Genomic DNA, 252,305 nt, shown 5'->3' on the forward strand with positions numbered 1-252,305 from the left:
CAAATCATTATTGAAATTTGTGCATGGAATGTTTGATTAAATAAAAAAACTTTAACTATATCTCTTGATGTGATCTGTTTCGAAATGAAACTTTTTGAAGGTATTAAACTCTCGCTAATGGAAATCATCGTAACGAATGCTAAATAATATAATAAAAGTAGTCCTTATCTTTTTCTTTCTCAGCTACTGCGGTTTTTCTAATTTTATTTCTCACCTTTTTTCCCCATATTTCGTTGGCAACTTTTCTTTTTATATTTCAAATCTCTTTTGTTTCTTTAAATTCAAGTCTGACAAATCTTAAAAGTTGGTAATTGTTTTTGAGCGCTTGAAACATGCAATTTCCTACAGGGTGTTTATAAAGTCCCGGACCCATTTTGATGTTTAATAACTCATAAAATAATAAAGATAGATTAAAATTAAGAACATGAATGGTTAGATAGATTCAAATAGTTTCATGACCCTCGTCGATGAACTTCTACGTATGCCCCCTTCGTCGCACGGAGAATATCAAGTCGATAGTCAATTTCACGCCAGGTAGCGGCAAGCATGTCGGCATCTACAGAGGCTATTGCGGTTGTAATTCAGTAATTCTTAATATCCTCTCGAATAAAACATCACATGGAAAAGTACTACACAGAACAAACACATCAAAAGTTAACATAACATTGCAATAGTTGCCGAAAACAAAAGAGATAAAAAGGCAATTAATAAGCAGACGATATTTAGAAAAGTACAGACTGGAAAATGAAATTATCTGAAATTAACCACACGTTCAGACGATATTAACAAAAGTTAATATCGTCTGATTCAAACCTGAGAAGGAAAATATATGAGTTATTCCATCAATAAATGCCATAAGTTTGCTTATATCTTCATTATTTTATGAGTATTAAACATCAAAATGAGTCCGGGAATTTATAAACACCCTGTATTTATATATTTTTAAAGTGAATGAAGTTTTCAATCACTTAAGATTCATTGTTCGTCAAATACTCGTATAAGGGAAATACACCATTTCTATTAAATCCGAAATCAGTTAGGTCTTTCTTATAAATCTAATATATACATAATGCAATACATAAAACAATAACATAATTTCTCTGGAAGAAATAATATTTATTCGCATCACACGTCTCTTTAATATTTCTACAGATGCTCGCAATACTTATTCCGGCTATTATAGTGTAACATTGTCAAAAGTGTTGGCAGTAATACCATAATGCTATATCTTTATGCAACGATAAACATTAACTACGAATTAAATCCGTTTACTTACACGTTTCATGTGGTTAAATAGGATCCAGAGATTTTGTCTAGACACAAAAACGAGAGCTTTGACGCAGACGCTACTCATTTGAAATGCAATACTCGCTTTAGTGATTTTCGTCGCCATTCATGATTTCCCTAGCATGATGTTCTTCTATAAAGTAGGACAAAATCTCCATAAAAATCAATATCGCCTTATTTAACTAAGAATTCTCTGCTCCTTTTACAATTCCTCTGAAGAAATAATCCTCATATTAGGGATTCTCCCTTTGGGGAAAAATTGAAACGTTACTAAAATAATCAATTTGTGATAAAACCATGTTCTGTCATCTTAAACTGTTTACTTATTCGACAATTATTTCAGTTTCAATAGCTCATAATTAGGAAATTCATGATGGGCATTTTAGTAAAGTTGTATTTCGAATAAAGGTTTGCAACATTAAGAATAATGAATGAGTTGAAATTTGTGAAAAAGAAATTATTCAAGTCAATCTACTGTTTAAAAAAGTTGAAATCTTAAATATTTTTCTGCAAAAAAATTACAAAAATATTAACATTAATAACAATGGGGAATAAATTCTCTATTGCATTCATACAAATACTTGATCTTGATTAATTCAGGTGCGGGTATTTCAAATCTGAAATTAGTTTTGCTTTTAAAGCTACAGATTTTTTAAAGGACATAGTTTGTTGAAGTTTGGAAGTGTTGGCGAAAATGTTGTGACAAACTTCTAAGTGAATTAAGGCACACCAACAGGATGGCACAAAAACCTATCCCCGGAAATATCGTCATACGCTGCTAGGGGCGCTTCCCCTATTATGATTTGTTCAGATCTACACGAAGAGACAGTTCATTATAGGGATCTCCTCAAGCGGTGTATGACGACATTAACTGGCATGGATTCCCATGCAGTTTTAATCCTGATTATGAGCCCTACCTCACCTAGAATTAGTCACCACATTTATGTGACTCCTTGTTTTACGTAACGTTTTTGAACGTTACTTGCACGTTTTGACAAAAAATAGACTAACAATCTCACTTAAACAAAAATTGTGGATTGGACAAAGAAACCGACTGCAACGTAAAAATGTCTAAAATCCATTAAAAAAATCCAATGCAATGAAAAACAGAAAAAAAATTTGTTCCCCTGTGTAATTCATAAACATTATAATTGCTTTTACAAAGGTACATTACATTAAAAAAAAACTGTTGCTTTCGGAGTAAAACTAATTTCAAATTTGAAATCTCCACACTCAAATTAGACATAATCAAGTACTTGTATAAATGCAACAAAAAGCTTGTTCCCCCGTTGTGATAACCGAATATAAGAAATCAAAGAAAAATAATTGATGAAAACGTGAGATAAAATAAATTTCGGATTTATTTGAAAGGCAAGCTAGCAATGCGCTCATATTAAAAAATCTTTATCAAATCCTATAGATAAATCTTTTGTTGGAATTCACTTTGTTCTTAACATAACAAATACAAATATAAATCGAATCCTAAATAGAAAAAAAATCAATGTCCGTTCTTGTTCTATATATTGTACATAAAATAAATTCTTAATTATTTAAATTTTTATAACCATCAATACACATTTAAACTAAAGAAAAAAAATCAACTAAAATTTTTAATTGCGAGATTTAATAAATTTTTTCTTCCGCCTTTTGTTTATAAAGTTAAGTATTATTTATTATTTCAGTTGATTTTCTGCGATTTACCGGTTTTACTCCTTGTTGAATGTTCTTAAGCTAAACTTCTGCTATACGAAATATATAGTACACAATATGCCTCTTATTAATTCTGAATTCTAACTACTAGAAAAAGTTAAAATTGAAAATTTGCTGTTAAATTTTGAATTATTTTCAACCAAAAAAATCAACTATTTTGCTTAAAAATAGCATTAATGACATTTGAGTTATTTAGTGGCACTACCAGCATTTAAGTATTTCCAAAACATGTTAAACATAACATATTCTAAACGTTTTCTAAACATATAAAAAAATTGGAGATTTTTCTTTAAAATCACCAAAGTTATCTGAAAAAATTCAACTAATGACAAAAGAAAATATTTTAATGGTCATAAACAATAAAATCTGAAATAAATATGATAAAATTTTCGAAAATAACGTACTTCCTTGTTATAAAAATTAAATATTTAAAAAAAAATCTAAATTTGCAATACATGCATTAAGTGAAAGAATAAAAAAGATTAATTATGACAGTTGGCAAAAATATAATCGTATTAAACTTATCCCACCTAAATTCTTCAACCAAAGAGGAAAAATTCTAATAAGCAGATTTTAATTGAAGATTTAAGTGCACTAAAAGATTGAGTTTTTCACAGCGAAAATAATTTCTTCATGATAACCAGGCTTATCAAGTTAAACTAGTAGTATATATGAGAATGAAACGATATCATTTCGTGCAATCTTTTTCCAGAAATATATATACACCGGTAATTAAAAGACATAAATAAAAAAAGATCACTGCCAGATCATGAGTGTGGCTTGGCAATTACTGGCGACACTAATTTATTTGTACCCTCTCGCACATAATGCTCTCATTAACAGCTAGGAAGAAACCACGCCAAGCAAGAAGTATTTCTACGGTGGTGATTTAATTCTTTGCAGAAAATTCGTAATTCTTTTTAATTAGTGAGGAAAAGTGAAAGTTTTATGGGCAAAGTTTACACTTGGCGATCTTTCACTTGGCACGCCATGTTATGTGTTGCAGGCGAGAGAGAAAAGAAACCAACAAATGAAAAGAGAGCTTCTTTAGCAGAAAAGAAAGCCAAGAAATATGTTATTCTATGTACTCGAAATTAACTGTTAGAGTGGGAAAATAAAGTTTTTTCTTTATTTATGTTCTTTTCTGAAAAATACAAAAAAACAGAGGGTAATTTTTGAGAGTGAGAAATGTTATTGCAGAAAATGCTGGTTTTTCTAAACAGTATTGGGTTAGATGGCTGTTAGAGTAAGTTATCTGTCTTATGTAAGTGAGCAAAAGTTTGATAGTTCAAGAAATATTTTTCAGTTCAAAGCGTGTTTATTTAATTTTTTTTGCAGTTCTAATATTAGCAATTTTTCTTGTATTGTTTTCGTAAAAATGTTAATGTAAAATTTTGTATGAGAATAAAAGTTTAATTTTGGTGTGGTGTTTTTTTTTAAGAAAACAAAACACCTTGAATGTTTTTGTACTTTTTAAAATGAAATTTTAATGATATGAAGGCCTAAACTAAAATATGTTAATTAATTTGTGCTAACGATATTTCTTAAGTTTCAAAATAAAACTCTAAATTTATTGAAAAAACATAAAATGCTACACAAAAACATGTAACATAATTTTAAATAAGAAAATAACTGCAAAAACATAATTGAAAAATATAAAATTTTCGTAATTGTGTAAATTTCGTGGTAATAATAGAACATTTCCATTTTACATTTTCATGAAAAAACATAATTTTTTTCAGTGGATGCGAATTTTTGACCTTCAAAATATGGGGGATATCCGTAATCTGAAAAATGTAATAATTATTAATATTAAATAATAATCTCAAAGAATTAAAGTGGAGACATATACTTAATTAAAAAACTCCTTTGCTTAAAAAATATAAAGATGATAAAAGTAGCTATGTTTTAAGCACTCAAAAATAAGTGGTCATTTTCAAGACTTGTTAGACTTGAATATGAAGAAACAAAAGTGATTTGAAGTATAAAACTATCTGAATTAAAAATTCATTTGGTTTGAATCTTATTTCTTTACTAAATTAACGCTAAAAATAGCTGACAGGAACCACTAAAATCTACTTTTCTAAATTTTACTGTTCACTACTCTATTTTTACAAAAAAAGAAAAAAAAATATATAGCTCTTCACCTTACAAACTATGAAAAAAAAGTAGCGACTGCAGTAATTTCGCTACTAGTAATGCTGTACTTTTGACCACTGAACATTGTTAAATTACATTGTAAACGATTCTCTTCAAAAATCTATAACATAGAGCTGTGGGGGGAAGAGTTAGTGACAATGCCAACCTTCATCTATCAAAAGGTACCTCGTGATTGAATTAAGTTAGTATGTCTTATACACCACTGAATTGATGTTTAATAATCGCAGTTGTAGTTACACCACAATTCTCCCCCACCAGAATTTTATCAGGGTTAGAATTAGATGAACGGAAACCACTAGTTGCTGTACTTGTGAAAGACCGGGAGAGCTGGATTAAGGTCACGGGGTTTTTGGATGCTGAATGTGAGAGGTGTATTAACGTCCCGGTCGTAGTCGCTCCTGTGTTGCATTTAGCAGTCGAGTGTATGCAGGCTGACGTTGTGTATGATCGAGACGAGACTGAGCAGCAACAGCTCGAGGAGGTGGATAATGTTGCAGTCACAAGTAGCAAGTCAATTGTTCAATGTGGACCATCTATCGAAGTTGGGGTTACCAGATCGAAGTGGGCATTACTATTAAGATAGGCGTGATCATATCACGTCCGTAAGTCACCAATGTGAGGAGTGAGTTGTTATCGACAATGCCAACCTTCATCTATCAAAAGGTACCTCGTGATTGAATTAAGTCAGCATATCTTATATACCAGTAAATTGATGTTTAATAATCGTAATAGTAGTTACGCCACAAGAGTTATTTAATCGAGTTAGTATTTCTAAAGTTATCTAAAACCACGCGTTTATTTTGTTTAGTGTTACACTTTTAAGACATGTTTTTATAAATTATATTTAAAATCAACGGTAATTGAAATAAAAAAAAGTTTTGTTCTATAAAGCAAAATTAACGGAGAAAAGATACTAATTCGTTTTGAAGAATCGTAAAATATTACCATGCTAATTGATTGACGATGATGAATACTGCCGCAACTTTTGATTACCGTTATGTGACTGGTTCATGGTTTATTTTCATATTTGTTGGTCTATTTTCAATTTGCCAAATTTAAGAGGTGGCTCCCGATTGTAAAATACTATCATATTATACGTAAATACCTTGCAATTCGGGATACAAAAATATTTTACAAAAAAACAATACCTTTATTACTTTATTAATTTTATGCTGATGACAACCATAAAAATATGGAAATTAATGTAGGAAAACTGAATCCTACCATGCGACTTTCCGGCCTATGAAATTGCACCAACAACAATGGAAAACTGCGACACCATCATCAGATTTGTAACTTGAAATCTATATCAGGGATGGAAAAATGCAGTCTTAAGAATCAAACGATTTTATAATTGATAAGGTATGTTATTTTGGGTTTTAAGTGTAACATAAAATGATGTCAAAAATATAAAACTGCATTGAAATAAATACATAAAATTTATAACATTTCAAGATCTCCTTTTACAAATGTTAATAAAGATAAGAAGCTCAACGAAAATTCTCTTCAAAGCAAAATGCAATGCTTCCCCAAAATTCTTTTCATTACTTTTTAAGTATTATCTGTTCCATTACTTTATTTGAAAAGGAGTTCTCTGTTGCCATTTTCAGCCAATCTCTCGCCAAGAAAAGAGCGGAAATAAAAACACAAACAAGCGAAAATATTTTTAAAAAAAATAAGAAATGTAATATTATCGCTTCGATTTCAACAAAGAGAAGGAGGTAAAGCAGAAAACAGACACAAAAGTACCTCCATTAGTTGCACCATTAAGAAATTTGTTAATGGCATATTTACGTCAAAGGACATTTTTGATCTGATATGGCATCTTAAGAAACTATGCCATCTTAAGAAACCTCACAGTTAATTATCTTGGAGACGTATTTTGAAAAGAGCAATCAGTTCAGAGATGGATTTTTTCTTTACCTGCTATTTATACTGTTTTAAATATTTAATAAGTACAATGCATTTCCTGTAATGTTACGAATAATACCAACATTTTAATTTTTTTGTTTTTAACATTAACTATTCTTAAATTTTATCTCTACAGGAAGCGTTTTGGGATTTTTGTTTTCTTGGAAGAATTTTAAATGTCTTTGAAATCATAATAGGATAATATGAATATTTATATTGGTCACATTTAAATAAATCGTCGCGCTGTTTTTGAAATTATTTCTTTGATGATGAAACTCAAGAAAGATTTGAAACCGCTTTTAATTAAAGTTAAATTGAAATAACTAATGTTGGTGGGTTCAAGAAAGTATTGCGACGTTATCATTAGAAAAACATCATTCATAGTCATGAAAACTGTGTCAATTTTTTGTTGTAAATTTAAATATTGATCACATTTCTAAAATTTAGTACATATTACAGACTAATATTGAATTAAAAATAAATATCATATTGAAATTTATTGATGTTTTTTAATCGTAGTGGTAGTTACGCCACAATACCTCCCCACCAGAACGGATCTCACTAGTTGCTGTACTTGTGAAATACCGGGAGAGAGAGTCACCGGGTTTTTGAGTGCTGAATGTGAGAGGTGTATTAACTTCACAGTCGTAGTCGCTCCTGTGTTGCCATTAGCAGTCGAGTGTATGCAGGCAGACGTTGTGTTTAATCGAGACGAGACTGAGTAGCAACAGCGTGAGGAGGATTGGATAATGTTGCAGTCACAAGTAGCAAGTCAACTGTTCAATGTGGACCATCCAACGAAGTAGGAGTTACTGTCAAGATTTTTGCGAAGTGGGCGTTACTGCGTGCAAAAATCACGTCCGGGTCACCAATGTGGGGGGTGGAGTTATTGACAATGCTGACCGTCATCTATCAAAAGGTACCTCGTGATTGAATCAAGTTAGCACGGCATATATACCAGTGAATTGATATTTAATAATCGTAGTGGTAGTTGCGCCCCAAATGTATGTTTCTTATAAACACTTGCAACTAGGAATGGTCTGTATAAGCCGGGGAGGTTTCTCAACAAAATTGATTTGCATATTAAATTTTGTTGTTGTTGTTGTTGCTTAAAATGAAATGAATTTAGTCTATAAACACTTGCAAAATTGTTCTATAATCAAAGCATTAGAAAGCTGCAAGTAATTCTTAGGATCATTCATGTACATAAAAACTCATTTATGCATGCAAAGACTGTTGACAAGACTGGAAAATTATATTGCCCCACATGCAGAGTGCAAGTAAAAATCCCTATAGGACACGTAGATATTTAATCCTATCAAGCATGTAGATTATTCGTTACACCAAAGCTGAGGGGGAGGGATAAGATGCAATATATTAGGGGGACTGGAAAGTAATATCGTTTCAGCTCATTAAATATTCGTTAGTCTTTTAAGACAAACAATTAATTTTTTTCGATCCATTTTCCATCCGGCATTGAAAGGTTGTTGTTAACGAGGGTGAATACATCTTGATAACAAATATCAAATGCACCGAAACGATATTACTTTTCGGTCCCCTTAATAAAAGGCTTAAAAACTATTGAATTTTATTATGTAACAAAAAACTTATTGAATAAAGCTAGCATATTTTCTACATAATTAGTTTGCCGTGGTGGCTCAGGGGATAGAGCGTTCCTCTCAAAATAAATTGGCCAGGTCTGAATGCCCGGGGATGGCTGGTTGATACGAATTCTACTCCCGGCTTGCATTGACCACAGAGATTGTTGGTTGACAGATCATGGGTTAGAATCCTCCCTCTGTCGGGCTAATCATGGGAGGTTTTTGTGATTTTTCAAACCATGTAACGCAACTACGTGTTAGTTCCATTCAAAAAATCCTCCATGAAGGCTGGCCAATGCTTGATAAAGAAGTTCCCTTGTCATCTGGTTTGAGTTCAAAATTACAAGTCTACGGAGTTGAATATTATTGAACATACAGAATAGTCGTTAACTCAAAATTGGGTCGGCTGTTCAACGTCGGTTATAAAATAAAATAATACATTTGTTATGATAAATTTATAAAATAATCTATTTTCGGTTATAAAATAAGATATATATTGTGCATATATTTGTTTATGCATGCAAGACCATCGGTCATTAAGAGCGATCGTCAACATTTCAAGCTTTTTATAAATAGATAGCCTACTGTTAGAGTCATTACTTGTTTAGAATCTAAAATGGTGGAAAAATGATGATTTCAAAATATGAACTTTTTGAAAACGATTCGATTATGTGTAAACTGTATGAAAATGATTCCAAACAGTGTAAATCATATACAAATGAATCTATAATAAGTGATCTACATGTAAGTGATTTCAAAATACGCAAACCACATAGAAACGTTGCTGGTTATGAAAATATTTATTAGATCAAAAGACATCCCAATCAAGCACGTCACTAACATATGCTACACTATTTTTGAAAAGTTATTTAAATATAAATATTTCGAATAGAATATTGAGATAAAAAAATGCCATAATAGACGCGTGAAAGCTGTTTCCTAAAGCAAAACTTGAAAGTCAAGTTTTGATTCTTCCTAAAAAACTTCCATTGTCGGTTTCCCAACAATTTTAATTAAACATCAGAGCGATCAACCTTAATCCTTCTGACTCATGAGAGGCAAAATAAATAAAAAAATATTTCAGATTATCGAAACTAATATTTTCTTAACAGGTATAAAGTTAGGAGATTTCCGTGACATGCAATAAAGAAAATATGAATCAAAATTTCTCTTTTGGCGTCGCCATTTTTTTTAGTGTTATGAATTGTAATTGTTATTTTTATCGGTACAGAAACTCATCAGAATTATCCTTTCGCCAAACTCTAAGCAATTAAATTCCCATGTATCGATCGAGAAGAAACTTCGGAGACAGGAAGATTACTTAGACTTAATTACCCGATGATGTTATTTTTTTTTTTAATTCTTTCCTTCTCGCAAAAGCGCCATTTTTTCTGATTTTTGAAGGAGGCTAATCAACATTAATTATGAAAAAGAACTCTTATCTATAGCCAGGAAACAGTCTTAGAACAAATCGAAAAGTTTTAAATAATGTTTCCGGCAGTTTATTTATTAATAAACAACAAAAGTTGAAAAAAAAGTTTATTTTTTTAAGTAATTCCGAGCTTCATTTTGAAAAATGATGGATAATAATAAATAATTTTGAAGACATGATAAAAAAAATAAAATATAAAAAAGGAGTTTTAGAAGATATCGTCAATACAACTTAGATGAAATTATTTTTCTTGAAGAATATACCAAAGATTTTCTTTTAAAGCAGAAAAGTGGAATAATTAATTTTCTTTAAATTCGATTTATTTGATAACTTCCTCTGGAATATTTTTTCGCTTCATCGCCTTCAAAATAAAATTACCTAAGCCTTTTTTTTATTTCGTTTAAGTAAAATTAGTAATTAAAACCCGTTATGTTAGGATATAAATTAAATTAATTAAGCTTAATAAAAGATTTTATCTCTTCATCCGTTTGCAAATAAACTTTTTAATTAATTTTCAAAGTTGGGGAAGCCTGTTTTGTTTCTGATTATGAGTTAAATTCAATTTCTTTAAGAAATGCTGTGAAAAGTTTAACTAAACATTTTCATTTGCTTGATAACTTAAGAAAAGGAATTTTTTTTTGCAGTTCTCAAAATATCTGCGATCTTTTCACAAAGCAAAGAAAAATATTTTAAGCAACATATTCTATTAATGAATTTAGTTTTAATTTCTAATTAAGTAATTTATATTTTATGCAAATTTAGTTTCTAAAGATAAAGCAAAAAAATATTATTTTTTTCCCCTTGAGTAATAATTTCTTGTAAAGAAGAAGCAGAAAATTTTTGTTTGATTTCAAATCTTTTGGCTGCGTTTGTATAAGCAGAGTAATTTAATTTGTACTTTGAAGTTGTCTAAGCACGAATTTCTTTTTTGTTTAATTATCAGATGCCTAGTTTTTTTGCGATTGTTTTGCTGCTCTAGCATGGTGTTTGCGTTCCAGCTTTAGATAATTAAGCACAAAAAAGGCTTAAATTTTTTTAATGAATTTATGAATAATAAAATGATTGCCATCTGTTAAAAAAAGCGGCCAAGTGTAGGGAGAAATCTATAGAGAAACGGCATCAACAAAAAGATTGCAAGAAATTGATACTGATTAGGGGAAAACTGGTGTAAATGTGAAACGGAGTGATGCATAAACATAATGTTTTGTTCCAAATTGAAAAGACAACATTAAAAACGCTTTGATCTGAGTGTATTTAACAGATGTCAGGCTGTTTTAGTAAGTGAATAAAAAATCCAGGTTATTATAAAAATTTGAGAAATTTATTGATGGCAACTCTCATATCAGATATATTGAACAGAATCTCATATCATTCAAAAAGCCTAAGATCTATTGTTGATTACGGTTCAAAAGACTACGACGCTTCATAATTGCTTTCTTTTTGAAAGTCTTGAACCATTATAAGTCTTGGTTCATTCACGGAGTTTTCCAATAAAGTTCTTACAGGAAACAGAAAATGTGTAAATGTTTTTAAAACAACGTTTTGTGCTAGCTCAGAAGACTACAAGATTTGCAGATAGTGACGTCAAATCCCAGTCTAATGGATTTAATGTTATTGGGAAGGAAAGGAAACAATAAATGACTACATTCAGCTCAATATTCAGCTAATGTCGTTGAACTAACTGTGACAGATTATTCAAGAAATTTAAGCAGGTACGACATCTTTTCTCATTTTGTGCTACACTCAATGAAGATGCGTGTATTTCAATCAATTCCAAAAAACTTTCTCAGTTTCCCCCCAACCGGTCTATTAACTCTGTCAAATGTGTATTGTAACTAAGTGATGCTATTTTGATATTATATTTCGATTATCTGTTTTATTCTTCCATTTACCTAACTTCTGAGAAGCACCAAGCATATTCTTTTCTCAGATGGTTGGTAAAGGGAATATAAATTTTGTTATACATAAATTTTAACAAAAGTATAATTATTAACATTAAAAAAATCAACCAACTTGTTCACGCAGGATCTTTTATTAGAAGATTACGCGAGATTTTATTTTATATCGGTACTCAAACAGTTTATTTCGAATAATAGACGCGGCTTTTTTATCTTTAGCTCCGTAACATTAAAACTTTTCAACATAAGAGTCTCTTATTGGTAATGTCCAAAAATTTAAAAGTGTTCAAACCATTTTTGAGCCGTAATTTACCATTTTCCACGATTAAATTAAGTATGAGAATACATTATGATTTTTCAAAACTTCTTGATCCAATAAATAACAGATTTATGGGAAAGTCATTTTAAGGAATGGGATACCTGCAACTGTGGGTAACTCGATCCTGATTGGTTGTTGAAACGTGGCATTTGTTTGAGTTAGCAAGTGTTCTTTCCATTCTATTTCGAGTAAACCAATTTCGTCAAGTGCCAATTCTCTTTGGTGACAGATTCTATATTATTACGTGATGATTCCTTCACAAGGATTTCAATTCTTTTACTGTATATTTCTCACTTAACTCAAAGACAGTCATGACGCCAAGTAGATCATAAACAAACTAATTACGCATCGAAGTTTCCTGGTACACAAAACAAAAATATATCATAATTACAATAAAACGCATAAACAAGCCATAAGTCTAAGTTAAGTAAGAATTGCAGACGGGAAGGAATTATATTTCAAGGAATTCGATGTGAGACATAGCACTGTATTTAATTAACTTCATGTTAATTAACATTGGAACTTATGTGGAGAAACTTAGCTAAACTTTAACTCGCTATTTTGCTCATAAGCAATCAGTTGGAGCTGACGTCATGTGTCACATGAGTGGGTATCAGTAGCTTTCTTCTTCTTGAAGTACAAGTACCCAATTGTCTTCTGATAAGATAGTTATATGGAAGAACATACAAAATTTCAGCATATATCTTAGCAATTGACCAAAACAACAGGCCTATTACTCGGTTTGGTACAGATCGTTAGAGAAATAGACTTAAATCAATCCGGAATTTGCTTTTCTAAGTAACCACAGTCATATTCACATTTATTCATTTCTACTTTATCAACTTATTCAAGTAAAGTTTTCAATTGTTTTCCAAAGCAATATTGATTGACTTAAAATGTCGTGTACTAAATTTTGTTAATTATCCTTGAGGAACGCTGGTTTCGAATACTATTTATGTAAGAAAACTTAAAAAAAAAAAACGAATCCCCCCCCCTCTCTTATACTTTATAGGTATAAAACAATAATAGAGCTTACATTATAGTAGAATCTGAAAAATACTGGAGATTAAGTTTAAGATCCAATAATTACTAGCAATTTATATATTATAGAATGAGTGAAAAATTTATGTACAAAATATTGAAAAACTAAAATACTTTTCTGTCCTTGCTGTTTTTTTTTTATTTTTTCTTTTAGCTGACGGATCTTGCGGTCTTTTTATTAATGCTCGCCGCATTGATGCCTACTTCTGCGAAGCCGCAGCGCAATTCGATGCTTTTAAATTTAGTTACTGCAACGATAGGAACTAAAAAGTAACATAGCACAAAATAAGCAAATATTATAGTTACTCTGTGTTTTCTGATAAAATTTACGATATATATATATATATATATATATATATATATATATATATATATATATATATATATATATATAATAGTAAAATAAATAAAATAAATATAATGAGAAAACTATATATATATATATCCTATTATTACTTTTTATATATTGTTTTTTATTTGCTATATATGCTAATATTTTTTCAAATTTTTATTATTTTTCCTTATAATTTCTGGACATTGATTTCGGGGAAAAAAAGGTCCCCTTTGATCTTATTTTTAGCATAGAACAACAATTTAAAACATATAAAGTCATTAAATAAATTCCGTCTTAAGGTCGAAGAATAGTGTTATATATATATATATATAATAGTAAAATAAAATAAAATAAATATAATGAGAAAACTATATATATATATATCCTATTATTACTTTTTATATATTGTTTTTTATTTGCTATATATGCTAATATTTTTTCAAATTTTTATTATTTTTCCTTATAATTTCTGGACATTGATTTCGGGGAAAAAAAGGTCCCCTTTGATCTTATTTTTAGCATAGAACAACAATTTAAAACATATAAAGTCATTAAATAAATTCCGTCTTAAGGTCGAAGAATAGTGTTAACGCCTGTTTTTGACAAATCGTTTTTAACAGGGACAAAAAAAATCTTTCTGAGAATGTATTCTAGAATAATGAATCTGCCTCTAGCACCTGAACCTTTTTTTGCCTTATAAGGAAGCATAAATAAATATAAATCTTTTTACTTTTTTTTTACGCTTTTAGCAATGATGATTCTCAATAAGTTCTTTAAAAGAAGAATTTTTTTCTCTCTTAAGTAAATTAATGATTGGGGTCGTTATTCTTATTTTTTTTACACATTTACTTTAATTCGGATGGATAATTTGTTGGTATTTATTTGAGTGAATGAAACAGATAGATTCAAATTCTTCATTAGCAGTTTCTTTATATTCAGGAGATGATTTATTTCATCAAAACTATTCTACTCGAAAAAGAAAATTTTTTAAAATGTATTTAATGGCGTCATCAAATATTTGCATTCATTAGAAAGATGCTATCGAAAATAAAGCAATAACTTAAGTTTAACCGGAAGAATACGTTTGAGATTATTTTTTTTCTTTGGGAGGATGAAAGATTACGTGTAGTAGCAAAATGTATACCAACACAAAATTAATTAATGTCATTTTGTCTTTTACTGAAAAAAAGATGGAACTGAGTAATTTCCATTTAATGTTTTGAGATTAATTTTCCATTATTTTATAAAAGTGTATCTGAGTCATTTGAACACAGCAGCAAACAGACCAACTCTTTAAAAATTTTATTCGAGAGATTAAAACCACTATCAAACAGGGTTTCAAACTTATGTAAAATCTACACATTTATATCTTTAGCTATTGTTAAAACAATATATTTTAATTTTTAACTGATACTTAAATTATATTTCTTAGCGAATGTTAGCAATAATATAATATTTTTCGACATATATATAAAACCTTATAGGCCACTGAAGCCCCAGTCGCTGTTTTGGGTGCTTACTTAAACATTGCATTTTCTTTTACTGTGAAAAAACAGTAAGACTTATTTAACTTTAATTTTACAAGGAAAATAAAATAAATACGATACGATTTTTTGTAAATTATAAAAACTAAACTTATTGAACTTGCAAACTTGTAGTAAAATAAACATGTTGGTCCATCTACTGTCCGCTGAAATGCAACTACAGAGTTGAAATTTGATGGACTGATAAGACCATTTTTAATTATAACTTTGACAAGAGTTTTTCTTCGAAATATTTTTTTCCTGGAAAGTTATTGCAATCTTAAATATTGTTTTGTAATTGTTTCTTTATACAATAATTATTTATTTATTGTTGTACAAAAACTTACCTCTCTCGCAAATTTGAATTTATAAGTTGGTGATTAGATTGAATTCAAAAGTAAAAAAATAAATAAATAGGAATTTCGGAATGAAGGAAAAAACTGAGAGATAGGCCACATATTCCCAGATAAAAATCTTAACATTTATATTGAAATTTTACTGTTTGAGTTGCAAATTGTTATATGATATAAAGTTATCGTTACATATTATAAACAAATAAAATTACTTCTCATTTATTACTGCTTATTGTATCACATATTCAGTATTCCTAAGTTTAATTTTTTCAAGTACATTTGATTAATTTTCAAATCCAGCCACCTTTTCATGTCGTTACGATTAACATATTAATAAAATTTTCTTACACAAACTCATGTATTTTTGAAACGTTTTTTATTAACGTTAAACGTCACGTTTTTTATTGACTTTTAAGGAAAAAAAAACTTTTAAGAAGATCAATGGGAAGATGGTTTAGTCTATGAAAGCTTATTCTAAAAAAAATGAATTTGCGCTCGGATAAAAACTGCTTTTCAACAGCGTGGCTCATCTTCATTGATCAATGACTTTCTGGGGATGTAAGGTACTGATGTTGAACGTTATTGCATCCTCAAAATGCAACAATTGGCAATCCAATTGTAATTTGCATCCTCAAAATGTTATTGCTTTCTCAAGATGCAACAATTGGCAATCCAATTGTAATTTGCATCCTCAAAATGTTATTGCATCCTCAAAATGCAACAATTGGCAATCCAATTGTAATTTGCATCCTCAAAATGCTATTGCATCCTCAAGATGCAACAATTGGCAATCCAATTGTAATTTGCATCCTCAAAATGCTATTGCATCCTCAAGATGCAACAATTGGCAATCCAATTGTAATTTGCATCCTCAAAATGTTATTGCATCCTCAAAATGCAACAATTGGCAATCTAATTGTAATTTGCATCCTCAAAATGCTATTGCATCCTCAAGATGCAACAATTGGCAATCCAATTGTAATTTGCATCCTCAAAATGCTATTGAATCCTCAAGATGCAACAATTGGCAATCCAATTGTAATTTGCATCCTCAAAATGCTATTGCATCCTCAAGATAAAACAATTGGCAATCTAATTGCAATTTGCATCCTCAAAATGTTATTGCATCCTCAAGATGCAACAATTGGCAATCCAATTGTAATTTGCATCCTCAAAATGTTATTGCATCCTCAAAAATGCAACAATTGGCAATCCAATTGTAATTTGCATCCTCAAAATATTATTGCATCCTCAAAATGCAACAATTGACAATCCAATTGTAATTTGCATCCTCAAAATGTTATTGCTTCCTCAAAATGCAACAATTGGCAATCCAATTGTAATTTGCATCCTCAAAATGTTATTGCATCCTCAAAATGCAACAATTGGCAATCCAATTGTAATTTGCATCCTCAAAATGTTATTGCATCCTCAAAATGCAACAATTGGCAATCCAATTGTAATTTTTGCCAAAAATTGATCACAAACCGTCCCTTCTCCTTAATATTCAGTGATGAAGGGCAAGCAACCACGGTGGTTGGTGATCGAAGGGAACAAAAGTAATTATAAAAAAATATTGCAGCAAATTTCATAATTTAATTTATAATTGGTGTATTTTCGTGTTTTAATGTATGTGCATTCATATAACCTTCAATTCAGTTCATAGAAAGTTAATAAATTTCTGCTCTAAAAACTCAGAAATATTTGTATAAAAGGTAGCTTAGTTGTGAAGTTTGCTCTCTTTTCAGTAATATCTCAAATATTCATACACATATACCGCTGAGCCATTACATTATGACCACACTGCTAATTGCATGTAGGACCACCTTTAGCCCTCAAAACTGCTAGCACCCGACGTGGCATTGATTCCACAAGGTGCTGATAGGTAGTCTGAGGTATCTGGTACCAAGCGCTCACCAACTGGTCCTGGAATTCCCTCACATTGCGAGAGGGTAGCGTGGCAGCACGAATTTGGTTTCCTAAGTAGATCCACAAATGCTCTATTGGATTAAGGTCAGCTGAATTTAGGGGCCAAGACATGACTTGAAAGTCACTGGAATGTTCCTTGATGATTCAACCCTTGTGACATGGCGCATTATCCTGTTGGTAAACACCATCCCCCGCAGGAAAAACTGTTGCCATGAATGGGTGAACCTGGTCTGCAACTATGTTCAAGTAGCTTACAGACTTTAGGGATTGTTCTATGAGGATTATGGGTCCTAATGTGCCCCATAAAAACATTGTTCCTAGGCGAGAAACCATGAAAACCTGGGAGAGCCCATTGTTATAGATGGAGGGTGGTCATAATGTAATGGCTCTTCGGTGTATAATATAATGCACCTGGGATACATAGTTAAAACAAAATGAGTCAAACGTTTATAGATTTGATAATATTCTCAATAAAAATTTTCGAAATTCTAAAATAGAATCTACAGTTTGAAACAAGTTATTTCTATAAGTTATTAACGAAATAAAGACTGAAATGTTCGAATAATATTAAGCTAGAGATCGGAGTTGTTAATTTCGTCTCCTGTGAAAGTGACATAAAGCAATACAGGACGAAAAATCTCACATTTAACGAGAGCTATTGCTGTGAAGTTATTACCAAACTAGAGAGACGAAAAGACTCTAATTCATACTCCATTGTAAGGGACACAATGAAATAAAAAATTAAAAAATCTTCAGTTTAAAGAAAGTCTCTAATTCGTACTACAATATGAGTGACACAATGAACTAAAAATTTAAAAAGTCTTCAGTTTAAAGTTATTTCTATACGTTATTACCGAATTATGGAGTGTTCTAATAATAGTTTGGTAAAGATCGGAGTTGTTAAGTCAGTCTCCTGTGTGAGTGACATAAAGCAATACCGGATGAAAAAATCTCACATTTAAGGAAATGTATTCACAAAAAATTATTACCAAATTACCGAGGTCAAATGTTTGTTATGCGGTATGTGTGTCTCACAATGCAGTATGAGATAACGAAATATCATGCTTATGGCGAGTTACTCTTAGAAAGTCAATGTCACATTAGAGATATTAAAATTATCTAATTCAGTCTTTAATGTAAGTGACATTATGCAATACAGGGTGAAGAAATCTTGCATTTTAAAAATGTTTTTTATAAAGCGTTATTTCCAAATTAGGGACACAGAAAGTATCTCATTTTGCAAGTCGGTCTCCAATCGAAGTGACATAATGCAATACAGGAAGAACTTTCAGGTTATGTATAGCTGAATTTCAGAGACAACGATTCTCAAATTTGAAAATATGGATAAGTGACACAGTGTAATACAGATAAAGATCGTTTTTAATGGATAGTTATAACCGAATTTAGAAGATAATTTTGTAATTCGATCTAAGTAAGATGAAGAAGAACTATCAGATCATTTGATCATTTTTCAAAACCAACTTCTAAAAAGAAACAAATTAAGGGCGTTTCTTAGATTATTATATAGCACATATACAACAGGAGAAATTCAATTCGGGCATAATTTTGTAATATGTTCATTTTCATATCTTCATATGATATTGTTTTTCTCTATTCTTTAGTTTCATTAAATTCTTTTTATTACAAGAGTTTTTTCATTTAATTTCTATTAGCACTACAAAGAAATAATATTCTCTTCGCTTATTTTTCTCTTCCTTAAAAAGTAAACCTATAACATACAATCAATAAATCCTTTTTCAAAGAAGATTACTACATGGAGGAAAAAATTCTGGTTAAATTAACTGGCAATCTGGATACCTATTTCTATTAACCAACATACAATCAATAATTCCTTTTCTTTAAAGAAGATTACTACACGGAGGAATAAATTCGGGTAAAATTAACTGGCAATTTGGAAACCTATTTCTATTAAAAATGAGTGAAATATATACATAATCACTACACAGAGAAAACAATTCCTGTAAAATTACTTAAGTAGGGGAAAAATGAGCGCTACACCCCACTTCCTCAGTATGCATAAGAGTTCAACCCCACTGATAGGCTCTTAGTAGGGTGAATCTATCGTGGCTCTCTACATTGCACGGTTTGGACTAAACAAATACTTCTTAAAACATTTTGGATATTTATTTCTTCTCAACAATGTGTATATATTTGAAAAATTTGACGATAACTTTTTAATCTCAAGTAAGTTTCAAAAAAATTCCTCATTTCAAATAATTATTAAAAATTCTCGAATAGTCCTCCATTATGTTATATATGCTTTTAACGTAGCATGGTTTAAACTAAAAAAGTGCTTCTTAAAAACAATTTAGTATTTATTTCCTTACATCTATGGGTATTTTTGAAAAAATTGACGCTAACTTTGTAATCGGAAACAAGCTTAAAATAAATTTTTCATTGGAAAAGGTACAAAAGATTGGCAAAGTGTCGTCTTTTATTTTTATAACTATGCTCTTATTGTAGCAATGTTTGGACTAAAAATGCTTCCTAAAAATTTTTAATTCATATTTTTTGACAAATACTGGTATTTTTGGAAAAAATGACGCTCGCTTTGTAGTTTAGAACAAGTTTCAAATGATTTCCTCTTAGCAAGAAATCATTAAAAAAGTCGCAAAATGTCCTCCTTTATTTTGACACGTATGCTCATAACGTATCGTTGTTTTGATTAAAAATTACTTCTTTCAATTTAAAGTACTTATTTCGTGATGCATTTGGGTATTTTTGAAAAAAATTCATGTTTAATTTATAACGTAAAACAAATTTAAAATTAGATCCTCATTGCAAAACATTGAAACAAATTCGCAAATTGTCCTTCATTACGTTAATTATAGATATATACTCCTAACGTGAGTAAGCAAAATCCTTCTTAAAAATTTTGAGTACTTATTTCTCGAAACATACTGATATTTTTAAAAAAATGACACTCACTTTGACATTTGAAATAAGTTTCAAATGAATTTCACATTGCAAAAAATTATAAAAAATTCACAAAGTGTCCTTCCTTATGTATTGATAAATTTGCTCATACCATATGTAAACAATTCTTTCTTAAAAATTTTGGGTACTTATTTCTTGAAACATATTGGTATTTTTGAAAAAAATGACGCTCACTTTGTAATTTGAAATAAAGTTTCAAAATTCCGCAGTTCAAAAAATTATAAAAAAAAATCACAAAGTGTCCTCCATTTAATTAAATCTGCTCATGCCATGTGTAAACAATTCCTTCTTAAAACCTTTGAGTACTTATTTCTTGAAGCATATTGGAATTTTTGAAAAAAATGGTGCTCACTTTGTAACTTGAAATAAGTTTCAAATGAATTTCGCATTGCAAAAATAATAAAAAATTCACAAATTGTCCTCCATTATGTTATCGATAAATTTGCTCATACCAATATGTAAAAAATTCTTTCTTAAAAATTTTGAGTACTTATTTCTTGGAACATATTGGTATTTTTTAAGAAAAAAAAAGATGTTCACTTTGTAATTTGAAATAAGTTTCAAATGAATTGCAAAAATTACAAAAAAGTGTACTCCTTTACGTTATCGATAAATTTGCTCATACTATGTGTAATTAATTCCTTCTTAAAAATTTTCAGTACTTATTTCTCGAATTAGGGGTATTATAGTTCTTATTCTGGTGAATTATAGTTCTTATTACCAAATATTTAGAAAAAAAAGTGAAAAAAAAACTGAACTGAAAACTTGAAAGCATAAATAAATGGTTTTTATGCCATGCTCTAATAAATCATGATAAATTCCCAAATTTTTTCCAAGCTTGCTACATTTTATCACTTATTATAACTCTATATTTAATGGTTAATTTAACCCAAATCATTTCTAAAGCCTTTCAGTAAAATTACCAAGATTTTTGATGTTTCCATGAAGCCAGAAGCACGGTTAATCTAACCATATTCTGGTAGCTTTGACCATTAGTTTTTAGTGTATAACGTGTAATTAGCATTTAAAAGGAACGTAACTTTTGATAAACTTATAAAAGCATGCATTCGAAATTTTATTACTCTTACTGTTTCATAATTTATCACACTACTGTTTAGTTTTCTAACATTCTTTCAGGTGGAGAATAAAAAATATTTTTCTCTATAAAAGGAAAATAATTTATTAGTTATAGTAATTTTTAATTTAGTTTTTTCAACAACTAAACGATGCTGTAAATGTATCTGACCAAAATATTATACATCGGTTTTCAGTACTGTCGTTCAAAATCTGTATACATTCAGCAAAACAATACTTCACTAGTTCATAATAATGATATTTTCAAACGTTTCAATGAATATTCAAAGCAGTATTTTTCTGATTAACCAAAGAGTTGCAAAAATAAATTTATGAACCACATTCTTTTTAAAATATCACAAAAGTTTAGTAGAAATAAGCAAAGAAAAAAAATCCTGCTTTGCATTATAAAACACGAAAAATTAAATTGTTTTTATTTGCTCAAACAAAAACATACTAAATAGTAAATATACAAAAAGTGAAAGTTTTTCAGGAAATTGTAATAACGTTAAGTGTTTTCTGCATTTTAAAAAAGAATGCAATTATCGAAACTCTTAAAAAATAGGTATGCATAATTTTAGTAATCTTATTATGCGTAGAATATTAAAAAAATAATAGATTTTTTTTTCTCAAAAAGAACAAAACTATGCATATCTTAAGTTCCAGCAATTTGCTAGTAGTGAAATGACAATCATCGCTTTAATGTAGCTTAGCCATACATCGTTCCATTGTTCTTTCGAATAATACTTTTCCCCTAACTTTTCTTTTCATTATTCAAACAATGCTTTCTAAAACTATTTCCGCATTTTCCATTAAGTTTTACTTATTAAAAACGCTGAGTAAAACAAAAAATATTCGCATAATTTGTTAAATGTGGAAAATTAATTCATTCTCTTGTCTTAAATTTCTTTAAATGGAAAAACAAATAGGGTTATTCTTCTTTGTCTCTCAACCTAGCTTAATTAATTTCTAGAGCCCGATGTATTCACGGGATAAAGAATGTTTTATACATTTACAATCTAATTTTTGGAAAACGACTTAAATGTTAAAAATTTTGCCACCCATTTTTTATTCCTTTCAAGTTTTTCATTAAAACATTTGAGTAAAGCAATCATATAGTTTGTAGTTTCATGCATATTTCAAACATTTCTCTTTCTTTTTTCCGCTTTTAATGTATTTGTTCAATGTTTTCGAGTAATTTGTTTAAGCTCCTCTCTCGAAAAACAGGAGATTTAGATTTATAATACTTTAAGCTTCCGTGCAATGAATAATTATTTTTCATCAAGACATGCAGTTGAAGAAATAATAATTAAAGCTCGTTAAAAAAAACTCCGTTTCGCACGAAAATGAATAAAGTTGTTTGTTTGTTGAATAAAAACACTTTTTAATTCTCTAGGAAGCCGAATATTAAGATTAAAACACATTGAAGTTATAAAAACGAGTGGTTTGAGAGAGGTATTAGGTTAGGTAGTTTTTAGAAAATCATCATTTCTTCAAAAGCCATTTATAATTTACAGCATTATTTTTACTGCTTGAAATGTAAAAAAAAAATAATCACATATAAAAGTAGTTGCTCGTTGAAAAATAGGTGGTTATGAAATTTTCAAAATTATCATAATAATTCCTTTATTCTTTAATGCCATTTATAATTTGTAACGTTATTTTTACATGGTTAAATTTATAAACAATAATTGACAAATATTGGTAGGGATTTATGCTGTATTAAAAATTCACATTTTTAATGATATTCTTTGTTATTAATTATACTTTAAGGAAAACTTCGATTTTGTTGCATAATTTTTTTATTAATGCTGATACTGTGGAAAAAAGGAAATTTTTTGGCAGACATATGCACCGAAGAGCCATTACATTATGATAACCCTCCATCTATAACAATGGGCTCGCCCAGGTTTTCGTGGTTTCTCGCCCAGGAACAATGCTTTCATGGGGCACATTAGGACCCATAATCCTCATCGAACGATCCCTGACGTCTGTAAGCTACTTGAACATAGTTGCAGACCAGGTTCACCCATTCATGGCAACAGTTTTTCCTGCGGGGGATGGTGTTTACCAACAGGATAATGCACCATGTCATAAGGGTCGAATCGTCATGAAGTGGTTCGATGAACATTCCAGTGACTTTCAAGTCATGTCTTGGTCCCCAAATTTATCTGACCTTAATCCAATAGAGCTTTTATGGTCCTACTTGGAAAACCCAATTCGTGCTGCCGCGCTAGCCCCTCGCAATGTGAGGGAATTGCAGGACCAGTTGGTGCGCGCTTGGTACCAGATACCTCAGACTACCTATCAGCACCTCGTGGAATCAATGCCACTGCGGGTGCTAGCAGTTTTGAGGGCTAAATGTGGTCCTACATGTGATTAGCAGGGTGGTCATAATGTAATGGCTCTTCGGTGTATAAGACTGCTGCTAAAATAACGAAAATGACTTATTAAAACGAGTGGATCGTAAATGACAATTTCACAACTACTATATAACGCATGATGATGCAGGAAAATTGATACAGTTATTAAAATTGATCAAGTTCTTAATTTTCGGTGATTCTTGTCATCACTTCATTTTTGATATAAACGATGTTAAAATGAAACTTAATTACTAAAAATGATAATTCTGAAAAAATCAAAATTTTTTTGTTTGAAAATATATTTTATATTAAAAATTTGATTTGAGTAACGATTTGTGTCCAGGGAAGAAAGGGAGGGAAATAAAATTGAAACTTTACTAAGCGTTAGTAATCATAACATTCGAAAACTAATGGGAATTACTGAAAAAAGCAAAGATTGCAGAGAAAAGAGCATTTTCTCGTATGAGAAGACGTCTGAAAAATGACGACGGGGTTCATGAAAAACCAGGATCTGGAAGGCCTTTCAATTTTTTCAGCAAACGATAAGCGTAGAACATCATGTTTAGCACGAAATAATAACCATTGGAGTTCTGAACAATTAGCATATGTTGCACTAAAAAAAGGCTTACCGCTTGTGTCTAAATGAACTGTCTCGCGATAACTGAAAAAAGTGGATTAGTTGGGACGAGAGGCTTGTTTATTGTCTTTTTTTAACATCCAAGCAAAAGACTGATTGGATAAAATGGGAACGTGAAAACTTAAATAGGAACTGATAAATTTGTTGGATTTCTTACGAAATCACTTTTTAATTTTATAGCAATAAATTAGCAGTTTCGTACGAAGATGCATGTAATAAACTTTTTGCCTAAATATTCTCCATAGGAATAATTTCCAGAGGAAAGACGCGCTTATCTGTTATTGAAAGAATAATTAGCTCGTCCACATATATTGATATCATTAACGAAAACCATATCCACTTTCGAAAAACTTTACCCTGACAGTCTTTTGTTAGTTACAACAAGATAATGCTTGAGCGCTTCCTTCAAGTCAAACCACAAAATGACTGGATGAAATGTAATAAATATTTCGACGATGGGGGTCTGCTTCATCCTATGATCTCAATGCCATCGAGAATGAGTGAGAATAATGAAAAATGAACTTGAATAATGAAAAATGAAAGAAAATAGATAAAAAAAGGAAGGAAGAATTGGAAAAAACTATGGGACTAAATAGCGTTGGAAACTCTTAAATCTCGAATATGGTCCCAAATGTTATTGCTGTTAAAGTAAAAAGAATCAACTATTGATTTATATGTTTCATTTCTATTTTCCTTTGATTTAAAATTGATGTTTTTAATATAAACACAAAGCATTGCAGCCACCCATTTAGCAGTTCTTTTCTTCAATGCAAATGTTATTAGCATTTGTTGAAAAATAATTTGCTACCTGATGCTGTTAAAGTCATAAAATCACATTAGGCAATGGACTACAATGGCTCGGGCATCTATTCTGATCTAATAATACAAACCCAGTAAAAAAGATACTATTCTCATGGAAAGCAGAAAAAAAAAGAAAGACCAACTTTAAATGGCTTGACTCAATGGAGAAGGACTTTCATGTAGCAAATAAGGGAAACTGGAAGAGCATTGTTGCGGATAAGACCAGATGGCAAAGACTGCTTGTAACAAGCTGTAGTGCCTTGCAAAAAGAAGAAGCAAAATCTACTTTTAGATTTACTTTATTCTAGTACGATAACTCAAGAAAAGATATTAATGATCAAGTTCATAGAGAAAAGGATTTGAGGATTGTACTTATTTAATTATTAATTATAATTAAATTATAAGATTATGATTTAATTATTAAATTATAAGAAACATTTTATCCGCCAAGGCAAGTAATTATTCTATTATTAGTAATAATAGCAATAATTATTATTTTTTTGTTTTGTTTAAGTTATTTAAAATAGCTATAAATTTATAAATTTCTACAAGACCAAAAAATATTGGTTTATAAGTCAAAGTCTTAATAACGTACATTTATTACTTGCAAATGAATTTTCAGAATACAAATTGCACAATCACATGCATAAAATTTATGAAAAAGTATTCAAAAGAGTCTATGCTAAAATAAATTCTATTTTCCACTTTTTCTGCTCAAAATCAATAGGTTTATTGTATTGCAAAATTCAAAATTCTTTAATTTATACAAAAAAGGAGAAAAAAATGCAGATTGAATTGTGAACACCTTTTGAAATTTTGAATATTTAATTGCGCGCAAGTGTTGTTCTCAGAATATTAAATAAAAAAAATCAGAAAACTTATTTCCTTGCTCTCTCAGTTTAAAAAAAAAGCATTCGAGAGATATAAATAGTTTTTATTCCATTCTGAAAAAAAATTTGGTAGCTCTCATCGAACAAAGAAAAAATGACAACAAAAGTGCCTAACTATTGATCAAAAATAGCAAATAAGCAAAAGCAACAAATAAAAAAAAATTCTAAATTGAATTCTTTTCTTTTTATCTCCTTCAGATGAGGAACAAATAAAAAAGGAAAATTAAAAAATAAATAAAAAAAATTTCGATCGAGAGCTTTTCTTACGTGTTGCCTAACGAGAATTCGAATACAAATCTAACGAAATGCGCAACTTATCCAAGCGTAACTTTGCATTTCAAATGAAAATGTTCCTTTCTTCTCAACGGAGCGGAATAAAAAAACAATAATAAAAAAAAATTCTTGTTCATAGAGCAGTCAGGTTTGCTTTTGTTTGAGCATATCAGTTTTCACAATTGTGTGAGTTTTACTTTTGTTATCTAACCTTTCATCTATCACAATATACTACACGGAGAAACAAATTTTGGTGAAATTAACGTAGTGCATGGTAATGAGAATTTTAGTAAAAAGAAAAACACAATTCCGGTAAATTAATCCAAAATATGCTATATTTCAACAATTCATTTAGTAATTTTTCCGCGCATATGGTAATGGTTTATCGCAAATTTTAAAAATTATTGTTCTGATTACCGCACATTTTGTCAAAAATATAAAACAGAAAAGTAAATTTAACCAACTAAATGGTTCTCAAATATCCTTATTAAAATACCAAATTTTACCACATTTTATAAAAGTAAATTTTATTGTTAATTTTATTAAAATCATTACCAAAGCGGTTCGATAAAAATTACCGAGATTATTGGTTTTGTAATAGAGTCAGAAGCATAGCAAATTTTACCATATATTGGCTGTATTGACCCTACTTTTTTCCCAGTGTGAAAAAATTTATTTATTTTTCCTCTTAAAAACATATCTATACTGCAATTTTTTAAAATTGTTTTTAAATCCTTCATAGCAGTCAATATATGAATTGATTTTCCTTCGTAGGTAAATGCGTTGTATTTATTGTTCGTTTTTAAAATGCAAATGAAATCATGCATGCTGTAAATTGCGTATCCAAATATACCACATGCATGTTTATATTTATTATTATTTTTCTTAAAAGCTTAAAATATTTCATTTGCAAAAAATTACTTCTGTCTTAGTCTAAATTTGAAACAGCTAAATACTTTTTTCTACTAATTCTGTGATTGTAAAGCAATTATTAATCGAAGCAAACAATTACAATTTTGATTAAAAAACATGCTAAATTTAAAAATTTTGAGGAATTATTATTTTATTACAAAAAAATCTTTACGCTTTCAAAACTCACAAAGATTTTTTTTTTATCTTAATTTAAATTTGCTCTATCAATTGCTAATAATAATTATTAATATAATATAAATTATTTTAAATGAATATTATAGAATTGTAAATGAATAAAAAATGTAAAGCTTATAATTTTAAGAATTTTTTTTTGATTTGAAATATATGCGTTTTTAAAATTGTTTAATACAATAATTTCATGCAATGTTCTAATTATACTTCGATAACGTACATCTTTTTTCTCATTTTTCTTTATTTTAAGAACATTAAACGTTGTTTTTATTAAAAAAACAGCTATTTGATCTTTTGTTAAAAAAATGCTTACAATTATAATATAGATTAACTTGTGCTGACCCATATTAATTAATTGAATAGATTTTAGTTATTTTATATTAATTGTTTATCAAAAATATAATTTTTTTTTTAATAATTTAAGTTAGTACTTCCTCGCTTTTTAAAAAAACTCATTTTCTTTAAAGTAAAAGGACAATGTTGTATGTGAAACAATCTATTCAGTTACACTGCTAAAAAATTCCGGATTAAATTGCAATATAAAATAACCAGCATCTATCTAAATCTATTTTACAGTAAAATATTATTATTATACCATAATTTCTACAGTAATATTTATTTAATTACAGTGATTCAGTGATTATAAGATAGTTTTTTCTGGAAAAATTATGTGCCATCAGATTTTTGTTCCGTGACATGTTCCGATAAAAATGGCTTTTAGCGGAAAAAATTCGTCTGAGTGCCGGTACTGTTTACTGTATCTTGATCCGGAATTTTTTACAGTGTAGAATGTATTTTAACATTGATGTTATTAAGGAAGAAAAATGAGCGCTGTCTTTTGTTGTTACAATTTTGATCAAAATTTCGTCCAAGCATTTAGCTAAACTGGCATTCTTCAGATTCATACTTTGGTTATGAATGATATAAACTAATAACTTTTAGTCTTTTTTTTAAAGAAAAAGGTTTAAAATTCAAAAAAAAAAAAAATTCTGTGACAGTCTCATATTTGTTTCAATTTACTATATTTTAAAAGATGTTCTAATAACGGAATAAAAATTTTTTTTTTCGTTTCACAATTCGATCAAAGTTTAAGCATTTAACTTAATTGCCGCTTCTTAGAAGCATCGACTCACTTCAATTATTCTTAGTAAAAAAAAACTTTTAAGGAAGACACGCTAAGATTTAAATTAAATAAAAGCTATAATTCTGTATCTGTTATAATTTATTTTGAAACATTGGATTTTCTTTTAAAATGTAATAATATACAATTTATTTTGTGACTGGTGGGGAACAGCTGACTTATTTATGAGTTTGCGGCTATTAAAGTTCAACTTCGTAACCTTGTAATTTTAAACTCTATCCAGAAGACAAGGGAACTCCTAGAACAAGAATTATGATAAACTGGGCTTGGTGGAGGACATTTTGATGGAACTAACCCGCATTTGCTTTACACGGAGAGTAAAATCGCAAAACTTCTCACAGTTAGCCCGACAGAAAAGAGACTTTTACCTATGATAAGATGTTATAATATTTTATAACCGTAGGTGCACAGTCAACCCCAATTTTTGAGTTTACGATTACCTAGGTTGAATTCCATATCCTTGTAATTTTGAACCCAATCCAGAAGACAAAAGAACTCCTGGATCAAGTAGTGGGAGAATTTGTCTGCGTAGAGGACTTATTGAGGGAACTAATCCAAATTTGCGTTGCATGTAGAAGAAAACCATGAAATCCTTCAACGGTTAGCCTGGTTCCAAGTGGATTTTAACCTATGATCCGTCTACCACTGATGATATTTTGCATCAGAATTGTGGTCAGTGCAAGTCGGAATTCGTATAGACCAGCCATAGCTGGGATTCGAACCCGGGTCACCTCATAGGGAGGAGAGTTCTCTATTTCCTGAACCACCACGGCTTAAGACATTATAATGGAAAAAATTAGTAAACGTGTTCTTTAGCGTTGCAGTTCGATCAAAAACTTAATAGTATTCTACCCGTAATAATTTATTTTGCATCAGTATATTTCTAACGACATTGTTACTAATGGTGGAAAAAAGTTACTACTGTCGGTATAAGTATTGTTTTTAATGAGGAAGAAGAAATAGTAAGCTGGTTTTTTTAGGTGTTACCATTTAATCAAAGCTTATTTCAGTCTTTATCCAATTACTTTTTAAAATAAATTCTGTATTTGAACCTTGTATTTCTTGACAATACATTGTTAACAATGTTTTTTTTTTTTTTTTTTTTTTTTTTTAAAGGAGAAAAAGTGAAACAAGTTTGCTCTATTTAACAATTTAGTTAAAGTTTAATTAGACTTTTATTAAAACTTAAAAACATGGTGGAGAAGAATATGAACGACACTTTATCACACAACTCTCAAAAATGCCAAAAAACCTCACAATAAAATATGAAAACTATAATTATATTTAATCCCTGTAATCGAGAGGGAAATATTTTCGCCAAGTGCCTTTTATAACGGCGGTCGCCAATATATAGATAAAAAAAGCTCTAAAGCAGCCACATTCAACAGCAGCATTCCAAAATGTCAGGATAAAAAAAAAAATGATTAAATTCTTCTGCAAAACTTTAAAGCGTTTCAGAGCTGGGTGGGTGGCCGTTAAATAAGATTAGATCCAAAACGCAATACCGGTTCTAATTTAATTATCAAGGAACTTTCCTAAGAACTTTCTTATTAATGTAAGCGCGCTCGAATTAAGGCAATTCATGTATTTTGGCGAGCAAGAGGGAACGACACCGATAACGACTGGTTTTAATTTCATTTAATTTTCTTCACTGGCAATAGCGGTAGTTTAAATAAATGTTTATGAGTATAGCCCTTAGAGTAATTTAATTACAAGGGGCCTTCTGAAGACCAAGACGGCGAGTTTCAAAAGAGAACTGAAACAATAACAACTCAGAAACCCCAACTTAAGAAGATGAATGAAACAAGTCTGTAATTTAGGAAAGTTTTATGCGCCATTTTTTTTTCTACTTCCCCCCTTTTATCTTTAACTTCTACAGTTTACGTATTGTGTTCATAAGTTTTGCAGACGACAACAAGAGAATATTATAATCTATGCGCGTAATTTTGGGATCGTGGAATTTCTATTAGAGAAGCAAATTATGCCATTAGTTATTTTAGAAAACACTTTCGCGAAAAGTGAAAACGGCGGTAGGGAGCAATCGAAGATTTTGATTAAATTTTCTAAAGTTAATTACCTTCGTTCGTTCATTTGTCTATTCGGAGTTTGTGATTTAAATTTTCGCTAGGAAGTAAGCTGGCAGCGATAAAATGAATATAAATTAAATATAACGTTTAATTAAAATTGTGGCTCTGATAATTATTCTTCAATTATAATTAAACTTTAAATGTTTTATTGATTAACGATTATATCTGAAACTATTTGGTTTAATAGCAGGTTTGTCACAAAAAAAAATTGCTGAAACTAATTTTTTAAGGATGAGAAAGCGTAATTTTATTGTTAGTTAGAACGAGCGTTTAGAACTATTTGGGGTGAGGGAACTATTGCTGACATATGATAAACTTTGCATTGATTTGAAACTAGATTTTAACTTTTGTAAAACTCGAAAAAAAATCGTGTCCCAAATATTGCTCCGATATTTCTATTTTTATGAATAATATTGTTTTAATGCACGAAATTGTATACAATTTTTCTCGTCCCGCAGTGGACTGATCGTTAAGACACGGTTCAAAGCAGATCACCGAAGTCAAGCATCACTGGCTACGGTCAGTGTGCGGGTGGGTGACCACTTGGATCAGCCTGCGGTGGGACCGAGGGTGTGCGGTATGGGTCCTCGTTAAACTGTTCTACCATAAAGTGCTCGACTTCACATGCCGGTCGTCGGGCTACCGAAGCGGGGGTGCCATCCCCTCTGCAGAGGATCAAAATTGCGATGGCATGTCTTCGGACCATCCTCAGGGATGTTTCCCAGACAGTCGCCAATAGCCCATTGTGCAGCTCCAGTGCGACGTAAATGAACAACAACAATTTTTTCTTTGTAAATTTTAGCTATTGGATGGATTTCTTCATCTTCTGGTTTGTTGACAAATTAAAAAGATTTGTAATGCAATTCCTGCCACGAGCAATATTTCTTTTTTAAATTGTGTTAAACTTGATTCACTTTATATATCTGAAAGAAATTTAATACGTGTTTATTGAAGTGGAAAAAAATTCAGTGATATACTTGGAATGTCACGAATTTCAAAATTTAAATTTTTTTTTTTTAGTCAGAACGAGATACTGAAATTTCTTTCATGAATGTCCATTTTATGCTACTTGAATTTATTTGCTGGCAATTTTTTCCATCGAAATTTAAAAATTTTAGTTTTTATATAGATTATGTCAACTTATAAAATTCTTGAATTCTATTTAATGTCTAGCTTTTGCATCGAAAGTCAGGTGCTTTTATGCAATGTATAAATTGTTATAACTATTATATGTCTTGCTTAGTCATTGTATATAATGCCTTTGAGTTATTTTTATTAAGCATTTTTTTATTAAGCTCTATGGAGCTTAATAAAAAGAGCGCTAATTTTTTCTGAAATGCTCTGGTAGTGACTTTTGGCAAAATTAACATTAAAACGTGGCTATATTATCATGCTATTTGGTATTAAAAGTGGCAAAATTTGGTAATTTTATCGAAAAGTAGGTAATTTTAACGATTCTAGTATGTTTGAGATCACGCAAAAATACTCAATTTGATTACCTATATTTCATTTAGTAAAAACTTCCTAACTTCTTAGGTTAGTTGATTAGTTGATTTTATTTCTATGTAAACCATAAGTTAGCATCTACTAACCATGTAAAAGTACTAAAATGGAAGGATAGAGATAGCGTGTTCGAATCCCATAGCAACCCTGGAAGTATAATTTTTATTTATTCATATTTATTCATATTATTTATTTATATATATTTATGGATATTTATTAGCATTTACTTATTCAAAGTTATACATACATATGCAGACTTGTATGCTCATTATTTAATTCGGCTAATAAGCTTTTATCTAGTCAAAATACAGATAGCACAGTATTAGCTAAGAAAAAAACCAAAGAAAACAAATTCAACCAAATTTTAAAAATATACCAAATCAATTCTAGTTAATGGTATTTGGGTCAGCATTTATTTTAAAACTTTTCGTTTTTATAAATTTTATTGTCATAGATAATGTTAAAGAGTAAAAGAAGATTTTCATTTAAGTTATTCTAAAAGAATAGGTTCAGCTTCTGACATCTTTTTGAACTAAGATGTTGTCTGCTCAGTATATAAAACAACCGTTTCTTAATTAGAAGGATCTAAAACATCTTTCTTCCTTATTAAGGGGATTTTTGAAATCAAGTTTTGAAATTTGTGAAAACAATCCCAGTTGACAGTTTTCGTTTAAAATTCTTTTTTGTATATTGGTAACATTCATATTTTGCTTTTACATATTAATAACGCAGTAATTAATATTAATAATTAATATTAATAATTAATTTTTAAGCAATGCCAGAAGAGTTTCATTTAAATTACTATTCTAAAACTATCTCTTTTCATTTAAGTTACTATTCAGAATTGTAGGTTGAGCTTTTGACATCTTTCTGATCCAGGATGTGGTCTTTTTAATGGACAAGATATCTGTCTTCTCCAAACTTAAATTTCTTGAATTATAATGCATTTAAATCTTAAAATAAGATTACTTAGAGTGAAAATGAGTTATTGGTTTTAGATCATTGTTTTTAGATGTACTTTATATTGTTCCACTGAAAAAAATGCCATTGCAACTGAATTAGAGATCTAGATAACGATTTGGTTCTACTCTGGCATTATAACGGTTGCCATTTCAAAAGACATACATTCATTAAGTTTGAGTAAGCGTTACACAAGAATAGTTGTTGTTCCAGAGATCTGTTGAACCTGTCTTTAAGTGAGGAAGAGTTACTAGCGTTGTGTAATATCTTCTCCCATCTTTTTCTAAAGTATTCAAAATTATTCGAAAGTAATTAAGTCTGGGCTTCTAGATGGCCATTTTCTGATATAAAGGCCAAAAAAAAATTAGAATCTAACTAGACAGTAGGCATATGACAAGTGCAGTTCATTTTCCTGGAATATTTCCATGCTGATGAATGCAATGAAATGGTGTAGAAAAAAAATTCCACTTTAAAAACTTATAAAAGCATTTTCGGTTTACAATATTAATTTAGTATTCATTTTTGAATGTCTGCAAATTCATATTTTGCCATTATATCATATGTAATAAAGTAAGCGAGAATTCATTTAAGTTGCTATTCTAAAACAATAAGTTCACAACGAGTTTGTTGCTGTTATAAAAGTCGTTTTTCCTCGAAGCATCTACCCAGTTTTGTTCTCAAAGAACATAGTTTTCTCTCCTTTCCTGCGTCTCCCAGAAGCGGGTAGATCAATCAAAGTGTCAAAAGCTCCTCCAAAATTTCAGTTCTCTTTCCTTTTCGCTGAAGACTACGTCTTGAATTGAAAACATTCTCCGATTCTTCGCAGTTCGCTGCACCATTTGCAGTCGCCCGTACATTTTCAACATGGATTTTATTTCACACGGGAAAAGGTTTGGTTTAAGATAAACAACCTTGCAAATATCTTTTACAGTAGATTTGATTGGTACTGGGGCGTAATGAAATTAACTATTTCTTTTTTAGTATGATTTGCATGGCAGTGTCAATTTAGTGCAATTTAGTCTCCGTGCTTTGACATCTGTGAAATTGTAAAATCGCTAGGATAATAATGCATTTATATATCTTTTGTTAAAGTTGAATTTTATCATGTTTCAGGCTTTAAAATGAAAGAAACTAAAATAAAATATTTTTGATTTATCACCAGAATTTAGAAGCAGGATCTTTGCTGTGTGAAATAAATAATGTTTTCTGACTTTTTATTATGCATACTCTTACATGAATTCCCTTACAAAAATTTAAGGTGTTTTTATGGTTGTTTTGAGGCTTCAATGTTGATTTAATGTTTATTTGAAGTTGACTTCAAAAGCAATCTTAAAAGCTCAACCTCTCAAGGAAAAATCAAGGTGTATAAAGTTTCTTTATTCACACTTGAGGTTGTTTGAAATCTACTTTAGAGAAAGAGATGTTGTTTTTGAGGTGTACAGGTAATTTTTTTCTAGACTTTAAGTTAATAAGTATATTTGAGGTGTGAATATTGTCACCCAATCTCAGCTATATGTATTGCTGAGTTATATATGAAGATGATTTTATGAGGTGCAAATGAGGTTGAAATTGAAGTTTATTAATGAAATTATTTTTGGAGTTTTGAAGTTATTTTGTAGTAGTTTACTCACAAAATTGTGATCTAGTTTCCTGTTCATGTTGCACATTGCAACGTCGAAAATTTACAGGGAACAGGAAATAACTGAAAATACGAAGTTTAAAACTTCAGAGCTTATTTTATGATCTCAATGAATTTTTCAAGGAGCATATGATTGTTTAGATATTATTTGAAGAATTGTCTAGTGTTATTTTCTATTCCCAACATCATTTTAGTGTTTAAGTTTACTTACTAAATTATGATCTAGTTTCCCGTTCATGTTGCACATTGCAGCGTCAAAAATTTACAGGGAACAGGAAATAACTGAAAATTTTAGTGCTTATTTAATTATCTCAATAAATTTTTCTAAAAACTTAATTTGCTTACTACCTGTATCATATTTACAAATTTTCTTTTGGTCTTACTGCAAAGCTGTAAACAGGACACAGTTTTTTTTTGCTACGATACGCTACTCACCTACCAATATTTGGCCCCCAATCCTTGCAAAGGGATTTTTTAAAGATATCAAAATTTTATGGAGTAAAGCGAAAACTCTTGTCTTCAACTTGGACCTTATGAAATAGTCAATTCGATTCAAGTATGGAGAATAAGATGGCTATTATTATATTGCTAGAAAGTCAGTTGTAAAGCTGAGATTATAATGTTAGTCTCATGAGGCTATGGATTCTGCATGCCAAGTTAGAATGCTAGTCTTGCTGAGTAAATCAGTATATAGGGTGTTTTTTCTATAACTTCGGAACTTGTAGTAACCTCCTTAAATGTGATTCGGCAAGTAGAAATTTCTATGCACAGTTGCACGGCATTTTCGTTCAGTGGAACAATATAAGGTAATTCTAAAAGCATTGATCTTAAGTCAATAATTCATTTTTGCACAGTTACATGGCATTTTCGTTCAGTGGAACAATATTAGGTAATTCTGAAAGCAATAATTTAAAGTCAGTGACTCATTTTTGCTCCAAGTAATCTTATTTTAAGATTAAAATGCATAAAAATTCAAGAAGTTTTTAATTTCATGCAACAAATAATTGCTTTTATGACATTGACTTTTTTTTTCTTTCAAGGAAATTCTGAAAATAAAACTATCGATGCTGAAGATTGTCTTTGCCTTTCGTTTTGAAACTTCAATGAATACATAATACGCATCATAGAAAATTTTGAAATAAATGGTGACGGAGAAAAGCGTTGAGTTCAAATAAGTTTCGTGTAAATCACTCATGCAGGATTAAAATAAAGGACTTCAAAAAGATCGCCGCATTTAGAGAAAATGGAAAAGAAAGTACTAGTCTGTACCGTTAGAAGGAGTTACTGACGCAATTTGTTCTTAAACAAAAACTTTATGCAAATAGCTGAAGCTATTTTCGAAAATGTAAAATGCGAGAAGGATATTAAAAATTCTTTTTTTTTCTTCTTTTTCCTATCTTTTTCCTTTTCTTTTGGGTATTTTCTTCAATCTTAAAGTGCTCCTCGCAGCTTCTCCTTCCCCTTGTCGTCTCAATAGGCTTGTAAACAAAGTGACATTTGTTGCTGTAAAAACTTTTTTTTGGCGACTTTGGAGCGAACCATCTTATTTTTAAATAATTTTCTTTGTTGAGTTTTGAAGCTTCAACTCATACTGAATTAAAGTCATTCTATAAATGTATTTTAATTTCATGCATTTCCCTTACAAAATGCGCTTAATACCAAATCTTAACTAGAAAATTATTTATTTTTTAATTAAATTTTCTAGGAAAAGAAATCGGTTTTCAATATCTGTGAAAGATCGATTAGAGAATAAAAGAAAAAAAATTGCTTACTTAGTTCAAATTATTTGCTTATTTAATTACAATATTGATATTTTGAGTTGCAATATCGGTAGGTTAATCGAAAATATTCTAGGAAATATAAATTTTCCAGGAAAAAATTGGTTTTCAATATCTGTGAAAGATCGAATAAAGAATAAAAGAAAAAAATGCCTACTTAGTTCAAATTATTTGTTTATTTAATTGCAATATTGATATTTTGAGTTGCAATATCGGTAGGCTAATAGAAAATATTCTAGGAAATATAAATTTCTAGGAAAAAATCTGTTCTCAATATCTGTGAAACATCGAATGGAGAATAAAAGAAAAAATATTGCCTACTTAGTTCAAATTATTTGTTTATCTAATTACAATATTGATACTTTGAGTTGCAATATCGGTAGGTTAATCGAAAATATTGGTTGGTTAAGCCAAAATATTAGTACAAAGGCAAATTGAATTATAATTATTAAGCTTCTTTTTCATATATTTATTTATTATTATTTTTTTAATTTTATTTATTTCGTAACAGGTTTCTTAATTATATGGAACCACATTTTGCACTGCAATCACAAGTAGATACTTCATACTTTTTTTTTCAGAACTATATTAGAAATTTACCTTATCATATTGAAATACAACACTTGTCAGATTAACCATGAACGGTTTTTGTCAAATATGATTTATTTAAAAACTTTATTAATGCATATTCACTGTGAGAATTTCAAATGAGCTTATAAACATGCAGAAAAATGGATTTCGAGAAATTTAGAAGAAATAACAATGGATAAATAATATATATTGCAGTAATAACCATTTACATATTATAACTATTTTTTGAAATCATAATCGTACTTCAAAAATGCTTGAATAAAAATTTAAAACAATGGAAATCAAAATTTTAAAATAACAATGAGACATAAAGTGTAAATAATAAACCACAACCGACAGGTATGCCAGGAAAGTGGCAATGTGGTCATCATTAAAAAAGAACTCCAGGTTGGTAGCAACAACTCCTAGAAGAGATTTGGCCCCCTCACTGGTTACCATAAACCGGAAATCCAAACCTTTTGAAGTCGGAAAGTAGTGAAATCTTTCGGATTCCTCCTATTGTGCAGTTTAGTAGCCCGAATGTAGTCACACTTATCTTAATAACCACCACTGGGCAGTTTATGTTCATCACGTCGGACTACAAAATTGATCCATGCTGAGGCCTTTCTTCTAGGAAGTGTTGGCTGGCACCCATAGATTTAAAGCTGAGTAGGCTTCACGCTTGAAGCCCCTATCGGGGATAGAACCTTCACAATTACAGTCTTAGACCCATTAACAGCTTTCGCATTCTGCCATTAATGCTCAGAAATCAAATATATTATAGCGTATATACACTGTAAAAAATGGATGCTCAAATTTCATGAAACTTTCTTCGTTTTTAACAAAACCGTTTCCTGGTACATTATGCGAGCAAAAATTTCGTCAAAGTGACGAAATAACTATCATCACTTTGTCAAAAAAGCCTCGTAGCACTTAATGTATCTAACTTTTCTTATAATCACTTTACCATGGCACCATATAGGTGGAACAATGTAACCCAAACAACACAAGAATGACAGAGAGATAAATTACACATATGCCCTAAGCGGGATTCGAATCCGGGATCGATCTGGTACAAGGTCGACTCTTTGATCACCATACAGGCGTTTGACTTCTCCAGTTGAAATATTTTCGATCGTTTAGTTATTCTAGTTAATAATTTCCCACAATACACTGCGATGAGGTTACGTGTTAAGAAAGCTTTTTCGTTATATATTTGAGAGTTCGCGTTTCATCACAAATAACGTGATTTCGTGAAGTAACACAATAACGTCACAAATAACGTGAATAATTCTCAAAACTAACAAAATACATCTTAAGGATTGCTGAATCGTCATGATTGAGAGTTTTATTTCTGAAAATGTAATTGTGTAAATATCAGTAACTCTTACGCCTATAAAATTATTAATCATCCACGTTTTCGATATAAAATATGATAAATTACAGAAGTGGAAAACACTCCTGATATATTCTATTTTATTATGTAGTTTTTTTTTTAAAATAAGTACATTTATAAATTTGCTGCAAATATGAAGAAACTGTTTATAAATATAAAAGCCTAAATATGGAATTAAACTTGCTCACTTAATTAACTATTTTTATTAAAATGTGATTTCTTTTTAGAATTTCGAGTGAACGTATATGATGAATAACATATTCTATAAATTTACTCCATACTAAATTTAGACGCTTTATACTTTTATACTTTTAGAGATAATCAAAATATGACCTTATAGATTGATTTACTTGAATCAAGCTATGACATTATAGATTGACTTGTCATAGGAATTATTGCTGTTAACTGACTACTATTTCCCCCTATAAATTCTTTTAACAAATGATTTTATTATTAAATCCTACTTTTAAGGACATGTGTTTATTCAAAACAATTAAATTTTAAATTGTTTGTTGAATACAAAATTAAAACGCAAATGATACTCACGTAAGTACTATTCAAAATAATTCATTATTTTTCTGCACTACATTCACGAATCACATCCTTTAAATCAGTATTCCTTTTAAGAGTAGTTTTAATATCAAATCCCTTCTTACATCCATTTATTAAGTAAAAAAAATGGAGATTAACAATTCGGATAATTTTGTTGAATACCAAATTAAAATTTAAAATTATATTCACAATAAATTTCTCATATTTTGCAATATATTGGCAAATTATTTCTGATAAACCAGTTTCTTTTAAATTTTGTCTAAATACTAAAATTCATTTATTTCTACAGATTATTGTTTTTGCTCCGATTTTTTTAAAAAGAAAAAAATCCTCGTAAGACATTTTACTCAGCAGAAAATTATGTTGTTAGAATGTTCACTGATCAAATAACCACAAGTTCAAGTTAAAAGTAATAATTAAACTTGTCTTTCTCATAGATAATTAATTTTTCAATAAATAAATTCTTTAATAGCAAAATTTAGACAAAATGTTTTTCTAAACCATGCATTAATTTTAAAAAATGTGGATTAAGATTCAATTATTTTTCGAATTTGAAATTGAAATTTGAAGTGATATTCACAAAAAATTTAAGTATTATTCAAAATAACGCTTAATTCTTTTTGCAATATACTCATAAAATTATTTACATTAAATTATTTTCTTTTAAACTCTGTCCCAATAAAGGCTCATTTTTTTCTACAGTCAATTTTTTCTACTGATGAATAAAGTCTCTTAACACTAGATTTACGTAACCCGTCAATTTGACGGGTTTTCGATTTCATGCCTTGAAATTTCGAACATGTAAATATTATTCTTAAGATATTATATATTGGTTTTCAATACTATAATGCATCGAATATATATTTCCATTCGTTTCCACCGAAAGACTTACATTTTAGTATTTCTATATGTTATATACCTATTTTTACACCTATTTTTACGATAATCCGTCAATTTGACAAATTACTTAATTTACGATCAATTGTTGCAAACCTTGCGAAATAACTAAATGTGAAACAAATAAAAAAAACATGTAAATAAAAATAAATTAAAGAATACAAGTACAGCAAATTTTCTCATATCAAAAATAATCATTTCAACGGTGCATTTTACAGAGACAACTTGTGATTTTTGTAAATTTAGTTAGGCTGATCTAGATATTTCAAAATAAAATTAGATCAATGTGCAACAGTGCATTTTGCAAAAAGAAGTGAAATTGTGAAGTTCAGTGAAAATTCATTTTATAAGTAAAGATTTAATTTTTTCAAGGTTTGTTACAAACTTATCTAAAAAGAATACTTTTTTACATTTATATTTTGTCTACTTAGCAAGGGCTAATATGGAAAAGTTTCCAAAATGTATGGAATTTATAAAAAAACTAACCAGCATATATGAAGACCAATCTGGATCTGATTCTGACATAAACGAATTATGCAATAGCGAGGAAGAATTCGAAGAAGTAATTACCGAAATTGAAGATTCTGAGGACAGTGGAAATGAAAATCTTCGCAATACCTGCTATAAAAGAAGAAGAATGCGTATCATTTCAGACTCCAAAAGCGAAAATGAGATGGAAGTTGTTGATACCTGTAATTTAGAAAATTCGATCGAACGTTCTGCGGATGGAACTTTATGGGAAACACTAAAAGAAGGTGGAGGTTGTGGTGGAAAACCAGCTTATAGTATGTTCAAGGATGTGTCAGGACCAACAGCGTACGCAAAAAAAAATATTATGCTTGGGAATGTAAGGAGCTCATTTGAACTGATAATTGACAACGGCATGATTGAGTACTTCAAAATATGTACTGAAACAGAGGCTCGTAAGGTTTTGAAAAAAGATGATTGGTCGATTACAGAGGTACAACTACGAGCTTTTATATCGATTTTGTATGCCCGAGGGGCGTATGAAGCAAAATCCCTGAAAGCTTCATATTTATGGTCTAAAAAATGGGGGACAAGCTTCTTTTCAAAAACAATGTCCAGAGATAAGTTCATGGAAATTCTTCGCTTCATACGTTTTGACAAGAGAAACCAAAGAAGTCAAAGATTGAAAACGGATAAATTTGCGCTGATTTCTTTAATATGGGACAAATTTATCCAAAATAGCCAGGCTTGCTATAAGCCTGGGGAGAACCTTACAGTTGACGAGCAATTGTTTCCAAGCAAAACTAGATGCCGTTTTACGCAGTTCATGGCAAATAAACCTGATGAATTTGGCATAAAGTTTTGGTTGGCATCGGATGTAAAAAGCAAGTATCTAATAAATGACTTCCCATATTTAGGGAAAGACGAAAAACGACCATCAGACTTACCTTTAGGCGAATTCGTTGTGCTCAAGCTCACTGAACCATATTTAGGCCATGGCCGAAATATAACTACTGATAACTTTTTTAAGAGTATTTCACTTGCAAAAAAGTTACTTAAAAAAAAAAAAACAACTCTCGTAGGGACTTTACGAGCAAACAGAAAAGAATTGCCAAAATTTGCAAAGGCTAAGAAGGATAACATGATCCGATATTCTACAAAACTTTATAAATCAGATGAGTACGTTCTTACAGTTTGCAAGTCCAAGCCAAACAAAAAGGTATTATTGCTTAGTTCAAAACACAAAAATGTCAAAGTAGAAAATGATGCTAAACGTGTCCCAGAAACAGTTGCATATTACAACAAAACAAAGTTTGGGGTGGATATTGTAGACCAAATGGCTAGAAAATATAGCGTGAAAACAGGATCCCGTATATGGCCGCTTCACGTGTTTTATAACATTTTAGATTTGGCAGCCATCAATGCCTGGATATTGTACAAGGAGACCACTGGAGTAAAAATAACTCACAAGAATTTTATTTTCCAATTGGCTGAAGAACTAGGCAGTGACCATCGCGATGAACAAAATACAAGTTTTAATTCATTATCTGTTACACAAAATCCAAATGTGCGAAAATCTTGTCAAATTGGGTTACGTAAAAAAAATAGGTCTAATAACATTTGCATTAAATGCAACAAGTATGTATGTGGAAAGTCTGCATCCAAAATAGAATTTACATGCAAAAAATGTATTGAAAACAACTGTGAATAAAAAACCATTAATTTAAAAATAAAAGTTTTACAAAAATAAGTATTTTAATTTACCCGTCAAAAAGACGGATTTCAGTAAAAATAGGTATGCGGCCGATACCCGTAAATCTAGTGTTAAGAAATATCATTCAGAACACATCAGATGTCCGTTGATTGAAAAATCACAAATCCAACTTAAACAAAATACTTAGACTTGTGGTTCTCTAATCAATTGATTGAAAAACCACAAGTCCAACTTAAAATACTTAGACTTGTGGTTTTTCAATCGACAATTCAACCTATTGATCGAAGAACCGAAAGTTCATATCAAACAAAATACTTAGACTTGTGGTTCCTCAATCAACGAGCAAAATATAGATCAAATTAATATTGTTAGATTCATAAAATATTTCAACAGTAATTTGAATCTCATTTTTAAACCAGTTATTTCCGTAAAACAATGTGGAATACGATTCTAAGTGGTTTGTTGAATACGAAACGTAAAAGAGGATATTCGTATAAAGTACTATTATTTTTTTAGAAAAAGGCCTTTTACTCTTCGTAATATACTGACAAATTATTTACATTAAATCAGTTTCATTTAAACCTTGCCTTACTTCTAAGGCTCATTATTTTCTTTGAGCAATTTTCTCTACTTTTAAATAAGACTTACAAAAACTCATTCAGCAGTAAATTACTTTATCCAAGTGTCCGTGATTAAAGAATCACAAGGCAAACGAAGTACTTTCGAAGTACTTTCTTAAACGTATACCTTCAATTTTATTGCCAATCTCTAAGAAACCTGAACAGACAAAAAAATAAATAAATAAATAAATACAATTTCAATCATTCCAAAATGTAGGGAGAGCAATTTTTTTAAATAATAAAAATAAAGCAAGGACAACATCTTCACGTTTCAAATTGCAGAGTACTGACATGTGGATACGAATCTTTTGTTGTTCTAAAGACCATGGACAAAGGACATTGGTTTAAGATAAGGATGAAAATGATGAGGAAAATCCTAAATGCTAGCGGCATCATCATTCGAAAGTCCCATTCCATTCCATTCATTTCTTAGTTCAACCCTTTTTTTTCATTTCTTTCTTTTTGTTCTTCATTTCGTCCGGCTCTGTGGTCATCTGTCGATTTCGGCTATGGAGGGTAGACGAAAGGGAAGTTAGGAATGACCACGATCATTGCGGTCATTTCCATCAGGATGGAAATGACTTCCTCCTCAGAAGTTTTTATGGGAAAATGGTGTAAGAGCTTCTTTAAACGAGAAGGAAGAATTTTATACAATATTTCGTGGAAGAATGTAACCTGCGATAATACATCATACAGCATTTTTAAAGTATAAAACAAAAGTAAAAAATATAGCTTTTTTAATACTATAAATGATTTTTTTGAAGTTATAATTATTTTTAAGCGGACTTAATCTTTTGAGAGAACACGAGTATTTTTAAGTTATCACTATGATTTGCGAGATTCTTTAAGTTATATTTAAGAATTTCTTTGTACAAAATTTTTGAGTAAAACTTAGAGAAATTTTATTTTCACTTTGAGAAAAACCAATGCAACTTTGTATCGTAATACTGGTATTTTAAACTGTAGTTGCTAGAAAATTTGCTGTAATATCAAAATACCGTGTGAAATTGAGCTGTGTATCAGTTCACATTTAACGGTAGCATTGTGTATTCAAATTTAAAAGTGATTAATTTACTTGATAATGCTGTTCACTTTGGCACCACATTAATGTTACAGTGAATTTTTAAGATATTATCCTTCAATTCATTCTGAATATTTCAGTAGTGTATAATTTAAGCATAATCTTACCACAATTATGCCATGCAATTTTGACCCTGATCAGACGACGTGGTCAGGGAGGAGGTGGTACCTTTCTCTCAAAACTTCCAAGAGGTCTTTCAGCCACTACAGACTTAGCGCGCATCTTGCTGCGTATACAAGACAGATGTTTTGTTTGCGGCTATCCCAACACACGACGACACTATATTAGCTTAAACAGGATAACAATATAATTACCCTGCATGACAAAAACAAAAACGAGAAGTTATTACCAGAAAATTAAATCAAGCCACCAATAAATGTCTTTTAAATCCCGTACAAATATTAAATTACAGTATAAAATTAGAAAAAGTGAGCTGAAATAGTATAAAAAATTTTAATATATGAATATTTAAGTGAATTACGAATAGAAAATCATTATTAAATGTAGTTTAGATTAATGTAATTTATATTTACTTTTGTAAAACTACTTTGACTAATATAAACTAAAGTGCAACGTTCTATTTATTGGAATATTTTAAGATCTATAATATGCATATGGAGCACTGTTTTTATCGAAAAAAATTTGAATTGAAAATTATGACTAAATAATGGATTTTTCCTAAAAGTCAAACAGGTTTTAACATAAAATAAGTACTTAGAAATAATTATAAGTATTAATTAGCATTTTCAAAAAATTTTTGTGATAATCTAAATATGAGATGAAAAGCAACGAAATATGAAATGAATAAATTCTTTTGTTTTCTTTATAACATTTAATCTCTCAGAAGAGCAAGCAAACAAGCAATCTATTTTTCTTTTTCTTTAAAAGGTATTAATTTTAATGAATTAATTTTGCTGAGAAATAATTGTAATTTCACTTTCAATAGTATTTTAAGCTTTAGAAAACAAAAGTTTTATTGTTGTTTTTAAAAAGAAAAACTGGATATTGAGTTCCAAAATTTTAAATATGAATAGGAAAAGGATGTTATAAAGACTTTTTAGAAACGAATATAAATGGATTTTATTTAGATGAAAGTAAAACTCCATTAAATTTCTCTCTACAAACTTAATTTTAATCATAATCTACAATCGACAAATAAACATTATTTTCTAAGAAAAGCAATGCAATTAAATATTTCTTTGAATAAACAATTCTTGATAATACTTTTCTTTAATTCATTAATTTAAAAATAACTGAAGATATACAGATTAATCATAGTATAAAATAATTACTAATTGCTGAAAAGAAAATATCTTTGACGACATTTAAATCACTTTGAGTTTTTTTAGTTTGATTTTGCTGACTAAATCCTAAAAATGTATTATATTTTAAGATATGTTTTTTAATAAGTAATTACAGAACAAAAAAAAATTTCAATCCAGTTTAATTGATTATTGAAATAATTAAACCAAAAATTTCAAAATTTTAGTCTGAAATTCAAGATAAACAGACATTCCCTAAAAATTAAACCTTAAAATCTTTGTGACTGAAATTCACATTATCCCTGTTGTATTATCGTTAATTAATAAAAAATGGCAATATTTTTTTGGATGCCCAATATAAATTTTTTTTGGACGTAATGAATTTTAAGTAAAACATCAAAACTGATTGAAATTATGCATTGAAAATAGTAAGATATTAGAAATAGTAACCTCGTTTGCTTCATATTTTAACTAGAAGAAATGTCGGGATGTTTTGAGCACGCAAAACACAACATTCTTTGTTAAGACGAAAGCAATTTAATAATGAAGCTTAAAAACAAGAAAGGGTATTATGGTCAGTGAAAATATTTGCGTGAAAAATTACTGAACAAGACAAGAGAAGCAGTTTTAAACCCGAAGACAGTAGTAGCCGATGGTGGCAAGCTAAGGCCGAATTTATTTCCAAGCGCAATGCAGAACTGTGCCATGGTTTCTTTATCACCACCAATTAAAATTTTGATTCCAAACTTTTTTCATCTGTAATAGTAAATTTTTTTTGTTGAAATCTGTTCTTACGTTTTCATCATTCATGTTGTTGTTTTGGATTGTTGAAAAATAGTGCCCAAATGAAACGTTCAGCCAGGATTCCAAACCCTCTAACTGAAGATAACTTTTGTGAGCATAATGTAAATTAGAGGTCAGTTGTCACATATTCTACGAAAAATAATAAATGCCAAGCTTTTTAGTGCATTCATACAAATTTATTATTTTAATTTTTTAAAAATTTTCCGAAAAATGGAAAATTACTTTCAATACAAAATTGTTGAATACAAAAATTATTTTCATTTTACCTTAATTTTACGCATTATGTAATATTAATATATAATATATATAATAATAATGTAATATTATATAATATTATAAATATCTTTATATGACTTAGACGACTTTCCCTAATAGGGTAAAATATGTTTACTACGATAGCAAAAAGACAGCAGTTTATAGGAGTGGTGACTTATCTCGCATGATGGCACACATACTTAGTTGTGTCTTTTTCTTTATCTTTGGAGTCATGGTTGGGCGATGTATATATATATATCTATCGTATATGTATGATCTGTAAAAACAAGACGCACACTATTATTCATAGTCGAGGTCTTGTTTATAACATAAGAACAAATAATGACTCTTTTATGGCTCTAGAAATACTCTGTATTTGTTTCAATCACATATCTCGTTCATATTCATAATCGAATTGTGATTATTCTTTGATGATATGTTTTGGCGAAAGAGTTTGCTCACCAGAAAAAAAAACAATACAAAAATAGAAAAGTGATCAAATATTTTGGAAGAAATTGCAATGGTTCTGTCTTTTATGCATACGATATAACAATGTAACGAGGGAAGAAAAGTAAATAATTTCAAGCATTTTGTCGAGATAAATAATGTTTATTGTTGTTATTTTGAAAAAAAGAAAAGAAACGTACGTATATAATTCATCATTATAGGTCGAAAATATATTCAGAACATAATATTTTTTGAAATTTTCTGAATTCGCTTTGATGAAAAATATTTATAACTGTAACATAGAAAGTATAACCTGCTCTCTTTTTATTTCGGTTTAAATTTAAAAAAGTGTTTAGTATTGACGCATTAGTGTAGAGTTGCTAAAAAATGTGCCCTCTACACGGAGAAGAAAGGCATGATCAAAACTTGACCATGTTTCTAACTCCATAGGACCACCAATAATTTTTACCAATGCGCTTTGGTAATAGTTTTGATAAAATTGACTATAAATATAGTTTTTATAAAATGTGATTTTTTTCTTAAATTTATAGTAAAATTTGGCAATCTTTTCATGATACCTTAGAGCACATCATAAAAGCTATTTATTTGGTTAAATTTACTTTTCATTTCTGTATTTTTGATTAAAAGTGGGGTAATACGAGCAATAATTTTTAAAAATAAATTTACTGATTAACTGTTACCTTATGTAAGGGGAAAATTACTAAATGCTATAATATGTGATTTATGATATAATATAATATGGTAAAATTAACTACAAATATGGCTTTTATAAGATGTGAAAAAAATTGTTAATTTATGGTAAAATTTGGCAATTTTTTCATGATAGCTTAGAGCATATCATAAAAGCTATTTATTTGGTTAAATTTACTTTTCATTTTTGTATTTTTGATTAAATGTGGGGTACTAAGAGCAATAATTTTTAAAAATAAATTTACTTATTAACCGTTACCTTATGAAAGGGGAAAATTACTAAATGATATAATATGCGATACATGATATAATATAATATGTCATAATATGTGATTTAATATATGCTTTATGATGTGTGATAAAATTTGGAAATTGTAACATGATACCTTAGCATGGCATAAAGCCTGCCAAATGGCCTAAAAATTTATTCCCTTCTTCCTATTGGTTAAACCACCTTACACGTGTTTGTCTCTTTAATTCTTTATTATCTTTTGGTGTTTAGACACAGAGGAAAGTTTTTGTTTATAGAACCGAAACTATAGTATGACCATTTCTGTATTTTCATTTGTGCTTTATTCATATTTCTTTGTTTTAATTAATAACTTTGTATGAAAATATATTTAATTCCCATATAATAGAGCTCTCTCATTGTACCCTCTTTCATTATATGAAAGAGGGTACAATGTAATGATTCGTAACAATTTTGGCTTTTTAGTTATAAATTTGCTATTTGTAATCCGATTATAAAAATGACGTAACATCAATAGGATATCAACCACCCAGTTTACTATAAATAAAAACAATTTGTGATTTGATTTTTCAATACTTAAGAAGAGGCCGAGATAGCCTGGTTGGTAGGGCACTAGGTCCATGTCCAAGAGGTCGTGGGTTCCACCCCCGATGGCGGAAGACTCCCGTGTAGTAAATTGGAGGTGATGCAAGTTAACTCTGTCGAGTCACAAAGTCCCCCATGTTCCCATAACAAATAATACCTCCCAGGGCACTGATTCAGGAGTTTCCTTTTCTTCCGGATTGGTTCAAAATTACAAGGCTACGGAGTTGAACATTAGTTGTCATGAACCCAAAATTATGTGGGCCATTCAACGACGGTTATAAAATAAAATAAAGTACTTAAGAAGGGGTGGCTTAGGGGATAGAGCATTCGCCTCCTAATGAGGTGAACCAGGTTCGAATCCCAGCAATGCTTGGTTGATACGATCTCCTTACGTGGGAGGTTTTCATAATTTTCCTCTCCATGTAACGCAAATGTGATTTAGTTCCATCATGAAGTCCTCCGCGAAAGCAAAATTTCTTCCAATATTTGATCCTGGAGTTCCCTTGTCTTCTGGATTGGGGTCAAAATTACAAGGTTAGGAAGCATAACATTGTTATGGTATAACATATTGCATAGTATAACATATATTAGTGGTAAACTCAAAATTGGGTCGGCTGTTCAACGATGGTTACAAAATAAAATAATTAAAAATTTACTTAATTCTGCCATGTTTGGACTACTAAAAATATGCGAAATTTTTTTTATTAGTTTAAATAGTTGTTTTCTTAAGAATTTTAACTAGGATTGACAAAAAAGACACTTGAATGTTTTTTCTTGTTTGCTTCGCGTACCCGATACTTCACGATGACTTTTTTTCGTAAAACCTATTTTATATCAAAATTAAAAATTATTTAAAAAAATCCTAATTTTTTTTAATTCTATTACTTTAGATGTGCTTTCAGAGATTCAGTTTACAACTTAATTGGGATAAAAGTGTAATCTAATAAGAGGCAGCTGTAATGCACGTGATATTAAATGAAAGATTGACTTCGAGTTTAAAGCTCTCAAACTAGTTTTCCTTCTTGGTGCACGGTAAAGATTATTACACTAGGACTTTTCCAAATATCTACCACATGATCCTGATACCTATATTTGATTTAAAATAAAAAAAAAAGAAGAAAGAATTTTTTTGTGTGTGTAACTATGTCTTTATTACAACGTATCATCTAATCTTAACCATTTTAAGTTTGGGAAAGAGAACATTCCAATCAGCTAAAACAAACATTTTTAGAGGAAAAGAAAAGCGTGTTAAATGTTTGCGAATCTTTTTCTAATCCCTTCGGTGCAGTTTTCTGAAAAGACTTCTCTAAGTTCTTCGGAATTTTCTTTATGTTGCAATCACCTTAGAAACAGAACTTTCTCAAGAGGGTTTCTTGATATTTCCTTTTCTCAGAACAAAGTTGTCCATACCAAACAGAATTTTTTGTTTAATAAGAAGATGCTGACAAAATTGATACCACGTACAATAGGTATATTGTTGTTTTATGTCTGGAGATTTTGGATAATTCAAGGTAGCATTTTAATTAAATTATTTAGGAAGAAAAAATTTAAATAATGAAAAAGGAAATAAGTGTACGATTACAAGTTTATATTTTTCAATTGTAAAATTAAAATATTCCGAGTTTCCGAACATAACGTCTGAGGAAATAGTATTTCTGGTATTTTAATCCTATGAAAAATGTCATTGCGCTAAACAAAAATGTAAGTTAAAATAAGTGATTATAAGTAATAATCGAATTATTTTTTATTATGCATTATTTTCTTTGAGATTCACATTTAAAAAAGTATGATAATTAATTTTTGACCTTATTTAGTATTGTTGCTTTATTTTAATAAAGCTGAAATTGTACTTGTACTGTTGCAACTTTGTACACTTTTGCCGAAACTGCTATTTTGCTGAAATTACTATATCTTTTGGATATTTTGGAATACGTTGAACAATAATATTGTTCATATTTGCTGCCATCTTAATTCAGTGCTATCTGAAACGTATTATTGTAGTTTTTGAAATTGTGTAATCGTGTTTTAATGTGATTACACGAATTGTCAATAAAATAAAAAAATTGCCAAACGTAGTTGCCAACAAAAAGTTTAGTTATTTTACGTAAGCGTTTTGGTAAAGATTTTGGTAAAATTAACTACAAATTATAGCTTTATAATATGCTATAAAATTTGGCAAATGCAGTAAAATTTGGCAATTTTATCATGATATATTAGAGCATGGCAAAAAAATCATTTATTCGGTAAAATTTACTTTGCAGCTTAGTAACTTTTACTAAATGTGTGGTAATAAGAACTATAATTTTGAGAAACAGGAGTTCAAGTAAACCGTCATCATTTGAACTGAAAATTACCAAATGAATACCGTATATTTCGACTCTATTAACCTGAATTATTTTTTACCTGAGATTTTATTACCATACAGTACTATATTTCTATCAGATTTTCTTTTTTTCGCGTAAACAAAATGTTTGTAATACATCACAATATCAAAGCACGAAAGATTCTTTTCACTTTTCGAAAATACCTATAAATTTTAGTATATATTCAAAATTTTTCGTTATGTACTTGTTAGGGCAATCGAAAATAAAGAAAATAAAAAACTAATAATATTTATCAGGTTTTTGTATTTTATGAAATTTCGAAATTTAAAAGAGAAATATTTCAGGATCTTTCGCCTCTCATGTTTATTAATCAACGTTGGTATTTTGCCCGGAACTTACCTATTTTTTCCATGATTCAGGAAGAAACTGGAAAAAACTGGAGAAAATAGAAGGTGTTGATAAAAGACGCATAGAATGTAAAAAGACAGTTTTTCACATTTTCCTTTTTTTCAGAAAAACAAAATAAATTTTTGCAGAGTTTTAAGTATCTTAATTTGAGTTCTTATACTTAACATACTTTGACTAAAAATTTATTAAATTATTTGCAATTGCGATTTAAATTTTTTTTTTAGCAGTCTATATGTCTAGCATGCGATTTTTTAATTGTTCAAGTAATATTAATAAAATTTTACTATGCTATTTTAACAGTTCTTTAGATAATTATAGAATTTATTTTACTCATTTACATAAAATATTGTATAGTTATAGTTATTTTGATTTATGAAATTTACTGAATTTATTTTCAATCCAACTGTTGCTCTTCAGTTTTTGCTTATTTAAATATCATTTACAAAGCAGCTTGAAAATTTATACGGTTAAAAAAACTGGAAAAATTACAGTACTATATGGTAATGAAATTTCTGGTAAACAAGAAACTATAATTTTGGTAAATAAAACTAAAGTACACGGTATTTAAACCATTCATTTGTTGATGTTCCCTTTATTAAAGTAACTGTTCACCAGAAATTTGGTTTTTCAAAATTATAGTACTTATTACCACATAATTAGTAAAAAAGTACAAAACTTTAAAGTAGTTTTAACCGACTTTTATTAACTTTCGCAAAATTCTAAAACATTTACAAAATTTTATCACATATTATAAAATTGTATTTTATTGTTAATTTGATCAAAATCATTACCAAAGAGCTTCAATAAAAATTATCGATCTCTTTGTTGTTCCAATAGAGCCAGAAACACTGTAAATTTTACCATATTCTAGTAGTTTTGACAATACTTTTCTCTTGATGTGGATTTTCCATCTCGGAACAAATTTACCATATCTGATATTAATTAATAAAAAAGTCATGATTTTAATATACTTTGAAGCAATATTAGAAGATAAAAAAATTTCAATATCATGCAAAGCATTGGTAAATAGAAAATGAAATGGTTTGTGTTATAAAGAACAAAGATTATTGGTTTTTAATTATAGTACAAATGAAGACTTTTCTTGAATTCGTATTTTTTAAATAAGTGAAACTTTTTGCATGAAAGTAAAAACTGTATTCGCATGAAAAACCATTATAGTTAAAGCATGATTTAACCCTAGATAACAAAGCATTCGCATTATAAAGTACTAACTTTGGTCAGCTTATTAAAGTAACACAGCTTATTTAGGTAACAATACAATTGTATAAAAGTACAGAATCTAGTATTAAAACATCTAGTATAATATCCTCAAATTAAATATCACTTGGCGAAGTTTTATTATCAAATTTTATAAAACAAGATTTGAATTTTAGCAATTAAAATTATTCATTATATTTATATAATTAAAGACGCTTATAAAACTATTAATTAATAATTATATAATTGTCTTGAAATAAAAATGTCATTTTTCAAGCTATTGTAACATCCTAAAATTATAACCGATTCTTAAATGAAAACGAAAAATATTATGCAAAAATTAATTAAATATAGTATTAGATTATTTTATTTAAGTAATAACAGTTTTGAATTAAAATGATAAATAGAGCATTTTGATCTAATTAGTATTATTAAGCTTTATAGTACATTTATATCGTTTTTGATTATTTAGGAAAATTATGCCACAAGCGCAAGTTTTGTACTTAAATTAAGGTACATTTATTGTAACATAGAAATAAAAGTAATTTTAAGTCGGTAAAATCTTTTAATTGTAATTAAGCTTGCATTGCATTTTTTATTTTATGATTCATGTTTTTTCCTTCGTTATATTAATTAATTGAAAATTGGAATTATTTAAATATGCAGAAAACAGCTTTTGGGCAAAACCTTCTTCAATGTAAAAGGTTATTCCTCATTTAATATTGCCATTCTTCTGTTACTCAATTTAATAATTGTGAACAATATTTACTTATTTATAAAGCCAAGGTAATTTATTAATTCTGGTAATTGATAATTATTTAAAATGAAAAAAGACAAGTAAAAATATAAAAATGTAAAATATTTAATAATTAGAAATAAAAATTAGCAACATTAAGTGTTTACAAATGCGTTGAGCCGGCCAGGTGGCTGAGTGGTTAGCGTGGTGACTGCGAAGCCAATGACTGCGGGTTCGAATCCCGCTCTGGGCATGGATGTTTCTCTCTCTCTGTGTTGTCTTCTGATGTGTGAATGTATGATTGTGGTCCACCCTATGAACTATGAACGGGTATATGTGGCAGTGTGGCGTGGGTAATGTTGCTCGCCTCCGTGATTTAGGTTCACAGGTGCCCACTGGGTAACGATAAATGAGCAACACTTCCGGCATCTTCTAAGGCGAAGAGCAAAAGTTCAGTACCTGCCTTTATCTTAAAAAAAAAAAAAAAAAAAAAAATTGTTGAAGTTTTTAAGTCTTGAATATTTAAAAAAGGAATTTCTTTTTTCAATGGGAAGTACAATCATAACATTGAGAGTATTTCATGCCATATTTTTATTTTATTTGTTATTTTCAGATTTATAACTACTTCTTAATAAATCAAGCTTATGTTTTATTTAATATTTACCCAAACGTTATCGGAGGAACATTTATAAACTTGTTTTCCTTTTTTTTAAAATTTAAAACTAGTTTAATAATATTTTCAACAAGAAAAAAATGTCTCTACGTTTTGGGTAAGGAGCTTGAATAAGTTTAGTGCGAAAGAGTTTATAAAAATTGAAATTCAAAAATTCATTCATTTTTTTTACTTATTTATTCAATTTTAAATTAAATATAACTACACATTTCCCTCTAAATATTCCTTAAAAAGATCTAATTATAATAATTAATACAAAATACTTAGTTGCAGATGATTTTAGAACAACATTTTGGTTTATTTACGAAGTTCTTTTTTTAAAAAAACTAGGGTAAACTAACTAGTAAAGGAACACTTAAGCTTCGCTTGCCTTTTAAAAAATCATATTAATTTCAAAATTCGTAATTTTAGTTAAATGACTGTGTCAACATATTTGTTACTAATTGCAAATTATGTAAAAAAAATTGTAGAGAGCTTACATAATATTGTTTTAAAGTTTTAAAGGTTCAAATAACAAGTAGTAAAAAGACCAAGTGAAGGAACAGCTCTTACCAGTGAATGAACACCCAGTAAAGGAACACTTAATTTTGGTTATTTTTTAATGCTCTTTATGAATTTATAAGACATACAAACATTTAAAAACAAGCCTATTCTTGAAATTATAACATATAAATACTTGGAAAATGTAAACTTTTTTTTGTAATCATGAATTGAAAATTAAAGTGTCAACATATTAAAACATACTGTTCATTCACTGGGAAATCTATGCCCAGTAAAGGAACATGCATGTTCCCTCACTGTTTAGAAGTTGTTTTTCGTATTTTAAACATACTTTTGATTCGGAACATCACTAAAGGTACAAGAAAATTAAAGTTTATCTTTTATTTTCATTAACTTAGAAAAAAAAAACAGTAAAGGAACACTTGTTCCTTCACTGGTTTTTCATTGTTTGGTGATCCAGTGAATAAACACCCCCTTATCTCAGTACTTTATTATGCTATGATGCTTAAAAAAATAAAACGTAACTTCAATAACTATATTTTGAATTCTCTTTTTCACAGTGAGAAAAATAAAACTATTACATGTAATTAATTCCATTTCAAACATATAAATACAAACACTCACCTTATAACTTTTTCAAAGAAACAAGGTGTTGCAGAGATATTAACAAATTCAAAAATTTTTCTAGAGAAGTACATTTGACCAGGTAATCCAAAACATTGCCTGTTGTTTGGCAGTTAGCTATTGTTACCAATCAATCTAAAGAAAAACTTTCAAATTCTTATTTCTAATCAATATATATGAAATGTTCCTTCACTGGTTGGTTTACTCTATGTTTCGAAATTGTGAAGTACATATATTTCCGCCATAGCAGTAATTCGGCAATCTATACCAGACGACGTTTTTTTTTTTTTTTTTTTTTAAATTTAGCAGATTTTTTTACAGTATGGTGGTTTTGCCGTTTTTAAATTTAAAACAAAAAGTTCTTAATATCAACACTAATCTCAGATAGACATAGTACCGATGATATAAATAGCACTTAATTCCCCGAAATTTCTTCTAAAACTTGATTTACCAATCATAAGAGATTTCTGCAAACGTGAATTAAAATTTTAATAAAATATGTGAAATGTTAAATAAAGTATGTAAATAAAATGAGCAAAATGTTAAATAAAAGTTGTAAAAAATACCTTTAACAATACACTTATTAAAAAATATTATTTCTAACAACAATTAAAAAGATAATTTCTAGTAGAACCTCACATTATTTATGGAATAATTTATTTGACTCTCAGGCTAAAGATACACGGAAATTTATTTTGTCAATTGCCTTAAATGAATTGCTGATCCTTGATATGCCTTTATATTATTTAAGTGCTAAGCTTGATAGATTTAAAGTTCTCAATTCAACTTAACAAGTGGTTTTAGACAAGTGTTTGAGAATCGTTATTTTCGCAGAGTACCTTTTGAATGAGTCTCCCATTCATAATTTGTATTGATTTATATATACATGATAATATACTCTTTTATCCATAGATTCTGAAATAAAGGATATATTGAAAGGAAAGTACTTCTATGAATTATTATTTTTTAAAATGAATTTTGTTAAATTAATTTCTGCTTGCGTTAGTATAAATGCATAAGTTACGTAAGTAATGCATAAGCTGTAATGTGTACATGAACATTGCTTATTCTATTTGATAAGAAATAATATTTTGTAGAACAATAAAATAATTAGAGTATAGTGTAAAAATTATGGTTATATTAAATTATAAATTATAAAAAGCACTATAACTATATAGTGACTATAAAACTATAGTGAAGTGTAACTATTTTAAATTTATTTAAATAAAAACATAACTTTGTAGCGCCTGATGGGTCTAATATTTCTAATAATCACTTTATCTTGGGCACGATATAGGTGGAACAATGTTGCCCCAATAACTCAAGAAGGACAGATGGAACAGAGAGATAAATTACATACAAGTCCAAAGTGGGATTCTAACCCGGGATCTTCACGGTACGAGGCCAACTCCTTAACCACCATCGAGGATGTGCGGTTTGTTTCATCGCTCTTTTTTCGTTTGTCTAGTCTTCATTCTAGATTCGTCAGTCTAGTTAGGAATCGCCCACAACGCATTGCGATAAGTTTCTGAGTTGAGGAAACATTTTCGTCATGCATTTAAGAGTTCGCGTTTTATCACAAATAACGTGATTTCGTGACGAAATTCTCGAAATTAAAGATTTACAGCTGAATCGTCAAAGAAGAGAGTTTTATTTCTATGAGTGTACTATGTTGAACTATAATTTACACGCATTTGGGAAAGCATAGTGATAAGCCGTACTTTTCTAAAGGTGACATATATTCAACAAACTGCTCCTTTGTATTGTTTTTGATATGATTTTCACAAGATTCCAGAATCTACAAAACACAGGAAAAGTACGTTGTTCGCATGCACTGTTATAATTTTCATTCTGAAATTAAATTACGGTAAAATAACCGACAGCAGTCGAAAAACCGAGAACCATCGAATTAACCATAAATTTTATAGTTAGAATAATTTTTTACCATTACGGTTTTGAAACCGTTAACAACTGGTCCTATTTAAAAAACGTTTACCCGTGGTTAACGAGTGAATGACACAGGAAACTTTTTAAGTATTGAAAGACTGAAATAAATATTGTGGCATTAGCACTGGAAATCGAACCCCTGTTCAACCAGTCACGGAATTGACCAATTAGCCCTCTCAGCTACAGTATGTATCCAACTGTTTGGATCGAAATAGTTTCATAATGTGGTCCTAGTTGGAGAGCATGGAATTCTGATTATTAAACCGTATTAGGTAAAACTAATCAATAAACGGTTTTTCATACACTTAGCAGTTTGTATATCATATTTTTTTATGGCTATTTGACTGTTTTGGTTGAATGTAGTAAAACAACAGTTAAATAAATTTCTTAGCCATTTTTACCGAGAAATTTTTAACTGTCGTGTTGCGAAAATCGTGTTTTTGTTGCGAAAATCGTGTCTAAACAATTCATATTTTCCTAACTAGTATATCATTACATTTTATCGGTATATAACAAATATAGTTTTCATTCTATTTTCCTAAACTAAATATTTAAATAACATGTTTTTATAACTAAAAATATATTATATTTCTAAACTATTAATTTATTTCTAAAGAAACAAGAATTTTTACACACTGTACAAAGTACAGTATAATCCTTCTCTATTGATGAGAACTGGCACGCGGGTTGAAATGTTAAGATTATTACTTGTATTTAATTTCGAAACGTATGATTTAAATAATCTAAACAATTTATTTCAATCTACCAAATGAATGCTCTTTGAATTTTGTTGTTATTATGAAACTGAATCAAAATAACTTTATGATCAATGATATCTTCTTTAAAATAAAGCTAGGATTGGATTACTCGAAATCATTTCGTATGACTGCAACCTGATACTACTTTGTGAAAAGTTTGAAAATACATTGCAGAGTTATTCAGTTCTAGTATACAGATACGAATAGAAGGGTTGAATTTTATTGAAATGAAAAATTTCAAGAGATTACAACAGAATTTTATATTATGATCTAACAAAAAACTTTTGGAATTTCTATCATAGTTTTAACTAACACTTATGGGTAAGCAAGATTAATTTATTCAATTTTAATTTAAGAATAGACGAGTAGTAATTATTGTTATCTAAAAGGCAAAGTTTTTGACAGTTGAAATTTATCTCAAATATATTTTCAATATTTTTAGACTGATAATAAATAGATTTTGTCCTTTATTGTTGATATCTGAGTATAAAATTCCTGTATCATATTTCGAAGGTTTCTGCATTCATAAAATATTGCAAATTAGTAAGTTCTTACATACATATTATATATAAATTGAAAGGAAAAATAATCAAGTCTATTTTTCTTTCTATTTACAGATTTCAAGTAAGAGAATCCTATTTTTTTTTTAACTCGGAGAAAGTATTGCCTCTTGGATAATATTTAAATTCCTTTTTTGAAACAGAATAAGTTAATTTAATCAATTATTAGATTATTAGAAAACTTAGATACATCAGATACTACAAGTTTTTTCTTTGGGAGAGGGGGGGAGGGGGACACAGAATGACGAAATATTTCTTTACTATTGACGTAATTCATTTCTTCGGGGAAGGGACGATAGTTATTTCGTCACTTTCACTCGGTGCATATACCAGGATAGGAGTGCGTCACAGACGAAGAAAGTTTCGTGAAATATAAGTATTCATTTTTACAGTGCGCAATACTCATTCGAGTAATGTTTTTGTTGACATAATTATTAAGATTTGTCCAAATTTTCATAAAATAAAAATCTTTTTTTCTTCATCTACATCATATCTTCTCATCTAAATGTTTTGGGTAAAAAATCGACTGACGAAATATTTCTCTAATTTTGACGAAATTTGTTTCTTCAAAGAAATGACGATAACTATTTCGTTACATAGACGAAAAATTCGTTCAAATTAACACTAGAAATGATTTCGTCAAAAACTAAGAGCATTTCTTCAGATTTGAATGAAATTCAGCCACAATAACGCAAAACGATCAATGCAAATCACCACAAAGGGATTCATGTCATGCCATTCAAACCGTAGAAGCCATTTATTAAATATGCTATTCTACATATTATCCTATACCGTGTAATTTATGAATAGAAAAATCACATATTTCTATTAAAGTTCATATTTTCTATTAAAATGACTTCGTACGTTAATTTTGGAACATTTTTTATAATGACCTACTGAAATGGTCTATCTTCAATTAAAAGAATTTATTAATAACCTGCTGCTTTTTCTAAATGGTTTATAACGGATTTTTCAACTACACTCAAACACAGAAATAAAATATTTTTATTTATATAATGTTTTTACTGAAAACAAATTATTTAAAGCTTTCTTTTCTGTAAATTGAAAACCTTTTATCGTGTGTATATAACTGAGGTAAAGTTTATTTTCATTTTTTCAGCTACTCAGGTACATTTGAATGGTAACAAGTTTGAAATTTTTTTTAAAAATAAAAGTTTTACATTAAATATTCATATTTATTGGAGTAATGAAGACTGTATTATAAAACTAATTGCTTTAATGTTTCTTAAATGTATAATCTTTATTTCTCTAAAATGCTTAATTTCTGCTTATAAAATTTTAATTGCTTTTCTAACTAGATTTTTTATTAGTTTCTTTGCAGCATAAAACTAATTTTGTTGGGGAAATGTTTTCTTAGTTTTTATCTAACAAAAACATTAGTTTTAAATTAATGTAATCGTATGATCTTAAATAATTAAAAATTAAAACTAAATAACGCTATAAGATGTATAAAAATTTGCAATATTTCAGGCTCTTATACATAAAAAATATGCCACTATTTTTTAGCATCATAATAAGAAAAACATGATACAATATAAAACAAAAAAAAATCTTAGCGTTGTCACATTTCTTTTAAATTAAAGAAGGAATTATAATAATAAAAAATAAATTGCGAATACTTTTATTCCTTCTGCACAATATCGACTCATTTGAAAACATTTTTTTCGTTCATTCTATAATGAGATTTCAATTTGATGGTTACTTAATATGGAGTAAATGAGAATGGCATAAAACTGAATCTGAGAAAACGAAAAAAACTGAATATACTTCAAAAGATGACGGGTTGCCAAGCAACATAAGAAACTAATTAGATTTGCAAATGGTGGCGGTTCTTGCTGCAGACATTTCCTCGTATTCAAAAGCTTTTGGGAATATATACATAAAGTATCATATCTAGTTGGCATTTTTTTATAAAAAAAAACTTAAACTTATGATTGAGATGGATTCTGAAAGATATATTAAAATTTTGGATGTGATGATAAAAAATTGAGATATTTTCTCTGAATAACTGAAGTTAATTATATTTTAAATCAAAGAAGCTTTGGCATCTACATTTGAGATTGGAAGGCAGAAATTCTAAATATGAGGTATTATTCTAGAAGCTTCTAATAATTACAGTGAAGGTGTTAAAATATTAGAGACGACACCTCTTATATTATATTAGCTAATGGCTTGGATGAGTGACTTTACTTACCATTACTTTGTCATTAATTCTTTAGATGGTGGACTTTAATTGATTGTGGAACCTATTACAGTTAATCTCTCACAGGAGATTTAAAAGTTTATAATTCCTTATTAAGTTTTAAGGATTAGTAAGCTGATGTTAAGCAAGATATTTTTAGAATAAAATAATAAAAGTTGTTGAGATAAGTTTTATGTTATTAAAATTTAAATGTATTGTGAAGAAATAAGCTAAAAATGTTGTGCAAAAGATGTTAGTATGAAAATTAGGTTTTATTTCTCTTTTTGTAGAAATCTGAGAATATAACTATTTTCTTGTAAACAGAAACGCTAGTTAGCTCAAAAATTTTATTAACCCTTACAAAATGGCAAAATACAGGAAAAAGTGCGAAAGTAAATTAAAAATAACTAAATAAATAAGTAAATATAAATAATTAGATAAATAAATAGATAAGTAAGCAAGTAAGTAAATAAATAAATAAGTAAATAAATAAATAAATAATTAAATATAAATAAGTAGATAAATAAATAGATAAGTAAGTAAGTAAATAAATAAATAAGCAAATAAATAATTAAATAAATAAATAAAAAATAAGTAAATAAAAATAAAGAAATACTCCAAAACAGTACACCTACATTTAAATAGTCCCCTTATCCATGGAATTGTATGGCAATAAAAAAATTGCGAATTATCCGAAAGAACTAAAAAGTAAGATGGAAACAAGAAAAATAGCTTTAAAATGTATTCATATTTGTTTATATACTTAAAACAGACAGAAGTTGATTGTTTTGTTATACTTAATTGATTGTTGATTGTTATACTTAAAACAGACAGAAGTCTTTGATTGTTTTGTTTAAATCACTGAAACAACGAATGGTAAGAAAAAATAGTGCATGTATACTTCATAAAAGTGATCTGACATAAAAGTAGTATAATTTTTGACCGTATGCGAAGTATAATTTTCGTTCCACATAGTGTTTGATGTCTTCGTGGAACTCGCGTATAATCCGCCCAGCGTATAATCAACTTGCGTAAAATCCGGGCTGTACTGTACACCAAAACAAAGTGCTTCACATGTAAATACACACAAAATATTAAAACTCTCGAGACTCGAAGGTTAAGTATTATAGCAACAACATAATATATCTTCATCATAATTGATAAGGACTTCTTGAAAGTCTTTTTCGTCGCCACTAGATGGCGTTTCGTTAAATATATCTTTTATAAAAATAAATATTATATGAACATTTTTCAATATAAATTACATAGTGCAAATAATATAAATCATTTTTGAATCTGTATTGTATGAAAAAGCTGTTAATTCAATCGTGGTAAGTGTTTTGAAACCACACAATTTTCTTAACTCTAAGAGAATAAAACTTGACACCAATTTTTGTTCTAATGTATACTTTTAATGTCAATATAACTGGGTACTTTCAACTCGGAAAGAAAGATATCACATAGTTCTGTCTAATCACGTGGCTGTCCATAACGTGTTAACGTAGCAGTCAATAGGCTTGATTTTTTATCACACTGAATCAATTTTCGAAGAAAATTTGGCGATGTCATGCGTGTTTGTCAAACCTGATTGGCTGATGAATCATGGCATAAATAATTGTCATGATTTAAAAACGCGTGACGTCACTTGCAGGTAAACAATTGCACTTTTCATGAGCAGACGCTTTAGATGTTAAACATTTAATGACATTTTATGCAGTGTATTTATATTTGTTATCTTTTAAAAATCCAATTTCAAAAATTCTGATTTTTTTTACATTATTTTTATTAGGTGGTATACATTTCTTACGTATACTACATTCCGATAAAAAGTGGTTCAACATTGAACTGTAATACCATTCAAACTCCCTGCAACCTTAAAAATATTTCAAGTAAGTTGCAGTACCGTACATGTGCATAGTTACCATATATGTGCATAGATGCAGCGCCATATATGTTGTAACAAATATAAGCGATAGTATGGTTTAACATGATCCAAAATTTCTAATAATGTAGTAAAAATGAGTATTTAAATAAATATTTTGGCTATATTACATTTTAGTTTGATATTAAAGAATTAGTATGGTGTGCTCTGTGACCTAATTGAAAGCCAATTTGTGGTAAGCATTTCTTATATATTGTTTTCCTGCGCAAAATCTATAAGATTTAAAAGCTTGAAATTATGTATATGTGTAAAAATGTACAGCAATGTTATCTTTTATTGTATCGTAACATAAATTATATTTTAATTTAATTTATTTAACTTAATTTATTTAATTTAATTTATTTAATTTAATTTATTTAATTTAATTTATTTAATTTAATTTATTTAATTTAATTTAATTTAATTTATTTAATTTAATTTATTTAATTTAATGTTTATTTAATTCTACTATTTATTTAATTGTGTATTATTTACTTGCAGTAGAGATTTTAGATAAAATGTATTTCCGGTCTTACCTAGGTCTGTTGTACCGATATTTATGTAGTCGGTCAAACTGCGAGAAAAATTCAAATTAAGGGGTGGAGGATGACTTTTGACCAGCGGGGTTTAACATGCGTGGATCAGTGAGTCCCTCCTTTTTGTTCAAGATTGGTTAAAGTTATTTTAGTTTTGATTGAATCCTTATTCTTAATCTAAGACGATTGAGTCTTAACTTTTAATTTTGGTGGGTTTTTAAAGGACTGCAAAAAAGAGGATAACTGAATTGTAAGAGTGAATTGAATTTAAATGAAAGGAGTTAAAATAAAAATATAACATAATTAATTGGAAATGAAAGGAGCAGCGTATATTTAACAAAAGGAAATAAAGTGAACATAAAGATTTCGTCCTGATCTCCTGAGTTGTGTTATTTAAGAATTTTCCATTTCAATTTCGGTCTATGATATCTATTTAAGAATTGTGATTCATTTGTAGTAAAAGAATTATGAATTTCATATTTATCCACTTTTCTGCAGATAATTTTAAAAATTTAAAATAACAGGCACGTTAGATTGTAATTTTATGTAATTTAATCTTTTGAGTAGTCTTTTTTATTCATTCACTAGTCACGCCAGATATGAAACAGTAAGATGAAATAAAAAAAATAACGTTCAATAAATAGTTTAAGCATTATTAACTTTTAAACTTAAAGTAAAAATACAATGTAGACTACTTTGCAAGCCCGAGAAATGTAACTGAAGAGTTGAAACTACACTGAAAGAAACAGTAGTTTTTGCTTATAAACTTAAGTTTTTTTTAATTGAAATTCCAACTTGTTCCGAAGTTATTACACCGGTAAGTATTTTGTTTTTCAGACTTTTTTTTCATCTTTTTTCGCCTTACGTTGAATTTTGGTTTGATGTGCAAAAGCTATAAGACTTATAAACTTGAAATTATTAAGATATGTAGACAAATGTATAAGGAGTGCGATGGAATTAAAAAAAAATCAATTATTAATTCAAGAATTATCGACTTTTAAACTTGAAATAAAGAAAAAACCATGTCGACGGATCTACAGTCTGCTGAAATGCAACAACAGAATTGAAATTTCATTTGCTGAAAAAAGTTTCAACATTCTAAAGTAATTTCTATAGTTTCAACATTCTAAAGTAATTTTAGGTACTTTTCTACGACATTTTTTTCCCTATTGATATTTTTTTGCTATTAATGATGATTAGTGAGCCGTTATTGTAAAAAAAAATATCTTTCTAGAGATCATTATTTTATAAGTTTGCACTTAACATGATGACAAAAGTAGCTAAAAGTAAAAAGAAATATAATAAAAAAAACTAAGAAAGTGAGAGTTATAATCATAACATTATATCAGTCATACCAGAGTAAATCATAACATTGATATTGAACATTTAAAAAATATGAAGCTCAAAGAGATGAAAACTTCTTCTAATTTGAACTATTAGAATATAAGTCTTGTTAACGTGTAAAGTTACTTCTCATTCATTTATTGTTCAATCTGTAGTTCTTTGGTTAATTTCTTCTCCAGCGCACTTGATTATCATTAATTTAATTGCGATTAATGCATTAACCCCTTAACGATTGGTTAATTTTCAAGAAAACGGTCTTAAAAGTGCCTATTTTGCACAATACACGTATTTGATTAGTGCTGACATCTAGTTTAAAATAAACTAACCATCTACGATTACATTAAAAATATCCTGGTACTGCCATCTGGTGCGTAAAATGAGAAAGAAATATTTTCCGGACAAAAGAAATGAATTAGTTTTATTCTTATTGCGCGTTACTACTGAACACTCCAGCCCGGAAATTTCACGGGAGCGAGAAATAGAGGGCAAAACCTCACCCCGTCATTTTCACGGGAGCGAGAAGGAAGGTGTTAATGAAAAGCTATACCATAAACCTTTCGTAAGTTTACATTTTACAAACAAAATGCTCCTCGTATTTGTGGAAAATATCAATTAAAAAAAAAAACAATAATGAAAGAGAAGCATTTACGGGGGTTGACAAACAAAGCTCGTAGAGGATCCCCTGCGTTTTAAGAAAGTAGTACCGTTAACTCTCTTTCAACAGTAAAAAAACTAAAAAAAAAACTTTTTTCTTGATTAGAATGAGAAATCAGACTTAAGGTCTGGTTTCTTAGGACAAACGCCTTATCTGGGCGTCAGCGGAAAGTTGACGTAGAGCTGACGCCAAAAAAATACTTTTTGTTAGCTCAAGGCCTGGTTTCTTAGAACTAGCGCCTTATATGGGCGTCAGCGGAAAGTTGACGTAGAGCTGACACCAAAAAAATACTTTTTGTTAGCTCAGCGTGAGCAGTCGGTTCAACGCAGATATTATCTCTCATTGCGCATGCGTTAATAACGTAAACAAATATTTAATTTGAATTTGTATTGATTTTTTTATGGTCGACCAGTGTTTTAGAGAACAAATAATGACTTTGTCCAAGAAAAAACACATTATAGATGAGCTAAATGAATAGTGCTATGTTTAATGAAGAAGCTATGTTTAATGTCAAAATCAAAATCTTGGCTGATTTCAATGTGCTGTTGGATGTTGTCCGCCATTGCTTCTGTGGTTAACGTCACGTTGTAATCCAACTGCAGTTGAGTTGGACGGCAATTGTAGTTCAAGTTGAGTGTTCGATGACGTATACTATCAAACTCACAAATGGACCAATCAGAGGTTAGCGCTGATTTCCAGATGACGGCGTCCTGTGCTAAGAAACCAGGCCTTAAGACTTCTTTTTTCTGTATTGAACTTCAATTGATATAAATGTTTTGATAAACATTGTTATTAATCAGATATTTTATTTTTGAATTATATGTCTAAAAAGCACGAAAAATAACTATCTGAATTCCATCATGAAATTTAATAAATATTGTTTTAGATTTCTCCAACTAAATAAATCAAAAACATATAAATAAAACTTCTGAAATTTTCTTATTCCGAAGAGATATCAATGATAGCAAGAATAATATTTTAATGGAAATTAAGAAAAATCCATATTATAGCAAATTACATTCATGGACGAAAAAATTAGCTCACCAAGAAGGAGTCATCAAAATGAAACGAAATTTTACATACGTAATGACTACTTTGATATTAGTAAATGATTAGAAAATCAAAGAAAAAGGATAATTTATTTCAGAGAAAAAGGCAAAAGAACGGAGGAGTTAATACCCCGTTGGACCCCCACTAGCGCGAATGCATGATGCTATACGATCGGGCATTGAGGCATGCAAGTTCTATATGATGTCTTGAGACGTTTCGTTCCATATTTGCTGTAACCTTGCTTCTAGTTCGTTCAAACTCGTGGGATGCCCAACTCGCCCTCTCAAATTATCCCTGATATGCTCGATTGGAGACAAATCTGGGGATCGGGCAGGCCAACGAAGGGTAGTAACAGTGCGGAGACAGTCTTGTGACACCCTTGCTGTATGAGGACGAGCATTGTCCTGCTGAAAAATGGTTCCTGGGATCCGTTGCATGAGTAGCAACACATGTGGCTGCAGGATTTCATGGACATACCGCTGGGCTATCATGGTGCCACGAAGCAATACTAGGGGTGACTGTGTATTGTAGGCAATGACACCCCATACCATCACACCATCTGTGGAAGCGGTGTGTCGTTGTACAGCAAAGGCAGGATTTAGGCGTTCAACACAGGGTCTCCACACGCGAACACGATTGTCATCACTGCTGATATTGAATCTGGATTCGTCACTAAAGACGACCTGGTTTCATACCGCTGTAGTCCAGTTTCCTCGTGTGCTGAAAAACTCCAAACGGAGGCGACGATGGGTGGGCGCAATTGTTTCTTGGTGCGCTAATTTTTTTGTCCATGAGTGTATTTTCAGTTGTCTAAAAATTAGAGGAATAAAGTTTTCATTCTTCATTCAACTTTTAAATTATTTAAATTTTTTTGTTAATATTTTTCTCATAGTTACTAAATGGTGAAACAGTAAAAACATTTCCAAAGAACATTTTTCATTTTTTTGAAACAAATCAAAATAATAATAAGTAAAATATAAGCACTCTTAAATATTAGTTTTAAAAGATTAAAGCATTGGATAAATAAATTTTCCGCTACATGACAAATTAAGTTTTAAACTTCTTAAATGTGTAATTTAAAATATTTTTCTTGTAATTTTACGGTAGTTTTCCTTGCTGAAAGCTTTGTTTGAATATGAATCAATCTATCTTTTATTTCTTTGAAATAAGCAGCTTACATCGACAAAATGAAAAAAAAAAAATTAATAACAGGCGTTCTTCAATGCAAAAAATAAAAAAAAAATTTAGTCTTACTAATTTATTGCGTCGTAATTCAAGAAAATCTTTCTTTTCTGAAGATTACAATAAATCTTTCTAACGGGAAAAACGCGAAAAACTCCGCATTATTTAAGACTAGAAAAGAGACGAAATGAAATAATCTACAGATAAAAATTAAAGAAACAAGCATTTTAATCAGCTTTAAAGAAATGCACTCCAAGTTTGAAATAAATGACGGAAAAAAAGAAAAAAAAAACTTTTTTTTTTTACAAAAACTCTAAAAGTGATTACTTTTCTGGACTGAGCGATGCTCTTTCGGATTGCGTTAAAGCGATGCTTCTGCCAGCCACATATTGAAAAAAAAATTAAGGCTCGGAAATTGTTTTATTTCCAGAAAACCAATAAGCAACCTGCCCGGATGATTTTCGGTACGGTAAATGAAATAAAAAAAAATTGGAAAGAGAAAAGAAGAAATATTCATTTTGAAATATTTATGAATATTGATTTGACTCAAAAGGAAATATTTTTATGTGTTTGTTTCATATTTTTTTCGCGTATTTGCATTTGTATGTGAAGGTGTAAGAATAAGAGTTTCTCGCTTCAGTAAAAATTCATGAAAAAAGAATAAAATTGTTTTCGATAGTGATAAACTAATCTATTTTGAAAATGCAAATTTTAATGATTATAATACGATACTCATTTTTTTTTTGTTGTTCCTGTATTGTTCATTGATTTTTAAATGATATCGTGCTAAAATTAAATTTTGAATCTACGTTTAGACTGTTTATTCTGTATATTCCATTCAGTTTTTAAAAAGTGATTGAATTCGTTATAACTATAATATCTGTACCTATTTTAGATTGATAATTTGATATTTCGCTTTTTTAATTTTTTTTTACGTATTAATAACAATTTAAAAATAAAAAACATAAACACTTATTTACAATATGCTATTGAAGACCAAAAGGGACTGTTCATAGAAATTGAGTTGTCAAAAACAATTTTCCCCTCGAAAAGGAAGGTTTCTTTACCTTCACAGAAAGAGGCATCTTCACTGAGTTATAACTTTCGGAGAGAACAGATTTTTTACATTATTGATTTGTTGAAACTTAATAATCATCAAAATGCAACAGATGGGGACTGAATTATCATTTTTGTAAAAATGGAAAGAAAAGGAAGGTTTCTTTACTTTCACAGAAAGAGGCATCCTCACTGAGTTATAACTCTCGGAGAGAACAGATTTTTTACATTATTGATTTGTTGAAACTTAATAATCATCAAAATGCAGCAGATGGGGACTGAATTATCATTTTTGTAAAAATGGAAAGAAAAGGAAGGTTTCTTTACTTTCACAGAAAGAGGCATCCTCACGTTATAACTCTCGGAGAGAACAGATTTTTTACATTATTGATTTGTTGAAACTTAATAATCATCAAAATGCAACAGATGGGGACTGAATTATCATTTTTGTAAAAATGGAAAGAAAAGGAAGGTTTCTTTACTTTCACAGAAAGAGGCATCCTCACTGAGTTATAACTCTCGGAGAGAACAGATTTTTTACATTATTGATTTGTTGGAACTTAATAATCATCAAAATGCAACAGATGGGGACTGAATTATCATTTTTGTAAAAATGGAAAGAAACTGTTCTTCCACCTTAGTCTAAGATTACACTGATCGATAAAATTTATCTTTTTGTTTGTTAATTGAATTTGAATAGCTGTTTGTTTATTTGCTCAAATTTCAAATATATTAAGAAATGCTTTGCAACGGACGAGGTTTTGTTTTGTATTACAAAATTAAGAACTCATACTATTGTAAAAATATTAATTTTGAATAGTTCCCAACATGTATTAATTCAAATTAAAATTTCTTTTTTAACGATTTTGTACGGTATTTAGCTGGAAGAGCATCTATTGGAGTAAATTGAGTGAAAGAAACTGAAAGAACTTACAAAATTCTCTTTTCCGAAGTCAATTGTATGCAATAGATAACTTTTAGTAATATTTATTATTTTATAATATTCGAAAAACTTTTGAATAGTAAGTTATAAATTTTTTTGCATCACTTACGAAGTGTAATTTTGAATAGAAAGTACAAAAAATTGAATCGAAATCGGTTGAATAGTTTCAATTTTTAAAAAATTATTAATTTTCTTTTACAATTCAATAATGGATCAGGACAGTTTATAAATAGTTTTAAAATATTTTATTACAATAAGATGTTTTTGAACGACGAAAAAAAGTATTGTTAAAAGAATCAGAATATTGTAAAATTTATTGACTTCTCTATCGAAAGACTAAAGTGTTAAGTAATTTTTACTGAAGCGTTTTGGCTATGATTTTGATAAAAATAATAATTTAATATGGCTTTCTGATCTGTTATAAAATTTGGTTTTTGTGGTAAAAGTTGATAATTATATAATATCTTAGTGCATGGCATAAAAACAATTTATTCGGTTATATTACCTTTTTAGTTTTGAATTTTTTTGCCAAATGTGTGGAAGTAAGAACTATAATTTTGAAAACCAGAATTTCTGGTAAACCGTTAACCATAGGAAGGAAATCACATGAATTTTCAAACGAGTGGTTTAAAAGCTGTATATTACAGTTTTATTAAATAGTATAATGTTTTTTATATTTTTTTTTATTATTTTTATTTTCCTTTTTTCATTACCAGAAATGCTATTAACATACAATTCAGTAATTATACTATACAACTCAGTAATTATATTATACAATTATTTCCACTGTGTGAATATGTTTAAATCTTACAAATGCGGTAAGAATTATTTTCTAGTAACATATTTTAGTTTGACCTATTATTGGAATATTTTCATTATTTTTCCTTAATTTACAAGTTTTAAATTTCTTTGATATGAAACTTTGACACATGTGGTTTAGTTTATTAAGTAATTTAAGTAATTTCTAATCAGTTTCTAATTTTTTTAGTGCTTCAGTTTAAATAATTTTTAAAAAGCATAAAAGGCTTCAATTTTTTTTCTTTCATCTCTAAAAAATTTTTATTACCTGTTAAATTATTATTTTTATTACCTTTTTATTAAAATTTTTATTTGCGTGTATGTTTTGTTTGATGGTCGCTGAGCGAGCTTCTAAACATGCAAAATTCTTTGACCTACGTCAAACTTATGCACAACGTTTATGAATTATTTTTGCTTCTAAAAATACCTATTTGCGTGTATGTTTTGTTTGGTGGTCGTTGAGCGAGCTTCTAAACATGCAAAATTCTTTGACCTATGTCAAACTTATGCACAACATTTATGAATTATTTTTGCTCCTAAAAATACCAATTTGCGTGTATGTTTTGTTTGGTGGTCGTTGAGCGAGCTTCTAAACATGCAAAATTCTTTGACCTATGTCAAACTTATGCACAACATTTATGAATTATTTTTGCTTCTAAAAATACCAATTTGCGTGTATGTTTTGTTTGGTGGTCGTTGAGCGAGCTTCTAAACATGCAAAATTCTTTGACCCATGTCAAACTTATGCACAACATTTATGAATTATTTTTGCTTCAAAAAATACCAATTTGCGTGCATGTTTTGTTTGGTGGTCGTTGAGCGAGCTTCTAAACATGCAAAATTCTTTGACCTATGTCAAACTTATGCACAACATTTATGAATTATTTTTGCTTCTAAAAATACCAATTTGCGTGTATGTTTTGTTTGGTGGTCGTTGAGCGAGCTTCTAAACATGCAAAATTCTTTGACCTGCGTCAAACTTATGCACAACATTTATTAATTATTTTTGCTTTTAAAAATACAAATTTATGTGTATGTTTTGTTCTGTGGTCGCAGTGCAAGCTGCCAAACATCCACACAAAAAGAAGTTCACTTTTAACAAAGACATTCAAATTTTTTTGCATGATAAGAAAATTATGATCTCATAAGATAACTTACATTAGCGTGCCAATTATATAATTTTTTTTAAATTTCATTTCTATCAGTATTCTGACAACCTTCCAGTATGATCTAACAGTTTCTCATTCAAATTTAGTTTATCGTTTTTTCTGTCTGTATGCATTGCGATTAACAAATTAATTTTATTTCAAAAATTATTAAAAGTGTGCATTCTAAATCAATTTTCATTACCGTAAATTGTATCGCTAAAATAATTTTACCTACTTCTTTTTGTGTTAATCCTATTCTTATCCGCTTTTTGTTTTACTGGAACACAAAAAGTAGTGAGAGTTACTTTACACCACAATAAATGTAAGAGAATATTCCTAGTGTCTAGAACATTAAGGATAGTACATTAAGACCTATCTTTAATATTCGATTACACCAAGAATGTCCTAACTGTGTCTCTAAACTGTTTTAAGTGTAAATTAGATACTGTGTTAAGAGAAATATTCAAAATTTTTATAGTGTATCGTGATTCTACCTTGACAGCTTTGGTTTATTAGATTTAAGCGAAGAACTTCTATTCTTTGTGTAACGCATCTATAATATCTGATTTCTTATTTAAGAGCAGTGGAAAATAAAATATTTCTTTTTTCGGATTAAAATCTAGTTAGATTTATGACTGTTGTCTAAAGCATGAGGCATATCCCAAGGTACAAAAAGGTGTTTCACCTTGGGACAGTTTGCCAAATCCAATTTAAGCGACTGACAAATTTTTATTTTCGAATTGTTTGTGCTGGAAAAAAACATATTACAGAGGAAATATGTGTATTTAAATGTATAAAACTGACTACAAATGTCAAAGTTGAAAATTGAGATGTAAAAAGCGTCCCAAAGTAAAACACTGTTTCCAACAAGCGAATTTATTTTTGTTTTCGATAATGTTTACTATAAAAACAAACTGTTTTTTGAATGAACACTTTTGAATGTTTAGATTATTGTTAGAATGTTATGTTAGATTACGCGCAAATAACAATTCTTTTCTGAATTCGTTATTTGTAAATAGATTAAAGCTAAATAGCTTATAGCTCCTTCTTTATGCTGATTGGTTTTACTAATTGGATTATTTTACATCAAAGTTTTATGTGAAAAAAATATCATTGTAAATAGATTGGGTAAGTATATTTCCATTTCAAGTTAAAATAGGTTATTACTTTACGTAAGACGTTTTCATAAATAAAAAAAAACTTTGTAAAACTATTTTCAAAAGTATTCTTTCATTTTACGTTAGGACATGTAATTATTTTGCATCAAATAAATAAAATACAGGTTTTAAATATACTAGATAAGCTTTCTTAATTATTTTATGCAAAGATATACTACTAATTTATATGAAAAGTGTAAAAGAAAAAAAAACAATTGTAAATAAATCTGGTTGTTACAGAAAAAATTAGATTTATTAAAAAAGAAATTCCTCGATTTTACATAAAATAAGAATGATAATAAACTTGGTTGTAAATGAATTCAATGAGAAAATAGGATAATATACCAAGAGAAATACATTTATTTAGTGAACCAATTAAAATAAGATGATACTTCGTTATCACAGTTGCAATAAAGTCTCGGAAGGTAAAGAAAGCATGTTTTTAAATTTAATTGGCATCTGTAATTTGTTTATGTAGCATAATTTCATGCTTTTTATTCATCGAACCTATCAATTAATAGGAAAGTTATGTTATTTATTCTAGATATATCTTCGAAATATTATCTTATCCTCTTAGTGTCGAAAACTTGAATAAAGGTTTGGATTAACGGAACCAAAAGTAGAATTAAAAACTGTTTTTGGACTTTATTTAGATATATAATTTATTTCAAAAATATTTCAATATTTAGATATATAATTTATTTTAAAACTAAAAGACAGCTGATTGAACATTGGTAAAACAGAAAAATAGAACGAAAAATAAAAATTAAGCATAATTATCTCACTTGCAGCGAGTCTTAAGGTGGCTTCAGTAGCTTGAATATAATTTGCTTTTTAATAATATGGGATGCAGTGTTACGCAAAAGTTTCCGGCAATATTTTATTATTTTAATTTGAACAATTTTGTTATTTTAAATAACTGAAAAAAAACGAATTTTTTTCATCTTTTAAAACAATCTTATGCATTTAATACGGCACACATTTTTATACGGTTTCTTTATCATGCATTTTTAAAATTTTATTTGTAGAAGTTGTAAAAAGTATACTGACCGGATTCTTTAGCATCTAGTGTTTTAACCTCATATACACTTGAGCTCAAAATTTAGAGGATATTAAGATCGATCATCTTCAAAAACATTAGGCAGATGTAAAAAGCTAGCAAAATCTTCAATTAAATAAAAAAAAAACAGAAAGATTGGATTCCCAAAATATTTTTTAGGAAAAGGGAATAACTTTGGTTTGTTAAAATTATTTGGTTCTTCGATAGAAAAGTTCCAAGGTACTAGCGGTAAAGTGAAAAGTACTGTGAATAAAGCACAGATCAAGTACAGAAATGGATATACCATAGTTTAGGTTCTCTTGAAAGAACCTTCCTGGGTGTCTAAACATCAAATGTCATTTATAAACTGAAGAAATAAACATGTGCAAAGTGGTTTAACCAACTACGACAGAGGAATAAGTTTGAACAAGAAAATAGGAAGAAGGGTAATAAGAAATAGGTATGAAGGGATTTGGCGGTAACCCCAGGGGACAAAAGATAAAACTAGAAAAGATTTTCATCTTGATTAGCGCTTTCTTCGAGTTGGTTTTCCCTTTGTTCTACATAGTACAAAGTATACTTTATACATTCTGATACAACATCTTTGATTTAAAGGTTCAGCAATTTGGATATTTTGATCCGCTTCTTGTCGATTTTCTGCCTCAGAGTCAGTAGAAATGTCAATAACCTATTAACTGCTTGATTCAGTATTGCATGCTTGTCTTGAAACTTTGTAAGAGGTGGACAAAGTGATCCAAATTTTCCGATGGATTACGGGAGAACATCGCCCAAAAGACGATAATGTTAAAATTAAGGTATAAGTACTCCATATCCCTATAATGGTTATTGTATGCAACTCAAATAGAAATAGAATGAAAATCTGTTGTTGTTATTTCCAGCTATTGTTATTGTTTCTAGGGCTATTGCTAAGGTTCTCGAATATTTCAGATATTTTAGAAATTGATTAGTTTTACACTCATACGTTATCACTAAATGGAAAGACTCTTGCCACACTATTGTCAACAATTCACCCGACAACTTTTGAAACATCTTCACAATGCAAAAAGTAACATCTCAAATAAGAATAAAAAGTACAGGCTCTTACTGGGATCAAGTACTTTTTACTGTAAAATCCATTTTTACCGTAGAATTTCATGGAACCAAAAATCATACACACAGTATATTTCACAGTAATAACTACCGTAAAATAACCTAATCACTCTCATTAAATAATTATTACTGTAAAAATTATGGTATAATATGCTACCGTAAAAATGGATTTCACGGTAAAATGGATTTTACAATAAAATGGATTTTACGGATGATACACCCAAAGTACAAGTAGTTAATACAGGAATTTTTTGACAGTGTAATATTTGAACTTTTTTGCATAGTTATAAATGCATTGGAAAAAGAGATCGAAAATGCCTTTTGAATGTACAGTAGATTTAATTATTGGATTTTAATTGAAATATAAGATTGTAAATACAAAATATGAAAACTTCTTTTTTGATATTCTTATCATTCTTGACTTGCTTATCCTTTCAAAAAATTATAAAGCAGTTATTATCTTAAAGTATAACTTCAAAAATTAGCATACGAATCTGTAACGTGTTACGGAAAAAAATAAATCTGATACACCGTAATTTTTGCAGCAATACTCCAAAATAACTAAATTACTGTAATTATATAAATGTTTCTGCAAAAATTATGGTGCAAAATTTTACGATAAAAATGGATATTACGGTAAAATGCATTTTGTTGAGGCTGCACCCAGTACTTATTACCGAAATTTGATTCGGAAGTTTTTACTGCAAAGAATGGATAAAGCAATCTTGGCAGGCGAAGCAACCTTAGTTGACTTTATATGTTACAGAAACCACTTGAATTACATTCCCGTAGTCAGTTCAAAAGAAGATTAAAGTTATCGTACCCGCCATTAGTAAAATTTTTTGATAAAAGTTTCAAACCATTGAAATTACACGAGTCTAGTTTTAAAAAAAATTATCACATTTGTTAGTTTAAATGTAACTCAAAAATGTGTCATTTAGCAAACATAAATATATTTGTTTATTATGCATGGTAGTGAAAAACTTTGTCAGGAAAGGAAAATAAATTTGTCAATAATCATAGTGACGTGCTCTTTTAAAATGCACGAGATTGAGAAATCTTTTAAACTTAGTACTTTAATTTAGTATTAAATAATAATGTAATTTCTTTTCTAAAAATGGAAAAAAACATGCTTGCATCTGAAATATAATGCGAGGCAAAAAAGTTATTTTTTCCATCGGAACTTTGAGAGGAAAGCTAATTTTTCTTAGAGCAATTTGTCTTAGGTTTTATTAATTTCAATATGAAATATCTTTAAAAAATTAAAAGGATATCTTAATGCAACTTTTGATATTTTAGCCTATTATATCTCAGGAAAGGTGGAAATTTTGATTACAATTTTAACACATTACTTTTAAAAAATATAGTAAAAGGAAAAAAATACTATTTACTAAATTTAGAAATATTTCAATCCTGGCATTGAAATGAGTTAAAATTATTTATACGTTTGTAGTTTTTATAAAAATAACCGAAAATTTTCTAGCATAATATTTTAGTTTTATCAAAACATAAAAACATCACTTTTTGAAAAGATTTTAAATTAAATCAAAATTTCTTTTTATTGTTCCACGGAAGATTCGTGAGTAAATTTTGCATACATATTATATGCTGAAAAATAATAATAATAAAAAGAAAATTTTTAAGTGTAAACTCTTCCAGGGACGAAACTGCAAGGAGTAAATAAATTAACTAAAGTAAGTGTTTAGTCATGTATTTAATGATATAAATAGTTTATTTAACATGCCATTGTATAAGCTCTCAAACTATGACATTTAGTTGTCTTTATTCAGTTCTAAATAATATTTAAATTTAGAGCTTTTTACTTCTATTTATTTGATACTACAGAAAATAAACTTAATTAACTGCGCGTGGGATAAACTTAATTAACTGCGCATTAAAGGATGAACCCAGTTAAGAGAGTTCATTTTATTATAAATTTAGAAGTGAGCTGAAGAGAATACCAAAATAATTTTTTTTATAAATTTATTTTGAATACTAAGAAGAAGAACCACAAAGAAGGATGAACAATTTTTTTTAAGATATAAAAGGATTATTTAGAAGCTAAATTTCAATTGTAGTTCTCTCTCTCTAATTTTTTAACGTGAATCTTATGAGAAAAAGCATAAATATTTCCTCTTTTAATTACAAACGTTTAACTTATTAGATCAGATTTTATTTAATCTTAAGATATTCAAATATTTTCAACAAACTTTGAATAATTCAGAATTCTAATACTCTGATCATTATAATTTGGTAAACAAGAGATTTTGCTAGATAGTTTTTCTTCTCAATCAAAGTAATTTGGCTTCTCATTTATTTATCATAAACATATTTTACTGTCTTTCGGTAATTATTTCCTTACATTATTTTTATTTCATTAATTTTCTGATATCTTGACAAAAAAGATTTAATACGAAATGAGCTAATCACGATATCGAATGAATATGGGCACCTATTTATAAACTTTCTTTTTCTTATCTTACTTGCTTTCTTTTCTGTCAATTTACCTGATTAATACATAGAGGAAAAAAAAGTATGATTAAAATTAGCAGAACGTGATAAAAGTTATCGTATCTCGTAGTTATCGTAGTAAAGTTATCGTAAAGTTATCGTAGTTATCGTATCGTAAGGCTTTACGGGAACACCAAAAAGCTGGGTAATTTCTACCAAACACTTCGGTAATGATTTCGGTAAAATTAATAATAAAATATGGTTTCTTATATGTGATAAAACTTGGTAAATGTGGTAAAATTTGGTAATTTTATCATGACACTTTAGAGTACGGCATAATGAATCCTTTATTCGATTAATTTTACTTCTTAGTATTGCATTTTTTACTAAATGTGTCGAAACGATAACTACAGTAATAAGAATTATAGTAGTTTTGAAAACCAGAATTTCAGGTAAACTGTTACTACATAAACGGAAAATATAGCAAATCTATGATTTAAATATCGTATATTTTGACTTTAATAACCAGAATCTTTTGATCAGAAATGTCATTATCACACAATACAGTAATTTTATTAAATTTTTTCTCACCGTATGTATGTTTCATGAAAGCATTTATTAACTATTTTGGTATTATTGATAAATAATTTATTTGTACTCTAGTTTGCTTTCATATCATTCTTAATTTTAGAATTTACGCTTACATACATAGAGCGTTTTTCATAGCAAAGAGTTTATTTAGCCGACCGGCCTGTGTAGGGGGCAGGGAACTGTCCTTACACCAGAAAGGTTCTGGGTTCGAATCCAGGGCAAGACATGGATGTTCTTTCCTTCTCTGTAATATCTTTCCTCACAGTGGGAGCGACGTTGGCCTACCTAATATGGTGCCCCTGAAAGAGAGTCCAACAAAATCGCCCTGAAAATGCCTGAATTGACAATGTAAATGACGGATGTTAACACAGGTGGGCATTTATTTATACTATAAAAAAGATCTTAGAAAAATCAACTCAATCTTTAAGTCGATACCGTGAACGTCGATACCTATTTAAAAACATTATTTATCATCATAATTTAAAATATATTAATTGTTAGACTTATTTAAAATTAGAATTAATTGTTAAACTTTTTCAAAATAATATAAATCATTTTAGCATTTAAAATACTACTATAAATTGAGAAATTAGCTGACGAAATTTCTCGAAAATTGGTTTAAATTATTATGAATCATCAAGATAAATTAAAACACTATACCTCATTAGACTAATCTCTCAGAAAAATCGGTTCAAAGTTGAAGCATTGTATTGGTACTTTAAACATATCAAAGTCAAACTTTTTACAAAAAATATTAATCATCAAACTAATTAAAAACATTATGAATTTTTAAACTAATTTAAAGTATCATAAATCGTCCAATTTATTCATAATATTATGAAGCGTCAAAAACAAAATTTATCTTCAAATCAGTTTTAAATACAGTTCAAAGTTGAAGCATTGTATTGGTACTTTAAACGTATCAAAGTCAAACTTTTTACAAAAAATATTGATCATCAAACTAATTAAACACATTATGAATTTTTAAACTAATTTAAAGTATCATAAATCGTCCAATTTATTCATAATATTATGAAGCGTCAAAAACAAAATTTATCTTCAAATCAGTTTTAAATACAGTTCAAAGTTGAAGAATTGTATTGGTACTTTGGTACTTTAAACGTATCAAAGTCAAACTTTTTACAAAAAATATTGATCATCAAACTAATTAAAAACATTATGAATTTTTAAACTAATTTAAAGTATCCTAAATCGTCCAATTTATTCATAATATTATGAAGCAAACAAACAAAATATTATGAAGCAAACTTTAAAAACAAAATTTCTCTTCAAATCAGTTTTAAATATATGAACAATCTAGATAAACTAAAATACTATGCCTAGTTAAACTAGACTATCAGTAAAATCGGTTTAACTTTAAACCAAAAAATCTTTGCCTTGATCATATTATCTCAAAAATAAGATTAATAGTCAAGCTACTTTAAAGTATTATGAATCGTTAAAGCAATTTTATATATTTTTAATCATCAAATTAGTTTACAAAAATTTCAATTTTCATATTAGTTAAGAAAAAAATCTTTACAGAAATTTACACAAGAAAACTAGTTATTAAGAATAGTTTATTAATGTATTGATCTTTTATTCAGTGTAAGTTTAAGAATAATGTATTACATTATTCTTAATTTTAAATATTTTTATATAATTAAAATTAATATAATTTCACATTACATTAATTTTAAATACTTTTTATTTCATAAAATATTAATTTTCCTCCTTAAAAAATAAAATTCCCTGGTTGAAGTCTGATGAAAATATTTCAAGAAATCATTAAAATATATTATTCAGCATAGATTGGCAGTCAAATTTAAATTGGCGACAAATTTATCCATTATAATCATTCAAAATGAGCATAGCTTGTGAAAAGGGTGCATTGAAATGACTGATTGGCTGAAATAGTAATTTGGATGTTTCCGTATCTCATCAATCATCCAAAAGCTCAGATCGAGGCAATGATTCGTTCTCCTTCTTAAGTAACCATGACTCAATAAGCTAATTTCCGTTTCAAGATTATTTTACGATACAAAATAACACGCAAGCGAGCAACTGGGTTTGAAAAAATTTTTCAACGCAGTCGAAGTTAATCAGGGAAATTTAAATTTAAAAAAGAAATGTTTAAATTATTCTTTTTAGGAAACGTATATGTTTTTGCGTCAGTTAAACAAGCTCTAATAAATTGATTACAAAACAATTTGATTTCTATTTGAAAAATATGCACAGTTATCTTGTACATAATTATAATTAGGAATATAAATCATTCTCTAAAGAATTTCGTACGTAATTATATTTAAAAATAATTCTAAGGAATTGAAGAAACTTTTGCTCTCAGAAAAGTATGGTCAAAACTATCGGAATATGTTAAAATTTATCGTCTTTTTGGCTCTATGGGAGCACCAAAAAGCATTGTAATTTTTAGCAAATGGCTTTTTGGTGAAATTAAAAATAAATAATGGTTTCTATTATCATGCTATTTGATAGTAAATGAGATTAAATTTAGCAATTTTAACCAAATGTTGGTAATTTTAACAGTACTAGTAAAGTATGAGTGGTCGAAAAATTTCTTCTGTTTGATAACCTCTATTTTATTTGGTAAACAATTGTTAACTGAGTTTCTTGTTGGCTTTTTTCTTATGTAAGCTACCAGCATTACATCTACCAACATTAAAAACTTTAAAAATGTGATTTTGTAAATGTAAACAAGCTTTGACAAGGTTAAACTGAATCAGTAGCTTAACTATTATGTCTGTATTACCTGGCTGTCCCAATATCCGAAAAGAAAAGCGTGGGCGTGGTGAGTTCGAGTCCCACTGTATCCATAAATGCATCTATTTAATTAAATGTATATTTATTTATTGTTGCGCACATATACTCAAACTTGTTTGCTCATTACACAGCTCGTAGGGCTGTGTAATGAGGCTCATATACCCCTGTCAAGGGAAAATACAGATAGCACAAGATGGAGGAAGATAGCCCAAACATACATGCTGGGACACGGTGGGATTTGAACAGGCTACCTTCACCTTACAATGTATTCCTTTCTGTAATGCTTTTCTCTAATTTGAGCAATCTGTTCTTCAACTTGACAAGGCATTTTTATGTGTAACAATATAATAATAAATGGTTCCTTGAAACAGTAATGCTTATTTTATAATTTTTTATAGCAGTCTCGTCTTTCAGCTAAACATTATTTAAAGTAGGTGTAGCGAGTTTGAATTCAAGCATAACCAGGTGTTCAACAGTAAATAGATAAATTTGGTTTAGATACATATAAAGGGTCGTGCACTTAATGTAGTGAATTTTACTTCTGTTGTCAAATTATAGAACAGATATCACAAGAAATAGAACACAAAGATATTGGGCTCGTTACCGTTATGCTTCAGAGTATTTGGCGAAAGGGCAACACCCCCTGCAATAGAGGCCCCAGTAATATATGGTTGTTTTGCTTGCACCTCGTCATGCAGTAGAATGGTTCGTTACTCGCTCTAAAGCTCAGATGTAGTGTTTTCGAATCCCGCTATAACACTGGATGTCTATTCTGCATATTCTTGCTGTCTTTCTTAAAATTGTGCTGTCTTAAAAACTGAAAAAGAGCTTTTCAGCCGTTCTTTGTATTTACAAAGAAACCCACATATGTATGTATAGAATATCGCCTAACTACGTGCACTATTTTCACGAGTTTCACTAGTGATGAAATTTTTACCCTAAACTTTATTATCATGAATCAGGCTCGTTGCTTAATTTAATGTCAAACGTAAATATCACGAGTCTGAGCAATACCTCCTAGAAAGGAATCAAGCCTCACGACGGGTTACTATAGGCGATGATGACGTAGTAGAGTTAGGCCCAGAGGGAAACCAGTCAGGGTAGCTATTTTTACGAAAAACTCCGAATCTGATCAAACGAGCCATTGGCGATATTCTCAAGTATTATAACCTGTGTCGGCATTCAGCCAATTGGCGAATATTTTTGATTTGAATTTGTAAACAACCGTGTGTGTTCTAGTGTCAACGTTCTTTGTAAAATTTATATTTATTCAACAAATGTTGTAAATGTCAGCATTAATTTAATTCTTAGTGTTATGGATAATTGCCAATGAGTGCTGTGTACCAAACTGCAGAGGATTTTACAAAGTTGATGGTACAAAAGTATTAAATTTTGGATTTCCCAATACGTAAGAAATGGCTTGCCGCCATGCCAAGAGATTTTGAAGTTGCAAAGAATTCTAAAGTGAGTAATATTTGTTCTTATTTTTAAAAATTTAATTATGCTTCTTTATTATATTTTTACTAAGAGTAAATTATTTTAAATTGTGGATAAATTATTTATAATAATTAAGTTGTTCTTATCAATCATATCGCAAACTATTGTAATATATAGTTATTTTTATAGAGTTTTATTTTATAAAAATATTAATAATTTTAGTATTTTATTAAATTTTTGCTCAAACTTTAAACATTTTTGTTTGACCATAATATATTGTAATTTATTTGATTATGAAATTTAAATCTATTAATTTTTCTACAAAAATCTATTAATTTTTCATGCATGAATATAGTATGTACTATTTATTTTAAATGCACATTTAAATATTGTATTCATTTTGTTATAGGAATGTGAGATGCATTTCAAGGAAAATGACATTAGAAAAGAGATATTAAATGACATTAGAATTATTTTTAAATGCTACTGAAAGTTAAACATATATCAGTAAAATTTATGTTTACATTTTATTTATCATTTTTTGAATTTGCTATTTAATAAAATATTTATTATCTAAGGTTGCTTACTTTATTTTAGTTTATCAGTGTGACGGGTAAAAATTATACTTTTTTAAATGTTACTGAAAGTTTAACATATTTCAGTAAAATTTGTGTTTACATTTTATTTATCGTTTTTTGAATTTGCTATTTAATAAAATATTTGTTATCTAAGGTTGCTTACTTTATTTTAGTTTATCAGTGTGATGGTAAAAATTATACTTTTTTAAATGTTACTGAAAGTTTTAACATATTTCAGTAAAATTTGTGTTTACATTTTATTTATCGTTTTTTGAATTTGCTATGTAATAAAATATTTGTTATCTAAGGTTGCTTACTTTATTTTAGTTTATCAGTGTGATGGTAAAAATTATACTTTTTTAAATGTTACTGAAAGTTTTAACATATTTCAGTAAAATTTGTGTTTACATTTTATTTATCGTTTTTTGAATTTGCTATTTAATAAAATATTTGTTATCTAAGGTTGCTTACTTTAATTTTAGTTTATCACTTCTAACAATCACACTTCCACAGGAAAAAAATACAAATTATAATCATGCTTTTGATATGTTTTTTTTTACTATCTAAACCTTGTTTGAAGACTGCATTTGATTTTCTAAATTTTTTTAAGCTCATTTTATGTCATTGTTTATAAACAATTTCTATTTTATTTCGTATGCTCTAGTTCTAATAACATGCAAAACATAATCATTAAAATCCAAAATAATCATCTACTAAAAATGTAAGTATCATATTATAAAAATTAGACCCCTTTCTTAGTTTTATGTCAAAACTATAATAATAATAAATGTGTAAAATCTCTTTAAAAATATATTTCTTTGTTTTTAATCCATACATTTTATAACAAAAAGTTAGATAAAATTTTCCAATTTATAAAATAAAACTGATATTTAATGCTTAAAAATATATTTTTTTTCATTCACACAACAGTTATTTTTGTTAGAATTGATTTATTGTTAATCATTTCTGAAAACAAATAAATATATTAAGCATTTTTACACAATTTAAGAACATTTAATCTAGACAAAAAAAATAATAATAATAATTTGTAGAAAGTAAAAAATTAGTAGAAGAGTAACGAAAAAGTGTCGAGAAACAGAAGGGAAAAAGAGAAGCTTCGTCAGAAGTGATCAGCAAATCTGGGCCTAACTGTATGAGTCATCGTTTTCCGTCCTTCGGCTTTCTTCAATCTAGGAGGTATTGGTCTGAGTCTCTTATCTCTTCTTTATATGAATAGGTATTTTATATATTGTTTCCTAATCTCTTATCCTCTAATCCTCTGTCTATCTCTCTTGTGTTAGGCTCTTTTCTTGAATATTCGGGTGCATAAGTCAGTCACGGCTTGCTCCGATTTTCAGAGTAGTGCAAGGGGTTAAATAAACCATGGATAAAACAATCACCATAGTTTGACATTTTAGTGAGTTAGTTAATAAGTTTAGTCGCTTTAATTAGTCACTTTAATTTTCAAATTTAATTTTATGTATTGTTTAATGTGTAATTACGTTTTACAAACATTTCTAAAAAGAAAATATACCTACAATTGTTTTCTTATGCCAGAAATTTTAAAACTAATATTGATTGGTGTTAGTGTTCATAAAATTGATTATATGGTGTTAGTAGTGTTAGTATCTGTGTGTGACTATAAAGCTTACTTTTATGGAGCTATCTTTTATAGAGCTTTCTTTCATAGGGCTTTATGTTACCAACTACACTTTTGAAAATTTTCTGAAGATAATTTTCAAAACTTATGAAATTGTCTCTTTTCCTTAAGTAAGAAGAATGCTTGGTAAATCAAACACAATTCGAGTATATTTGGTATACACATTGCAGATAATTTTTATTCTTGTTTTAGAGTTTTGCTTGACTACACAAAATATGCTCAAAAAGTTGCTGAATGTTGAAGAGTTAGGAGGTATCTATATACTTCAAAGAAGAAAAATTTCCTTTGCTTGAAATTAGCTTACGAAAATTTAATGAAATCATCCTAATATTTCTTGGTGAAAAGCAAAAAATATTGTGCAAAATTATAAAAAAGTCATATTTCGCAACTTAAATACACTAAATCTTTTCTAATTAGGTTGAAGTAGAAAAAACTATTTTAACGTATTCAAAATAATCACCTTATAGTCAATGTCAATGAAAAAATAACGGGTATCAACCAAAAATAACATGAATCAATAAATGGATAGCATGGATCGAAAGGCTTGCGCTGTGCTTTATTACGTTGAACCTATCACCTAACATACGTTTATGTTTAAAGTTACCCTACAGACTTTAAATTTTAATGTTAATGTTCAGCATCAACATTGAATGCGTTAATTAACATTTTTCTGAAAAGAAAATTCGTAAAAAAAATCTTCGTTTTGCTACATATTTGGAAGGGAAGTTAAAAAAGAGCTTCTTGGTTAAGGTGCTCTTTTTCAATAATAAAGTGAAAAAAGTTTTGATTTTAAAAATATTTTTTGCATTAATCTTTGTGAAATTACTAATTTTATAACTGTTGAACAAATTACTGTCACTAAACATCCGTTTATTATTAAAGTGACGTCACAGACTTCTCATTAATGTGTTAATATTGAACATCAGCATTGAATGCGCTAATTCACATGTTTAAGAAAAAAAATCTTTGTTTTGCTTCATATTTAAAAGAGAAGCACAAAAAGAGTTTTATTACTTGAGTGCTTTTTTTAAGCGATAAAACAAAGTTTTGATTTAAAAATTTTTTTTTGTGTTAGCCTTTGTGGAATTACTAATTTCATAAATTTAAAATTATTTATTATATTATTCATATTATTTTTGACAAAATTTAAATTTATACTGAAAGAAAAGAGTTTCTTTCAAAATTCAGCAGATAAAGATATTTAACTTTAGATATTTAACTTAATCTGAAATATCTGAAGATATTTAACTTAAACATGACATAAAAATTCTTCTATGATAAATGCATTTTTAATAAATTTTATTTCCTTTCCACAAAAGCAATAGATAATGAAAATAAATATGACATTTAGTCTGTTTCAATTACATTAGTTATCCCAAATTACTTTGCATAAGAATATTTTTCAGTAAAAGCACCAAGTATAAAATAACTTTCATGAATGAAATCAGGGCTTAAAATGTTGGACGATAACACTGTCTTCGTGAAGGTATAAGCTGGCATTGCCTAGAAAAAAGAAAACCAGATTAAAATTATAATTTACTTGAAGCTAATAAAAGTACAGTGAACTCTGTTAAAGATGAGCTCAGTATCAAAGTGGAATTCCGTCAAAATCGAAAATTTTGAAAATTCTGAAAAACCCTATTGTAAATAGCTTTGTTTGTATAAGCCGTAATCTGCCTCATGCAGAACGGAAAGTGAGAAAGAGAGCAAAATATATGAAAATTCGTCAAAAGGGGTAATGTTCTACTGATTCGTAATGTGATGTTTATTTTTCATGATTGTTTGTTTAATTATTTAGAAAGTTGACGACAAAATTTGCACCGTTCAATAGAACGTTTTGATGAGTTCTTTAATTCAGCAATCTTAGTGCTATGAAGAGATTAAAGAAACTAGCTGAACGAAAGTCAGCAAGATGCTTTATAAGATACAAAGTTGCTTAATTTTTTATTATAAAAGAAAACGTCGAAATATTTTTCATCATGTTGAACTTTATTATTATTATTATTAAAAATGATGAAAATGAGAAAACATTGAGAGACTTTTTCTTCAAATCATATTAAACGATAGCACATATAGAATATGTGTTTTGCATTTTATATTAATGGAAATTTAAATTAGATTTCCATTTCAAGTTTTAAAAGATTTAGTTAAAATATAAGGATTGAGGTGGAATTTTAATCGTTATTTTTTATGCAAATGTGAGGTTGCATACATGGAAAATCAGGGTGAAATAAATATTTTTTTTATTTCGCTCCAATCAATTCCGTTTTTGACAGAGTTTACTGTATTTACAAAATATGATATTAATAGTTTTTATTAAAAATATTTAAAACTCAAAGGTTATATTATTTTAAATGACACTTGATGTTATTGATCTTTTAAGGTACTAGGTGATTCCGCTCACTAATCATCAGTCACCATTTTTCTTTCTCTTTAAGCCGATATTTTCAACAAAAAAAAGAGGTAATTTAGTTCATAAATTATACGATTGTTATAATTTCATGCAATATCCTTTTGTTAATATGTAATGTGTAAAACCTTTTGTTTGCTAATATGTATTCTTTTGTTAATATGTATATATATATAGTTCAAAATGAAGATAAAACAAAGAAATATTATAGACATATGAAGAAAAGAGGGGGGGGGGAATAATAAGTAACAAAATAACAAACAACAATTTAAAAAAAAAAGAAAAAGAAAAAGAAAAAAGGATGAAATTTTATTTAAAAGAAACCCGAAAAAAAGATATAATCCTTTCATCAGCTCACACGATTATATCCGCAAAAAAGAGCGGATATAATCGTTTTATCCGCTCTTATCCGGATATAATCACTCTTTTTTGCGGACATAATCCTGTGAGCTGATGAAAAGATTATATCTTTTTTTTCCGGTTTTTTTAAATAAAATTTCATCCTTTTTTTTAAAATTGTTGCTGTTATTTTTTTAATTATTATTCCCCCCCCCTTTTCATATGTCGATAATTTTTCTTTGTTTTATCTTCATTTTGAACTTATCTAATGAGTTCTGTTTACTTGCAGTTTAAGCGCAATAAATGAAACTTATTGTTTTTCTTAACTTTCTTCGTTCAGAAACAAAATTATAGATTTTTTAATCCGGGACATTAAAATATTGAAATGCCTGATAATAATGTTTAAAATAATGAATGTAAATACAATGTTTTGTCAAAAAAATGTAGAACAAATACATTAGTCAACGTTATTCTTTGAAATACATGACTGTTACAAATTTATAATCCGTGACAAACTATAAATTATTTTCCTATTAATGCTTTCTTATAAGCTGTTTTACGAAATTTTAAATATATTCAAAAACACTATCCAACCATGACAGAGACGGGCCATTTTCTTTTTTTTAAGTCATGAAACCAATTACAAAGAGGGCTTTTAAGCTACTGAATATACGTGTTTTATCTTTTTGGAAGTATTTTAAATTGAGCCCGAAACATTTAGAATATTGGAAAAATTAAAATAAATGCAATACTTTTTAATGGTTAATAAACCTACGTAAAAAAGTATTTTTCTCCCAATTATCGAATAAAAGAATCATACCATGAATGCCTTGAAATATACTGTCTTTTGAAATTTAAAAAAAATTTTGTTACTTATTGAACCCATAATATGGTTCAAAGTTGTAACATCCTGTCACGTTGAACTATACCGAGCAAATGAAGCAACCTTAATCTTGATTGCATGATACTAGGATTCAATTGAACTCTTTATAAAGGTTAAGGCGATTTTGCATAAGGTTGTTGCTCAAGGTAACATTGTAATGATTCAACGTAATTCCGATTTTTATAAAATTAAAAAGAAAAAAAAAACTAAGAAGGAAACTAAGAAGTGTGGCGGTTTCTCTCCTTTACAATTTCAGAAAAGTTCGAGTTTAACATCCAAAATTTAGACAATGGGAACAAAAGATAATTTCAATCCCCCGGTTCTAAAAGTTGTTCAAAATTTTCAATTAATCTGTTCGGGAAAGGCGCTGAAAATTGAGTTTGCGCATTAATTTAAAATTAATTATTGTTTAATTAAATAAACAATTGTTCTTAAATATTTAAAAAATAATATCAGTAGTGTTTGACAGATTATAGTTTTATTTAATAAAAAAGAAGGAGTTTTTCGCATTTAATTACTGTTAGTTTACGTCAATTATCAGCGTGGATAGTGTATGAGGACTCTGTCTCCAAATTGGTCTTTCAAACGTTTTCTAAAACCACGTATTTATTTTATTTCTGGTTATACTTTGAACGTGTGTTTCCTTAAAAATAAATAATTTAAAATTGATGGTAAATGAAATTAGAAATAAAGTTAAGTACTAAAAGGTAAATTTTAAATTAAAGCTGAAAGCCACCATGCCATTATTGACGTCAAGGTTGTTCAAATAATTTTGGTGAAAGATAGCTATTATGGTAATAACTGAAATTTTAATAGAAAATTTAGAGTTGGCCTCGAGCAATAGCCTCATGCTGAATATAGTTAATCATTATTTTGATGGGATGAACTACTAAAAACCTGTTTTGAGGAATGATAACGTGAATCTACCGGGAAGAGCAACAAATAATAAATTTAAAAAAAAAACTATTTCGGATTCATCTATTTTGTCGGTATATGCCTTTTAATTTTGTGTATGATTTTGTACTGTTTATCAGTGCAAATTAATGGATTTGTTTTCATTCCCGAGCATCCAGCTAGTTTGTTATGAAATTATGTAATATATGGATAAGAACATTATGATGCCATTATAGGCATTACATATTTTCTAACTTTTAAAATTTCTTTAATTTCTTAAATTTAATTCTTTTAATTCTAATATAATTAAATTAAACCAATTATTTATTTTTTTATCAAGTTTCGCAACAAGAGAATATTTTTTTTCTTTCTTAAACAATCAATGTAACGACCAACTTTTTAATTTAATACAAGTGTCATTATATTCAGCGTCGCGAACATCATCTATTTTAAATTTTCTTTTTCTTTAAACTACATTATTTCTCTACCCACATAATGCTTCGGTTACAGAGTTACATTAAATTCTAATGATCGTTTTGCTGAGTAAGTAATAGTCCAATTATTTTAAATATAATATTAATAACACAGGGTTGACTTTAGTTTTGGCTATATTATGTATTGATAATTCGCCAAATTTTGGATCTCATGCCATGCTCTTAAGTGTCCGCTTTCAACTATGCATTTACCTAAAATAAGAATTTCTTGGCGTTAGGTCGGGAGGATTTTTGGATGTCAGATGGTTGGTCCGTCCGTTAATTGGTGCAACCAAAATTATATGCTATATGTTTAAAAAGCCTAATTTTATATGCTTGAAGATAAACTGTCTTCGTTTCTCTAAAAGAAATTCTTAATATTTTACTTCTTTAATAATAATATGTTTTTTAAGTCATAAGTATGGCTATATTTGTTAATCTTTAAAAATGCTCTATAAAAAAGCAAAATGTTTTTCTTCATTTGATCATATCTTTGCATTATCCCTGTGTTGTGGAACAAATGACAATGCAAAAGAAATTTTCATTCTTACCAATCGGCCACGATAAATATACTAACCAAACGTCTTGTGACTTCCTTTACTATTTAATGCCGCGTTACTTACTAACTCCCGAAATTTCGGTTAACTTCGAGTTATGAGAAAGGTATTTGTTTCTGAATTTAAATTTAACTCTTTCATAATTTGTAGGATTGCCAATCGTCCTTATTTTGAACCCCACAATCAGCTTCAATTATCTGTCACACATTTGACAATGTTTTCTCTTTGTAAAATAATATACAAGTAAATCAAGCTTTTCATTCTTTCTCCTTTAGCTGCAATAACCATTTGAAGCCCCGCCACTGATTTTATGTAAGACTTGAGAGTGTATTTATTTTTAAAAAAATTTTCTTCCGATCTTTAACTGTCTTCTTTTCTTCTTTTTCAAGTTTATTTTTTATTCCCTTTAATTCTCTATTGGGTGGAGATCAGTGGGTGAAGATGGCTACTTTAAAATATATATTCATTATCAAGAAATTTTATAATTTATTTTATTAAGTGTCAAGATTAGCATTGTCTTGATGTAATAAAAAGCCTTTAGGGTAAAAAATTTTAATGGTGATAAGGTTTTCATTAACGATTTCGGTATATTAGGGGGACCGGAAAGTAATGTCGTTTCGGCACATTAAATATTTGTTAGTCTTAAAAACCAATTCCTTTTTTACATCCATTTCAATTCATTTTAGATCCGGCATTGAAAAGTTGTTGCTAACGAGGGTGAATACATTTTAGGTTAAAAATAAAATCTTGATAACAAATATCAAACGTACCGAAACGACATTACTTCCCATTTCCCCCAATATTTTGACGAATTAACAGTTCGTTAGCACGTTTAAATACGTTTAATAGGCCAAGAAAAAGAGTTTTCCCGATCTTGGTCTTCTTTGACACTCTTCGTAATATTTTTTTTAAATATGAAAAATTGGAGGACGAGAATACCCATATTTATTAAAGTTTCAAGTTAATTTCTATCTCCTTCTTGTTTATGTATAGTTATTCACTCTAATCAAAATTTTTAATGAAAAAACATTTCGAATAAATTTTTAAAAATCTGATTTGCATTGAATAATTAAGTTTGGTGGTTTATGTCTTAAATGTAAAAGATGTTTAAAATGGAAACTATAACAGTGACAAAAATCACTGAAAACGCTGAACTTTAAAATTTTAATATTTTTGTACCGCATATTTTATTTTATTTTATGACCGTCATTGAACAGCCGAGCCAATTTTAAATTTACGACTACCACTGTTCAACTCTGTAGCTTTGTAAATTTGAACACAATCCAGAAGACCAAGGAACTTCTGGTAATTTGCCTTCGTGGAGGACTTTTTGATGGAAGTAATCCGCATTTGCGTTACACGGGGTAAAAAATTACGAAAAACTCCCTCGTTTAGTCTGACGACTAGGGGACTCTAACCCATGATCCATCAACCACAGAGGTCCGATCTGGAATTGCTGAGATTTGAATCAGGGCCACTTTAAATGAATGCAAGTGCTCTATCTCTTAAGCCATCGTGGCTCAGTTCCGTATACTCATATTATACCACGATTTGGTATTACAAGTTACATTCACGCCATTACGAATTGTATTACAAGGTATTACAAATTGTAATGGCGTGTAATGGCATTGGTATTACAAGTTACATTCATTTTATCTCATAGGCATGGTCTACTAACTTTTATGCTCACTGATAGCATTCACTGAAAAATAGCGTGAAACACAAACAACCACTTTTACAGTGCTCAAAATATCTCAAATGTATTAATAGAGTCTTGTACTTAAAGATTAACTTTCTCAAAGGTATTAGTAAAGGCCTTATATGATTTCCATTTAAGGAAAATAAAAAATTGTAGTTAACAAAACATTTGGGCACTATATTTGCTTACAAATAATATTAAGAACATTGAATGAGTAATTTTAAATATCGTTCTGACAAATTTAAAAATAGGTACTTTGAGCTTTTCAAACCGAACGTTTCTAGTTCAAAATGTTGATTTAAAATACATAAAAAAATGAAGCTTTTTAAATCTTTGAACGAGGAAAGCTTTGTTAAGTGTTAAGAGCCATAAAAACACTAGATAAATGAATAATTCTAACTTTTTAAGAAGAAGCAATTAGTATTTTTAGACTTAATTGAAGCTGAAAGTTTCAGAACGTAGATAAAAAAGATAAATAAAAGTGCTTGAAAAGTGTATCCTTTATTTATTAACAAATATGTCAACGTTAATAGGAACACAAATACTCAAGTTTCAAAAAAGAGTATTAAATATTATTTTTATCAAGGAATTAATTTAGTTTCTTCCGTATATAGAACATATTTCTCAATTTTATAAAAGGAGTATTGGAATGTTTAAAGAACGGAGATAATATATTTTCATTCTACAAAAGACTTAGAATTTCTGTCGAAATTTCTGTTTCCACCCATTCCATAATGGGTGGAATAATTACAAATATTTTTCCAATAAAAAGTTTAAAATTTAAGTTAAGTTCGAACATACGAAACACATCAATCATATTACAATTAAAAACTTTACTATTTAGTAAGTATTATTTATTTTTAATTTAAATTTAGGATTATATGACATTCTAGAACAGGAGTTTTGAGTCGATATGATTACAGCATGGGTCTCCAAAGTGCATTCGGGTAACTTTACCTGAATTACTTTGGAGTCTTATTGTATAATTTGGACTCTTATTACATTATATGCATATTATATTACATAAAATAAACTGTCGAAAATCCCGGATCAAATCACAGTATAAAGTACCAGTACTTTGGGTGCATCATTCTTAAAATCTACTTTTATCATAAAATATTATACTGTAATTTTTACAGTAATATTTATTTATTTAGCGTTATTCAGTGATTTAACAGTAATTATTACTGTAGAAATTGCACTCAATTAGATTTTTGTTCCGTAAGATATTCCAGTAAGAATGAATTTTTCTGTAAAAAGTACCGTCACCCTAAGTGCAGATACTTTTTACCGTAATTTGATCCGGAATTTTTTACACTCTAGAATCCCATACTTCAGGTTATGTCTCATACTATATAAATATTTCGTAACTTTCAGCATGCATAAAATATTAGTCAAACAAAAATTTAAAAATTTATAACTAATCAAGTAATATTCTTTATGAAGTTTAGAGCTAAGATATTCTTGAACATGGTTCTTTGGTTCGCGGATGCTTAAACCATGGATTTCCAAAACCTATTACGGTAACGTTACCCGAAGTACTTTAGAGACCAGTATATAAATAGAAGTAATATATATTTTGAAAATTCCTAGAATATGTGAATACTTATTTACTGCAAGACCTAGTATACCGTTCTACCTAGCATACTGTAATAAGTATAACTAGTGGGCTGCGACCCCTGCTCGCTAACGCTCGCCAACCTCCGAAAATTGCTACGCAATCTTATATGGTTTGCTTCACAAACCAAGTTCGCTTCGCACGCTACTAACTTAGCTACATTGCAAATGCACAAAATTCTAAGAATTCAAAACAATCATTCATATCTATATAAAAACTTTTTTTTAAAAAAAAATTACATCTTTTTAGTAAATACTAAGTCATTAAAATAAATTTGAATTCAAATAAATGACATGTAATTCGTTAAACCTATTAGAAATGTGCTATAGTATAAAATCTTAAGATAAAAATTCAAAAACTGATATTTCTTTAAAAAGGTTAAAATTTTGGCTATAATTTTTGGCTATTAAAAATTGAAAAAAGTGAATTACAATGGAAAAACCTGCTTAAACAAATAAATTCTAGTAAAACAAATCAAAAATCGTCAAATAAATTCGTAATATATAAATTCGTCAAAAAAAGCGCTTTCGACAAAATACTAAAATAGAGATCTATCGACAAAGACTACTCACTTCTGCCAAGCTTATGCTCTCTCTGGTTATTTCAGTTTCCGTTTTTAAAAGTGCTATATGTTGAGCCATCTCAGCTGGATTTGGCATGTGACATTTTTAGCGGCAATCATTGGTCGATTTTCTAGCTTTGCCATTCGGGGAGTTGTAATGAGGCTTTTTTTTTTGTCGCCGTGTAAGAGAAATATATATATATAGATTCTATACTATCCTGTAGTAGATAGTATCTAATTCTGTTTTATATATTCTATACGACAGAAATATTTATTAAAATCGAACTGTTACTTTCAAAATTTATTAAATTAAAATTGAACTTCGTCTTTAACTAATAAGTTTCTGCCATGTTTTATTTTTTGAATGCCCAAATTATTTTTTTTTGTTTGATACGTGGCTGATAAAGAAAATAAAAAAAAAGGTTTAAGTAGTCGAGTAAGTTTAAGAAATATAATTTACTGTGCAAGATTTTTGATAAAAGATTTAAAATTCTTTTGTGCTTGTAAACCGTTTACTATGATGTAAACATAAATGATGTCCATTTTTCTGACAAATTCCATCTATAATATGTGTATATTTAAATTACTGATAACAAAGCTCTATAATTTTGTTTCATTGATGCAAAGTTGAACAATTATTAAGCATTTTTAAATTTTAAATAATTGTATTATTTGGGTGCGTTTGAAAATTGTCTAGTTAGGTGCGTTTGAAAATTGTTTGCTCTAAAATTTGAAAATAGTTCTGTTCTTAAACTATTCATAAATGGTCATGCGTTTGAGTAAAAATTGTTTTCATTTATCCTACTAATGGTATTTTTCACAATATGGTTCTGTAACGAGCATTTTATTAAGGAAACTTAAACTGTAAAGTACCTTCTTCCTCCGTATCAGTACAAATACACTGCAAAAAATAGATACTCAAATATCACGAAACTTTCTTTCTTGTCTTTGTCTCTTTGACGAAACCGTTTCCTGCTATATCCACCGATTTAAAAACTTTGCCAAAGTGACGAAAAAACTATCGAAATGAATTTCGTCAAATTAAAAAAATATTTTACCTTTCAAGAAAAAAAAAAGAAATCCGGTAGCGCCCAATATATCTCACTTTTCTAATAATCCCTTAGTCGTGTTCTTCTTAACTATCTCCCACAATGCATTACGAGGAGGTGTCAAGTTAAAGAAACATTTTCTTGATATATTTGAGAGTTTCTTCACAAATAATGTGATTTCGTACCGAATTAATTCTCAAAATGAATGAATTACAGATCAAGGATTTTATTTCCGAGAGTGTACTTTAAGGACCAATTAAACAAACATTAAAAATAGGAAATTTACTTTTGTTCCTTTTCTGTTGATCCTCATAGAGCTCCATATAAGCCTCCATTGCGTGGTTCAAAGCTTTACGAGTAATTCCTGGATAACCTGGTTTGTCTGCAATCACTTTATTTTCTATTACCACATCATAATTTTTATGCGTTTTGAACAATGTAAATTTCTTCAACTTTGGTTTCTAAAAACATAGAAAAACAAATTTTCATATTTAAACCAAGAAATATGATAAATACCACAATCTAAATTTAACTTAAGGTTTTTTTATGGGATTAGAAGATCCCGAAGAGAACCGAAATTCCAATCGGAATCAATAATTCCCCATAAAACATCTCTCTTAATTGGGAAATTCAACAGTTTGGTTTAATATTAAGTGAGCTTAAATAAAAAATGTTACAGGATAGCTTGTAAAATAAAAAAAAATATGAATAAATTAATCTACGTCAGTCGCACAGTAAAAATGTAATTTCGTAATAAAAATATAAACTGAAAAAAATTCAGGATCAAATTACGTTAAAAATACCGGCTCTTAATGTGATTAATCCGTAAAATTCATTTTTACTGTAAAATATTATTCAGTAATTTTTATATTTATTTAATTATTGTGATTCAGTTTTTTTACTGTAATTATTACTGTAAAAATTACAGCTTGTCATATTTTTTGTTCCGTAACATGTTCTGGTAATAATGTTATGGTAAAAAGTACCCGCGTACCTGCCTAATTTTACGGTGAAAAGTACTTGTATCTTGAGTTTCGGCTTACCATAATTGCAACTGGAATTTCTTACAGTGCAGGAGAGTCTTCTGAATAGGCACCTATTTTTCAGCGCTTGAAATTTACGAATATTCTGTACATGTATATATACTTTTAGTGTAAAACCTATTTTTATCGTGCCATTAGAATGCATTTATAATAAGTACCGTAAAATAACTGAATTACATTAATCAAGTAAATACTACTGAAAAAATTACATTATAATATTTCTCCGTAAAAAGGGATTTAATGGTAGAATTTTTTTTTTTTTTGGATGAGGCAACGTAATTTAAGCCGGATAATCTCTTACAGAGAACTGGATGGCTCTTACCTTAAAAATAAGATTAGAAAAATATAAAATTATAGTAATTCTCCTTATTAAAGCTTATTATTCGGAATACTTAAATATAGAATCTAAAACCATCTTGCAGTAAAGATATAATTTGGTGATAAAAGGAAAATAATCAGCGAAAATTGAGAGCCGATATTAAAATACGATTCAACGAAGAGAAGAGAAATTTATAAATAGAACATTAATGATAGGAATACACTTGATACCAGCATTCTATAATAAGAATAATTGAAGCAAAGCTCCTTTCACAGTGAAAATGCGGTTTTGCAATAAAATTATAAGCTCCCAACGAAAGTTTGATTTCGCAATAGAAATACGATTCAAGAGAATAACGATTGCCCAATAATAACTCTAACATTACTCTTCATACTATTATTTTATTTCACATAGTCCTCCCTTTTTTCACATTATAGGAGCGTAACTATCATTTCATAAATTGATTCAAAACTGTTATAAAATTCAAGTAAAACTATTTTTAATTTTGCGATGAATTTTTATTATTTCATACAAAGCATCATGAAGCAAAATAATACCGTTAGAATTTTCATTCCAAAATTGCAGTAAAATAACCAGTAGCAGTCTGTCCATCAAATTAACCGTAAAGTTTAACCGTTTATGGTAAAGAACATTTTATACCTTTATGGTTCTGAAACCCTTAACAACTAGTATGGTTAAAAAACCATGAATACAAAACTATACGGTTTTTAACCATTTACAACTAGCAGTAAAAATACTAGACTACTTTGTGTTAAGCAACTTTATGGTCCTGCGGGAATTAGAGTATTGTATGCTAATAGTCCAGGGTCACAAATTGGGGAGTGCAGGACACTGAAAACTCTTCATGTATTGAAATAAATATTAAGGTGTCAACACTGGGACTTGAACCCCGTATTGCCAGTCTTCAGATTCACATATTTTTCCTCTCAGCTATAATATGTTCTAAGCTGCAAGAAACAAAATGACTTCACTAGGTGGGCCTAATTGCTGCGATAACATTCTGGTGTTTTAATCGCATAAGCTGTAAGAAGTTAATAAATGGTATTTATCACAGTTAACAGTTTGAATACCATCTTATGTATGGATATATGAACTATTTTGTTTCAGTATGGCAAAAGAACAATTACATAAATTGTTATTTAAATTTATTTTCCGAGAAATTCTAACAATGAATATTATTAAACCGATCTTATTAAAATAAGCATAATTTTACTTCAAGACAGTTTCATGCAGTTTTCGAGAATATTTTAAAATTATTAAATAAATAATAATTAAATAAATAGTTATTTAAATTTACTTTCCGAGAAATTCTAACAATGAATATTATTAAACCGATCTTATTAAAATAAACATAATTTTACTTTAAGACAGTTTCATACAGTTTTCGAGAATATTTAAAAATAATTAAATAAATAATAATTAAATAAATAGTTATTTAAATTTACTTTCCGAGAAATTCCAACAATGAATATTATTAAACCGATCTTATTAAAATAAACATAATTTTACTTTAAGACAGTTTCATACAGTTTTCGAGAATATTTAAAAATAATTAAATAAATAATAATTAAATAAATAGTTATTTAAATTTGCTATCCGAGAAATTCTAACAATGAATATTATTAAACCGATCTTATTAAAATAAACATAATTTTACTTTAAGATAGTTTCATACAGTTTTCGAGAATATTTAAAAATAATTGAATAAATAATAATTAAATAAATAGTTATTTAAATTTACTTTCCTAGAAATTCTAACAATGAATATTATTAAACCGATTTTATTAAAATAAACATAATTTTACTTTAAGACAGTTTCATACAGTTTTCGAGAATATTTTAATATTACTTATATTAAATTTAAAGTAGTCATACAATAGTCGGATAAAATAGCTTTAAAAGACTTCTCTAATTTAAGAGACAGCCGAACATAAAATAACTGTTTATAGTCTCAGCTTATTTTAATTCAACCGGGAATAAGATTTAATCAACTTAAGTAGTTTAATCCATTCTAACCTCAGAGTACGGGATCACTTTAATGCTGAATGCCGTCTGAACTTTTCCGTCTGCGCCAAGTTTGTAAATTCTACCTCCTTTTATTTTATTCTCCATCTGAAAATAACAAAACATTATCAGAGGTAGAAAGGCTTTATTAAAAGATCAAAGTTGTGTTGTGTGTATTTTTTAGGAAAATTCAGTATTTATTTGTTTCTGTAATCCTGTTAATGTTATAAGCACTGAGTATTTTTTTGGGGGGGGATTTAGTAAAATTGGTTAATTAAACAGATTTTTTTTTGCTCAATACTGCATGATATGAAGATGCATTTCGGTCTAAGCAATATTTTGTTTCATTATTTATTTTTTTCGATTCAAAACGTTTTCAGAGCGATATTTTCTTCAAAACTTTGAAATATAATTTCAAAATTAATCAATTTAATCATTTTATGTTTTTTGAAAGGTAAAAAAAGCAATAACGTACTTTTTATTTGCATTTTAATTTTTTAAAATCCTTATGAAATATTTTAATCTTTTTTTCTCTTTACTTTTAAACGGAAAAATACAATTAGAAATTTTTGCACTACCCACAATTTTAATGTTTTCGAAAAAAAAGAAAAAAAAAGAAAAAAAAAAGAAAAAAAAGCTACAAAGTTGCTGATTTTTAAAATAATAATTACAAATACAAATCAAAAAATACAATATTTACATTAAACAATTATCAGCGTTAGAAAAACAATTCAAGAGTTATACTTAAATTGCATCTATTTTTTAGGAAAATTCAGTATTGTTTTGTTTTTGTAATCCTGTTAATGTTATGAGCCACTTATTGTTGAGCTGTGATGGCTCAGGCGATAGAGCGTTCGTCTTCCAATGAGGTGAACAGGGCTCGAATCTCAGCGATGGCTGGTCGATACGAATTCCACATCCAGCTTGTACCGACCACAGCGCAGATGTGAAATATTCTCAATGGTAGACGGATCATGGGTTAGAGTCTCTTTGCTGTTAGGCTTACCGTGAGAGGCTCTCGCGGTCTTCCTCTCCATGTAACGCAAATGCGGGTTTCCATCAAAAAGTCCTCCACGAAGGCAAATTTCTTCCAATACTTGATCCAGGAGTTCCCTTGTCTTCTGGATTGGGTTCAAAATTACAAGGTTACGGAGTTGAAAATTAATAGCCGTACACCCATAAAATTGATTTGGCTGTTCAATGGCTGTTAAAACCTTAATTCTAGCTTCATTAAAACACCCTCCACGAAGTCAAATTTTTTCCCAGTTCTTGATCCAGGAGTTCCCTTGTCTTCTGGATTGGGTTCAAAATTACAAGACTACGGTTAGTAAGCCCCAAAAAATGGGTCTACTGTTCAACGGCGGTTATAAAACAAAATGTTATAAGCACTGGGAATTCTTAAAATAAAGAGAAAAAAAAACTAGAAAAACCACCTTAGCCGAGAGATTAAAAAAAACTAAGAGTATTGTCTTTTAAAGATCCTATTAGCTTTAATAATCGTTGGAGAAATTTAACACATACCTTGTTAAAGCAACATTGATTACATCGGACAAATTATACGCACTTTAAAATTTAGACTTAAGGAACACGATAAATATTAAATTCGCTATTCTTGTCCACTGTCAGGAATACGAGAATTTATCAATTGGTGCACATTGTTGGGATCTTGGGCCGAAATTATATCTTCCTCAGCCGCATCAGCTCATCTTAATACTGTTGAATTTTGTTTTATTCATATGAATGTCAATTTCCTTGTTAAAGACATCTGTTCCTTACCATCTCTCCATAGCGCGGGGAAATGTATTTTACCTTGATTAGCCCCTCTTGGCCATTGTGGTTTTCTTGTTCAGTTTTTCAACTTTGTTTTTCTCAGTGGTTTTTCCAATTATGTTTATTTTTATTTTTCTAATTTTTGTTGATAACTTGTTTTTCTCAGTGGTTTTTCCAATTTTGTTTATTTTTATTTTTCTAATTTTTGTTGATAGCTTTAAGTTTTATATTTCGAATCATTTTTGTTTGTTCTCATTACGGTCAGAAAAGTCTTGAAAAATGGGCTTTCTACTCTTAATCAATTAATACCAAATTAATGGTACTAATTGATAACTAGTTAATAAAACTAAATTATTAACTAAATTATGCTTTTTTTATTCTATTAATTTATTTAGGGGAGAGTCGGGTAGCCTCCCCCCCCAGCGGGTACCCCCGCCCACTGTCAATTTCATATGTATAGAATATTTTTTCAAGTCAATGGGCCATCGGACATTAATTGTTATATTAAAAAAAGATTATTTTCAAAGTTTCAAGTATTTATGCAGCTGTTAACATGGTAAACAATAGTTTTGAAAATATATTGGATACAGTAGTCATGAAATTAAGAAAAATTGGTTGAATGTTTCGATTAAACTTCATTTCAATACTAAAAAATAATTTTTTTATACATACAGCATTAAAGGATGTAGTCTTAAGTTTAATTTGCACAAAGAAAGAAGTTTATATGTGAAAAATTGTTCGAGTAATTACAAATTTACAAAAAAATTGGATTTCGGGTAGCCCCGCTCACATGAATGTCGGGTATCACCGTCCAATTTTATTTCGTCGATAAATGTACGGTTGCAAAGATTATTATTTTATTGCTTCAAATTTGAAAGTTATATGCATTTTTAACAACAAATATTCTTGTTATTAAATGATAGAATTCACTAAAAGTATATAAATATGTAATAAATAAAATAATTTTGTGATAAAAATGATAAACGAGGTTTATCTATCGTCAATACATTGGTCATTTTCATTTACACCTAAAAAACAGTCGAAAAACATAATTTTTGTAACTGGGCGGGGCTACCCGACACATTTTGAAAAGAGCTGAAAAACATGTTTTTTTAAATTTCTATTTTTTTAAGTTAAACTATTTTTTTTTTTGGTTTATTCTTTTTGCATTATTTAATTAGATGATAAAACAATAGAAACATACAAAAATATTGATTATTACTCAATATTATACAGAAACATAAGCAACACTCCTTAAGTGGGCGGTTTTACCCGACTCTCCCCTAATTTTATTCTATTTATTATTTTATTTATTTTTAACCAGAAATGTCATTACCATAAAGTACGGTAATTTCACCGAAATTTTTTTCTCCTTGCAGGTAACCGAAAAGAGTTTGATCAAATTCTTCAATTTTTCAGTCAATATTACACGTTTCCTCAAAAATGTTAAAAAACTAGTGCTGATCTATGATGAAAACTTTCCCTTAAGTCCATTGACAGTCAAGAACTTAGTAGCTTGTTGAATCAAAATGTGGTTATAATTTTCATGTTGGGCTGTATTATCCTAAGCTTGACGACGCCATTCTATGTCAAAAATATTGTCTCGTTACTTCTCTTTTGTCATTTGGTGTTCAGACACTAAGAAAGGTCTTGTTTATCGAACCAAACCTATGCTATGTTTATTTCAGTAACTTTATTAGTGCTTTAGTCACGTAGTTTTGTTTCATGCTATACTATATTATGGTTCAACTTTTGCGAAAGTGAGATTTTGCGCAACGTTTGTCACAGATAATATCTTTTTTTACTCTTTAATAACATTGCGATAAGTTGGGAAATTTTCACGTTTGCTATGTGAGTCTCAAGTAGCATTAGTGGATGGAAACATAGCGCTTTGCAAAATCTCTTTAAATACCTTAATAAAAGCCGCGATGGCTCAGGGGATAGAGCGTTCGCCTTCCAATGAGGCGAACCGGGTTTGAATCCCACTCGATACTAATTTCGCATCTGGCTTGCACCGACCACAGTGCTGACGAGAAATATCTTCAGTGGTAGACGGATCATGGGTTAAAGTCCCCTTGCCGTTAGGCTAACCGTGGGAGGTTCTCGTGGTCTTCCTCTCCATGTAACGCAAATGCGGGTTAGCTCCATCAAAACACCCTCCACGAAGTCAAATTTTTTCCCAGTACTCGATCCAGGAGTTCCCTTGTCTTCTGGATTGGGTTCAAAATTACAAGGTTACGGAGTTGAAAATTAATAGCCGTAAACCCATAAAATTGGGAAGGCTGTTCAACGGCGGTTATATAAAAAAATACCTTAATAAGGTTGGAGAAAAGTCGCATCATGCCTAACATCAAATAAAAAAACAATACTGTTATGATTAACTTTTCTGCACGGAGAAAAAAAATCGGGTAAAATTACCGCACAAAATGGTAATGATAACTCTGGCAAAAAAACCTTAATTCTAGTTAATGAAAATCAAAATACAGGGTATTTAAACCATTCATTTGGTAATTTTTCAGTTTGTATGTTAACGGCTTATCAGAATTTCTGATTTTCAAAATTATTGTTCGTATTACCACACATTTAGAAAGAAATTTTAAACTGAAAAGTAAAGGTAACCGACTAAATGGTTTTTAGAATTAAGTTGTTGTGATAAAATTACCAAATTTTAAATTTATCAAATTTTAACACTCATTATAAAACAATACTTTAGTCTTAATTTTATCAAACTAGGAGGTTTCGCCCCCTGCTCGCTAACGCTCACCAACCCCCGGAACGGCTTTCGCAGTTCATTTCGGATTGCTTCGCAATCCAATGCACGCTTTGCTCGCTCATTGGATACGTTCTTAACGTCTAGCTTTTGTATACTTTTTTGAATACTGAAGTTCCGAAAACTTTTCACTGTAGAAAATTCTATACCTGTACATTTCAATATTAATTTGAAATTGCAAGCAGTTCACATATTTTTCTTAATCACACTATTCGAAATTTCAGTTGTTGAGAACAGTAACTGTTGTAAGTTTTGTTTCAAAGTCTTTCCCACCAGAGGGCTAAAGCCATGTGTTGTAAAACAATATGAAATAGTAGTCTGCCACTGAACGCCGGATGTAAAGCATCGGCTTCGATGAAGATAATTTTGCATTTTTAATTCTCTGAAGTGCGCCACCCTAATAATATAGAATTTGTAAAATAAATGTAAATATTTTTGATTGTTGATGAAGCCCATCATTTTGAGTTTTCACCAGTGTTCAGAAGCAGAACAACTATAAGTTTTTTATTTTATCACAAAAATATAAAATGTATAAAAAAACAAAGAAAAGAGTAAGAAAATGAGTAGAGTCATAGAAAAAGTTAAAATTATAATATAGTATTTGTCAGTTAAAATAAAACTTTTTGTTTAAGTCATTGCTAACAATTCAAATTTCTCCGAGGCAATTCTAAAGTATAAATTTAGGTAGTATTGTTAAGTTGAAACACAATATTTTTAGTTTTGATGTCAGCAATACAATTCAATTTTTCACAAAAACGATTGTTTCCATTGTTAAGTTCAATGTCAACAATTCAATTTTTTCCGAGGCAACTCTTAACCTCTAAATATTATTTTTTTTATGTACACATTTCTAAATGTCAGTATTCAACCACAAAGCAACTTAAAGCCCTCAAATTTAGCATGAAGTTGTAAAATATAATGAAAGAGGGTCATAGCAATAATGAAAGTAGAAGCAAAGTTAGTACTGTAAAATTAAAACAATATTTTTAATCAATGAGCCAAGTTCTTCAAGAAGCAGTTGTAGAAGTAGGTTGTTTATTCAAAACTTTTTATAGAATTTCTTTAAAAACACAATTGTTAATTTGGGCATTTGGCGATACAACACTTATAGAATTGAAGGATTTGTTACGTCAAGCGCTCAGGTATCATAATTTTGATCTAGTTGCGCTTCTTTGTCATTTTGATTTATTAAGTTAACTTTCAAAAAATTCTATGGCTGGCAACAGCATTTTTATTTAAGTTGTTTATTTTTATTTCTTTTAGAATTCGTTATTTTTTTAGCTAAATGTTTTTTAACCTAATAGAAATCTTTGCCGACTGATATATGAAGAAAATAAAGTAAATATTTAAGTGTTGTGAAAAGAATCTTATTTAGTTGTAAAAAATACTTCAGCCAAAATTTGAGAGCCACGTAAGAGAATTATATATAATAGATCAGAAACACATCATTAAAAGGCAGAATGCTTTGATGTTTTCAAAACGTAAACAAAACAAAGCAAACGTTGCCATCGGCGGAGAAGAAATACAGCCAAAATTTGGGAGCCACGTAAGAGAATTATACATAATAGATGATTACCAGAGCGCTTCTGTAGAAACAACCCAAATATCATGGTAATTTTACCATATTCTAGTAGTTTTAGCCATATTATTTTTCTTAGTGTGAGGCTTAAGTATTTTTTTTTGGAGGAGAGGAAATAATATTTTTTCAAATAGAAAAGAGATAAATGTTTTTATTAAAATTGCAAGCATTTAAAAAATAATTGGTTAAGCAATTTTTAAACAACAATATTGATTTCATATAATTATTTTTTTTACAAAAAAAAAAAAAACAAAACAATTTACATAAAATGACTATTCCGCATTGTGGCACAAATTTATACCGTACATTTTACCTTTCAGTATTCTCAGAACAAGCTTGGGACTGTTAATGTAAATGAGTTTGCGTAATTTTTACTATGCGGATTGAATTTTAAAACGCAATTAGTTTCAAAACGGAATTTTTAATGACATAACTGAGTGGCTCAATCCTTCAAAGTTTTGTCACCGATTTTAGAAAAAATGCAATGAATGGTAAGAAACTATTGTAAGAATTTAGTTCCTACCCATGAAAGATAGAACAGAAAAAAAATTCTACTTACCTGTTTGAATGGTGATTTCTCAAAAGCTACAAAAGCTGTACTCCTATTTCTAAAGGCAACGTAATTCATTATAAAATATACAATTACAAAAAAAACAAAAATAGTATACAAAAATATTTTAAATAGTATAAATATAAATGTTATATTTTTAGTTTTGAAATATAATTTTTAAATATCCAAATTTTCGAAAAATGTAAGAATTTCAAAGCGTTGTTTCCTATATAATTTTTTCCAAAATAAAATAAAAGTTAGATCGTGCTGAAAACATATATTTTTGTGCAAAGATATACCTTTGTCACTTTGTGATTTATTCAAAGTGTTTGCTCCCGATGAAAGATCTAATTTTTCGTAATCTTCTCTTTGATATTTTAAATGTATACCAGCTTTAAAACAATTTGACTAATTATTGTACCCCACCGAATAATTTAGTTTTAATACATTAAAAGCAGGCCATTAAAGCTTAATTTTTATTTCAAGTTTTTAAATTTAAGGGATGCTTAGGAATAGTTTTTCATTGATTTCTTAACTGGTTAGTGGGGTAGCTTAATTTTTAAGAACTTAAACATTTTGAATGATTTTAGAATTGTTGAATTCGCAAAACCCCAAGAAAGTAATACCCCGTGAAACCCTTGAAAATTAATAATTCATATCTATATTAATATCTTGTCTGTATTTTGTAGTTATATATTAATAACTTGTTATAATTGTTTTGTTTTTCATCTTTTTTGTTGACAACTTTCTGTTTTCTGTTTCAAATCTGTTTTATTTTCCCCATTCACGTTTAACGAGTCTTGAAAATAGGCGTCTATTTTCTGCGCTCGTTTTCTACCTTTGAAATTTTGGAAGCAAATTAAGTTTTTATTAAAGTTAGTATAATCGTTATATTTATTTCTTAAATTTTATTACATTTTTTGCCTTACAAATACGTTTGAGAAATGTCATATGGCGAAACAGTTATTTATAAATTAAATCCTTAAAAATTAATATTTTTAATAATTTTGCTGTAATTTTCATGGCAATAGTTTTAAGTTTTTAAAATAAAAAATGAGTAAAGAATGTACTCACAGTTATTGATTTACTTAACAGAAAAATAGAAGTTAAGCGCAATCTTTTAATAAAAAATATGGATAATTCATTATTTTTGAATATTACTTGTTACAAGACAGGGAACAACTACATAGAAAAGTTCAGACAAATTACCAGATGGGCTTTACTAAAAAAGTCTTAATAATTTATTTACTACTAATGATTTAAAAATAAGCATCAAATTAAATAAAATAAATAGAACTTTAACAAAAAAAAAGTACGAATGTTAGAAACGAAAACGTGCATAGAAATGCTAAATTTCTTTAAAATTTAATCATGAAGCCCATATCTTACCTAAGCAAACGAATCCAGCCGCTCTGTAATAATAGTAAATTAATGGTGTCTGCATTTTGGTTTCAAAAATAGAGCGCCACCTGGTGGTTAAGTTTTTTTATATATAGACTTATGTGGGAGGAGAAAAAAGTGTTGACGATTTTCTCATGAATTGCTGTGAATTGGTGTTTATAGGGTATCAAGAAAAAAGAAGGATTTCTAAGCCTTTCTTGGAAAATGGTGAAGCCACACAGAAAAATAAACACAGACAGACTGAGAATTAAAAGTCTGCAATTGATAGGAATTGGATTCTTTTTTATTAAACTTCTTTTGAGTGCATGTGAACTGATCATATGAATCTTTTATATTTTTGAGCGAAATCTTTTCAGTTGTTATTCTCATAACGAAAATAATCTTTATATATTTATTTTTTGCAAAATTAAAATGGTGAGTCTTATTTTCATGATTATGATGCGATTATTAAAGAGGAGGATGCTAACTAGAGAATTTTTTTCTTTTTTTTGTGTTATTAATTTCGATTAAACTGAAAATTTAAATAGTTTGAAAATTTAATTTTGAAAAATTAAAATGGTGAGTCTTATTTTCATGATTATGATGCGATTATTAAAGACGAGGATGCTAATTAGATTTTTTTTTTCCTTTTCGTGTAATTAACTTCGAAGAAACTGAAAATTTAAATAATTTGAAAATTTAATTTAAAAAAAAATTAAAATATTAAGTCGTATTTTCATGATTATGATGCGATTATTAAAGAGGAGGATGCTAATTAGAGAAATTTTTCTTTTTTGTGTCATGAACTTCGAATTTTTTCTTGGTTAGAAATTTTTGTTAGGAAAAAATCAAGCTGAAGAAACTGAAAATTTAATAATTTAAATAATTTGAAAATTTATTTTTTAGGAAATTAAAATGGTGAGTTTTATTTTCTAGATTATGATGCGATTATTAAGGAGGAGGATGATAATTAGAGAATTTTTTCCTTTTTGCGTTATTAACTTCGAATTTATTCTTGGTTAGAAATTTCTATTAGGAAAAAATCAAGTTGAAGAGACTGAAAATTTAAATAATTTAAAAATTTATTTTTCAAAAAATTAAAATGGTGAGACTTATTTTCTTGATTATGATGCGATTATTAATAGAGGAGGACGCTAATTTGAGAATTTTTTTCTTTTTTGTGTTATTAACTTCGAATTTATTCTTGGTTAGAAATTTTCGTTAGGAAAAAATCAAGTTGAAGAAACTGAAAATTTAATAATTTAAATAATTTGAAAATTCATTTTTTAGGAAATTAAAATGGTAAGTCTTATTTTCTAGATTATGATGCGATTATCAAAGAGGAGGATGCTAATTAAAGAAATTTTTCATTTTTGTGTTATTAACTTCGAATTTATTCTTGCTTAGAAATTTTTGTTAGGAAAAAATAAGTTAAAGAAACTGAAAATTTAAATAGTGTGAAAATTTACTTTCAAGAAATTAAAATGGTGAGTCTTATTTTCATGATTATGATGCGATTATCAAAGAGAATGATGCTAATTAGAGAAATTTTTCTTTTTTGTGTTATTAACTTCGAAATTATCCTTGGTTAGAAATTTTTGTTAGGAAAAAATCAAGTTGAGGAAACTGAAAATTTGAAAAATTATTTTTCAAAAAATTTAAATGTTGAGTCTTATTTTCATGATTATGAAGCGATTATTAAAGAGGAGGATGCTAATTGCAGAAATTTTTCTTTTATGTTTCATTAACTTCGAATTTATTCTTGGTTAGAAAATTTTGTTAGGAAGAATGATGCGAAATCAAGTTGAAGGAACTGAAAATTTAAATAAGTTAAAAATTTATTTTTCAGAAAATTAAAATGGTGAGTCTTTTTTTCGAGATTATGATGTGATTATTAAAGAGGATGATGCTAATTAGAGAAATTTTTCGTTTTTGTGTTATTAACTTCGAATTTATTCCTGGTTAGAAATTTTTGTTAGGAAAAAGTCTATTTGAAGAAACTGAAAATTAAAAAGTAAATGAAATTTTAAAATGAATGAGGTTCATATTATGTATTATAGATATTACCATTTAATTGAAAATATTGGTACTGTTTACAATGCTTAATGTTTTTAGGCAAAGTATGGAATATGAGAAGTATAGTTTACATGGTCAATGCAGACTAAGTTTATAAAATGGTAAATGCTCTTTAAGCAAAATAAGGTAAAGCGGATCTAAATATACATAGTTTCTTATTTGTTAGTAACTATTTCTACAGATTTCAAAATAATTACATCACACATAAAGTAACAAATTTTAATCACATTTAAATACAGATACAAAATAAAAATTACAAATTCTAGTTACATTACATTTAAAATTACAAATTTTAATTACATTGCATTTAAAATTACGAATATTTAAGAAAAATGGCATATTTATTGCATTATTATTACACCATGTTTGTTATAACATTATTATCGAAACTAAAACAAGACAATGTGTGTTGTTTTGTATTTATATCTTAAAGTATGGGCTCTATATACTTGAATCCTATGCGCAGTTCATGAAACTTAATAAATATTGAATTCGAAATTTTTGTAAATTTCTTTTTTCTGCTGTCACTTTATTTTGTTTTTTTAATCTATGCTGGCCTTCTCTGGCAACTGACTGGTCCACCTTTTTAAGCAGAATTTCAAGTATTTGCAGATTTGAAATAATACAGTAAAAAATCAAGAGGATATGTAAGTATAATAAACTCATATTTTTCAAGTGGGTTTAACTTTTGTCATTCACACATATGTTGACATTGGTGTTTTTATATGTTTACCCTCCACGATTTAGTGCCATTTCTTCATTACTTTTGCTAATAAGATCAAAACTTTTTTTTATTTCAATTATCGTTGATTCTAAATTATTTTGTTTTATAGTAACGCGTTTTAAAAGCAAAACTATAAACTAAATAAACGTGTGGTTTCGGATAACCTTAGAAATGATAATTTAGTGTTTTATTCCGTCTATGCTACAACGACCATGTTCATCATTCAGATAGACTTGCATAAAAGATAAAAATTAATTAAGTATTACAGAGCGAGCAAAAAACAACTTTTTTGATTAGAGCTATAAGTTAGTAAATATAACAGACGTTATCTTTAAAATATCTGACAAAACTGAATCGTCTATAATTTAATTTAAAACTATATCTTCCACTAAGCCAAAGAGAAAATTTCATTTATTCTGTATTAAAAACATAATTAAAAAAAAACCAAAAATCGAGCTTCGTAATTTGTTCACAGTTTTACTCATTTAGTTTAATGTTGAATGAAAGCCAGAAAACAAAACAACGAAACGATACAATCTTGTCGTCAGCTATATATATATATATATATATATATATATATATATATATATATATATATATATATATATATATATATATATATATATATATATATATATATATATATATATATATATATATATATATATATATATATATATATATATATATATATATATATATATATATATATATATATATATATATATATATATATATATATATATATATATATATATATATATATATATATATATATATATATATATATATATATATATATATATATATATATATATATATATATAAATAGATAGATAGATAGGAGAGTAAAAAAGAAGAAAATTTTGTTAAATAATTGATATAATTTACTGTGCATGACCTGCAAGCATATAGAATTCATAAAATAAATTAAAAATACTGTGAAAGCATGGAAAATAATATAATAAAGATAAATGAGAAGAGATGATGAAAAATTATTAAAATACAATATTTTCAAGAGCTAAAAAATTTTATTATAAAAATATTAAGAAGCTGGGAAACAAAATAAGGAAAAGGTATAACCTCGTAATCAGCTCTCACGATTATATCCGTAAAAAAGAGTGCTTTCTAATATTGTATTAATATAGCCAAAGCGAAATATAACAATGCAATAGTGTGAGGAACACCCAAAAAATTGAAAGGAAAATGGAACATGTTATGCAAAAAATATACGAAATAAAACATGTTAAGCAAAAAATAGAATGCAAGAAAAATACTGAATAAAATACAAAATGTAATCTATAAGGCAAGTAGCGAATTCAAATGAACTTACACGTTCCGGAATCTTTCAAAAATGATTAAATATATTTCCGTAATAAGTTTGCCAGATTACAAATATAAAGATTTAAAATATATATATATATACTTTTACAGTAAAGTGTATCTTCATACGGTTTCACTATCCTCTAAAGAAAAGAATTATTCCTTTATGCATTATCTAACTCAAACGTTTTTCAATTTTGTTTAGGTTTTAATCTAGTTTGTTTTTTCCCATTTTATTCATACAATTTCACAAATTCTCAACGACTTCAATCACTGATATCTGAAAGCTTGCTCCTCCTTCCTCCCCTGCCATTCAACCTAGAAAATAACGTAATAGATCGAACACAATCTTCTATTTAGAAAATTCCTGATAGCTTTGCTCTACTACACTTCATTCGATTGTACAAGCATTTGAATCACCTCTATTGGCTTTATTGTATACTCGGAGCACGTATTCTTTGACCACCTTCTCTAGTTAGATGCTTGGACGAAAAAGAACACCTACTACCACCCTCATTTCCCCTGTTCAGAACAACTTTATCTGATTGGAATTTTCTGTCAGCCCTTGCTGTTGTTGCTGTGAACCCCTCCAACAACTTTAGGGACTAACTCTTTTGGGGGTAGAAGGCGGGCGCTAAGGCAATTAAATAGATAGGATTTTGTGTACCGGAGTCTTCTGTAATGTAGGTAATTGAGAACATACGCTCTTTGATTGAAGGATTGATTGATTTAGGGCTGTATCGAAGACGAAGAAGAAATCAAACGGTAGAAAAAAGAACAAAAAGAAACTTCCTTAACTAGATGGCTTGAACAGTCGTGACTACTGATTTGAAAGGGATAAAGCATAGCAGATGAGGAAAGCGTGCCATTCATGGAATGTGAATGGAGGTAATGTTTCCTCCACCAAACTTACAAATTACCGAGAGACCAACCAATACAATTTCCGGGAAACTGTTCTTTATTCCAAAGAATCTGCGTAAATATTTAGAGAAAAGTAATCATAATGTTTGGTATGCTGAGAAGACTAAAGCATCCGCGAACTAGTTCGATCTGGACTCTGGACTTAAAAATCAACTACCCTTGCAATTTGTAATCTGACAGTATTGAGGAATATTTTTTTAAACAAGTATAATTTTAACCTTTGTGAGAAATTCTATTAATGTGTACTTTATTTTTTAAAATTATAAATACGAATTAACTATTAAAATGTTAAGTTTTATCAGTTTTAATATCAAATGAGTTTTCTATTATGGTAATTTTGAGGAGTTTTAAAATACAGCTCTTTTTGAATTAAATATTTTTGAAACTGTTTATCTAATTAACTCAACCACTGTACATTAGTGAATAAGGGCGACAAATTTATAATTAGGTGAAGGTGTCTCTCATTGCACGTTTTAATTATCTTGTCAGATTAGATAGTTTTGTAGTTATGAACGTTTTCATTTTATATTTTATAACTGGCGTTTAACTGACGCTCCAATTCTGAGTTTAGTACTTTTATTGTAGAACTCCATAGTCTTGCAATTTTGAACCCAACTCAGAAAACAGGGGAGCACCTGAATAAATTAAAGGGAAAAGCTAGCCTTCGTGGTGGAATGAAACTAACTTTGTTAATGGAACTTTGGAATGGAACTAGCCAGCATTTATGTTACACCGAGAGAAAAACTACGAAAACCTCTCACGGTTAGCCCGATGGAAAGGGGATTCTAGCCTGTGATACGTCAACCACTGATGATATTTAATATCAGCAATGTGGTCGGTGCACGCCAGGAGCAGAATTCGTAACCACCAGCCGCCGCTGAGGTTCGAACCTCGACCACCTCCTTTAAGGGCGAGTGCTCTATCCCCTTTGCTACCATTTCTTAAGTACTGAAAATCGACTCTGTTATTGTTATTACTTTCTATACCATGCATTTATAGACATAAAGGCACACTAACTATAAAATTTTATGTAAGTATTAGAAAAAAAAAGAGTTGCTTGCCCAATGAATAAATTTGATCGTAGTCATTGAACTAGGGATTCATTATGAAGGGTAAATTTATTGTTTATTTTGATGTAATATTATCGTGATAAAAGTCAGTAATATATTTGAAACTTTTTTGCTGGATGCCCATACTGCAAAGTAATTGAGAGGAATTAAGACGATATATTTATACTCGCAAAGAAAAGAACGTTTTAGTTGAGTCAGGAGACAACACAGAAGGGGTTACAGTTACTGAACATACTTCATAACAGACCAGGAAGCGTATGTTTACATATACTTGTTAATGATGTGCCGTAAAGTGAACTTACTCATACTCGCTTTTGAAGTGGGCAGCGTAAATACCAACACACCCTCTTTCGCTGTTTAGTTCCAGTAATAAAAGAAAAAGAGCAAAAATATTAATTATTTATGACAATCATGCATAATATATATATATATATATATATATATATATATATATATATATATATATATATATATATATATATATATATATACAGGGTCATTCATAACTCCCTCCGGGGTTTCGAAGCGTTATAGTAAAAAAAAAGAAGACGAAAGAAACGTATGAAATTATTCCGAAACTTTTCAAGTTTTACTTATATACAATTACAGATATATATATATATATATATATATTTGATATATATCGAACAGCCATGTTCATAAATTTCCCTCACATAATAATGAAGTAAGTCTATGTGTTATGTTCAGGACTGGTTTTTTATTCGTTTCGCGTCACTTTGATTTTTATAGTAAATTAAAGCTGGCTTAAACATGTCGTAATTACGTTCAGAAAAAACTCTACGTCGATGAACAGTTTCTTTTGAACCTTCAGATAGATTTATACTTCAGCCTCAGTAATCGAAACAGCTATTGATTATCTTGACTGTATTTCAGATGTCCAATCAGCATCAGTATAGCAATTGTACACTTCGAGTGTATGTATGCTGATTTGCATAAGTTGCATGCAACTTAAAAAAAACTAATTTAAATAGTTTCTTCTAATTTTCCAGGTATTAGTTTCATTTTACATAAAGTTTACCTTAAAATCTGCTGCAAAAAGTTTTCTAACATTTTTAAAAATAGCAAATGGGAAGTCGGTTGCTTTCGTATAACAATAATAAATCCAAATAAGTCACCGGCATCTGCTTTCTTTAAAACTTTACTAAAAATTCTTGCAACATATTTTTTTAAGATAAGCGAATACCTGGAAAAACAATGTAGGCTATATAAATTTAATTTTTGCAAGTCACACCCAATATTTTTTTGCTACCTTTTCATGTAGACCTACAAAAAATTTTAATTCTGTAAATTTTTAAAATTATTTTTAAATATTTTAAGATCAAAACAATAAAACTGTTTGCAAACTAAAACTGTATTTATTGATTAATAAAAAAAAGTAAAGAATTTAAATAGTGATTTAAAAATATCTTACTGCCCTCATTCTGTAAATAATAAAATGAAAAATATTTTTAATTTTATTTTATTGTGTTTGTTAATATTTTTAATGTGTGCATAATTCCAATAATTTTGTGTTTTAGTTACGAACATATTAAATTACTAACGGAATCGGTGCAATTTATATCGATTAGGTAATATTTTTGCAAGTTTATCTACAAGTATATTGTTTTTAAAGCTTTAAAAAAGACACATATACTCGATTAAACAGAAATGTAGTCTGATATCTGATTAAAATGTTCTTTTATTTGGTATTGTTTTAATTCATTATCATAAACTAATTAGACATAGATCGATTTTCTTTACTTAATTACGCGATTCAAGACATGAATGCAAAATATTTTAATTACTCTAAATACCAATCGTTTTTTTTTCTTTTTAGTTTCAAAGTGCCAATATATAAAGAAAATATAATGGAAAAATGTCAGTATTACGATAAAAAATACTCAAAGAGATTGAAAGTGAATAAGTTTCCACTTATTTTTTAGCTTAATGTTTAGAAAAAAGTGTGAATTAAAGAATATAAAGTGCTAAAATTAAAAGGTTTTAAAATTCCTCTTGGAATTTTTATAAAATGCTGTAAATACACAATATCATTATTTCTTAAAGAAAAATTTCACTTAAATTTAAAATTTTTTTCTGGAAATACCATCTTTCTTTACTATTTATCGCTCAATGAACACACAAAAATTAGTATATTAAAAGAAGAAACTATGCTATTCACCTAGCCTTGTCAATTCATGTTTTTACTTTGCATAATCCATTCAAACAAAAATATTTGATTGAAAAAAATTACGTTGCAAAACATAATATTTTTAAACTTTTTTTCAGAAAAATAACGCTGTTTTAAGCGTATAACAAATTCAAAAGGGACATTATTTAAAAGGACATAAAAGGACAGGGAAAAAATTATAGAAAACTGGGAAAATTATATTTTTGGTGTCAATTATATTTTTAAAAAAATATTCAAAAAAAATTTTATTTGACATGCCTTGTATATTTATTTGTTTAAAATCCGAACAAATTTTACCATCACCTAATATTTCAATTTAAACAATTTCTATAGCAAGTCTATTTACGTATAAAAAGTAAGATTTTTATCAATTAATAATATTAATGCATATTAAACTGATTATAAAAACGCGAAGTTTCTTATTACTTGAGTAATTGGTTGAATAAATAATCCCAAGAAACTTTACCCGCTTCAAAAAGATACAAATTGGAAATAACATTTGACATCTTTTAAGCTCTCAAAGCAGGCGCCCACTTTCAAGACTTGCCAAACGCTTATTTTTATGTTTATTTTTACTTTATTTCTCGTATAGAAATTTTTGAAAATAAGTACCTGCTTTTGAGTTCTTGAAACATGTTGGCTGTTGCTTCCAATTTGTATAGTTATGAAGCGAGTTTTTTTTTTTTTTAACATTTCGATACTTATAATTTTTATTTTCTAAAATGTTCACAGTTTAACATTAAAGTTTAATTTGCTTTTAATCTTCAAATTAAAAATGATAAATAATATCCAAAATGAAAAACAAAAAATTTATTTTTGTAAAAGGAATTATTGACCTACATCAGAAATCTCGCGGAATGCTTAGATTTTTTGCAGAGTTTTAATAGTTTCAGTTTCGTTTTTAACTGGAATAATTTACGAAATCATTACATGTATTACATCACTTTATCATTTGAATAAATATGATTCTAGTTCACTGTAATTGTTTTGCTTGATCAAGTATGTTGCTTTAAAAATGCAATGCGAATATTATTTACATAAAAGCAATTTGTTTTGTAGATAAATATTTTTTTCTGTAGGTTAGATGGAGGTTTTTTTAATTTTAATGTTTCTCCACTACTATGCGCTTGGATCGCCTACATGTAGTAAAACAGAATCGTAAGTAATTTGTGTTTTTAACTGTAATGCAAATAAATTTACTGCAATGCACATAAAATAGCTATGAAATACGTCAAGTTAAACAAAATAACATTTGACTATCATATTTTAGATATTTAGCAATGATATTTTAGATTACAATAAAACATAATTGCCAGTATTCATAAACGACAATGACAAAAAAAATTATTCATATCCATATGATTAATGATTGCAAGTAATAAACGAGCTGTAGCGTTTAAGATAAACATACTAGCTTTTGATAAAGATACAAATATAATATTGTTTTGTTATCATGCTGTTCAGTAGAAAATTTGATAATATTTGTTTATTTCAAAACGATAATTAGTGATTTTATAGTAATTTTAGATAACATAAAACTTCTATTTTATTTAGTAAAAGCTTGTTGACTTTTTCTAGTAGGTAAATTTTTTCGCCATTTACATCTTTAAAATTATACAAAATGACGCATTTGTACACATTTGTTTTATTTTATTGTCACTCGTAGATCTACAAGACTTATGTTCATATTACAAAGACCGTTAAAACCATTATTAAACATGAAAACTTCTTAATACGACTAAACTAAGTCAGTAGTTTAACTGTTATGTATCAAGCTGTCCCACCACTCTAAAACAGAAATGTAGTGGTAAATGTCAGAATTATGCCACAACCCTGTATTTATATATTTATTACGTATATACACCCTTGTGCAAATTAATTGAAACAAACTCAATAAATTCAGAAAACTAAGAGAAAAAGCTATTTTATTTAAATTTATACAAACTCAAAAATATTTAGTACATAATATGATCTCCACGACACTTTATTAACATTTGGTCACGATTCGGCATGGATTCCACTAATTTTTTCAGTCATTTATAATATTTGTGTCCTTGTACCACACATGAATTAACGCCGTGATTAGCTTCTCCATAGTTGTACAGTCCATATTTAATAGGCGATTCTTTCATATGGTCCAGAGATTCTCAATTGGGTTGATATCCGGAGAGTTCCCTGGCCATTCCAATGTCTCAATTTGATTCTTAGACATGAATTTCTTGACAATTTTGGACATATGGCAAGGAGCTAAATCCTGTTGAAAAATCCCTGTTCCATTTGGGTATCGTTTCTTCAACTCTGGAACAACTTTTTTACCCAGAATGGTAATGTACTGCTCCGAGCGCATCATACCGTCAATAGGCTGCAAAGGTTCAACCCCATTGTAACCGAAACAACCCCAAAACATCTTTATTAAAAAACGTGAAAAAAAAGCTTGTTTCAATTAATTTGCACAAGGGTGTACATATGCAGGCTTGTGCGCTCGTTTGGCTTATAAGTTTGGCTTATAAGGCCCTTCTTAGTTAAAGAGTAGATCGGACTTGATGGAAAAAGGCAACAAAAAGACAAAAATATAAAACCTGATTTATGACGGAAATCGAATTCGTTATCTTCATGTAATGGACACAAACCTGCATTTTATTTTACATTCCAAACGGTGTCGAATAGTCGATCCAAGTTTGAGCTTACGATCATAAATGTTTAACTCTGTAGCTTTGTATTGAATCCACTCCAGAAGACAAGGGGACTTCTGGATCAAGCTTTTCGAGAAACTAGGCTTCGTGTAGGACTTCATGATGGAACTAACCCGTGTTTGAGTTAAACGGAAATAAAAACCTCTGAAATCTCCCACGGTTAACTCGACGGCAAGGGGATTTTAACCCATAATCCGTTCAATACTGAGGATATTTTACATCAGCGCTGTGGTCGGTGTGAGCCGGGAATAGAATTTGAATCAACCAACCACAGCAGGGATTCGTACTTCGGTCACCTTATTGGAAGACAAACACTTTTTAAGTATAATTATAAATAAGTAAATAAATAAATAGTTGAAAAAGTGAAGCTATTTTTACAGGAATCTCACTGGCTGAGAGTTCAAATTACTTCTTGCAAAATGTTCTTTAACTTGACTAGGTCTTTGAAATCTCTCTTTTTCAGCCCCTCCCTTTTTACAAACTCATGTTATATTGAAGTAAAGAAGCCAAGCGTTTGAGAAAGAGAACTTGAAGATTGTACATAAATCTATACAATGATATAAGAAAACTAATAACGTCATTTTGTTTTATTATTTAGGTACTTAGAAACATACACAAAGAGTTACACATATCCAGTGCAAATTACGTACAAGACAAGTTGCATGATATTTTTCTCTTGTGATGCAAAAAGGTACATTTATAAGTAATAAAATTAATACATTTTGGAATTGTATCTTTATAAAGTATAAATGCACATAAATTCTGTATATTAATGTACATAATGTTCTGTATATGAATGTATCTAAAACAAAGTGGTGAAATGAATTATTGCCCACAATAGTTTTCATTTTACTCATATTAAACTTAAAGTTTCCGTATTGTTCTTTTAAAAGCGATGGCAATTCGAAAATTAACTTCCAATTTGTTTTAAGTAAAATAAAAAAAAAGCCAAAATATTGTGAAATTTTTTATTTGCATCTGAAATTCTTTAATAGTCTTCTATTATTTACTTTCAAAGTAAATTTTATGTAAAACTTTGTCCAGTCAAATTGTACAATTAGAGTTATTTCATGACTTGGAAATTTAGTCAAATTTGGTTTGTTGAGCTTTAATTCAAGTTAGTTGTAGCAACGTAACATCTTTGAAATAATTTAGGTTTTTCGAAATAGTCTCATAATATTAAGCATTACAATATATATTAAAATAAATATGTTTTTATACTATTTATCAAAATAATTATTTTAATGTTTTTTCACGCACTCATTCACAATATTCAATAGAAAAATTTGTTAGATAAGCTAACAAATTTATAAAAAAAATATTTAAAAACCTTAAACCTCACTTAGATAAAAAGTAAATTACTGCTGACCTATGGGTACAGAAAATTGGGATAGAAGAATGGGTCTACTCACGGATGTGAACCCGTAAAAACTGCCCTTGAAAACTTTTGCACATAAAATGTTTGTACCATAATCATAATTATCTACAAATTTTTAAACCAAACTATTTTTTGTCTTTTGAAATTTCTGAAGATGATTTGAGCTTGTTTTCAAGAACCTTGAGCACTAATCATCGAGATGAACTTATATATATCTATAAATAATAATATATATAATTGATGTAAATATAAAAATAATACTGAAATAAAGTGCAACTATATTAATAGTATATACTTCTTGCGCAATATTTGCCATATTAATAATAAAAAAATACGAAATTGACCCCACTTATTGAAGCAATGCAGTTATTATTTCCGACGTTAAAATAATGTTATACTGAAACTATATCATTTTAGCATCATGATCATGAATTTAATTATAGAACTGAGTACAGAATCAGATATAAAGTTGAAAGTCAAGTCCGCCACAGGTTGGTGAATGTTTGTTGTTCAGGATATGTTTCAAATGGAATTAACTGTGAACGTAAGTCAGAATTAATTTGGTGCAAAGTTTCAATCATTTATACATATTGTCATTTTTAACCTACTCTCATTTCATCGTTGTAGCTGTTTGTGTGAATGGATGCGGACACGGTAAATGCGTATCACCTAATGTATGCTCATGTGAAGCTGGATGGAAAGGAGTTACATGTTCGCAAAGTAAGTATCAGAATGGAAATTTCGTGAGTGCTATCTATGGAAGCAACATATATTTTTATTGTCAACATAGCTATTAAAATGTACGAAAGGTTACAAAAATTGTTACGTCGCTGTTGGCTTAATGAGTTTTCTTTTGTGTTAAATTTAAGTTGGTTTAGAAAAATATTTTTACTGCTAAAACTAAGTTAGTTTAGAAGAGTTTTTCTATATTTATTTAGAATAGCTATCATAGAGTTTTGATATCATGGAGTCATAATTTTGTGCGAGGGCTATATTAAAAATTACCAGCGCTGTCAAGATGAAGTACACTGTTAGAATTTTCATTCTAAAATTTCCTGTAAAATAACCGGCAGCATTCTATTCATCCATTTAATTGTAAAATTTCTGTAAAGAACATTTTTTACCTTTACGGTTTTGAAATCGTTTGTAACTAGTCTGTTTAAAAAACAATGAATACAAAACCATACTGTTTTATCATTTTTAAACCATACCATTTAATCATTTACAACTAGCATAGTTTTAAGACCGACAAAAAGAAATTTAAGGATATTAGAACAAGGATTTTAGTTTGGCAATCAGCATTGGAGTTAGGATGTGGTTGAGTTGTGTTTTATCAAATGAAGCAAGAAATGTTGTTTAATTATAGCTAACTAGTTGTTTTATAGATCGTAAAAAAGGGAAATTCTAGACATTCCTGTGTTAAGTAGCTTTATGGTGCTGTCATCTATTAGTGAATCAGAGTAACTTATTCTAACAGTCCAGGGTCACAAACTAGGGGTTGCAGGGCACTGGAAATTTTTGATGTGCTGAACTGAATGGAGGAAATATTGTGGTTTCAACGCAGGGACTTGAACTTCTGTGAGATTGACAGATTTGTCCTCTTGGCTATAATATGTACCCAACTGCAAGAAACTAAGTGGTTTTGTTATGTGAACCTAGTGAATGCGACAAAATTCTGGTAGTTTTAACCTTATTAGGTGAAGTCAGTTAATAAACGGGTTTTCTCACAGTTAACAGTTTGAATACCATCTTATTCAAGGTTATTTGACTGTTTTGATTGAGTATGGTAAAATAACACTTAAACAAGTTGTTATTTAACCATTTTTTCCCGGAAATTTCTAACAGTATATTTTGTAACACTATATCATAGAGTGTTACCTCTGGCAAGCCTAGTGGTCTAAAGTCTTATTTCTGGTAAGACTATAGACTAATGTCTCATCTCAAGTACTGAGTTTCATCATGTCAAAACTAAAAACAAAAGTCTTATCTCGAAGTTAAACAGTTGTCATCTAGTAGAAGTCTTAAGTATTATAATTTATATTATTAGCTATTTGAAATTTAATACGACATATAATCAAATGTTTAATATACTATTGATAGGTTTACTTAAAAAAATAATTGAATAAAATGAGGCATAGCCAATTAAAAAGTCATAATTTATATTTTATAGAATTTCATTTGTAAATTTTTGTTTATTATATTCTGATAAATAGATTATTGTATAAGTTATTTTATTGTATTATCTAACACGAAAATTATTTTTTACGGAAAAAAATCACGCTATATTATTTTTAATACGCATAAAACAACGATATATTTTTTTTCCTCATCAGCATAAAATTAATAAAAGTTAAAATGGTATTCACCGGTATATTACTTTTTACCATTTATTTAACGGTTTTGACTGGTACTATTTCTTTAGTATCACTTTTTAATATTATTATCTATTATTCTTATTCGATTCGAATTCAATTGCTATTCAAAATTATAGAATAAAAAGTAAAGGTGCTATTCATGAAAACCATATTACATTATAACATCATAAGAAAGATTTTAAGCCACATTTTTAAAATAAATAGACTGTAAATTAGTTGCGTCTCCTTTTTAATAAGTTATATGTTTTTTTATAACAAGTTTACATCTGTGTTTATTCAATGTGTGTAATTTAAATAATAAATTAAAATTAACTAAATAAAGTTCACCTTTTGCTCGATTGCTAAATGAAATAATCATTAGTGACAAATATTTAAAAGGATTTTATAATTACCGAATATTGAGTCATTAAGCGAAGTGAATGGAGAATTGAATTCCTTTGTACAATGCATATTTCATGACTTTTTTTCGCGAGAAACTTTAAACCCCTGAATGTTCTACGTTTTTTTAAAAAAAAAATTTACTATCACAATTTTAGTATCCATACAAACTCCGTTCAGTAAGGGGATATTTCGGAATCGAATTCAAGGAAACCATTCTAACATACAAAACACCTACGATTAGAGCAACAACAATAGAACTCATACTAATGATCCGCTATATGCTAGGTCAAACCGTGAGTAATTATTTGATTCGGTCAGTTACTACTTGACCACGATTAGCTTGAACTAAATTAGGTTCTGTTTCTACCAAACCATCCTTATCAATAATATTTTATATCAACAGAAAAAAGGACTGAAATAAAATTAAAAAAACTTAAAGAAATGATAAAAGTCATTTAGTTTTCTCAAACGTACACTGACCTTAAAATTCTCAAGGATACTGAAATTGGTTTTTAAGTCTTTTCTCTCTCTTTTTCTTTTTTTCACTCATAATTTGCACTGACATGAATTTTATTAGTTTAAGCTCTTCGGTGCCTTTTTAAGTTAGTTCGGGAGTTGAGATTTATCGGTGAGAGTCAACAGGAAATAATTATCCAACGGAAATTATATACAACCGAGTTTCATCTTTTTTTTAAAATTTTTTTTCTTTCCAAGAGTGAAAGAAGAGAAATACTGGGAAATATAGAAATAGTCTGACCTTAGTGAGATGTCGTGTTTGGAAACTAAATAATAAAAGAAAGATTTTACTGTTTTACAGAATTTATAATAAATAATATCTAAGCACTTTAACTATATAACTACTTTACGAAAGGAAAAAAATAAGTTTAGAGATTAAAAAAAGGGAAATAATAAGTTTAAAGTTCAAAAGAAATTTCCTTGGAATATTTATATGATTTAAAATAATCAGAAAGTTTCATTTTTATTTCATTTTGTTTATTTATTTGGTTTAAAAAATGCTTGCATTTCTAATTTACCTTTGACTCTCTAGTAAAATTACCAAGGGGGATTTGTATTAAAATAAATAAACATTTAAAAAAAAGGAAATTGTTAATTGCTTCTGAAAAAAATTGCAATTTATTTAATTTTTAGTAAATTTCAAGGAGATATGTAGAAGCAGAAATTTTTTTTTTTAAACGTTCATTAAAAGTTTCCTTAAAAACTGTTTGTTAAACTGTTAATGTTTAAGCATGTTAATTCAGTAACTGCTTTACAAAAAAAAAGTGAAAAAAAAAGTTGAGAGATTAAAAGAAAATGAAATAATAAGTTTAAAGTTCAAAAGAAGCTTCCTGGAATATTTATATGATTTGGAGATAAGAAGTTTCATTTCTATTTCTTTTTATTTATTTATTTAACTTATAAAGGTTTGCGTTTCAAATTTACCTTTGACACTCTAGTAAAATTTCCAAGTGAGTTTCGTATTAAAATAAAAGAACGTACAAAATCTTTTATGTAAATTGTTAATTCCCTTCGAAAATAAAAATTTTGCAATTTAATTAATTTTTAAAAAATTTTAATGCTGCGATATAAAGAAAGACGAATAAATTTTTTAGCGTTCATTAAAAGTTTCATTAAAAACTTTTAAGTATATTACTTGTTTTAGAGCAAATTTTTTATTTAACTTGTTTATAAACATAAACAGTCCATTAATAATTTTATTGAGGGCACATTTAATTCTAAATTTTATGGCAAGTAATGCATTTAAAATAGAAATAAAAACAAATAAAATATGGAACACCGTTTGTGCTTTCTTAAAAAGAAAAAAAAAAAAACGAATTGCTAAAAAAATTTGTATGAAGCTTTGAGACTGCATATATACGACATAAAAGTAACTGTGTTTTTAGCCCTTTGCAATGAATTTAAGTTCACATATTTATATTTTTTTTAAAATTATGTTTATAGTATAATTATATTATATTGTATTATATTACATTATATTGTATTATATTATGTTATATTATATTATATTATATTATATTATATTATATTATATTATATTATATTATATTATATTATATTATATTATATTATATTATATTATATTATATTATATTATATTATATTATATTATATTATATTATATTATATTATGTTATATAATATTATATTATATTATATTATATTATATTAAATTACATTTGTCAAAGTATATTTCTATTATATTAACTCAGTTGCCTGTTACAGAAATTTGCTTTCATGCCTTCCACAATATTTATTTTTTTAAAAGTGTTGATTCCAATTAAACTAGAGTAAAATCTCTTCATTTAAATTTTTAGGTTGTGAAGGGGGATTTTATGGTTCTGGTTGCACTAATAGTTGTGCATGTCACAATGATGCTAGGTGTTCTCCTACAACAGGATACTGCTTTTGCAAAGATGTTAAGTATTTAATAATTTTTTTTTCATTTCCAACTTCGTATTATCTTTGACAAATGTGAATTGATAGTTCTGTTTTATACCACTGAATTGTCGTAAAAATACTAATGTCCTTATTGAAAAATATTCAGAACCAATTTTTTTCAATTGTCGGCATGCAAACTTTTTGGAAATTTGTATAAATTGAATTATAAATACACCAAATGTTAGGAAAATTGAATTTTTTTCTATTATATAATAAAGAGTAAATTATACACAGTACAAGGAAAGAAAAAAATTTGGAAAAGTTTCCGTACTGTATAGTAATAAAATTTCCAGTAAAAAAAAATTCTTCTGGTGAAACCGAAGCATACTGTATTTAAAACGTTCATTGCATTCTTTTTCTCATTTAATAATTTTTTCCCTCGTATCGAAATGGTTTACAAAAATTCCTGATTTTCAAAATTATAGCCTTATTACCACACATTTAGTAAAAAATTAAAAAAAACAAACTGAAAAGTACATTTAACAGTATAAATGATTTTCCTACCGCTCTCTAAGATATAATTATAAAATTTCACCGCGTCTACCAAATTTTATCACATATCTTAACATCATATTTCATTGTAAATTTTACCAAAATCATATCATAGCACTTTGTTATAAATTACCGAGCTTTTTGGATCTCTTATAGTCTTAGACACATGGTAAATTTTACCACATTCTGGTTGTTTTGAACATACCTTTTTTTTCTTAGAGTTCATATATTTATTTAAATTATTATCTATTATCAAAATTAATTAAACATCATTGGTGGTGACATTACTGGATAAATTAATGTGTTTCTTCTAAATGAGTTAGTACCACTTGTTCATTAATTGTGCGTTTCCATACATAGCTTGTCAAAATGTCAGTCAAATAAGTGTGGTCATTAAAAGTTGTGTTATTTTTTTATGTTTAAGAGTTGAAGTAGGTGGGTATTTTATTTACGTCACACTAGAGCTGCACAATGGGCCATTAACGATGGTCTGGGAAACATCCCTGAGGATGATCCGAAGACATGCCCACACAATTTTGATCCCCTGCAGAGGGGATAGCTCCTCCGCTTTTGTAGCTCGACGACCAGCTACCAAAGTCGAAGACTTTACTGTAGAACAGTTTTACGAGGATATATACCGCACACCCTCGGTTCCGATGCAGAGTGATCAAAGTGGTCACCCTCCCGCTTACTGACCGCAGGCAGTGATGCTTGAGTTGGGTATTCTACTGGGAACCGTGTCTTTATAATCAGTTCACTGCGGGAAATTTAAGAATTGAGAAATGAAAAACGTGGTTTCTCTTGGTTACTAGAGTTTTCCTAGTTTTGTTTCTTACCTTTATTTTTCCATTTTTTGTTGGAAACTTTACGTCTTTTTATTTCAATCACTACTTCAAAAATGGGCGCCTATTTTTGAGACGCTTGAAACAAGTTGACTGTTATTTGCTATTTACACATTTTTGAAGCGAATGAAGGCTTTAATCAGGTAATGTTCTACCGCTTTAGTTTCTTGGGATATTTTCTATTTAAAATACAAGTTGGTTGAAATACTATTTTTATACATTTTAATTTTAGGTTGGAAAGGTAAAAAATGTGATATTCCTTGTGAAGAAGGATTTTTCGGAAGTTATTGTTTACAAAAGTGTGATTGCCAAAATGATGGAACATGTGATAGAATTAAAGGTGTATGTAAATGCCCTGCTGGGTATACTGGAAATAGGTACGATTCGAACATAAATAAAATCCTTGTATTTCTTATTTCTTATATATTGAATAGGTTGAATTATATATTGAATAGGTAATAGAGCAAAATAAAAAATTACATTCGATATTTATTTTGATTATTATTAATTGTTTCCACATGTAGTAAAAAAAACACCATGTGGTTCCCATCTGTATCCCGCAAAAACTTAACTACGGTTGAAATTTGATATGCGGAAAGAACTCTTTTTATTTATGAACTTAACAAGAATTTTTTCTTAAATGGAAATTTAAATTAATTTGAAAATTATTGCAATTTTAATTTCATGACTTTTTGCTCATTTTTTTAAAAATTTAAATGTTAACTATTAATCTATTGTTAAAGAGAAATGCATTTTTTTCTCACTCGAGATGTTTATTTTATTCGCTCGTGCTTGAGTAGATGTAAATAAAAAGTAACAATAATGAGAGAGACAGAGAGAGATTAATTACTGAAAGATATAAATCTTAACATTTATCTTGAAATTTTGTAATTTTAAAAGTTCTCTTCCGAGAATAATTGAAATTCCTTTTCGAACACTCAAATAGTTAAAAAAATGACGTCTATTTAAAAATTATTGATATGCAGGTGAGCAAAATAGAAAACAGATCAGCAAAATAATTTTATGTTTACTGATCGAATTTTAACGTAGAACTTTGGAATTTTAAAATACTCAACTTTTTAACTTTTTAAATTTAGATGATTAAATTAGATGGCGCGTAGTTTTAGATGATTAATCACAAAGTACGAGCGAATTCGACCGAATAGTTTCGAAATAATAGAGTTTAAAAAATCGTATTTTTAAAACTTAGTTTCTTATTACTATTCGATTGCTTCCGTTTAAATTTTAATTTTGTGATTTAAAACTAGCAAGTTAATGACGATGAAAAAATTTACGTTCCTTACAATATAAAAAGTTTTGGTCGTTATTATGATAAAGTTATAAATAAAATCTATATTTTTCATATTTTTGGTAAACAAACATTATAATTGTATTCAAATATTTTTTCTAGTTTTTTGAAAAAGTTGGCTTATGGGCATAAATGCAGGCGGTAGAGTCAAATGAGACACACAAGTCAATTAAAATATATATTTCCTAAAAAAAATATATCTTTGGGTAAATAAACATAATAATTGTGCGTAAATATTTTTTTAGGTTTTTGCAAAAGTAGCTTTATAGGCATGGAATGTAGGTGGTACACAAGTAAAATAAAATATATATTTCCTAAAAAAAATATATCTTTGGGTAAATAAACATAATAATTGTGCGTAAATATTTTTTTTAGGTTTTTGCAAAAGTAGCTTTATAGGCATGGAATGTAGGTGGTACACAAGTAAAATAAAATAGATATTTTTTGAAATTTTTGTGATATTTTTGGGTAAGCAAACATTACATTTGCGTTCAAATATTTTTTTTTTAGTTTTCTGAAAAAGTTTGCCTAGCGGTAGACTACGCAAGTCAAAGTGCAAGTCTAGGTGGTAGATTGCACAAGTCAAATACTTTCAAGATTCAATGTTGGCACTGTCACTGAGATATTCAATAACTGTAATATCAAATAACATGATCATATCGATCAGCAAACACACCAGTTTAGCTACCAAAATAATGAATTTAAAAAGTTAAATTTGAAACGAATTGTACTCATTTTTGAGAAATATTTATAATTTTTTTTTGTTAGATGCACTGAAGTCTGCCCTGATGGTGTTTGGGGATTAAATTGCTCCTCAAGATGCGTCTGTGAAAATGATGCCAAATGTGATCCATTTAACGGCAGCTGCTCCTGTGAGCCAGGTAAATGAAATCAATATTGATCAAATTAAATCATTATCAACCTACAATTATTGGTTAAATTTATTTTTTCGAATCTATACATTTTGTTTTGAAAAGAAATTTATAACTCTTATTTCGTATGAATCAAATAGGATGGATTGGAAAACTCTGTAACGTTCCATGTAGACCAAAGTTCTACGGATTAAACTGTGGAAACAAATGTGACTGTTTAAATGACGGAAATTGTAATCCAGTTGATGGAACCTGCCAGTGTTCAGAAGGCTATTATGGAGAAAGGTGAAATAAAAAGATTGAAACTTTTACAATTTACAAAGAAATGAGAAAGTTTGACATTATGAATTTAATTTCAAAACTAAAATATTAATTTCTGAAATAAAATTTAATACAAAAGTCAATTAATTCAGCTAATTGTTTTTAAAAAAATATTACCTTCTATAAAGCAAGATTACTTAATTTTTATGTCAAAACTAAATGTTATGTTACATGCGTACAACTATAAACAACTATAAATAGTTACGACGTATTTAGTTACATAATTAAATATGATATATTTTGTATGATTAAGGTCAAAACATTAAATAGTGTTATTATATCCCTTCAAAATTTGTTATTCAAAGTTCTCTTGGATAACAGGAATTGAGTAAATCGTGCTTCTTTAAAAAAATATCCGTTTACAAAGATTTCCTTACAAATATAAAAATAACATTTTTCATGAAATATAGATTGATGTAAAAAAATGCTTAGTAAAGTAAAATGTTTTGAAATTTTTGTAACTAAAAGAAAACTCTTTATCTTATAGTTAGGGTAAATTTTACATGGTTAAAATGATTATTAATATTGAATTGCATGGATACTGATACTATAAATATAGAAATGCTTGTTCGTTTTGTATGCTTTAAATATTATCTTAAGAAATACGATAATGATTTTGATAAAAAAATTATGATTGCTATATTAAGAGAAATAAAACTATACTTATAAAGTTAACATAGACTTCATATTATTCTGTCTGTCTTCAGTATATTATTTTGAATCTAAAATTTGAACTTTTAAACCTCAAATGTTTACTTTTAAATTCTTTTTTATTTTAAATTAAATTACTCATTTATTTTAAAATTTCATTTTAACTCTTGAATACAAAATTCCATCGAATATACTAAACTAAACTCAGTGACGCCACAGCTCTAGAGGGGCCATGGCCTTGGGCTCTTGAGTGCAGGAGCAGATGTTTCGGTTTGGTAGACGGCCAAAAGGGGACCCCCAGGGGTTTTTGGCTAAGCATGCTTATTACTAATTTAATTAACCCATTGAAGAAACGAAAGGCTCAGTCAATCTTGGATACAGAATACCAGACCTGTGGCACGGGAGCTCGAAGTGCTATAAACCAGCCAAGTGAAATCAACCAACCATCTACTCCTAAACCAAATATTTGAGCTCTTGAAGCATCATTTCAAGATTAAGAAAATGATAGTCCTCAGAATATTGTTAAAATTTTTAAATTTGTTTGCTGACTATACAAATTAGAAAAGAATTAACATTGTAGCATTTTCTTTAAAAAAAAGAATTAGACATAGATAGCTAGTTGATTTGAAATTAATAACATTATCAAGAATCTAGCAAATTAAAATTCCATTGTTTTATTTTCAAAAAATAATAACTTTTAAATGAAGTTATGATCATAAAATAAAAACAGAGATGGCCCATTAAATGCGATATATTTTATATTTTCCATTATTACGTCGAGCTGTTGCTTTCAAAACCAACTCAAAATCAGCAACTGTACTGGAAAAAAACTGCTTTTGTTTGTGAGATCAGGAATTACCAGAGCTACTTTGTATTTAATATTGATGCGCTACTTTTATCAGATTTACTTTTCAAAACATTTCTGAGCGAATAGTGGATTATCAGAAACATATCTTATTTAGTTTAAACACAATAGTAACATTTTGTGCTTCTTTTTTTAGATTATTTCTAAGTAAACGAATCTGTTATTAGTTTAGCTGATGACTATGCAATTATTGATGTTATATAAATTTCTTTGAATGAAATATCTCATTTTTTATAAACATTTCCTGTCTTTTCATTTTTTTCTAATTTGTACTTAAAGCTTAATTTTGAATATTTTCTCAAAAATAGGACTGTATAAAAAGATAATAAATGAGAAGCGATGTGACAAACTGTATTTGTATTTTATTTGCATTTTCAGATGTGAAAATAAGTGTCCAAGTGGATCTTGGGGCTTAAACTGTTCCAATGTCTGCACCTGTAAGAACGGTGCAACCTGCATACACTCGACTGGCTACTGCGACTGTGCTTCCGGTTGTTTTTTTTCCTTCAATCTATTAAATTACATTCAGTGCATTTTATTTTATTTGTCTAAGTTACAGTCACGAGATTTAACGCGCAATATAACAAAGCAATGTAAATAATAGTTTTTGGCTAAACAATCTAACTATAATGTTGACTACAGTTGTTCTGATGGGTTTTCTGAATGATACGTAATTTTTCCTAGCATAGGAATGATGGTCCATCTCTATTTGTCTTAGATACAACGCCTTGTATCTCCTAAGTAAAGTCTTGTTTGTGCGATCCAAGTTCTTGGAACAAGATTGATTGAAATTGATGGAAATTTGTTTTGCTTGGAGCTAGGATCGTGTAAACGATCATCCAAAATTCTTGGATCGTCGATAATAGTAGAGCATGCTCTACTTTCAATCCAAGTTTTTCCTCCTTTTACCAATCCGTTTCGAAAGTTTTTTTTTTTTTGACGTCAGCAAGATTATGTCCTTTTCTTGTCCGTTTTCATATATTTTAATCCAAAATATATGAAAATGTACCAATCCAAATAAATTAAAATGTTAGAGTTTATTTATACAGGGTGTCCCAAAACGACGGCATAAACTCTGCACAGCTAGATTCCTCGTTGGGAGTACATAAACACTGCCCAAAGAAGCGTTCCTGTACGATCCATAATTTATGAGAAAAATACAAAAAACAAAGTATGACGTCAGCAGTATACAATGTCCAATTTACAACAGATGTTCAAAGTGTCCGTTTAAACATTATTGTCTGGAAAGATATACATATACTGTTGCTGATATGTCCAATAAAGTGTTTTTTTCCCTTGCACCAGCTGTGACGTCATACTTTGTTTTACGTATTTTTCTCGTAAACTATGGATCGTACAGGAATCCTTCTTTGGGCAGTTTTTATGTACTCCCAACGAGGAATCTAGTTGTGCAGAGTTTATGCGGTCGTTTTGGGACACCCTGTATTATTATAATTTTATTTTGTAATTTTGAACTCCTGTAAGTATGATTTTATAATGTTGAATATGAAGAATACGCATGCGCAGGTTATTCATCCGACCAATCAGTGATATATAAGAACATGGATAGTATCGACTAATCATTCAATTTCTTGAACAGAAAAATTCCTCCAAGTTCTTGAATCCAAGAACTTGTACCGTATAAGCAGGCCTTAAGAGATGCGAATAACTTACCGCTTCTAGAACTATTGGCAAACCTAATGCAAGACAAGATCCATAACTTATGAGAAATCGTTTGGTTTTTTAATATTTGATACTACTGATATTTTCTTGAAAATTAAGAGGCTAAATAAATTCAAGAACTTGTCACGGGAGAGCAAAACCAAATGCCTATGTTATGTTTTGTAACAATGAAATTTTTCATTCAAGTACGAATCGCAATATTGCTGTTGTACAAAAAACTTGAATCGGTGCAACATTCTGGGCTCTTTCCCCGCAATCATTGTAGGGTGCAATTTCTCATAGCTTTGACTTGATTCAAAAATCACCTATTCGATTCTAAGACAAAAATCTATACGAAACGTTTCCAGTTTTTTTCCTTAGCTTCTAGAAATCTTATTTTGTGTGTAAAATTCAAACATATAACTAATCCTCATCAATAAATAAACTTAATTTTTATGCATTTACAAATTATTCAAGCACGTTATTCATAATATTGTTATCATCATCTTATTATTTTATTTTATTATTGATATTGAAAAGCAAATTTATATTGATTTAATGGCCATAAATGTTCAACTCCGTATCCTAGTGATTTTGAACATGACCCAGAAGACAAAGGAGCACTTGTATCCAACATTGGAAAATACCTGCTTCAGTAGAGGACTAGCCGAATGAAACTAACCAGAATTTGTGCTACGTTTGACAGAAAATCCATGGTTATTCCGATCTAGCAAGAAGAATCTAACTCGTGATTCATATACCATTTTTGATATTTTCCATTAGTAATGTGGTCGGGGCGAATCAGGAGAAGCAAAGGAATGGGTCAGGCATCAATTTTCGCCACGTTTGTCGTAAGAAGATCACTCTGTAACCTTACCTTATGGAACCACAATGTGAAAAAAAGTATGGTCAATACTACCAAAATATGGTAAAATTTCCCACGTTTCTGGCTCTAAGGAAACACCAAAGTCTCAGTAATTTTTACTTAAGCGTGTTGGCAATGATTTTGGCAAAATGAACAGTAAAATATTGTTTTATAATGCGTGATAAAGTTTGGTAAATGTTTTAAAATTTGATAATTTTACCATAATATCTTACGGCATTGCATAAAAAACCATTTAATCTGTTAAATTTATTTTTCAGTTTTGCGTTTTCGACAAATGTGTGGTAATAAAAACTATAGTTTTGAAAACCAGAATTTCCGGTAAATCGTTACCATATGGCTGGAAAAATGTTATTAAATTAGTTGTTTTTAAATATCATATATTTTGGTTTTATTAACACTAGAAAGACTGAAACTTAGTATATACCTATATTGCCCAAACGCAGTCAAAAGGACTGAATTGTGAAAGAACAATTAATGTGTCAGGAAATTTGTTTAAAATTAATTTTTAAGATTTTTTATATTATTTACGGTTATATAACAAGTTGTTAGTAAATATTAACAATAAAAGAATTATATGTTGTACAACACGTCACAAAATTCTAAGGAATTGCGTCATTATATACATCATTGTTTTTTTAATTGAAATCGTAAAGCAATCAAAATGACTTCCTTGGGCAATCTAGAGTTAACTAGAATATTGCTTCTTTTTCTTTTTTCTTCTTTGTTACCAGAAATGTCATTACTGTACACTACGATAATTTAATTTGAAATTTTTACTACCTGTGAAAAAGCAGCAGCTGGAAATTTTTTTATTTTATTTCCAATGCAGCAGTCGATACAGACATTATCCTAAAGCCGTACAGAGATCAAAAGAAAAGAAAAATGCAAATACAGAAAAGAGATTAAACATACGAAATACAAAAACAAAAGCAAAATATTAAACACAAAAATTAAATCAAGAATTTAAATTGAACAAAATATCTCTGGCCTCCCAGTATCGGGAGTAGATGCAGTTCTTTGTGAGAACTGAACAGTTGAGGAGATGTTCAGCATTCATCGTCGCTCCACTACGCCAGAGGGGGCAGGCAGGATTATCCACTATTTTAAGACGGAAAAGATGAGCGTAAAAGCAATCGTGCTTGGTAGCAGCTACAGCACTGCTTCTTGGGCAGTCGGGAAGATTAAGGATGTCATTTCTCCACGATTTTTCCTTTGTCCGTTCTTTTAGCAATGATATATGTGTTGTCTTAATTGCATGATTAATCATTAATAAAGTGGGCTTATAGCTAACCAAGTTATTTGGGGCTTGATTAACAAAGCAACCTTTTTTGGCTAGAATACCTAGAAACTGAACTTTTTAAAATGACTCTTTAAAGAATCAAATCGAAGTAAATGCTTAAAGACTGTGGATGCCAAATCTTAATTTTGAACTCCTTAATTGTATAATTTCCTTGTCTAATAACCTAACAAATGTGTCTAGTTCAAACCGTTTCAAACAACTAACTAGCTACACATTATCTGAATAGAGAATACGAACCCTAAAGTAATTAATTCGATACAAACTCATTCTAATATACTATGATTCTCTAAACAAGCTTATCGATTTTAGGGCTTCAAGCATATTATTACTTTAGTTCTTTTTTCTTTTTTAAGTATTTTAAAATAATATTTTAATTTGCCGTAATTTATAGGGTGGAAAGGACATGCCTGTGAAATCCCATGTGAAAATGGAACTTACGGATATTTTTGCAATCATAAATGTGAATGCAAAAATAACGGAAAATGCGATCCTATCAGCGGCTGCCTTTGCAAACCAGGATTTACCGGTGAAACGTAAGTATTGAGAGTAAGTACGAAACTTAACTCTCGTGAATACTTTAAAATTATGTGTATATTTGAAATTAGTTTTGCGAAAAAGTCTCTTCCAACTTCAAAGAATAACAAAAGAGAACCACTGTTATTCATTAAGTGGTAAAAGTAAGTAAGAACTACAAAAAAAGTTAAAAATAAGAGAGGTGAATATCACATATCTAGGTGTAATTCTCACGCTAAGATTGAATACATAAAACATTGATATTCTAGTTTCTAATGTTCTTTATTTTTTACAGGAGTATTTTAAGATGATGAATATTTTGACTAACAATATGTTATTTTATTTTATTACCAGCGACGAAGAGCCAGTTTATCAATCGAAAAATGGAGGGGGAAAAACATGCGAGCCCCGTAATCAGTCAAAGAAACAAACTCGTTTTTATAAAGCAATTTTCAAAAGAAAAAAACCCTCTTTTGCTTTATTTAGAGAATGAACAATCGTTCCGTCGAAGTCTAACCTATGATCCGCTTACCTTCATTAATATTTAATGATACTACTACAGTTGTGGTTGATATATACGAGTTAACCGGACATTATTTGATTTGAACTTGAGTTCGTTATAGTCATAAGCGAGGCTTCAACTTCTTAAAAATTTCCACCCAACACACTATGTTATTAAATTTTTTGCAGATAAATTATTTTCAATTGTTTTATAGTTATTTAATGGAACGACACTTGTGTAGTGATATACATATCATCTTACTGATTGTTAATTTGACTGATTAGGATAATTTTCCTGATAATGCGAGTAAAGAATATAATATTCGTAGGTGTCAAGAGATATGTTCTGATTCTTCATGGGGCAAAAATTGTTCTAAAAGATGCACGTGTAAAAATGGAGCAACATGCAATCCAATTAATGGCTTCTGTTCTTGTACACCAGGTAAATATATTCTATTAAAACATATTTAAGAGTTAGATTTTCAATTTAAAAGGTTTGAGCTTTGAATTAAAGAAATAAAATTTAATTTTTTTGCGAAAAGTAGAATTAATGTTAGCTATTTTGTGCAGGAAAGAAAACAACTGGCCTTCTCAAATTTGAAAATAGCAGAATAATTCACGATCAAATTATTAATTATTTATGTCGAAATAACGTTTCTTAATTTTTTGAAGCTATAAGCAGTCAAACACTTATTGTATTGGAATACAATACTGTTGTGCGGTACTTTTAAGATTTTTTCATTTTTATTATTTTTTTCTCTATAAAATGCACTGAATGAAATCGAATGATTAAATTTCTCTTATAATTTAAATGTTTTTCCTTGACTGAAATGTAAGAATTCTAATTACTATTTAGTATTAAAAAAATTATTTTTTACATTTTTTAATTTCAGCAAAGACGACAAGTAATAAAGATGACAACTGTTAAAAAATTATTAAAATTTCTTATGTTTTGTTATATTTCATAATTCAATTTCATGTTTGAACAATGAAATTTTCATTCATGTATTAAGTTTTGTTATATTTATATTTAATTATTCATTCATTCAACCATAAAAGTAGTGCGAGACAAACCTAATTTAATGCATGCAATACAATTTATTGTTACTTTTGTAAGAAAACAATGAAAAAAACCAACATTAAAATATTTGAAATATTACAAAAAGTTATTTTAAACTGAATTTATGAAAAAAAAAAAACATTGAATAACCTTGTTCAAATATTCAGAACCAATGTAATTGTGTTAACCATGTAAATATTTTTCATGTATTATTATAATTTTTCATATACTTGTAACTTATTATATTATGAAAATTAAATAAAAGAGCAAGACAATGAAGGGGACTGGTATTTTTTTAAAGCAGCCACCCCTTTGTTTACGTATAAAATACGTATAAAGTGATTAAATTTAATTATATCTTTATTAAATATTTCGTATATAAGGAAGAATAGAAAATAATTAGAATTAAATATTTTTTTGCAGAAAAGTTAAATAAAAGCAGTTTTGTTTGTCTTGAATTCAGAGCTTGTTCATTTAATCACTTTACTTCTAACAAACCCAAAATATTTATGTTTATTGCTTGCGTTGTTCGTAACTAAAAAAACTATTTTCGTGTGTGCTGAACATTACAAAATTGAAATATCACCTTAATTAATTTTCTTTTTTAATAATTTTCATTTGTTAGAATTTTAACTGAAGAATTAGTTTAGTTTAAATTTTACTTTCATTTTTATTATTGTTTAACCAATAAAGGCTAAGCTTTTATTAAAGCTTTAATTAAATAAAGTGTCGCAATGTTAATTCAAGTATTTTCACAGTAGTTAATTTTTATAAACGGAAATTAAACCATAGAAGTTATTCAGAAAAACAAGATCAGTAATGTTTCACAAAGTAAATTAATATATATATATATATATATATATATATATATATATATATATATATATATATATATATATATATATATATATATATATATATATATATATATATATATATATATCTTTATATATATATTTCGTCTGTTCGTGTGTATGTCACTGAACTCCTCCTAAACGGCTGGACTGATTTAAATGAAATTTTCTGTGTACCTTCAGAAGGATTCGAGAATGGTTTAGATTCACAATAGAACATTCTGCCACAAACCGTTCCAGCGGTATCAGCGAAAATCGAAATGGAATTTTCTGATTGGTTAAAAGTTAGCCATTGTTTTAAATTTTGCTGTACACGAATCAGTTTTCAAATATCTTGAAGATAACAACAGTGATATTTTCTATCTTATAGCTCTATTCTTTTAGAAAAGTAAATTACATATACTTTAATATTTAATCATAATTCGGTTCTTTATTTCAGGTGAGTACAAGCACGTAAAATCAACGAGAATAAGTTTCGTAATTATTGGTCGTATCACGGATTTAGTATTCGCGATCGCAACGCTCGAGTACGCCGTCTAGCGGGAGCCTGTAAATATCGGACATTAATTTATCACGTTTTCATTTAGTTCCATCAAAGTCATTGACTGAATCAGACGCCATTTTTAGCAGCAAATAAGAAACAAAATTTCCCTAAGGAAAAGGCCGAAGAACTTGAAAAAAATCTCCAGAATATTAGTAAATCTTTCAGGAACAGAACACGCCAAACATTTGAAGAAAAATTCCTCAATAATTTTTAATTTCTATTATCAACAAACTTGCAACTGATGACTTCCGACTTCGGATACTGTTACAGATGTGTGTATTAAGGTAAAATGCATTTCTTCTGTCTTCAATTCATTACGAATTAAAGTGAAGTCAACATTGCTTTCGTCATTCCAGTGAATAAATATGAATTCAGAACATACAGAATTGTAATAGTTATAGCATATTCTTCTTCGTTATAGAATAGTATATATTTCTGTATCCATATAATTCGGAAAACAACAATAAAAAATTATCCAAGTTACTTGAAATAGTGCCATTTGTGCTGATTCTTAATTAATTTAAATCGTTTTCTTGGTAAGTTTTTTTTAATTTTGAAAGAATAAGTTCAACTAGAATTCAGCTATTCTGTTTTTAGCTACATATTCAAATTCATATCAATTAAAAAAATTTTGCTGTGTAGTATGTTATCTAAAAGTAATGAAGGTATAAACTATGTATCTATTATTTGAGAATAAAGTTTTCAAACAAGGAACTTATCATTTTGGAATTCTCCGGGAATCATAAATCAGGTAAGTGCAATGATTTTTACAATAAAAAATTTGCTTGTAAATATTTTTTTTTTCATTTGATGATGGTTCTCTACAGAATGGTTTTTTACGTCTGATTAAGAAATATAAGAATAATAAAAAAAGAAACAATATGAAAGTTTTTATTTCAATGTTAAGAATTCTTAAAATCGTTTTTTTTATCCAAAGAATTCTTTATTTTCCGTTTTTTAGTTTATAATTTTTTGATAAAAATTGTTCTCAAAATACTTTTGAAAAATTAAATGGTATAACATTATGTGTTTATGTATACTTCTTATATATTCCAATGTTTGAAATAATATGATTCAGAAAAGTATGGAATAAAAATTCGGTACTAACGTATTAACGCCACCGCCGCTACAGATTCGGCGGTTTTTAAGCGCCGCCAATCTACACTTAAAATTTTAGCGACAATTCATAAAATAAAACACTTTATTTAAAATCAAAATAGTTAATCGGATTTCGGTGGAAAATGAGCCGATATAGAGTTTAGCATAGATTCAAAACAATCATATCGCCATATGAACTCTGATGAATAAGATTCCAAATGAAATAACATTTCCAAAACGTACGTTTACCAAGATAAAGTTTTATGTTGTGGGAATTGGTACATTTTCGTTTTTTCGGTGAAATATTTCCCTCCTGAAAAAATAAAATTGCATCTTGTTTTGTTTTTGGCAAATCCCAAGACGAATATTCGTAGCACTAAAAATGGCGACAAAAAAGAATTGTTTTTTTGTTTTTGCTTCGTCAGCATTCTTTATTTTACGTTTCTTAGTTTCTAAATAATGATTTTTATTGAAACTTGAAATATTTTGATAAAAATTGTTGTCGAAAAACGTTGTTTACAAAATTAAATTTCATAAAATTATGAGGCTTATGTATACTTTTTGTTCATTTTAATTTTTGAACTAATATGATTCTTAAAACTATAGAATGTAAAGTTTAAATGGGCCTTTCATGTTATATCATTAAATTTAGTAATACTATTTCTCGGGCATTAGGTTTTAACTCTTATAAGAATATACATATTTTTTTCTGTTAATGTACAAATATTTTTCCAATGTGTTTTGGATGTTCCTTCTCTAATAAAAAGAGATACCATTTTGTTTTCGGTTGTACAAGAAAGAAGATCAAGCATTTTTCTTTTTTAAATTTAATAAACCACATTAAAGAAGGAACGTTGCAATGCTACACGCTACATTAACGACGTCTCCAGAGTAACTGAATGACGGTTCATATAGAAATCGCAGGTATGCGTCTCATACAACAACGCCCCCTATAGTTCGTTGCGATCGCGAATTGTGAAAACTGTTTAATAAAAATCAAGGCAAAAGCAAATTTTATTCATCTTGCACGCTTTTAATAATTATTTATATTTAGTATGCAATTTTAGCTCAATTTAGTATGCAATTTTTCATTGCTGACAGTTGTCATTTGAAAACTATTAAATTGTTTATTATTACAAAGTTTGCGAATTCACATTCATTTTAATTATTTCATTTAAAAAATAGGAGTAGACTATATTTGAGGGTGCCCCTTGATTCTCACCAAGTTGTGATAGCGGTTGATCTCCAAGCTGGCCGATGTTGAATCCCAATCGTGATTCTGATTCGTTTAAATTTCAGCGTTATTTTTAAATGTTCAACGGTATATGTAATTTCAGAAGTCCGTTAGTTCTATGTTGGATACCGGCTGGTTAGGTTACTTTTGCTTCTGATCAATAGGGTCGAAGGTATGTGGGCAGTCATAAAAAAAGGACTTTAGAAAAAAATTTCACCGCCATTCCGATACCACAGACGCCATTTTCAATTCGTATTTCGCCGAATTTATGTGGCGATGGAGGAACACAGATTCTATTCATGATAAATTTAGACAGTATCTAACTGCTATTAGAGAATTCTGTGCACCTGAAACTGAGGAAATTCAAGCTTAATGAATAAGTGAGATGTTTTTTTTTCCTTTTCTTTCTGTGCTTACTCCATTAATTTTTATTTCGATTCAAAATGCATTTTATTGGGTTTATTAATTTTGCTTACATTGGGTTCATTGCAATTTTATAAAGTTTTGGCCGATGTCTTGCTGAAATTTTCCAATGTATTATTAAAATATCATTATGTTTTGGCAGCCATTCCTGTTACCGCGGTGTTCCGCGCATTTCAGGAATGGTGATAAACATAAGTTACCAATTTCGTCAAGGGGCACCCACAAGTATATTTTTACCAAAAATAGATTTTTGTTTTAAATTTTATCATTATTATATTTCTTATTTAATTTATTTCATTTTTATTGCTTTTTTATTATTTAAAATAAAAACGTGAATTTTCGAATTAGCAAATTTGCGACCAATGTCAACTTCTACATTTCTTTTTGTTTGAAAAAGAATATTTGCAAAAATATGCCGCCTAAACGAATCGCTCTAAGTCGATCAACATCTCAAGCACGCAAGAAGAGAACTAACCGTGTTTCAGAAAAATCGGAGCAACGGGAAGAAAGACTTGAAACTAATCGAGAACACAATGCTTTAGCCCGTTCCTTAGAAACGTCTGAGAAACAGGAAAGAAGACTGTTAACAAATCAACTACGCACTTATCAAGCCCATTCGTCGGAAACATCAGAGCAACGGGATGCAAGAATAAAAATCAATCAAGAACGCACTTCGCTATTCAGATGCTGCCAATACTCTGATTTGAATCTCAGTGCATTTCACTATGATCCGACAACCAACTATAGTCTTTCACCCAAGCGTCATCATCGGAAAAATGGATCAATTATGTATGTTTTGTAGTGCTCTCAAATTTAAGAATGAAACAGCTGGAATTTGCTGTTCTGGAGGCAAAGTGTAACTACCAGATTTAACGTCGCCAGCCGAGCCATTATCAACGTTGTTATCGGGTCAAGCAAATCAATAGAAACTTTTCTTGGCGAATATAGGTCAGTACATTCGTGTTTCCAAATGACTTCATTCGGTGCTGCTACAAGTATCGGTGCGCATATGGACAGCTAGAGTTATTTATTACATTCACATGCAATCCTGCTTGAGCTAAAATTAAAGAGCTTTAGTAACTTAGGCAAACATCATCGGATCTTCATGATGCATTATCACACGTGAGTTAAAACAAATATTAAGCTCTAAACTTGGTTTTATTGCGAAAAGTCATGTTTTTAGAGAGACACGGTGTTTGATGCATTCTATTGAACGGCAGAAAAAGAGAATTGCCACATGATTTGGCTTATTGAAAAACTCACACCAGGACAAATTGGTCAGCTCATATCAGCAGAAATATTCATGACGCCATTGATCCAGAATTATTTCAGATCATCATCCAAAATATGTTTCATGGTCGGTGTGCATCACCATACATGTCTGTTTGAAAATGCACTAACGATATCCTAGAGAATTAACTGTTGAGACTATCACTGGTTTTTTCACCATTAAATAAAATTCTCTATTCAAATCATAATCACAAATCTCATTTACACACTTAAATACAAAATTTAAATTCAAACTGAAAGCTTTGCAACGCACGCAGGGTACAGCTAGTATATATATATATATATATATATATATATATATATATATATATATATATATATATATATATATATATATATATATATATATATATATATATATATATATATATATATATATATATATATATATATATATATATATATATATATATATATATATATATATATATATATATATATATATATATATATATATATATATATATATATATATATATATAAATTAAATATGCTTTCAGTAAAGCATGAAAAATTCGTATGTGGCTACATATATATTGTTTCTGGTATTGTGCTATGTAAATATGAAGAAAATAAAATTGCTTACATTTTACCGTGAATGATTTTGGAAAGGTATATACGATTTATAAATTTCATTCGCTTTGAAAATATGAAGATGGTAATAGAAGTTAACTTATCTCGAACGCTCAAAAATGGAAGTCTATTTCAAAGACTAACCTGACTTGAAAGATGAAACAAAAGTAATTTGAACCAGAGAATTGCCAAAAGTTGTTTTTTGAATCATGCCAGGTGAGTCTTGAGAATGAGTGCTTATTTTTGTGTGCTCGTAACATGACCCAGAATTTCCGATAAATCATTACCACATGAGCATATACCAAATGTGAATGTTTTGAAATCCATATATTTTTTTAATCAGAAATATGATTTTTTTTACCAGAAATATCATTACCATGCAGTACGTTAATTTTATCAGAATTTTACTACGGAATATCAGTTAAGGAAAGACATACATTATTTTTTTTGTAGCTACAACATTTATTGAAGCACACAAAAAACATATTTTAAACTAATTTTAATGACTGTGAAATAGAAAAAAATTTTATTTCCAAACTCTTACATATCCCGTTTTAGCATACCTGGGTTGGATAAGACGGGATAGGGTTTACAATGTTTAATTTTTTTGCATATATATAAATATAAAATTATAAATAATGCAAATATATAAATAATATTGTTCATATATAAAAAAGATCAAGTCCTCATCAGAGAAATACATTACAATTAGTTCTAAAGAAAGATGTGAAATCCTAGAGTCGAAAATAAAATGCTTAATAATGAACGTTAATAAACAAATTTTGCATTACTATATAAAGGGACTAAATTTTTCAAAAATATAAATAGCTAATATAAATAAGTTGCTTAAAAAGCCTAGGCCTACATTAATATATGGCTATTTTAAAATGCAATAATCCAACAAATAAATAGGTGGATAAAACGGGACATAAAAAACTCTATCCCGTTTTATCCAACTCACAAGTGTCCCGTTTTATCCGACTCTGACACTTTTTGAAGCAAACATGGCTGCTGCCTATATGTGAAAAGAAAATTAGATAGACTGCACATAAAAATATTGGTAAATAAATGTTTAATTAAATTTAATACTCACCGGAATTTTATTCCCATATATGTAGGCAGTACAATGTAAAAAACAACTCACGTAAATATAGAAAGTGGCAAAAAATAGAGTAAAAAAGTTCTGAGACCTGTAACTTTCTATCAAACAGTGATCTCGAAGCGGGACACACCGAGAATGATATAATCACGTCGAATAACACATTTCTGTCGTTGTCCACTAGATAGCTGCAATAGTCTGGTCCCTAGACGACGTATCCCGTTTTGTCCGACTATCCCGTTTTATCCAACTCTCCCCTACATATTTAAAATGTTATTTTTTTAATTTAAAAAACTGTTTTTTTTTCTAATTAAAATATTGTATTTTTAAGGTTGGGAAGGAGAGCACTGCGATATTCATTTTATGCATTGCGACATTATTTTTTAATCTGAAATATCATTACCATGCAGTATGTTAATTTTAAATGTACGTATTTAAAATGTTATTTTTTTTAATTTAAAAAACTGTTTTTTTTTAAAAATTAAAATATTGTATTTTTAAGGTTGGAAAGGAGACCGCTGCGATATTTCCTGTAGTAAAGGATATTACGGCATGAACTGTTCCCTTATATGTGATTGTGCAAACTCGGCAACTTGCGATGCTGAGAATGGAGAATGCTTATGCTCAGAAGGATATCATGGATCGAAGTATTTTTGTTCTTAAATGAAAAAATAAGATCGGATTCTTAAATGATAATTACAATTAATATTTGTGAAAATTTTTGGATGATTTCAGGTGTGGAAAAAAATGCCCAGAGCACAAATGGGGAATTAATTGTTCAAATAATTGTAGTTGCTTGAATGCTGCAAAATGTTTGCCAACAACTGGCTACTGTGACTGTAGTCCAGGTAAGCGAATTTAGTTGAGTTTTCCTTAAATAAGGAAAATATAATTCAAAATTAATTTGAATGGGATAAAGGTTTTAAAATTAATGCGATTTTTGAAATATGATTGAAATTTAAGCTGATTGTTATGAAAGTATTCACGCAATTTATTGTAATTCGTTTTTATTAAATCACTTTCATGTCTGTAACTCATGTCATATCTTGTAATTAAACTTCGACCAACTTTCGTCTAGCTAGAAAACTCAAGTTTTATATGAAGTTCTTTGTCAGATAATTCTAGTTATAAATTTTTACTGACCAATACAAGCTGAAAATTTAATTTATCATCAATCTACGGCTAAATTTGTCCCCAAATTAAATAAGAGTGTTAATTAAGTGTTATTAATTTAGTGTATCAGCTACTTTTTTAAATATAGCTGGAACATTCAAAATTAAAATATTGTTCTGTGATGAATGAAAATGCGTGATTAAATTGTTTTCTGCCTATTTAAAGCCTAATTTATCAGGGTAGTATAGCCAAAAAGGATATCACGATATTATTTGGCCACTTTCAAACTGGCTAGTTCCTTACAATACCACCTGACGATTGGTGCTGAATGCATCTCAAGTTTTAGTCAGCTATTGATCTTTTAAAACAGCAATTTATCGTCATTTCATCGACTGCTAATAGATGAAGATTCTGATCCAGCAAAAATCTAACATTTTTAAAGATTGAGAGTACAAGGAAGAGAGGGAGACCGGAAGCAAGGTGGTTGGACTGTGTGGAGAAGGACCTAAAAGTATTGGGAGTGAATAGATGGAGAGATCTAGCAACAAGTTGAACCCTCTGGAAGAGGCAGCCTGAGAAACCTTGGCTTGCATTAGGTTGTAGTGCTGTTAAAGATGAGGAATATTTATCATTAAAGTCCCAGTGACTTTCAGACTACACTGTAAGATATTCTGGATCAAAATACGGTAAAATGTACCAGCACTCAGTTTGCCAGTACTTTGTACCATAAAACTTATTTTTAACGGAACATGTTATGGAAGAAAAAAATTTAATACACCGTAATTTTTACAGCCATAATTACTGTAAAATCATTGAATCATTCTAATGAAATAAATATTACTTTAAAAATTACGGTAGAATACGGTATATTTATTATATTACCGTGTAATTCATCATCACTCAAAATAATCGGGGGGAAAATAGAAATTATCGTCATTAGAAATTTAGACTTTTTTTCTGGTTGAAACGATCAAATTTCAAGTGAAATCTGTGTTTGATGATAATACAATTTTCAACAGTTTTCTGAATTCTGAATTCTAAGACAAAATCCGTGGTTACATTGTCGCCAACATTGTACATTGTAGCTCTGTTCTTGGGGAAATACCAATATACTTGACAAGCTGTAATTTTGACTGAAGCACATTGTAAAAAATTCCGGATAAAAATAAAGTCTCTGCGTTTCAGGTGTATCATCCGTAAAATTCATCTTACAGTAAAACCCATTTTTACGGTAACATATTATACCATAATTTTCGCAGTATTTATTTAATTAGAGTAATTCAGTGATTTTACAGTAATTATTACAAAAAAAAACTGGGTATTTCAGATTTTTTGTTCCGTAACATGTTCCGGTAAAAATGGATTTTTACGGGGAAAAGTGACGGCACCCTGAGTACCAGTACTTGCCGTAATTTGATCCGGAATTTTTTATGATGTTTATACAAGTTTTGCCACCATCTAAAATTTTGACGTTTTTCCATAAACTAACTGACAAAAAAAAATATAATAATGTACAATAAAAACATTAAAAACTACAATTTTAAAGAGAATTAAAAACGAAAAAATAGTTTCTGTTTTTGTAAGACCAAAAAAGAAAGTCAGGGATCATTACTTTTGTAATAGACTTCCATCCCAAGTATAAATCTCCCCACGTTTTGTGACCTCCATTGAAATACTTTCCCTACAATTCTTGTTTGCGTAAGTGTATTATTGTTTTTTAATTTTCAAAAAGAAAGTAAATTGATTTTACTGCATTTGCTATTTCAAGTTTCTGATTTTCTCAAACTTATAAAATAGGTTTTAAATCAACAATAATTAAAACTCATTTTTTGGAAATTTCATTAGAAATTTATTTTTGCCATGCATTTCTGGTCTGTTGTTGTTGTTTCCATTGCCACTGGTTAATGTCAGCAATCCTGCTTTGGAAACAAAGCGAATTTAACACAGAAGGTGCCTTCTTATTTTTCAATGCCGCCATTTATGGCCAAGAATATACTTTCATCCACTCACACACGTCACAGCCCGTTTTCACAGGGCCGACAAATTCATTCATCCACAGATTGAAATTTTGTCTTGAACCAGATAATGATCAATATCCAATTTAGTACACTCATAGGTATTGAATTTTGATTGGAACTTGGGGGACTTTGTGACTCCGACAGATTTAACGTATACCAGTCACCATTTAATACACGGGATTTCTTCGCCTGGTGGGATTCGAACTTCCGTTCTCATATACACGCGTCCACCATCCTACTAACCATGCTGTCCCGGATATGGTATATCAATTTTGGTAGTATGGATATGACGATTGAAAAATTCGCATATGGAACCTTTCGACAGAGAAAGTAAACGGTAGAACATATTATGTAACTGCCCATTATTGGAAAATCAATAACTATTTCCGTCATGTCTAAATTATAAAATTTGTGAAATAAATAAGAAAATGAAGTAACTGTATAATTAAGAACAACAATCCACGAATAAAATTGATGATATAATCATTAATCTCAATAATTTATATGTTATCAAATTTTTAAAAAAAAAATATCTTAGGTTGGAAAGGAATTGAGTGTGAAATACCATGCGATAATGGAACTTATGGGTATTTTTGCAGTCGAAAGTGTAGTTGCATGAATGGAGCTGTTTGTGATAAATCATTTGGCTGTATTTGTCTACCGGGAAACATAGGAGAAACGTATGTACCATACTAATGATACAATAAGTCATAATTTTCTAAAACATTAATAAGGTGCTGTATTAAACCATGTATATGTTCGAATAGAACTACAGTATTGTTTAATCAGGTTAAAACAGTTCAATAATAGGGTTCAATTCAGCCCTGAAGATTGCCGCAATCTTAATAAGGTGCTAAATTGAACCATACATATTTTCTTACTTAAACTATAGTATCATTTAATCAGATTCAAAACTCTCAATAACATGGTTCAATTTGTGATGGCAAATATAACCATATTACCTCAACTTTAAAACCAAACTACGTTAGCATTTGAACTGAACTATATTAATGTTTAATTAGCTTCAAGAAAATTAAATAATATGGTTCGATTATGGTTATCGTTAAGGTTGCGGAAAATTAAAATAATATTGTGGATTAATGCTTTGCAAAATTTCTAACAGTATACTTATAGTAAATATTAAACATGCGTGTTACAGAAATGTGTAATTTTCTAGAAACTTCACAAATTAAAAGTTTTGCTAGTTAAAACACCTGATTAAAAATATAATTTTCTTTTTATAGCAAATTTATAGTATTTGATAACTCAATTTTTTACTGGAAATCAAACTTTATACTCTGTTAGATTTTATACTTTTTTAATTTGTGCGGACTTGATTACTGCACATTTTTATTCATCTTCTGTTGATAAATTTTACGAATCTTTCAGACATTCTTTTCACATTAAAGAGATGGTTGATCATTTAAAGCAATGTGCGTATTAACATAGCTGATAAAGAATCAAGTAGCTATGTGCAATTCTATTATTATTCCATTTGCGATTTTTCTGTCTATTTTGTCAGAATCTAAAAGTAGTAATAAATGTCTTCAATCGTTCTAAGCACGAAATTTTCAACACAATATCTTATATTTATTATATACTAGCCGCCTAAGGCTGCCAGCTGTCCGCCAAGCTAAAGGTTTTCACAAATAAAGTTTTTTAAAACATAGCAGGAAATCTGAAGATTAGTGGACAATTAAAGTGTTCCTGTTCTGCAATTTTGTCTTCATATCCAGATGAACGGCGACAAATATATCAAAGCGAAGCGTTCTATTTACGTATCGAATATGTTGCCACATTTTTAATACAAAAGTTAAACTTTTCTCCACTCTTATAAATGTAAACTAATGCGAACCTTACAATTAAATTATTAATTCCTTCGTATATTATTGGTTTAAGTTGTCGAAAATTAATATTTCAATTGTAAGGTTCGCATTAGCATACATTTATAAGAGTGGAGAAAAGTATATGCATTTTTTAATAGTTTTTTGAATATGGCTCTTTGAAGACGAAAAAGCATAGATTTTCTTACAAAATGACTGATAACTAAAAAACTAATCCAAATTTTCGAAAAAGAAAAAAAAATACTTCTTCATAATGTCAAAACACAATTATGTGCCGAGTTTCGTGCCTGGGCGAGGCTTCTGGGGCGATATATTGTGATTACAGACACACACACAGCCGCGCTTATTATTATGTACTAGCCGCCTAAGGCGGCCAGCTGTCCGCCACGCTAAGGGTTTCCACAAATAAAGTTTTTTAAAACATAGCAGGAAATCTGAAGATTAGTGGACAATTAAATTGTTCATGTCCTGCAATTTTGTCTTCATATCCAGTTCTGCTGCAGATGTGTTATAGCTCTTGAGGATGTTTGAAGATGCTATGGTAACCTAACATATAATATAACTATCAGGTGGAGACTTGTTTTTTTTCTTAAAAAAAGGCCTCAGAAATTGTAAAAGCATACAAAAGTTGCTTTAAATACATGAAAAGAACACGAAAACGAATTAATTTTTTATGGTATCTATTTCTCTATAATTTTTTTATGGTATCAATTTCTATTTCTATATCGCTACAAAAATTAACGTCGGGTAGACTATATTTGAGGGTGCCCCTTGATTCTCGCCAAGTTGTGATCGCGGTTGATCGCCAAGCTGGGCGATGTTGAAACCCAATCGTGATTCTCAACGGTTTAGATTTTAGCGTTATTAATGTTCAACGGTATACGTAATTTCAAAGGTCCATTAGTTCTTCGTTAGATACCGGCTGGTAAGGTTACTTTTACTTCTGGTCAATAAGATCGAAGGTATGTGGGCAGTCATAAAAAGGGACTTTATAAAAAAAATGTCATCACCAGTTCGGTACCACAAACGCCATTTTCGATTCATATTTCGCCGAATTTATGTGACGATGGAGGTACACAGATTCTATTCACGATAAATTTAGACAGTATCTAACTGTTATTAGATAATTCTGTGCACCTAAATCTGAGTATATTCAAGCTTAATGAAGAAGTGAGTTGTTGTTTTTTTCTTTTCTTTCTGCACCTATTCCATTAATTTTTGCTTCGATTCAAAATCCTTTTTATTGGATTTATTAATTTTGCTTATATTGGGTTCATTGCAAGCTTTATCCGATGTTTTGTTGAAATTTTCCAATGTTTTTTGAAATATCATTATGTTTTGGCCGTTATTTCTGTTACCACACCACGGTGTTCCGCGCAAACAGGAATAGCGCCAAACATAAGTCACCAATTTCGCCAAGGGGCATCCTCAAGTATAATTTTCCCTTATCGTCTTCGCTTAAGAAAAGAAAAAAAAGAGCGTGGAAAGAAGAAGAAAAAACTTATTATAACAATTATGAACAGTGATAAATATATCAAAGCGTAGCGTTCTATTTACGTATCTAATATGTTGCCACATTTTTAGTACAAAAGTTAAAGTTTTATCCACTTTGATAAATGTAAACTAATGCGAACCTTACAATTAAATTATTAATTCCTTCGTATATTATTGGTTTAAGTTGTCGAAAATTAATATTTCAATTGTAAGGTTCGTATTAGCATACATTTATAAGAGTGGAGAAAAGTATATGCATTTTTTAATAGTTTCTTGAATATGGCTCTTTGAAGACGAAAAAGCATAGATTTTCTTACAAAATGACTGATAACTAAGAAACTAATCCAAAGTTTTGAAAAAGAAAAAAAAATACTTCTTCATTATGTCAAAACATAATTATATGCCGAGTTTCGTGCCTGGGCGAGGCTTCTGTGGCTATATACTGTGATTACAGACCCACACACACACAGCCGCTTTTATTATTATGTATAGAAGAGCTATTCTTTAAGTATTTTACACCAATTCTGATTAAGTAAATGGCTTCTATTTTCTATATAGCTATTTTTATACTGAATAAGGAAAAGTAAATTTTATTTTTGCCTAAGTAACTCAATGTAGATCGTTGTGCTGTATATTGTAGGCGCATGCCTCTCTAGTTTAAATTACAAACAGAAATTTTGAATATTTAAAACTTGAATATTGAATACATTTTAAGCCTTACTTAGACTTTTTTCAAATATTAGGAATTTGAAATGAGAAAACAAAAGTTAACTAATTTTAAAGGTGAAAAATATTATGTTTTCGAAATCTATTAAAAAGTGTTTAAACAAAAATTTTATTTTTTGTCTTAACGAATGAATAATACCGCTATTGTTCTCATTTGCTTTATTATTTTTGTGCAGATGCAACGAGACTTGTCCAAGTTCTTATTGGGGACAAAACTGCTCCAATAAGTGTTCCTGCAAAAATGGCGCACAATGTAACCAAATTGATGGTTCTTGCAATTGCACAGATGGTAAATAAATTTTTATTTTATCCTTGATTGTAGATTCTAATATTTTAAAAAATTAAATTCAAAAGTTTTTGTGAAAATTTTAAAATATTTTTATTTAAGAAATATTTTATCAAAAAATCTTATTTTAGTAAAAAAAAATTTAGAAAGCAATTTTTATAAAAGTTTTAATATTGTTTATTAGTCTGAAATTTTAATGTCTTGAATCAAGTCAAGAAATTATGCCATTAATAATATGATATTTGTTTAGGAAAGCTAATTAAAAGTAATGTTTAGAGTACTGTCAGAAAAAAATAGATTAAGTTTTGAACGATTGGTCGGGTTTTCTTTCTGTGAAGTGTTTTGGCAATATCTAATTATGAAATATCTGGTATAACCATTAACCGTAACCATGGCGGCGTATGCTTATTTCGTCATGCATTTTTACTTTCAAAACTTTACCAACTCCAGGTATAATATTATTGCCTATTTCGGGGGTTAGAAACCTGAATTCCGTTTAAAAACACGGTATTTCTTTCAGAAAAACATCAGAAAGCTTTGATATAATTAAGCATACTGTTGCAATTATATATCCGATCAACCGTTCAAAAGTTATAAAAGTAATTCATTAATTTTTCCCTAACTGTGCATTAATACATTTTGTACTGAATTTTAGAAGAAAATTAACCTGAAATTCATCAAATGTAATCAATTTATTTAAATGCAGATTGGAATTATTTTTTAAAATTTTTTTTAATGTGCTCATAGCATTTTTGTAGAACATGAAGGAAGAAATTTTTCAAAACATTGGTTACTGTGAAAAATATTATTCAAGTCTATGAATTTTGATTGCTTTTGTTGCTGTTTATTTACGTCACACGACCGTGTCTTACAATCATGGAACCATGTCTTACAATGAAACAGTGGTCTTACAATGATCTTACAATCAGTCTTCTGTAGGACTTGAATTTTTGGAGATCCCAATTAGTGAAAGACACTAAGTGCAGACTTTTGAGTGTGTTTGAAATTGATGATTTCCAACGCTTTTTTTCAAAAAGCAGTCAATGAGTAAAAGCCGTCCTTTAGGCAGAAAATTTTGGGCAAAGAGGGCTGTGAGGCTATCTGTTTAAATGAGTGTATATGATTTATTATTTGCAATGGAAAACTTGCGGACAAGGAAAAATGTAGCTTAACCTTTACTTTCTATTGTTATTTCATGTACTTTAAACCTTATGAACATCTTATTTACATCATTCAAACTGTCTAAATTATCGAGTAGAATCTTTATCCACTCAGATCTACAATTTTAAAATATCTTTACTAAATTTGGCACAAACATTAAAATTTGGTATTTCTTTTATAAAAAAATTATCGAACAAACTTAAAACGCGTGTATAAATGCTTTATATGTTGAAGGTTGGAGAGGTATGCACTGCCAAATCCCCTGTAAGTCTGGAAAATATGGAAAAAACTGCGAAGAAACATGTGTTTGTGAAAATCGAGGTACATGGAATCCACGGAATGGTAGCTGCTATTGTTCTGAAGGATTTTACGGTTTTAGGTAAATAAATTAACATCATGCGATTAACATAATGAAATAATATACTACAAAAATGCAATGCACGAGTAAGTAACTTATAAGGATTCTTTTATAGATGTGAATTTCCCTGTCCGAGTGGATATTGGGGAGAAAATTGCTCGCAATTGTGTACTTGCCAGAATAACGCCACTTGCCTTTCATCTACAGGATACTGTGATTGTCAGTCTGGTACGTCAACATATAAGTTGGCATAAGTTTCAAACTTATGCCAAGTCTCTTCACTTTTTTAAGGAAGCATTTATAATCATAAAATGATGATTATTTTCGTCATCATATCATTAAATGAAAATAACTCTACTGCAGACTTTTAGGGTACCCACGTTTTTTAACTTATGTTCCTTGCCACCAATGCTGTGAGACAATTTACCTCCAATCCCAAACTGAAAAAATACATATGCATGAAAATGAAACTTATTTGAAACGAACTTTAATTTAGCAATCAGAACTAAAAAAAAGGATGAATAAAACATATTAAATAAAAAGTTTGAAAAAATATTGATATGGTTCACAATTTTCAGAGGATCCAAAGATAGAAATCTAAAGAAATTTAACTTCTCTGCCAAGCAAATAAGGGTATAGAAGTGTTTTTAAAAAATCTCTAATATGCTCATCTTACTTACACTATGGGAACCCTCACAATTATTTACATAAATCATAAGTAAATTAGTGATCTCTATTCTTAGCCCACGATTCATAAAATTGATTTATAAGTATTAAATTGACGGTATTCTATTCTTTTTCTCGCATCTAGCTTTGAATTGGAAGTAAACCCAATGTCTCACCAGGACGAATAATAGGTAACACTTTACTTCATCTCTCAAAGTTTGTTCACATACGAGTCCTGCGGTTGCCTATACTTGCAATGAGATCGATCCCTATGCATGACCTTTTTCTAAGTTGTGGAATTTTTGTTTTTTTCTGTCGTTTTGTCTTTCGGCCTGAAGCGAGAGTCCCAAATTTTCTGTAAGGAATTTGCAGAGTTATTAGGTTTTTTAATAGAAACTTTTTTTCATTGAATTTTATGCAACTTTATTATGGAATTTCATTGAATTTTATGTAAAGAATCACCCAGGCTACAAGCAACAAATCAGAAAACTGACAAGGAAACATATTTCGCTCCTTTAAATGTGTGACAATAGTTAGCACTTATTGTTTAAAATTAAGAAGTGGCTTAACGGATGTTTCCGTTTAGGTTGGCGAGGTTACGATTGCGAAATCCCTTGTAAAAATGGAACTTATGGGTACTTTTGCAGTCGTCAATGCGAATGTAAAAATGGAGCTGCATGCAATTCTTTCGATGGTTCCTGCAAATGTACTGCAGGATTTGTTGGGGAAAGGTATGTATTTAAAAAAAGTTTCTTTAAAATCATGATGCGAATTGAATATTTAATTATATCTAGCGGAATATAATTAGAATAAAATATTATAAAATTCTGTTGCATAAATGAAACGGATGGCTTTAATATGTATCTAATTCAAATACTAATTTCAAATGACTTTGATATCAATATTTGACCTCCAATATTGTATTCCGTCTTACTAATGGGACATATGGAGTCACTGAGGCTCAAGGAATGGAGCGTTTGCCTCCCATTGAAGTGAACCGGGTTCGAATTCCAGTGATGTCTGGTCGATACGAATTCCGCAACCGGCTCGCACCGACCACAATGCTGACTTAAAATATCCTCAATGGTAGACAAATCATGGGTTAAAGTCCCTTTGCCGTGTGCGTGGGAGGTTTTCGTAGCTTTCTTTAAGTTACGCAAGTGCGGGTTAGTTCCATCAAAAAGTCCTCTACGAAGGCAACATTCCTCCCATCACTTCATCTTGGAGATCCTTTGTCTTCTGAATTAGTTTCAAAATTGCAAGGCTACGGTGTATAACATTAGTAGCAGTAAGTTCAAAATTGAGTCAGCTGTTCAACGATGACTCTAAAATAAAATAAAATAATGGAATAGATTTTGTTTTTTAATAATTGATTTATTAGTCAAGACGAAATTTCTATTAACAAACATAAAAGCAATATCTGTTCTCATTTACTTAAAAATCAATAAATTGCTGCTAAAATCTTATTTCTGCATTTTAATTTTTGAAAAATTCTATATTTTCTTATTTTGTTTTCAATTTATATGAATTAAATTTTTTAGGGTTTTTGATGGCATCATAAATTACTTTTGAAAAAAAGTCCGAATATTTGGAAAGACGTTTTATTAACTTAAAGACAAATAACAGTTTATTAAAAATTTAAAAGTTTTTATTCATTGTTAAAAAACCTAATTTTAAACTCACTTACAGAAAGTACTTAGACGTAACGCCTTTGAAAATTTAAAAAATAAATTAAAATGTGCATTTTTGATCCTAATTTTTTAAACATACATTTACCTTAACATTAATGAAAATATTTAAAATTCTCATTATTTGTCAGAGCCATTTTTTTGAAAACTAATGAAATATCTTAAATAAAATGTACTATATTACCTATTTCATTTAACTTTCCAAATTAATCTTGCTATCACATCATGTCACAATGATATCAGATGCTGGCGTTTTAAACAAAAAATGCTCATTCTTTTAATTTCAAACATAAATAAAATAATAAGTGTTTTAAGTATTTGCAGTATATGATAAGTAATCAAAAATAAAAAGTTTTAGAATTTAAAAATAACGAAGAATGTGTAATTTTAGTTTAAAAAAAGTGCGTCAGGTTTAAAGAGTAATCAGAGTAATAAACAGTTGTATCAAGAGTCATATCAAGTCATACAATGCATAAAAATTGTATAAGGAATAATGAGTTGTATCAAATAACTCTATTGAACGTTATTCCTATGAATAACGTCATTCACGGGTAAAAGTTTGTTTACGGAGTTAGAAACATTAAAATGAGTTTGTACAGCTATCTAATTAAGGAGAGTAGATTAAAGTTTTATCCAATAAAAAAGTAACATCATGTTTAATAATTTATGCCTTAATAACAGTAAGTAAAATATTGTTTGAAATATAAATTTCAACAATAACTCTATTGAACGTTATTCTTATGAATAACGTCATTCACGGGTGAAAGTTTGTTTACGGAGTTAGAAACATTAAAATGAATTTGTACAGCTATCTAATTAAGGAGAGTAGATTAAAGTTTTATCCAATAAAAAAGTAACATCATGTTTAATAATTTATGCCTTAATAACAGTAAGTAAAATATTGTTTGAAATATAAATTTCAACAATAACTCTATTGAACGTTATTCTTATGAATAACGTCATTCACGGGTGAAAGTTTGTTTACGGAGTTAGAAACATTAAAATGAATTTGTACAGCTATCTAATTAAGGAGAGTAGATTAAAGTTTTATCCAATAAAAAAGTAACATCATGTTTAATAATTTATGCCTTAATAACAGTAAGTAAAATATTGTTTGAAATATAAATTTCAACAATAACTCTATTGAACGTTATTCTTATGAATAACGTCATTCACGGGTGAAAGTTTGTTTACGGAGTTAGAAACATTAAAATGAATTTGTACAGCTATCTAATTAAGGGGAGTAGGTTAAAGTTTTATCCAATAAAAAAGTAACATCATGCTTAATAATTTATGCCTTAATAATAACAATAAGTAAAATATTGTTTGAAATATAAATTTTAAATAATGTATCTAAAATCTTCCATTTCTTTTTAAGAAAAATTATGAAAAAAAAAATGGACAATTTCTCAATATTTTAAAACTATAAAAAAAGCATTCTGCCCTTTTTAATACTCTGCTCCTTGTTTACTGAAAATAGAATGCATTAACAAATTGTACTTGCAAAATAACTATTCAAGGAAAAAAAAATACTCGAAGTTTCTTTTGAAAGAAAAATTACCAAATTTATGCGCTTACTTTCTTTAGAGAAGGAATAATTCTTTAAGATATGACAGATATCATAAATCAGGAATATTTTATCTGTCAACATATTCTATTTGCAAACAGAAGTGACATAAATCATTTGCAAAGAAGAGGTATCTTAAACTAGAAGGATTCTACTTAAGAAGTTATCTAAAATTTCAATTTCATTTTTTTTCATACTCAAGAGCCGATAAAACTGACATTTTTGTACGAAGATTGATGAATGCATATTATACTTTTTCCAATGGAAGAGTTCATTTTATAAATTTCTTATGATCTGCCTCAAAGAAGATAGAAATGCAAATAGATTTCAATCAAACATTTTAATAATTTTGAGACTTTATTTAATTTTTGTAAACTTGCACCATCAATAGAAAAGTATTTTTAATGTGCACTGTTAGAACTTTCTCTCTGAAATTACGGGGAAAAAACCAGCAGCAGTCTTTTCATCCGATTAACACTAAAGTTAATGGTTAGGAACACTTTTTATTAATACAGTTTTGAAACCGTTTACAACGGGTAGTACGGTTAAAAAAATTAAATAAAAATCTGTACGGTTTTGTAACCATAACTTGCATCTGAATCATGAAACTTAAACGGACATTGAAGCTCTGTGCATGCTGCTCCATTTATGCATGAATTCTTATAATTCTTATGTATTCTTATAATTCAGGGTAACTGATTGAAGAGAGCAGGACACTAGGAATGGACACTGGAGAAAAATAAAACTTAAACATTAAAATACTGGTGTGCCATTTATGCGTGAATGATAATTTCGTATTATCCAGGGTCACACAGTGAAGAGTGTAGGACCCTGTCAACTTCTCATGTACTGAAGGAATGGAAGAAGTATTTAATAACCGTCACTTAACAGCCAACCTAGTTTTTGGGCTTACGACTACTGATAATAACTAGCTTAACCCCGCCCCGCTCCCGTCAGGGGGCATCCTGGGACACTCCGAAAGTTCGAAGTGCGCTCAACAGTTCAATCACATAAGCAAGCATATTCAAAATTTTCAAATTAGAGTTTTAACAAATAGGTAGGATATTAAATATGAAATCCAGAAAACAGTGTTACTTAGAAATGAACTAAATACAGACAAACATTAAAAGGAAAATAAACAGTAACAATCAGAAGAGATATAGATGTCGCATCTTCAGTAGGGGTGCAAAGTTAATAAAAGGAAACAATTTCACATGGAAAATATAGGATGTAACTCAGAATGTAATTACAGCTGGCACAGCATTATCTAAGGTATCAAATTCCAGGAATTTTTTTCTTTCCTTTTTTTTTACACAGAATTCACGACTGCTAATATTCAACTACGTAGCCTTGTAATTTTGAGCCTAATCCAGAAGACAAGCGAACTTCTGGAACAGGTATTGGGAGTCTTCGTGGAGGACTTTTTGATGGAAGTAACCCGCATTTGCGTTACATGGAGAGGAAGACCTCGTGAATCTCTCACGGTTAGCCAAACGGCAAGGGGATTCCAACCCATGATCCGTCTACCATTGGTGATATTTCATGTTAGCACAGTGGTCGCTGGAAGCCGGATGCGGAATTCGTATCAACCAGCCATTGCATGGATTCGAACCCGGTGCAACTCATTGGAAGGCCAACACTCTATTCCCTGAGTCATTGCTGCTCATGGAAGAAATATTTAGTCAAGAGATGGACCTCTTAGCTGTAATATGAGCCCAGTTGATGACTTTATAAGGTGGGTCAAGATGGAGGGGATAAAATTCGGGTTGTTATCTGTATTAGGAAGAAAAAAAATAGTCAATAAACGTTTTATTTTCTGTCACTGCAGTTTGAAAATAATCTGTTTTATGGTTATTTTACTGTACTTATTATGGTAAAAAAACTGTTAAAAAACTGCTATTTAACCATTTTTTTCGAGAAATTTCTAACAGCGTGATGCTAAATCTTAACGGACAATTATTTTTAGAAACTGTTGTTTGTTCAACTGTACATTTGTTTAACAGAAATGAGTAAAAAGAAAGATAAAAATTCAGCAAGGGAATTTTCTAGGTACTAATCTTTATTTAATCTTCTTAAAGGGTTTCCTTTGAAGATGAACCTTAGTTTAATAGAAACATAATTAAACATGACATAACTGACTACAGACATAGATTTAACGTTTTTAAAATTATTGTTTCTAGGGAAATTTAGCAGCAGATGAATTCTTAATTAAAACAAGTTACTATCAACTTTGATGATTGAATATTGAGCCTTAAAATAATATAGATATAAATTTAATTTGTAATTTCACAAAGTGTCTCCATATTTACAAAAATAATTTGTAAATATTTATCTTATTACAAAATAATTTAATACAATGTAAGCATTTATTAATGAAAGCATTACGATAATGCTAATGTAGCGTAAAGCGATGAAATATGTGTTCTGCAGTTTCATCAAAATCCATTATTTTGATGTAATGCGTTAATGTGCTTGATATAATCGCCAAGATGATTACTAATTAAAGCTTAGTACACATAAAGCTAATTTAATCAGAAGCGATTATCAGAGGGAATAGCGCAGGCAATTTTATCTAATACCTGAGTACTGTATTTATATCATGAAATAATATATTAAAATAAATGGATATAAGCAAAATGTTACTGCTATAATCGTTAGCTATTTACTAGTTTTCTTTGTTTACTAAAAACAATATAAAGGTATTTTCATCGGCCATTTTGAGTAAAGGATGTGTTTCCACTTTTGTTCTAAAATTCGCCAAAAAAATATTTTGTAATTGAAATTGTGAATTTTTTTATTATTTCTTAAGGCAAGCAGCACATAGTTATGTATGAGATAACATATGGAGTAAATTATCTCTGCGGTTTCAAACACTCTTTAATTGAAATTTTCAATGGCTAGCTTAGCGTGGGTGGTTATGAGAGTGTTTGCATAAACCTTAGTCTTCAGAAAGAAAAGAAAGTTTTACTTTGTTAACCAGCATGATTTTGTAATCTGGAAGACTAACTAAAATCGGAATTTAGAGCAAAATTAATGATTTATTAATGCTAAAAATATTATTCAGTAATGAAAATATGAATACAAGGTTAGGTTAGGTCTCAAACGAAATAGACATAAATAAAATTTTTATTTTTAATGTTGTTTTTTAAAATTTTAAATGAATATTCTCAAAAAAAATAGAATTAATTGATTATTTTTTTTAAAAATGTCTTCATAAAATTTTAATGTCTATAATATATTTTAGATGCAATGAAACTTGCTCAGAGGGATATTGGGGAGAAAATTGTACCAATATTTGTTATTGTGAAAACGATGAAACTTGCAACCACGTAACTGGAAATTGCACCAAGAAATCTTACAGTAAGTAGTTATAAGTAGGTAGTAAGTAGATAGTAATCATTGTATTTTTATAACTTGTTTTTAGAGTTCCATTGCTGCTTCAAAACTTTAAATTTCAACTTGTATTTTAACACACTTTGGAAATTTATAGCACACTTTAGTCTAAATGGTTCTTGTCAATTTGTCAAAAATAGAGCTGAAATTGAGCGTCTGTCTCAACCTTTAAGTTGAGAAACTCTGTTCAGTTGCATACTAGTACTTGAGTAATGTTAGTAGAATTTTTCATAATTTTGATTTTTTTTGTAGAAAATCTTTTTCTTAGGACGCCAAGTCATCTATATACATGAAAATATATAAATAAAATGATATATTGTATTGTAATAAAATAATATATAAAAAATTACAAAAACAGACTGTCTGATGAACTTCGTATTTAAACTACGTTGCAAAGAATTCCGGTTTGAAGTACGGATATCTTATTATCCTTAAAATCGATTTTGCTGTAAAATCCATTCTCAGCGTGAAGTATTTTGCCTCGATTTTTTACAAAAATATTTATTGATTTATCTAGTGATCCAGCGATTTTGTGGAAATCATTACTTTAAAAGTTATGGTATGTCAGATTTTTGTTCCATAACATATTCCGGTAAAAATGGATTTCATGTTAAAAAGTACCGACACAGAGTACTTTTGACCGTAATTTGATTTGTAATTTTTTACAGTGTATCGTAACTAATAATCGAAAGAAATTGTCGCTATAATTTGTTAAAACTGTAGTGGAGACTATGCTTACCGTAAAGAGATTCATGAGTTTTAGTCCTTGTCATACCAGAACATTCGTAAGGTAGTAGGGGAGAGTGGGGTCAATTGTAACATTTTTTACTTAACTATTTTTAACTAACAAAAAATCCAATATATTATTAGTATTAAATGACAGACGAGTAAAGTAGACTACTCTCTACTAGAAAAAATAATAAATATCTTATTTTGAATGTTATTATAATAGTTATTAACAATTTTTGACAGTCGTGCACTTGTTGCAATTGTTCCCACTTACAGAGTCAATTGTAACAGTTCATAAATTCAACTAAAACGTAGTTAGTTATACACATTATCATAGTTGTGATATATTTTTTTATTGATCAAAATAGTAGTGATATTTTAGGAGTAAAAATAATAATGAGCAGAGACCTAAAGGGTTAAACCTTTAACTTTAAGGGGTTAAAAATTTTAATTTATGCTATGAAAGGTGACAAATAAAATAATGCACATGCAACATTACATAAATGATATAGGAAACTATTGGTGGTTCTTAAAGAGTTAAGTAATGGTTTGTAAACATAAGATTATTTATTTTCAGCTGTTACAATCGTCCCTTTACTTATTGTTACAATTGTCCCCAAGACGCCATTTCAGCTTCATTTGTTAAAAACAATGCTAGTTAATTAACTAAACTAATCTTTTTTTTCTGAAATGTTAATTAAGGTGTCCACTTACATATTCGGTTAATAATTTTTATTTATTTAAACAAAATTACTTTGTTGCAATATAATATTCTCATACCAAAAAAATTACTTGCGTAGCGTGAAAATATCTTTTGTGATGTAACTCTTTCAAAAGTACCTAGAAATGGTTGCCAGCAGGGGTGTACATGTAGATTTATTAAATACACCTTGTGCGCCACCTAAGAACCAAATCTAAAACCCGACACTCGAAATTTTTGCTCTGTTACAATCGTACCCTGTTACAATTGACCCCACTCTCCCCTACTTATGTGAAGAAACACTCAATGAAATGTTACTTCTTTGCATACTTGCACTATATTTTTGCATTTGGAATGAGCCTGGTGAAGAATTTACGCTTTTGAAAAGCAAGATATGCATGGAATATGCCAATTGGTTGTTAATCACTGTAGATAAAATAAATTTTTTTCTAAATGCTTTTAAATGGTTTATAGTTTATATACACTGATTTATGACGCATTGATAGCAAAATGTAGTCTCATAAGCAAAACGTCACATATCAGTAAAATTACATCATGCTTTACTTTTTTTTTATTAAAAAAATTATTATAATTTTTATTTTAAAGTGAAGTCCTTATTTATTGGTTGCACTAAGGATATTTGATTTAAATATAATTATTGAATGAATTACTTATTAATTCAAATTAGGTTTGGAATGAATTAGTGATATTTTTATTGTATAGTGAAAAACCATATGACTTTGTAGTTCCAGGTTGATTATTCGGAAGCAATTTATGAACATATTTTTTTGTTTCAAGCACAAAAAATGTTTTAAATTTTTATTCAGCTACAAACAGGAACTATTTTTTCAAATCTATTCGTGAAATATTATAAAATTCTTTGAAAATGAAACTGAACAGGAGTTTATGAATACTTTAAAACTATGTTTGGGAAACAGGATATTTTGAATTATTAATAACTTACGAGTGTATTGGGAAGATAAAGGTTAATAAATTCTGTTGATTTATATCGTACAAACAAAATTTTTCTCTCTTGATATCGTAGTATATGGATTTTAAAATTCTTCTTCATTATTTTTCTTTTGATGAAAAAAAAACATTTTAATACAATCTCATTAAAATTTATGTATTTCAAATATTTGCGATAAACGTGAAGTAGTAGCATAACAAAATTTTTCTTTTAGTCTTTTGCTATATACTGTATTTATTTACTTAAAAAATTAACTTGTTTCGTATCTTAAAAGTCTAAAACTAATTTAGATATTTTTCTTTGAATAAAATAATTTAGCCATTATTTTATATCAATCAAAACATATGAAATATTTCTATGATAAAAATACAGTTATTTAAAATAATGTGAAAGAATTAAAAATGGTATAGTAACAAAATTAGTCTTTCAAAAATATCCCACAGAAAATGACATAAAAGCATTTTTAAAAGTTCTTATTTGGTTACATTTTTATGACTTAAATAAAAATGGAATTTTTAAGCCATTATTATTGCTATATTTAAATACAATATGATTGTTGATATTTTTAGTGTTTAAAAATGGTTGACAACATAAATTTTAAGAACATGTTTTAAAACAAAATCCATTTTCTAAATGTCGAAATTTTTTTTCATTTCACTAGAAGCGTTTTTAATAATTACGAAATATACATTTTAAATGTTCGTCTTTTTTGAAATTGGAAATTTTTCAAGCAGTTTTAAATACAGCGAGAAATAATTTAGAGAAATATTTCATTATTTAGAAAAACATATTATAAAAATATAAAATGAATAGTTCTCTTTAAGCTCATAAAACAACTATTGTGCTTGTTTCAGCATGGAAACACAAGATAAGACATAGTTTAATTTTTTTCTTCCCATAGAAATTCAAGTGATACAGATGTTTGATGCAGATGTTTTATCATAATTATATTTTAAATTTTAAATTAATACATTTTTTGAAAAAAAATGTCAGCAAATCTGAAATATTCGTATTTTATGTACCTTTTTTAAATTTGCCTTAAAGTAAAATTTAGTCTTTAATTTGTTTTTGTTTGAAAGTTAGTTTTGATTCAGTAAATGTTATGGGTGCAATGCCTGTATTTTTTGTAATTTTGTTTTTATGCTAAAACCAATACATATTTGACTAATACCTATAAGTACTTATGCAATATAAATGTATTTAATATAATTTACACAATATAAATGTGTTATCTTACTAAAAAATGAATAAAAAGAAATATAATTTGGAAATTAGAAACTTTGAAAAATTCAAATGGTAATAACGAAAATTCCTGAACACAAAAATAACTTTTGTTATTTTACTAATCATAAATATTTATTTGTGAAGCCACATTTTATTATTACCACATTTTCATTAATTATTACCACATTTTTATTAATTTAAAAGTTTTTTATTTTATAAAAATGTTTCACAGATTTGTGAATAGATTTAGTGTATATATTAAATGATAGTTTAGTTCGAAAGAATTTATGCATTTAAAAAAAATAGCGTCAAAAAAGTATTGATTCTCTTTAATCAAAACAAAGCGTAGGGTATGTTATTACAAAAAAATATTTTCATTGAATTTTTGGTTTTTATTTGCTAATGACATAAAACAAAAAATGTTATGCTCTTTTTCTTTTTTCATTAGAGAAATCTATAAATTCATCAAAATTCAAATCTCTTTTGACTAATGAGTCAAATCTCTTTTGACTAATGAAGGAAAAGAAACTTTAAACCCTTTTTTCCACATTCTTGATTTGCAAAATTGTATCTATGCATGTACTTTGCACTTACTGAATTTACTTTGAAAAAGACAACAGAAGCTAGCAGCTTTAATCAAATTAGAATTAATGAAAATCAATTTTATTTCTTTGTTAACATTATTCTTACTATTTATTATTTGTATAAACAAAATTAAATTTTTTTTGAAAAAATAGAACCATTTCGTTTTTGAAGATATTTTTCTTCTTAAGCTTGATTAATAAAGGAATTTATTTTATGAATTAGTTTCGTAATATGTTTCATAGAACAAATTTTAAAATATTCCCAAATAATTAAGTTTTTCATAAGTATTATTAACTATTAAGCATAATTTTTCATAAGTATTATTTATAAAAAACATTACTAAAAGAAAACACAAATATTTTTAATTCTAAATAGATAAAACGTCTTTGAAAAAAACGCGCTAAAAAGCAGCAGAAATTTCAAAAAAAAAGTAGCAATAAAGGAAACGAGGGAAATAAAAATAAAAGTATGACCACCAAACCGACGTCTTCAGGGGGTACCGGCCCCGGTAGCCGTAAAACAAAACCATTTCTAATTGAGGGAAAAGCTCTCCCTTCTCCCTCAATTAGAAATGGTTTTGTTTTATGGCTACCGGGGCCGGTACCCCCTGAAGACGTCGGATTCGGTGGTCATGTTTTTATTTTTATTTCCTTCGTTTCGTTTATTTATGAAAAACATATTATTATAATATATAAAATTTATTTATTTATTTTTTTAAACTTTTTTCTGGAACTTGATTAATTTAGAAGCTTATTTTATGAATGTCTTTCATCATATGTTTCATAGAAAAATTATTAAATATTCCGAAGTAATTTTATTTAAAAAAAATAACACATTAGTAATAAGCATAAAAATTTCACGCTAAATATTTATTTATTTTTTACTTTCTTCTTGAGCTTGATTAATTCAGGAATTTATTTTATGAATGTGTTTCATATTATTTTTTGCAGAAAGAATCTTAAAATATTCCTACTTATATTATTAAGAGAAAGAACATTATTATAACACACTAAAATAATTAAAAAAAAGCATAAAAAAAATATAAAAATAAAAATAAAAAATTTTGGGACTTTTTTCTGGTACATGATTAATTAAGGAACCATTTTAATGAATGTCTTTCATTATATATTTTATAGAAAGAAAATTAAAATATTCCAAAGTAATGTTATTTATAAGGCAACATATTATTATTACACATAAACAACAAGCATGAAAATTTCAAGTTTAAAAGTTATTTTTTTCTTGAATTTTAATAATTAAATAACTTTTTTATGTATGTGTTTCAAAATATTTTTTATGAAAAGAATATTAAAATATTCCGAAGTAAAGCTATTTATTAGACAACATATTATTATTACACATAAACAACCAGCATAAAAAGTTCAAGTTTAAAAATTATCTTTTACTTTTTTTCTTGAGCTTCATCAATTAAAGAACTTATGTTATGAATGTGTTTCAATATATGTTTCATAGGAAGAATATTAAAATGTTCCAAAGTAATGTTGCTTATGAGAAAATATATTATTAAAATGCATTAATGCACACAAAAATTTTACGCTTAAAAATTATTTTTCACTTTTATCTTTATTTTATTAAATTAAATTTCTAATGAAATTATTTGAATTTATATGTTTTTGATTAATTTGTAAATTATTCTAGAATATTGGTTCTTAAAACACATATTCATGATCACTTTTAATTAAATTTTTCTATAACATTTCTTATTTAGGTTTAAGCTCTTTAAATTGCACATTTCTCTGCAAGAAAGAAAGCACCTTTGGGGAATGTGCCGAAAATTGCGAATGTTACAAAGAAAGAGAATGCAATTATTTTTCAGAAAATTGTACAATGATTGTGAAACCTGATGTTTATTTCTGTAATGGAGTAAGAACAATTTTGATTACGTTTTATCGAAAGTATTGTTTAAACTCAAACAAACTTGACAATTTGTTTTTCAACAAATTTTTCTTTTAAATATTTTCTGTCAAACTTCACTTAAATATTTTCTATTTTGTCGCTTAACTAAATAACTGTTATCTCTTTCAGGAGTAGTTTGGGTAATTCCTGTTTTACTTACGCAATAAGGAAGTTTGTCCATCACAAAGTGACCTCTCACTGAGTATACAGTTTTCGAATCTACTAGTAGCGATAAAATTCAATTCGATACTTTATTTAACTAACGCAGCAAGGAAATTTGTCCAACACAAAGTGATCTCACACTGAGTATACGGTTTTCGAATCTACTAGTAACGATTAAGTTCAATTCGATACTTTATTTAACTAACGCAGTAAGGAAATTTGTCCAACAAAAAGTGACCTCTCACTGAGTATACAGTTTTCGAATCTACTAGTAGCGAACAAATTCAATTCAATACTTTATTTAACTAACGCAGTAAGGAAATTTGTCCAACACAAAGTGATCTCACACTGAGTATACGGTTTTCGAATCTACTAGTAACGATTAAGTTCAATTCGATACTTTATTTAACTAACGCAGTAAGAAATTTGTCCAACACAAAGTGATCTCACACTGAGTATACGGGTTTCGAATCTACTAGTAACGATAAAAGTTCAATTCGATACTTTATTTAACTAACGCAGTAAGGAAATTTGTCCAACACAAAGTGACCTCTCACTGAGTATACAGTTTTCGAATCTACTAGTAGCGATAAAATTCAATTCGATACTTTATTTAACTAACGCAGTAAGGAAATTTGTCCAACTCAAAGTGATCTCACACTGAGTATACGGTTTTCGAATCTACTACTAACGATTAAGTTCAATTCGATACTTTATTTAACTAACGCAGTAAGAAATTTGTCCAACACAAAGTGATCTCACACTGAGTATACGGGTTTCGAATCTACTAGTAACGATAAAAGTTCAAGTCGATACTTTATTTAACTAACGCAATAAGCAAATTTGTCCTACACAAAGTGACCTCACACTGAGTATACGGTTTTCGAATCTACTAGTAACGAACAAATTCAATTCGATACTTTATTTAACTAACGCAGTAAGGAAATTTGTCCAACACAAAGTGATCTCACACTGAGTATACGGGTTTCGAATCTACTAGTAACGATTAAGTTCAATTCGATACTTTATTTAACTAACGCAGTAAGAAATTTGTCCAACACAAAGTGATCTCACACTGAGTATACGGGTTTCGAATCTACTAGTAACGATAAAAGTTCAATTCGATACTTTATTTAACTAACGCAGTAAGGAAATTTGTCCAACACAAAGTGACCTCTCACTGAGTATACAGTTTTCGAATCTACTAGTAGCGATAAAATTCAATTCGATACTTTATTTAACTAACGCAGTAAGGAAATTTGTCCAACTCAAAGTGATCTCACACTGAGTATACGGTTTTCGAATCTACTAGTAACGATTAAGTTCAATTCGATACTTTATTTAACTAACGCAGTAAGAAATTTGTCCAACACAAAGTGATCTCACACTGAGTATACGGGTTTCGAATCTACTAGTAACGATAAAAGTTCAAGTCGATACTTTATTTAACTAACGCAATAAGCAAATTTGTCCTACACAAAGTGACCTCACACTGAGTATACGGTTTTCGAATCTACTAGTAACGATTAAGTTCAATTCGATACTTTATTTAACTAACGCAGTAAGGAAATTTGTCCAACACAAAGTGACCTCACACTGAGTATACAGTTTTCGAATCTACTAGTAGCGATTAAGTTCAATTCGATACTTTATTTAACTAACGCAGTAAGGAAATTTGTCCAACGCAAAGTGATCTCACACTGAGTATACGGTTTTCGAATCTACTAGTAACGATTAAGTTCAATTCGATACTTTATTTAACTAACGCAGTAAGGAAATTTGTCCAACAAAAAGTGACCTCTCACTGAGTATACAGTTTTCGAATCTACTAGTAACGATTAAGTTCAATTCGATACTTTATTTAACTAACGCAGTAAGGAAATTTGTCCAACACAAAGTGACCTCATACTGAGTATACAGTTTTCGAATCTACTAGTAACGATAAAAGTTCAATTCGATACTTTATTTAACTAACGCAATAAGGAAATTTATCCAACACAAAGTGACCTCACACTGAGTATACGGTTTTCGAATCTACTAGTAACGATTAAGTTCAATTCGATACTTTATTTAACTAACGCAGTAAGGAAATTTGTCCAACACAAAGTGACCTCACACTGAGTATACAGTTTTCGAATCTACTAGTAACGATTAAGTTCAATTCGATACTTTATTTAACTAACGCAGTAAGGAAATTTGTCCAACACAAAGTGACCTCACACTGAGTATACAGTTTTCGAATCTACTAGTAACGATTAAGTTCAATTCGATACTTTATTTAACTAACGCAGTTAGGAAATTTGTCCAACACAAAGTGACCTCACACTGAGTATACGGTTTTCGAATCTACTAGTAACGATTAAGTTCAATTCGATACTTTATTTAACTAACGCAATAAGGAAATTTGTCCAACACAAAGTGATCTCACACTGAGTATGCGGTTTTCGAATCTACTAGTAACGATAAAAGTTCAATTCGATACTTTATTTAACTAACGCAATAAGGAAATTTGTCCAACACAAAGTGACCTCACACTGAGTATACAGTTTTCGAATCTACTAGTAACGATAAAAGTTCAATTTGATACTTTATTTAACTTACGCAGTAAGGAAATTTGTCCAACACAAAGTGACCTCATACTGAGTATACAATTTTCGAATCTACAAGTAACGATAAAAGCTCAATTCGATACTTTATTTAACTAACGCAATAAAGAAATTTGCCAACATGAAGTGACCTCACACTGAGTATACAATTTTCTAATCTATTAGTAACGATAAAAGTTCAATTCGATACTTTATTTAACTAACGCAGTAAGGAAATTTGTCCAACATAAAGTGACCTCACACTGAGTATACAATTTTCGAATCTACAAGTAACGATAAAAGTTCAATTCGATACTTTATTTAACTAACGCAATAAGGAAATTTGTCCAACACAAAGTGACCTCTCACTGAGTATACAGTTTTCGAATCTACTAACAACGATAAAAGTTCAATTCGATACTTTATTTAACTAACGCAATAAGGAAATTTGTCCATCACAAAGTGACCTCACACTGAGTATGCAGTTTTTAAATCTACTAGCAACGATACGAGTTCAATTCGATACTTTATTTAACTAACGCAGTAAGGAAATTTGTCCAACATAAATTGACCTCGCAATGAGTATACACTTTCCGAGTCTGCCAGTAAAGGTTAAAGTTCAATTCAATACTTTATTTTACTTACTCAGTAAGGAAATTTGTTCGACATAGAGTAACCTCATGTTACAAAATTCCTAATAATTTTTATAAAATTCTGTTCTATACTTTATTCTAATTGCACAGTAAGTAAATTTATCCAAAATAAGTGACCTTATAGTTGAGCATACACTATTCGAGTCTACCAATACAAGTGAAAGTTCAATTCGATACTTACTAATGTATACAATAGTAAAATTTGATTTTAAAAAATTCAATCAAAAATGATCAGAGTCTTTGAAATATATATAATCTATAATAAAAGTAAGATTTGACTGCATGTGCCTGTCGTATAGCTTTAGAACTAATTATGCCATATTTTTAAAATTTTTTCATAGAATTAGCCTAAGCAGCTATTAAAAATTAAACTGTGGAATGCCCTTTTTCAATTATTGAATTATTAGCCGTATAATTTTGAAGGAAATGGTCCCTAAAGTGCCTATTTGTATATTGAGAAAAAATATTTAAAACTAAATGTATATGTGTATTCAGTATATGTATTCATGTTAATCTTCGGGTTAATTCGGTCTTTTATGGTTTTAAAAAATACATTTTATCACAGAACGGAAACCATATCCATTCTTAAAACAAATAACTAACTCCTTGCAAGAATCATATCGCAAATATGCATGATATCTTGTTCCAACTACCTCTAAATGCATCACAGACTATCTTATATTTCATTGTGATGTAAAGACTGTGAGATAAACATGATCCCAGGCATGGAAATGGATTGATTTAATCTTTTCCTCGCATTTCTTTTGATCACTACATGTCGGAAATATCACGGTCACCAGATATAGAGGGTGAAACTTCTCCCTGTCATTTTGACGTTAAAGACAAGGTAGGAGTTAAAAGACAACATCGGTGATGTTCGTTAGTTTAAAACTGTACTTAATCAAGAGCACGTTTCATTGGCTGGTTTTGCACGTTTTTAATAGCTATTTATCTTGATCTATTGTGTCAAGTAAGTCTAAGCAGAAAACAATGTTAGGTGACATCAATGAATTAGTAGATTAATGGCTTTCTGAAACCACGTAATTATTTTGTTATAGTGTTTATAGTTTCGCTTACTTTATTCTTTTAAACGTTTCTCCATACTGTAAAAAAATTCCGGATTATATTACAGTGAAAACACAAGCCCTTTGGATGCATCACAAGTAAAATTATTTTACTGTACGATACTTTTTTTACTGGAAAATATTGTGTCGTAAATTTTACAGTAATATTTATTTAGTTGAAGCGATTCAGTGATTTTACGATTATTATTACTATAAATATTTCGGATAATCTGATTTTTTGTTCCGCAACATGTTTCTGTAAAAATGGATTTTACGGTAGAAACTTCCGGTACTATAAGTGCCGTAATTTTAAGATACTTTTTACCGCAATCTGATACGGAATTTTTTACAATGTGTAAATTTAATAATGTAAGGTTAGTTTTAAGTGAAATAAAAAATTAAGTTTACACTAGCGTATATTATCCCAAGTCATTATCTAATATAAACTAGTAATAAACTAATAAAACAATGGATAATGGTAGTAAGAGTCATGATAGAAAAGTGGTTAAGGCACTGAGTTGTCATTGTTTAAAACTGGTGTTTGTTTAACATTGTTTAACAGCCCATTTTCAGATAAATGAGTACCTGTTAGCCTGCGCTCTAAAGACGACTTGCAAACGATTTGTAGAGAAACTTCGAATAAACTAGAAAAACAACGGATAATGGTAGTAAGAGTCATGATAGAAAAGTGGTTAAGGCACAGAGTTGTCATTGTTTAAAACTGGTGTTCTATCCCCAATGGTGTCTTGAAGCACTCTCATTTTCAGATAAATGGGTACCTGTTAGCCTATGCAGTAAAGATGACTTGCAAACGATTTGTAGAGAAACTTCGAATAAACTAGTAAAACAACGGATAATGGTAGTAAGAGTCATGATAGAAAAGTGGTTAAGGCACTGAGTTGTCATTGTTTAAAACTGGTGTTTGTTTAACATTGTTTAACAGCCCATTTTCAGATAAATGAGTACCTGTTAGCCTGCGCTCTAAAGACGACTTGCAAACGATTTGTAGAGAAACTTCGAATAAACTAGAAAAACAACGGATAATGGTAGTAAGAGTCATGATAGAAAAGTGGTTAAGGCACAGAGTTGTCATTGTTTAAAACTGGTGTTCTATCCCCAATGGTGTCTTGAAGCACTCTCATTTTCAGATAAATGGGTACCTGTTAGCCTATGCAGTAAAGATGACTTGCAAACGATTTGTAGAGAAACTTCGAATAAACTAGTAAAACAACGGATAATGGTAGTAAGAGTCATGATAGAAAAGTGGTTAAGGCACTGAGTTGTCATTGTTTAAAACTGGTGTTTGTTTAACATTGTTTAACAGCCCATTTTCAGATAAATGAGTACCTGTTAGCCTGCGCTCTAAAGACGACTTGCAAACGATTTGTAGAGAAACTTCGAATAAACTAGAAAAACAACGGATAATGGTAGTAAGAGTCATGATAGAAAAGTGGTTAAGGCACAGAGTTGTCATTGTTTAAAACTGGTGTTCTATCCCCAATGGTGTCTTGAAGCACTCTCATTTTCAGATAAATGGGTACCTGTTAGCCTATGCAGTAAAGATGACTTGCAAACGATTTGTAGAGAAACTTCGAATAAACTAGTAAAACAACGGATAATGGTAGTAAGAGTCATGATAGAAAAGTGGTTAAGGCACTGAGTTGTCATTGTTTAAAACTGGTGTTTGTTTAACATTGTTTAACAGCCCATTTTCAGATAAATGAGTACCTGTTAGCCTGCGCTCTAAAGACGACTTGCAAACGATTTGTAGAGAAACTTCGAATAAACTAGAAAAACAACGGATAATGGTAGTAAGAGTCATGATAGAAAAGTGGTTAAGGCACAGAGTTGTCATTGTTTAAAACTGGTGTTCTATCCCCAATGGTGTCTTGAAGCACTCTCATTTTCAGATAAATGGGTACCTGTTAGCCTATGCAGTAAAGATGACTTGCAAACGATTTGTAGAGAAACTTCGAATAAACTAGTAAAACAACGGATAATGGTAGTAAGAGTCATGATAGAAAAGTGGTTAAGGCACTGAGTTGTCATTGTTTAAAACTGGTGTTTGTTTAACATTGTTTAACAGCCCATTTTCAGATAAATGAGTACCTGTTAGCCTGCGCTCTAAAGACGACTTGCAAACGATTTGTAGAGAAACTTCGAATAAACTAGAAAAACAACGGATAATGGTAGTAAGAGTCATGATAGAAAAGTGGTTAAGGCACAGAGTTGTCATTGTTTAAAACTGGTGTTCTATCCCCAATGGTGTCTTGAAGCACTCTCATTTTCAGATAAATGGGTACCTGTTAGCCTATGCAGTAAAGATGACTTGCAAACGATTTGTAGAGAAACTTCGAATAAACTAGTAAAACAACGGATAATGGTAGTAAGAGTCATGATAGAAAAGTGGTTAAGGCACTGAGTTGTCATTGTTTAAAACTGGTGTTTGTTTAACATTGTTTAACAGCCCATTTTCAGATAAATGAGTACCTGTTAGCCTGCGCTCTAAAGACGACTTGCAAACGATTTGTAGAGAAACTTCGAATAAACTAGAAAAACAACGGATAATGGTAGTAAGAGTCATGATAGAAAAGTGGTTAAGGCACAGAGTTGTCATTGTTTAAAACTGGTGTTCTATCCCCAATGGTGTCTTGAAGCACTCTCATTTTCAGATAAATGGGTACCTGTTAGCCTATGCAGTAAAGATGACTTGCAAACGATTTGTAGAGAAACTTCGAATAAACTAGTAAAACAACGGATAATGGTAGTAAGAGTCATGATAGAAAAGTGGTTAAGGCACTGAGTTGTCATTGTTTAAAACTGGTGTTTGTTTAACATTGTTTAACAGCCCATTTTCAGATAAATGAGTACCTGTTAGCCTGCGCTCTAAAGACGACTTGCAAACGATTTGTAGAGAAACTTCGAATAAACTAGAAAAACAACGGATAATGGTAGTAAGAGTCATGATAGAAAAGTGGTTAAGGCACAGAGTTGTCATTGTTTAAAACTGGTGTTCTATCCCCAATGGTGTCTTGAAGCACTCTCATTTTCAGATAAATGGGTACCTGTTAGCCTATGCAGTAAAGATGACTTGCAAACGATTTGTAGAGAAACTTCGAATAAACTAGTAAAACAACGGATAATGGTAGTAAGAGTCATGATAGAAAAGTGGTTAAGGCACTGAGTTGTCATTGTTTAAAACTGGTGTTTGTTTAACATTGTTTAACAGCCCATTTTCAGATAAATGAGTACCTGTTAGCCTGCGCTCTAAAGACGACTTGCAAACGATTTGTAGAGAAACTTCGAATAAACTAGAAAAACAACGGATAATGGTAGTAAGAGTCATGATAGAAAAGTGGTTAAGGCACAGAGTTGTCATTGTTTAAAACTGGTGTTCTATCCCCAATGGTGTCTTGAAGCACTCTCATTTTCAGATAAATGGGTACCTGTTAGCCTATGCAGTAAAGATGACTTGCAAACGATTTGTAGAGAAACTTCGAATAAACTAGTAAAACAACGGATAATGGTAGTAAGAGTCATGATAGAAAAGTGGTTAAATCACTGAGTTGTCATTGTTTAAAACTGGTGTTCTATCCCCAATGGTGTCTTGAAGCGCGCCCATTTTAAGATAAATGGGTACCTGTTAGCCTGTGCAGTAAAGGCGCCTTGCAAACGACTTGTAAAGACGATCTGTATTACCGCCATTGCATCCTGAACAGTTAATGCTATTCTTTACACAGCTGAGCAGGTGGAATCCTAACCTCCATGAACTTATTAACCATATTATTGTCTATTGTGTATGTGCTTTTTGGTAATAGTAATGTAGAAAATGTATAAATGTGTTCCGGTGTATATTTTGATTAAGAATCAAAGTTTAGAGAAAAAATAAAGTTTTAATAGCACATTCTGTATATAATGCATATTTTGTAAATATAAGCGTTTTGATATTAAGAGTATTAACGTAAATGTTTTTAATATTATGTTGCTTTATGTATGGTTACGAACAGAAGATACAATAATTGAAACCAAAAAACTGCAGGTGTCACCATACCAACGATATTGCTAAACTGTTAATGTTTCTAAGCAAAATTAGTTTACTCAAATTACAACTGATTGAAAATTTATAACTGTTTGAAACGATCTAGTTTTGTCTAATATAACATGTATGTTTTTTACATCTTTTTCAGACTTGTAAGGAATTGCCTCAATGCAAGATATTTATGCTGAAGTTAAAATATGCAACTTATAATATTTCAAATAGATTTGGTAAGATGTTATAAGAGTGAAGATGGATTTTAAATTCATACTCTCTAAATTGTGGACATTTATCAAAAATTTAAATATGTAACTCTTTTATTCTTATTAGCCACTGAAATATTTTTAATGGATAAAATAAGATAGAATAGAACAAGCTATACTCGTGATAACAAAAGAGTGCAATAATGAGAAATAATATGGATGTTGAATTCGTCTAAAATAAATGATGTTTTCAGAGCATTATAGTAATCAGGCATATTCTCAAATTGTTGAAAGAAAATTCAGGCAAAAGACATAAATTTTTATTATCACAAAAAGATGAAGTAACATGCTGAGTAGTTATTTCCTCAAATTTCCAGAAATTTATAAACTAAAGAGAGTTGCTCAAATCGTTCATTTTCTAAATCAAACCAACTTTGATTTCTAAAGAAGCATTGTACACAGAGCACTCTTGCGAATAAATTAAAAAGTTTTTTGACGTGAAAATCCATTAAGATGACACAAATGCTGCGTACTTGCGTAAAATGTTTGTTTTGTATTCATTCGTTATAAAAGTTTTTAATGTAACTTTCGACAACTTGACTAAGGATATAACGGAACTAAAGTAATGTACAGATTATCGAAGTTAAAGTTTTCTTTGATGAATCTCGTAGCATTCTGGAGTATGATGGAAGCGTACATGTCAGACGCTACAGAGCGAACAACTGCTGCCACAGTGTATCTTCCAGTGGTATGAAATTTAAGGCAACCTTCTTATAACTTGATTCTTTAATAAGGAATATTATGTGAAAGTTAAACACTATCTCGTAAATCTTTCAGCAAGGTCATAATTATTTAGAATAGTTAAAGATATCTGCCTTCAACTAGCAATTAATTTACTCTTAATTTCATTTTAAATCTCTGAAAGGAAATTTTATGAAAAATGAAATTGATTACATTGAATTTCCCAAAACAGTCTGTTGTTGTTGATGGAGTAGACATATTTTCTGCTCTTATGATTCGAGATACGTATGAGGTTATTCATTCAAGTAATTAAAAAAAACACCACACGTAATTGTTCTAATATTGATAAGATAGAAATATTTACGTTTCATAGATATAGGGATGTATATGAGAGAACTTATTTAAATAATTAAAAAGAAACCCGAATGTTTGTTATAACATTGATAAGGTAGAAATATTTGTTACTTTTGCTCATATAATTGCTTAAATAAGTCCCCTCATATGTAGCCCTGTACATATGAGGGTACATATTTAAGTAATTAAAAAGCACCACGGATGTTTGTGGTAACATTGATAGGGTAGAAATATTTACTTCTAGTATGAGATAAGTTACACATGGTGATACTTACTCAAGAATTAAACACAACTAACACTATAATTGTGATTCATAAGCTTAGACAACTTTTCCTGATTATCTTCACAAAATCATTTTTAATCGTTTTTACAAAATTGTTTTTTGAAAAATAATAAGGCTAATTTTGCTCATTTTAGGTTTGATACTTTAAATTAATTCATTATCGATTGTACATTGTAAACTCAACACCTATTAATCTGTGCTGTTTTTTTAATTGAATATCATGATGGAGTCCTTTCAGATGACGATTGTTAATAGTAAAAACTTTAAACTCATTTGTACATAAAAACCACACTTTTAGAATAACTACACCCTCAGAAAAATTGGTACTACTTTGAAAACTTATATTGTATATTGTCTTGAACAATAATATCATCGACATTTTCTGCAAACTTGTTAAAAGGTAAATTAAAATTACCATCTTTCAGGTTGAACCAAAGCATCATGTAATCAAGTTTAAAATGGCTTAAGTTGTGCAATAATATGTGCAATAATAATTAACTTACTATATTAATAAGGTTGCAACCTGCTCGTTGAGTGATATTATAGTTTGTCTTGTAATAATATTCCTTACATTGTACTATTAAATTTAATAAACTACCTTAAAATGACGTTAAAGGGAAAATTAGTATCGTATTTTGAACCTTAAAAAGAACAACAACTTAGTTACATATTAAGTTTGTAATAAATCTGAACTATATTTTGATACAACACATTCCATGGTTTCTAACTACATTTCTTACAGTGCATAGACTTAAAAATGAAGAAAAATCTAGCTTATGAAGAAGCTTAATACTTTTTTTACGAATTAATATCTAAAAATATTAGTCGTTAATGCTAATATATGTTTTTATTTATTTAGGACTTAATGATCCAGAGCTATCAAATTTCTACATATTGATAGTTCCACTAGTATGTGCTTCTATCGGTATATTTTCTGCAATTGTTTTAAAATTTAGAAGAAGGAAAAAAAGAAAAAAAGACATAACTGTTGCAAGGTACTCCATTTTCTTTTAGTAGTAGCAATGTTTGCATAAAAAAATTCCGTTACATTGCTTTAATTTTTTAATTTCAGATATTTTGCTCCGAATGAGATTTATTTCATGAATAAACAACCTAATCCTAAAGGTAAGAAAACTATTGACATCATGAACAATGAAATAAAACTGCGCTAAAGTGATAATTTTTAATTAATGAATGACCAATCTTACACGAGAGTGTTATTTTTATAAAGTAATGTTTTAATAATTTGTAAAGTTTTCTTTCATGTAAAATTTTCCTTCACTTTTTCTTTCAACGTTGTGCTTTTTCTCAATTTCCTTCCTATATGAAAAAGGTATTTGTCAAAGTTTTTGATTTATTTTAAAAAAATGACAAATAAATAAATAAAAATGCAAAAGAAAGGGACTATAATAAAAAGTAAAAGTAAACAATAAATATGTACGCTTTTAGCATATTAATCTAAGTACACAAACAATTCAATTTTTTAAATATCTTTTTACTTTATAGAGTAAACAGGCGATAAGAATAATCCCGAGAATTCGAAGGGGAAAGATGCACTTGTCAATGGAAAACTTCCTTACCTTCAAAAATTAACGCTGAAAAATTACTTGTTTTGAGCGTTTAAATGTACATGTGCAATGAAAAGTCGGATATTTTCTGAATAAAATTTAAAAGAAAAGAATTATATTCTTACTATGCATTATTATTAATAGACTTTATAACCCTTGTACATAAATTAAAATTAAGATATTAAAAAAAATACAGACATAGTCTCAAAATCTTATGCCAATGAAACTTTTTTTTTAGTCATTACTCATAAAAAAATGTAATGTTTGATATTTTTTTTAGTAAAAATACAGTGAAAATGTTTCGTGCAATTTTATTGATTGTTATTACAAAATATTATGTTTAAAAGTATTTTTCATTCGGAACTAGACTTAAATTATGTTCCAGTTTAAGAGGTAAAAAATAATATTTCTGACAATTTTTATTATTTATTCTGAATAAAATTAGTTTAGTGAAACTTTCGAAAACGAAATTGGTAAATATATATTTGTAGACAAGGCGAATTCGAAATGTTTTTTTAAAAAATTTTTTTCTTTTAGATATTTGCTAACTTTTAATTTTATTTTTCTTCACTTTGTACATGTATAACTTGAGTTTTTTTGAAAAAAATATTTTTGAAAGATTTTTGTACTCCTAAAAATATAAAAACAAAGTTCAATTATTATTATTAGGAGTATATCTGAACGAGAGATTATTAACTGTATATCTCTTAAGTATCTAGAATAATACTTAAAGTAAAATTTATCTGAATTATTTTGATGGTCCAACCTACCCAGATGTTTAGGCGAATAGCAGACTCCATATTCTGGATTTCACAAAAGATTACAGTAATTTCTCGTCTTATCATATGAACTTAAATAGCTGCAAGTTGTTATTAAATTAAAGATCCCATATTGCAAAATAGTTGCAATCTCTCGTTTTATTCCTAAAAAAACTAATTTTAGAAGATAAACTAATTTTAGAATATAAACTAATTTCAGAAGGTAAAGTAGAGCTCAAAAATTTACTTAGCTTTACTTACTTTAGAGCTACAAAATTTACTTACACATAAGTTAAATACAAAATCGAAGTTATATTAGGGATCAAAAATTAATATTTAGGTGAGAAAAAGCAAAAATGGTGTGAAATTCAGAAAAACAACTATGAAGAAGTTGAATTTAAACACATCGAAACCTGTTTGATTGCTGGAGGAAATTAAGAAGGCGTGCGAGGCAATTGACGTATAGCTTCACATCACGCCTTTGTCAGTGGTGTTTTATCAAATTTTGATAAAAATTTTTGCTTTTTCTCCCCTGAAATATTAATTAAAGACACTTAATACGTGGAGAAGTTTGGCTTCCTTTCTGAAAAAAATTTTAAATAGAAGAGAATTATTAAGAAATATTTTAAATATAGATGATTTCCGAACCAATTAACGCAATTCTTTAATATTTTGTATATTAAACGACACTAATTTGTAATTTTTCTTTGCAGATTATTCCAAAACATCAAAATATATTCGTCGTCAAATTTCGCTGTATGAAAATGTCGAAAACTCTAAAACAATTTGCAATACATATATTTAAAGAGACATGTGAATTTTGAAAAACATAATTAAGGTATGCAAATCGAGATGTTTATTTTTATATATATTTTAAACTTGATATATTAGTATGACTATAGTTTACTCCACAATAATAAGTATTTTATTACTTAAATCAATATGTTTATTTTTGTGTATTTAAAATTTAAGAGTTATTAACTTTTTTATTTTTGAATGGTTTACTCGATGATTTTTGCTGCAATAAAAATGCAAGTAATTTAAATTTCACGACTGGGTAAAAATGATTAATTTTGGAAGCGGTATCTGATTTTATTTATGGTCAACATCTGAACTCTGTAGAATAAGCTTCTAATATCTGTCTTAATTTATGCATTACGGTTGTTAAAAATGATTTATTTCAGTCTCTGAATTAAGTCTGGGTAATTATATGCAATACTATGTTTAAAACGCATTTTCCGAGTAACATTTCCTCCCCGAAATGCTCACACATTGCATAAAAAGATTAATGTAAATTCTTTCAAACTTGGCAAACACTTTTAATTATTTAAGCGAACTAAAAGCTATGATCTAACAGAGCATTAACTAATTTAATGAATTATATTATATCATTTAGTTTAAACTTATGTATATGTGATGTAATTTTGGAATTTTTGAAGTTCTTAATTCCAAAGATAGGTAATTATACTTTATACTACTAAAAATATTTTGAAACACATGTATTATTAATTGTTATTGAGCTGATTGATTAAAATGTAATTTTTGAATTCACATTACAAAGCTGTATTAAATTTGTTAAAATTTAATTTATTATTGTTATTAAAGGATTCATTAAAAAAAAATAATAATCGGTTGCGTACAGTACCAAAAAAGAACAGATCACCCTTATTACTTTTTAAAGGATGGTCAGATTTTTATTTTGTAAAGTGTTTTGGCAAAATCTCAAATAAATCTTTTAGAAAATGTATTACAATTAAATATAACTATGACGAAATATGTTTATTTTGACCAACAAAACACACTTTTCTGAACGAGCTTACTTTTTTTTATATCAAATTCATATTTCTTACCTACGAGATAGGGGGGAAAGTTGGAAAAGGTGGTTTTTATAGTGGCCATGCAGGTAAGATGTCTGTCTTCCAGACTGAAAATGACGGAAAATCTGGAACGGTGGTCCTCATGATCATTTTGAATCCATCTATTTCATCAGTTTCGGGATCTCTGTCAACGCGAGCTGCGATAATGCAGCAGATAAACCAGCAGATTTGATTGATGGTCTGTAGATTATTTAAGGTTAAATGTATTTTTTATAATGCTCCAATTGTACTAATTACGTTATTTCAGGTAAACTTCTAAGAAAAAATATTTTGATACTTCAAGATTATTGTAAAATGTTTGAAGAGAAGAGGAGTGAAGTGAACTGGAAGAAAAGTTCAATTGTCGTATTGAAAGTATTTTATGTATTTTTAAAAAATAAAAATGTAAGTAAATAAAGTTTTTTTACCTTTCTTTGCGCCATTTAAACATGAACACACTCAATTAAGAAAATTATGTTGTACAGTCAAACCCCACTATAGTGAACCATCAAAGGACCGAAATTTCGGTTCACTAAACGGGTGCTCACTATATCTGTTCCGCAGGCAATTTAACTAATAGTTCCCAGACTCCTCCCTTTTATTACACATTATTTAAATAAATGACTGAAAAATATTAAGTAGTAGCAAAAAATGTGTTATTTTTCATTACTCTTCGTCTTGCATACAAGAAAAAATTAGTAATCTCTAGCTGATGAGCAATCCTCAACATCAGATATGGAAACACTTCCCGACTTTCAGACAATTTTTCCTGAATTTCTGTTATTCCGTTTTTTAAACATGTCTAACTTGCCATTCGAGCACATAAACATAGTCTCATAAAATCACTTAGCAAATTCATCGACATTTGTCTATATACTGGAAGATTGCGGCTTCTCTGAACTGAGAGCAAAAAGGAGTTGAAATGAGGGCCTGATCAACACATATTAGTGTCCAACCTTTTGACCAATAAGGAATAATTACTCATTCCATCTGACAGAAATCTGCCTGGGTTGGAAACATCTGCTTGGTTCTTTTAGGGATGGGAAAGTGAGATCAAAGTAGTAAACAAGAAAAAATGCTTATCACTACATTCCCCCCTATAGAAGGTTCTAAAAATCGATATATGTATTTATTTTGAAGTAGAAATTTCAAAATTATTACACAAAAAAAATCAGTCGAAGACAAAAAAAAGTTCATTATATCCAACTTCCTCACTTTTTTGGTTCACTATATCCACAAAAAATAACACTATGCGTGTATAGCAAGGCACGGGACCAAACATTTTGTTCACTATATCCGGGAGTTCACTATACACCGTGTTCACTATAGCGGGGTTTGACTGTAGTTACTATGAAGATTTTTCATTTGTTTGGTAAAAGTTATAACTTTTAAAGTATTCGGAGCGATGAAAAAGTTTTCGTTTGATGACTGAAAAGTGCAGATATAATATGCTGTCAAAGTTGCTGTTAACATTTTAAACTATAATACCCTGAAATTAAGATTAAAAAATATGATAATGAGTTTGAATATTAACTTCAAATTTTTTCCTCCATTCATCTTTTCTTTATTTGCCAGCAAATATTAACTTTTACAAAAAAAAACTTTATAATGAATTTTGATAAATGAATTTTCCTAGAAGAACTGTAATGAATGCGTTTTTATTACAAACACATTGAAACCTTTATAGTTTTGAAAAATTTCCCACCTATGGCAGATGATATTAATAGAAGTCTGTGTACATTGCTTCAGAAAAAAATAATAGTTAGATTTTTAATAATTCCCAAAAACATGGCTTTTAATTGTTGGTAATTAAGAAGTTCCTTGTGAATGAATTTTAATTTTTTTAACTAAGTTTTTACCAAAATATGTTGTTTATAGCTATTTAAATAAATAAATAAATTTAAGTGCTAATTTAAGTATAAAAACATAATGTACCTAGACATTAAATTTTTATTTTGTTACCAAACATTTACGCGAAAAATACGCTTCAATAATGTTTGCTCAGTTATTGAAATATTAAATTACGTTCTTGAGTTAATTAAATGCAAAGTAAAATAAGAGACAAATATCTGAAAATATTTTATGCCCGCAACAATTTAAAAAAAAACAATAAAACAAAAACTGGTGCACAAGGAACATTTTTGAAGTTCAATTCCGTTACGAAAGGAATAATTTTGTCAACGAGAACTACGTATTGATGTATGGGCTTTTTACAAATTCGTTATCTTACAACTCGATAAAGAAAACTCCAATTTAAACATGGTTTGTTGCATATTATTAAATGCGAATCTATATTATATAAAACGCTAATACGTATGTATCAATAAAACCGATGATATTTCTTTTCTCGCGTTGGCAACAGTTTTCATTTTTAATTGATAGGCTTCGGCGCGCAAGAGCACGTAGTGAGCATCATATGGCTAATCTATATTATATAAAACGCTAATAAGTTTTAATTGATAGGCTTCGGTGCGCAAAAGCACGTAGCATATCATATGTCTAATCGGGTGAATTCTCAATGAATTATCAAAAAAATTCTCACAAAATTATCTTCATCGAAGCCGATGCTTTACATCCGGCGTTCAGTACTATTTCATATTGTTTTACAACACATGGTCTTAGCCCTCTGGTGGGAAAGACTTTAAAACAAAACTTACAAAAGTTACTTTTCTCAACAAGTGAAATTTAGAATAGTGTGATTAAGAGAAATATGTGAACTGTTTGCAATTTCAAATTAATATTGAAATGCACAGGTTTAGAATTTTCTACAGTTAAAGTTTTCTGAACTTCAGTGTTCAAAAACGTATACAAAAGCTAGACGTTAAGAACGTATACAATGCACGAGCAAAGCGAGCATCGGATTGCGAAGCAATCCGAAATGAACTGCGAAGGCAGTTCCGGGGGTTGGCGAGCGGCAGCGAGCAGGGGGCGAAGCCGCCTAGTTTCTTTAATATTTCAATAACCAAATAATGGATTTTTTAAGGATTTTTCTCATTTATGGGTTATAGGTGCAATGTTGCCCAGTTCGCTAACATTCAAGAGCAACACCACATTCTAGCTTACACAGGTCATTCGTTACCGATTGTAAAGAGATTTTGCAACGTTTGCGATTGTAAAGAGATTTTGGTTATGGTTTTTTTAAACTTTGAAGTTAAAGCTATTTAAGCTTTACATTGTATACGTGGAAGTTTCCTCAAAAATAATAGTGTTGCTAAATTGTAGAGAATATGGTTAGCGTTACGGTTAACGTTAGACAAACTCTGTGTAAAATCTATCTAATATCTCAAACAATAATTATAACGAAGCATATCAATAACGATAATATCACAATCATTATTGACGAATAAAGCTTAAAGTTGTATATATATATATATATATATATATATATATATATATATATATATATATATATATATATATATATATATATATATATATATATATATGTATATATATATATATATATATATATATATATATATATATATATATATATTATTGTTAAAATTGCTGTAATTAAAATACTATGCGGGGTGGAAAAATATCTATACTAAAACGTTTTTTCATATTTCTAAAAGAATACTAAGAGAATTATTTTAAGATTTTAGAAGTTTTTAAATCATGTGATTTCTCAAACATATCAATAAAGTTTAAAGAATTTATAATTATTGAATTCATCATTGCCAGAAACTTTCTAAATTTTCAAGGTATTGAAATCGGACTTTCTTCATAAGTTATAAAATACTATTAAAAACAAAATTATGAAAAAAATTTAACTGTCTTCTGTGCAAACGCAGTAGGAAAATATTATTACTTTAAATACTCATGTCTTGCGCAATTTTTAAAAAATGTTTTTTTTAAAATGATATTTTTATTATTAATTTAAATAAATCTATTTTATATAAAATTTATTAAATATTTCAGCAGTTAAAGTAAGAAAACTTATTTCAAAACAAATATATTATTTTCATAAAAATGTTTATATAGTTTGTAAATGTGTAAAATTATTTTTATATATATGTTTTTTATAAAAATGTCCATATTTTCATGAATATTTAAGCTGCACGAAATTACGCAATTTCGTGCAGTTATTTCGTATGACAATCAATTGGCATGACTTACCAGTTTATCACTGTATATTTTGGTGTAGGGTGTTGAAAAAACATTATTTTCGTATGTAATTCATTGCCAGTAACTCAAAGTGAAAATCATTATGTTTGAGATGTGTTATTGGCGCCAAATGCAGATGCCGGTAGATGCTCCCTATATTATTTATTATTAAAATACATTATTTATAACTCTTTATTGTTAAAAATTCGTTTAAACTAAATTTAAAATAGTACAAAATACCTACAATAATAGGAGAAGCAATAATTACAGTCTGGGCATTTCTCTCCATTTAAAAAAAAATTATAAGCACCACACACAGTCGTTGTTTTGGGTGTTCTACTTAATATTACATTTAGACAAAACGATAAGACTTTGAAACTCGAAATTACGAAGGTGTTTAGAAATATGGATGGAATGACATGTTACTTCTCTGTACCTATACAGAGAAATTGCATTTGTGCGTCTGATTTCGTAATTTGAAATATTGTCTGCACTAGTCATTTAGCAAATTTGAGGTCACCCCTTCGAACTAAGAGTGACTCCTAGAACGGTAATGTCCGTAGATTAAAAGTTATTCAGGGAGGTTCGTTTTTTTCTTCATCCTGTGCTCTGTATACAACGAAAGCGATTGAATAAAAAAAAAATGATTTGATTATTGGTTCGTGAATTATCAGGTGTTAAATTTGTAGTAAAAAATATCATATCGACTGCTCTTTTAACGACTGGAATTCCACTACTGAGTTAAAACAGTGCTGATAGGATAATTTCCATTAATAATAATTAACGCAAGTTTGTTTTCGAAATACGATTTTTTTAAAAAGTTATAGCTATTTTAATTTCTTTTTTCGCAAACACATTTTGTCACTTTTTTCTTTAAATAATGATAATTTATTGTCTGATGTAGAAATTTTCTTTTGTATTTCTCTAGATTTTTACTTTATAAGTTCGTGCTGACCTTACTGTCAAAAGTAGAAAAATAATGAGAAAGTAAAAAAAAAAAAAAAAAATTATCCTCAAACAGAATAAGAATTGCAGAAAAAGAATAAGAATCTAAGCATTTCTATAGAATTTTTTTGAAATATGAAAGATTCAAGATAAAAATAAAAAACGGTTTTTAACTGATATTCAATATAAAGTTATTATTTTTTTAGTGTAAACAAGTAAGATTTTTTCTCATTTATTACTTTTTATTCTGAATGTATTTCTAAGTTTAAATATTTTTTTCAAGTAAAGTTGTTTATTTTTAAAATCCAAATAATTGTTCATTCTGATGAATAACTATATTGACCGAATGTCATTACCTAAAATTATAATGAATACATATTTTTTAAATACAATGATCTTCTTTTTGGAAAAGTATATTCCTTAAAAATAAGACAAGGCAATCGTATTGGTTAGTGAGCATTGCGAATAAGGAGGAAAGCTTCTTAGTGAGTACAAAACTTTCTTAAGTGAACCAAAGTGTTTGCTTTTAAACTCATATTTGACTGAGCGAAATCAAAGAAACAACTTTATTACTATTTTTTTTATCTTGAAAGAAAAGTGATGAAATAAATTTTAGAACTTAGTTAATTAGTTAATTAATTAATTATTTAATTAGTTAAATAATTAGTTCGGCATTGAACCATAGTAGTACTTCATTTTCGTCGCTGTAGAACTACACAATGGGCTACTGGCGGCTTGGGAAACATCCATGAGAATGCATAAAAATTTTGATCCTATTTCATCATCTTTCGATGGCTCCCCCACTTTGGTAGTCCGATGACCTGAGCGCAAAGTCGAGCACTTTACGGTAAATACCGATTCCACATGCCCTCGGTTCCTTCGCAGACTGATCAAAGTGGTCATCCGCGCACGCACTGATTGCTGCTAGTGATGCTTGACTTTGGTGATCTACAGGAATTGTGTCCTAACGATCAGTCCACCAAGAGACAAGTATTGCGGGTAACTTAAATCGTTTTTCGAAAATTTGTTAAGTTTTTAAATTGAATCATATTTTTGTTCAGGCTATTAGTGTTTAATCAAGTTCAAAAAGTATAAAATCGCGCTTTTAAGAAGCACCATAGTAAGTTTTTGATAATTCTTGCATTAAACGTAGAATTGTGAAACAAAGTTTCTTTGTATGAAAACTACATAACAAGCTAATTACCTTTCATCTTATTTCAATCTGATAAAATATTTTTGTGAAACACAGTAATTTGAAACAAATATCAAATTTATTCTGTTCCTTAAAATTATTTTGAATAAAGAATGCTTTTAGATTAAAAAAAAACAACTATAAATTACCCAATAAATTCTTTTCTCTTTAAAATATGAAACCTGAAACTATGTAAACACATTTTGAAGATTCTTTGGGCATAGCTTTTTTTTTAAAAAAAATTCTAAGAATTCCTTTAAAACTAAAGCTTTTATTTTATTTTAAAAACGATCCGGAAATTCTTTTGTCTCGTTTTAACCTTTTTTCCTTCTCCCCTTTCCTCTGCCACTAAAGCGAAGTTATGATACCTTATTTTTTATTTAATCTAGAAATACTATTCTGATTTGTCACAAGTTTTGCATAACACTCTATTGTACGTCTATATATAACTATAAACCTATTCTTTCACGAGCAATTCATTTAGTATATTGTATTTAAAGATATTTTTTGTTAAAAAGAAATGCTGGTTAAAATATTTTTCTTGGGTAAGTACTTTGAAAAATGCATTAATATTTTATTATTTCGATATGCTTTCATTTAAAAATTTATAGGTCTCAATTATTGGAGTTACATACACTTAAAGTATTTATGGACTTATTTGATCTTGATTTGATATTATATTATATTCTTACTATTTTTGTTATATAAATTCTAGTTTTACTAAGTTTTGTATCCACTAAATTTTACTTTAAAATTTTTTTTTCTGTTTAACTTGTACACTTGACGATTATTATCTTATATTTACTTAACAATTCTGCCATCTTTTTACATGTTCTTTTAATATTAAATTATTATCTTTTCATATTTTTAAAAATACTATCAAGTTTTTCATTTATTTAAGTTATTATTTTCCTTTTTGCATTATTAAGTTATTATTTTATTTTATGCATTGGTTTTATGATTTGAAAGTTCATATCATAGTTTCTGAAAGTTTAGATTCATTTTATTTTTAGATTTCCTTAACTTAATATTCATATTTTAATATAAGTAAGTATATAAGCAAATTTTAAAATTTTATGAAAATGTGATTTTTTGAGCAAATTGTATGATGTACATTTAAAAAGATTTATTAACTTATATTTACTTTACACTTATATCTGCTGTAGTATTTGATTCTTAATTTATCTTGTTTTTTTCCCTTCGAAACTTTTTTGTTTTAATCTTAATATACTTTTAAAACTTTTATCTTTACTGATATTTTAAATTTTACATAAAACTAGATTTGTTGTTTAAGTTAGAGAAATCTTACAATTTGAACGATATTTTTCATATGTTTCTAATAATTTAATTGATTTTCAATTTGGATTTATTTTAGTCAACATTTTTTTAATAAATAACATGCTGATATTTAAAACTTTACAAAAACTAAATTCTTATTTGAAGTAAATATATTTAAAATGTTTGTTATTTTATGTTTACTTAAAAATTTAGATGTGCTGTTATATTTAATTCTTACTGTAGTTTGCCTTTTTCCTTCAATAATATTTTTTATTTCCACACACTTTTAACTTAATTTTCATTTCAAGTTTTTTTTTAAAAAAAAGTCAGATATACGAGGAATATTTTAAGATATGTGTGTTAGCAAGACAGCACTTCATCAGGGGACACACTGCCTGCCAACACACAGATGCCTTTCTGTTGTCAGTGGTAATAACAAAAATTGACAGATCCCCGAGGCCCCATAATGGATAAACAAATAATGGATAAAAAAATTAAATTATATAAAAGATCTCTATTAAATAATAGCATATAAGTAACTAGCGGGTTTGAATCCAGCTATTACCTCAGAAGTTTCATGGAAATGTACTTCTCTATCTCGTGCTATCTTATTTCATCAATTAATTGAGTATATATGTTAGTGCAAAGTATGAAACGCCGGCATTATATATAATCCCTAGGCATTATACATAATGTCTGACGTTTTTAGGCAAAGTATGAAATGTGAGAAATATTACATGCTTTCCTTAGGCATTGTATACAATGCCTAGGCATTCTATATAATGCCGGATACTATTTAGGCAGAGTATGAAATAAACGTCCTGATGAGGTTATTATGTAAATGATGCGCATGTTACTGTGAATGACCGAAATCGGTGGTTTTTGACTTTCACCGGTGAATGTTGGCAATCACATAGTCGCTTTGGTGAATGTCCGAAATATTTATTACATCCGATTTGATATTAATTTATTCGTGGATATAATTACATTTATTCAATATTTTAATACATACTGACGATAGATTAGGAGAAACATCAGTGTTTGGAGTATCGGGCAAATATATACCGGGCAATGGCACTTGTCCGTAAAAAACATCAGTGTAGGGTATACCGGGCAAATGTATACTGGGCAATGGCAAATGACCTTAAAAAAACATCAGTGTAGGGTATACCGGGCAAATGTATACCGGGCAGTGGCACTTAACTAGACCTAGTATGACTAGACCTTTGGTAAATGTCCAAAATATATACTAGGTCTAGTTAAGTGCCATTGCCCGGAATACATTTGTGTTGTTGTTATAATTGGTGTTGTTCTGGCGTATACCAAATACTCTAATACAGGTACAAAATATCATATGAGTATATTAGGTACCGAATATAGCTTCCTTCGTATTATACAGGTCCTTTATAAGAATTTCAGTTGGACTCATTATAACGACTTATAAGATAGGGTTTGGGATGAACACACAAGTCTGCATACGCATGTGTATGTGTATAACAATAAATAGAGCAATGTGTAACAATAATAAGTCAAGGTTTGTGGTGGAATTCGAATCCGCTACTAACACACTACCGTTTTAGGATGTTCAGAGAGTCTGATACGTAACAGTTAAGCTATTTATTCAGTTCAACTTAGTTCAAGCATTTATATAATTACGAATTCACCGTTTTTATAGTTCTCAGGGTTGATACAGGTTGGTTTATAGCCACCGTAAAATGAATCACAAGAGTTTTATGTGAAATCAAGAAATCCAAATAGTTTCTATTCTTTATATAACTCTCGTAAAGGAACGAAGAATTAAAATAAAATAAAATTGAATTTATGAGTTGTATGAAAAAAGGCATTTTATGGTAAAATATGAACCATACATTGTCTTTGAAAATGAGTTTAATAAAATTATATTCTTCAAGTGGTTTGCGAAAATTAAATTCTTTATAGTAGTCAAATTTATTTTGTAGAAGTGATGTGTGAAATATCAGTATAGTTGATACATCAGTTTTTGAGAAATCATATCCACCACCGTTTTTGTTTTTGTTTTACAACTGGGATTAAACCTTAAGATGTATCATACATTATCTCGATTATTTATTTTTTAATCTGAGGTGCGTCCGGCAGTGGACTTATCGTAAAGACACGGTTCCCAGTAGAACACCGAAGGCAAGCATCACTGGCTGAGCTTAACGTGTGGGGATGGAGACCATTTTGATCAGCCTGCGTAGGTACCGAGTGTGCGCTATCGGCCCTTGTTAAGCTGCTACGGAAAAATTTCTATTTTTACCGAAAAGTTAGTTTAAAATTTTATTTCCAAGCTCAGAAATTTTAGCCTTAGTTAAAAGAAATATCTGTGTTTTTCTCTTTATCTTAAAAAACTGTAAGCTTCACCGCCGTTTTGGGTGTTTAACTTTATACTAAATTTCGTTTTCCTGCCCAAGAACTGTGACTTAGAAACATGAAATTACAATAGTGTCTAGAAAAAGTACAGGGAGTACGATGATGTAAAAAATCTGTGACATTCATTAGTAAGGTTGAGAATTATTAAATATTTAACTCGAAATATTAGCAAAAAATACCTTTCGGGTCTGTCTGGAGGTCGCAAAAAGGCAAATACAAAATTGAAATTTTATATTCTAAATAGGCCATTTTTTCATGAACTTAACACAAGGTTTCTATTAAATTCTAATTTATTGAAAAGTTATTGAAATTTTAAGATCTCTGTTTGAGAATTTTTCTCACTTATTTTGCTTTTCATTACATGTTGTTTTGCTTTGCAAAAAAAGTTAAGATTTAAAATGTTTAATTAATGAAGCTGAATTAAAAAAATATACAGAAGAAAATATACAAGCAGCAAAATTAAAAGAAAAAATTGGATTCGGTTATTGGCTCAAGAATTATCAACTCTTAAATCTGTAAAAAATAATGTATCAGCCATTTTTTTTACCCACCCTATTTTTTACGACAAAATTGGAATTTAGCATGCTTAAATGATCATTTCCATTTAGGCACAAAATTCCAATCCAAAATTCCAATTTATTTTGAAGTTATTGCAATTTTAAGTGCGCTTATGGCGAATATTTTTTTAAACTTTAAATAATGTTTATTTATCGGTTTATAAAGAAAAAAAAATTATAAGCATTCATTTTATAAGCTTATGCTAGAGTTGATGCCTTGACTTGATGAATTTACAAGAAAATAAGAATAAATTTAGTAAAAAAAAGAATGAACGAATTGGTGTTGTCAAGTATAAATATCAACAGTTACATCGAAATTTTTAGTAACTTAAAAGCTGTTTCCAATTTTCCAATCTACATTGCTTCATGAAATAAGGGTCTCGTTATACACCGAAGAGCCATTACATTATGACCGCTCTCTACCTATAACAATGGGCTCGCCAAGGTTTTCATGGTTTCTCGCCCAGAAACAATGCTTTCATGGGGCACATAAGGACCCATAATCCTGATAGAACAATCCCTGATGTCTGTTAGCTACTTGAACATAGTTGCAAACCAGGTTCACCCATTCATGGCAACAGTTTTTCCTGCGGGGGATGGTGTTTACCAACAGGATAATGGACCGTGTCATAAGGGTCGAATCGTCATGGATTGGTTCGAGGAGCATCCCAGTGACTTCCAAGTCATGTCTTGGCCCCCAAATTCACCTAACCTTAATCCAATAGAGCATTTGTGGTCCTACTTGGAAAATCAAATTCGTGCTGCCATGCTACGCCCTCTCAAAGTGAGGGAATTGCAGGACCAGTTGGTCAGCACTTGGTACCAGATACCTCAGACTACCTATCAGCACCTTGTGGAATCAATGCGACGGCGGATGCTAGCAGTTTTGAGGGCCAAAGGTGGTCCTACATGTTATTAGCAGGGTGGTCATAATGTAATGGCTCTTCGGTGTATATAATTTCACAAGCAAAAATTAAATCTCATATATTACTTCCTATTTTGTCGCACATTTTGCATTACTAAGTTTAGAAATATTTCTATTTTAAAATATATAAGATATTGTGCGTATAAGTAATTATATTAATTAGGTATTTTATAAACAATGTTATCTTTTTCATTGACTTTTATGGAGAAAAAACAATAATGAATGAGAAGTCATGCCAGGAGGGGGGTGGGGCACAGCAAACAAGAGATGGTTTCATCTAGTGTTTTGAGTAGAAACGTGCATGTATTTTTCAGGTAAGCTTGTGTCTGTAAGTATTTTAAGTATGAAGAAAATAATAACAGCTTTAATTTTTGCTTCAGAACTATGGGAGTGAACTGAGAACAAATGAAACACTCAGATTTATATTAAAATGTACATTACATTCTGCATTTTAGCATTTTCCGTGGGTAACATGTTAGTTTATAACACTGAAGCTGAAACCGTAAGCGCCAATGAATGCATGAGATTAGTGAGGTAAGTCCAGAAAATTACATTATTTTTAAATAAAATAAAATTTTTTTTTAGTTGAAAGCATTTATTTTTAAAACCTATTTGCATTTTAAAAATATTATACACTTATTGAATCATGACAACCTGCCTGATGAGCTAATTATTTGTAATATGACGCGCATAGTTAGTCAGATATCTGAAAGAGTACTAAATTATATTGATAATTGAATTGAAAGTGGAGTTTAACTGCATAGTTCCAATGCTGCATAAAATTAAAAGAATTTCGCCTCGAGAGCTAACTACGAAATTACGTTTAGGATATGCATTAAACAATTGTGAATAAAAATTAAAGTTAATAAAATCAAACAATTGGCGTATATATTACTATTGATAAGCTGGACAAACAGTTCTTTTTTATTATAATTTCAAATAATGAAGTTATTCCAGTTTGTATCTAGTTTTAGATTATGATTAACACTAAGGTCAATAAAACTACTTTAAAAGGAAAGTAGTAAAAAGAAACCATTTGTTTGCAAAATCAGTTATTAAAAAACCATATTAAAGATGACAATAAATGTAAGAGAAAAGTATGCAATCACCTGTTTCTGTGAACATGAAGTATCGCAAGGAAATGGGGAGTTTGAAAGAAATGGATGATTCCAAATCTTAGGTTTTATCTCGATAGTTTCTTTAAAAAGTAGTTATAAAATATTAGAAAAATATGTATATCTACAGAAAACAATTTTACAATTAAATGCACATGGATTAAATTACTAATCCGGATCCAATTTCATTATTTTCATTACTTTTTCATTATTTTTCTTTTAATGAAAAAAAAAACATTTTTACACAATCTCATTAAAATTTATGTATTTCAAATATTTGCGATAAGCCTGAAGTAGTAGCATAAAAATATTTCTTTTAGTCTGTATTTATTTACGTAAAAAATTAAATTGCTTCGTAATTGTTTTAAAAGTCTGAAACTAATTTATATATTTTTCTTCGAATAAAATAATTTAGTCATTATTTTATATCCATCGAAAGATATGAAATATCTTATAAAGAAAATATATTTATTTAAAATAATGTGATTGAATTAAAAATGGTATAATAACAATATTAGTCTTTCAAAAATATCCCACAGAAAATTATATAAAAGCATTTTTAAAAGTTTTTATTTGGCTAGATTTTTATGACTTTAATAAAAATGGAATTTTTAAACCTTATGTATTGTATAGTTGTATGAATATCAACATTATTATTGCTATTTTTAAATACAATATGATTGTTGATATTTTAAGTGTTTAAAAATGGTTAACAACATAAATTTCAAGAGCATGCTTTAAAACGAAATCCATTTTCTAAATGTCGAAATTTTTTTTTCCATTTCACCATTTCCCCCTTTCAAATCCGTTTCCTTCTTGAAATTTCCAAATATTTAATGAATATGACATATATGTGGTTATTCCAGATAAATTAGATGCAATTTTTCAGGCTGCAAAATTTGAAACTGCGAATTAAAAAACAAACTATTAAGATAAAATTTGAAAAAATTAAACATTTATATTACATTAGTGTTTTGCACAGTGTTAAATTATTATTAGTTAATTGATAGTTGGAAATGAGTTATAAAGTTTAGAAGAATGAAACAACGGATAAATTTTTGATTCGAAGGAATTTATAAACTTTTTCTTCATTATTCAGAAAATAATTTCCTTTTGCTTTACACCTCTGTTTACTTTATGATAAATTCCAACTTATCTTCTAAGGTTCCATTCTGCGTTCGAAATCGTTTGTTTAATTGTTTAAATTTTTTCTACTCATGTTAAGACATTTTGGGATGACAGGTTTGTAATACTTTGGAAAGAAATAACTTAAACATTCTTAAAACCGAGTAATTTTATTGCAATCTATAAAAGTTTATTTTGGAGAATACAATACTTCATTCGATGCAAATGTTGTCTGGAAATTAAAAATAAACTTTCCAACAGGCATCTGCTCTATGACCTAAGAGCTAGAGGTAATAAAAAAGTGTTGCTATTTTGCTGGAATTTTAACCACACGATATTGGCAAGCTAGGCTTGAATATAATGGATTTTTCCGTTTGTTCCATCTTTGAGCCAACTCGAGAGTGAATTTTGAATAATTCTAACTCAGATTTTTGGTTGATAACAGAATAGACAGACATTGGCAAAATTTCCTATTTTTTTTCTAACATCAGATATCAAATAGACTCGTATCAATTTAACACTGTTAGAAATTTCTCGGAAAAAATAGTTGAACAATTTATTAAATTGTTGTTTTACCATATTGAAACAACTCTAAAAATGGTAGTTACACTGTTAACTGTGAGAAAACTGTTTATTAACTGCTTTCATCAAATATGGTAAAACAACCAGAATTTCATAGCACCAAGTAAACCCACTTAGTTCCCTCAGCTGGGTGCATATAATAGCTGAGAAAGTTGGTTTGTCAATATCATGACAGACCAAACAGAGGTTCAAATCCCTGCTTCGACACCACAATGTTTCCTCCATTTCCTTCAACACAAGAAGGGTTTCCAGCATCCTGCACACCCAGCTTCGTTACCCTGGACAATTAAAGTACGGTAGTCTCATTCAAGCATAAATGGCAGCAACATAAAGTTGCAGAGATTCAAGTCCCTGCGTAGACACTGCAATGTTTCCTCCATTTCCTTCAACACAAGAATGGTTTCCAGCATCCTGCACGCACAGCTTTGTTACCCTGAACAATTAAAGTACGATTGTCTCATTCAAGCATAAATAGCAGCAACATAAAGTTGCAGAGGTTCAAGTCCCTGCGTAGACACCGCAGTGTTTCCTCCATTTTCTTCAACACAAGAAGGGTTTGCAGCATCCTGCACACCCAGCTTCGTTACCCAGGACAATTAAAGTACGATAGTCTCATTCAAGCATAAATGGCAGCAACATAAAGTTGCTTAACATGAATAGTCTAGTATTTCTCATCTCTTACGGATGAAACAACCAGATTAACTAATTGAACCGCATCCTACCATTCATTTGATAAAACACAATTCAACCACATTCTCACTAATTACCAAGCGAAAAGCCTAAGTTTAATGTCGAATTAAATCTCTTTGACTTGGATTTTGATGTCACGTTAAAATAGGTAAATGGTTAAAATATTGTGCAGTTTTGTATTCATGGCTTTTTCAACCATACAAGTTGTATGCGATGAAGGTAAAAAAAAATTCTTTGCCGTTAATCTCAGGGTTAATTGCAGAAACAGACTGCTGTCGCGGTTATTATATAGTAGTTTCAGACAGATAATTTTACAGTTGCTGCTTCTAATGCCTCTTGCCAAATATAACCAAGTCTGATTGGTGAAATCTAGCGAATTTAAGGCAGATGTGGCTTTTCTTGTTTTTCAGTGCCACCATCTATGGTAAAAAATGCGATTTCACTCACATAACGCGTCATAGGCGGAATTAAAGGGTGTTTTAACCCATTCATACATCCATTCTTTCACCCACAGATCGTAGTTTTGACCTGAACCAGAGAGCGATCAATCTCCAATTCAGTACCACCAGAGGTATTGATTTGCTATAGGAACTTGGAAGACTTTGTGACCCCCACAGAGTTAACGTGCACCAGTCACAATTTTCTAGACGAGGAGTCTTCGTCCGGTGAGGATCTAACTCGCGACCTCTTGGACATGGGCCGAACGCCCTACCATCCAGGCTATCCCGGCTCGGGCAAAATTCTAACAGTGCAAATGGAAAGAAGAAAATTTGAACTAATAAAAGAATGTTACAGCGTAGCCGATGGAAAATTCTAAGAGAACCCCTTCCTATTTTAAATGGTGCTGTATTGTAAGCTATCTACTTCCTGAATTATAAATAAATATTCCACGTTGTATGGTTCATTTTAGGCTCAAATAACAAAATGTTTGGTTAGCGTTTAAGTAACTCATTTAAGTTCACTTTTGATTTTTCTTTCTTTAACGTAACCCTATTTACCTAGACACACATCAGTTTTCTTAAAAAGAATTTATGAGAAATTCAGCTGCAATAATTGTCACGTAATGTTCAATCCTCAAATATTAAGTAACATTTAACGTAATTTTTTGGTCATAAAATTATTTTTACATCAATGCATTCCGATATTTTCATATTGCATATTGCTTTCTTGACTACAAAATAATACTGATTTTTGTACAGGTATACAAAAAATGTAACAGCTCCATACTCACAAACAGTTCAAGAACGAAAACTGAGATTTTGCTTTAGTTCTATCCTTTGCTACGATCATGAGTAAGTGTTATTGATATTACCATTGTCATTGTTACATATCAAGTATTATTTCAAAATCTATTTCTTAACAATTTAGAAATGTACAGTTTCTTTTACATTAACACGTCCTTAAAGATTTTAAACATGTTAGTTTTATAATATTTACACTAACATTCTAATTAACATTCTAGAACTAAAACTGTATGGGTTAATAGAACAGAAGCTGTTGAATTCACTAAAACAATTAGAGAATGCTGCCTTGGATATGAAGAGAGAAACGGAACTTGTCACCGTAAGTTAGACGTTTAATTGTAATTGTGCATGAGGTAGTATGTATGTAACTAAACAAAAATAATATATTTTATCTGACCTAAATATGAATCATATGAATCGAAGAGGGGAAGCTCAAGGGGTATAGTTCGAGTTCGAATTCCAATAACAGTTGGTGTCGATTCGTACTCTGTTTCCGACTGCTGTGCTGACGTAAAATGGCAGCAGTGGTAGGCGGTTCATGAGTTAGAATCTCCCTTCCATCGAGTTCTTAGGAATTTTCGCAGTTTTCCTCGCTTTGCAACCCTCATGTGAGTTAGTTTCATCAAAAAGTCTTCCATTCAGGTGAGTTTGCCCAAAATTCTTTATCAGGGAAATCCCTTATTTTGCGATTAATATATATATATATATATATATATATATATATATATATATATATATATATATATATATATATATATATATATATATATATATATATATATATATATATATATATATATCGAAGAGTCATTACATTATGACCACCCTGCCAATAACATGCAGGACCGCCTTTAGTCCTCAAAACTGCTAGCATCCGCCGTGGCATTGATTCCATAAGGTGCTGATAGGTAGTCTGAGGTATCTGGTACTAAGCGCTTACCAACTGATCCTGCAATTCCCTCACATTGCGAGGGGTAGCTAGGCAGCACGAAATTGGTTTTCCAAGTAGAACCACAAATGCTATATTCTATTAAGGTCAGGTGAATTTGGGGGCCAAGACATGACTTGAAAGTCACAGGAATGTTCCTCGAACCAATCCATGACGATTCGACCCTTATGACATGGTGCATTATCCTGTTGGTAAACACCATCCCCCGCAGGAAAAACTGTTGCCATGAATGGGTGAACCTGGTCTGCAACTATGTTCAAGTAGCTTACAGACGTCAGGGATTGTTCTATGAGGATTATGGGTCCTAATGTGCCCCACGAAAACATTGTTCCTGGGCGAGAAACCATTGTTATAGATGGAGGGTGGTCATAATATAATGGCTTTCGGTGCATATATATATATATATATATATATATATATATATATATATATATATATATATATATATATATATATATATATATATATATATATATATATATATATATAAAGAGAGAGGGAAGTGAGAAGTAATTCTGATCCTTCAAAGAAAGGGGAAACTGAAGTTCTGTCTCAAGCAGTACTTCAAAATTTTAGAATAAAACGACTCAAAGTTTAAAATAAAGCCTACCACATCACAGAAAAACCATTTTAGTACACGAGGAAAAGAAAAGTGCTAAAATTACAGTACTGCATGCTAGTGATATTTTTAATATAAAAAATACGTTAATTATGGTTAATAAAACCAAAGTAAATGGTATTTTAACCATTTATTTAGTAATTTTTTATTCATTTAGTAATTCATAACATAACAGTTTAGCAGAAATTTTGGTTTTAAAATTATAGTTCTTATTTCAGCACATTAAGTAAAAAATACAAATCTAAAAAGTAAATTTAACTACAAAAATGGCTTTTATGCCATGCTCAAAGATATAACAATAAAAATTGCCAAGTTATAACGCATTTACCAAATTTTATTACATATTAAAAAACCAGATTTCATAATTAATTTTGTCAAAATCATTACCAAAGCGTTTCGGTAAAAATTACCGAGCTTTCTGGTTTTCTATTAGAGCCAGAAATGCGATAAATTTTATCATATGCTGGTAATTTTGAACATCCTTTTTTCAGTGTAAAAATGATTTCTTGTTTAGCTTAAACAAATGAATAATCACCAAAATGTACATTTTTATAAAGTTAAAATACATATCTAAATGAAAAGTAAAATTTCCCGAAGCATATGATTTTAAAAATTAAAAAATAACGTGAAATTAAATTTTGATGTCGATATAAAATTATTGCATTTTATTGCATACAGTTTTTAAAACTGAAATCAAGATTATTGCGAAATGCTTTGAGCAATAGAAACTAATTTCATTTTAATTGCTTTTAAATTTCTACAACTTCAATTCTTTTTATGAAACATTATTAACAAACGCGACTAACCGATTTTATGTGGGATGTATTAAACAATAGATATCGAGGAAACAAATGTTACGATTTTGTTTTTAATTAATTATGAAAGCAAGAGAGGATAATTATCTATTCTTGAGATGATATTTAAAAAAAAAGAGTTATTCAAATTTTATTTTCTAAATATTTTGCAAATTATGAATAGAAAACATGATTTCGGTTTATAATGTGCATTAATTTAATCATTTCGCTAACGATTATGCATCTCTAAGGAATCTAAATATTTAGAAGCAATTTACAAAAGTATAACGCCTTTATTAAGTTTCAATGTTTAATTTGCAAATAAGAGTTTTTTTTCTATAAAAGTGTTTGTCGATTTGAAATATCTTAGTACATGAAGTAATGGTATCTATACCATATGCTTTATTATAAAAAAATTTGTATGATTAAATAATTAGACTATATTAATTCACCTGAAAATATTTATATTTGCAAGGGTTTCTTTAAGAATGTCTTTTGCATTTTATTCAGAATTACCATTCCGTTAATTCATTCCGTTTTTTAAATGTCGAAAGTGTAAAAAATATTCCGTATTAATAGCACAGTTATGTAAAAATAATTACTGAAAATGATTTCAAATAAATTAAGATAAATTTAACAATTTTACTTTAAATTCATTTAATACAATGAAACAAAATTAATATTTGCCTATATTAAAAGTTGCTTCGCTGAGTTACAAATGTGATATTTATTTTAATGATATGGAAATCATGTTAATATAATGATAAAATAGAAAGGTAAATTAAATAATCTTAAAAAATTTTAGATTCACAGTTTAGATTCACAGGAATTTCAAAATTTCATAATTATGGGTAGTGGTTTTTGAAAATAAATACTTCAAATGATTATGCATAAATAGAGGGGTTTAAAATTTCTTTAATTATACGTTGACAATGATGATTAAAATAAAATCTGGTTATAAATTGTATTTTTTTAAAAATAAATGGTGAAAAAAAGAAAGTAAAGAAAATAAGAAACTTAAATGTTAACAGTAAAGGTGGTTTTCTGGTATTGACATTGTGGGGCTAGACTACCGACAATGTCAACCGTCATATATCTAAAGGTCATATACCAGAATAGTGAATTGGAATTACTAGTGAATTAGAATTAAATAATTGTAGTGGTAGCTACGCTATAGCCTGAAAAAAGATCTTTCAATTATTTAAAATTATCGTGCATTAAAGCTAAAGAATTGTTTTATTTATTCATTTTTTTTGTAAATTCCATTAATAGTAAAAGTTATGAGCTCATTAATTACTCCGAAAAATAAAGCTACTACCTTAAAAAATATTTATGAAGATAATTGAGTGTTATAATTATTTCGGAATTATTGCAAAACGATTTTTAAACATTGTCAATTTCATATAATAATTAGTATAAAGGATCATAAAAAAATTCTAGATTCAAATGTTTCGTAAAATATTTTAGAATTATTGCATATTAAAAATTGCAGTTAAATGCTATGATTAAAAATATTATTAGAATATAAATTAATAATTTTTCAATATTTTAGCCTTTTGCGAGAAGGAATGTATTCATGGAAACTGCGTTAGTCCTGACAGATGCCTTTGTGACGCAGGATGGACTGGTATTAATTGCACTGAAGGTATTTTTTTTATTAAACTACATCTTAAAATTATATTAAAAACTACGTTGATTCATTCACTTTCTTTAACTTAAAGTAACTCAGAAATATCTGAAACTGCAACTGAACAGCATCAGTTTATTTTACTTTAATTACCTTAAAACCGTTTCATAACAAATTGTTTTAAAATTTTTTTAATATTTGCACAGATATGTTTTAGAATTTCTCATTTAATCATTCCATCAGAATCGCTTTGATAAAAAATAAATTCTTTCATAGCAATTTTATAATACTTATATACAGTCATTTAACTTTTTTCTAGTGTAAAGTTTACTGTTTTTTTTTGCTTAGATTAATCAAATAGCATTTTAAAAATTTGCTACTTAATTTCAATGCACTAACATACACATATGTATAACATAATACAACAACAAATAGTCAAGATTTAAATTTAACTTAAAATTTATTTTAATATGAATAACGTAAGTAGTATTTTACTATTTCAATTGGACAAGCCTAATTAGGGAATGAATGTCTAAATGATAACAGAACTAAACTCATAATGATTATGTATTTTCAATTATTTTTTAACTTAAATTTGCTTTTAACGTATTATGTTTGTTAGGAATCCTTAATTAATTTCCAAAAAAATATTTATAGTTATATAAGATTCCAAATGAAGATTCTGGAAGAAAAAAAATTCCCATGAAAGTCTAATTAACAGAATTATTTAAAATTTCTTAAAATTTAATAATAAGCGTTACATCTTTTCTTTTTTTTTCTTTAACAAAAGCTTTGTTGGAGAAGTTCAAATTGTTTAGATTTCTTGAAATGGAATAATTTACAATAAGATTGATGAAATAATATGGATGAAATAATATAGTGAAAATTTATTTGCGCCCTCGAATTTTCCTTTAAGTATTCAGAGAATACATTATACATTTAACCATTTGACGCAGAATTTTTATTAAACACATTTTGTCACAATTTTGTATTAATTTTCGACAGAATAAATAGATAAATATTATATTCATCATTTTAATAATTCATGGTTATGAAATACAGCATGACACACCGGTGTCTAGTGCAAATTTAATTCAGGTAATCTAAGAGATCTTTTTAGTAGCTATTAGACTGTTCTTATAATTAAAAAATAGCAGAATATATTTTTACTTGTTCTTAGAGCGTTAAAAAATACAAATAAAAGGAACACAAGTGTCCTATTTGAATCAAAGAGTAAACAGCCCCACATGCTTTCATCATGTTTAAAACGCAATTCATTGACGTATCACCATGACTCTATGTTGTGTTTACAACTTTTGCAAAAAACGTGCTGCTTCTGTAGACAATTTAACCCAATTAAATTATGTAAGACGTTAATCAAACATATCAGCATGGCTCTTTGTTTCTGTCAGGTTCCGTATGAGGTCGCAAAGATCACACATAGAACAAAAAGAATGGCTAAAACTACCAAAATATGGTAAAATTTAGCTTGTTTATAGCTCAATGGAACACAAATCAGTTCGGTAATATTTACTGAATCTCTTTGGTAATGATTATAGTAAAATTTACAATACGTATGAATTTATAATACGTGATAAAGTTTGACAAATATAATAAAATTTTCATTTTATCATGATAGTTTAGAGTATGGTATACAAAATATTTATTCGGCAAAATTTACTTTTCAGTTTTGTACTTTCTACTAAACGTTTGGTAATAAGAACTGTAATTTTGAGAACCAAAATTTCTGGAAAATTGTTGCCATATGAACGAAGACGTTATCAAATGAATGTTTTTTACCGTAATTTGATCCGGAATTTTTTACAGTATGCTTCCTGCATTTTACGGGAATTTGATAAAAGCAACGTCTTTATTTTTGAAGAAACTAACTCATATTTTTAAACATTTTCTTCTTTTTAATCATTACAATATGTCCGATTGAATTTAGTTGACAAATTTAAAATATTAACACTTTAAGAACTTTTAAAACTTGAATTTTGAAAATTTTAATAGTACTAGCAGCCTTGAAATTTTAACTTTGGTAGCAAGGCTTTAACATTTTTAATATTAAGGATTTAACTTTTATTGAACACTTCTTAATTAAAAAATGAAGCAAAATATTTTTAAAAATTTAAATTAACAACTTAATGAAAACGAAAATTGTGCTCATATGGTTTAAAGAGGATTTTTTGTTGGAACAGGCTTTAAATTTTTATTTTAAATAAATCAAGATTTTAAACAAATGAAACGATCGAAACTGTATGGAAACTGTAGTTAGTTAATTTGAAATATAATTTTTGCTTATTTGTTCCCCATGGAAGATTGATTAGAATTAATTTAATTTGGTTTTCTCTATTATGAAGATGTGCATTGTGTGCTCGGGGTGACATTGCTAAAATGCGATTGTATATAGCCAAGAGTCAGACAAATGTCAAACATTTTTGACACAGGCAATTCCGGTTTGAGTTCTGTGGTTACATGTTTAATATTTTGACTGTCATACTTTTGATTCAAAATATCCCCATCGGTAAAAGAATAATAGGCTGGAGCTCCTTTCTCCTACACAATAAACATGAAAGTGGTTTTCATAGTTTTCGTTCCCATGTAACGAGCACGTAGGTTAGTTCCATTAAGAACGTCGTTCATGAAATCGTCGATATGCTTGACTTGGGATTCTCTTTCTCTTCTTAGTCAAGTTACAAAGGTAAACATTAAGTTCAATACATGGGTTTTTCAGGTTTAAACTCTCAGAAAAATGTGTTCAATTTTCAATCACGCTCTAAAAAATTCCTAAAGAAATCACTATAAAAAGTATCGGCACTCGGAGTGGTAGTACTTTTAACGAAAAATCCATTTTTAGCATAACATTTTATGGAGCAAAAAGTCATGCACCGTAATTTTTACAATAACATTTACTGAATCATTGTAATTGAAGAAATATACAGTTCACAGATCAAGTTCACGATATACAGTTCACTGTATGAAAGGATTTTAAGGCAAAACGGATTTTATAGATGCCGTAGTCAAGATGCAAGTACCCTGACTGCCGGTAATTTGTTTCGGAAATTTTTATAGTGAATAGTGCTTTAGAAATTTTCTGTAATTCTAAATTCAATCTTTAATCACGCGGTAATAAATTCCATATAAAATTATTGTAAAAAATACCAGTACCCTAGGTGCTAGTACTTTTTAAATCCATTTTATAAAAATCCATTTTTCCGTAAAATTCATTTTTACTATAATATTTTACGGAGCAAAAGGTCATGTACTGCAGTTTTTTAATAACATTTACTAAATAAATGTATTTAATTACATATTGCTATAACAATTACAATATAATATTTAACTATCAAAATGGATTTTGTGGTGCAATGGATTTTCTGGAAGCTGCACTCAGGGTGCCAGTACTTTTTACAGAAATTTGATTCGAAATTTTTGCGGTGCATATTGTGGTGAAACTTTTCTGCAGCTTTAATAAATTTTTAAATTAAACAATGTTTCTGTTGAAATTGATTCATAGTATTCTCTAAACAACATTTAGAAACGACATCATGGTAAAATTAAGAAACATATTATGGTTTCAGAATTTTTGAACAATTTTAGAACGCATAAAAATTCGACTAGTGTGATAATAAAATATCACAAAAATTAAGCTAAGTTAGTTTATGCAATTCCAAGAAATTTCTAACAAACACTAAGAAATAACATAAAGATAAGAACTTTATAAAATTAAAAAAAAAATGCTTAGTATAATTATTAAATAAAAAACATGAAAACAAAGTTTCATAATATAAATAAAAAGAAATCTTCCATTACGTCAAAAGTAACTTATAAAGTTCGAATGTTCAAAGATAATGTTTTTATGATAATAAATGAAAAATAATAAATGAAAAGTAATAAATTATGATAATTTTATAACATTTAATCTGTCTTAAATGTTGTTCTTATGAGTTAAAAAAACATTCATCTAATAAAAATAATAAAGTTCAATGACACAAGAATATAGAAAATTATCCTTTAAAAATAACTTTTTTTTTATTCTTTAGAATATTTCAAATATTTAAGTTCTTTTTCTTTAACTTAAAAAATTCTTTTCATACAAATCTTTTAAAAGACTTTTCGTTACGCTTCTTAGTTTTCAAAATCACTATTTTAAAATTTTGTTTAGCTTAGTATTTTAATAAAATTTGCTTTAATGCCTTTGATGTTGTTGAACTATTGCTTATATTTAAAATCTAGATACATTATATTTTGCTCACAAATATTTGCCTAGTAAAAACTAAATTCAGCCTTTTAAAAATTCAATCGAAATACTGAAAAGATTTTAAAAAAAGTTAATGAATTCTTTTTAATTAGAAAAAAAATGAAATTTTATTCAATGACTAAATATCGACTGCATAGTATGATATTCTACAATATATTTTTTTCATTAGCTTCCATTTCCTTTATATTCTATATTATATGGCTATAGAGTATATAGAGGCTATAGAATGTAGAAATAGAGGCTAATGTAGAAAACCTTTATAAATTTGTTGAAGAAAGCATTAATCATATTTTTAGATATAGCTACATTTCATTAAAATTTAAACATGTATATTAAAATTGGTAAGAAAACTTGTGAGTATACATTTTAACAGTTGTTTTGGAATTCTTAAAATTAACCGTTTAACTTATTGCTACAAGTTCAATCATAAGGACACAATTTTTTTAAAAAATCAGTCTTGTGCAATTATTATTAACAACGTTTATTTTATATAAATGCTTAATAAATATTAATTAGTAACCATTGATCTAGAATCTCATCATGCGAAAGGGACAGTTTTGCAAGTAAAACTTATAAGCGTATTTAATTATTAATTTATAAGCAGAAAAATATTGTTTTATTAATTAAGTCAACTTTGATTCGTATTTTGTAAAAAAAGGCCAAATCAATATTAAATGTCAAATGCATGAATGTTTACAATACATACTTTTTGACTGCTGTAAAAAGAACATTCTATGGTTAAGGGTGGAGGACCGCTATTGTTGTATTTTCGTTTGCATGAGAATTTTTAACAGATCTTAGATACTTTTATACCATTGATTTCAAATCTGCAATCAGTTTCTGTCTCCAAACTCCATTTTTTCTTTCAAAAAAATGTCATTTTAATCTAATTTTTAGCAAAATGTACAAGTTTCAGAACGTTATATATAACAGGAAGTCGTATAAATGCTTCGTGTGCTTCGTAACAGATTATAATAGGGAAGCGCCTCCAGCCACGTATGACAACATTTCCCGGATTAGTGTATGATTTGAATATTGTGATCTGATCTTACTCCCCTAGAAGTTTTTTGCTACATTTATGCGACACACTGTTATATGTATACGTTTTTAAACTTGTAAAGAAAAAAAAAACTGATATGTATTTTTAAAAAAAAAATCTGTAACTTAAGTAGAAAAACCAATTTCAAATTTAAAATCCCTTCACACCATTTAGGTAATATAATTCCACACACATGAATTCCACTAAAAATGTGTTTCCCACTGCAATCAAAATTTTGGTTGGTTGGTTCTAATGCCTCTTGCCACACGGGCAAGCCTGCTTGGTGAAAGCGAACAAATTTAAGGCAGAGTGTGCGATTCTTGTTTTCCAGTGGCGCCATCTATGGCCAAGAATTCGACTTCTGCCACATCATACGTCACACCTGTTTATAAGGCTTACCCATTAATGCATCCATTCATTCATCCACAGATCGTAGTTTTGACCTGAATCAGAGACCGATCGATCTTCTATCCAGTACTCTCAGAGGTATTTATTTGTTACGGGAACATGAAGGACTTTGCGACTCGACAGAATTTTAACGCGCATCTGTCACCAACTACACGGGGAGTCTTCGGCCGGCGGTGTTCGAACCCACGAACTCTCGGACATGGGCCCAGAGCCCTACCGACCAGGCTATCCCGGCTAATAAATTCTGAATCAAGTTACAAAATTTTGAATTTTGAAAGTACAAAATCATAGAATGTGCTCAAACAATAACTTTTCCTAAATTTTTCCATAAGCAAAATTAAATTACAAAAATTTTAAAATTTTTTAATAAATTAATAAATTTCTTTTTTTCTAATGTATTTCATAATTAACCTAATAAGCTATGTGTTAGGTGTTAACTCATATTGTTATTATATAAAGCTTGATATTTAGCTACACTAGCCCCACAATATTTATCAACTCTTATGCTATTTTTTTTATTTGTTACTTTAAGCTCATTATCGCTAAATTTAAAAAAAAAAACACAAACGAAAAACAAAAAAGTAATTATTAATATTTTTATAAGCATGTTCATTCTCTAAATAAAAATGAAAAAAAACAAACAAACAAGAGTTATAGCAATCAAGTAAGAATTTGTTTTTCCACCATATAATTTTTTTTTATTTGCTACTTAACCGTTAAGTGTGTCGCCATATGCAAATATAACACAGCCTTGCCATTCAACCAATATTTACTAAAAGATTAAGTAATAAATAACATAAATATATCATATGTACAGTCCGCAAAAAAAAAAAAAAAAACGAATCACCCTGAATAACTTTTGTTCTGATGATCGTATTTTCACGAACTAAGTGTCAATCTTAATGGTTTCTGGGGGTGACCTCAAATATGCTAATTAATTAGTGCTAACTATTAATTAAGTTACGAAATCAGACACAAAAACGCACTTTCTCTGAATAAACATGCACTTTTTTTTACATATTTGGATTTCTTATCTTCAAAATATAGGGGGTAGCCGCAATCTGGGAAATGTGGTCCTCATAGTTTGGTCAGGAGAGCGATTCAAAGTTCGTACCCCTTAATGTTAATTTTGCTTTTTGCGTTTTCAGTCATATTTTCAAAACTAATGAAGCAATTCAAAAAAAAGTTGCACCCACTCATAAAACTCATTTACCCAAAGATAATTTCATGCAAAAAATAATTTTTAATAATTATTTATTATTTTTTATTATTTAATTAAAGTGAGGATGAAAAAATATTGAATTATAAGGTATGAATTTTTTTATACCATATTAATCTACATATTTTTCAATTGAAAAATCTAAAGTTTCAACTGTTTTTATTTATTAGAAGCTGAGAAAAATTAAAATTAATTATTTAAAAAAGATTAATTTGGCGACAATAAAGAAATAATTAAATGGGGCGATTAATATTAAAATGTGATAACCTTGCGAGAACTTGACTTCGCGCGCGTCGCGTAAAATTTCATTCATATTTTTTTCGCTAATAATCGTTTGCTAATCCTTTTATTTTTTTAAAACTATAAAATACAATGTTTCTTTTTTAGTCTTCTAAAAATCGATTTGCAATTTAGTAAAGAAATTTGAATAAAACATTTTATTGAATAAAAAACATTTTATTCAACGAATGTCGAGTTTTATAAAAGCATGCTTCTGATAGAATATGATTATACAACAGATTGTGCTTCTTTAATGTGATTACTTTTTATTTTTCAGTTTTTTTTACTCAATAACTGATACAATTGCAATAATATACATACGTATGAATAAATTTGGAATAAAATATTTATCAGTTTCTTGAATATATATTTTATAAATATTAATAAAAATGCGTAGTCAACATTTTTAAGTATCTCTCACAACATCGCAAATTTCTCAACATCTTATAGGGTAAACTAACCAGTGAAAGAACACTTAAGCTTAGCTTGCCTTTAAAAAAAATCATAAAAATCTCAAAATTTGTAATTTTAGCTAAATGATAGTGTCGACGTATTTGTTATTAAATGCAAATTATGTAAAATTTTTTTAGATAACTTACATAATATAGTTTTAATCTTTTGGTGGTTTAAATAATAAGTAGTAAGATAACCAAGTGAAGGAACAGTTCTTACCAGTGAATAAACACTAAATTTTCCAGTGAATAGACACTTAATTTTGAGAATGTTTGATGCTCGTTAGGAATCCATAGGCCACACAAATGTCTAAAAACAAGATTTTTCTTGGAATTACGACATATAACCATAGTTAATGTGGAAAATATTACTTTTTTTCAGTCATGGAATCGAAAGTAAAATATGTTTAAATACATAATTTAAAAAAAATGTTTTTCATTTTTTTCTCACAGTTTAATAGTCCGTTCTAAATTATGAATGTTTATCATTGTGTAATCCGATGATGTTTTTATTATTAATATAATTCGATAATTTTTTTTGTTTACTCTTTTCCCCATATTTTTTAAGCTTTTTTTTTAAATCTTTTTAAGTATTTTTTTCTCTTCGTCATGAGTAATTTATTTCTTTTTCTTTTGATTTAACCTTCCTCTTTTTTCCAAATTTTTGGCCAATGTAAATGTATCTTCGAAATTTCTTCTGATTTTCCAGTTCCATTTCCAGAATTCCTCACTGGATAATATATGAGAAAAAGGAGTTTCGAAGTTTGAGTAAAGCCCATCTCTCATTGATTTATATCTAGTAATAACTTATGAAACCAATTGTTTTTGCAACTAACAATGCCTCAAGAGGACTTATCTCAAAATCAGTTTTCAAGATACTTTCATTATTAATGTTAGTTGTCTCAGCTTCAGAGCCAAAATTTGATTATACAATTGTTCTTTTTTAAAAATAAATTCTTCAATATTGAGAAAAACACAGGCTATTGGATATTTGGGAGATTTAACTTTTCTGTCAATGTTCCTTTAAAAATTTGCGACATAACTTGTGAGATTTCCTTCTCAAGCTTATGAAGAAATAGCGCATCGTTACTCTCGAAGCATGTGTTTTGTTGATAAGTTGTCTTGCTCATTAACTCTTGGTGTCTGTTTTGCATGCATTTGTTACAGTCAACGTTTTCTACATCGAATGGAAAAATATCGCATTTCATAAAAGCATTTTAACTTCATCAGTTGATGCCCCAAGTCTTATTTAAAAATGGATGTAAAATTTTCTAGGCATATTGTTTTACAATTCTTTTGTTTTCAAGATCTAACGAGAGATTTCCAAGAATTAGGTAGAAAACTAAACCAAAAAATTTGTTTTGAGGAACAAAACTTGCTCAGTTTCAAATTGATATGAGATTTATACCTATACAGAAGAAGCAAAATATGGAATTTGATTGCATTTTTAATTAGCCATGGGTAGAAACATTTGCAATATATTTGTGAAATGTTGTTGTGGTCATCGTTTCATTTCATGAATAGCTTTTTCCAATGAAATATGTAGCAGGGACTGATTCTGTAATTCTTCTCGAAGGAAAATTCTTCTGTAAAGAAAAACTCTTCTGTAAGGAAAAACTACCAATGGAGGTACTTTTTCTTTCCTAGGTACTTTCGAATATAAATCCTTATAACTTTTAAGGCCGAAGATTTTTCCCGTTTAAGGGCAGTATTCAACTCTTGTTTCATTCGCATTGTAAATGCAATCACTTCATAAAAGGATGCCAGGGCTACTTCCCTTCTAAAGATTCTGAAGTTCTTAAAACCAGTATTTCGAATAATATTCTCTAAGGGAAGTTTTGCCTTTTGAAATTATCTTCGCATTGCACTGAGTTATCCGTGGATGTCGCCTTAAAAAAACTTCACCCATTCATTTTTCACCTAGATAATTGTCTTTAAATGGATCTTTCCTACCAGTTCCAGTTAGGACATTAAAGACGGCAATAAGATAATAATTTAGCTAATTATTGGCACAAAATCCTGTAAAGAAATTCTCCATTCAAGCTTTTATTATTATATTTAGTTGTTATATTTAGTTGTTATATTTAGCTAATAAACATAGTTTATTAAGGTGTCTAAGGTATGATGTAATAACTAATCACTGCATTTATAAAGATAAATAATAAATTAATTATTATTATAATTCTTTAAATAAATTTAGCAATTAAATTTGCATATTTAAATGAAATTGTTATAGGAAATACTCATACGACATTTAACTGAATTTTAGGAGTCCTCTATGTCGCTGAACTACTAATTATCCATGTAAAATCATATTTCACACATACTATTCATTCACTGGGAAATCTATTCTCAGTGAAGGAACATGCCTGTTCCTTCTTGTTTTTTTTTATTTTTAACATAATTTTGATTTATAATATGACAAAAGATACAAGAAAATTAAAAGTTTTCTTTTATTTTCATTAACTTGAAAAAATCCCAGTAAAGGAACACTTGTTTATTCATTGGTTTTTCATCGTTCGGTAATCCAGTTAATAAACACCCCCTAATCTCAGTACTTGCTTATGTTATGATGCTTGAAATAAATAAAACGTAACTTCAATGACCATATTTTGAATTCTTTTTTTCACAATGAGAAAAAAAAGCATTATTATATGCAATTAATTGTAGTTTAAACGGATAACAACAAACACTGACCTTATAATTTTGCCAAAGAAACAAGGTGTTGAACAGATACTAACAAATTCAAAACTTTTTTCAGAGAATACTCAAAGACCAGGTAACTAAATGCATTGTTAGATGACTTCCTATTGTTAGGTAGTAAGCTACTGTTACCAATCAATCTAAATTAAAACGTTTAAAATCTTATTTCTAAGAAATATCTATGAAATGCTCCTTCATTTGTTGGTTTACCCTATATCATCCTAATCTTAAAAGAAATTTCCGGAAGTGTATCGCAGAACTATTTTACCAACTGTTTAATTAAATTTTAACATTTTAAAAATCTTATTCTTTACCATTTTACGTTTATTATTTCTTCATTAATATACTAATAAATTTTTTTAGAACTTTAATTTAGATTTTCTTTAATTTAGGTTTCCTTTTTAAATTATAGTCAAGTTTTTTTTAAAAGAATTATTGTCTGCTAGCTAGGAATAAAACCTTGTTAAGAAATTAAAAACATTCAGCTGTTTAAAATTATTTAATGCAAAACAGCTGATTATTTACTTAGCATTTTTTTTTTTTTGAAAAAAGAATATAAATTATTGATTGTCTTTTTTTTTGTTTCTTGTGACTTCAACTTAGATTATCTAAAATAGTGATGATGTTTTATAAGTCACTACAAATAGAATAAAGATACCGAACATAAAAAGCTGTGGAATACGTAGCCAATTTTTTTAGTGTCTTAAAATATCTTAGTATCTTAAATGTCGTCCTACTATCTTGGTTGTGAAATTAAATTTTTAATTATCTGACCACGTGTGATTCACTAATTATTTCATTATATCTCTTAGTCTTTATGATACCAAGTAGATTTTTTTTCTGATAATATACTAAAGTATTTTGTTTAATTTTTTACTTTAGCATGATTTCCAAGATATTATTGTAGTATAATTTTTTATCAGGAAAATGCCTTATTTTGTTAAGCAGGAAATAATAAAGATTGAAATTTGTAAGGATTCCGAAACTGTGCCAATTTTAGAGTCATCCGATTCTTAAAAAAAAATGCTATAAAAAATACACAATTTCCGAACTTATTTTAATAAAAAAAAATTTAAAAAAAACGTGGTAAGTAGGCTAACATACTTTTTACAGAAACTGTGAAAACTAATTTTTCCTATATTTCGTCAAAAGAGGATAAGAATGATATTGCTCCAAGAGACCTACTCAATAATTTCGCTATTTCCAGAATGAAATCTGTTTGATCGAAACATATTATTCCTTGAAAATTAAAACGAGGGAAAAAATAACTTTTATTATTTATCTAAGCTTATTCCATTTATTTAATGACAGCGGTATTAAGGTTAAGGATATGCGTTGGAAGCTCCGTTTATTATTATACTATAAATGCATTAAATCATGTAGCTTGAATAATTTATTTTAAGTAAATTATTTAATAATTTTAAGCAAATAAGGGTGTAGAAATAAACTCGATCGAAATACTCCGAAAGTATACCCTGAAATATATGTAGAATAAACTTTGGAATCGATATATAAAAAATACCTTTTCAAGCAACTTCGAGTAGGACGGAAACGCTAACTTGTTTAAAAAAGTTGTCCTTGTAACTATTTAATTTCGATTCCTGGAACTAGGGGACATTCCATTTTCACATTCGACTTTTGAAATTTCAATTGTAAATGGAATTTTTTTATGACCTTAAATTAAAATGTTAAGGCTTGCAGCAAAAAAAAATTTTTTTTTTACTGCATTGATTTTTTTACAAAGTAGTGAAATATTATTTTTTCAATCTAAGATCCTGTGCCTATAACATATGTAAAACTTATTTTAATATCGAGTGAAATAATTTAACATGTTGTGTAACTAAATGGATAATCCCAAGAAACTGAATCGAAAATATAAAAACTTCATTGATTTAAAAAAATAATAGATGATAATAAAAATAGACATGTTTTGAGCGTCCAATAATAAAAGTCACAAGTTATCCAAGCCTGACAAGTCTTGAGAATGGGCGATTATATTTGAAATCTCGAAACATGTCGACTTTTACTTCCCTCTTCATATGTTTTGAAGCCAGTTGAGTTTTTATCGTCAATTATACTGTCTTACATTTGGGTTTTGATCATTATTTTGATAAGGATTTTACACTCGTTAAAGTAAACATATGCATTTTAATATTTTATCAGGATTCATGTGGTCTTTAAAAACGTAAGAACATCAATATTGTAAAAGTTATATTTAACTTAAAAACTAACATTTTGACACCAGATATTTTGAGTTAATGAAATTAAATATTTTATCTTTTAAGATTTTGTGCCCCCATTTTAGTATCTTAAGGATCTTACGAGCTCTGTTTAAAAAGAGAGCATCAGATATATATAAGAAAACAAAAATAACCATAGTAGCAGTATTTGGTGGTAAATGTAGCTTATCGTAATTGAAGAATATGCTGTGCGACATTTTATGGTGAATTTGCAAACGTATAAGTTTCAGAATGTATCGAAACATGAGGATGCTATTTACTAATCATCTTTATCCAAAGAAAACGATGTAACCTAAATATATAGTAGAATGAAGCTATTTTTTAAACAATGAATCCTACAATATGCAACATATTACTTCAATATCTTATTCTTAAACATAACATATTTCAATCTTTTTAAAATGCCACTAAACATTCAGCAATTCCTTGAGTTATAGAAAAAAGAAATATCGTAAATTATAGAAAACCTTGTGAATGTGCATTAGAATTATTATACAATCTACATTTTATTTTTCAAGCACTTTTTTTTTCTTCAAACTTTCTTGCCTAGAAGACTCGATTAAAGCTGTAGAAATGATTATCCCTAAAATTTTGTATATAGCTATAATAAGTTATGTTCATTTGATTTTAATATAAAATCCTCGTATTTAAATTGTATTTAAATTCTAAAAACTATCATAAATAATTTATAAATCGATTCAAATTTACTTTTCAAAGGAGATTAAAATAAATTTTTTTTTGCTTTTTGGACAGAAATCCCCTAAAAAAATTGTTTATTGCTTAGAAACTTCGAGATATTTTCTATTAACAATAAATTAAACCTCTCCGAGCAATCACTGAACATTATTTCAATTTTTTTACTATCAGAGCTTGGTTGCGTAGCAACCTAGTAAATTTAAGCACTCCTCTTTTGAATTAGTCAATGGATTATCTTAAAATATTTATTTGCGCAGACGACTTTTTTTGGCGGTTTTCTGGACTATCGCCAAATATATAAACCTTTATTGCGGCCCAATTTACCACCCAATTTTTTTAAATTTTTGTCTACCCCCCCTAATTCAAGTGTCTAGATTCCAAATATGTAAAAAAAATTATATGTTTATTCAGAGAAAGTACGTTTTTGTGTCTGATTTCGTAACTTAATTAATAGTTAGCACTAATTAATTAGCATATTTGAGGTCCCGTCCAGAAACCATTAAGATTGACACTTAGTTCGTGAAAATCCGATCATTAGAACAAAAGTTATTCAGGGTGATTCGTTTTTTTTTGCGGACTGTACACATTAGCCCTATGTCCACACTGTAAAAAATTCTGGATCAAGTTATAGTGAAAAATATCGGTAACCCGTGAGCCGGCACTCTTTATGTAAAATCCATTTTACCGAACATGTTGCGGGAAGAGAAATCTGATATTCCGTTATTTTGAAAGGAATAATATGAGCAAAATTAGTGAATCACTTTAATTAAATAAATATTACTGCAAAATTTATAGTATGATATTTTACGGTAAAAATGGATTTTATGGTAAAATTTGCGTTTCCATCTGCGTTACTTGTAACTTTGAAACCTGTAACTTGGAACCCAATCCACCCCTTTGTCCCACCAGGTTAGAGAGGGTTAACAACATAATTTACTGAATGTTTCAATGCTAGAGTTTGATTCATAAAATTTACTTACTTCGGAAATAGGTGTTTTACTAATATATATTTAAAGTGCTCATACATTGAAATAACAAAGCACAATATTCAGCCAGTTCATTTGATATTTGGAGCCAATTTATATTCTTAAGTTTAATTTAACCTAATGATGCTATGAATTAAATGATAACTGCCATATTTGTAGCCAAGATATTATAGTTCGAGCATCTTTGACAGTGATTGTTTTTTAAAAGAGTTGTTTTTCTTGAAATAAATGTTTTGCTTTTAAAAATTGTGAATTAAGACTTTCGAAATCATTTATAATTTTTTTTATAAACAATTCTTAATATTTAAATCGCATTATTAATTCAACGTACTTTTTTAAAGATTAAATGAGTACAGAAATAATAGCTATAAAAGAAACATTAAAATTTTGCTATTGATAAATATAATTTAAAGGTTTGTGTTATTTTAATTAGTGAAGCGAATAGTGTAGAAAAAGTAAATATTAATAATTAAAGCTAGCTAGTAATCAGTAAAAGTAATTTAGATATATTTTGGGTTCTGCATAATATATGAATTAAGAGGAGTTTCTGATTTTATTATACTAAGTAATTAATATGAATCTATTGAAATGGCATATATTAAAAGTCTAACTAAACAAATTAAAAGAAGCATAACTTTTCAACTATAATTATTTCTGATATTTTAATTATGTAATTTTAAGATTCTGCATATTAGTATGATTAATGTAAAACACATTATGAAAAGAAAAGAAATGATAAGATTTTTATTATCATTATCGTGAAATAGTAATTTGTAAAATAAATGAATCTTTACTAATTTTATTACGAAGAAAGATTATTGTGAAGCAAAAGAATCGTATTATAATATTTTACTAAACTATTTTATTTATTTTAAGCTAAATGGAAGCTCATGATCCTTTTAAAAAAATTGGCAATTAGTTATATTTAGTAATGTCGTTTAATATTCCTAACAATTGTGTTGTTGCCGTGGACTATTAAGGCAATTGGTGCGATAGTTTTTGTTTTCCAGTGACTCCATCTATGGTCAAAAATTCGAATTCTGCCACACTCATTCGTCGCTCCCGCTTATAGGACGGAATCATTCATACATCCATTTATTCATCCACAGAACATAATATTGACCTAAATTGGAGAACGATCTATCTCCAATTCAGTATCCGATTTTGTATTAGTTTTGTTATGGGAAAAAGGAAAACTCTGTGACCCGACAGACTTAACGTGCACCAGTTACCATTTACTACACGCGTAGTTTTCGACCGGCTGGATTCGAACTCCCGTTCTCACGAACGTGTGTCTAGCACCCTGAAAAACAGGCTACCCCGGCCCCTCCTAAAATTTATATTTTAACATATTAATAACATAGGCAGCCTTATGTATGCATAAGTCGAATTTCACATCATTATATTCAGATCTTAAAATATACAAAGGTAATTTAATAAAAAATTAGATTTTTTCATTAACTCTAAACTTATTCTAGTTTTACGTAAAATTCAATTTGTCTAAAGTAATAGTATTTGTACATAAAAGGGAAACTATTTTTTGCTTTGAACAGCAAAGAAAAATCACCAAAGAAACTTTCTGATGCAAATGTCGTAGGACGACATTACTCTGAAAAGCCAGATACATTTGCTAAATTCCTTCTATTCTGTTCTTTGTATGTGGGTAAAAAAAGATCTACATTCAGCTGAAGAATGTTTTGTAAAATTCCTGTGTACACACTTGTTTATTTACTCAACTTCCAGTTTTCGAAGCAAGATTACTTCCCCGGTGAGGAGGAACAATTCAAACTAAGACTGTGCAAAGTCAGACAACAGTGTATTCTACATTAAAATAGTACCTCAAAGATCTGGTATATATATTTTTTTCTATCTTTGAAACTGGAAAACAGTCTTTCTAAGGGAATTCGAATTAAGTATTTCTGCAGCACCGAACGTTTCATTTCATGAGTGCATTTGAAATGAAATTCAGTTTCTTTCTTTTTTCTCCGGAATTCAGTTGCTCATTGAAATTTCAAATCCGCGAGATAAAGCTTACTCTAAATGTTGACAATGCCGTGAAGTCAAATTTGCTAATTTATATTCAGGATTTATTTTAAAATTGAGAAGATTTTATTCCAAAGGTTAATTGTGAATTTTAAATTTTTCTTACTAGTAAAAAAGGAATATGGAGAAAATTTTACGGTAATATGTAATATTGCATTTTACCTAATTATAATTGTACTTTTAGTAATAATAATAATAAGAAGAAAAACAATATAATTTTTTTGTAATGATAAGTTCTAAGCAATTCATAAAAACATATTGCGCATTATTTAACCCTTTAACGGGCCCTTTATTTCTAGTAAAGGTAAGTTAAAGTACTTTTGGAATTGAAATTGTTTTGAGAACAGTAATTGATATAAAAAAAAAACTCATTTAGTTTATAAAAATGGCCATTTTTTTTGGTGGTGAATATATTTAACATGACCTATTTGGAACTTACTGACTTTTGTTTTTCTTTATTTATAAAATAAATTCCTTAAATGCTACAAGCTTCAAAAGGAATTATGTATTTTATACTTTTATACGTTTTTCAAAAGTGACAAATGGTTACCAATTTTATTCAAACTCACTTCAAGAAAGCTGAAGTTATTGAAAAATGGAAACCCGAATTAAAAGTGGTAAAACGTGGTGGTAAGTATACTTACCACGGCCTTCAAAAGGGTTTAAATACACATCACTTCTTACACCTTATTTACTTTTAAATTATTAAAAGCCAACTTATTTTTGAAGCATAATGGTTGTTCTTCTAGTCTTCATAAGAGGACACAACTAATGCTATGAAGTCTTAAAAATTATATAGCTTAGGAAAAAAATAATAAAATAAGGAAAAATGGGTTATATGGAAATAAATGAGTAATACTTATTGTTACAGATTCAACTTTTTACTGTTACACACGCAGAAAAATATTTTCTTAGGTATATTATTTTTCTAAACGTATTATTATGATTGTAATAAATTTCATTTAAATAACATAAATTTTTGTTGATTAAAACACTGTTAGTATTTATCTTTAATCATTAGTCAAAGTGTGAAGCATTTCAAATATACGAATACGTAGAATCATGAATTTCAGATCTTAAAATACATACTAGCGTAATATGCAACATAAGCAATATCTTGGATCAGTTAAATAATAAGAGTTTTTTAGTTAGTTAAAAAAATCTATCAACAGTATTTATCTTTAATCATTAGTCAAAGTATGAAACATTTCAAATATTAAAATACGTAAAATATTGATTTGTAGACTTAAAGATACATACTGGCGTAATATGCAACATATGCAATATCTTATATTGGATAAATAATATCAGTTTCTTATTTGCTAAAAAACTATTAACTATATTTATCTTTAATCATTAGTCAAAGTGTGAAGCATTTTAAATATACGAGTACGTAGAATCATGAATTTCAGACCTAAAAATACATACTAGCGTAATATGCAACATAAACAATATCTTAGATCAGTTAAATAATAAGAGTGTTTTAGTTAGTTAACAAAAATCTATGAACAGTATTTATCTTTAATCATTAGTCAAAGTATGAAACATTTCAAATATTAAAATACGTAAAATATTGATTTGTAGACTAAAAGATACATACTGGCGTAATATGCAACATATGCAATATCTTATATTGGATAAATAAGATCATTTTTTTTATTTGCTAAAAAACTATTAATAATATTTATATTTAATCATTAGTCAACGTGTGAAACATTTCAAATATACGAATACGTAGAATCATGAATTTCAGACCTAAAAATGCATACTGGCGTAATACGTAACATAAACAATATCTTAGATTAGTTAAATAATATGACTTTTTTAGTTGGTTAAAAAAACTATTAACAGTATTTATCTGTAATCATTAGTAAAAGTATGAAACATTTAAAATATTTGAATACGTAAAATAGTGAATTATAGACTTAAAGATACACACTGGCGTAATATGCGACATATGCAATATCTTATATCGGATAAATAATATCAGTTTTTAATTTGTTAAGAAAACTATTAATAATATTTATCTTTAATCATTAGTCAAAATGTGAAACGTTTCAAAAATTAAAATTCAGCAAAATTGGGAATCATAGACCTAAAGACACGTGATAGCTTAATATGCTACACAAGCCATTTCTTAGATCTAAGAAAACAATATTCTTGAAGTTGATAAAAACCTAAGTAACACAAGAATTACTAAAAAAGAATAAAATTGAAGAGACCCAAGTCTAATTGAGCTGATTTTCCATGGGATGTTATCCTTTACAGAGATCAGATGTTTGATTAACTAGACGATGATAGGTTGAAAAATTTCTGCTTGCTCAATTGAACCTTGTTAAGCACATCTGCATGGCTAAACTGTTTGTGGCGTAACTACCACTACGATTATTAAGCATCAATTCACTGGTATATAAGACATGCTAACTTGATTCAATTTAGAGGTACCTTTTGATAGATGAAGGATGGCATTGTCTAATGATCTTTTCCCCACGTGTTTAATGCTTGCACAATAAAAATTAATTATTAATTTACTTTTCAGAATGTGATAGTAATCATTATGGCCATAATTGTGATGAAAATTGCTTGTGTGAAAATGGAGCTACTTGCAATAAAATGAACGGAACGTGTCGTTGCGCTCCAGGTGAGGATTTCAATTAAATAAACAATTCAGTTTTACAGTGTACTTTACACCGAATTCTATTTTAAGTTGATAAAAACTAGCTAATGTATGCTTTGTGGCGTTACGGGTAATCTGACTTGTCAAGAATAATGTCTTAAACAAGTTACATAAACCCTACTAACTGGGGTGCAATATTTTTCCAAAACAAATGTTGAGCTAATCAAAATATTATGGTAAGAAACACTTTATTTCAAATAAAAAATTAAGCATTTATATACACTAATCGAGATATATTACCAACAATGGAAAATGCGCATGCGCAGTCAAATTATGCTAGCCTGAAAAACACTTATTTTGGCGTACTTTGAGTATATAGCAGTCGATTGTTTAGGATCTAGTGAGAGATCGGGTAAGATTATAACAGAAACAAGTCTGATCGATACAAAATGTTTGTATGTTTTTGTTGTGTAATCAGGATAATTATATCTTAATTTTTAAATGCTTGTCAATTGTATTAAATAATTTCATTGTATTTAATTGCTATTCGCCTCTGTTCTGTTAAGCCTAATTCAATTTTGCCTCTCTGTGCCATAAATATGTTTGATTTACAAACTAATTTTATTTCACGAATTTGTGTGCATGAATCCTAAAATAACCGTTCTTTCTTTCAATAGCATCGTAAATAACTTTCTTGACTCTTATAAGTACCATATCTAATTGTTATCATAAATTTTCGCATTACTTAATTCAAAGAATAGGAACAATTGATGATGCACTATTCTTGATGGAATTTTGGTGTGAACTGCTATACACAAATAACGCAAAATTTCTTGTGTTTCTCTAAGCTAGTGGCATGAATATATCAATAGTAAGAGCCCTATTTTATCGTTGAGCTGTGTTTAAACGAGCAAAATTAATTATTCTGAAACGTTTTTCTTACAAATTTTCATATGTTTTATAACATTTTTGTTTTTATAAGAAACAGAAGAAAGTAAATTATTGATTTTAATGGACGTCTTAAAAAAGAAAATTAAAAGAAAAAGATTTCTTACAGGTTGAAAAGTTTAAAAGTCTTAATTGCAATTTAAAAAAAACAACATCGAATTAAAGATTAGTGGAACTGTTCTTTTAACCAAAGTCATCAATTAACGAAAATAAAAGCTAAGTAAGTATAGAGCATCTGTTAAAAACAGAGCAGTTGAATGGTTCAAATACTTGATTTAATATAATTAAAAAATGATAATTATTTGTGGATATCGTAGATATTAAAAATAAGTCAAATTTATAAAAATTAGCTTTCAAATTATTTTTAAAACTAAAAATGTGTTCATCATTACCTGTAGTAGAAGAAATAGATATTATAATTGCTAATAATTTTTGGGGGAGTTTTTTTTTTTTTTTTAAAAAAAAAACCGTTCTTTAAAAAAAAATCCTGTAAATTTGCTTGTGTTCTGTTCAGCGAAAATAGATAGTGGAAGTAACCACAGATTTACTGTTTATCGCCAACATTACCTACTTTCTTTGCGGATACGTACCTAGGTTAGTAAAACAACTTACCGTATAATCCGCGTCTGGCCACTACTTCCAGCAAACCTCAATCAATTATTTAAAGTTTCAAAAGAAAGGAGGTTAAAATTTTGTTTACAAATATACAGAAATACTAATTTGCTTTCAAATATACAGAAATATTAATTATAGTTTAAACAAGATTTGTTTTTATATATATGACATATAGAAAGTGACAATAAATGAATTTTGAAAAGTAAATTAATATAAAGGAAAAAAAAGGTTAATAAAAAAATATTTATTTTTTAGTTCTCCATTAAAATTTTGATTTCCAGATATTAAATAATAAAAGAAAGTAATTAAAATGCTATAATAATAAATAAAAAATTAAATAGAAAAGATATGTACAGTATTTACAACATATAGGTAAACATTCCAAAACATATAATAATTTTTTTTTAATTTAAAATTTCAGAATATACTATCATTATCAGAAAGAAAATTCATTACTACTAATAATTGGGTTTTAAGTGTATTGTTAGTTATAAATTGTTTATGCCAAGTTGGTAGATTAGTGATATTCGATGCACGAGTATGCCATGAAGCTGTATAGATGCATTCTGTAAGATAGTGTTCTGGAGTGCCCAGAAGGCCGCACGTGCAGTGATCATTATCTGAGATTTTTAGAAATTTAAAATAACATGGAAAAGGACCATGCCCAGTTAGAAACCAGATTTCTTGTTTTGATGGTATCGTCTTAAAATAATCTACTTTATTAATAATTTTATATAATCTTCTTCCCTTATCTGAATTGTTCCAATAATTTTGCCAAATTTGTGATAAAGAGTTCTGAAGTTGATTCTTAAGATGTGTGATCGGGAAGGGATATGAGTAATTTTGTTGTTTAATTGTCGATAATTTAGCCAGGGCATCTGCATTTTCATTACCTGTTCTGTCATCATGTGCTTTAATCCATGAGATAAATATATTTGTATTAAGGAGTAATTTTTGTATTTTAGCCGAGAGTGAATTTTTCGTGCCTGGGTTGATTATAGAGTATAATACTGCTTTAAAATCCGACCAGATTGTATATTTTTTAGATGCCTTACATGAAGTCTGTGATTTGATGAATCTAATGCATTCTTAAATAGCAAGTTGTTCAGCTTGGAAGACTGAGTTGTTATTATTAATTGTGTAATGATTAGAATGATTTATGTTGAAGAATGCAAAACCAGTTCCAGTATTTGTTTTCGAACCGTCTGCGAAAAAATTTTATGGATCTAAGCGATTATAGTTTTTACTTTCTGCTAAGCTGATTAAATTACTGATAGACTGAGAAGGGTGAAAAATCGTTATTGTTTGCTTTTCCTCGTAAGTACTGTATTGATAATTTATATTGTTACAGGAAATGTCTTTTTTAAGTTGAGTTATGATAATTGAACGCGACAACGACGCAATCTGTTCTGAGAGAGGTGGGAATCCCGCTAAGACTTGTAGAGCAGCTGTAGGAGTGGAATAAAAGGTTCTTGTGATATTCAGAAGAAATTTCCTTTGGATTGAGTCTAAAATTCTAGAGATTCTATGCGAGATTTTTTGTGCCCATGTACATGAACCATGGTCTAAGGATGGGATTATTACAGTTTTTTATATGAGTTTACGAGCTCTCTGGCTTATGCCTCAGGTTTTTGTATTAATTTTAGATGAAAACAGATTTGTCTATTGATAAATTGAGATTATTACTTGTTAGCCAATTTTGAATAACATTGAGTGTGTTGTTAGTATTAACTTCTAAATCTCTTCTTGAATTTCCAAACGTTACATTACCTACTGCCGGTTTCTCGCTGAGTCGGTGATTTTTTTCATGATTGATCATTAGTCAGATAATGATTATAACTTCATTCTCATAACTTCGACGCCAATCAGCCAAAGCTGATGCTAAGTGACAGGTTGCTTTGTTTAGTTTCGCTATGAATTTTTACTGAACGGAGTACAGCCCAGCAATGCTGATGACAGAATGACCCCTGTCTAGTAGATATATTTTTAAAACAATTCTGAAAATATGAATGCCCATTGTTGAGAGCAATTCTGAAGAGGACTGTTTCATAACACTGAGCAGATTTACTTGTGCTGCACATTATTTTTCCTTATGTACTTAGTATGATAAGCACTGCTATTACAAACCGTAAAAGCAAACTTTTATTTAATATTAAATTATGGAATAATGACCTCATAGCTGTGCTTATTCTGAAAGTTTCGAAATTGCGGAATTTTTTTCTTTCATTGCATCTATTGGCAGAAAACTAATTCACATTTATAGAGTACTAAAGCTTACCAATAAGTAATGTTTTGAACACAACAAAATGTAGAACGTCTTCGACTCATTAGTATGTGCTAAATGAAAAAAAAATTCTATAAAACATAGAAATGTTATCTTTCAGGTTTCACTGGAGCATATTGTGAAACTTCTTGTCCCATGGGCTCGTTTGGAAGTCATTGTGAAAATATTTGCCAATGCAAAAATGGAGCTAATTGCAAAGTGCGAGAAGGAGACGAATATAAATGTTTATGTAGACCTGGATACATAGGAAAGTTTTGTGAAATGAAATGCCCAGTAATTACAAATTTTTGGTGCTCATATTAATCCTATTTCTTTAAATCACTTTCAGAAAGAAATTTTACAGTTTTGTTAATTTTTTAGACTTCCTATCGCGCTATTTAAGTAAAACATTAGTATACCACGGGCCGACCAGGTGGCCGAGTGGTTAGCGTGTCTGACTGCGGAGCCATTGGCTGCTGGTTCGAATCCTACTCAGGGCATGGATGTTTCTTTCTCTCTCTGTGTTCGATGTCCTTTCCTCTTTGTGGAATGTGACCCGCCCTGTAGACGGGTTTGTGGTAGTGTAACGTGGGCGACGCTGCTTCACCGCCGTGGCTTCGCCACAGGAGCCCACTGGGTAACGAGAAAAGAGTAGCAGTTCTGTCATTTTCTGTGGCCAATGGGACAAACCCCAAGTGCCCACCATTAAAAAAAAGTATACCACGGGAAAAAATGAGCTTTAATCCTATTTCCGAATCTTACATATAATAACCTCCTTATTCTGAATAAAAAAAAAACCTGTTTTCCCCCATAATCCACAATTTTCCGAGAGCACCATTTCCCTTTATGTTTATTAATTTTTAATGCCTGTGTAACTATGAATTGGTTTTAAATGAAGTAAAAAGGATTGTTTTTAACATTAAAATTCTTATAAAGAGTTGAAAAGGTGAACAGTTTAAAAATGTGAGAAAATATAGCAAGGAGGGGGATTTTAGGGGATTTACTCCCTCCCCAAGTTGCAAAAAATTCACCAAAAATTGCTTATTTTTTAGGACAATATTTAATCGAATTTCTACATATTCCAGCAAGCAATTTCCTAATTTCTTCCCCGAACCCCACCAATATCAAAAATATTTCACCTCAATTTTGGATAAAGTGGGCGAGAAATGGAGAAGGCAGGAAGCCTTTATACAGTGAATCTTTCAAACTTTTTCTCGAAAACTGCAACGCCTCTTCGAATGTGAAAAATGATTATTTTAATACTAAAATTTCTTCTGAGAAGCTAGGGCAATCAAAGTTCTAAGACATGAACAATAGTAGCAAGTAATCATTTCCTATATATTTTAAGCTTCTAGCCCTTTCTTTCCTCTTAATTACTTTGTAAATAATTTCACTAAAAGTAGTGGCGGTCGAGTTCGAAAATCTCGCGAGAAAAATTGGAAATAGACAAAACGAGGGCACCTTAATTTTATATATATATATTTCGTATTATTCAATATATATATATATAATTTATAATATATATATATATATATATATATATATATATATATATATATATATATATATATATATATATATATATATATATATATATATATATATATATATATATATATATATATATATATCGCGCATTTTCATTATCGCGCATAAGCTGCAAGTAAATAAAACTCAAAAAATAAGTTCAAAATGAAGATAAAACAAATGAAAATTACAGAAATATGAAAAAAGGGAGAAAAGGAAAAAGAAAATAAAAAATAAAGAAAGAAAATAAAAAAAATAATATTAAAATAATCCGAAAAAAAGTTAAATTCTTTTTTAAAAAATCCGGAAAATAAAAATTATAGTCTTTTCATCGGCCCACACGATTATATCCGCAAAAAGAGTGCTTTCTAATATTCTCAATATTGGACTACTCTTCAATATACTCTTCAATATTCATAATACTCCTCAATTCATAATACTCTTCAATATTGGAAAGCACTATATTGATACAATATCAGAAAGCAGTCTTTTTTGCGGATATAATCGTGTGGGCTGATGAAAAGATTATAGCTTTTATTTTCCGGATTTTTTTAAAAAAATTTATAATTTTTTTTCGGATTTTTTTATTATTATTTTTATTATTTTTTTCCTTTATTTTTCATTTTCTTTTTCCTTTTCTCCCTTTTTTCATATGTCTGTAATTTTTCTTTGTTATATATATATATATATATATATATATATATATATATATATATATATATATATATATATATATATATATATATATATATATATATATATATATATATATATTCAAAAAATTCCAGCTCCGTTCACCTGATCATATATTAAAACTTATCAATACTCTTGCTCTACAGAAGAAATTGAATTTTGAGAGAGAGAGTGAGAGCTTAGATGATTAACATTACAGGGGTTTCAGGTTATTCCTCCTTATGTAAAAGATAAATAATAACTTTATTATTTATTAAATATAAATTATTTCTAATTTATTCCCAAATTTACTTTATAGGATGAAACTTATGGAAAGGACTGTCAAAATAACTGTACATGTGAGAAAAATAGTACTGAATTTTGCAATCACTTAAATGGTAACTGTAATTGTTTACCTGGTTACAAAGGTGAGAAACAAATATTTTTCACCACTTTAATACATAGAAATTTTATTACTCATGAGACCATTATAAAATATCAAAGCTCAACCAATTATAAATATTTTGCAAAATTGCAAGCATTTGTTTTATATATAAATTTTCTTGAGTGGTATTCAAATTAAATTATGCTACAGAATTTCCACAATTGTTTTATGCCCAATCACCTTCCCCATAATTAATGCATGACATTTAACGATTTTAAAGACTGAGAAAGAAATTGAAATGTAAATAACTTTCTCTTCAGCATTTCATTGTACATTTTATACAGTTTACACGCTATTTCAAGAGATTAATATGTAAAGATTAATATGTAAGCATTCAAGCAAGCTTCAAAGAAGGATTAATATGTAAGCATTAAAATCGATTTTAAAATTACACTTTTACAAACTGGAACGTGTATTCAAATACTCATCTACTTGAAATATAATTTCCTATTTTTAAAAATAATTTGACATAATTTTTCAGGCTAGGCATGGTAGTAGAAACCCTCCAGCACGGCAGCGGGTACTTAAGATAAATTTTCTTTTTCCTTTTAAAAAGCAAACAAATGGGAGAAAATTGCTGAAACTCCTTTTTAACCTCGTTACTTTTTAAGCTCTGAGCTTGTTTTAAATAAAAATTAAAAAGCTGTATTTAGAGAGCACCACAAGTGACTAAAAGTAAAGATTTTTATCCGTTACTTGATAATAGGTTTAACTGCATAACTTTTAAATGTATTCATTACTTATTCCATTAAAATTTTATTTAAAATTCAACAACGAAAAGTTAGTGTAAAATTTTTAAGGACTTTAAAACTACTATTTTTGTTATATGTATGTTAAATTAAACTAAGTTTTTACAGTAATAATCTCTGTCTGACTGCGTACTAGTCGCAGACAAATTTGAATTTATACAATAAAAAATGGTATACTCAAATTTCACCAAACTTTCTTCGTTTTTGACGAAACCGTTTTTTGATATATGCTCCGAGAGAGCATTTCGTCAAAGAGATAAAATAACTATTGTCACTTCTACGAGGAAACATATTTCGTTAATCTATTATTTTTCCAATAAAAGAGTAGTGCCTAACGTATGCCTAATGTATCTAATAATCACTTCGGCATATTGGTTTTCAATATACAACCGAGTCAATGTCTCCCTAACAACACAAGAAAGGTACCTAAATCAAAGAGATAAATTCCACCTATGCCCGAAGGGAGATTGAAACCGGGTTCCTCCTGGCACTTCTCTCAATGCATTAAGATGAGATTTCAAGTGGATGAGGCATTTTCGTCAGAAATTTGAGAGTTCCCGTTTTGTTACATACCTTATGATTTCACGACGAAATAGTTCTGAAAATTGAGAAAACCTCTTCCATCGGATCCTCTTCCATTCGTAACTGGTACATGTTAAGCATCTGCATTCACTTATTTGAATGAGTAATAATGTACCTGATACAGATCAAATTAATAATGTTTTTAACAATCCCAACATTCATTACGAATATATAATTTAAGAATATTATTTGAAAACTCTTAAAGGAAAATCATATTAAGCGACTTTTAATAACATTCCAGTTTTCAACAATAACCCTTATGCCATGATTAGTATTTTCACTACTAACTTCATCTATTTTTAAGTGACCATGGTTATCTATTTTACATTTTTTTTACATCTCGTCGCTTTGAAACTAAACCGTGGTAACTCAAAAAAGCAAGTTTCTCAGGAGAGCGATTTCTAACTTTTCAGGAACTTCCACCGCAGGTTGACTCGAAACTATGGCGACTGTTGCAAAATAGTTTACATTAAAAAAACCCTGCTTTTTTTAAACATTTTTCATTGAACCAGGCCTGATTCTTGCAGCATTTCTAATTTTGTGGTAATTTCGAAATAAGTAAAGGTACTTTGAGTTGCAACACTTTTCTTTAAAACTTTTATTGAAAGTGGAGAGGTATTTCGAAATACAACGTTGTTCTTCAAAATATCCTCCCGAATATTAAATATTTCCTTTCAAATTTTGACATTTGTGTAGGAAAAAAATCGCTCTCCTGAAAAACTTGCTTTTTTGAGTTACCACGGTTTAGTTTCAAAGCGACGTTATCTCCTCAAATGTTTTGTTGCAACTGGCACACTGCTACACTATTCCCTAAAACCAAGATGGCGAATCGCGCCAAAGCGATAACGATTTATCTGCCCTCTAAATTAATTTTATGGAACTATTAAGATAACACGTTGTTTCTCTAAAAGGGTGATTTTTTTACACAAAATGACCCAAATATCTCATTTTTCGATTTTTTTTGAGTTACTACGGTTTAGTTTCAAAGCGACGATCTTTTATAACTTTAGTCATAGCACCTGGCAATAACTTCCGTACATAAATAAAATAAAAAAAATTGCCACAAAAATGAAATACTTTGCTGTGGACATTTAAAATTTTAAGAAAATGAAATTGGTAGTAAGTTAATTTACCAAGACCACTAGCGTAAGATTAAAGATAAACTATTACTTCTCACAATCCTTCTGATTGCGCAGTAAAAATGAATTATCACAAAGAGAGGGTAGCTATTGTAGTCTTTCATTGTTATAACCTTCACTTTATCATCAGAATTATATTGTCCTCGAAGTTACCATCAGGAATGTTTACATTTCCTTAATTGGTGACCGAAAATGCTTCGCCAAACATTGTCGGGACCTTGTATTAAAGTAATTTTTAAAGCTGTTTTGCAAAAGCCTCCCGATTACTTAAATGCATAACAATTTGTCACTTTCTCAAACTTTTACACATTCTTACTCTAAGGTCTTCCTTTTTATGATATTTCGTAACAGCATTCGTTAAATTTTGATAATAATTTAATATAATTCATAATTTCTTCTTCCTACCTCAATATTCAAAATTAATAATTATTTCAACAGTAAATAATGCAGGTTACAAATTAAATCTCATTAAATATTTTTATTAAGTTATTTAAAATGTAAATTCCAATACTAACAATATTAGTTTCGAAAAATATCAGGTTCATCTTCATGGTTGGTCAGACAGCCCAATGTGGGCCAATGCCCTCCTCTGAAGATTTATCCATAAGGACTTCCGATTTATCTTTGATCTCCATTTCTTTTCATTAATTGTAAGAAAATCAGACTCCACAGAGTCAGCCCATCTCAACCGCGACTTTCCCCGTTTTCTTGCTCCAGTAGGTCTAAAAGCAATATCTTTTTTATTGTATTGTCATTACTCAATCGACTAAAGTGAGCCATTCTATTTATTTTTATGTATTTAATAATATTGAGTTTTTTATAAATCTTGTACAGTTCAAAGTTAAATCTCCTTCTCCAGTTATTGCCTTCATTTTCACCACCAAGTATTTTCCCGCAAAATCTTTCTCTCAAATATTGCGATACAATTTTTCTCCAGTTTTGTCATTGTCCAGAAGCATATGTCAAGACTGGCCTGACAAGAGCTTTGTAAATTGAGAACTTTGTTTTTCTAGAAGGAAACCTAGATTTAAAAAATCTTCTCAGCCCATAGACAGCTCTATTTGCCAGATAGGATTGGTTTAATGATAAGTTCATTAATTATTAATATACAGGAAAGAAGTGTGAAAAGAAATGTGATGCAGGTTTTTGGGGTATTCGCTGTGAAAATGCATGTGACTGTGGATATAATGTGACTTTTAATGAAGACGCATCTGGATGCAATCACGTGACTGGAGATTGCAACTGCCTTGCAGGATGGTATGGATCAAAATGCACTCAAAGTAAGAAAATATATATTGCATTAGTTCAGTTAATTTTTATGTCTAAATTTAGGGTTAGCCTAAACGATTCGATGGACGGTTTATTTACATGCATTAAACTTACCAAGACAGATAATGTGTGCAAAGAATACAGTCAACAAATTCTGTTTAATATGATCGTCCTTTGTTTCTCATCACACTTTCCAACTACTCTGCGAAATTTTCCGGATTAAATTGCAGAAATAAGAACCGGCTACTCAGAGTGCCTGTACTTTTCACCGCAAATTCGATTTTTACCGGAAAATGTTGCGGAGCAAAAAATTTCATGTACTTAACTGTAAAAATTTCCGTAAAATCACTGAACCAACTTAACTAATTCACTGCTTTGATGCTAATGAATTGCTTTTCTTTAACCCAGTCTTAATCACTTTAAAAAAAGTATTACTATAAAAATTACTGTAAAAATGAATTTTACGGATCATGCATTTAAAGAGTTGGTACTTTATACCGTAATTTGATCTGGAGTTTTTTACAGTGTAGCCCATTGAATAAAGATCTTTTATCGGAACAAATTTGGGGAAAGCTGAATTTTGTCAGTTGTTAATACCTACTGAAAAAGTATTTCCTCTAAATTTGTTATTAGTGGACAGCAATTTCATTTTTGATGATAAATTAAAAATTTGAGAAGAAATTGTCAAGGAATTCATTTATTTCTAATTATAATCATATTTTAGTCACTATTCACGCAAACTTTATCAACTTAATACCATTTTACTCCTGAAACATATTCCTTGCAATGAATGTCTCAAATTTTCTGAAAAAATAATATTCTTGTGTAAAATAGCTAAAACAAAATGACTTCTGAAGTGAAACAAGAATGAATATTAAATTTATATTTTTATTACATTTTGGGAACAAAACTTTCATTTTTAATAATATTTAAAAAAATATCAGAGTTTTTTACTTTTCAAACGATATGGATACTTCCTTTTAATATTAAACTACCCTCATATACTTTTCTTCAACCCAGTCTTAATCACTTTTAATCTATTTCAATTTAGATGTGTTCAACTTGAACAATGTAGCTAACCTCATGTAGCAATAGCATTACCTCAACCTCATACTAAGCAATTGCAAAACAACAAATTTCTCACTACTGGGAATTTGGATCATCACTTTTTTGCAACATTTTTAATCACAAATAAAATTATCATATTAAATTTAATACAATATTTAAAACAAAACGGTGTTTCAATCGTTTGTTTTATTTATATATTTCGGTTTTTCAATTAGTGACTCTTGTTTGCATCCTATCTCCTGTATGGCTAGTGCACATGATAAAATAGCTTCATAACTAATAAAACTTTTTATTTCAGAATTAGTATTTATTAATTCAAACAAAAGACTACACTGCTTTTAATATTAACAGCTTTATAAAATTGACTTCTTAAAGATCACTACATCTTAAAAAGGCTTCAGTTTTATATTTATTGCTTCTTATCTCAGCAATAAATTTCAGAATGGGCATTGAATCTGTTACACTTAGATTTAAGGGCCAATAATGTTTTATATTGTGGCACATTTTAGTAGAGATTTAAGTTTTTCACTCAGCAGTATTGATGCAATTAAATGCCATTAATTGCATAGTCAACTTTGTTCCCCAACAGCTGCAATTGTTTTATCTGTTTTTCACTCCATATTCATCTAAGAAAATTAAATAAAGTTTTCATTATCATACCATCATCTCATTACATTTATACCGCATATTACCTTTTCTGCATCGATAATTAAATATTTGCTTTATTACTAAAATACATTAAATAAGATAAAATGTTCTAAAAAATTCACAGTGATAAAAAGAGTAAAATAATAAGTTTTTTTTTAAATACAAAATAACTTTATTCAGAGACAAAATAAACAAATAACTTCAAAAAAAAGAACAATTATACTGAAGAAAATGATAATGAAAAACATATTATTTGATAATTAATTAATATTATTGTATGATTTCAGGACATTCGTTTTAATAAAATATAAATAGACAGTAGGGCATAAAATATAAATAATTGTCATGGCAAAACATTACTCTATATTTTACACTGCAAACCTTTTGATAATTTTTCATTGCAGGTTCAAAATATATTTAAATATATTGTAAAATTGTAAACAAATATTTGCAATCAATATAAAAACTAAACTACATATTTCAATATTTTGCTTATTTGTCTACTAAATAAATTAATTTTAACTTTTACCCAGTTGATTACATCAAATTTTTATTATTATTGAAAATGAATATTTAAACATACTGTACAACACAAGTCAATCTTAACCTTTCTATGTACACAACGTCAAAAAAAGGCACATTAATCTTCAACAAATGATATCTTTTTGACAATACGTTAACGCTTCAATTTAATATATTTTTATGCAATCCAAACAAAATATGTTTAAATAGTAAAAGTTAATATCAAAATTTTTTTTATTTAGTATTCAAGAGGAATTTAAATAATTTTATTCACTAGATGTAAATAGAAAACGGGATATATTCCATTTTCTTATATTATTTCTATTATATAACAGAGAAAAAATATTAAGAATTTTTTTTTTGTGCAGTAAAAGAAAACGAAACCAGGGAAATTCGTTACAATCATGAATTGCCATCAAAATACAAGGAACCTAGTTTAGCAAAAATGATCAAGGTTTCTCAAATAAGGTGACTAGGACATGTATTACTTCGACATAGTGATGAAAATCAAGTTAAAAGAAACAACCTTCGAAGCACCAGAGGCAAAAAGAAAAAGAGGAAGACCTGGAACAAGATGGTTACGTAGAGTAGAGAACTGGTTACAGGACTTGGGAGTTAATAGATGGAGGAATATATTATCGAAAAAATCTAGATGGGGTAAAGTGACTGAGACGGCCTTGGCCGGTAACTGGCTTTAGTGCCTAAGAAGAAGAAGATGCAAATAGTTTAAAAAAATATTAATAGATTTTTTTTTCAATACATATTTATATTAAAAAATATTTGATTGTAAATAGCTTTTATTTTTATTTCGAAAGTACTTTAATTTTCTAATTCAAGAATGTACATTTATAAATATGGAAGAGTTCCTTGTATTTCATTATTTATATAAAACGCTCAAAATTCTCGAACAAGTTTTGGCAACTGATGATTTTATTTAATATCTGTGTGATACTCTATGAAAGGTTATGATTGGTTTTCAACATATCTGAAATGCTTTATTCTAAAACCCTACCTTCAGTAATTCAACGTTTTCAAGCGAAAATATCAATTATTCTGTTTCGATTGTGTTGTTAGATATTGTGTTCGACAAAGATTCCAGTGTCAATTGCCTACTATGTTAAGTCTAACATTTTAGATATCATATAGAAATATGATACTGTTCAGTTTAAATGCATGTAAGTTAGAATTTCCTCCTCGAATGTAATATAGAATTAATTGAATTTAGTATTACAATAAATTATATTAAAGGAAATTGCACTGTAGTTTAGAACAACTTGGCGCATTTCTAAAACGAAACCCAGCTCTTAGTTCTAATTATTTTTACTTGCAAATTAATATTGTGTTTCGTACGGACGTAGTGTTTACAAGAAGATATATTATGTAAATATTTTGTAATATTTTTCTTACGTGTATCATTCTTGAAACAATTATTTGTAATTATTTCGCAATATTTCTCATGCCCTCCTGTAGATTTTAAATAAAAACTATGGGGGAAAATAGAAAAAATTAAAATGTAAAATGCTCTAATTAAAAAACTATTTAGTGAAATAATTGTTTGCATTTATAATTATTTCCTAATACTTTTATGATGTTGTCTTGGTAATAGAACATTTATTATTTCAAACACTTTTTAGCTTTTTTCTTTAAATTTTGTTAAAAATTTATATTTTTAAGTATTTGTTAATTGCGCAACAAAAATAATTATAAATAATGCCTATCTGTTTATTGCGTTGCTGATTTTCCATTGCACTCAATTCAGCATATTCATCTGAAGGATCATCACGCCAGCCAACTCAATAGAAGACGTCACTTAGTACTTGAAGAATAATATTTAAGCTAAATAAACGAGGCCAAAATATTCTTACTAGCGCACCATGTTATCAACCAACATCCAGTGCTCTAAAAAACCATGTGCTCTCTTCTCTAGTTTGATAGCTGTTCTCAATCTTTTTGCCAATCAGTCTTAAACAAAGTATCTCTTTGAGTTAGCGTAATGTTGCGAATTCTTGCATTTAAGTCCGGAAAAAACTTTTTAAACATAAATTACCCATATCAATTTTTTGGTTTTTACGGTTTATTTTATTAACATTTTAGAATGCCCAGCTAATAGGTGGGGAAAAGGCTGCCTCAAGGAATGTGAATGTCCAAATAATAGTTCATGTGATCCAGAAACAGGAGAATGCTTATGTTTGCAAGAAGAGCTTGAATCGAATTGCTTCAGACGTTCGTATGACTTTTCTTTTTAATGACAAAACTTCTTTTCAAGAGAGTTTCTTTAATCAAGATTTGAATTTTAGCATTAGTCGTCACTATTATAAATATTTTGCCTAAATGAGATTAATTTTACAGCAAAAATTCTTCTTACTTACGCTTTTATTCCTTCGAGTGAGTAAGAGTGCGACCAAAAATGTCAATCAATTTCCTATTAGATAGAGTTCTCAAAACTAAATTGAAGGCCCTAGCTAGCTGACAAAGAAAGTTTCAACATATTTTTGGCCTCTGGAAATTAAAATTTAATGCATTTTTATCACTTAATATAATTTAACATTAATCAGAAATCCGAAGACTTTCTGACTGACTAACTGAGATACTCTAACTTGATTTGTGCTTGATAAAAATGCAAGTTAAAATCGTTATCTGATCGCTATTTATCACTATATTATCTTCTCTTTGAAATTGTCAGTAGTTGAGTATTTTCCAGCTAACGGGAGTTCTCAAATTACAGTTGGAATTAGAACTGGAAAGAGAATAGTAGAGTACATTATTTTTGTGAAAAACTTCTATGAGGACAAAAAAGTTTCCCATTTCTTTCGACTTTGATCCATTAGAATTTTCGAAAAGAATGTCTTATATCAATGTTAGGTAGGACAAAAATAAAATTTTTTTCTCTTCAATTTTAAAAACTCAGTTCTTAAACAGTTTATTTGATTTTTTATCATATTGAAAGCTTAATTGGCCAATATCTGAATCATAACGTTAGTCATTATTGATAGTTTTTGTTTCAGATTCGTAGCGAATTTGTGTGGCATTTATGAAATTAAAGCAAAGAAAAATGCATCAATACTGCTTAATTAAACCATTCAATTGATTTTCCGCAATTTAAATTAACGCTTTTACTTAGAAAATCGGTCATTTTTCTGCATCATTCAGCGAAGGATTATAAAGGAAAGATTATAAAAAGGATAGATAAAAGATTACATAAATATTGAAAAACGAGATAAAGACAGGAAAGGATAAAGGAACATTTTATTCTTACGTGTCCCAATGTTTTATTCTTAGAGAGAAAAAATTAAATATTTGTTTCGATTGAAGAAATGTTTCCGCATGTATGCAAAGTGGAAATCTAACCAAGTTGCTGCTGCTAAGGGGATAGAGCATTTACCGGTTAGGGAGAAAACTCAGATTTGAATACAAGCGATGGCTGGTTGATATGACTTATGCTTCCAGCTCGCTCCGAACACTGTACTATCTCATTAAATATCATCAGTATTAGGCGGATCATGGGTTTGAATCCCTATGCTGTCAGGCAAATCCTGGAAGGGTTCGGTGGTTTTCGTATGCATATAAAGATAATGCGACTTAACTTTATCAAAAAGTCCTCTACGAAAGAAAATTTGTCCCACCGCTTGATCAAGGAGTCCCCTTGTCTTCTTGGTACAGTTCAAAATTGCAGCAAAGTTACGGAGTTGAACATTGAGAGTCGTGAAATTGGAATTGAACAACTGTTCATCGCCGGTTAAAAATCAAATCAAATTCTCTCTAATTAATAACGTTTATTTTCTCCATTAAAGACATAGTCTAGTAAGATAGAAGATCAAAAAAGATATCTCTGAGAGGCGTATAGTACCTACCCATAGTACTTACATATATAGTACCTACATATTGCAAAAGAGTACTTACATACTGTCATGGGGGAATTTTAATGACCTACGATCATAAATTTTATTGAGGGTATATTCATATTGCATTAGTGAATTCTAGATGACCAACGCAAAGACTGTGAACACTGTAGTTCCTATTAGTTTTTAGCATCGGAAAAGTTTGCAATTTAAGGATTATAGGTCATATTTTGCCATTCGTCCTCCTTCATGAGGAACAAATATCTATGCAGTTGTAATATTTTGGTCATTGGAATGTTTGCACTAAATACTAGATTTAATAATAATATTCAACATTACAAATTTTTCTTTTTTAAATACACAGATGCTTTAATTTGTAGATAGCAAGAAAATTATTTAATTTGTAGATAGCATTCTAAAATTAAATAATTTTCTTTGAAAATATATAATATATATGTTTAGCGTTTTTATATGTACTTGACTTGTATAAAACGTGTTTCAATATTGATTTATAAGAGTCTTATAACTGTTTCTAAATTTCTACAATTTTCTAAAAATTAATATTAGTTTCAGTTTGCTCTGATGGAGTTGATGGAGTTTGTAATTTTCAATATAATTGTCCAAACGACGAGGCATGTAATAATACGAATCCGAACAGCTCATGTGTATGCTTAATAAATGGAAATGGAACCAAAGGCACAACTAGTGATTATTATTTAATATTTTAATTTGTTTTTGTATTTTGACTGTTTCTATTTTTTAAATTATTTTTATTTTTATAGAAAATCAAAAGCTTAATATTTCCGTTAGCAATAAAATAAGCGAAAGTCAACCTTGAGGCAATAATTCTAACTAACTGATTAAATTTGTTTAAATTATAAATATTCTCTTTTGTTGGTTTATTGATATATTTGTACACTTTAACCTCACGCCTTCAGTTCATTAAATATTTTTCATTCTACAAAGTTAAAAATTAAACTCTATCGATAACTCATGCGTTCGTAAACTAACAAAAACTTGTAAGAGATAATCAATGTATCTAATATAGCTCCTTCTCCTCTATATTTTTCAATTAAAACTCCCAAATTATTTGAAGTAGAGAGAGCTGATTATCCGGACCAAGCAGGATCAAACACGATTTTAACTACGAAAAATTCAGGTAATTGGACAACTTTAAAGAACGGCTATGAGAATGTTTTTAAGTAATTTTCATTCACACTTTACCCAAGCTTAGGATTGGCAATTGTAGTTATGCCTATTAGAGTATATTACAAATGACGTATTTAAAAGTTTAATTGTTTTAAAAAAATTATTAAAAATCTGTACCCTTAGTAGAATCTACTTGTCAATCACCTTGAAACTGGGCGGAAAGAATGCGTGGTACTATACAAGGTCACCGAAGGACAAAAGATTCCATTTTTCGACCCCTTTCAAATATTCCAAAAATAAGAAGAAAAACAAATCGTAGCTTTTTTTATTTTTATTTATTTACTTATTTATTATTTATTTTTAGAAAGTGGGAAAACACATAGTACTTGAACGATTTGGATAATTAGACAATCCGGTAATTCAGCGTTTGGATAATCGGTTCTCTATTGTAGTGCAATTATTTTCATACGATAATTTTGAAGGAAATGTACTTTTCTTAAACATATGCCAATTAAAAGAATTATATCTAAATAATCTTTTGTACTTTGATACATATTTGATTTCAGAATTCAAAGTCTTAAATTTTTTTTTAAAGTTTTTTTTTTTAAGTTTTATTTTTTTTTTAAATTTTTTTTTAAAGCCCTTTTTAGAACTTGTAGAGAAATTATTGAATAAATTCAACATGTTAAAAAACGGATTTTTAAACAAGATATAGTTTTTCTTAAAGTACATATAGCTCTTACCGTGTTCTTTTTTTAAATTATCAACGTGATACTTTAATGTAATGACTAAAACTTTCAATGTCTGATTTTTTGCAGATACTTTAAACTTAAATGATGGAAACGAGACACATTTCCCCATCATGGTGGTTGCAGCAATTTTGATTGCAATTTTTATATTGTGGTCTGTGGTAATGATAATTGGCATTACTAATTCAAAGCCAATTAGAAATCCAGATATTGAATTGTAAGTTCTTTTTTTCCCGATTTATGCAGGTCTTGGTGCTAAATAATTAAAAACCACATTTTTTTTCGATAATGGCATTTTTTATATGAAACTGTTCCTTTATGATGTTCACCGATAGTTTCTTTCGCAGTTTATAGCTTTTAGACTAGATTTGACACTAAAAAAAGTATTGTCGATAATGCCAGAATTTGATAAAATGTACAGTGTTTTTGGTTCTAGGGGAACTCCGAAAAGCTGTACGTTTTATCGTCGTATTTTGGTAATGACTTTGGCAAAATTATCAATAAATATGCTTTTATAGTATGATAAAATTTGGTAATTTTATTAATATACTTTGGATCATGGGGTAAAAACCATTTATTTGATAAAATTTACTTTTTAATTTTGTATTTTTTTATTAAAGGTGAGGCTATAAGAACTATAATTTTGAAAACTACAATTTCCGATAGCGATTAAGTTGTAAATGTGAAAATTATTACATTAATGGTTTAAAAACCGTGCATTTTAGCTTTATTAGCCAGAATTCTAGTTTTTGTTTTTACCTAAGTATTATTATTGTTCAGTACGATAATTTAATCAGAATTTTTTTCACCGTGCAGCACAGAATAAAGAAACATTTTTTTTGCGTGCATGAAAACCATAGTGCTTAAACTAAAACTTTTTTTTCTGATTAGTTTGTAAAGTGTGTTTCATCATTAAATTGATCCATATTTTTAATTTGTAAGATTATTTGCCATGAGAACATAAATGTTGGTTATTTCTGAATAGATTTTTTTATGATTTGTATTTATAATCTAAAACTTTAGGCCTATTCTTCATCAAAAAAAGTTACAAACTCTGATAAATTATTTTTTTGATTAAAAGCGTGCCAAAGGAGAATATCACGCTAAATGTTTCCCTAAATAGTGTGCCAAAAATGTATCAAAATGATTTTCCGAAGTTGAGTTCAACTGATTTAATTTTTATTCATCATTTCCTGAAATTATTATTCCCGGTAAATTATAGTTTAAAATATTTTGTTCAATCTTTACCATACGTTATATCGCTTTACATAAGAAGCATTAATGTAGATTTTTCTATTGTTTCTTAACTTTTTTTCATGTACTTAAACTCTTCATGCAAAATATTGTCAAAATTTTTATAGGGATAAAGCTTTGAGCTAACCTGTAAAGTTTGAGATTCTCCATCCATTGTGAGCTTTTTATTAAGCTGTTTCAAACTACGTAACTCTATACAGACATTATCGAAAACTGTAACATTTTAAGTTCATTAGTTCTAAGTTCAAGTGAAGAAAAAGAAAATGAAAGAAAAGAAACCGAATTAAACGCTAAATTTTACTTTCCCACCTTTTATTGCTAGTTTTTGTTTGGCATATGAATTTTTCTATTAAAAGAATTGTTTTCATCTTATCAGAATTGAAGAACGAAGGGGAAGAACGAAGGGGAAGAAGGAAGGGGAAGAACGGCTTCTGTTCATAAAAACTGATTCTAAAAAAAAAAAGAAAAAAAAAAGTATTCACGAATGTCACAAGTATTTATTTAAACCCCAAACTTAAATAATATCAAAGCAAAATTTACATATTTGATGTCGAAAAAAAATTATAATTTAAAATTTCTTGAACAAGAATAGTATTTTCGTAAAAATTCTACCCCGCTTTCTCAGTAGCACCCCCGTCATTTTCGTTTTTGTTGTTTTTGTCTACGCGCGTATAGGAACTGATTTTTACCTACACCACGACTCATCTGCACCGTGTAATAACTCTCAGGAAAGAAATTTTTTTTTATTTCGTTGATGTCCTTATTCATATTGATTTCCCATCTTCAAAAGGCAACAGATGGCAACCCAAATGTCATTTTTGTGTAAAATCGGCATAAGTTTGGTATTCAGTTGTGAGTTAACAATTTCGTTTTCTTCATAACGGTTAAAAACTTTTATCATTAATAATTACTAAGGAAATAAATAATTTTACAAACTATTTTAGTGACCTGATATAACATTTAAATATTAGTTTGCATGCTAATACAATATCAAGTTTAAAGGTTTCTTTCCAGGATTTTGAAGCTTCATGAAATCTATCTTTATGAAATCTTAATTCTATCATAAAAAGTGTTTTCATGGATAACAAATGCAAAAATTTAAAATTCAATTTGTATCTATAACAAAAACGAATGCATTTGATTCGGATAGTAGGGTTCCATGACATACAAAACGTGGAATTTCTCAGTTTTTCAAATTTTTTTTTTTAGTTTTTTCAACCAGTTTTGCTAAAAGTCAATAGTAATTGTGGTATAAAAAGTTCAAATTATTAAAATTATTATTAACCTATTATTGTTCATTAAGGGTAAAAAACATTGGTATAATGGACATAAGGCATTTCTTTTATATGAATGAAGATGTAGAATATCTTAATAAGACAATGAAAATGTTGTGAGTGAAGATGATATTGAAGAACAAATGAAAATGTTAAAGTAAAGATGAAGTAAAGGTTTAAAACGCTTGACATGACTGGGTCAAAAATTTATGATTCTGACTGTCATAGATTTTGGATTTTTGAATCTATGAATCAAAAAGATTGTCACACCAGAAGCAGATCAGTTTTCGTTTCATTGTGTTCAACAGCGATTTAAGCGAAAGAGATTTCATTAAAAAAGAGTTTGTAAAAACATGCAAAAAAGAAAAGAGATTTATCATTGAAAAGCCCGAAGCTTTGAAAAAACTATTTCTTATTCTGATTACTGCACGGTTGAAAAAGAAGCAATAGATTATTATAGCGAATCAGCATACCATTGAGAATTTTGTAGTAGAGTATTTGGTTACATAACTTAGAGAGGTGTCTGGTAATGTTTGGAACATAAATCTGACACAAGTCCCCACCTCTTTGTTTAATTTAATATTTATAAAAATCTTCTTGGTTTTGTAATAGTGATGCAAGCAGCACTGCAACTGTCATTGAAAATCAAGCATTGCCAGATTTCTTAAGTGATGAAAGCTGCACTGCAACTAGAAATGAAAAACAAGTATTACCTGTATTCTCAGGTAAATCAAATATAATTTTTTGCAAGCTAATGCAATTTTTTTAAAATTTCCATAACACTTTTAAAGCTTTTTTAAAACATTAACTAAAATCTTATGCTCATATATAGGTGATTCTTTTTAAACATGACAATTCGGACCAAAAGGTTTCTTCAAATTTTAAGTCTTCAAAATAATCTAAAAAATTTTTTGTATACTTTTTAGTTACACTTATTAATATCTTACAGAGAGCAGTGTAGTTTATTGACATTTGCTCGAGAAGAAAAATAAAATAGAAATTCACCAAATCTTAAATGCCAGGAAAATGACATATTAGCTTAGAAGTATAAAAACAGTCATTTTAAGTTAATAGTAAGTAACTCAACTTAAGCCTTTATGTTAGATGGACCACAAATTGCTTAAATTAATTCTTTTTATCCACTGTTGAAAGAATCAAAATTTTTTCTGCTGATATATACAGAATAAAATTGTGTATAATAATCAAACATGAAATAAATAAATAACTTTGATTACATCCAACCATATTACAATCATACATAAACTTGGTATTAGGTTAATATTTGTTTTTCCTCCTTACAGTACTAGCAGTTAAAAAAATTTCTAGTAACACTTCAATGTCCTGGAATTCATAAGCCAGGAAAATGACAGCCAGGATAATGACTAATTCGCCATTTTACAGCATATAACTTATCTTTAATTTAATATTTTGGCCGAAGACGTTTACATTCTGCAGAAATTCTGCTGAAATTACATTCTGCTTTCTTAAAATAACTCAGATTAATCTATGTAGTTTATGTTATTAATGATTTCAAGAAGTCAGGAACAAACACAAAACCTACTCATCTGGAAAAATGTTTTGAAATAGATTTTGAACCAGAAAATTGGTTCTTTATTCATGCAGCAAGACATGATCATATAGGAGGGTATCTAATAAATCTATTAACATAAGATATTGATTGCTGGCTCTATCTATTTTGGCTAAAAACCACTAAATAAAAGTAGCCAGGAAAATGACAGATTTTCTTGGGACAAACAAATTATTGACAGAAAAAATTATTTTAAACGAAATTTTTGTAAATAATGCCTATTTTTTTATTAAATTTCTAAAATTTTTTCTCGCATATGAAACTAAAATTAATTAATTAAACTTAATTAATGAATTAATATTTGGAAAAAAACTGTATTAACATCAAGTGCCGCTCACGAGAAGTTTAAAAAAAGTGTATTTGAATTTGAGTGGAAGAATAATAAGTATTTTATTAATGATTGAAAACTTGAACAAGATATAGGGACAGTGTGAACTAATTGTAGGAATTGAATAATTGTGTTGAGAAAGAAAGAAACATAATCAATGTGACTCTGCAAAGAAAAATGCAACACACTAGTTAAAATCTATACTTTTCACTGCATTATACAAATATTACACGATTTTATTCTTCAGGGCAACAATTTGAGAATCCCATCTATGAGGAATGTGAAGTGCACGCGATTCCTTCTTCAAAATCAGCAGCTTTTTTGACTCCGAATAGATTATCTATGAAAAGTCCCGAATCTGCTATTCAACAAAACTGTGCATCGAAAAATGAAAAGAAATTTTCAAGTTAGTATATCACTTAATATTTCATAGCCTTTTAATGACACTGTAACACTAATTCTAATTTTGAAATATTTGCCTAACGACATTAGAAAAACGTCTAGTGTCTTGTTTAACTAGAAAAAATGTCTTCAAAACACACAGTCCTAAACACACAGTGAGAAATTCCGGATTAAATTACTGAACATGTTACGGAACAAAGAATTTGATGTATCGTAATTTTTACAGTAATAATTGCCGTAAAATAGCTAAATCACTGTAATTAAATAAACATTATTGTAAAAATTACGATATAATAGTTTACGGCAAAAATAGATTTTACGGATAATGCACCCAAAGAACCGGTACTTAATATCGTAATTTCTTCAGTAATATTTTACTGAACATGATGATTGCTAACCTAAATTTTATTATTATTATTTTATACCTTTTGTATTGAAAATGTGATTTTGAAAGTTAAATAACGATTGTGGGTAAGGTAGATGCATTCATTTGTTTGACAGGATATTACAGAGTAGCGTTTTTTCTCCTTTTCTTGCTTACGCTTTGATTTTTCACCACCTCTCTAATTCCATAATTAAATTCTTTATTATTGATAGGTGCAGTAGAATAAAGTAAAGTATCATTATGCCAGAAATTTTCCGTTTTTTAGCCTTATTCATGCAAATTTTGCTAAGAAATTTTGCTAACGTGAATCTGTTAGTAAGATCGACTAAGGTACTTCCAAATTATTCTGTTTATTTTATATATTGCATATTTTTAACGTGTTTATTTTATGATAGAGAAAAATTGTTCATAAAAAGGAAAAAAAGTCTGATTTTTTTAAGAGTTGTAATTCTACATTTCAAATGCAACAGCCAATGTAACTGTTTAACGCTTTGCAAAATTAAAGTTACGCTGGTATCGAATCCTAAGTGTAGTTTCAAGGTGGCTCAAGATTAGCAAAATTTTACGTTAAATTATGTGATATATTTTGTTAGAAATTTATGCACACTAAAGGATTAATTATGCATCCCCACAGATGACCATAATATATGGGCTGCTGTTTTCAGTAGTTTGCTTACACGTGCTCTTGCAGTATTTCATGCTAGCGAGAGTTACATGTTAGACATTTCGTAAATTGCTAAATATATTTATACTTAAAATGATCACTGTATGGGTAAATTAAAATAGAAAAAAAAATCCTGATAATTAGAGTAAGTGGCTTAAATTACTTTACTTATTGTTTTCTCTAGATTTCTTACACCTGCCTATGTAAGACATTGCGCTTACAAGAAATTAATTTGATAGCTTTTATAAACATGTAAAGCAAATTTACTTAAAAAATTGTCACTGAATAACTAAATTAAAATAAATTAAAAAGTGTGCTAATTGAATGTTTATGCATGTACTGATAGTTTTGGCAACTTGGCTGTTTTCGTTAGATTGCTTACATAAGTCCATATAGGACTTTTTTTTCACGAGTTTGATTCAATAGTTTTTATAAATTGTAAAATAATTTTAAAAGTGAAAGTAGTAGCCAAGTATGCAAAATAAAAATAAAAGAAAGAAAAGTAATCGGTACAAATGACAGTTGTGCACGTGCGTTTATGGTTTTTCACAACTTGCCTGATTTCATTAGTTTGTTTGCTCATGCAGGAGTTTCGTAGGTTTAGTAGGAAAAAGAGCTTGGAATGAAAACGTTACTAGTATGATAAGACGGTTCAAATACTTGTGAATAGTTGTTTTTATAATTTTGATAATAAATGGCATAGTCATTGAGTAGGTAAATTTATAAAAAATAGCATTATTTGCAAATGTACACAATTACAAATGATGTTTATATGGATTGATGCTATGTTGCTTCTGTTAGTTTATTTAAACATGTCCACTTAAGATTTCGAAGGATTGACTAGATAATTTTCGTAAACATACATTTCAAAGTAAAAGTTGAAATACTGCTTAGTAAGTAAATTTTAAACAGAAAATAAAGGTGCTGTTTACTGTACTTGAGTATTTAAAAACTTAATATTTAACGAATATTTTAATAACTTCGCAACTTTCGTTTTCAAATGTAAGAGTTTATTTTTATATTAGTTACACCAGAAAACAAATCTATTTTACATTAACATTGCGCAATGCTGTATTTATATTAAATTTATAAAAAATATCATTTTTTACTTTTTTTAAAACTTTTTTAAAAATTTTTTTAGATGAGGAAGATTTTTTCTCGTTTAAGGGGAGGACAGCCAAAAAGGAATTTTCGGCAAATGCTGTTGCTTCGTACTCTTCATCAAGTAAGTTTAATTAACAACAATTTAGTGTCTAAAAAATAATATCAAAAGATAAATAAATTCTATAATTAAAATTTTTTAGAGCTTTGTGTAAGATAATCATTGCACTGTACCGAACATTAGTGAATACTGAATCATAATACCGTACAAATTTATTGCATCTATAATCAGGTTGAATAGCATTACATTATAAGTAAATCAATCGTGTGCATGTTTAAATGATATTATTGTTCAAGTTTAAAATTAAACATCGTTTACTAAAGTACCAGTAATGCAAATGGTACACTGTTTCGAAATTTTTTTAACCTAAAAATATTCCTTTAAATGAACAGAAAATTCGTATTTTACTAAATAAACATAATTAATCTTACTAAGTATTTTTTCGATTTAATTTTCTTTAAATAAATACTTAAAAAATCAATTGTATAAAAATGAAACCACAAATAAATGGGATCAGATTTTGTTTCAGTATACGTGCATAAAAAACAAAAGTCGTAATTAAAGACATTTTATTTCATTGATTTTCTATTTATTTTTATTTTTTTCTAAAAGATAAGTTTAGAAATACTCCTTTCGAGGTCTTTTCTAAAAGTTCTTAAAAATGATATTTTCGTAAAAGATTTTTAAACTTTAAGATGTTTTTGTTATTTTAGGAGATAACCAAGAAACAACTGATGAGAAAAGCGATAAAGTTTCATTATACAGAATTTCCATTTATGAAGATGCTAGAAATCTTGAAGAACATCATTATGAAAATTAAAATAGAATTTAATACAAAATAAAATAAAAAACAAACAAAATGTAATTAAAAAGGTTTCATTAGCATATTTTAATTAGTTCTTCTTAATTAAAATATGATAACGAAATCTATTTCATTAGGTTTCTTTGTTTTTACACATTTTAAGTGCAAGTTGCGTCAGTTTTCGTCCTTTACAACTTTTAAAGGACAAGATGGATCATAAGTCAGTACGGCGGCTCTTTGCTTTTTGTACAAGAATGCTAAGCGTTTAGGATAGCTAGTGGACGGTGTGGGGAAGTTAATTTGCATGCTGTTTCCATATGACCATAGCGTAAGCGTTCCCCATTGGTAGTCGGTGCCGGTGGTTTTTGCCACCGGGTTAACTTCGACGTTTTTTCATGATTTTTCGCAATACAATTTCCATAACCGAGAGTTTGACCTACTGTATGACCCTTGCCTTCAGTGTTAATTTCAAAATTTAATGGCAGCAAAGTCGAATTTCGAGGCAGCATATGAATCTGTCATTAAACACCAACCAATGATGAAATGATGTAAAATTATACAAGTTTCCGATATATATTTGGCATACATTCCAGCTGTGAGTGATGAAAACATTTGTTTCGACAATGGGGAAAGTGATATATATATATATATATATATATATATATATATATATATATATATATATATATATATGTATATGTAACTCTCCCCTCATGTTACAAGTGACAATTTAAAGAAGAGACTGCTTACAGCTCCAAAAAACCGAGGCAAAAAGGAAAGTTTACTTTTTCCCCCATTTCTTGCAATGGCTCATAGTAAATAAGTTTTTTTGAACCAAAAAGCATCTTATTGCTCACATCACACTGGACTGTTTTTTTTTATAACTATAGCAGAAACTGTTTCAATAGTTAGGTCGGTTGCGAATTTCAACAGGCACCTTGCAAGTATAATGCGCCAAAAAAAGTGGATTACTTCGAATAGTTTTTGATTTAATGATCGGATTTTCACGTTCTAGGATTCAATCTTAATTGCTCGATAGGTGACTATGCTAATTTATAAGTGCAGACGATATTATAAGTTATTTATAAGTGCAGACGATGTATTATCAGACAAAAAAACATATTTCCTGTGAATAAACATGCTAATTGTTTGGACGGATTTAGATTTCTGAACCCCAAAATATAGGGAGCAGCTGCAATCTGGGAAATATGGCCCCAATAGTTTGGTCAGGATTCAAAGTTTGGACACTGTAATGATAATTTTTTGGTATTTCGCTGTATCCCGAAAACTTTTTAAGCGAATCGAAAAATTATAAATGCGAAAGTTAACTTTAAGAAAATATTAATTATTTTTGATTATTTTATTCAATAATGGTCGAAAAAATTTTGAATTATATACAACTTTTGTATCATTTTAAAGAATTTAATTTTACTTGAAAAAATACAAAATTTACGGGAAATCAGTCGGAATAGTTCTTGATAAATTGAATATCTAAAATGTCAGATACATAAAATTCGTAACTTGAAATATCGTATTCACTTATTATTTCTCATATTTGTGGTCTCTCCCTTAAGCCATTGAGTTTGAGTCCTAAAGCGTGAAAATCTAATCTATATCACAAGTTATTCAGGATCGTCCGATTTTTAATTTGCACATTGTGCATACATATTAGGTTGATGTTCGTTTTTATTGTAATTCTTGCGGGAATAAATTGTATATCTCAATAGATAAGCAGTTATGTTAAATAAAATATCTATATCATCTTGCCATTTGATATTATATTTGTGCTAACATTTATTCATTAGAGAACAATGTTACATTCATAATCAATCTTTTTTTTTATGCTAAGGATTATATACATTTGTAAACTGATATAAGCATTTGTAAACCGATATAAACATTCATAATTATGATTCATGAATTAATATATAATTCCAAATAAATATAAATGATACAACTACTTTTTCTCTCTCGACATTTTATAAAGTTAGTTATTTTTATGTAGTGAATAATCATTAATCTTCAAATACATTTTTATTGAATTTTTAAGGCACTGTCTTAAGCTACCAATGTGTAAAAAATGAATAAATTCTTCGAATGGAAAATTATTATTTTTTTGTTATCATTATTATTAATGATTTATTTGGATTTACAATTCATTGACCTGAAAAGCAATTTCGTATGTTTTCGTGCACAAAGCTTGTTTTCATATAAATTTTAACAAATATTTCTCTTAAGGCAATAGAAATTTCAATTTATCTCTTGCGAAAAAAAACAGTTTATACATTGAGTAAAATATAATAACAAAAGAAAACATATAAACTTATATTTTATGTTAACATAAGAAAACATAAATAAATTAAAGCTAAAATAATACATAAATTTATTAATCTATATTCTCGAAATGCTATATTATGTTTTCGTCCACAGAATGTAAATTTATTTGCTCATAAATTGTATAGAATATTTTTCCTGAATATTACAAGATGGAAATCTTATCTTAGTCTTTTGTAAAATAATTCGTTGCATTTTTGCCAGTAAAAAAAATCAAATAACCTTTACATTGATTCAAAAAAGTAAATAAATTGAAATTGAAATCACATTTAAAACATTAATTCAATTTTACGAAATTGTATTTCATCTTTTTAGCAACAATTTTTAATTTCATACAAACTTTCGATTTCTTTTTTACTCATTGATAACATTTTAGAGATTCAATCAATATCTAAAATCTTGTAAGTTGATCCTAATAAAACATAAATAGATTAAGTCATTCAAAGTTACTTTTCATTATTCAAAAAAAAAATATATTAACGAAATCCTTTGATATTTAAGTAATTAACTATAATTAGCGACAGTTAATGTAATAAAAATTATGATATTGATTTCAGTTTCTAATAAACAATTCTACTCACCAATTAATATCGCTAATTTTAATGGATATTGAAGATAGTAGCATATAAAACTGAGTTGACTGTTAATCAGAGATAATTATGTGCAAATTGAGGCCATTTAAGGCCGGAATTATACTTAGGTTAATTGCTAGCAAACATCTCTAAAATTAAAATTATTAACAAAAGTCCTTACAATTACGTTTATTGACATATATCTCTCATAATAAAAGGCACAAAAATGTCAAAAAATATTAAAACTAACAATTATTTATTAGGCCTGTAGTAATATTTTGTATCGTCCAATTTCATATTCGCAAAGAAGAACTTAATTATTGTGGAAAATTTTTTTTAGAAAACCTTTATATTTTCTATTTTTTCTCAGTAAATGAAAATAGTTCGAAGCTTAAAATAATTTGAAACAGAAAACAATAAGCTGTTTTTAATTCGAAAATCACTTGAAAGTATTTTTTTGCTACTAAGTAATGCGTGATTTGTGATCACGCAAGCAAAAAGCATATCTCTTAATTGTTACTCGGAAATTATCATATTCAAACAAACTGAGGAATTTTGCTTTGTCGTGCACACGAAGAGTTTTGATTTATGACAAATTTGTGTTTGCCAAAAATATTCAGGAAAATTGTTTAACGTATTTTGTGTTCAAATATTATTAACAATAACAAAATTAACAAGTTTATAACCAATATTTTTAGAATTCCTACAAATAAAATTTATGAAATATAATTTGAATATTTTAAAAGCTACTAATGCTAAACAAATTATTTTATTAATGCAATTAACAGATAATTAAATTGTAAAAATTTTTTTTTAATGCAAGCCACATTTTCAGGAGAAAATAACTGATAAAACTGAAAAGCATATACTAATAACTGATAAACATATTTTTAGGAGAAAATAACTGAAATAAATATTTTCAGTTTAAATTGTTCATTTGATTAACTAAGAACTGAAATATTTTTTTTCATTATCAACTTTCGTATATTTTCTCAATTCATATTTTCTCATTCGCATCATCAGTTTAAAACATTTCTGCGTGTCTAAATAATTAGAGTAAGACAGTATACTTTCACAGATTTTTTAATAAAAAAAAATATAATAAAATAAAGATTATCCCTGTCTCTATAAAACGATAAGCGACCTATCTGTAAAGACATTTTCTCTTGTTTAGATCTTGTTTAGATATTTATCAACGAAAAGGAAAAAAAAATCTAAATAAAGGAAAAATTTATACGAACAAGCAAACGAAAAAACAATAACCCGTTTTAAAGTAATTTGCTGAATTTCAATGCTTAATAATAACTTTAGCGTAAATTTAAACGAAAAAACGTCTAAATTGATGATATTAACTCAGAAATTCATGTATATGAAGAACATATTTTAGAAATCCGTATTCCAGCATTTGTTTAGTTAAACTAGCAAGAGAAAAGTACTGAGAAAAAATGTATGGCCAAATAAACTACTAACAAAGGGTTAAATTTTCCGCGTTTCTGGCTCTATGGAAACATATAAGAGTTTGGGAATTTTTACCGAAGAGCTTTAATAATGATTTTGGAAAAAATAACAATAAGTATATTTTTCTATAATACATGATTATGGTAAATAAATAGAAATAGATATAATGTACATAAAAATTTCAAAATGTTTCGACAGTTATTTAGTTAAATAAATATTATATAAATAAATATTAAATAAACAAATATTAACTAAATAAATATTAAGTATAGATATATTTTTTGCGTGAAAGATCAACGAATTTCGTAATTGAGAGCTAAAAGATTTTGATTCGCGTTAAGTATTTAAGAAATACCCCCTTCATTTTGGGGTTAAAAACTCGACCCTTCGCCATAAAAAGAAGGAACACTTTACTCAGATAATATTTAGTATATTTTTCAGAATTAGCAAATTATTCTGAGAAATTACGTTCTTTTTTTTGTAATCTGAATTTAAATCCGCACAAATTAATTAGCATATTTAAGGCTAGTCTTTTAAAAAAATTAACCGCTTACGCTGGAAAGGCGTGTCTTGCTCGTCAAGATGATTTTGTCACAATGCCGCCAACAGCCTGTTGTACACACCTGTAGGCATTTATTAGAGAAATAAAAGATCTGTGCACTGTGTGTATCACAGAAATAGAGAAAATTATTTCGGTTTCTGTTAGATATCGAACTCCTAATGTTTATCAATATGTTGCATTTGGTTGATTTGGTAACTGTGAATTACTTAGTGCAATTGGTTGATATTGCATCCAAGTGAAAACCCGATCATATGGTTAAAATTTATTTAGGTCTTCGATTTTTTATATTGTGCATAATACTACATAAATGAGATATCAAGGCACAAAAAAATTATTAGTTTCGGTTGTTAGAATTTATTTATTGCTAGCAAAAGTAATTTTAGCATTTAACGCAATGTTAACATGCTCATCACATTTGCTTAGTTTTCTTCACATTAAAAAAGTTGTAGTTAATCATGTTTATTTGAGTTACTTGAAGAATAAGTGCCGAGAAAGGAAACAGTAAAAAAGTAAATAGTAAAGAAAGTAAATAAATGAAATTAAGTATTAATAATAAAACTATACACTGATGTACTTTTAAGAATAAATGCTACTTCCCGGTATAATAAAAAAGGTATAAAAGTAAGTAGTTGAACTAAAAGTGAAAGTACTGTACTCTTGTGAAAGTTTAAAAATGCTTGTTAGACAATACAATTGTTACACGTGGTATTGAAAAAGTAAAGAAAAAGAAATAAAGCAAAGTAAATAAATAATTAGAATATAAATAATTAGAATTAGAGTTAAAGTATTGTAATATTGCAAAAGTTTAAGAAAAACAGTAACAGTAAAATTGTAACACGTGTTATTAAGAATTGTATTCGAAAGTGAAAGTGACCTTTATAAAGTTCATTTCAAAAAATAATCATGAAAAGTTCAATATCGTTCAACTTTGCCGCAATCCTAATAGGTTATCGAGTTGAACTATAAAATGATATCGGAAATTTGCCGCAGCGTTAAACTGTACCAAACTCACTACAAAAATTCACATAATCGTTTAGATTTTTCTTAAAATTGGTTACAGTTCAATTTGAATGAAGGCATAGCTTTTCTAAAAATGGTTTATTGGCAAATTCGCAAGATTCAATTAAAAACCAATATACCTAAAGAATATACAAGAATGATTTGTAATATAACAAGCATCAATAATATAAAAACTTGCAAATGTTGATTTTTTAGACACATTGATTAAAAAGCATGGTCAAAACTACCCAAAATATGGCAAAATTTAACGTGTTTTTAGCTCTATTGGAGCAAAAAGAGCTCTGTAATTTTTACCCTTTGTGTTTTGGTAGCGACTTTTGCAAAATTAACATTAAAACGCGGTTGTATAATATGAGACAAAATTTGGTAAACGTTGTAAAATTTGGTTATTTTATCGCACTATTTTAAATCTTGGCATTAAAATCCATTCATTCGGTTAAATTTACTTTACAGTTTGTATTTTTGACTAAATGTGTGATAATAAGTACTGTGTTTTAAAAACCAGGATTTACGGTAAACCGTTGCCATAGGAATGGAAAAATAAACAAATGATTTGTTTAAATAACATATACACCAAAGAGCCATTGCATTATGACCACCCTGCTAATAACATGTAGGACCACCTTTAGCCCTCAAAACTGCTGTGGCATTGATTCTACAAGGTTCTGATAGGTAATCTGAGGTATCTGGTACCAAGCACTCACCAACTGGTCCTGCAATTCCCTCACATTGCGGCGGGGAAGCGTGGCAGCACGAATTTGGTTTTCCAAGTAGGACCACAAATGCTCTATTGGATTAAGGTCAGGTGAATTTGGGGGAAAAAGACATGACTTGAAAGTCCCTGGTATGTTCCTCGAACCAATCCATGACGATTCGACCCTTATGACAAGGTGCATTATTCTGTTGGTAAACACCATCCCCTGCAGGAAAAACTGTTGCCTTGAATGGGTGATCAGGGATTGTTCTATGAGGATTATGGGTCCTAATGTGCCCCATGAAAATATTGTTCCTGGGCGAGAAATAGTGCAAATCTGGGCTCATTGTTATAGGTAGAGGGTGGTCATAATGTAATGGCTCTTCAGTGTATTTTAGTTTTATCAATCCTAAATTATGCTTTCTAAAACGGAACTGTCATTAACATACATCACAGTAATTTTACCGGAATTTTTTCTCTGTGCACGAGAAAATACGAATAAGATGAGATCAGATTCAAGGGCAAGTTACAAAAGCTAATTTGGTAAATATGGTAAAATATGACAGTTTTATCATGATATCTTAGAACATGACATAAAGATAATTTATTTCGTTAAGTTTACTTTTCAGTTTTGTATTTTTGACTAGATGTGCGATATTTAAAACTATACTTTTTAAGACCAATTAATAAATTGCCAAATGATTTGCTTAAATAATAAATATATATATTGATTTTATTAACAGAAAATTAGGATTTTTTTAAAACTGGAAATGACATTGCCAAACAATGCACTAATGTTATCAGAATTTTTAGATCAGCGTAGAAGTAGTACGAATATGATCAATTCATGATTCAAAGGCAAGTTGCAAAAGTTAATTTGCCAAAAATTTTCTTCTAGATAAATTATTACATTTTATAACGATTTCTCTGTGATAAGTCATTTTAGAGAGGAAAAATTTCTTAATAAACTCTTGTCAAAAATACATATTTCTCTGCCTATCATTTCCGCCAAAATTCCTTACTAGCTGCACAGAATTTACTTTTATTCGCCGCCTGAAACTTTTTCTATTCTAATTGAAAAATTGTATGTTATGTCTGAAAAATAACTTCGCCAAATCATTCTTTTCCCTATAAATGAATTTCTTTAGATGTTACTAATTGGCGGAAAAATTCTGTTTTCCAATATAGTACTGTTTTCAAACATTTTCCTTTTCAAATACAGCCATCTATTTTGATATGCGACTGCATATTGTAAAATTTCTTTTTATTGTGTGTAATAATTATAAAATAATTATAATCATTACTCATTTTATAAGGGAAAAAAAGTTTAATAATTACAAAATAGTTGAATATGTTATGTGCGTGTATAACGAATAACACTGGTGAATTTTTTGTTGTTGCAATTTTATTGATTTTTTAAACAGATTTTAGATACTTTTGTGTCGCTGATTTCAAATTTGTAATCGGTTTCTCGCTCCGAGGTTCAGTTGATTTTAAAAATGACATAATCTTTTTTTTGTCGAAATGTACAAGTTTAAAAAGATATATACAAGGGTTCGAGTGTAAATTGCGCCAAACTTTTCGGGGAGTCAAGGAACATCATCAGGATTATAATTGCATAGAACATTTGCTCGAAAATGTTTTCCTACGCAACTTGGGGTACTTCCCTATTCTGTATAGTTTTTCCGTGAACTTCTGAACAGAGTGTAATGCGAAAACTTCCCTATCTGCGTATGACGACGTTTTCGCGCATGGCATAATGAGCAATTGTAGTCCTGTTGAAAAGAAAAAAAGAGAAAAAATGCATTTATTTCATTAATTAGTTGAGTTAGATATGTTTTCAAAGCATATAAGTCGCAAAAGGAACAGAAACTGCGTAATTACGATGGAAAAGTATTTTCTTTCAATAATAATTTTGCAATTAATGAACTTTTTATTTTTTAATGAGTATTATTAAGTTTTTAACGAATGTCATGTACATTCAATGAAAAGCTATAAGAGGATTAAAAAGGGGAAAAAACACATTTATTTCTTTAATTTAGTTGAATTAGATGTGCTTTCTAAGCAAGGCATAGTTCGTTTTTGAAACAAGTTAATCTTAAAGAGACCACTTATTTATTATATTAATTTGTTACATAAACATAACCGGGATAGCCTGGTTGGTATGGCGTTGGATTTATATGCAAGAGATTGGTTTCTTCATGTTTTTTTTACCGTATTAGTTCTAAA

General features: G+C 28.7%; 4 protein-coding genes across 5 annotated transcripts; 3 read left to right on the forward strand and 1 right to left on the reverse strand.

The window, feature by feature from the left end:
- Positions 1-57,691: 57,691 nt before the first annotated feature.
- On the forward strand, positions 57,692-123,844 carry LOC139425960 (multiple epidermal growth factor-like domains protein 10). Of its 2 annotated transcripts, none has more exons than XM_071182961.2 (6): positions 57,692-57,828; positions 115,009-115,087; positions 117,221-117,313; positions 118,444-118,544; positions 118,628-118,720; positions 123,090-123,844. In XM_071182961.2, exons 2-6 carry the CDS (start codon positions 115,014-115,016, stop codon positions 123,239-123,241), a joined length of 513 nt encoding a protein of 170 aa, XP_071039062.1. In that variant the 5' UTR covers positions 57,692-57,828; positions 115,009-115,013; the 3' UTR covers positions 123,242-123,844. The 2 variants fall into 2 exon arrangements, with proteins under 2 accessions (XP_071039062.1, XP_087024790.1); XM_087168664.1 differs by lacking the exon at positions 57,692-57,828 and adding an exon at positions 108,257-108,350.
- Positions 84,990-105,704, reverse strand: LOC107453811 (uncharacterized). Its single transcript, XM_016070768.4, has 5 exons — positions 105,637-105,704; positions 104,257-104,305; positions 97,591-97,686; positions 94,478-94,652; positions 84,990-85,210 (listed from the first exon to the last, which is right to left on the reverse strand). The coding sequence occupies exons 3-5, from the start codon at positions 97,684-97,686 to the stop codon at positions 85,152-85,154; spliced, it is 330 nt and encodes a 109-aa protein (XP_015926254.1). The 5' UTR covers positions 104,257-104,305; positions 105,637-105,704; the 3' UTR covers positions 84,990-85,151.
- Positions 123,845-124,708: 864 nt separating the features above from the next.
- On the forward strand, positions 124,709-178,740 carry LOC107453788 (uncharacterized). The gene is made up of 20 exons (XM_071183773.2): positions 124,709-124,924; positions 126,625-126,737; positions 126,869-127,013; positions 128,944-129,056; positions 132,805-132,946; positions 133,757-133,869; positions 142,105-142,249; positions 142,338-142,450; positions 145,272-145,413; positions 148,974-149,086; positions 150,479-150,623; positions 150,718-150,830; positions 151,855-151,999; positions 157,768-157,883; positions 163,854-164,008; positions 172,693-172,771; positions 174,982-175,117; positions 175,195-175,247; positions 177,162-177,286; positions 178,573-178,740. The coding sequence occupies exons 7-19, from the start codon at positions 142,155-142,157 to the stop codon at positions 177,251-177,253; spliced, it is 1,497 nt and encodes a 498-aa protein (XP_071039874.2). The 5' UTR covers positions 124,709-124,924; positions 126,625-126,737; positions 126,869-127,013; positions 128,944-129,056; positions 132,805-132,946; positions 133,757-133,869; positions 142,105-142,154; the 3' UTR covers positions 177,254-177,286; positions 178,573-178,740.
- An 11,347-nt stretch (positions 178,741-190,087) lies between these two features.
- LOC107453786 (uncharacterized) lies at positions 190,088-243,585 on the forward strand. The gene is made up of 15 exons (XM_016070735.4): positions 190,088-190,236; positions 194,414-194,506; positions 194,677-194,777; positions 198,373-198,465; positions 217,316-217,417; positions 221,341-221,513; positions 223,738-223,846; positions 227,446-227,613; positions 231,935-232,063; positions 234,247-234,384; positions 235,647-235,794; positions 238,718-238,830; positions 240,269-240,427; positions 242,614-242,697; positions 243,348-243,585. The coding sequence occupies exons 1-15, from the start codon at positions 190,133-190,135 to the stop codon at positions 243,452-243,454; spliced, it is 1,821 nt and encodes a 606-aa protein (XP_015926221.3). The 5' UTR covers positions 190,088-190,132; the 3' UTR covers positions 243,455-243,585.
- Positions 243,586-252,305: the final 8,720 nt, after the last annotated feature.

Source organism: Parasteatoda tepidariorum, chromosome 7, assembly GCF_982258835.1.
Source record: "Parasteatoda tepidariorum strain Cologne lab strain chromosome 7, Ptep-v5.0, whole genome shotgun sequence".
NCBI classification, from domain to species: Eukaryota; Metazoa; Arthropoda; class Arachnida; order Araneae; family Theridiidae; genus Parasteatoda; species Parasteatoda tepidariorum.

Excerpts from the sequence above, each read along its gene's own strand:
- LOC107453786 (XM_016070735.4), top strand. The coding sequence starts at position 190,133 with ATGTACATTACATTCTGCATTTTAGCATTTTCCGTGGGTAACATGTTA. Across the intron at positions 223,847-227,445 it reads TTGTTTACCTGGTTACAAAG|GAAAGAAGTGTGAAAAGAAA; the intron begins GTGAGAAACAAA and ends ATTAATATACAG. Across the intron at positions 235,795-238,717 it reads AGAAATCCAGATATTGAATT|TGATGCAAGCAGCACTGCAA; the intron begins GTAAGTTCTTTT and ends GTTTTGTAATAG.
- LOC107453788 (XM_071183773.2), top strand. The coding sequence starts at position 142,155 with ATGAACTGTTCCCTTATATGTGATTGTGCAAACTCGGCAACTTGCGAT. Across the intron at positions 164,009-172,692 it reads ATGTTTATTTCTGTAATGGA|ACTTGTAAGGAATTGCCTCA; the intron begins GTAAGAACAATT and ends CATCTTTTTCAG. Across the intron at positions 172,772-174,981 it reads TAATATTTCAAATAGATTTG|GACTTAATGATCCAGAGCTA; the intron begins GTAAGATGTTAT and ends TTATTTATTTAG.
- LOC139425960 (XM_071182961.2), top strand. The coding sequence starts at position 115,014 with ATGGAGGTTTTTTTAATTTTAATGTTTCTCCACTACTATGCGCTTGGA. Across the intron at positions 115,088-117,220 it reads ACATGTAGTAAAACAGAATC|GTACTTAGAAACATACACAA; the intron begins GTAAGTAATTTG and ends TTTATTATTTAG. Across the intron at positions 117,314-118,443 it reads TTCTCTTGTGATGCAAAAAG|AACTGAGTACAGAATCAGAT; the intron begins GTACATTTATAA and ends ATTTAATTATAG.
- LOC107453811 (XM_016070768.4), bottom strand. The coding sequence starts at position 97,686 with ATGGAGAATAAAATAAAAGGAGGTAGAATTTACAAACTTGGCGCAGAC. Across the intron at positions 94,653-97,590 it reads AAGTGATCCCGTACTCTGAG|AAACCAAAGTTGAAGAAATT; the intron begins GTTAGAATGGAT and ends CTATGTTTTTAG. Across the intron at positions 85,211-94,477 it reads TCAACAGAAAAGGAACAAAA|GCAATGCCAGCTTATACCTT; the intron begins GTAAATTTCCTA and ends TCTTTTTTCTAG.